Source organism: Fusarium redolens (assembly GCF_020744475.1).
Source record: "Fusarium redolens strain MPI-CAGE-AT-0023 chromosome Unknown BKA55scaffold_10, whole genome shotgun sequence".
NCBI classification, from domain to species: domain Eukaryota; kingdom Fungi; phylum Ascomycota; class Sordariomycetes; order Hypocreales; family Nectriaceae; genus Fusarium; species Fusarium redolens.
In genome coordinates, this window is record NW_025763673.1 from 1136451 (window position 1) to 1396432 (window position 259982).

The 259982-nt window shown below is 48.3% G+C and overlaps 72 protein-coding genes and 1 non-coding gene across 73 annotated transcripts; 34 read left to right on the forward strand and 39 right to left on the reverse strand.

Moving 5' to 3' along the window:
• Positions 1-2256: 2256 nt before the first annotated feature.
• BKA55DRAFT_515090 (uncharacterized protein) lies at positions 2257-3004 on the reverse strand (the record flags this gene model as incomplete). The annotated part of the gene is made up of 2 exons (XM_046188004.1): positions 2257-2891; positions 2953-3004. 2 exons carry the CDS (start codon positions 3002-3004, stop codon positions 2257-2259), a joined length of 687 nt encoding a protein of 228 aa, XP_046048097.1.
• Positions 3005-4369: 1365 nt separating this feature from the next.
• BKA55DRAFT_664704 (uncharacterized protein) lies at positions 4370-5396 on the reverse strand. The gene is made up of 6 exons (XM_046197713.1): positions 5225-5396; positions 5071-5103; positions 4922-4948; positions 4774-4834; positions 4490-4598; positions 4370-4427 (listed from the first exon to the last, which is right to left on the reverse strand). Exons 1-6 carry the CDS (start codon positions 5318-5320, stop codon positions 4406-4408), a joined length of 348 nt encoding a protein of 115 aa, XP_046048098.1. The 5' UTR covers positions 5321-5396; the 3' UTR covers positions 4370-4405.
• Positions 5397-12209: 6813 nt separating this feature from the next.
• On the reverse strand, positions 12210-12283 carry BKA55DRAFT_t192. Its single transcript has one exon. It is a non-coding gene; the product is annotated as a tRNA-Asn (tRNA).
• Positions 12284-12367: 84 nt separating this feature from the next.
• On the reverse strand, positions 12368-13443 carry BKA55DRAFT_572141 (uncharacterized protein). Its single transcript, XM_046193120.1, has one exon. The coding sequence runs from the start codon at positions 13252-13254 to the stop codon at positions 12661-12663; it is 594 nt and encodes a 197-aa protein (XP_046048099.1). The 5' UTR covers positions 13255-13443; the 3' UTR covers positions 12368-12660.
• Positions 13444-16433: 2990 nt separating this feature from the next.
• Positions 16434-16795, forward strand: BKA55DRAFT_514189 (uncharacterized protein; the record flags this gene model as incomplete). The annotated part of the gene is made up of 3 exons (XM_046187954.1): positions 16434-16561; positions 16611-16659; positions 16703-16795. Coding segments are annotated over 3 exons (270 nt in total), but the record flags the coding sequence as incomplete, so codon positions are not given.
• Positions 16796-20807: 4012 nt separating this feature from the next.
• BKA55DRAFT_514358 (uncharacterized protein) lies at positions 20808-21425 on the reverse strand (the record flags this gene model as incomplete). Its single annotated transcript, XM_046187964.1, has 4 exons — positions 20808-20903; positions 20952-21022; positions 21077-21172; positions 21233-21425. The coding sequence occupies 4 exons, from the start codon at positions 21423-21425 to the stop codon at positions 20808-20810; spliced, it is 456 nt and encodes a 151-aa protein (XP_046048101.1).
• Positions 21426-23185: 1760 nt separating this feature from the next.
• BKA55DRAFT_691621 (uncharacterized protein) lies at positions 23186-23558 on the forward strand (the record flags this gene model as incomplete). Its single annotated transcript, XM_046199660.1, has 2 exons — positions 23186-23443; positions 23496-23558. The coding sequence occupies 2 exons, from the start codon at positions 23186-23188 to the stop codon at positions 23556-23558; spliced, it is 321 nt and encodes a 106-aa protein (XP_046048102.1).
• A 6021-nt stretch (positions 23559-29579) lies between these two features.
• BKA55DRAFT_514939 (uncharacterized protein) lies at positions 29580-29870 on the reverse strand (the record flags this gene model as incomplete). The annotated part of the gene is made up of 1 exon (XM_046187995.1): positions 29580-29870. A coding segment is annotated over one exon (291 nt), but the record flags the coding sequence as incomplete, so codon positions are not given.
• Positions 29871-30797: 927 nt separating this feature from the next.
• On the forward strand, positions 30798-31025 carry BKA55DRAFT_465128 (uncharacterized protein; the record flags this gene model as incomplete). The annotated part of the gene is made up of 1 exon (XM_046186108.1): positions 30798-31025. A coding segment is annotated over one exon (228 nt), but the record flags the coding sequence as incomplete, so codon positions are not given.
• A 245-nt stretch (positions 31026-31270) lies between these two features.
• On the reverse strand, positions 31271-32034 carry BKA55DRAFT_572164 (uncharacterized protein). Its single transcript, XM_046193121.1, has 2 exons — positions 31751-32034; positions 31271-31679 (listed from the first exon to the last, which is right to left on the reverse strand). The coding sequence occupies exons 1-2, from the start codon at positions 31908-31910 to the stop codon at positions 31534-31536; spliced, it is 306 nt and encodes a 101-aa protein (XP_046048105.1). The 5' UTR covers positions 31911-32034; the 3' UTR covers positions 31271-31533.
• Positions 32035-32261: 227 nt separating this feature from the next.
• BKA55DRAFT_68477 (uncharacterized protein) lies at positions 32262-33064 on the reverse strand. The gene has a single exon (XM_046198692.1). The coding sequence runs from the start codon at positions 32814-32816 to the stop codon at positions 32415-32417; it is 402 nt and encodes a 133-aa protein (XP_046048106.1). The 5' UTR covers positions 32817-33064; the 3' UTR covers positions 32262-32414.
• Positions 33065-38924: 5860 nt separating this feature from the next.
• BKA55DRAFT_514149 (glutathione S-transferase) lies at positions 38925-39668 on the reverse strand (the record flags this gene model as incomplete). The annotated part of the gene is made up of 1 exon (XM_046187951.1): positions 38925-39668. One exon carries the CDS (start codon positions 39666-39668, stop codon positions 38925-38927), a length of 744 nt encoding a protein of 247 aa, XP_046048107.1.
• Positions 39669-42483: 2815 nt separating this feature from the next.
• Positions 42484-43499, forward strand: BKA55DRAFT_595139 (uncharacterized protein; the record flags this gene model as incomplete). The annotated part of the gene is made up of 7 exons (XM_046195756.1): positions 42484-42538; positions 42586-42641; positions 42692-42734; positions 42771-42854; positions 42887-43016; positions 43058-43182; positions 43261-43499. 7 exons carry the CDS (start codon positions 42484-42486, stop codon positions 43497-43499), a joined length of 732 nt encoding a protein of 243 aa, XP_046048108.1.
• Positions 43500-43872: 373 nt separating this feature from the next.
• BKA55DRAFT_572169 (uncharacterized protein) lies at positions 43873-44079 on the reverse strand (the record flags this gene model as incomplete). Its single annotated transcript, XM_046193122.1, has 1 exon — positions 43873-44079. A coding segment is annotated over one exon (207 nt), but the record flags the coding sequence as incomplete, so codon positions are not given.
• A 1227-nt stretch (positions 44080-45306) lies between these two features.
• Positions 45307-46875, forward strand: BKA55DRAFT_572174 (uncharacterized protein). The gene has a single exon (XM_046193123.1). The coding sequence runs from the start codon at positions 45419-45421 to the stop codon at positions 46793-46795; it is 1377 nt and encodes a 458-aa protein (XP_046048110.1). The 5' UTR covers positions 45307-45418; the 3' UTR covers positions 46796-46875.
• Positions 46876-47180: 305 nt separating this feature from the next.
• Positions 47181-49995, reverse strand: BKA55DRAFT_739505 (heterokaryon incompatibility protein-domain-containing protein; the record flags this gene model as incomplete). The annotated part of the gene is made up of 2 exons (XM_046201421.1): positions 49035-49995; positions 47181-48343 (listed from the first exon to the last, which is right to left on the reverse strand). The coding sequence occupies exons 1-2, from the start codon at positions 49891-49893 to the stop codon at positions 47181-47183; spliced, it is 2022 nt and encodes a 673-aa protein (XP_046048111.1). The 5' UTR covers positions 49894-49995.
• A 1557-nt stretch (positions 49996-51552) lies between these two features.
• On the forward strand, positions 51553-52883 carry BKA55DRAFT_572178 (uncharacterized protein). The gene has a single exon (XM_046193124.1). It carries the CDS (start codon positions 51631-51633, stop codon positions 52804-52806), a length of 1176 nt encoding a protein of 391 aa, XP_046048112.1. The 5' UTR covers positions 51553-51630; the 3' UTR covers positions 52807-52883.
• A 12-nt stretch (positions 52884-52895) lies between these two features.
• BKA55DRAFT_572181 (uncharacterized protein) lies at positions 52896-53158 on the forward strand (the record flags this gene model as incomplete). Its single annotated transcript, XM_046193125.1, has 1 exon — positions 52896-53158. A coding segment is annotated over exon 1 (237 nt), but the record flags the coding sequence as incomplete, so codon positions are not given.
• A 1780-nt stretch (positions 53159-54938) lies between these two features.
• Positions 54939-55336, forward strand: BKA55DRAFT_572186 (uncharacterized protein). Its single transcript, XM_046193126.1, has one exon. The coding sequence runs from the start codon at positions 55096-55098 to the stop codon at positions 55252-55254; it is 159 nt and encodes a 52-aa protein (XP_046048114.1). The 5' UTR covers positions 54939-55095; the 3' UTR covers positions 55255-55336.
• A 446-nt stretch (positions 55337-55782) lies between these two features.
• Positions 55783-56296, reverse strand: BKA55DRAFT_646484 (uncharacterized protein; the record flags this gene model as incomplete). The annotated part of the gene is made up of 2 exons (XM_046197213.1): positions 55931-56296; positions 55783-55901 (listed from the first exon to the last, which is right to left on the reverse strand). Exons 1-2 carry the CDS (start codon positions 56130-56132, stop codon positions 55783-55785), a joined length of 321 nt encoding a protein of 106 aa, XP_046048115.1. The 5' UTR covers positions 56133-56296.
• A 1594-nt stretch (positions 56297-57890) lies between these two features.
• Positions 57891-60540, forward strand: BKA55DRAFT_664707 (uncharacterized protein; the record flags this gene model as incomplete). The annotated part of the gene is made up of 7 exons (XM_046197714.1): positions 57891-58121; positions 58180-58315; positions 58370-58569; positions 58647-58728; positions 58776-59081; positions 60156-60271; positions 60466-60540. The coding sequence occupies 7 exons, from the start codon at positions 57891-57893 to the stop codon at positions 60538-60540; spliced, it is 1146 nt and encodes a 381-aa protein (XP_046048116.1).
• Positions 60541-61076: 536 nt separating this feature from the next.
• On the forward strand, positions 61077-62773 carry BKA55DRAFT_515497 (beta-lactamase/transpeptidase-like protein; the record flags this gene model as incomplete). Its single annotated transcript, XM_046188018.1, has 3 exons — positions 61077-61229; positions 61306-62298; positions 62354-62773. The coding sequence occupies 3 exons, from the start codon at positions 61077-61079 to the stop codon at positions 62771-62773; spliced, it is 1566 nt and encodes a 521-aa protein (XP_046048117.1).
• A 1510-nt stretch (positions 62774-64283) lies between these two features.
• On the reverse strand, positions 64284-64806 carry BKA55DRAFT_664708 (uncharacterized protein; the record flags this gene model as incomplete). The annotated part of the gene is made up of 2 exons (XM_046197715.1): positions 64441-64806; positions 64284-64411 (listed from the first exon to the last, which is right to left on the reverse strand). The coding sequence occupies exons 1-2, from the start codon at positions 64640-64642 to the stop codon at positions 64284-64286; spliced, it is 330 nt and encodes a 109-aa protein (XP_046048118.1). The 5' UTR covers positions 64643-64806.
• A 1657-nt stretch (positions 64807-66463) lies between these two features.
• On the reverse strand, positions 66464-67360 carry BKA55DRAFT_691631 (uncharacterized protein; the record flags this gene model as incomplete). Its single annotated transcript, XM_046199661.1, has 1 exon — positions 66464-67360. The coding sequence occupies one exon, from the start codon at positions 67358-67360 to the stop codon at positions 66464-66466; it is 897 nt and encodes a 298-aa protein (XP_046048119.1).
• A 4980-nt stretch (positions 67361-72340) lies between these two features.
• Positions 72341-73643, reverse strand: BKA55DRAFT_572191 (uncharacterized protein; the record flags this gene model as incomplete). The annotated part of the gene is made up of 3 exons (XM_046193127.1): positions 72341-72398; positions 72497-72786; positions 72819-73643. 3 exons carry the CDS (start codon positions 73641-73643, stop codon positions 72341-72343), a joined length of 1173 nt encoding a protein of 390 aa, XP_046048120.1.
• Positions 73644-75921: 2278 nt separating this feature from the next.
• On the reverse strand, positions 75922-78609 carry BKA55DRAFT_664709 (uncharacterized protein). The gene is made up of 3 exons (XM_046197716.1): positions 78014-78609; positions 77859-77956; positions 75922-77800 (listed from the first exon to the last, which is right to left on the reverse strand). Exons 1-3 carry the CDS (start codon positions 78429-78431, stop codon positions 76208-76210), a joined length of 2109 nt encoding a protein of 702 aa, XP_046048121.1. The 5' UTR covers positions 78432-78609; the 3' UTR covers positions 75922-76207.
• A 1063-nt stretch (positions 78610-79672) lies between these two features.
• Positions 79673-80747, forward strand: BKA55DRAFT_513960 (glycoside hydrolase superfamily; the record flags this gene model as incomplete). Its single annotated transcript, XM_046187944.1, has 2 exons — positions 79673-80251; positions 80334-80747. The coding sequence occupies 2 exons, from the start codon at positions 79673-79675 to the stop codon at positions 80745-80747; spliced, it is 993 nt and encodes a 330-aa protein (XP_046048122.1).
• Positions 80748-81607: 860 nt separating this feature from the next.
• BKA55DRAFT_572195 (uncharacterized protein) lies at positions 81608-81964 on the reverse strand (the record flags this gene model as incomplete). The annotated part of the gene is made up of 2 exons (XM_046193128.1): positions 81608-81859; positions 81899-81964. Coding segments are annotated over 2 exons (300 nt in total), but the record flags the coding sequence as incomplete, so codon positions are not given.
• A 241-nt stretch (positions 81965-82205) lies between these two features.
• BKA55DRAFT_572200 (uncharacterized protein) lies at positions 82206-82475 on the forward strand. Its single transcript, XM_046193129.1, has one exon. It carries the CDS (start codon positions 82230-82232, stop codon positions 82467-82469), a length of 240 nt encoding a protein of 79 aa, XP_046048124.1. The 5' UTR covers positions 82206-82229; the 3' UTR covers positions 82470-82475.
• Positions 82476-82491: 16 nt separating this feature from the next.
• On the reverse strand, positions 82492-83619 carry BKA55DRAFT_572201 (Spherulation-specific family 4). The gene has a single exon (XM_046193130.1). The coding sequence runs from the start codon at positions 83592-83594 to the stop codon at positions 82803-82805; it is 792 nt and encodes a 263-aa protein (XP_046048125.1). The 5' UTR covers positions 83595-83619; the 3' UTR covers positions 82492-82802.
• A 287-nt stretch (positions 83620-83906) lies between these two features.
• Positions 83907-85453, reverse strand: BKA55DRAFT_572202 (uncharacterized protein). The gene is given in 2 exon segments (XM_046193131.1): positions 83907-85381; positions 85394-85453. 1 exon segment carries the CDS (start codon positions 85326-85328, stop codon positions 84024-84026), a length of 1305 nt encoding a protein of 434 aa, XP_046048126.1. The 5' UTR covers positions 85329-85381; positions 85394-85453; the 3' UTR covers positions 83907-84023.
• Positions 85454-86783: 1330 nt separating this feature from the next.
• BKA55DRAFT_514610 (uncharacterized protein) lies at positions 86784-95480 on the forward strand (the record flags this gene model as incomplete). The annotated part of the gene is made up of 4 exons (XM_046187978.1): positions 86784-87013; positions 87068-87890; positions 87948-94375; positions 94433-95480. The coding sequence occupies 4 exons, from the start codon at positions 86784-86786 to the stop codon at positions 95478-95480; spliced, it is 8529 nt and encodes a 2842-aa protein (XP_046048127.1).
• Positions 95481-96797: 1317 nt separating this feature from the next.
• BKA55DRAFT_572209 (uncharacterized protein) lies at positions 96798-97381 on the reverse strand. Its single transcript, XM_046193132.1, has one exon. The coding sequence runs from the start codon at positions 97276-97278 to the stop codon at positions 96853-96855; it is 426 nt and encodes a 141-aa protein (XP_046048128.1). The 5' UTR covers positions 97279-97381; the 3' UTR covers positions 96798-96852.
• Positions 97382-101640: 4259 nt separating this feature from the next.
• On the forward strand, positions 101641-102107 carry BKA55DRAFT_540803 (uncharacterized protein; the record flags this gene model as incomplete). The annotated part of the gene is made up of 2 exons (XM_046190300.1): positions 101641-101857; positions 101953-102107. The coding sequence occupies 2 exons, from the start codon at positions 101641-101643 to the stop codon at positions 102105-102107; spliced, it is 372 nt and encodes a 123-aa protein (XP_046048129.1).
• Positions 102108-106047: 3940 nt separating this feature from the next.
• Positions 106048-106591, forward strand: BKA55DRAFT_68633 (uncharacterized protein; the record flags this gene model as incomplete). Its single annotated transcript, XM_046198918.1, has 1 exon — positions 106048-106591. A coding segment is annotated over one exon (363 nt), but the record flags the coding sequence as incomplete, so codon positions are not given.
• A 348-nt stretch (positions 106592-106939) lies between these two features.
• Positions 106940-107669, forward strand: BKA55DRAFT_513935 (uncharacterized protein; the record flags this gene model as incomplete). Its single annotated transcript, XM_046187941.1, has 2 exons — positions 106940-107107; positions 107160-107669. Coding segments are annotated over 2 exons (678 nt in total), but the record flags the coding sequence as incomplete, so codon positions are not given.
• A 16766-nt stretch (positions 107670-124435) lies between these two features.
• Positions 124436-126897, reverse strand: BKA55DRAFT_691648 (uncharacterized protein; the record flags this gene model as incomplete). Its single annotated transcript, XM_046199662.1, has 7 exons — positions 124436-124810; positions 124914-125797; positions 125860-126164; positions 126255-126383; positions 126436-126519; positions 126579-126731; positions 126839-126897. 7 exons carry the CDS (start codon positions 126895-126897, stop codon positions 124436-124438), a joined length of 1989 nt encoding a protein of 662 aa, XP_046048132.1.
• Positions 126898-127404: 507 nt separating this feature from the next.
• Positions 127405-129889, forward strand: BKA55DRAFT_646521 (amidase signature domain-containing protein). Its single transcript, XM_046197214.1, has 7 exons — positions 127405-127984; positions 128037-128159; positions 128221-128872; positions 128926-128975; positions 129031-129168; positions 129221-129518; positions 129578-129889. The coding sequence occupies exons 1-7, from the start codon at positions 127721-127723 to the stop codon at positions 129742-129744; spliced, it is 1692 nt and encodes a 563-aa protein (XP_046048133.1). The 5' UTR covers positions 127405-127720; the 3' UTR covers positions 129745-129889.
• Positions 129890-132875: 2986 nt separating this feature from the next.
• Positions 132876-134591, reverse strand: BKA55DRAFT_664716 (aldehyde dehydrogenase domain-containing protein; the record flags this gene model as incomplete). The annotated part of the gene is made up of 4 exons (XM_046197717.1): positions 132876-133055; positions 133126-134370; positions 134431-134518; positions 134568-134591. 4 exons carry the CDS (start codon positions 134589-134591, stop codon positions 132913-132915), a joined length of 1500 nt encoding a protein of 499 aa, XP_046048134.1. The 3' UTR covers positions 132876-132912.
• Positions 134592-135270: 679 nt separating this feature from the next.
• Positions 135271-136426, forward strand: BKA55DRAFT_691651 (homoserine dehydrogenase-domain-containing protein; the record flags this gene model as incomplete). The annotated part of the gene is made up of 2 exons (XM_046199663.1): positions 135271-135310; positions 135369-136426. The coding sequence occupies 2 exons, from the start codon at positions 135271-135273 to the stop codon at positions 136424-136426; spliced, it is 1098 nt and encodes a 365-aa protein (XP_046048135.1).
• A 2421-nt stretch (positions 136427-138847) lies between these two features.
• BKA55DRAFT_691652 (uncharacterized protein) lies at positions 138848-139472 on the forward strand (the record flags this gene model as incomplete). The annotated part of the gene is made up of 4 exons (XM_046199664.1): positions 138848-138916; positions 138969-138992; positions 139034-139355; positions 139462-139472. The coding sequence occupies 4 exons, from the start codon at positions 138848-138850 to the stop codon at positions 139470-139472; spliced, it is 426 nt and encodes a 141-aa protein (XP_046048136.1).
• Positions 139473-145066: 5594 nt separating this feature from the next.
• BKA55DRAFT_676889 (uncharacterized protein) lies at positions 145067-148150 on the forward strand. Its single transcript, XM_046198102.1, has 8 exons — positions 145067-145313; positions 145376-146152; positions 146211-146311; positions 146373-146513; positions 146571-146653; positions 146704-147392; positions 147451-147645; positions 147708-148150. Exons 1-8 carry the CDS (start codon positions 145166-145168, stop codon positions 147800-147802), a joined length of 2229 nt encoding a protein of 742 aa, XP_046048137.1. The 5' UTR covers positions 145067-145165; the 3' UTR covers positions 147803-148150.
• Positions 148151-148207: 57 nt separating this feature from the next.
• On the forward strand, positions 148208-149442 carry BKA55DRAFT_702850 (Alpha/Beta hydrolase protein). Its single transcript, XM_046200615.1, has 3 exons — positions 148208-148487; positions 148545-148831; positions 148887-149442. The coding sequence occupies exons 1-3, from the start codon at positions 148385-148387 to the stop codon at positions 149418-149420; spliced, it is 924 nt and encodes a 307-aa protein (XP_046048138.1). The 5' UTR covers positions 148208-148384; the 3' UTR covers positions 149421-149442.
• A 513-nt stretch (positions 149443-149955) lies between these two features.
• On the forward strand, positions 149956-152105 carry BKA55DRAFT_702852 (uncharacterized protein; the record flags this gene model as incomplete). The annotated part of the gene is made up of 4 exons (XM_046200616.1): positions 149956-150866; positions 151050-151299; positions 151531-151891; positions 151978-152105. 4 exons carry the CDS (start codon positions 149956-149958, stop codon positions 152103-152105), a joined length of 1650 nt encoding a protein of 549 aa, XP_046048139.1.
• Positions 152106-152480: 375 nt separating this feature from the next.
• On the forward strand, positions 152481-153626 carry BKA55DRAFT_691656 (uncharacterized protein; the record flags this gene model as incomplete). Its single annotated transcript, XM_046199665.1, has 2 exons — positions 152481-153286; positions 153353-153626. The coding sequence occupies 2 exons, from the start codon at positions 152481-152483 to the stop codon at positions 153624-153626; spliced, it is 1080 nt and encodes a 359-aa protein (XP_046048140.1).
• A 5352-nt stretch (positions 153627-158978) lies between these two features.
• Positions 158979-160823, reverse strand: BKA55DRAFT_646529 (pisatin demethylase; the record flags this gene model as incomplete). The annotated part of the gene is made up of 5 exons (XM_046197215.1): positions 160473-160823; positions 160067-160416; positions 159405-160010; positions 159223-159351; positions 158979-159164 (listed from the first exon to the last, which is right to left on the reverse strand). Exons 1-5 carry the CDS (start codon positions 160717-160719, stop codon positions 158979-158981), a joined length of 1518 nt encoding a protein of 505 aa, XP_046048141.1. The 5' UTR covers positions 160720-160823.
• An 849-nt stretch (positions 160824-161672) lies between these two features.
• Positions 161673-162737, reverse strand: BKA55DRAFT_702861 (uncharacterized protein; the record flags this gene model as incomplete). The annotated part of the gene is made up of 3 exons (XM_046200617.1): positions 161673-162168; positions 162224-162643; positions 162699-162737. The coding sequence occupies 3 exons, from the start codon at positions 162735-162737 to the stop codon at positions 161683-161685; spliced, it is 945 nt and encodes a 314-aa protein (XP_046048142.1). The 3' UTR covers positions 161673-161682.
• Positions 162738-163257: 520 nt separating this feature from the next.
• On the forward strand, positions 163258-164061 carry BKA55DRAFT_572253 (uncharacterized protein). Its single transcript, XM_046193133.1, has one exon. The coding sequence runs from the start codon at positions 163528-163530 to the stop codon at positions 164014-164016; it is 489 nt and encodes a 162-aa protein (XP_046048143.1). The 5' UTR covers positions 163258-163527; the 3' UTR covers positions 164017-164061.
• Positions 164062-166755: 2694 nt separating this feature from the next.
• BKA55DRAFT_514687 (uncharacterized protein) lies at positions 166756-167706 on the reverse strand (the record flags this gene model as incomplete). The annotated part of the gene is made up of 4 exons (XM_046187985.1): positions 166756-167325; positions 167380-167404; positions 167521-167600; positions 167686-167706. 4 exons carry the CDS (start codon positions 167704-167706, stop codon positions 166756-166758), a joined length of 696 nt encoding a protein of 231 aa, XP_046048144.1.
• A 1798-nt stretch (positions 167707-169504) lies between these two features.
• On the forward strand, positions 169505-170548 carry BKA55DRAFT_514129 (chaperonin 10-like protein; the record flags this gene model as incomplete). The annotated part of the gene is made up of 1 exon (XM_046187950.1): positions 169505-170548. One exon carries the CDS (start codon positions 169505-169507, stop codon positions 170546-170548), a length of 1044 nt encoding a protein of 347 aa, XP_046048145.1.
• A 9159-nt stretch (positions 170549-179707) lies between these two features.
• Positions 179708-180453, reverse strand: BKA55DRAFT_572269 (uncharacterized protein). The gene has a single exon (XM_046193134.1). The coding sequence runs from the start codon at positions 180404-180406 to the stop codon at positions 180053-180055; it is 354 nt and encodes a 117-aa protein (XP_046048146.1). The 5' UTR covers positions 180407-180453; the 3' UTR covers positions 179708-180052.
• A 37-nt stretch (positions 180454-180490) lies between these two features.
• BKA55DRAFT_702911 (uncharacterized protein) lies at positions 180491-180928 on the reverse strand (the record flags this gene model as incomplete). The annotated part of the gene is made up of 1 exon (XM_046200618.1): positions 180491-180928. A coding segment is annotated over exon 1 (199 nt), but the record flags the coding sequence as incomplete, so codon positions are not given.
• Positions 180929-183127: 2199 nt separating this feature from the next.
• Positions 183128-184464, forward strand: BKA55DRAFT_595162 (uncharacterized protein; the record flags this gene model as incomplete). Its single annotated transcript, XM_046195757.1, has 4 exons — positions 183128-183206; positions 183258-183496; positions 183828-184262; positions 184312-184464. 4 exons carry the CDS (start codon positions 183128-183130, stop codon positions 184462-184464), a joined length of 906 nt encoding a protein of 301 aa, XP_046048148.1.
• Positions 184465-186492: 2028 nt separating this feature from the next.
• BKA55DRAFT_514542 (uncharacterized protein) lies at positions 186493-187257 on the forward strand (the record flags this gene model as incomplete). Its single annotated transcript, XM_046187972.1, has 1 exon — positions 186493-187257. The coding sequence occupies one exon, from the start codon at positions 186493-186495 to the stop codon at positions 187255-187257; it is 765 nt and encodes a 254-aa protein (XP_046048149.1).
• Positions 187258-187414: 157 nt separating this feature from the next.
• BKA55DRAFT_572280 (uncharacterized protein) lies at positions 187415-187926 on the forward strand. The gene has a single exon (XM_046193135.1). It carries the CDS (start codon positions 187568-187570, stop codon positions 187730-187732), a length of 165 nt encoding a protein of 54 aa, XP_046048150.1. The 5' UTR covers positions 187415-187567; the 3' UTR covers positions 187733-187926.
• Positions 187927-188522: 596 nt separating this feature from the next.
• BKA55DRAFT_691669 (uncharacterized protein) lies at positions 188523-189575 on the reverse strand (the record flags this gene model as incomplete). Its single annotated transcript, XM_046199666.1, has 1 exon — positions 188523-189575. One exon carries the CDS (start codon positions 189573-189575, stop codon positions 188523-188525), a length of 1053 nt encoding a protein of 350 aa, XP_046048151.1.
• A 3314-nt stretch (positions 189576-192889) lies between these two features.
• BKA55DRAFT_476571 (uncharacterized protein) lies at positions 192890-193366 on the reverse strand (the record flags this gene model as incomplete). Its single annotated transcript, XM_046186172.1, has 1 exon — positions 192890-193366. A coding segment is annotated over one exon (477 nt), but the record flags the coding sequence as incomplete, so codon positions are not given.
• A 447-nt stretch (positions 193367-193813) lies between these two features.
• BKA55DRAFT_572282 (uncharacterized protein) lies at positions 193814-194170 on the forward strand (the record flags this gene model as incomplete). The annotated part of the gene is made up of 2 exons (XM_046193136.1): positions 193814-193912; positions 194054-194170. Coding segments are annotated over 2 exons (198 nt in total), but the record flags the coding sequence as incomplete, so codon positions are not given.
• A 1447-nt stretch (positions 194171-195617) lies between these two features.
• On the reverse strand, positions 195618-196388 carry BKA55DRAFT_691672 (uncharacterized protein; the record flags this gene model as incomplete). Its single annotated transcript, XM_046199667.1, has 1 exon — positions 195618-196388. The coding sequence occupies one exon, from the start codon at positions 196386-196388 to the stop codon at positions 195618-195620; it is 771 nt and encodes a 256-aa protein (XP_046048154.1).
• A 4980-nt stretch (positions 196389-201368) lies between these two features.
• BKA55DRAFT_691675 (ankyrin repeat-containing domain protein) lies at positions 201369-202301 on the reverse strand (the record flags this gene model as incomplete). The annotated part of the gene is made up of 1 exon (XM_046199668.1): positions 201369-202301. The coding sequence occupies one exon, from the start codon at positions 202299-202301 to the stop codon at positions 201369-201371; it is 933 nt and encodes a 310-aa protein (XP_046048155.1).
• Positions 202302-206464: 4163 nt separating this feature from the next.
• Positions 206465-207169, reverse strand: BKA55DRAFT_540826 (putative catechol dioxygenase; the record flags this gene model as incomplete). The annotated part of the gene is made up of 3 exons (XM_046190301.1): positions 206465-206478; positions 206546-206568; positions 206604-207169. The coding sequence occupies 3 exons, from the start codon at positions 207167-207169 to the stop codon at positions 206465-206467; spliced, it is 603 nt and encodes a 200-aa protein (XP_046048156.1).
• A 2313-nt stretch (positions 207170-209482) lies between these two features.
• On the reverse strand, positions 209483-209883 carry BKA55DRAFT_572309 (uncharacterized protein). The gene has a single exon (XM_046193137.1). The coding sequence runs from the start codon at positions 209754-209756 to the stop codon at positions 209520-209522; it is 237 nt and encodes a 78-aa protein (XP_046048157.1). The 5' UTR covers positions 209757-209883; the 3' UTR covers positions 209483-209519.
• A 176-nt stretch (positions 209884-210059) lies between these two features.
• BKA55DRAFT_572315 (fungal-specific transcription factor domain-containing protein) lies at positions 210060-213106 on the reverse strand. Its single transcript, XM_046193138.1, has 10 exons — positions 212857-213106; positions 212671-212774; positions 212531-212619; positions 212379-212465; positions 211759-212324; positions 211663-211696; positions 211400-211611; positions 211251-211349; positions 210996-211200; positions 210060-210916 (listed from the first exon to the last, which is right to left on the reverse strand). The coding sequence occupies exons 1-10, from the start codon at positions 213067-213069 to the stop codon at positions 210111-210113; spliced, it is 2415 nt and encodes an 804-aa protein (XP_046048158.1). The 5' UTR covers positions 213070-213106; the 3' UTR covers positions 210060-210110.
• Positions 213107-213837: 731 nt separating this feature from the next.
• Positions 213838-216307, forward strand: BKA55DRAFT_595167 (FAD binding domain-containing protein; the record flags this gene model as incomplete). The annotated part of the gene is made up of 10 exons (XM_046195758.1): positions 213838-213896; positions 213949-214044; positions 214078-214111; positions 214165-214236; positions 214266-214386; positions 214446-214836; positions 214891-214925; positions 214980-215101; positions 215158-215383; positions 215445-216307. 10 exons carry the CDS (start codon positions 213838-213840, stop codon positions 216305-216307), a joined length of 2019 nt encoding a protein of 672 aa, XP_046048159.1.
• A 369-nt stretch (positions 216308-216676) lies between these two features.
• Positions 216677-217585, reverse strand: BKA55DRAFT_739534 (uncharacterized protein; the record flags this gene model as incomplete). Its single annotated transcript, XM_046201422.1, has 4 exons — positions 216677-216706; positions 216759-216982; positions 217040-217398; positions 217458-217585. 4 exons carry the CDS (start codon positions 217583-217585, stop codon positions 216677-216679), a joined length of 741 nt encoding a protein of 246 aa, XP_046048160.1.
• Positions 217586-218014: 429 nt separating this feature from the next.
• Positions 218015-219830, forward strand: BKA55DRAFT_540830 (Alpha/Beta hydrolase protein; the record flags this gene model as incomplete). Its single annotated transcript, XM_046190302.1, has 3 exons — positions 218015-218308; positions 218368-218491; positions 218548-219830. 3 exons carry the CDS (start codon positions 218015-218017, stop codon positions 219828-219830), a joined length of 1701 nt encoding a protein of 566 aa, XP_046048161.1.
• A 1857-nt stretch (positions 219831-221687) lies between these two features.
• On the reverse strand, positions 221688-223828 carry BKA55DRAFT_540831 (uncharacterized protein; the record flags this gene model as incomplete). The annotated part of the gene is made up of 6 exons (XM_046190303.1): positions 221688-221858; positions 221919-222149; positions 222183-222899; positions 222952-223138; positions 223280-223701; positions 223760-223828. 6 exons carry the CDS (start codon positions 223826-223828, stop codon positions 221688-221690), a joined length of 1797 nt encoding a protein of 598 aa, XP_046048162.1.
• Positions 223829-226313: 2485 nt separating this feature from the next.
• Positions 226314-229121, forward strand: BKA55DRAFT_572334 (glycosyl hydrolase family 3 N terminal domain-containing protein). The gene is made up of 3 exons (XM_046193139.1): positions 226314-226556; positions 226620-226935; positions 227025-229121. Exons 1-3 carry the CDS (start codon positions 226445-226447, stop codon positions 229021-229023), a joined length of 2427 nt encoding a protein of 808 aa, XP_046048163.1. The 5' UTR covers positions 226314-226444; the 3' UTR covers positions 229024-229121.
• An 840-nt stretch (positions 229122-229961) lies between these two features.
• BKA55DRAFT_595171 (uncharacterized protein) lies at positions 229962-231712 on the forward strand (the record flags this gene model as incomplete). Its single annotated transcript, XM_046195759.1, has 5 exons — positions 229962-229968; positions 230572-230627; positions 231003-231191; positions 231272-231492; positions 231547-231712. The coding sequence occupies 5 exons, from the start codon at positions 229962-229964 to the stop codon at positions 231710-231712; spliced, it is 639 nt and encodes a 212-aa protein (XP_046048164.1).
• Positions 231713-233032: 1320 nt separating this feature from the next.
• On the reverse strand, positions 233033-233666 carry BKA55DRAFT_69160 (uncharacterized protein). The gene is made up of 4 exons (XM_046199659.1): positions 233466-233666; positions 233386-233412; positions 233273-233332; positions 233033-233213 (listed from the first exon to the last, which is right to left on the reverse strand). Exons 1-4 carry the CDS (start codon positions 233586-233588, stop codon positions 233160-233162), a joined length of 264 nt encoding a protein of 87 aa, XP_046048165.1. The 5' UTR covers positions 233589-233666; the 3' UTR covers positions 233033-233159.
• Positions 233667-235758: 2092 nt separating this feature from the next.
• On the reverse strand, positions 235759-237066 carry BKA55DRAFT_515047 (uncharacterized protein; the record flags this gene model as incomplete). The annotated part of the gene is made up of 3 exons (XM_046188000.1): positions 235759-236662; positions 236716-236775; positions 236825-237066. The coding sequence occupies 3 exons, from the start codon at positions 237064-237066 to the stop codon at positions 235759-235761; spliced, it is 1206 nt and encodes a 401-aa protein (XP_046048166.1).
• Positions 237067-245029: 7963 nt separating this feature from the next.
• Positions 245030-246581, reverse strand: BKA55DRAFT_595172 (uncharacterized protein; the record flags this gene model as incomplete). Its single annotated transcript, XM_046195760.1, has 4 exons — positions 245030-245249; positions 245302-245911; positions 245977-246059; positions 246553-246581. The coding sequence occupies 4 exons, from the start codon at positions 246579-246581 to the stop codon at positions 245030-245032; spliced, it is 942 nt and encodes a 313-aa protein (XP_046048167.1).
• A 9524-nt stretch (positions 246582-256105) lies between these two features.
• On the forward strand, positions 256106-258931 carry BKA55DRAFT_515296 (fungal-specific transcription factor domain-containing protein; the record flags this gene model as incomplete). Its single annotated transcript, XM_046188008.1, has 5 exons — positions 256106-256378; positions 256606-257738; positions 257791-257909; positions 257962-258196; positions 258253-258931. 5 exons carry the CDS (start codon positions 256106-256108, stop codon positions 258929-258931), a joined length of 2439 nt encoding a protein of 812 aa, XP_046048168.1.
• Positions 258932-259982: the final 1051 nt, after the last annotated feature.

Genomic DNA, 259982 nt, shown 5'->3' on the forward strand with positions numbered 1-259982 from the left:
GGATACTGCTAAGGGGCCCGAGAGTTACATTTTTAAGAGTTCGAGTTAGTCGGAAACGTCACGCCTACGACATCCCACAGCTCCTTCTGGACTCTAATAAAGCCATCATGGAAGTTCTCAAAATAAAGGCGCTTCTCGGGCAGGAACTGTCAGGACTAGAGGTCGTTATAAGTGATGTGTAATTTGATATGTGAGTAGCTTAAGGATAATTCCAACTCCGTCTCTAGATAGCACGCTATTTTATATCGTAAGCTGGTAAATAATAGCTGCTCGTAACAATGTAGCAGTATGATGTACGCTCGCTGACGTCAGAAAACAGATATAGTTAGCACTAGCGACTACGCCACGTTTCAAGATATCATCGAGGCGCTCGCTCTTCTTTAACGCTTATATGAATGGCTTACTGTGACCAGCCGACGCGCAAACTATGCGGTGCTGCTCAAAAATACAATCCAATCCAACAAATTATCAAGTAAATCAAAACAAATGTACTAATGACTCGTTGCGTATCGAGAATATCAAATGCTGTATTTGAAATTTAATTTGATATATTTGTGATGAAGCAATATCGTGGGCGTCGAAGATATCACTAAAAGGTTTAATTAACAACTCCTTACATAGGATCCACATCCTAGCCACCGACAGATCGAACCATCTTAGTCATACGGTCTCAACCATTTAACACGCACCATAGATGAACGGCTCTCGGGGAGGTGGCCGTGCCTACTCGGAATCGGTCGTAGTTTTCACGAGGCTGATTAGGTTATTAAAACCTCCACTTATAATCTCATTTTCTTGGCATGCAGGTTTTGAGAAAGTAGCCTTATCGACAGCTTATTCTTTAACAAGTGCGCAGCAAACGTCCCAACCTGCTCGAAAGTGGCGGCGATGGCATCCTCTACGACAAATCCGCCCACTGCTTAAGACCCGGACGGATGGCTCAAACGCCGTCATCGCCACTCAACGTCACCAACACTGCCGCAGCTACGGAAGCAATCCACTCTGCGTGCCCCTTATCCCCTCAAGGATAGTAAGCGGGTTCTATTGTCGAGCCAGCCAATAGGCTCGCACGCGAACGCCTGGAGGAGTATAATGCTAAGTTGATAGTATTCCAGGCCTCCTGAGTCAAGCTCGAAGAAACTGCTAGAGAATTTATTACTGGACTGGAACGAGAGTTCATCCAATAGTTTTCCAATAACTTCCCAGACTTCTGGAGCGGCGAGCTCTCCAGTGCCAGATCTGCCTCCAAACCTACCCACAGCAGCGTCGCTGCCTCGCCTCCTGCTGCTTATGACCACTTAAGCCATCAGCGTCAACATCAACGACAATGAGGAGAACAAAATATCGACCCTCCTCATCTCCAGGGGCAACCGGTTACTACCGCCCCCATTCCGTGAGGACCTTCGTGACTTCATCCTCCTGGAAGCCAGAGCTCCGGGCAGAACATAATAACTACGCAATCCGGACCCTCATCTGTGAAAGCTCAGCACTGTTTTGGACTGGATTCGGTAGGTATTTCAACTCAACTCTGAATGGCTATCCAGACCACCGACCCTGAGATCCGTGACTTCCTCGTAGAGAAGCAGGCGGAGTGGGCAGCAGACTCTAGGACCACCACGGTGGAGACTAACAAGAAGTGGTTTACCTATGCGGTCGCAGACTTTCCCCGTGGCCTAACCGACTTCCATGGCAATACGTTGGACAGCGGAAGTGTTGTGAACGATGAAATAGAAATCCAGACGGGGCTCAAGCCTGTTGACGTGCGCCCTTTGTAGCATACCTCGGATACCCTCTTGATAAGACCCTGCTTGTCTCTTTCTTGAAGCCGACTAAGAAATACTGGTCTCTATTTGGCAGCCGCACGGCTACCCTTGTTGACAAAAGCCGATCGTCATAGGCATTGTAAAACACATTGGGACCATCCCTCCTTCCGCGCCTTCCACAAGAGCCCTCCCTGTCGACGTTGCGGCAAGACTGGCTACGCCCCAGATGATTGTATTGTCCCAGAACAATGTGTCAACTGCATCGGTCCTCACCGCGCCAACTTTCACAAGTGCCCAGCTCGCCCAAGGAAAGTCCACGGCGTCTTTCGCCGACTGACCAAAGAACAAAGAGAGAATGCCCGAACAGTAAGCGTTGAAACATGCTGTCAGCACAATCTAGAAACGCAACCAGAACTGCAACCACGCGCAGCTGAACTGCAGAGAGACAACACTGCGAACGGAACCGAGCATCGATTTGTATGGACGATGGTAGTTAAATCGCCTGTTGATAATACCGAGATAGATTCGAATGGGTCGATCCTTGAAGGTCGCAAGGGAAGAAAAAGTGTTGGTCATTGTTCTCATGGCCTCGGTTGCCCTCCGTGTGACGCATGGGGGTCAGCGGGACGGAAGAAACAACAAGGTTTGATGACGTCAGAGCCGCTCGGTTGGTAACGCCGGGGATGTAGGCGATCTGTATAATATTGGAGGCTCGAGTAAGAATGGTGGGAGCCATAGAGTGAACGGTATGTGTCGATAAGAGAGAAGTTCTCCTCGAGGCGGCATCCTTTTCGGAACCTTGCATAGGGTCCATGTCGAAGACATGGATAGATGTGGGACTCTGTGACCTCTTAGGCTTGATATAGAGCCTCCAAACTAAATATGTAGCGGCGAAAACTATTACAATGCTAGCGATAATACCGCCAATGATGCCGCCAATGGTTAGGCCGCAGCCGCCTTTCTTTGATTCGGCCTCTGTATTCCTCCTGGAGGCAGATGTAGCATATTGGACACAGTAGAGGGGAACGGTATATCGGCAGCTCTTGCTGTCTGAGCACTCGGGACATTGAAGCCCAGTGCTATTGCCACAACTGATCGCGTCGTTTCCCTGAGGGATTAACTCAAGTACTGTGGACAGTTGTCAGCGGCAGTCGATAGGCATGAGTACAAGGGGCTAATAGTCACTTACCACGATTTAACTCATCCCAGGCTCTAGCACTGATACATCGGGTCCAACCCATGTTAATGTCCCAACTGTGAGAGCTCGGTAAGAAATTGAGAGAATATCAGCGCTCGAAATTTGGCAAGTATCGATTGTTTGGGCTGATAATTCAAGCTTAAGTTGGGCAGGTTATCAGCACTGGCTTCGCAATGGCTAGATTTCGATATCGAATTGTGATAGAATCTGACAGTGGAGGAAGAAAAATGAAAGATCGAATGGCTAATTGGAGAAATCTGGGGTGAGGAACAGCTATGGATAGAGCTGACTGGGGCTAGATTTTGGGTAGATTCTAAATACACCTTCTTCGCTGGAAAACTAATTGGTCCTGGATTCGGGAGGAGTTAATAACTTTTCTGTAGGAACGAGCTGTAGGCGGCCTTTCACGGGTTCCTGAGCAACTTCTCCGGACTAAACATTTTAAATTACCTACTGGGCTGAGCACGGACCGTATGATAACAAAATTATGTGCCAACCTATCCGTGCACACATCCGTGTCCCAAGCCCACTCGTTTTTGGCATGCTGGAGTCTTACTTTTACCATAAGCGTAGATGCGGGCCCAGGAGAAACCCGTATAGAGCGGGAATTTCGGGTTGTGCAGGCGACTGCGTAGTATAACTAGGCGATGTTTGGACTGACAGTAGCTCATAATACGATTATGTTCATATGTGGCTCCAGGAGTGTACCGCTTCCCCAAAGTCGGGATGAATTAGTTAACGGCTTCCATAAATGATATGCCAAGCTGAGTATCGGGTGGTCAGGGCCTGAGATTAATGTAGCCAAGGCGGAAGCATAAGAGGGATCGAGAGCTGGGTGAAAATAAACGCTAATTTTATATATCTCTTTGTTAGAGTCGATGTATATATGATTACTACTTTCTTACCTGACTGCGTCTACCTCGTCCGAGTCTGTTATTCCACGAAGGTGCTTGGCGATTCTGCGTCATATGATCGCGTTTTCATACAATCTGGCTTGCCCAGGAGGCTGTCGTGAGGATCTGGGATTCGATTGGGCAGGATAGGAGCTCCTGAAATTCTTCCCTTTTGCATCTTCAAGGAAATCCATAGGTTGGATTGGATGAGTATTTCATTTTCAAGCCGTGTTTGCTGTCGAGTTATCAGATCAGGCTGTAGACCCTTTGCCGCAATCCATGGTGAGATAATCAGCACGTCAGTGCTTCGGAAATATCGCAAAGAGGCTGCATATTGTTCGATATTGATGGACTGTCCTCTGCTGCTTCGAGCCGGGGCTCATGCATAAAAAGGTTGCTTGTATCCTAGTAGCTCCTTCTGCGACTGCTGATGGTGCAAGCGTGGTGTTGTATCTGACGTAGGGGTGCTGAAGTGAAATGAGGTCAATTTCCTAATCCTGGGCTGGAATATAGGCAGGCCGAATCGATGGAGGATATGCTCGATTAGGGACTTAAGTATGGGCACGGAGGAAGCTATTATCAAAATGGCCTCTTCCATTTGAAGCCAAAAGTATACCGGTATTAGAGTCCTGAACCTTTCTGGAGAAGCAAAGTCCAATATGCATACCTTGATGAGCCTCAAGATGATGGTTATAGCTGCAACCAGGCCAAGCGCCATCAAAACGGTGATAAGACAGTGTTCCACTGTCGATTAGTTAAGCTTCCAGATTAAGAACATTAGCATGATTGCTAAAGTTAAGTCATCAAATAAAGCAGCTCCTTGCAAGAGGAGTTAGCATCATGCAATAAGGGCCAATATCACGCGTGGTTGATAACTTACCTATAGTCACGCAGCCACATATCTAAATCTGCTGCGCACTTAAGCACCGCGCATCTAGAACCTCTTCCCAGTGTGAATTAATTGGTCGACACTGGATGGGCTAGAAGATTTCAGTGCTGATAATGCAGGCAGCTTGAATACCAATTATAAACTAGATGATTGCATGCCAGGCCTCATTGATGCGAACTTTAGCAGTAGAAACCCAACTGAGGTCCTGGCGAGGGCAGACACTAAAGTTAACAGTAAAATAACCATATAAATATATTAAAGGGTCTTAATGCCCTGCTCCAGAGATATATTATAGCTGTAACGGCCCAGCCCAGAAGCAACACTTACTATAAAGAGCGAGTAGATAATGACTTCCATAATCTACACTTAAATCAGTATTATCTATTTATCTAGATTATCTTGTACTTATAATGGCGACCGAGATGGTATAGTCTGAGGCATCCAGTTTGTATACTGGGGCTACATGAGTATAGATCCGCACTGAGAAGACAAGAATAGCAATGATGAGAAAGGGCGTGACGATAGCTAGAGCCCGCGGTCCCAGCGAGTCATGTGGCAGATGAGCGTCTTGGTCCATCCGGGCAAATCCACAATCAGCTCGGTCAAGTCTCGAAGACCAGATGGGAGAACGGGTAGCTCTCTGCGCGCTTGTGAGGGTAATTGAACGGGGATTGGGATTGATGAGAACGAGCCTCAGGCTAGAAGTAGGATGACCTGGGAATCCGTGGCGCTACCAGCCTTCGTCAGCATGTATCAGGGGGCACCCTCATCGCAAGCGCTAATGCCAGCCACGCCATAGCGCAGCGACATGTCACAATGCCTTGGGGACGCCACAACCTGAGGTGCACCACCCTCAGACACGGGCAACAAGACGGAGATGGCTAGCCGTTAACGATAGTTCTTATCGTTATTGTACGAGGTTTTCTACACAGAATTTTCAGACGATAACATAAGTAGTAGTAAAGCCTTGTTGAGATGAGAAATGGTCGAATATGCCCTGTATGTTGGAAAGAGACAAGGGCATGAGCCAACATTAAGATGAGGAGGCGTCAAGGCTGAGTTTGTGATTCGGTCGGATTTAAGTTAGTGTTTAGTTGACAGGGATTGAGATGGCTCTGAGCTAGGATTGGTTGATGTGTGGTGTTGCTGGCCTGTTGGAAAAAGGAAGCACAACGCTTTGAGCTAAGGAGACAGCGTGTGCCAGCACATTCGTTCAACACGGACAGGTCATGACCCAAGGAACATACTTTTGGTAAAAACTATGGATGGATTTTCAAACAATTTTGCCAAGTTCATATGTAGGTAGCTGGCGAGAGAGAAGATCAAGGGCATCCTAATCCCAACCCGCGAGACGGATAAGAATTGCCGAGAGAGGCTACACAAGTCCGGGAATGAGGGTTTCCCCGTTACCGATGAACGACCCGATTCTATCCCTTTGAGCGGTACAGCCCTTCAGGAGATCACTCGCCCCACTTCGCTTAGTCTTAAGGTTAGTACGTGCGGGGTACCGGAAGTTCGTGAGATACTCAATTTTTACAAAATACCACTAAAAACTTATGCTAATTGATATCTATTGAAACGAGGAATTTCCTATTAATTCTTAATAAGATACAAGTTAAGGAATATAACTTCGGTGATCATACCTTTCACACATATTTACAGCAAAGAGGCCTAGGCCCCGCCGGAATAATAATTAACCCGCCTGAAGAAGCCGGCGGCTACAATTTCATCCCTTTCAACGTAGAAAATCGTGACTTCCACATCAACATACTGCCCCGAATACCACTCGAGCTATTCCAACTTTTTACACCTATATCCCTCGTATAGTCATGGGTCTACTACAGTGAAAGCTGGGTCTCTCATCTTATACAAAATGGCGTTATTGATAGCTACAACTCGTCCATTTCTAACCACTCACGGATCAACAAGTGGGACGGGCTCTGGGTTGCGCAAGTGTATGTATGGCTCGGGTTGCTGATTTACCTAGGAATTGATAAGGAAAATATGATTAAGCGCCATTGGAGCTCCCCTTCCCTAAGTATTCAGTCCCCTCTGCATTTAGCCATTAAGTTTATGCTTCTATGGAGGTTCGAGATAATCTCACGCTATATATGGACTTTTGACCATACCCTGCTTGACCTAGGCAACGAAGAAGACCTTCCGAAGGCATTCCAAGCTGCTGAACTATAGTCTGACCTTATACAGAAGGTGTCAGTCCAGCTCTATATCCCAGGGAATAACGTCACTGTGGATGAGTGTATTTTCTCTTTTACAGGCAGGAGCAAGGATACTACCCCAGTCAAGAATAAGCCTACGCCTGTAGGGTTCAAAGTTTGGTTTATCGTCCAAAACGGCCTCTTTATCCGGTGGCTGTGGCATGTGAAGGCATCACCATATACCGCTGTTATCGTCGAGCTGCCAAAGAAGCCGGCTGCCAAGTCGCAACAGGGGAAGAAGAGGAAGGGAAGGCCCAAGGAGACTGTGTCCCTCAGCAATACAGCAGGAGTCGTTATTCGCCTAGTCAATATGCTGCCAAAGCAGACCTATCAGGTCTTTATGGATAACCTCTTCGCCTCGCCCAATCTCTTCCGTGCCCTTCGAGAAGCCGGTCACGGGGCCACAGGTACAGCCCGCCCCATACATGGGCAACCTGTATAACATGTTAAGAAATCCGTTAACATGTTAAACAGAACAAGATAAGAAAAAATACAGATTACAGGATAACAGGATAAAATAACCGGATAACAGGATAAGGAACACGATAGTAAGCCAATGAAGCGATGAAATCAAACAATTAATTTATCGGCTCTATTCTATATCAATCAATATCCTCTCTGTCTTCTAAATCGTCATCAGAATTAGTAAGGTTGTCTTTTAATGCGGAAAACATCATCGGTAACCCAAATCCACCACGGGATGTAGGTATGATATGACCTTCGCGCAGCCAGCTGCCTACACACTCTACCCTCTCAATGTTTGCACATTTAATCCGCAGCCTATCCCATGAGCATGTCCTGCGGGCCCCAGAGAAGGCTCTCTCTGGCTCGGATGACTCTGGTGAAATGGAGAGTATCGCGATGGCCATGCGGCTAAGTCGTGGATATCTTCTCCGCTGCTCAGATGCGCACCACCATTGAAGCGGCGTAGAATCGATCTCTATCGGCTGAGCGGTAATGAAGGTCACGAAATCATCCTCAGAACGCAACACGGCGGTCTTTACCTTCATATTCCTCGCCAACTGAGCTAGTTTATTACTCTCGTGTTCCACAATGTCCGCCACAGCGCTCGGAGCGGCTGGAGGCTTAGTAGGGAGCTCAATATTGTATTCTTCCTCCCAAATCTCTTGTGCTCCACCAATTGCGTTGTCGTACCACGCATCCGGCCAGTTCTGCTTAATGTAGGCGTCTCGTTTTGAAGGGTCGAGAAGGAGAGCGGCGGAATAAACGGGAACGTCCTCGGTCATGGTGTAGTATTTATTCATAATGAAGCAGCCCATATCGATGGCATGTAGCATGCGTTCATCGCGTGTCTCGGGTGCGCTGTAGTGCTGCTATATTCGTATTAGCATCTATCTTAGCTGTTGAGACCGGCGATGAGATGTCCGCACGGGTCCCGGCTGCAGAACGCATGCGAGAGATATCTCAGATGTGGGATCAACGCTGAGATGTCCTCGCTACCTCGCAATAAATGGCTCACTTTCTCGTTTTCATAATGAGAAAGAAGGCAGTCCATTAGAAATAATGACTGTGAAAGAGATGCTTTATTGCCCTCAGCGCACAATGTGGCCCCATCAAACGGTTGGAGAAATAGGTACGCTTTCTGAAGCAAATCCCAATCAGCCGCTGTCAATCGATTGTCTCCGATGATCTGCTCGTGTTCATGCATGAATTGGACGATCTGCGACTTCTTTTTGAAAAGCTTATCGAGGACATGATACCATGAAGACCACCGCGTCTCATTATCGATCCCTAATCGCAAACCGACTTCATCGTCCCACAGCTGGCTATTAAGCGATGAGCAGCGTGCCCAAACAGCCAGACCGTGCAGTTTACGTAGCGCAGGTATGCCCTCAATGCCTAGATAGTCCTCATCAACGTCCGATCTCGAGAGACGTCTATGACCTCTACGTCTTCTAGTGGTGAGGGCCTGAGAGAAGCGAATTAATAGGTCTTCACTAGTAGCTTCAGATGCGGCTTCAAGTGCGGCGATGAGGGCTTCATTCGATGACCTGAGAAGGAAGGCTTGAAGGGAGAGATTGATGATGTGGCCGATGCAGCGGATGCGGTGTTTTTTGGGGTCATAGTCGATCTACCACTCATCATTAGATTAGTCCGTCAAAAACGGCCGCCAACTTACATTAAGATTCTCTTTCAATCGACGTGCTATGGACTCCAGACATGTGTTGTTTGACGTAACGTTATCCCCGGTGTGATAGCCGAGTTTTGACATGATTCCGAAGGTCTCGAGAATACTCATAATGAGATCAGCTTGCCGCTCTCCAGAGTGGCTGCCGCGACATTCCGGTAGCCCTAGAAGTGCCTTCTGCAGCTGATAACCTTGATCAACCCATTGAGCACAAACAGCCAGTAGAGAATGACGATGTGGCGATGTCCAGAGATCGGTGGAGATGTGAATAGGTGAAGACGCGATTGCTAGTTTGTCTTTGATCTGATCTCTATAGAATACGTGATTTTCCGCAATGTGACGCATGGCCTGGCGTCTGGACGTGATTAATTGATCACCGATGGTCGGATTGCATGCCAAAGCGAGATCCTTCAACTCGTTCCATTCAACAGCTGAAAAAGGAGCTCTCCGCTGTGTGAGCAGTCCTATAACAGCTTCATTATATGCCTGCCGATTGAAAACCTGCCGAAGACTATCAGGCGTAGGGATAGATGCAAACATGGCGGGTAATGAGCGTTGATTCGATGATATCGGCGAAGGCGGCGGCGGCGGTCGAAGCTGTGCAGCATGGCAGTTTTTGATATGATGCGCAGCTGTTGCTCGATGCCCATGGCTCCATTTAGGGCATAATCCGCACACATAAAGCAGAGTGCCTTTGGTCTTTCGTTTGCGGCCGGCGGCAAGCGGTTTATTTTTATCTGGATACTGCCGATCCATAATAGAGAAGAAGTTTGAAGGCAATTGATCAGATGTTTGAGAATTAGAGTCGCCTATCGACGATAAAATATCGCTTTCTGAAGCCATAATGATGGGTATGAGATGTAAACTATCTTAATGTGAAAGTTTTCCGGTATTTGTGATCTCTCCGGAGATAAAAAGCTGTCACATTGAGCGATGAATGGATTCTCATAGAGGCTCTTGGTTCTCTATCTAATGAGTGGAAAATAGGTCGGTTTCTTATACCTAGGGTGAAGGGCCTCCGGAGCCGTTGTGTTGAAGAACTTGCTTTTCGGGAAACATCGGTGACACCAAGTGCTAACCGGAAGTTCGGACTTCCGACCCGCCAGTCAGCAACCTTTCTGAACGGCTGAGAGACCTTGCTTCCGGTTTGATCAATATATGACCTTTTGGTCCGTTTGATGTGACAAAAGCAATGAAAAAAGCTTATTTCAGTTATCCTGTTTATTCTGTTATTCCGTTATAACAGATTAGTGTGAGAGCCTTAACATGATAACAGAATAACAGAATAAAAAAATATTAACATGTTATACAGAGCAAGCAACAGAATAACAGAACAAGTTGCCCATGTATGGCCCGCCCTAACTGCGGCATCACTAAGGAGCTCAAGCTTGCAAAAGGGAAGGATAAGGCAGGTGCCTCAGGCGTTAAGTATAATGAAGTAAAGTCGATCCCTACAATTGATGGCCTCGTACGCCCGAGGGACTTATTTATATGTATTTCCCTTACTAATTCGTCCTTCCTAGGTCGCTCAAATCGCTTGGAAGGATAATAGCCTTGTGTTATTTCTCTCTACTGTATACAGCGGTGCCGATGACCAACGCACCCTAAAGAGAAGGAAGAAGCCTGCCGATAAAGGGGCACAATCCAAGCCAATACAGGAGACCTTTGGTGATGTCGCAATAAAGGTTATTCCTATACCGACTGTATCTACTCCTTACAACGATGAAATGAATCATGTAGACCGAAGGAGATCAGATAAGGTCCTATACGAGCTATGAGCATCGATTTCGCCGTGACCCGTGGCAAGCTCTCCTTTGGTCCTTCCTTCTTGATGTAGCACTTGCGAATAGCTTCATTTTGCAGCTCAAGACCTCACAGCCGCGGTGGCCGCCTTACAAGACCCTCGAGAGCTGGAAGAAGTGCATTTCTGATGCCCTATTTGTCAAATTTGCCCAAGAAAGCGGCGCAAGGAAGAGATCTCTGGCAGGGAAAGAGGAGGACATAACGATACCCAGTCATGGCAAAATCACCTGCAAAGAGATATCAATCATGTCAACAGGGGGATATTCTCAGATTGCCTTGCTTGTAAAGGCTTTAGGCAGGGGCAGCCCCGACCCTTTAAAAAAAGGAAGGTTGAAAATAGCTTCATTTTGCAGCCGATAACTGGTAATACACAAAGCCGGCACCGAGGAGGCTCGGGTAGGCAGACCTGGTACGGCTGCCAAGTCTGTGAGGTAGCTCTTTGTAACAATCAAAACTGCTGGGACTTTTACCATCATACGAATTAGTATGCGGGGAGAAGTACCATTGGTTTTCTTTATTTTGATTGGTCCTATACCCCTGTCGTGACCCCTCTGAAGGGCTGTGGCACTCAAAGGGATACCTTATTTTATTCATTTCTTATTCTTTCTTACCTCTATTTTCTAGAAAAATCTCCACTCTATCCTTTTAACTATATCCTTACTTAGAGAGTAAAACAATAGGGTAAGATAGCTTAGATAGGTAATACTAACCTTATCCTAACCCTAAAAAAAGGATAAATAGTATGTCTTTAAGGTTTATAGTAATCTAGTTGCCTTATTAGTTTATAAAGTAAACCTTAAACTGTTCCTAACCGGATAGGTATACTTTCCTATCCCCTGTAATAAGGACGGTTTGAGTTGTAGGCTGCAGTTGTGTAAACAGACTTTAGTTGCAGATATAGGCTGACGAACCTGCGTTAAACAGCCTTTCTATTTGCTGACGGTTTGTCGAGCAATTGAAGGATTGTATTGACCTGAATGGCATCCTCGTGCCGGGCAAGTCTGGGACCTGGCCTGAGCAGTACACAAATATGAGGCACTCTCTGGAGCAGCCAAAGATTTAGACTAGAATTTGCGGGGCCTGGCTTATTACAAATCCTGTACAGCTACATGGATGAGAGACGGGTTGTGTCTGCTCTATCCTTTCCTTCTATTGTTAGCTGATCGGATGTCACCTCTTCCGCATATGGGCAATTGTCACAGGTATCTGATCCAGGCCTGCAACTCAGTTGGTCTTGAATGAATTGAAGATGTCCTTCACAGCACGCAGTAAAAAAGATCTCGTTGGATTGGATCTGACTTCCCGAGGTGGGCTCAAACCACCAACCTCCTGATTAACAGCCAGAGGGGCTAGCCAATTGCGCCATCGGGGAGATGTTCAATATTATGATTGGATGACACCGAAGGTTGCAATTGGTGGCCATGAGCCTCGTTTCGTGATGGCAAACCATGCGTCACGGTCCTTTGAGGCTCGGGAGGGTTCAGAGAACGATGGGTTAAAACACGGAAGCCAGTTGCTAATTATGGCAATAATTACTGCGGAATGGCATGTTGATTGGGCCGCGACGAGTGGCTGGCCGTGATGTCAGTCCGCCGTAGTTATTCAAATTCCTTGCTGACGCGTCAGTGCGCATTTCGTCAGTGCCGCTCCAAGAATACGACCTCACTCATCGACCTTGGTCGCCCATTATTTTGCGAATGTCTATCACCAAGAGTAACAATTATTACTATTTTCCCCAGGGCTACCATGTTACATGGACATCCACAAGGCCAAAATGCCCCCAACAACTCTGGCCATCGGACCGGGAACCTTTTCCATGATGGATCCATTGCCTGTCTCGGCAGGACTGGCACCTGAACTCGTTGAACCCTCCTGGTCATTTGCGCCCTCGGTGCTGGTGCCCTCAGTGTCGGTTTCCTCGGTGCTGGTCGCCGACGGCATGGAACTTTCACCCGTAGATGAAGGCTCAGCCTCACCACTGGCCTTCAAGTACCGGGAGCTCGCACTCTCAATCAGGGAGGAGTAGTCGTTCGCCGTCAGAGGGATCATGGTAGCGCAGCTGATAGATGTTGGTTCGGGAGCTGCAGTCTGAGGGCCACTGCAGAGTGGCCAGCCCTCGCAGGTGCTGAGGTTCAAGGTCCCGCCTACGCAGCAGTGAGCGTCGTTGTTGCCAGTAACTTGCAGCACGCCTGGGCATTTCGTGCCGACAAATCTGTTGTTGCCGCTTTTAGGCTGGGCGTCGCCGGTGAGGGTGACGCCGTTGACCATGACTACCGTGTCCGCCATAGATTGGCTGGCAAGGGAGAGGGCCAGAGCAGAAAGAAGAAGAGTGGAAGTGGGCATATTGAAAATGTTGATGGTCTTGGTGTTGGCTTGGAAAGTCCAAGGTGAGGATTTTCCACTGAAGAATATTGTTGTCAGGGAAGGGAATCAATCTACGAAGGGCGTTCGTGGATTAATGACTAGGATGGCACGTCCCTCTAAGGCCCTTGTTGAGACCGTGTGAGTAAGAGTAAGGTGGTCTGATCTGCTGGTGGCTGGGATGTAGATACCGTAGAAACTCATGAAATTCGTAACGCCCCGTGGGTCCCCGAGCCTGCTTGGCACAAAAGCTCCTAACTATATGTGGTTACCGCCAAAATGCAAACTCAACATCCATGATCCTTCCCCGCTTGCTGATTTCCTCGTCAACTTGCAATTTCCTCAATGACCGCCTAGCCGAATGACTTCTAATTTGGTATATGCATTTTTTGATAGGGAATTGATAGAGCGGCATGACGGTTTTGATACAGAGGCATGACCTTACAGCGGCATGACTTTCACGGGCTTTGATTCGCTAAACTTTTAATTGTTAGTAGATTATGGATTCTGCCCCCTGTACTAAAAGTACTAGGTACCGCTTTAGCTCTCCACCTTTTTTCGACCTTAGCTCCGAACCAGCCGTAATAACTCTAGGCGCGTAGACGAGTTCCCATGTCTTGACCTCATTTCTTTTATCACTTCCATAATGTCTCCCCCCTGCAGTAGAACGACGTATAGGCCTTCGTAGGCCGCAAAGCTTAGGCCCTAGCAATCAAATACACCGTGAAAACGACAGCGAACAAGCCGACAAGCCAGTTTTAGCCCTCCTTTACTCGTAAATCGACCGAACTCTGCAAGCAGTTCCGCAGCAAGCATCGGCCAATACTATGGAATAGGCGACGAAGACACGCTAAGCAATCTCTTTGCTTCTTATCCACAGACTTTTTCGACCTTCCCACTGCCCCACGGCTCGCAGGGCCTCCACGAACCTGCGTGGGATCTGCGGTTTGATTACGAGATTCACCTTCTAAATGAGTTGCCATCAGGGAGAACACGACTTCAGCGAGTCAGGGCCCCTATTCCAGGTCCCGAAATCGACCCTCCACCTTTCTCCTCCCTACCAGAGCCAGCCCAACGGCCACCGACCGCAACAAGAGCTGAGTTCGAATCTGCTATGAAAATTGTACGGCAGGTTGTTGGTGAAGGCCAGAGACTGACTATTGACCTTGCTCGGTCATATGAACGAGTGCGTGCATGGCGAGAGCGATGGGGTTGGTCGCCGCTCAGCTCAGACGCCTACGAATCTCCTCCACCATACTCTCCACCGCGCAAGTCACCTACACAGATTCTTCAAGTGTCACCAAGGGCCGAATCACCGGAATCATTATCTTTTCAACAAATCTCTTCACCTTCTCCAGGCCCAATCCCTAATCCACCTATTCCAGGCGATCCGGCGCCATCGGCTGAAGCTCTCTTCGACTCGGTCAATTTGCTCGCGAAAGAAAACGGGTTTGGCATCGTTCGAAGGAATGCCTATTCATATAAAGGACGACGGATAAGATACTCGCTTCAGTGTGATCGATTTGGACAGCCAGGGGCTTCAAAAGGCGCAGGCCTTCGACAGCGTAAATCTCGGAAGTGTGGCTCTAAGTGGATGGTAATTGCTGAAGCCCTGGAAGAGGACAAGTGGCTTCTACGACAACATTCAAACTTGGAACACAGCCAGCATAACCATGGACCTAGTATCACATCGTCTGCGCACCCCTCCCATAGACGACTCACTACGCCAGTAAGGGCAACCATTGAATCAACAAGCCGTCGAGTCGGCATCCGGGCTCGTGATGTTCGGGCCGTGGTCGAAAAGGAACATCCTGAATCGTCATTTACTCAGAGGGATATCTACAACGCCCGCGCGCTCATCAACCGGGAAAAGCTAAATGGCTACACACCTACTGCGGCATTAATCAAGCTCTTCGACGAGATGGAGATTCCCTATCTTGTCAAGTGGGCCGATGACCAACCAAACCGTCTACTTGGTCTTGTCTGGAAGATTTCTTTATTGCATCCAGATGTGGAAGCGGTTCCCCGAGGTCATAAGCTTTGACAATACATACAATACTAATCGATTCAAGCTTCCCTTATTCCAAGCCACCGGTCAGACCTGTCTTGGGACTGTATTCAACGCAGCCTTCGGCCTGATCGACAATGAGAGAAGAGAAGGCTTCCAATTCCTTGCTGAGAGCATTCGCCAGCTTATAGACCAGCACTCTATTAGGCAACCTGATGTCATTATCACCGACTTCGACGACTCTATGAAGGCCGCCCTCAATGATCAGTTTCCTGATGTGCAGCAACAACTTTGCATCTATCACATTAACTCGAATGTCCTGCTTAAGTCGAAGCAGAAGTGGGCTAAGAAACGGAAGAGCAGTAGTAGCCCTGACGCCAGTGACTGGGAGGATTCTGCCCCCTCAGACACAGGCTGAGCTCAGCGTTACGGACAAACAGCTGGTCCACGCGCTTACTGGTGACGAGATTCCTCACACTTACCGAGGAGTTCTTATGATGTAGAAGCGTGTACTCTTTGCTGAAACAGAGGAGGTCCATGAGAAGGCGTGGAGAGACCTTTGCAAGAAGTTTGATGACCAAAGAGTCATCCTACGCTATCTCCATGGGACCTATTTGCCGGTTAGGGCCCAGTGGGCACGCTGCTTCCTCCGCAAGCATCGCAACTTTGGTATCCGCGTCACCTCCGGAACAGAGGCAAGCAACAACAACATCAAGAGCTATCTCTTGAACGGCATGAGCCACTTGTATCGACTCGTCGAGGCAATGCAGGACATGATGAAAGATCAAGAACGTGACTTCAAGGATGCCTGCGCACAGGATGAGGTTCTTACTGCCCGTGAATACCTAGGATCAAGTGGAGACTACCTAGGTGATCTACCAACAGTAATTTCATCGAAGGCGCTTGGGTTGATAAACAAGCAATATCTTATTGCTCGTAAGGCGATGCCTACCGGAAAGAATCCCTTTCCAGAGCCTCTCTCAGACTGTAACGATGACTGCTCGGTTTCTGTCGAGCTTGGGGTCCCTTGTGGTCATAAAGTCTATGCGAAGCTGGGATCTGCAACGTCTTTCACTAGATATGATGTCCATCCACATTGGCGACTACGAGATTCATCATTCCAAGATCCATACCGACGGATTCTTGATCCTAGGATTGCCACTGCCCTACGTGGCAGACCCAAGAATACCGCGCGTCCTGTGCCTTCGAGAATGGCCATCGGCGGGAGCAGCCAAAACGTCAGTCAACTGACCAGCCTAGCAGCAAGACAGCCAGCAGGCCGTAAGCGAGGTCGCCCGCCGCGAATCGTCAATAAATCTACACTCACCAGGGTCTCGTTGGAAGCAAGCCAGCATAGTAACACGCAGGCCAACAGTGAGGTAAGCAGCATATCGACTCAGTGTCAGACACGAAGTCACTCAGCCACCCTCGGATCTGGACGAACAACAGGAGTCCGTGCTAGCGGTCGGAGGATACAACCTAGCATCCGGAGGACGAGGAATCAATGGGAGCTAGTTGACAGCGATGAAAATATACTTCCTTCTATAGTAGTCAGAGAGTAGAGCGTTAGACGTGTTTCCTGAGCAATAAACAGAGCAAGAAATTTTCCATTCAAAACGAGACCTCTTGAATATCCTACTTTGCCAAGATCTTGAGCACTGGGAGAGCTTGAGGTAAGAATAAGGTCATGTTAAGAGAGCTGGTCACATTGCGTTCGTCAGGAAGTATTTATGGGTCCACGCAGAACTGACCAATTAAACGTTATATAAAGTCATGCCGCTGTAAGGTCATGCCTCTATATCAAAACCGTCATGCCGCTCTATCAATTCCCTTCTGTAAATAGTGTGTAGATAGATTCTGACTTCTCTAGCTCAGCACGTCCTGTGCCCCAGTAGGGGTCTTTCGGGGCCGAAGGCCCCCCGGACGAAGAATATACATAACATAACATAACATAACTATATCTTGGACTTGAGACATTGAGATCTTGGGGCAGTAAGAACGGGCTAACCTGATCAGGAAAATGTAACGCTCGCCAAGGACGTACTAGTCCAGATTAGGAAATTGTAACGCTTAACGGCACTCTATTCTCCGACGGCCCTTGAGGTCGTTCATTCCAGCCCCCGTAATACAACAATAAAATAGATATGAGACGAAAAAAAAAGTATTTTCAAGGTATCTAGGCATACAGGTACCCAGTTAAGCTATACGAGACCAGGAGTTCCTGCTGTGGTTTGGAAAATCTAAGTGCTGATCCCCCCTGGAGTCGATTATGCGAGGTTTCAAATCTCCTCACCAGAATCTGTTTCAACCATGGCTGTTCTCTCGCATTGATACGCAAAATGAGTTTCAGTTGAGGCGATGAACCGATGATGACGGAAGTAATGAGACTATTCTGCATCTCAACCTTTAATACCCCTGTAGTTGAGCTGAAGACGGACTACTGGCAGATCTATTGGCGAGACTATTGGCATGGCTTGCAGTAGTCCAAACTCTAGTCCTCCACCCCTGATCAAACCCGAAACGAACAAAGTTTAGATGACCGTTGGCCACTAAGAGCGGGTGTGAACCTACAAAGAGATATTTTTAGATTCCCCCGCATAACAGCTTTACTAGGCCACGAATCTAGATACCCTCTTCTCGCCCATAAACCTTTACCTATTAGTGGCAATACAACCTATGGACTTCCCGGAGGTGCCGGGAGGGGCTGGCTAAACAGTGGAAGGTTTTAACGCCAAGTTGTCTTTCTTAGCACATTAGGTTTAAGGCACTAGGTCCACTAACTCAGGTGTGTGCAGGCTCTCAGACCCTTAGCGGTTGCCCCAAATGTAATTGCTCAGGTCTCGAATCAGCGGTCCGAGGGTCGCTGCCGATGGTCCGATACAAGGGTGTGAAGGCCCAGCGCACCACTAATGCTGCCGGGAAATAAACAATCAATGAGTGCCGCTAGGCCCCGTTTCTGCCGTCGACTTTGGACAAGTTTACCCCTTGGAGTACCATGCAGTACCCACCTGCCGTACGTACCCACCTACCGTACAGCAAAAAAAAAATGCCCCCATACAAAATGCTATTTTTCAACCATATATTGAAAATTCACCAAAAATAAAACCCGTGAAATGATTTTCGAATTTCGTTTTAGAATGAAATGGATTTTAATATTTTCGCGGTATTTTGACTTCACGCCCTGCGCGTGTGCGTACCACACCTAATTCTTCCTCCTCCGAATTTGAACTCTCAACTTCTTCCATCCCTCCCACCTCGATCACATCCTCAACAGCATCCGCCTCTTCAATTGCTTCGTTTGCCTCGGAAATAGTCTCACCAGTTACCAGAGCTTCTGCCAATGTCATGAATCTTTTGTTGGGATTCGGTATCGCCTTCCTCTTCTTGCCTCTGCTCAACCGGCCAACTTCCTCCTCCAGACTGGCTATTCTGGTGCTCAGAGAGGCAATCTTTGACTCTTGAGCTTCAAACCCTTTCGATATCACAGAATAGCGCCTTCTTGTTGACGGGCTCTTGTTCTTCCCCATATCTCGGATGTGGCGGCTGGTCTTTGGCGTATTATCAGAGTCGACTTGCCCGTCTCGGTGGCCGTCCGACCCGGGCGTCGCTTCCTTCTTGTCCGGCTGAATCTCAGGATGTATGAGCGCTTTCCGCCGTGAAATCGGCCAGTTTCCAGTCACTCTCCAGCCTGAGAGTATATTTTTCTTCGTCATACCCACTTCCCTGGCCTTGGCATAGGCCTTGATGAAGTTGACCTTGTCTACCGGCGCAGAATCGGTCAGGCTGGCGAGTTTCTGCAGTTCTTTTCGGTAGGCAGCCTTGGATACATTGAAGACGCCATTATCCAGCGGCTGCAGCCCATGAGAGCAGTGTGCAGGCAGGTAACAGCAATATACGTTGTTCAAAAAGCACGTAGCCATCCACTCATCCTGGATTTTCAGTCAGCGCCGTCAGCGGCATGTCCGATCTAGAACAGGTAGATACTCACAGATACATGGCTTCCATGGCCATCTAATATGATGAGCCTTGCATCAGACTCATCCGCCGGTTACGTTTGAGGCAGATAGACCTCCTTGAGCCACTCGACTGCGATATGGTTGTCCGTCCAGCCATTGTGGGACGTGATATAATACCAGTCGGCGATCCCCCGGAGCTCGTCGATAAACCACTGTTGCTGAAGCTCTTTACCTTTGAAGATAATCCCCGGCTTCAGAAGACGACCATCTGCGGTGACGGCTTCGATAAAGGTAGTCCAAGTGCGGGACTGAGAGCCCTTGAGGAAGGCCTTCCTCCTAGGATCGCTACTGCCAATGACCAAGGAATCCAAGCCTATATTTTTCAGTGGATTAGTGAGTTTGGTAGCAAAAATGATCAATACTCACCAAATCCAGCCATGATACCGCCCTCGTCAACATTAACCGTGTTCTCCGGTTTGATCCAGCCATATTCGCTCTCCCGGATATCAAAGTACCAATTGACGGCCATTGGGGTAAAGGAATTGAACCTTGCAGCTTCCTGGCGTTTCCCCACCTTCGTCTTGATATCGTCATGGCGTTTAATGAACCTAGCTAGCCAGTGTACACCGATAGGCCTTTCCCGTCCTTGCTGTCTCAAGAGGGCAGCAACGGTGGCGCGAACTTGACTGTGAGAAGGAGCATAGCCCAAGGCCTCTTGTCGAAGTATCCAGGTAACCAATCTGGACTCCTCCGACTTGGATAGCAGCTGAGCAGGCTGGGTGACCTCGGATTTTGACGGTAGGCCTCTTAATCGGTCAGAGAGAGTGGTCGGAGGCACGCCGTTCTTCTGGGCCGCCTGGTTCTGGGAGAGGCCATTTTCTGTGACATCTAGTATGGCCTGGATAACATCGTCCTCCGTATAAGATGATTGAGGCATGTTTGAGGTGACCAAGGAAAGATGGGGAAGAGAAAAGTTTGGATGAAGCTTCGAGGAGGCTGGTTGATAAGGGAGGCATTTTGAGACATTTTATATTAGTTCCGTGCGACCACACCGCAAGCGTCACTGTGGAAGCAAAGTAGAAATATTAAATTCCATGCAATTCTTAATATAACAGACATTTTCTCATCAAAATATCTTTCATTTTGACAACGTACTCTATAAGTGAAATTGGGCATTTTGTATGGGGAAAATCTTTTTTGGTGTACGGTAGGTGGGTACGTACGGCAGGTGGGTACTGCATGGTATGATGTGGGTTGCTACGAAGGTGTTGAGCTTGCCTCTCGTTCCTTCAAGCCAAGATCCGTCGGCCTCCGTCATCGCCTACAGATCCAATAACCTGGTCGTGCATGATCGTGGCAGTGTGCTTTATAAACGAGGTAGAAGAGGGTGGTATTCATTTATTGCATAAACTACAACAATTCGAAAGGAACGATTCCACCCTCCAGGGTCTTCAATAGGATAAAAGAACGTAAGAAACGAAAGTAGCCGGCAGCCTAGCCCTATGTCAGTTGCACCGACAGACCCGTTTTGATACTGAGACATCGTCTTCCGCACAACACGAACAAGGCTTCTACTTCCCGCCCTTCTTGCCCTTCCCGCCTCCGTTGATGTTGATATTGATGGTGACGGGCATGTTGAAGTCGATCTCACCAATGCACATTTGATACTAGGTAATTTGTAAGTCTTGAATTGGGGATGGGATGCTGCCACTTACCCCACTGTTATTGTTGCAGCAAATGATCTTTGAATCGGTGTTACAAGAGTCCGAGATAGCACACTTGGTACCTGTAGGATATTTAAGACTCCTCGAGTGGTAAAAAGGGGATTCGGATTACCTACCACCGTTTCCATCAGGGCTACAGCAGTATGCGCTTCCCGAAGAGCAGATCGCTGTCTGTTCATTCGACGAGCAATCTTTGCTACCACTGCCCTGGCCTTCTTCAGGCGCGATCTCCCGTTAGACTGAATACCCAAATCTTTTCATTCCCGACTTACTTTTTTTGAGGGATGGGAAGGTTGGGAAGGGCATGTCCCCAAGAGCCGGAGCCCTACGCTCGATATCTCGAGTTTCAAGGCCCTCAGGCTCGGTGGCCCGAGGTTCAACGTCAGCAGCAGCCACGTTACCAACCGGAGACGCCATGGCGCCCCGCAGGAAAACGAGCCCGTAGAGGATAGTGGAAGCGTGCATGATTGATATTTAGCACTAGCTCAAGGGAGTGAAGAGAGACAGTGGAAGGATGAATGGAGGGTAGAAGAACGAGACAAAGTGCTTCTGTAACGAGCGGATGGCGAGATCTAGAGTGATCGAGATGTTGAAAGGTGGACAGGATAAACGAGATGGAGGCCGGTATTTGTGCAGAACTCTTCCCTTAGCCTCGAATTCGGTACTCGGTGGCAGACTAACAACAACGGCCCAAAAGGTAAATCAGCCCCTTGAAACATTGAGCATTCCCTACCGTCACATATGACTATATATGACATAATTTTAATTAATTATGTGGCTAGCTAGGACCACTCCTCATTCCCAACAGAATGTAAATAGCTACGAACTTAATATTTCTACTATTTATAACTTTATATCTCTTCTCCAATCAACGTTCCTTACTTTCCGGAAGTTGCCCGTTAATAGGCGCCCATCCTTATTCTTCATGTTCAGCTAAGATGCACATGCGTGGTGACTTAACGATATGGTAATGACCCTCAGATCTTGGTCAGTCGGAACATCGTCCGTGCTAAGTCTGTTCGCTGCCTTCGCTTGAATTTGACGCTCAGATAACATGGTCGCACCCAACCATCACGCCACAGGGCGAAAGATTGGACTATCTCCGGAGACCCCATAAGGCTGCAACGCAGCACCAGGAGGGGTTGCAGCTAATTGAGAACAAACACGAGCAATAGCAGAGAAAAGGTGGACCGGTACGAATTGCAGCATTATGGGCTCTCAGGAGATAGAAGCCTACGGCGAACCAAGCCGTAACACGATGCTCCCCCTCCGGTGTGGCTTTGCTGCGGACGAAGGGTAACCAAGCCCTGTACCTGCGATTGCAGCTACCACCCCTCAAACACATGCCTCACAGTTGCCCTTAAGCACATGCCAAATGCAGGCTTGTGAGCAGCTATGCCAAAGGGTATCAAATTATCAACCTCCGCCCGCTTGTAGAAATTATGATATAACAGTCGCACCTAAACATTATGCTACAGGGCATAAGACTGGGCTATAATTGCTATCATAACAATTATATTGGTGCTTACAGCTGCTTGTAGGAACCTACGGTGAGCCTAGATGTAACAGATAACCGTACGTTCTTCGGCCTGTCGGTCGGCTTGTCGGTCGGCCTAAATATAGACTGGACGAGCTCGGGATAGTTTCTGTTGTATCGAAGTTTAATACCTTGACAAACGCGTTCAGCAGGAGGGTAAACAGGACTACCGGGCCCGCTTCTCACCTCCGACGTGGCAACAGCCCATGCTTCCGGCCTCAAAGTCTACCGGCCTGGACCCACCTAGACCACGCCTAGATTCAGCCTCAAGTCAGCCTCAAGTCAGCCTCAAGTCAGCCTCAAGTCAGCCTCAAGTCATCTTTTCCAGCTATTCGACGAGTGGTGGGAGGTTTATTGAGTTCAGTGACACCAACTCACTCTTCGGCAGCATCATGTACGTGTTCATGATGGCGTAAGGGCCTCAAAAGAGTTCAATAGCTTCAATTTCCATCTGAGATGCGGAATAAAGCGTCTAGTGGCGAGATTGTGGTTAGGTTGTTAAGAAAAAATGACAAAGACTCGTGAGAACTAATAGGGCAGGAAAGGATATATAAAGGGGGCCTTCTTCCCCCTTTAACCATCTATCCTCATCACTCACTCAATCTTCACAACTCAGTCAAACAGACTTCAATCTACTATTCTCTTCAATACTCTCTTTTTGAGATCTCAACACTTTTTACCCACCAAAATGCAGTTCTCCATCGTCGCTCTTCTCGTCGCCGCCACCGGTGCTATTGCTGCTCCTGGTAACCGTGGTGACCGTGGTGGTAACCGTGGTGACCGCAACACCAACACGCAGACCGTCACCTGCACTGGTGGTTCTGCTTACTGCTGTTCCCCTGAGTACACTGACGGAGGCGTTTTCAGCTACTACGAGTGCAACAAGAACATCAACAGCTGCAACGTCCAGAGTACCATTGTTTGCTGCGCCCAAAATGTCCAAGGAGTATGTGAAGAGCAAGTGATCTTAGAAGAACTACGCTAACTGAATAATGTAGAACAACAATCACCAGTCGCAGTATTGCTCTGCCTTCGGCAACCAGAAGGTTATCTTTGTCTAAACTCCTTCTCTGGAACCCGAGATGAATAATGGCAGCCATCTGTAACTAGAGTGGGCGGCGTATTATCAACAGACTTCGGCATTCAGGGTATTTCCAATGGAATGGAGGGGTTATCAAATTGACGAGGGGTATGGATGACAGTTAAATTATTTCTTTCTTCGGTTCGAGTAAGGGGATAGCTCTAGCCAGGCTAATCTCATCCCAACCACCCACGCTCCTTCATGCTTTATAAGGGGATTTGTTTGGTTCTATGAGGAAATAACGAAAAGTAAAATAGGCTCTCGAGCTTTTACTCAATCTACAGTGAATCTGCCTGACGTTCTTAATTACTACCTCATGAAATCTAGGGTTATGAAGCATGCCATATATCTTATAAATAAAATATATAACGCTTAACATACTAGGCGAGGTAAGATAGCAAGCATGCTATTTCTAGACATATTAAGAGCATTTAATATTCTCATATATAGCTATTTTGTAACTTGTAAAGGAGAAAAGTAGATAGAAAGCTTTCTAGGAGAAAGATAAATAATACTATTAATTAACAGCTTTATATCTAAACCCTATAAATGAATGACAGGAAAGCTATAAGGATTGAGTCTATCTCTAATCCTCTATCTCATTGATAACACAGATCTCAGTGAGCGGTTCTGAGTCCGGACTATCTCGCTACGGAGGGGAAGCTGCATGTCAACCAGCTGCGGTTAACGGATGTCGGGGTGAAGCAAAACTGGCGGGTCTAGCCATTCCAATAAGGCCAATAGAACTCGACATCAAAACCTTAAAGGCTGAACTGTGAGCCTCAGCTTGGGTTGAGATGTTGGTGGCGGCCAAGGCGGGAGGCTGAACCTTGGCTATTTTAAGAGAGAATTATTATCCTAAACTTTGACATGCCAGTCCTTAATACTATAAAAAGTCAGTTTGGCAAGGTATGACTTATTCAGGGATTAATACGCATAAAACTGAAAGGCGATAGTGGGAGGGACTCTAAAACCCTCTGTTTCCGTACTCTTATTATGATGATAATGTCAACAGTGGGATGTTAAATTCGCTCTTTCAGAATAGTTAGTAGTTAGTCGTAATACGACTCTCGTTGGTTCGAAGTATGATCTACTGCCGTATTGCGTAGTAAGGAGCAAGGATATTCCACACCATGATATCTCGATCGCCGTCAGTTGGCGGAAGTACTTAGCGTTGTTGCGAGAAGTAAAGTTGGTACAGTATTGTACATGTGCACCTTCCTCTTCGCAATAACATCCTCTTTGTAAGTTTTGGAGCAGAGACTTATAGGTACATGTGCCTACTTTATAGGCGGGTCTGATGTCTATTTTAGGACGTGAAAACTGTTGAACAGTAGGATGGCCGCACGGGGTATCATGTGACCTAATAGTCAGCTGTCGGCAACCCTAGACCCATTCAGGAAAGCATAATAAGCAGACCCCTCTCCGAGGAAGGCGGGGGATGGAGTTGGGACAATACACATACAATTAAGGACATCAAGGCGCACGCGATCCGTTCAACAAAAACTGCCTCCAAGCCATTTTTAGCTCATGAGAATGTGTACTCTTCCAGTAACTCTAAGTGTACCAGCTAGTCCTAAAACGGAATTGCTTTTGACAGTGCGGGTTAGCCCTGTGGTTACTTACTGTAAGCTTAGACTGTACGTTCCTCAGTCTCCATGTGCATGTACACAGTCAACACAACTGAAATTATCGACACTGTGTGGGGACACAAACAATGAGTGATAAAAGAGGAAGCTGCGAGTGTTCATCACTGTATTACTGCAGATGGGCTTAAGGACACGAATTTCAGATTGATGGTGTAAAACCAAGGTTCAGTATGGGCTTTAGGAAAATGCAGACACAAATTGAGCAATGTGTGGCACAGCATGGGCTTGGGGAAACGAGGACGAAAAGCAGGCGTTGTATGTAAGCATGAGTGACTAGTGCCCTTTCGGTCAGAACAGGCCGCCGGGCCGCCCGGCGGCTTACATCCCTATTGTCCTTCCCATTTTCAGTAAAAGAGGAAACCCCTGTCGGTATCTAAGGCTGTGATTGGCCAGAGAGAGGGACCAGAGTGGGGTGGGGTAGAAAGCCTCTTTCAAGCGGAGACCCCTGCGGGGCTGGGGGAAGTACCGGCGGCAGTGTTGAAGTATAAGCCTCAACAGTCTCCTGGGGGTAACCCTTTTTTGTTTCATCAGGCAGCATACAATGCGGGGTAAGCGACATAGCGTCGACAGGGGTAAAGAAAGAGTCAAGCGAAAGAGGATTTCATTGAAAGAGGCGAAGGTGATTTGCAAGAAAAAAACAGCCAGCAGCAGAAAAAGAAAGTTCAATAGGAGAGGAGATTTTTCTGAGAGACACCTAAGAAATAATGAAAGAAAATAGAAAAATAGCTAGGAAAAGTAAAAAATAAAAAGGGATAGAAAGAGATAAAAAGATATTGATAAAGAGAGGTACTGTATAGCGCGATGGAGCTAGCCGGCCCAAAACCGTTTGTATTACCGACCGGTTTGGGCAGTTTCTGAAGCTCTTTGGGGAAAGAGAAAACAACTTCGGTCTATTGACGTTTTCTGTTTTGATGCAAATCCTGCCGAAGGCTTAAAGGCGGTCAGCTTGACCGGCTGCAGCCACAACAGCCCGTTTGATGGGGTAAGCAAGGCAGACCTCGACACATGCTAGTCTGTACACAGGGGCTTAATAGCGGGTAGCCGACCGCCTAACTGGTGCACATGGCGTCCGGGCGTGCAGTGACACTTGCGACAAACGAATAATGCAGGCTAGCAATTCGGTACAATGGGAGCGAATGGGCAATCATTGGCTGTCGTGCGTTCCTCGGTTGTGAGGTGACAAGCTTATCTGCCCACCATGTCAGCATGAAGTCGTCGTTAGGCACACCAGCCCGCTCCGCGGAGATCGATGAGCCCTGACCAGATGATTTGTATTACTGATTCGCCCTCAAAGAAGAAAACTTCCTGCTGCATTACAGGTGTTGGCTGTAACCGAGCTTTCTCTCTCGCCTTATGATAAATACTGACGAGTTTGCTTTATGTATGGCGACAGATAAGGTGGATGAAACCGTCAAGATACGGCAGTTTTTTAAACTAGATCGCTCAAAAGTTATTGAATTATTGCTGCCTAGAATTTAAACCTGCGGTAATGATAATGCAGCTATATACTTTGCCAGCCGTATTGTGCACTGCCTCTGTCGAGCTGAGGTGGCTATCTGCAAGTTTGCAGGGGCATCCCACCAATTGTCATACTCAAAGGAGGCCCAAGCGTTGATCGTTGACCAAATCTGCTCGGGAACCAGTCGGTATACGCGCCTGCAGCTGAGCACTCCCCTCAGAAATTCGTTCTGGGCCAACAGGAATAGTGGTCAAATTATGACCTTCCGATCAAACTCACGATTATCGGGCCGTTGCCGGCATACGGTACTGCGGTTTATGATGCCGATGGACCGAAGATCGAAGTTAACGATCCTTCGATGCAGCTGCCTCGCAGTAGGCTTGCCTATCTTTGACGGACTTCGAGGTTCTGAGGCCGCTTTATGTTTTATCACGATTGCCTTGCATGATTACTCCCCCACGTCGTCCTGATTTAAAACGATACTTTGTAACATCGTATTAATACTCGGGCTGGGCCATAACGATTCCCCTCTTGAAGCAATTACCACCTATATTGGCTACCGATTTGACGTACATGCCATGACAGGCCTGATTGATGGCCAATTTCTCCCAGTATTCAGCATCCTATCCTCAGCAGTCAAGGCATAATCTATCAGAATGAGACTGTATGGTGGCACTAGGATTCGATCTAAATGATTAGTGTGCCTGAGGCTTCTGGCCTATGTTGAGCCTCCCCGTTATAATGGCAAATTTGACTGTCGTTCGTACTGCTTGCATATCTGGCGCCCGTTTGTCACCGTCAGACCCTGCCTTCCCTCTCCAGAAGAACGAGAGGTTACCCATCTTTTTTTTGTAAGCGGTTCAGCATGTTTTCACGTTAAGTTTTCCATTTTGTGCATCTGGACAGAAAACGCTCAACTTTCTCAGCTGCTTAATCACATTAACAGGTATCTACTTCTGCTACAATGGTCCTGTAAAGAAAGCAATTTAGTCTTGCCATTCCAGTGCGGAGAAGGACCAGCATATTACTACTGATACCTTCTTCTGGAAAGCCTTAATTAAGAAGTTTAAAGAGCTTCTAATTCGTTAGTTTATATACTATTATATTGCTCTCTTTTAATTAGAAAATCAGTATTTATGAAAACTACTCTTCTTTTTAACTCCGGCACTTCTCAGCTACTTCCCAAAGTCTTTTGTCGGCTTTACAACCTCATGTGATACATTGGGCTTACTCTACAACGCTGTAAGGAGTTTGCTGCAATAACTATTGGCGGAGATCTCTCTGAATTCGATGTGTTTGAGCTTGTCCAGATTAATTAGATACGCTGGAACTCATGGTTTCGTTTGATTACACGGGCATTGCATAATGGGAATGTTTGGAGATCTCAGCTTACCAGTATTTGGGGAAGGCTCTTAGGAGGTTACGAACTTCGAACTGAATAACAGCACTGGTTCGAGTTTCGCAAGATTGAACTTGTTTAAAAGGCTTCTACCCTGCAACCTTACTTTATGAGGGAAATATGACGTCCCCCGCTGACTGGTTTTCGACACTAGACTGCCTTCTAGAAATAAACGAGACGAAAGATTGTTATTATAGCATCCATGGCGAAGACGACGGGAAAAACAGAAGTGGTTCGCTCCGGCACTCAGTACATATACTAGGGCACCCAGTCTGATGTCCCATTGTTAAACGGAAACCCAGTATCCCACAGAAGATTCTCATTCGCGGCGAACATCAGGGCAGTCAGCTGCAGCTGATTGAAGCCCCCCCCACCTTTTTGATCCCCGTATCGATAGGGAGCTATCATCAATCAAGTTGAGTGTAAGATCCTGGTCCATCTATCTCTGCAAGCCTGATGGGATAGTTAGTAATCTCCTCCTCGGACATTCACCGTGGAGCCGCCGAATAAGGCCACAGTATTCGGGACCGATATTAGAAGAGCCCCTGGAGCGATTAAGGGTGCTGTCAGATATTAAGGTGAATCGTGTATATTTTTTGATTCTGTCGCAATCGAAGGACTATTGAGACCTTATATCTTCGACTGGTTCCTTCTAGGACTTGAGTCCTAGAAAGTCCTAGATGAAAGTCCTACGATCTAAGTTTAGGACTTCAAACTTTAATCCTGAACCTTAATCCTGAAGTTGAGGGTGAACCCTCCAACATTCAACAGGTGCCAATCGGATGCTAGAATGGCGTTGTTGCTTTGTTGGGATCTATGAGAAAGCCGGAAACGGAGGAGGGCGATACACAGTAGAGTATGATGTGCGCAACGGGAAAGGCACAGTACCTCACGGTACAGAAATCTATTCATGGCCTCGTCGCCCGACTCTTGCAGGCGATGAGAAGGTTGTTAGACGAACAACACGACGATGAAGAGCTTCCAAATGCGGTGCTCGTTGAGAGTCCGACTACGGTACGAGCCCCTAGTTCTCTGATTGAACCATTTTGAGCTCAGTTTCATCAGACTTCCGTCGAAAGAATTACAGGATATGAGGAAGCGCATATCGGAGTTGAAACCGTCGTGGCTTCTCAACAGATATTGTGGGTCACTAGTTTAAAGACTACTGTATGCTGAGGGCGGATGGGTGGTATCGAAGACTGTCATATTTCACGGGGGATTTTGACTGTGCGTTGAAGCTCTTGATTTCTAAGTGAATGAGTGACTGAAATTGGTCTGTTTTATACCTCCTTGGACCGGATCGTATTCGTCAGCTATGACGAAGTTCTCACGATCTGTTTCATCCAAATTTTGATCCTTCTTGGCCATACAGCCCCTGTGTCAGAGCGGTCTTGGTGAGACGATGTGACAGCTTTTCTTACTTACAATAACGCTGGATGCTAGCACACTAGACCTTCTCGCCCTCAGCGTCGGCCTCGAGTTTAGAGAATGCCTTCACAGGATAGGGCAGAAACCTTCTCCCTTATCTTTCTGGACTGCTAACAGAGCTTCCCGGCTGGCTATCTCAAAGACAGTATCGACACCATCACCGCTTAAACTCGAGCACTCCAGATACATTTTGGCGCCAATTTCGTGAGCAACTATCTCGCCCTCATGTTCAGTGACGAGTCGCAGGGAACTCTCTCTTATCTTCCCGATCGCAATTAGGTCTTCCCGAAGGTCCTTCTTCAATCCAACAAGAACAACTGGAACGCCAGGACATAGGCGAGTAGCCTCCTTACTCCACTATAAACCCAGGCTTAGTAGTTGGCTTCTATAAGGTGTAGAGTAAGAATATCGAGCCTTACAATTGACATTATGCCATGACTCAACAATGCAACGCGCCCCTGCCCATCCCAACAACTAGAACGCATGAACCTCAGTGTCATGGGCTGGTCCGTGGCAATATCATCCCCCAAAACGGACCCACCAGGCCCCCCATCCAGGAACAAACAGATCAAGAGCTCATCGGTGAGGGGTTACCGACACAATTAGACCAGACCGTCCAATTGACAGAGCCAGCCGATCAGGTGCAGTTGATACCGGAGAAACAGAATAGGACTCGGTTTATGACTTCACGGGAGGTGGAAGAGGACGATGTCGATGCGCGAGTCAAGGTCGATGTGGCACAGAGCGACTTCAAGTGGCAAGAATATAAGATGCAGCTGATGGTACTGGAACAACAAAGCAATATGTGGCTGCTGATGGCTCGGCATGAACATGGGTCCAACCTAGTCCTACAGTCCAAAATCAACTCTAGTAGAGTTGATTTTATTGACCCACTTTAAACCTAGTAGAGTTGATTATTGCCAGGGTGTAGAGTTGATTTGACATTGTTCTATATACAGGAATAGTAGTGCTGATCAGAACAGGGGTTTACCCCAGAGCGCGACGCGTCCTTTCGCGTGAGGTGCTATAGGGAGGGTAAATCTACCATGTATTTCCATCAGGAACGCGGCCCATTCCCGCTTCTGCACCAATCACCTTATCGTAACTATCCTTGTTTACTACCAGCCCGGGAACGGGGCCCATTCCCAAAATCTATCTTAGTTCTCACGTAAAATAGGGATTATCTGGGAATAAGGCCTGTTTTCTCCACCTTCCAACAAAACAGCCAATTACCATCAAGGGGCCCCTACCTACTCACTATACCCCTTACCCTTTCTATCCTAGTATGGCGCATCGAATCCGACCCAGGCCATCGAGGGTCTGACTATTCACAAAGGCTTCGCTTGCACCTGGCCGGCCTGCGGGCATCTCACTCCAAGCTGGAAGTGGCTGCGAGTTCACTTCAATGAGGAGCACAACATCAAAGGAGCCAAGGCCCGGGCAGACCACTGGACCAGCGTCCATCTGCAGACCTTCTTTGCAGGGCCGAAGCGTGCGATCCGCTACTTCTGCGACTCGAACGGGGACCTTTTGCGAGTCCGCTGTGGCACTTCCTCGGCGTGCTGGGGATTGACGGCGAGACGGGGCAACTCCGACCTGCCCACCTATTCACTTGCGTACTTTCAGGCCTTGTGTTTACGGGACGGGCGCTACTAGCGGAATGCGGTGGAATGCTCCTGCCTCGTCTATCTCGTGGCATATGGGATGATGTCAACAAGGGTGTATCGAGAGGGCTACGAGATATTACGCCTCTGCGGGCCAGTATTTAGTATTAATGGTAATTTAAGGAACTAGAAAGGACACGACGCGTGCGTGGATACCCCAGTAACGTGTGCGGACCGAATCTGGTCAAATTACCACTATGACCGCGCACAGTAGGTAGGCAGTCGTGATTATGCTACTAGCAATTCATCACCACAGGCAGACTGGCTATATTACTGACGAATGAGACTCTCTTCATGCTCTGCCCCATTCCGTCAAGATTTTAGAACGATGCACCGTTTCTAGCGCCAACCTGACTTCATGCCCCGTTCTTTACCGCACGACGCTGTTTTAAAAAGCGATTAATTGGAAGGAAGATCCATAAGCAAACGGCAGCATTCAGTGTCTTGCGAGCGACTTTATTCCAACTGAAGATATCTTGTTCATTCCTTGCACGACGCCGTTCTACAGAGGACCTCAGTAAGTTTCATATATATCGGAATGACTGAATTTTATTTAGTGAACGAACAACGTACCTTGTATCGTATAGTAACAAAATGTAATCAGCAGCAGACCAATAATTACTGCCGCAATGGAAATTCCAACTTTTGCGCTTCGGGACAAAGAGCCTTTGGGCACATTGGAGCTGCTGCCCTTTACGGGATGTTGCGCTGAGTTGCCTTGATGTTTAGCCATGATCGACATGTGAGATGGTCGATCTGCGTAGTGTTTGCTCTATATACCCTTTCAAAGGCCATATGTGGCTTTTAATCTCGGAACGGTCAGTAATAGGAGCGAACTCTGGTCTGCATACCATACCATTTCGTATTTATTGTCAGCGAGCACTCCATTGGCCATATCCGTAGCAATGGTCGCACCTTGAATTTGTTGCTATAGATATATTTGATGAAAATATAATTGAACTCAGTTTTCATTCGCTATATCGACAGCAATGTAGACATAGCTTTTTGATATATATAATAAAGACATTAGTTATACTGAGGTGTTAGGGTTGGGTTTGTCTATTACTACAGGTGAGATTGAGTCCCCACTATCGCATGTGTGATCCAAGCCCCACTGTTACATATTATGTGATTCGTCTAAACTCACAGGTGATACAGACCCCAGTCCCTATCACATATGTGATCGAGTCCCACTCCTGTCAAATATCAGAATCCCCTCTTGACTTCTTGGTTCCTGTCAATCAGAATTCTCATCCTCTTCTTCCCCACTTCCATCATCATCATCATCGTCAACGTTACTATCTTTGCCGTCTTCATGATGATGTCCGTGGAGAGTAGACTGTCGGCGAACCAATGTCGTCCCAACATTAGCATCTCCTCCTGTAACACTGCCCAATTCCTCTATAAAACCTCGTGGAGGTATGCAAACACCAAGCAGTTCTGGAATGGACGTTTTTCGCAGGCTGTGTAGATCACCGTCTGTAGCCATCTGAACCCCAGGGACTCTTAAGTCCCTGGAAAGATCTTGCATATTATTGCCAGGAAGAAGGGGCTTCAGGACGGGCTGGACGACATGCTTGTACGATGCCTCACAAATCTCCAAGAGGTTGGGGAGCTCGTCTGCAACAGCAAGCGCCATGGCACGGAACTTATCCTCTTTTTTAATGCCATCGGTTGGATGAATCTACTGTACCAATTACCACTGGTAATGGCATCCAATACCACTTTTCGTGGCCCGTGCACCTTCCTCTTTTAGATTTTTGGGGATTTGGGTCGCAATACAAGAATATTTGGTCCGTGCGCCCTCTCCAACTTCCCAGGGCGGCTAATAGGCGGACGGGTACCCGTCCTTCTAAAATGGGACGGGTCCCGTCCCAATTGCCATATTCAGTCTAGCCCTCTCCGCTATCGGATTACCTCCCGCTGTGCAATTCCACTATCTCGAGTGGTTTTACTTGAAGTCCCATTAACCTGCTATGTTTTTTTCAAAGCAAGTCGATGACTTTAATTTGATCAGCCTTGATGTATTCAAGTGATACATCCACTCTAATAAACTCTACTAGAACTACGGCTGAACTACAATACAACTTTCTTCCTGTTCCGCGGCAGAATACAAGGCTTCTTGTTCATCGATATCTCGCTGAGCCATCTCCCAAAGCTCGCCCATGCCTCTTCTGCTTGTAAACAGTCGTCCGTTCTCGGTCTCCTCAGCTACTCGTGCTTCCATGCGATCAGTCTCTGCTTTGTCCCAGTCTAAGTAAGCCATCATCTCTTCTTTAGTCCACTCTCTCAGACCCGTCGAGGTTTTGCAGTACCTCCCCATCTGCTTATAATCAAGGCACCAGCTGTAGCTTGCTTTTGGGTATCCCAAAGGTAGGCCCATTGCTTTTCGATACTGGCGATTACCAAGCCAGGCTCCTGGGGGTTGAGCTTTATACCAATCCTCTCTTGACTTGACGTATCTCTGGTGGATGGCTCGTGGATCGTCATACCTTAGATGTGTAGCAGACCTGCGTATTTGGATATGATATATCGATATCAACTGTGCTATCTGGATATATCGATATTGATATATATCGATATCGATATAACTCTCTGCCTCTTAAATTGATATCCAGATTGATATCCACCTAAATACCGCTCTCTGATTGGCTGAAAAGATCTTATCAATCGATTAGATGATGAAAAGGCTTCTGTCGCATATCACCACTAGGTTCGTGCGACTGGATATGAAACACGGGGCGTACCTTGGGGTCGCGTATCCGGTTTCACATCTGGCCTGTCGCATAATCCTAACATGAGCTCAAATAGCTGTTCCCGAACACATAGCTGTTCGATTTCTTTTGTTCTTTAGATAACTCTCATCAATTGACGGGTGCCATCAATGATCCCTGTGGAGCCAATTGTCTGACAACTTCTCTCAATTTCAACATCAGCACCACCATCTCAGTACTCGTTCAAACGGCCCTAGGTATTCTAGCATAATTAGCTTATCCAGGTGATTTATCGACCATGGCATCATCTCAGACCACCGCCGCCTCTACGCCCTCGATTTCGGACCAGCCCATTACTGGGACGTCTCTGGACTTTTCCCTCTTCTTCAAAGCAACGTATCCTGATGAGGACACCCAGAACGCCACCGGCGGGTCACGTAAGCGTAAATCCAGGGGTATGGTGATGTATCGATGTCTCCATTGCCCTGCCGATAAGCCCTGGGCGAATCGGAAGCGGGACAACGCATGGCATCACGCCCGGCGGTGCCATGCCGATATTATCTCTTCCCTCGATCGCACGCTCATTGGGGGCAGTTCTGATGTTCTAGATGATGAAAGGGAAGCCACACGCCCTCGGATTGATGCTTTCTTTCCCTCTCGTTACTCGGATGTCTCTCTCCGCCGTATGTTCGACCGCGATCGGTATTTAGATGCAATAATCAGCCTAATCACACGCCGCCGGCTTGCCTTCTCAGCAATTAACTGGGATGAGATGCAAGAGATTATGCTAGCAGCTAATCCTGCTATAGAGGACCTTTTAGTGACCAACCGAAGTGCTCTAATGCGACTAATTGATGCCACGTATGAGTTATATTCTTCTCAGCTCATGGCAACTCTTGAAGCTTCCATCTCAAAGATCCATATCCTCTCTGATCTCTGGACATCGCCCCATCGCCATGGGATACTCGCCATCTCTGCGCGATGGGTTGATCAGGATTATCAGCCACAAAGGGCACTGCTAGCGATGCCAGAGTGTCGCTATAGCCATAGTGGTGAAACCCAGGCATCTCTAATTATCGATACACTGGCAAAGTACGGCATTGCTTCTAAAGTGGGCTACCATGTAGGGGATAATGCCACTTCAAATGATACCTGCTTGTCTTATCTCTCACGGCGGTTACGAGACGACTATGGGGTACGATAGCCCTTCCCTTATCTCTGGATTAGGATTAATCGGTTGCTAGTTGACGTTTGATCCCTCTAAGCGCCGTATCCGCTGCGTCGCCCACATTATTAACCTATCCCTCCAAGCATTTCTTCTCGCGTCTTCGAAAGAGGCACTAATCGCCGCTCTTGATGCCACCGATGATACCTCAAACGATCAGTTGTTTGCACAGTTCTACGACACCTTGCACGACGCCGGACAGACAACAAGAACAGATGAAGCCCATCAGAGAAGAAGAGCTTCGCGAAGAGGCAATCGTATACTTGAGAACTTCACTGGATGGCAGCATATCGTGCCCCTACGGAAAGTACACAACATCGCGGTCTGGATACGTAAATCTACGCTTCATTCGGCTATATGGGACGATGAAATAAAGCTCCGACTAGGCATAGATAATGCCACATGCTGGAATTCATGGTATCGATTGTTGGATAATTTTCTGCGGTATCAATCCCGTGTAAAACAGTTCCTAATTGACCATGATAGAGAGCTTCAAGACGATATCCTGCTAGCTTCAGAGTGGGAGTTTATTGAACGGACGCATCGTTTCCTACAGCCGTTTGCCTCAACTACGTTGTTGGCCGAAGGGGCGCGATCTACACTCTCCCAATCACTCTCGATAATGGATGTTTTATTGCGACAGTACGAGAAGTATAAGGTCGGTGGCGATGTTTTTTCTTTTATCTAATTGATCGGCTAACTAATTGTCTTATTTAGGAGCTTTATAGTTCAAAGGAAAACCATGATCCCCACATGGTACACTGCATCGATATGGGCTGGTTTGTACTTAATAAGTACTACACCTTATCAGACCAGACACCTGTGTATGCCGCCGCACTCCTTCTCGATCCCTCGAAACGAAGAAAATACATTGAGCGGAATTGGCAAGAATCCTGGCACGCGCCTGCTATTGCTGCTGCCCAGCAAATTTGGCTAGATGAATATAATGCCGCGCCAATCCCAGAATCCTTGCGGGTGCCTCTAGATGTGTCCTCTTCCTCTGGGAGGCAGCATAACGAGCTGGATGAGTTGTTGAGCGATATTGCTGTTACTGGTCCTATCTTAGACGACGCCGATGACTTCGAAACCTTTATTGATGCACCACCGACCCGGATAACTGGCTCTCCTCTCCAGTGGTGGCTACATCGAGATCAAAGGAAAGCATATCCGCGGTTATCCCGCATGGCAATTGATATCCTCTCAATCCCTCCTGAATCATCTGATGTTGAGTCTCACTTCTCATCGGCGCGGCGTACGCTATCATGGGATAGAGAGAGCATGACCTGCGAGAACCTGGCGAAGGTTGAGTGTGTGGGCAACTGGATGCGCGAGGGTATCATTGTACCCAAGTCTCGCGGTGGCAGGGGCGTTATTTCCAGCGTTGCTGTTGAATTTAGCGTTGAAACAGAGGCAGAGGACTTTCTAGATTAAGGTACTTTCTTGTTCTTTCTTCTAGCCTACAAGAATTATATGTGGTTTATCTGGATATCAACCTTGCTAAAGTGGCTATGTGGCTGTATGGATATCTACCTGGATGTATCGATATCCAGATAATTTCTCCCACTTATCTGGATATCGATATAAGGGCCAGGATTTCGGTGGATATCGATATACGCAGGTCTGACTGCTAGACAAAATGGACGACTTGATATGCTATTGCAGCTTTACACGGGGATAGCAAGGATCATTGACGAATACCTAAGCAAGATTGTTGAGGGAAAACTAGCTAGATTTGATAGGGTTACTGGTAAGATTATAGGCTTTTGGAGCCTCTTTTTCTTAGTATTACAACATACCTTTTACAGCGTTCATCACATACCTACCCCTAGGTTTAGGTGTCTGTACGCTGCCAGCTCCCAAGTTTGAACCCCCCTTAGCTTTTAGTAGGCATCTGGGGTATGCACAGATCGGGATTTGACTGAGGACGAAGTTGGAACTGAACTCGAAATCGATCTTACGAAAGGACGGAATCCGAGTCATTTCCTGTAATATGTCCCTCCGAGCATTCTTGTAGATGATTGGCCACCACGTGCGCTCCAACCAGAGACTCGTACCTGCGAACGAATCATCGCCAAGTGCTTTGCCGTAAATACGTGGCTGCTTTTCATCATCCTGGTATTTTTGCTCCCTTTCTAGTACCTCCCGTAAATGTGCTCGCGTTTCTGGGTTCAGGTGAGAAGGTACAGAATAATCGTCGATAGCGGTTCTGGTCTGTTTCCCCATGCGAGCATACCAGACTGTTTTGTGGCCAACTTCAAACCATCTGCTAGCCCGTATGGATGGGAAAAAGCGTTAGTAAAGAACCCCTTCTCTCCATGGAAGCTCAGCTTCTAACTGGTTACCGACTTGCCTAGATCTACCACGGCCTTGTGGGTTCTTCCAGTGCTGGCAGCTGTGACAATGTGCCTTGATCTTCTTTACATGCTTGACGACGTAAGGACATTTCCAGCACTTGAGCCCATCTGGCTTCGGCAGAGCGAGAAAAGCGATGCTACTTATGGTAGGAGGGGAAATTGAAACTCTTCTAGCTTTGTTTGGTCCTTAATTACACCTGGAATACTTGCGATAACTTCTGCCACTTTTCGTCACCCTGCAGATGGTATATTTGCAAGTGAGTGGATACCTCATTTGATACATAGGCAAATTCGCATATTTTGCAGACGGTAACTCGGTATGTTTCGAGATAGATGAATGGACCCGTGTCGCAGGAATGTTTTAGAGTTTGTTAGATAAGGTATCTCAATAGATCTTAGGAATGCATGTAAGTAGGATGTGTTTGCTCAGATGCACTACGCCTGGTCGCGCTCCTTATGTAACTCTACCCCTTGTACATTGGAGCACAAAAAAGAACTCCACTACAGAGTACTCTGTAGAGTGCCGCAGGTAATCATCATGTAGGCAGACTGATCCATGTTCACGAACCCTGTCGCCTTGCAACCATCAAAGAAAATGATCTCGAAGCAAATACACGGCGCAGCCACTAACATCGCGAGTTTATAGGTTGATATTAGTATCAATCAACTCGCAAATATTTCTTTTATAACCTTACCTTTTTTAAACTTACAGTAATTACCATAGCACCCAGGGGGTCACTCATAAAGACCCCGCACCTAACAACACATTGGGTGAGACAGCTGAACTTTGCGAAGCTGGGAGCACTAGCCATGTTAGGAACTGTAACGCTTGATCAAGAGTCATTCTATGGCAATATACCATGACATGCCGCGACAGCAACATTAATTCAAAAAGTATAAAACTTCACTTTTTATGCTCTTTAGACCAGAGAACTATATTAGAATTAAGTTTAGCCTAAAAATTTGGTGGCGGCCTTGAAGACCTATGTCGCATTTGCCTACGAGAGTAGGACCTCCAAAACACTGTCCCTCTTTCAGTGAAAGAGGGAGGATTTTACAAGGGTATGAGCCAATGAGAGGTGGTGAATTTCCTCTTTTACTGAAAATAGGACGGACAATAGGGATGTAGAGCTCTCTTATGGAAGTAAATACTTTGGCGATGCTAAGGAAATCTGATGCATAGGTAGGTAATAAATGATCAGCGATTATAAATAGTGCTAGGAGAAAACAAGTGTCCGGGCCGAGATCCGTCCCGCCGCTAACATTGGTAGGTATCCGCACACTACTTGGCTTGTCAATGAGCTGACCACCTGCTTCCTATGTAAACACATAATTCCGGAAGACCGGTATTCACTCCCCTCCAATTACATGATCAATGACCAGTAACATCCTTTTTCCTACTTTTGCAAGGTCAAGTAAGTGTACGAAACGGCAATGCAATGGCCTGGGGACTATTAACCCTCTCTCTGCGGCAAAACAGCTGCTGCTGTATCTTCCATCGTCTCCATCGCATGCGCTCTCTCTTTGAGTGCCTCAGCAACAGCAGGCCTTGCGATCATTTCTTGATGCCACTTGAACCACTCAGGATAGTTCTCTTCGGGCTTGAGCTCTTCGTCTGGAAATAAGGCAGTTAAGAGCAGGATGTTCCAGGGGACAAATGATAGGTCCCCATAGGTGCATCGATCCCCAACCAGCCAGACCGGGCTGTCAATGTCCAACTTCAACTCTTGTCGCCGCTTTCGTAAATGTTCATTGATTACTTGCATAATGCGCCTACTCTGCTCGCCATATCTCGAAATCGCTGTCTCCACGTTTCTCTTCTGATGAAAATAGGTGAACCACATCTTCTGACCAAACATTGGGCCCTGCCCACTCATTTGTACCATGAGCCAGCTGTTTGTTGCCCATTTCTCTTGAAGGTTATCTACCGGATAACTGAGCAAATGTTTGTTGTCATACTGGTCGATGAGATACTGAACAATCGCACCAGACTCGAAAAGGGTGACGTTGGTGTTGGGGTCGATCATGGCGGGTAAACGACCGTTTGGGTTGAGGCTGAGGTAGGGTTCCTTGTAGATCTCAGAGTAAGGTATCCAGACAAACTCCCATGGTAAGCTCAATTCCTTCAAGACAATGATAACTTTCCAGGGGTTCGGGCCCGTGCCAGGAGGTCCGTGGTAAATTTTAATACTCTGCATTTTCTCAGCCAAAGCTTTAGAAATGTTTTAAGACCAAATGTGGTATAAAGGTACTTGATCTGATAAACTAAGTGTGAAATTAGTCTGACTGTGAACTCTTTTGAGTGATAACATATAGTTATAGTAGTCTTGCATTTATAAGCCGGTCAAATTCACCGCTTCCCTTTAATGTATCTATTTGTAATCGAGGGATATTACGGAATTATAACACTCTAAGTCCGAATCTGCATTTAGCATCATAACGTCAAGCTACTGGCTGAGGAACACAAGGACATCCCGTAAAATAATCGTTCCTAGGGTAAGTGTCTAACCGAGATGGCAGGATACTAGACACATGTAAGAACATGGTCATACCATTCGCTTGGGCATGAATAAGCTTAACCCCACATGAGACCCATCATTCCTTATTCCCTTGCTTTTCGGCCAATGGTTGGTTCGTGAATACGAGATGAGGAAGGTGTATTTATGCATTGATGATATCTTCATTTCAGTTATTCTTTCTTAATATCCTACCCATATTATTATTACTAATCTTTTACTCCCAGCTATAGCGCAGCGTGACAACATGGCTATTCGTGGCTACAGATCTTAAGGTTTACAGCGCAGTGCGTGCAATATCAATATTTCTACGCAAGCTAATCACAACTCTAATAGATTGACCTACTCGCATGATGTCGCTGGAGTGGGTACGACCCTGAAGTTGCAGACAGGTTCAGAATGCTCTCCGTTGACGCTAACGTCTAAGATCCGGATGGAATTCCCTAAGAGAGGGGGGTACGTAACGTTCATATTGATTTAGTTCATAAAGGCAGAGCTGGAAGGATACAGACAGAATCTGGAATGCCCAGTTCAGGTTTCTACTCCATGGTGTCTATTAGTCTCATTATTTACAAAGCATGATAAAGTAAATTGATGACTTACCGATCGACCACAAAGAGTAATAAGATGTCCCAAGGCGATTGATCCGGATCGCGTTCATATAAGCCGATTAGGTCTGCTTCTTGAATTCCTCCTCCGAAAATAAAGAGCGGGGGTTTATGCGGCTACAAGAGTGGTTTCGATCTCTATTCTTCCATTTTGGGAATAGTGCTGACCTCTGTCCTCTCACTGTTAAAATTGTTTATCATCGATCTTCCTATCTTACTGTACATTGGTTACATCGGTCACATTGTGGTGGGTCCAAATTAATAATCTTACTAGCTTATTAGTTCAAGCATACGTGCACTGCACGCGGTGCAGATAACATCCGTTCCGAAAGAGGTAAGGCTGCTATACAAGGCTGGCGTGGCCTCTACGAAGGGGGGTTGTTTGTCAAGGGCAAGGATCACGACCATCATGAATAACTTCACAGGTGCCATGAACTCTAAATCGCAGGCAGCATCCTGCTGCCTAGACGATCGGCAGACTGAACATGAGGATAAGAGACCGACTCTCGTCGCTCCTTTAGATAGAAAATCAAGTGCTCATTTGATCTTGGCTATCCATCCGTACATGCGATATATTATAGTTCTTAGACCTGCGTGTTTGGATATGATATATCGATATCAACTGTGCTATACGGATATATCGATACTGATATATATCGATATCGATATAACTCTCTGCCTCTTAAATGGACATCCAGATTGATATCCACCTGAATATCGCTCTCTGATTGGCTGAAAAAATCTTATCAACAGATTTAGATAATAAAAAGACTTCTCTCAATTTCAACATCAGCACCACCATCGCCATACTTATTCAAACGGCCCTACTCAAGAATTATCAGCAGAAACGCATTGCGTTTCCTGTTTTTGACCAATCACCGTCTAGCATTTTCGGCCCATATTTCTCCGATGGAAACGCACTGCGTTTCTCGTACCGCACTCATGAATTAAGAAAACCTAAAACACGAAACGCGCCGCGTTTCCGTCGGCTGACCCTTGTCAAGTTCAACAGCTTGACTACAAACCTAAACAAAAACATCTATTAATTGTCTATTGAAACTCACGTGTTTATCATCTTCGTATAGTATCTACTTCCAAAGGTACACTAAGCGTGTTTTGGCATATTCGAGTTCGAGACCTAGGGTAGTGTCTTTGGAATTCATATTGCACTTCCAGTATTCCACAACAATATATGAATGATAGGATGAAGCGGAAGAGATGGGCTAGATATTATTTGAAGATGATGAGTATATGGATATTGTTCCTCATCCTGTTAATTAATGTTTTTTGTCTTGTCTGTCACTACACGTCGGGCAATACTTGGATACAAGCTCCTTCGACGCCGACCAGGGACGTAAACCGCAAAAGACGATAAGGGAACTAGGCTTCTTTCCCGAAGTGTTACCAACACAAAGGAATGCAGGTGCGCAAGGACTCCAGGGCTGGCTCTGAATTCCTGGTTGCATGGAACGATGCTCGATTTCGCCCCATGCTACGAGGAGCGGTAAAGTCATGCCCTAGTTTTATAGAAGCTTCAAGTATTACTAAACCCATTAAATGTCTGCTTCTCTCACCCTTGATTAGGACAATATTGTAACAGGGCGTTGAGATGTCTTTGAATGGTAACAGGTTGCATTAGAAGAAAATGTTGTAGTTAGTCTAACCTCTTTACGATGAGATCACTTCGTTTCCAAAAGGGCTAGCCTATTGATCGCGAAATTCGGAAAGGCGTTTCTCATCGACGCGGTGGCTTTGTTTAGCGCTTGAACACGGGATATCGAATCATCCGGATTTTACTACCACCCATCAATGACACGACCGCAGGGCACATTTCGCATTCACCATGAAACATTACTCAACATCCACGACTGAAGCAAACATTCGTCCAGATGGCGCTCCAGTCTCACGCCTTTCTATTTTCGTTAGTAGGGTCCGGAGAGTACAGTGATTTTACTTTAGTTCGCAATGGCCCTGAATTCAACTCCATCAAGTGATTGTTTGCCCGCAATCACCGGTACTAACGGCCGCTCTCTCCGGCGGTTTTCAGGTACGGGGCTACAACTACCGTTGCTGGCGGCCCCTCGATTCGTTTGCTAGAAAGCAACATCGAAAATCATCACTGTGAATGAGTTCCATATTAGTACTGCTTAATATATGATATCATTCCTCTACACAGGAAAGTACCAACTCTGCTCGAAAAGGGAGCACAAATCCAGTTCCGACGACGGGCACAACCAGGATAACACAGATCACATGTCACGTTTTTATCCGCTCTTTCAGAACTGGCTGAAGATGAAACTGTCGAGGATCTGCTCTCCCATTTACGCGTCAATGCAATTGCTGACTATTACAATATCCAAAACTTGGCTCAACTTGCAAACTCACAAATTCGGGTCATCCTGGAGAAGGGCCAAATGCTAATGTGTTTCCCCGGGCCATTCAAGAGGTCTTGACTTCAGATAGAGATCCTGACGTCTGCTCAATTATCGCTTCGGCCGCGGCGACATGTGTTGAGGAACTCTCCGAATTGCAAGCCTTTCAAGAAGTGGAGCTCAAACACAACCTCTCTATGGAAATCCTTCGCGCTTGTAGCAAAAGGATACAGACACTTCAACATCGCTTGGACTTTGCTCAACAGAATGCTGCAATATACCGAGGATTTTGAGACGACGAAGCACGCATGAAAACATCCTTCATCGAGCAAATAGACAAGTATATGGACTTGCTAAAACAAACGTACGGATGCTGCCATTGCGCCAAAGGTTTTGGCTGCTACTTTGAGAAAAAGTGTCTGGAGGGGCATTCTTCTTTATGTCCTACGCTGCAAACGATGTCGCTGTCGGCACACATAAGTTTTGTCCGGAGAAGCGCCAACATCGAGGAATTACATAGCAAAGATAGCTAAAATAATCAAGACTTTCTCTGTGTCGATGGCAAAAATCGATAAAGGTAGAGCACCAGCATTGAACTGAGTGACAGAGGCTATGAAGGCGCCGAAGGTTCAATCTAGGGCGCTACGATGCTATGGCTGAAATCGCGGTTCAGCATTCAAGCACTGCAACCTAAGACTAAAGATTACGAGATGTTGTCAAGGCATCTAATAAAGTCACATAGACAGGAAATCTTGAGATCAGGCAGAAAGAATCTTTTATTGTGCACTTGTCAAAGATTTAGGTAAAGACAGGGCCACATTCTTAACACTTGTATGCCAAGAAAGTGTGATGACGAAGGAAAGAGAATGCTAAGGAGTATGTATGTATATTTTCCGTCCGGGGGGGCCCAAAAAGTCTCCTAACGGAGCACAGGATGTGCTGAGCTAAACTATCTACAATCGCTGCCGTGCTGATTCTCGCTCGGATCATCTGCAAGGCCTCTTGGATCGGAGCCGTATACATGCTCGAGCGTTTTCTGTGCTCAGTACCCCCAAGAGGCACCTCTCTACTCGTAGCTCGCCCTACAGTAGTTGTCGGTGAAGCACGTCCCATTGGACATCAATACAGTTGATCCTCGCAGAGCTTCCCTCCAGCAGCGTCTCCCATCTAGTTCATCCAGCATATCATCGGCACAAAGGCGCATTACTTTCAAGAGGGCATCCCGTCAGCGGGAACTCATCCCTCTCCAGCCTAGAATTCTCTTGCACGGATAGTTCAAGTAGCTTTCCATACCCTAAGGCAGGAAATCCATGACCCCTAAGATCGCCAGTAGCTGTAACCCTAGAACCGTGCATCCTTGGGGAAAACCCTTGCAGGAGAAAACCCCAAGGCGGCTAGAACGCTGCTCTGTGGACGAGGTAGTCGCCTCATTCCACGGTCTCTAGGTAAGCTCCGTACCATTTCGACCCAGCGGTTTTGTCTAGTGGTCTCAGCCAGCGAGACAAATTGTCGAAGCCTGGTCGTGTTCCGGCAGCAGCCGGGGCTGCAAAGAAGAAGAGGGTCTCTGGGCAGTATGCGACTGCAGAGATCGGTCATGCAGCTTCCGAGCTGCAAAAAGGGCAGCGAGCCATGTGGGGCTCGCGCGTCGAGATAAGGGGGCACCAGAGGGCCCTAGAAGTCGAGCAGCTGAGGGCTGCTGGTGTTGTTCAGGCAGCAAAAGCTGCAGAGGTCGGTCGAGGCAGCGCAAAGCTGCAGGTGAGTGTGAGGGTGAGGGTGCGACGACCCTCAGTGTCGAGCGGCAAGATGCCGCGAATGTCGTCTGGGCAGCCAGGGCTGCAGAGGTCGGTCGTACGGGAAGTCGAGGGGCGCAGAGCCCGGATTGTCGCAGGCTCGCGAAGCCGGAATGTCGAGGTAAGAAGAAGCCGCAAATAACACGTGAGAAGTAGCGCCCGAAGGCGATGTCAAGAGCTCGCGAAGCTCAATGTCGTTGCAGACACTCGTCGCGAAGAAAGGTCAACTCTCTGAATCCCTTTCTTCAGGCAGCTGTTAGGGTCCCGTTAGCCCCACAGCTGCTTTGTTGCCATTTTAGCCTGCAAAAAATTCTCTACCCTAGCAGAGCGCTAACAGCGGGTGCCAAGGAAAACTTTTTTACAGGAGAGAGTTGCCCGTGCTAAGGAGTTATGGATCGTGGGTCATGCATAGGGTAGGCAACTTTGAACAAAATCTTGGCAAACTAATACTAATTGGGTCACTGCTATTAGTTAACCTCATCCCTGTTAATTATATCGCACTAACCCACTCGCGATTGTTACCCTGCCAACAGGAAATCATTTCAAATCAAAGCAATAGCGCGACGCGAACACTGCAGCTTAATAATATTAACATCGAGAACGTGTGTCTTCTCAACCACTAATAACCGAACAATTCTTTCAAACTTTCCACTTCGCTATTCATGGGTCTCCAAACATCCATTGAGAAGTGGCTTACTGCCATTCCAGACTCATTTGGTACTGAAATAAACGGCCACCAATTGCATTCAAACAAGGCTTCATCATTTCAGCTACAGTGGTCGCACATCACGCCGCCGACTTCAGATGGGAGTATGTCGGCTCGAAAAACATCACCAAAGCGGAGAAGAACTGAGGAAGATGTGGACACCACTCCCCGTTCAAACCGAGCATCTACGCCTGCTACTTTCAACGATGAGCGCCTTCCGCTTCGATTGACCAACATTCCTCATATGCCCCCATCCGAATCATCCTTTGTTTCACAAGACTCTCGAGCAACTTCGCCTAGTAGGACTACTCGATCTAAGAGTCCCGTTAAAAACAACAATAGTTTGCAGGTCCTTGATGTACCCATCAATCCTCTCGAGTTGGAGGGTAATGGGCTTGATCTTCTTCAACCAGACGTGCATGAATTATACGAAGGATTGCAGGATATCAACGACAAGGAAAGGTTTATTCCCGGTCCGATGAAGGATAGTATCAAGTCAACTGAGAAGCGAGCCAAGGACCATTGGTTCATAGACGAACGAGGTATAGATGGCCCAGAGATTCTCGTCGCTTTGAATCGAGAACTTCAGGTACTGCACGGGATTCGATCCGAAGCAAAGCAGTGCAAGCTTTCTGATTGCTCAGAAGCATCTTGGAACATGCATGTCCACATGCCGCTATTGAAACATGCCTTATCAGGCCATTCTACTGTGCGTATTGAACCAGGAATGTCGGCCAAGATCGCGGCACCTTTTTTACCAACCGCCAATGGCAAAGCTACAGTAGTCGAAAGTAAGATGGTTGACTTTACTTTGCTCCTTTGGTTGAACAATGGAAGACCACACTCATCGCCTCATGATCCACCGCATTCCGAGGCTGATAGTCAACTAATCGCCGGAATCGCCACGCATATTTGGAATCAGCCGCCTGAAGCTCAGTTCGTTAATCAATCACTGTATGCACCACTTCAATTCGCCCCGATTGCCTGCAGCATCGAGACCAAGACCTCAACGTCGCCGAATCAAGGCAAACTTCAGTTATCAGTTTGGACAGCTGCGTGGTTCAAACGGATCTCAGAATTGTTGCCAAATCACAAGCCTCCGACAATCCCTCTCATTCATGTTGTTGGTCATGAGTGGCATATCTCGTTTGCTTCCTTCCATGGGACTCACATTGAAGTTGCTGAAGAGCTTGCTATTGGAGATACAAGAACAATTATTGGGCTTTATCAATTGATTGCTTCACTGAGAAAACTTGGGGATTGGATTGAGACTCAGTATCGCGCGTGGGCGGAAGAGGTTTTTGTGCAAAGCCGAGAGACGACAGCTCAGTGAAATGCATGTAGATAATCAGCTTACTTAAGTATTAAAGACAGAACCAAGTCTCAATCCAATGGAAAACCCATACATTAGACGCTTAAATAGCGTCTTCACAGGCCCTACTCTTCTATTTTAATTGTCGCGTAACCCTGTCTACTTCTCACGTGTAAACCTATGTCCGGTCTATCCCCATATATCTATACTACTACAAACGCAAATGGAAAGCAATGAAAAGGGTGTGTACTGCTCCAAAACTGTAATGGGATAAAATTAAAGCATAGCATTGTACACCGCGGACTTGGCATTTCCAAGTTCAAACTTAGGTAGTCTTCAGAACGTTTCCCATCAGCTGTTTTAGCACCATCATTCAGTACATAAGAATTAAAGCTCCTTGAGGGATCTATACAAGCTCAACTGTTCTCATATCTTGAACATCAGCCCAGTATTCCATGAAGGAGAGAGACGCAAGTCCAATTCTTCTATACTCTTGGAACAGACCCACGCGGCCAGTGGGCTCCAATATAAGCGCGACTCCTACCAATCTTTTCTCTGAACTATTCAAAGGAGGATATGATTTTCCGATTAAGAGGCAAGGGTGATGGTTGCCAATAGTCTTAATAGACCTCACGTCATCAATGAATACAAGCCGATCCACTGAGAACCCAGGGTCTAAAGCAGTAAGGCTTGTGACGTTGTTTGTCCATTCAGCATCGGTCTTGGAACCGAATTTGAAAATCAGGCTTGGGTCGGATAAATCTATTCCCTTGAAAATGCCACTAATAATCAATCTTGCTTGGAGTATTTGACCCGATGTCTGCGGACCATTTGTCGTGACTGACCAGGACTTGACTTGTATCATTGGATTCCAATCGTTGTTGTCCCATACGAAGAAGAACGAAACGGACCGTCTGGTGGCCCAACACCATGACGGTAGATCAGAGCCCGGGTCGGGCTCTTCCGTTTCCCTGGCCATCCAGGCCAATCCTTCTGGAACAGCCAACTCCCATATTCCCGCGATGTAGTCCTGTGGAAAGCGGTCTTTGACCCTAGTCGCAATTCCTGATAAAGCTGGGAGCTTGTCCGTATGGAAAGAAAAGTTTGTCGAAGAGTAAACAGCTATAAATTGATACCAAGATCTCATGATGTCATCTTCCTGGCGGTTATCCATGTCTTTGAAGGCAGAGATAAAGTCTTCGCCTGTCTGGCTATAGGCAAGAGAGTCGGCGTCGCCAGGGTTCGTCTCTGTAACCCGGCTTTCATGACATTCCCATAGCAAACAACTTGCGCCGAAGTGTAGTATCCTCTTTGATAAGACTCTTTCTTGGATAGCCCATCCCCTGGTTAGAAGAGCAGCATTTTGTATGGCTAGACCCCATGATGGAGTCGGTGGTTGAATGATAAAGACGTCAGTCTCGCCCCCGTTCGTGTTCTGTTTGAGAATAACCGGCTCTGGGTCAAACTCAAGTGCCGGTCTTCGTAGGAATAACCCATCGCTGGATGATATAGCCCCGGTTGCCGCGATTGTCAAGGTTGCGTTTTGATAGTACTGGCCAAACCTAACAGCTTCATAGGACCAGTCAGCTCTATGTTGTGCATCATCTGGTCCCAGTGATCGGAATGGTCTGGTATGAGTTGGTATTGGTATGGTAAATACCGCCAAGACTTGGTATGGTTTGAAGAAATCTCAATACCATGGTATTACCGGTATACCAAGTCATACCGGTAAGGCTAAAATGGACTAAAAATAGGCTGAGTTGGTGGCGCTAGGCGGCTGGGTTATGGACCAAACTGGCTAGCGCCTCAAGGTCAAGAATTTTCTCGGCTTAAAATTACAATCCTACAACACGTAGTTGACCCATTTACGGTATTGAGGTATCACATATGGAATCTCCAGTTCCAACCTCGCCGTCCTCTCTGGCTACAAGCTCAACGCCATTATCCTTCAAGACTCCTACACCGTCGCTTGCTCCCACACTACCTGTCTCGACGTCATCACCTGCTCCCCTTCAGTATCCCGAGCCTCCAGACGAATTTGTACAAGACAACATCACGTACTCGAACCGCGAAAAGACCACAAAGAAAGCAGCCCGTCTGGGCTCATCACATGTATAGTACACTTTCTTTCACCCTTCTATAGCTTTTCGACGTCGTTCTTAAAAGTCTTGGCATCCTTAATGGTATTATTGGTCTTACCGGTAATACCATACCGGTTATTATGTAAGCATCTGGTATGGTTTGGTTTGACCCCCCATACCAGACCATACCAGACCATTCCGATCACTGTCTGGTCCTTCGCTTTGCAAGATGCAGAGGGCATCGACCCATAGGTATCTGATCGATAACTTCCTCGTGAATATAATGGCATCCTGTATTGTCTTTGCAAGCTTATCCCAGGGCAAACATCTGGTCATGTCGTCGAGATTGGACGCTGTAGACTTTGCGAAGTCTTGGTCAGATCCCCATGCGTAACTCAAAGCAACATATTTAATATCCTGAAGGGGATAAGTCGGTATAAAGAGTTTTGGGGCCAGTGCTTCGTCCTTACAGCCAACGTCAATTACTCTTGTTGGTAATGTCTCTGCTAGATGTTGATTGTCAGGCGACATACAACAGTTGGTGTGATTGGTGCAACAAGTTGCTAACCATTCTTTGGCTAATGCAACAGCCTTTTCAACGCCTTCATCTGAAGACAGATCGGCGATAGAACTCGAGGTGCGTGAAGAGCAAGCTTTGACTAATCCTTCTGTTTCCTTATTCACGATCAGTGGTTCAAGATGCCACGCGCTACTTTTTATTGTCTTGCCCACACCAATCCACAACGCCTCTGGCTTTATTGGGTCTTGACCAGGGTGAGGCAGCCCGTCGTCGCAGTGAGGTCTATACGGCCATTTCTGGAGGTGAATGGGAAACGTCTCCTCTGACCAGGATACAAAGCTGTTATAGAAATATGACTGGTAGACAATTTGGCATAACTGGCAGTCATTCTGCGCTGATTTTCGAAGAGCATGGATGTTGGGGGCAAGGGTTTGAGCGCGGGGAAACGAGACCTTTGCTTCTGCCTCAGCAAAGTCCTTTGCGAAGCGCGAACACGCAGCACACAGACGCTGTGCCATACTGATTGGAGATTATAGTGATATTATTTGAGAGAATCAGGCTGAAATTCATATGCAACTTGCGATCTGATTTTACACACCACTCGGGGGCTTCCAAGCACGTGATGCTTGTCAGACGCGAAAAGGCCGCTAATTGACGAGGTGAGTAAGGCTGTGGACATATTAGAGGTGCCTAAGGCACCTACCTCATATATTAGCCAAACCTCTCGGCCTAACCCTACTACAATGATTACCGCGAACATTGCGACACAATGCACATGTTCTGGTCCGTGCATGCTAGACGTCTCTCTAATTTCCCTAGAGTTATATTATAATATATTCTTTTCGTCTATGCATGCTTTCAGGGTTTGCAGAGCTATAGTAAAACCCCTATTATTTCTCTATTATTAGATAATATTAACTTTCCTTTCCTTCCTAACTAAGCTAAAGTTTTGAAGAATATTTAATATGTATTGTCACGGGCTGGGCTCGGTATACAGGTGAACGGGGAACGCTTCAGGCGGAATATGATCTATTGCTACGGATAGGCACTGCAGGCAGGTCAGGCTCTATTGACAAGACGTAGCTCGAGGAGCTACGTTCAGGAACTATCTGGTCGGTAAACAAAGTCTGCGATAACGTATCGCCACGTGATCCGGATCTACCTTGTTAGTGGTCTAGGGTAGGCTAGTCTGGTCTCGAGCTGTGACATGTATTTGCAATTACCTTAACGTGTTTGATAAGTGAGTGGGTCATCCAAGTGAGTGAGTCACTGCACTGTATAGTATTAAAAAACCTACCCTATAACATCTTTTTAATATAAATAAAATAGCTAAAACTCTAATAAAAACATTTCTTATAATAGTATAGCTAGTTATATTGAGAAGTATTTTTTAAAGATTTTTAGCTATTTTATTTTATATAATAAAGCTTAATTATACAGTATAAAATACAGTATAAATAGGTTTTAAGTTTTATAGTTATTTAGAATTTTTCTAAAAATCTTAGAAAATTTATATAATATATTTCAAGACTTATATATAAGCTATTAAAATTATAGCTATTTTAGGCTTGATTTGAAATTTTAAAGAATTGTTTTAAAACCCGGATTTAAGTTGGAAATAAGATTGACTCACTCACTTGGATGGCCCACTCACTTATCAAACACGTTACCCTAGGTTACTATTACCCCTTCCAAATGCGGGCAAGATCCTCCCGACCCACCTATTGTCCATTCAAATCCTACTGTACGCAGTCGTGATGGTAATTCGACGAAATACAACAAAACCGGCCCGTGCACGTTGCTGGGTCATCCGTGCACGCGTCATGTCTATGTATTTCATCAAATTACCGTAAACACTAGTCCGTGCACGCGTGACATCTCTATCATATCCAGCACTGTCGCAAACATCGCAAGAGCACCAAGGCAGCAAGATCCCAAGGCACTCCTTAAATACTAGAATTTAGTCCTATCTCTTTGAGTGTAACAAGCCTCCATTTCGTACCTTGACCCACTTGACCCCACCTACGTGAAGGTTACAGAAGCTTCGCTGTAGGCACAGTTGAAAAGGTTGTCTTCTTCCGTACCTGGTCTACCTTCCTTACGGTATAGCCTTCTAAATCAGCTATTGCAATTGGCTGATAACCCTCTATAGCGAGTTGAGTACAAGCTGGCCCGTAGCGGCCAATTTGCTTTCTTTAATTGGCTATATATCCCTGTCGTGACGCCACTGGAGGCTTGTTACACTCAAAGAGATAATGGCTAATCATACACTTCTCGATAATCTGCACCTCTTCTATGATACTGGCGCCCGACTCCTAATCTGCACCAGAGACAGCTGTCAATTCGCACTTTCCAATGGCCCATCCCGCGTAACAACATATCTCCGCGACAAGCATAACGTTTCCACCGAAGCAAGAAAAGGGCTAAGTCAGCTTCTTAAATCTCTATCCCCCAGGCCGCTAGACCCTGATAGTGCATCAACTTTGGCCGATGGAACGGCCGAACACGATAAGCTACGAGTCTATGAAGGCTTCGCTTGTATTAACTGCCAGTTTCGTACCATAAACATCCAGTCAATACGGCGCCACCAGTCCAACCCACCGGATGATTGTGGATCTAAAGCCAGCCCCAGTCGCTCCAGTCGCCGTCGCGACCTTGACCAGCAGTTTGAGTGTGTCTACCTGCAGACATGGACCACTGGGTCAACACGGAGATACTGGATCATCAACAGAGGTGGAAGTATGATCCGGCAGGTAGATAGCCCTGCAGTACAGGCTCACCTGCGCAGTGTGCCGACACGGGAGTTCAACCGAGGAAAACTTCCCAACGAGATGACGGCGGCGCCTCCAGTCGCACCGGCCGACACGACGGCATTTGCATTACAGACGCCTTGGCTGGAACGAACCGGCTGGGACCGAACGTATAGCAATAAAGACCGCCGTGAAGTACTTACAGCCCTAACACGTACCTTCACATCTCCAGGCAGACGGGAACATTATATCGGACACGGCCAACTATACGGTCTTGACGAAGACCTCGTGAGCCCAGGTGAGGATGAGGATAGGATTGCCTGCCTTGTTCGTCTGGTAGATGTGATGATATGCCGGTGCGAGGAGACAGCGAGGAAGACAAGCCGACACACGCTCTGCTGGCTCAGAAGCACAAAAGCGTCGTCAATCTATAGCAAGCCTTTCACCCTCGTGCAACCATCATCGTCGACCAAGTACCGGCTCTTATTGAAGCGATGTCTGGCAATGGTCCTACGCATCTATCGGCTTCCCCCTGACAAGCGCTTTCAGGTAACGGGCCTGGCGCTGACTAGGAAGCAGTTACAGTTCCTAGATGCTATCTGGACCCATGAGGCCCTCGGAGGCTTGGCTACCCTAGAGGAGCTCGCAGGGAGGTACCTACTGTGCTTCAGATCCCGCTGACGGGATGACCTCTTGAAAGTAAATGCGCCTTTGTGCCGATGATATGCTGGATGAACTAGATGGGAGACGCTGCTGGAGGGAAGCTCTGCGAGGATCAACTGTATTGATGTCCAATGGGACGTGCTTCACCGACAACTACTGTAGGGCGAGCTACGAGTAGAGAGGTGCCTCTTGGGGGTAACGAGTACAGAAAACGCTCGAGCATGTATACGGCTCCGATCCAAGAGGCCTTGCAGATGATCCGAGCGAGAATCAGCACGGCAGCGATTGTAGATAGTTTAGCTCAGCACGTCCTGTGCTCCGTTAGGAGACTTTTTGGGGCCTACGGCCCCCCGGACGAAAAATATACATACATACATACATACCTACTGTGCTTCTGTGCGGCGCTTGGTATCAAACCTAGTGCTCCATACCAAAACCAATTCTACGTAGAATTCATTTGTTTCATGTCAAACAACCCAGGGTAGAATTGATTTTTACAGGGGAGTAGAATTTAATTTCTAGACCCACCTAACAGGGAGCAGGCTTGAATTTCGCAGGGGGCAGACTTCATTTAGACCAGGGTCGATTAAATTAATGGCAAGACGCGTAGTTGGTGAGAGGGCGCGAATACGCGAGGGCATAGATGAAGAAATCCCATTTTGTTGCGTAGCTGAAGACTCGCAAGTAGTCGGCGACTTTTGGAGTTCTTTGCGGTCGGTGGGACACCTTAGAGGGAGACCTTTTATCACTTTGGTCGGTATCACTGGGAGGCTTGGTATCGGCGGCCATCGGAGGCGAAGTCAGAATGCCCTGGTTGCAGAAATAGATTAACAAGACGCCAAACAACGCACAAGAACGAGATAATGGATGAGTTCTCACCACTATACTGGCGAATACTTGGTCAACAAATTGCTGGCGCTGATGTTTCAACAGGTTCAAAACTGAAGGAGCGAGATGGAGAAGTGCAAGAGGTATTGATCAAGGAGAGACTGGAAGTGAAGAGCGATAGATGAAGTGGCAAAGAATGAGAAAACGAAAGGAAATAAAAGAAAAGAAAAGAAAAGGATAGAATCCAAGGCAGCAGGCTTCGAGGCATTCTTCCTCAGCCGTGATCTGTCTGTATCACACTCATCGTCGAAGAATCCTTGTCATGTCGAGTCGTGCGCACGGCTCGTAAAAACGGTTACCGTTTTTGGACGTTTACGAACCCCTTTTTTTCTCGCGATGGTTGAAGTGGGCCTTTCATTCGACCCCTCAAAAAGGCAGGGAGGGAGGTAGATTTTCTTGGTGAGTAAGCACAGAATACAGAACGGCGCCCAATACAGAGGCGCCCGGGCGCGCATTTGATTTTGTGACAATCTTTACAGTCTTTACAGTCTTTACAGTCTTTGTTAACGTTGTGGAGGTAGCCGTTTGGAAAGTCAAGCGGGGCGCGACACGACGCGAAACGGCGCGATGGACGCGGTTGCGGACAGCATCATCGTGACCTCTGAGGACGCATGTCCTCGGGATTCCAGCACACGCAAATCAGACCGGCCGCGAAAGCTAACAGCGAAAGGAATGGAGAACTTGCCCGGTAATATTGGGATAGTAATGCAAGCCCTGATCCGCGAAGTATACGACGAAACAATGAAACAGATGGCAAAGGCGCAGCAGGAAACCGTGAAGGAAACCACGACTTCTCACGAGAGAATCATCAAGACTCTATAGAACGCTTGGAAAAAGGAGCAGCAGGCGCTCAAACAAATAATCGAAGGCCAGGAGAAGGCCATTAGGCAGTTACAACAAGATATTCAAGCCATCCAGGCGCAAGCCGCACAGGAACGAAAGCTGATGCAGGAACAGATTGACGAGCTCAAACGAATGCAGCAGCACGCCTCACGCGATATTGAGCCCCTGCAAGTGCAGGCCGCCGAAGAAATCAAACACATCCACGAGAAATTAGATATCATAGCGCGGCGCGCCGTAACCGGTTCCGCTCATACGAATCCTAGGCGGTCGTTTGCAGACATAGCCCGAGTGCCACCAACCGAGGGGCCGAACGGCGGTGTTAGACGTCCCGAGCCAGTGTTACCACCTGCGCCGCTGCTTTCATCCCCTGGAGAGGACCTGTTCTGCACGATAGATATCTCCGGAGCGGGCGTCGATGACAGCGACAAGGCGCAGATCGGAGAGGTCCGACAGGCTATCGAAGCCGCCGTGAGGACAAGAAAAAAGGATGAGAGATGGAGAGGCGCAGCGGTGATTAGAGGGGCTAGGAACGCCAACATCATCAAGGTAATTTGTAGAGACGAGGCGGAATTGCACATGGTCCGAGAAGCGGCATTAGTGGCAAACATGCGGGGGGCAAAGATCCTTAGAGCGCGGCTGTACCTGGTCAAGATCAAGGGGGCCAATCGGTCGGCCGTTTGGATGCCACACAGACATGAAAACATACAAGATATACTAACAAACCAAACGATATAATACAGCAAGAACTAATATAGTACAACCTCTGGTAGACATACCAGGCTTCAGCCGCTGAGGATGGGACGCTGAACACTTGGAGAAGTTGGCCTTCAAGAAGGCCTGTCGCAGGGACAAGCTAGGCTGGGAAATGTGGCTAGGAATAGGGATTGGTGAGGTCTGAGGGTTTCAGGGCCAGAAGTCGGAAAAGAATATAACAAGATTTAACGTTGTGGGCCCTATGAGGCGTATCCTCCCGGGCGGAATAAATTCATTCATTCATTCGTAGCTTTGTCCATTGCTGTGATTGATGGCGACCAGGTCTTCGCTGAAGTATGAACTTGATTCCTCTACGCTCTTCAACATCGGCTTTCGTCCTTCAGGATGCGTAGACGACAGAGCATATCACGCTAGACGACGCTGTAAGCCATCGCACAGGGATGGCAGCTCACGATAAATCCTATACACGGGTAGTAGAAAGGAAGGAGATTAAGCCTAAGAATATTGTTCGCAACTTGAGGAATCTACCCTTATCCACCGAACCCCGGCTCAAGTTCTCTTATACGAATTTAATGTACACCACCTTTTACAGACCCAAATCGAGTCCGTAGCAAACTTGCAGTTAGATCGGTATTGTCTACACGAGGCGAAGAGGTTAGTTCTGTATTCTAGTAGGGTCTGCCAAGAAGAAACTTACTGGGAACGTCGTCGAAGTCGCAGTCGCCCGTAAGAGCAATGCAGGGAGTCATCTTAGCAGCGACGCTGCCAAGGTCTGAACAGCGGCATCCAAGGTCGGTTGTCTTGGGTCCGGCCCTTTCGATGACGGCTTCCGTGCAGGTAGCGGCGCAACGCTGAAATCTCCGACACCAGGCCAGGTAGAGTTGTGCAGGAAAGCCCATTATTGATGTAATTGTAAGATGGTTGCAGAAAAGAAGAGAGGTTATCAGGGGTTGTAATTGGATGCTACAGAGAGAAGGGACTTTATCTTTTTATAGCTCTGTTCGATACCGAGTACGAGGCTTGTGGATAAAACAAGATAAGACGGAGAGACACTTCTAAAAGGATGCTGTTAAGACTCGCCATTCAAAAAGGGTTTAGACTCGCCATTCAAAAAGGGTTTAGACTCGCCATTCAAATAGGGTTTAGACTCGCCATTTAAATCAGGTATAATGTCATCTATTACGACAAACCACTAGGGTGGGCGCATCCTAGCTCTTTCTTAGAGCCTGGACCTGCTTGCGCCTACAATCGTGCGAACCAAGTGTCAGCGTGGCCCTTGTTTTCCGTTTTACCCTTATCACCGGAAGTTCTAAACCTGGCGTTTCTTAAGTACCCTATCTAGTTTCGCTGCTCTCCTCCACCACAAGACAGAATGTAGTTTCACGATAGACATGAAGCTTCGGAATCGAGAGCCAGCACAAGAGGGTACGACTGGTGTCACAGACTGTGCTCTTGCAGCGTTCTATCACCAAGTCTAATGCCCTCGTGGTAGACGATAGTTTCTGTTCATCCACGTACAATCTCCTAATACCCGGATCGCCCTGCCAGCACCCTTGACATGGTCTGACGTCAAGTGGGGCCTAAGCTATTTATTACTATGGTTTTCCACTGGTTTTCCCCCAGGTTAGATCACTTACTAGGAAAAACTAGCTATTTAGGCCTAAGAAGCTTAGTAGTCCTTGCCTTTATTAAAACCACTTTTTTGCAGGACTATAAGGCATTTAAGGTCTTATAAGCTAGCTATTTATCTTACCTAATACTTCTCTTTTAAGAGATAGTAGCTAAGTCTTTCTTTTAGATATTCCTATCTTGTAAGCTAGATCTTGGTTAGAGAGAAACAGCCGGGCAGAGAAGCTTAGATAGTTAATACTAACCCTATCCTAACCCTAAGAGTCAGCCTCGCGCTTAATTTACATATGAGCGCTGCAGCTTACATGCACGCCCCTTTCAACCCCAGCGATATCCGGTTAGTGCGCTTGGCGTGCCCGGTGGGTCTAACCAAGCTTTCCCGCCAAGAGAACGCAGATTGGCTCTTTTCGAGACGTGGTTGAGACAGGCGGTCGAGCTAGAGCAGCAACGTCTGCTATGTGTTCAGTGCTGTTTGCATCAGAGGCATCTTCTAATCTGACTTACCTATGCCAGGGAGTCAAAACCTGAGACGCCAGGTCCCTCTATGTACAACGTTCCGCAAGCCTTGTCATCTTATCCTATTTGTCGTCGTTACTCAGCTGCGGCCCGCACGTGGCCAAGAAGCATACGACAGTGGAGAAGGAGGTGGGTGGTGGGGGGGGGGGTTCCACCAAATAAGCACGATTTCCCCGAGAAAGCAGGGCTATCATATTTAGGATTAAAAGAGACAACTACTATTGGCAGGCTCGCACTTCAAGGGCCTGTTAAGTGGGGAGTTCTGTGCTTTTCCTGATGATTAGCATGGTAGAGGCCACGCGTTTAATTGCGCCAACTGCAAAGCCACTGGATTGTATCAAAAGTCCCGTTAGCTCACAATTAGCGTTTCCCCACTAGAGCTGGTTTCCGCCAGGATCTCGGGATTACACGGGAATCGTAGAATGCTCTCGGCATAAGAACAGCAAGAAACCAAGCTCGCAGTCAGTCTCAGTACCTCTAAATTCAGTCCCTTAACCTTCATTACCGTTACGATGGCCACAACAACGATGTCCCATGGGTCACATCTCACCTCGACCTCCTCAACCGTCATGGCCAGTTGCACTACAGCAGTACCAGGGGTGCACGGCTACGTGCCATTCGACCCTAATACCTGCAACTCCAACTATCATTTCTACCCGAGCTTCACTGGCAATCTTGCCTTTGCCACAGTCTTCGGATTGAGCACCATTGCCCACTTGATCGAAGCAATCGCGTTTAGAAAGGTCTGACATTTATCCCCAGTAAATCCAGGGAAGGAGCCATTGCTGATCAAAAGAAAAGAAATTCTGCTGGGTGGTCATTATGGGAGGGGCATGGGAGACAGGCGCATTCATTGCACGAACACTCGGCTCCCGTGACCAACAAGAGGAACAGTTTGCCTTTTGGGGGCAACTTCTCTTCATGTTGGCACCACTCTGTTCGTCACGTTAACAAATGGTATCTAAGATTCCGCTACTGACCGTTGAATTAGGGGTGAATGCCTTTGTGTATATGACAGTCGCGCGAATGGTATATTTTGGGCTTGCCGACAAGCAAATATGGAATATCAAGGCGACCAAGCTGACCGTCATCTTCGTTTGGATCGATGTCATCTGCTTTTTCGTCCAAGCAGGAGGGGGTGGCATGCTGTCAAATAAAGACGAGCCGAACATTGCCAGAATCGGCACAAAAGTATATACAGCGGGTGTAGCGATACAGATGACCTTTGTCATTATCTTTGGAGCCATGACTGCGTGGTTCTATCGCAGAATACGTCACGTGCCTCGCTGCAACAATGGCCGAATGAAGGGTTTAACGTTGGTGATGTTGGCGGGATTACTTCTCATCGTGGTAGGTTTGGAGACTCAGAGACTTGAACGAACTCATGGCACGTCAAGTCACCGCTAACTTCAGAGTATTACAGGTTCGAACCGTTTATCGCCTGATTGAATTCGGGCCCGGCCTCACTGCAGACAACCCCCTACTAACGAAGGAAGTCTATCCTTTCGCCCTCGATGCATTTCCGATGAGCTTGGCGCTGATAATGCTCAATGCGATGCATCCTGGCCTCGTTCTACGTGGGAAGGATAGCGAATTTCCCTCTCTCGGCCGAGCGGAAAGAACAGCTATACGAAGGCAGAAAAAGAAGGAACGCCAACAATCAAGGGCTACTAACATTACTCGCAAAAACAGAGAGTATATCCGTATGGGGCATATCGGATAGCAAACTAGCCGCTAGATGTTAGGACACGTCCAACGTATTATTGTCAGTCTGCGTTTCTCTCTAAAAGCCTGGAGATGAGGCAATGACCGCGCAGTCATGTGTCGTTTTCTTGGATTCATATACACAGAAAGACCTCCCCTTTGTAGCGACTTACGTCCGCATGTCCACGTGCTTGTTAGATTAATTAATTGTCAGACATCTCTCTGCAGGTACACAGTAGAAGTCTCTTTCGAATTAAGCACCAGCGAGAAAGCCTGGGGCTACAGTTACAGGTTATGTGGTGATGGTAGCTTGGCAAAGCCGTGAACAACACGCCATCATTGTAAGACGTAGGGAGAATAGGATGTCAATTAGGTTGTACTCACTCTTCAGCATCTAGCCTTACTTAGGGTCCAAAGGGCGGGAGTCTCTGAGCTTCTTCATTTTTCTCACAGCCTGCTTCACGATGCGCTTGTTAAAGCTGAAATAAGAGAGAAGGCTTCACTCTAGCAGTCTGTGGGGCAAGCACCTAAGCTTCCTCATTCAATTCCCGCTAAAATGACGTCCCTATTTCCCGTATATCGACGACTGTAAGTATGAATCCGTTTACAGATAGTCTCTGACGCTTGATGCCTGTTCTGCTGCATAGCAATCGCATGTAAGTTTACCACATCGCGATTCCCGGGCAAATCTGATGCACTAAATTAGAAATTTAAGAATAACCTTGCATGATAACTCTCAGGGATATCTACCCCGGCTTTAGAACTTCTGGTGACAAGGGTGAAACGGGAAACAAGGGCCACCCTGGAAGTTCGTCGTAATAGGCGAATTATACATGATTTGAATGGCGAGCCTAACCATATTTGAATGGCGAGCCTTAACCATAGCTGGCTGTATTACGTGCTTGCGCGAGGGGGGCATTCCTGTCTGTGGGTCTAGCGCCCTTCCCTGGGAGCAGCCTCCTGATAGCTTCGCGAGGGGGAGCGGCCGCCATGTTGAAGCGGTGTTTAATTATGCTTATCTTTCGAGTCGGCCTATGCCCTTCTCGTGTACTACCTTGACGCTTACTTCATAGACATTCTTAGCCGCCCAGTCAACCGGCAACCGACTCTTCGTCAAGCTGATAAGTGCATGGAGTCTTATAGTTACGGCCGCATTCACTGGACCGTTTCCCATCCCTATTGCAATAATGTAAGAAGTAAAGTCTTGAGTTCTCTTAAGCACGGCTCTTGTTGTAAACCAGTGGCCCGCGGCCAAAATCAAAGCAAGGTTCAGGCATAATAGGCGGCTCTATTGTGGATATCTTCTCAGCTCGGAATTCTCCATGAGGCTCTCCTGAGCTTCTTGGTTCTTTGGGGATAGGTTGAGTTGACTCATCCTTCCAGACGTGCTTGAAACAAGCTGCCATCGTTCCATTTCCACAGTCTCGGGGTACCAATTTGGCATCCTTCAAGGCTTAGTTTGAATTGCGGCTGTGTGAACGCGCGGCCCCTAAAACACGCCAATAGCACACTCGGCGAAGCGAATTGTCATAGTGAGGTTCTTCGGCCCTTCTATAGAGAACTGGCGACGCAAAGAGATGCGTGGCCCATGCGGTTGCCCCAGATCTCTTCTCTGATTAGTGAAATAACTTTTGAATTGATATTAGAATCCATTAGTCACATATGGATACATTACCGGTGCCGTTCTAGTTTGGCGTGCAATAATCTTGGCTCCCTCAGCCACGATGCTTGCGAATGATGGACGTAAAGCTTTATGGTTATTACGCATAAACGGCGCCCCTTGGAAGCTTAATCAGATCCATTTCTATTCTTCCTATAAATATACGGCGCATGCCATTATACTAACGCGGATTCAAGTACAGTTCGCCATCACAGTTGCCGCCTGATAACCGACTTGTCTGATCAAAATATAAGTGGCATTAGTGGTGTATAAATAAGACATCATGCTGCGGTTTCGGAATCTCATCACCAGCCTCGCTATAGGTTTCACCTTGATGGACGCAACTGCCCAGGCGAACGATCGCAGTTCAGTGGGCAAGACTCCGCTCACCGAGGATTTCGCCAGTTTTGTGACAGAGATATTGGATAAGTGGAAAGTCCCGGGTTTGTCGATTGCTGTGATTGATGGCGACCAGGTCTTCGCTGAGGTATGACCTTGATTCCTCTGCGCTCTGCAACATCGGCTTGAATGCGTGAGTGTTGATGATACTGATACAGATATAGGGATACGGCTTTGCGATATTGCCTGGTGAGCCAGCCACACCGGAAACGCTTTGGTACGCCGCTTCAACTACAAAGGCACACACTGCCACTACCCTAGCCCGCCTGATTAACTTCGGAGAGCACACGGCTCTCGCCAACGGTTGGTCAACGACAATCTCATCTATTATCCATGACGATTTCGTCCTTCGGGATGCGTGGGCGACAGAGCATATCACGCTAGACGACGCTGTAAGCCATCGCGTAGGGATGGCGGCTCACGATAAATCCTATGCACGGGTAGTGGAAGGGAAGGAGATTAAGCCTAAGGATATTGTTCGCAACTTGAGGAATCTACCCTTATCTACCGAACCCCGGCTCAAGTTCTCTTATACGAATTTGATGTATACCACGCTCTCACATGTCATTGAGACTGTTACGGGCAAATGGCTTGGAGACGTAATGAAGGAGCTGATCTGGGATCCGCTGGATATGAACTCCACTTTTTTCGACTTGCAGGATGCAATCAATGCACCATATCAACTCGCTTCGGGGTACTACTGGGACAAGAAGGAAGGAAAATATGGAGAGGTTCCCTTCATGAACGTTACGGAACTTAGCGGCGCCGGGGCTATCTTCTCTAATGTCCTTGACTACGCTAAATGGGTGAAATGCCTGCTTCACGAAGCACCACCATTCTCCAAGGAGGTGCACAAGGACATAAAGTCTCCGAGAATCCTTAAATCCATACAACCGAATGGTCCCTACGATATCACGACATACGGACTGGGCTGGGAGCGTACCCACTTTAAGGGGCATGTTATATACAAGCACAGCGGAGGATTGCACGCCTATGGTGCCCAGGTCTACTGGTTGCCCGAGACCAAGTATGGCGTCGTTGCGTTCGCGAACACGGCCACTACGTCGAATGCCGCTGAGGAAATCCTGGCATGGAAGTTGATTCAAGACCGGCTTGGGATCCCAGAGAAGGAGCGCTTTGATTTTGATGCTAAGTTCGTCACGTCTTCCGTCATGCTATGAAACATTGACTGACTAATACAGCTACCAAAAGTTTTGGAACGGTCTAAGCAGTACCGTAGATGAGACTGTTGATATTCTCTACCCCGAGCGACCGAATCCGCCGCTGCCCGCCACCGTGAATACCACCAAATTGCAGGGCATATACTACGATCCAGGATACGGACGCATCGCATTACGCGAGAAGCCTCACCCTAACAGATCAGATGAGAAGATCCTTGTTGCAGACCGCCAGGAGATGACGTGGAAGTACCAGATGAACCTGCACCACGTCTCTGGTGACTATTGGGTTGTCTACTTGCCATTATTGGAGAATCCAGGGTACTTCACCGAGTTCGTAGCAGCAGAGTTCAAGATCGGAAATGATGGAAAGCCGGTTGGACTGCAGGTGGACTGGGTTAACCGAGTTACTGATGAGGTTGAAGGAAAGGTCCTGTTCAAGAAGGTTGATTAGCTATGAACTAGGTAGTAACAGCTTGAAATACGTAAACACGAAGTAACCTTCGTGCATCTATACATTAAATGATAGTTATATAGCAATTCGGGACACCAAAGTAATGATGAACAATTTTCAGGGAGAGGAAAGTGATACTATTGTCGCATCTCTAACTCGAAACAACAACGAAGGCGACATCCGGGCTCATAGCGGTCGTGAAGCGTCGGAACTTCCTCATCACTAGACCCCAGAACTGCATGATCTTCATTAGGAATATAAGGGGTTCCGTGGCGAGTAAGAAAGGCAAGGCAAAGTGGCGCCAATTCTTTGAGCTGTTCAAGGAGACAGGCCGCTTTTGCGACGGTCTTCTGATAAAGTGTGAAAGACATCCAGATCGAACGACGCTACTGAAGGAGCCCGTTGACTTTGACAAAGCTTGTCCTGGTATGGATTCCTCCGAGGTCTGGTAAATATAGACTAGTCTTTCTTGACTAAGAAACCGAGGTGGTGCCACTTTGCGGTGGAGGAAAGGCGGGGGGTGGCTAAATGGCGAAAATGATTCCCACATTACTCGGCGGAATTTGGATCAACTCGCTCCTACATGGAAATAGAGCTTCCCACTAGTTCTTTTGTAGTCGGTTTATAATTAGTGCAGCTAGGTCTACGGCAATGAACCCCCTTGACCGTCATCGTATGTACAAAATGAAATATCAGTGGCACCAACGGTCTCAACCAGACTGCTTTAACTCCCAAGACAGTTAACCAGTCGTACTCCAGTATTTTCTCTAGGCTTGTCTTTCATGAGTCCGTTATCCACGTTTAGCGTAGTGAAGTCAGCGTGCCATCCGTCCTTGTGTGGACTAGATTTTCTGAGGTATGAACCAGAATCGGGAGTTGGCAGAAAGGCCAGGGCGTTCGCATCAATGCCTACAACCAAATTTTCTTCTAGACGTAGCTAGTTCTCACCGCCCCTCCTCCAAGTCCAGGCCGACGCCGCGGCAAGAAGCCACAACAGCTGCCCAAGTCGGAATCGATGTGCACCAGATCCAGGCAGCGCTCCCAGTGAGCCATCCATATACCTGCTGTTAAAATATCATATTGGCCTCGCCTGCGGTTTTCTACTTCGACTGCTACACACCCAGACTTGCATAGTTAATATATAACTACCGGATATCGCTGCCATGCGGCTGTATGGCAGCGATGGTGTTTCCCTAAGGCAGTTTGATTGTATGTTTATGATTCCTTATGTTGGTTTTGCGCCGCTGAACCTGCTTTATATTCATCATTTGGCATATTTGCTTCTGTAACCGGTCAGGGTTATGAATAAAAGTGGTATGGTGTTGTCTTGTCTCAAGGACACGCAATCAAGATCCAAAGACAGCTCTTCGGTTTCTATCTCTACGAAGCACTGTAGCTCTTTCTTTGGCTCTTTTTCTTATAGCTGAGTATGCGTGAAACTATAGTGACTTTCTGGGCTTTTATTTGAACCCGCATTGGCTTACCCTTGATCTGAAATGGTCCATGAGTTTTATACCCTGGCTTCGAAGCCCCACTCCTTTTGTCGGTTGCAGGTTTTACGAACTCTAATCGAGTCCGTGGCAAACTTGCAGTTAGATCGGTATTGTCTACACGAGGCGAAGAGGTTAGTTCTGCATTCTAGTAGGGTCTGCCAAGAAGAAACTTACTGGGAACGTCGCCGAAGTCGCAGTCGCCCGTAAGAGCAATGCAGGGAGTCATCTTAGCAGCGACGCTGCCAAGGTCTGAACAGCGGCATCTAAGGTCGGTTGTCTTGGATCCGGCCCTTTCGATGACGGCTTCCGTGCAGGTAGCGGCGCAACGCTGAAATCTCCGACACCAGGCCAGGTAGAGTTGTGCAGGAAAGCCCATTATTGATGTAATTGTAAGATGGTTGCAGAAAAGAAGAGAGGTTATCAGGGGTTGTAATTGGATGCTACAGAGAGAAGGGACTTTATCTTTTTATAGCTCTGTTCGATACCGAGTACGAGGCTTGTGGATAAAACAAGATAAGACGGAGAGACACTTCTAAAAGGATGCTGACTACCTGGAACAAACATTTTTCATTCGCTCTTTATCTCTAGATGCTTAGATTTAAGCATGCTAATGGCCTCTGGGAAACAAATTAACAGTCTAAGATAGCCTGTCTTTCATCAAGCGCCGATATAAGGCACACTATCATCACAATCGCCGACCGATCCTGGTGGCTAATCGTTCCGGGGTCAATGTAATCTCCCAGCTCAGCTTTGCGCGCGATGCCTGTCTGCCTCACAGGGTCCTCAGGTTATGCTAGCCAACTAAGGTCATGCCATACACCTCATTTATGGGATCCCTTGCGTCGGCACAGCCCTCCGTCAAGTCTCTTGCTTCACTTGCCTTATGTAATCTCATAAGAAGTCTATCTGATGAGGCATTTACTAGCAAAATACCGTATAAATTATTTAAATAGGATTATGACTTCAGGACCAATTCGTAATAACATATGGGCACATAATATCTGCGGAGCGCAATAAAAGAATGTCCTTGCAAGCGGCAATATGCAATACACGAAGAAATCATTGTGACGGTCGTGGTGGGCAGACTTGTCAGATATTAAGGTGAATCGTGTATATTTCTTGATTCTGTCGCAATCGAAGGACCATTGAGACCTTATATCTTCGACTGGTTCCTTCTAGGACTTGAGTCCTAGAAAGTCCTAGATGAAAGTCCTACGATCTAAGTTTAGGACTTCAAACTTTAATCCTGAACCTTAATCCTGAAGTTGAGGGTGAACCCTCCAACATTCAACAACAGGGAACTCAGCTTTTGTATCACAATGATTGGTGGAGTGAGGAGAGTGCACGGACCAGGATTTCTTGTATTCGAACCCAGGCACAAGGGGTTGGAAAAGGGCGGTCAATAGGCGGACGGGTACCCGTCCTTCTAAAATTGGACGGGTCCCGTCCCTGTTTCCATATGTGGTATAGTTTGCTCCGCTATCGGATCGTCGGTATCATCACCCCTTACCCTTGCAAGATCCAGTTCCAGATTCAACTACGTATCTGAGGTACGATGATCCACGAGTAATCCACCAGAGATACGTCCCGTCAAGAGATGATTGGTATAAGACCCAGCCACCGGGAACCTCACTAGGTAACCGCCAGTATAGAAGAGCAATGGGCCTGCCTTTTAGGATATCCAAAAGCAAGCTACGGCTGGTGTCTTGATTATAAGCAGATGGGGAGGTGCTGCACCGCCTCGACGGGTCTAAGAGAGTGGGCTAAAGAAGAGATGATGGCTTATTTAGACTGGGACAAAGCAGAGGCTGATCGCATCGAAGCACAAGTAGCTGCGGAGACTGAGAACGGACGGCTATTTACAAGCAGAAGAGGCATGGGGGAGCTCTGGGAAATAGCCCAGCAGGATATCGATGAACAAGCCTTGTACTCGGCCGTGGAAGATGAAGAAAGCTGTATTGTGGTACAGCTCTAGCTCTAGTAGGATTTGGAGTAAATCTGGAACTCAGACATGTCGTGGCTATTTCACCTCAAGCCAGTGGTTCATTGAAATAGCTGGTAAATAGGACTCGTTAAACTACCTGAGGCAGTGGAACATAAAGGCGTAAGGTAGTCCGATAGCGGAGAAAACTATACCAAATATGGGAACAGGGACGGGACCCGTCCAATTTTAGAAGGACGGGTACCCGTCCGCCTATTAGCCGCCTTGGAAAAGAGTGGTGCACGGGCCACAAAAACTTGTAATGGATGTCATTACCAGTGGTAATTGGTACAGTAGGTCAAAGGCTACAAGGAGCTTCGGTACCCATGTCTCTTCGAGGGGAACCTTTTCTTCGAACCACTTGGTCGCTTGACTTTCCAGAGTAAGATCTATATTATATGACTTGGATACGAAGTTGGTCAACGCTTTGCCGAGAATCTGATCGTCAACCGTACAAAGGGCGGCAATGGTCCTTCGTACGGCTGGCTTGTTATCACAGAGTCCATCTGGACCCGTTGCCGACATGTACTTCTCTGTCCAATGATTCTTCTCTTCCTTGGTGTTGGCATGATACCTGCGTATCATTATAGCTATATCTTCGCATATCTGGTCGGTCTCGGTACAGAGGCTGCAATGATTCACGTTCCCTGCGTACCGTTCAAGATGCAACGTTTCTAGCCAGCTCAGGATTCTCTGTGCTACCTCGGAACCTGCAGCGGTGCAGTTTTTGAGAGTGTGATCTAAGCCGGTGTTATCGAGAACGTAACAAAGCTGACAGCCAACGGTAGCCCATTTTTCAAGCTCGATGCCTACCTTGCACCGTAGCTTCATATGTACTTGGTAATCCTCGTCTCCCTTCTTAAACGTTGCCTGATCGTCAAGATGATTAAGTATAGCCTGTCGCTTATTGATCGCGCTGGTAGTGGTACTGCTACCAGGGTGCCCAAATAATGGCCAGTGTTTCCGAATATCATTATCGGGAGGCTGGTCTGGGATGTTCTGGCCCGTGAAGCTGGGAGGGAGAGTTCGCTTTCGCTTTGGAGGTGGGGATACGACCCCCAGACCCTGCCGTTGATAGTCCGACCGCCTCTTGGAGGACAGATGATGATTCATACATGGGCACTTTCGTTCGTTCGTTCATTCGTTCGTTCGGTTTAAAACGTTTAAGCATGTTAAATCGTTTAACCGTTTAAGGGCATCCTAAAACCGTTTGAACGGTTAAACGATTTTTCAGCCCTAGCACTCGAAAAATCTTTCAAAATGTCGAGCTCCGGAGACCTTCGCTTAGGTCAAGGGCAAGGATCACGACCATTGTGAATAGCTTCACGGTCAGCGTGAACGCTACACCATACCTAGCGTCAGGTAACAGCCTGCTGCCTATGAGATCGGCAGACTGAACACAGGTATAAGAGACCGACTCTCGTCGCTCTTTAGATAGAAGAGATGGTCCTCAATCTACACTGATCTTTTGTTCAATGTCTGCATTCGTGTATCGGTGCTAGGCCGACACAAAACCCATTGATATTGGGTCTCAATCCATGATACCGAGTTCAAAATCTCGCCTTTTACCTATCAATATGTCATCTGACACATCGTCTATTATTGGTGCTACAGAAAACCCCCCAGATGTCAATGGATTGCCGTCAAACTTCCTCTCAATTATGGACATCACGAAGGACCGTTCAAATACACGCGGACGCAAGACTGGAGGTAAAACCATCTATACTTGCACTGCGTGTGGAGATAAACGATACGACCATAAGGCAAATGCTGCCAATCACGTCAGAAACAACCACCCCGTCGCATCCAGATCCACCAGGTCTGTATCGGGCACCCAGCGCTCAATCTCCGCACATTTTCGCCCTGTAGCAAGCGAGGACGCACTTCGAAATGCCTTCAACCCGCAAGCATATCAGGAAGCATTGATCAGCATACTCACGCGTCGGAGAGTGCCCTTTTCGGCTATTGAATGGGACGAGTTTAAACAACTCGCTCTCGCTTGTAACCCATACATCAAAGACTCCCTCATTACCTCACGGCGTACGATGGTCCGATATATTGCAGCAAACTATGATTTTTACATCAGCGAGATCAAGGACAGTCTCACCACCGCGTCAAGTCCGATTCATATCTCAACAGACCTCTGGACATCACCGCATAGACATTCTCTACTTGCTGTGTGTGCACAATGGGTAGATAAAGACTACAAGCTTCGTAAGGCACTACTATCTCTACCAGAATGTGCAGAGAGTCATTCTGGAGAAGCTCAAGCGCAGGCTGTTATCGATACTTTAGAGAAGTACGGGATACAGTCAAAACTTGGTTGGCACACGGGTGACAACGCGACTTCAAACGACACATGTCTTGAGTCTATACAACGCAAGCTAATGAGTAGACATAAGGTTAGTTAACTACGCAGTTTAGGCTATAGGCTGACATTGAGTGGATTAAATTCAACGCAAAAGGACGTCGTATACGCTGTATCGCGCATATCATTAATCTATCCCTTCAAGCCTTCCTTCTCGCATCTTCTAAAGAGGCTCTAGTCGCAGCACTCGAGTCAGCATCCGGTGTCACTGGAGAGGAGCTTCTCTCCCAGTTTTCCGAGGTCCTAACCTCTCATCGAAAGAAGGCTGCCGCCGAACGAAATACAGCAAAGAGAAAGAACGGAGAGCCGGCCAGAAAGCACAAGCGCAAGGGCAGCACGGCTAGCAATACGTCCGTGATATCGGCTGACGACTTTAGCGGCGTTGAGAATGTCCCTGCATTACGCAAGCTTCATGGCTTAGCTGTGTGGCTAAGTTCATCAAGCCTCCACCAGAATGCGTGGGATAAGGCAGTGGGACTGCGCTTAGGGATGGATAACCGTACCCGCTGGTCGTCCTGGTATCAGGTCATTGATCGTGTGATTAGGAAGAAGGACAGAATCCAGTCCTTCATGTCTGATCACGAAGAGGTCATCGGAGACAATCGGCTATTAGTTGGAGATTGGGAGTTGCTAGGCAAAGTACATACGTTTCTTCAGCCATTTGCTTCAGCAACATTGTATGCAGAGGGAGATGACTCGTCTATCTCACAATCGTTGATGCTGATGGATATGTTGTTACTCCATTACGAAGAACAACAGGTACCATTCAATCTATCCACATCAAGTCGATTACTAACATTGTATCAGAAGCTATATCAGTCGGATGAACACTCCGACGAACGGATGGTTCGAGCCATCGATATGGGATGGTTTATCCTCTCTAAATACTACCGCCTAACTGACGAGGTTCCCGTATACGCCGCCGCTCTCCTCCTTGATCCCCGTAAACGCATCGCGTATATCAAGCAGAACTGGCCAAAGGAATGGCATGAAGATACTATTGCCTCGGCCACAGCATTCTGGCAAAAGGAATTTAATTACGAGCAACCCAGCGACCATCCCTCCACCCCGACGTCGATGCCACCACCGCTGGCAAAGAAGCCAAATCAACTCGCGATACTATCAAAGAAGCTGGAGGTTAGGAGTATTAACGCGAGTGTTAGGGATGATTTCACTAGCTTCATCAACGTTGATGCAACAGATATCCCTCCGGATTGTACGCCTCTGGAGTGGTGGTGTCAACCACAGCAGAGAAAGCAGTATCCGAAACTTAGCCGCATGGCTATTTGCATTCTTTCTATCCCAGCAGAGTCATCGGAGCCGGAGAGGACGTTTTCTGGGGCAAGAAGAACATGTTCATGGGATAGATTACGAATCACATGCAAAACTATCGAGATGATTGAATGTACGGGCAATTGGTTGCGTCAAGGACTCATACAGCCTCTGCATGAGAACGGGATGGGTTTAATCGGAATCCCACGGCCGGAGGGTGACTCTCAGGACGTTGACGATGATAGTGGCCATTATTTCGACTGGTATTAGAGCAGGCGCGGTGGATATTTCTCACCGTCATAAATCGTTCATTTGTTCGTTTAAATCGTTTATTCGTTCGTTTAACCGTTTGCAATATTTTTGAACCGTTCAAACGTTTGAGGAAATATTCGACCGTTTAAACGGTTTGCCCATGTATGTGATGATTCCTCTGTTTGTCAGGGCCGGGCTGCTCTTGCTGACGAGATTCGTGATCGACTATCTCTGTACCCTCTTCCTGCATACTGAAACATGCGATCATCTCTTGCTGCTCTCTTTTAAACTCTTCAACCTCCCAGCTTGGATCATCTGGTCGATCACGACGAATAGACATTGACCGTTGTTGTCGAGTAGAGCTTGACGATATAATCGGTTGCGCGAGGGATCTGCGCGATATGCTTTCTGGAGCATCGGGGGTGGAGGCTTGGTCTGAGGACGACGGCGATGATGGTACCACTATCGGTGTGCTCGCCCGTCGGCCTTCGTTTCCTTCTCTGACTTGTGGACTACTGAGCGGGCTAGACTGGACGTTCCGTTTGAACGGACCCTCTACGCGTGGGGTATGTTTCAGAAAACTAGGCAGATAGAGGAACTCGTGCCATCTTGATGAAGCCCATCGATAGAGTTCGAGCAGCTGCGGCTGTAGCTTTGTCGGAAATGCACCATCTAGACCATAGGTACTGGCTCGTTGCAGCGGACGGTGTCCGCTCTGCCAAGCAAAAGCAACATTCCGGCGGGCATGTACACTGCGGTCGTCGAATCTATTAAATGACTCGTATACCTCACGTACATGCCTTTCCGTGATTCCGATACAGATCTGACGAAACTGCCGTGAGTTAATAGGTTGACCCCAAACCAGGGACGTGGATCCCTTGATTATTGCCGTGAGGCGACCGGTCTGCCAGGATTTACTTGCAAGTGTGGCATCCTCGCGAAATAAGAGAGGAGACTCGGCCGCCTGTCCTGATTCTCGTGACCCTCTCTCTCGGTATAGCATGTTAATGAACGGCCGGATATAGACGAGGTACTTGTAGAGTACATGGCCAAGCTGAGCAGGAAGAAAGCGGGCGACTACAAACTCGCGGTTTGTGGCTCTCTTTGCTTTGTGATGACGTGTGATATAAACGATCGATTGGTCATATACATATATGCTTCTCGGATGAAGCTCGCTATTGCAGCATAATAAAGTCAGCGCTTCAGTACACCGCGGCAACTGCCCGCCTGCACAGAACATGCCGCCTAGGATAGCGCTGAGAAGTGCCCCATCCTTCTTAAAATACTGAAAGACAGCATGCCAATCCCAGCCATTGCCACGAAGGAGCCCATTGCGATGCGCTTTGCTTGCTCGATCAAAGAGTTGGAGGTAGGCCGTATCTAGCTTATTCTTGGGATGCATGACAAACGAGAAGCCCTCTTTATTATTAGCCATATCGTCGCTGATGGTGGATAAGTCGATTGCTGGGTCCCAGGAGAACATCATCTCGTCACATAACCTGACTGCCTCCGTGATGAAATGATCAGGCAATCGCCGGAACTGGCTCATTGAGATTGAGATTTTATCTCCGAGTGACACCACCTGCCCATCATCGCTCCAACGGAGGAGATGAGGCGGCGTGTCTGTCCGAGACATAACTTGCCCATAGTTTCGAAGACTCAGTAGCTCTTCCATAGGGGATTGGGATTCCATTACCATATACTTTGTCCGAATCGACTGTAGCCTTTCGAGCTGACCTACCCGCGGTCGTCGTTTAAGGGCAAGAGTAGGATAAGCCTGTAGAGGCAGAGCGTATTCGAGAAATATGAGGCGGAGGATATAGACCAGTCCAGAAAGGTTAGAGGTGTAGGACCTGGCTGGTAGGAAGGCACTACCGTCTGGCGATGACGAGAAGCCTAGGATGCCACTGAAATAGATCAGCACGGTCCTTTGTGGTTGCCCATTGACAACTGGCTGGGTGGCAAGTGCCAGAGTTAGACCAAATAGTAGCTCGATCAGCTCTTCGGGAGACCCTGGGGCGGCACCCCCCTCAACCTCCATACCATACTCCTCCTCGTCAGTTATCTCACCCAGGTTATTTAACCATGCAGTGAAACCCCTGTCCTCCTCTTGGTGGTTATCACCCCTTTGACCCTCTCTATTGTGATTCTTATCATTGTTGTTATTGGGGTCGTCATCATCTTCTTCTTCTTCATTTTCCTCATCTTCCATTTCGTCTTCTTCGCTCTCCTCCTCTTCGTCTTCGTCTTCCTCTTCCACTTCCTTTTCATACTTATCGCCAATATCCTTCTTCGTAGTCTGACTACGCTCCCCAAGTCCTGCAGCTTCTTGAGTATGACCAGCCGAGCGTTTATACTTCCCTGCGAGCTCCTCTAGGGTGGCCAAGTCTCTAAAGGCCTCATGGGTCCAGATGGCATCTAGGAACTGTAACTGCTTCCTAGTTAGCGCCAGGCCCGTTACCTGAAGGCGCTTGTCAGGGGGAAGCCGATAGATGCGTAGGACCATCGCCAGACATCGCTTCAACAAGAGCCGGTACTTGGTCGACGATGACGGCTGCACGAGGGTGAAAGGCTTGCTATACGTTGACGACGCTTTTGTGCTTCTGAGCCAGCAGAGCATGTGTCGGCTTGTCTTCCTCACTGTCTCCTCGCACCGACATATCATCACATGTACCAGACGAATAAGGAGGCAATCCTATCCTCATCGTCACCTGGGCTCACGAGGTCTTCGTCAAGACCGTACTGTCGGCCGTGTCCGATACGATGTTCCCGTCCGCCTGGGGATGTGAAGGTACGCGTTAGGGCTGTGAGCACTTCACGGCGGTCTTTGTTGTTATACGTTCGATCCCAGCCGGTCCGTTCCAGCCAAGGCGTCTGTAATGCAAATGCCGTCGTGTCGGTCGGTGCGACTGGAGGCGCCGCCGTCATCTCATTGGGGAGTTTTCCTCGATTGAACTCCCTTGTCAACACGCTGCGCAGATGAGCCTGCACTGCAGGGCTATCTACCTGCCGGATCATACTTCCACCTCTGTTGATGATCCAGTATCTCCGTGCTGACCCAGTGGTCCATGTCTGCAGGTAGACACACTCAAACTGCTGGTCAAGGTCGCGACGGCGACTGGAGCGAGTGAGGCTGGCTTTAGATCCACAGTCATCCGGTGGGTTGGACTGGTGGCGCCGTATTGACTGGATGTTTATGGTACGAAACTGGCAGTTAATACAAGCGAAGCCTTCATAGACTCGTAGCTTATCGTGTTCGGCCGTTCCATCGCCTAAGGTTGATGCACTCTCAGGGTCTAGCGGCCCGGGGGATAGGGATTTAAGAAGCTGATTGAGCCCTTTTCTTGCGTCGGTGGAAACGTTATGCTTGTCGCGGAGATGTGTTGTTACGCGGGATGGGCCATTGGATAGGGCGAATTGACAGCTGTCTCTGGTGCAGATTAGGAGCCGGGCGCCAGTATCATAGAAGAGCTGTAGATTATCGAGAAGTGTATGATTAGCCATTATGGGACTGACTTCTAGTATGTAAGGAGTGCCTTGAGATCTTGCTGCCTTGGTACTCTTGTGATGTTTACGAGAGTGATGGTGCTGTATACGAATGGAGAGTCTAACTGGATGGGCTAGAGATATCACGCGTGCACGGACCAGTGTTTATGGTAATTTAACGAAATACACAGACGGCGGTCAATAGGCGGACGGGTACCCGTCCTTCTAAAATTGGACGGGTCCCGTCCCAGTTTCCATATGTGGTATAGTTTGCTCCGCTATCGGACCGTCAGTATCGTCACCCTTACACTTGCAAGATCCAGTTCCAGATTCAACGCGGCTGAGGTACGATGATCCACGAGCAATCCACCAGAGATACATCACGTCAAGAGATGATTGGTATAAGGCCCAGCCACCGGGAACCTCACTAGGTAACCGCCAGTATAGAAAAGCAATGGGCCTGCCTTTAGCATATCCAAAAGCAATCTACAGCTGGTGTCTTGATTATAAGCAGATGGGGAGGTGCTGCGCAACCTCAACGAGCCTAAGAGAATGGACCAAAGAAGAGATGGTGGCTTATTCAGACTGGGACAAAGCAGAGCCTGATCGCATCGAAGCACAAGTAGCTCGAGAGACCGAGAACGGGCGACTGTTCACAAGCAGAAGAGGCATCGGTGAGCTTTGGGAAATAGCCTAGCAGGATATCGATGAACAAGAAGCCTTGTACTCGGCCATGGAAGAGGAAGAAAGCTGTATTGTGGTACAGCTCTAGCTCTAGTAGAATTTGGAGTAAATTCGGAACGCAGATATGTCGTGGCTATTTCACCTCAAGCCAGTGGTTCGTTGGAATAGCTGGTAAATGGGACTCGTTAAACTACTTGAGGCAGTGGAACAAGAAGGCCTATAATCCGATAGCGGAAAAAATTATACCAAAGATGGAAACTGGGACGGGACCCGTCCGCCTATTGACCGCCTACACAGACATGACGCGTGCACGGACGACCCGGCAGCGTGCACGGGCCAGATTTGTTGTATTTCGTCGAAATACCACCACGACTGCGTACAGTAGCACAAGCCGGAGGTATTATGTTAATATCTAGTCGGTTAACTTAACGCCAGTATTGGTTTCACTCACAAGCTCGCGCGCCACCTAACCTACTAAACCCATAACTCGCATATTACTAATAAGAGAGCGAGAGCTGGCACTGCATTAGCTTAATCTCAATATTAGCCCCTAGCCTTGCTTTGCATCCATAAACCTCCCATCTAATATACCCTTCTATACATATGGCAGCGCAACGCTCCCTTACAAAGCTTATACTTATACGTATAAAATGTAGAGCTCTTCCCTCTTAACCTCCCGTGGCCCTAGCTCTACTACATGCTGCTTAAACCTAGTAATTAGAATCAAGAGACCCGATATTAACTTCCTTTCAACAATACACACCGAATCATATACAACCACACGCTAGGATCATTAAGAGCTTGGCCGTTGCAAGTCACCTTGAATTATTCCCAGATCGCCTAGAACTAACTAACAAGTTCTTTATCTAGCTATTTTGCATTGCGGAGCACCCTAGCCTTCTATCTAGAACCTGGGCTTAGATAGGAGAACAGCTTGGATTAAATATAAAGCTTAGTACCTCTTCTAATCCACTATAACTTAGATAATACCTATATTAACATATATTACCAAGTCCAGCAGCCAGTTTGCGCATCAGGTACCCTACTATACGACGGTAGAACTAAATCCCGCCGCATTATACTTCCTTTTGTCATCACACTTTCTTAGCATACAAGTATTAAGAAAGTAGCCCTATCTATACCTAAATCCTTAATATGTACACAATAAATGTCTTAATTTACGCTTTGCATAGTCACAAGCCGCGGCAATAGCGTCATCTATAACAATCCTGCCAACTGCCCCCAGACCCCTTTAATCTAGGATCCATACTCCCGCCAATCTAAACCGAGGAGCCCATGCAGCCCTCTTGCAGAACAGCCCTGCAGCTATGAACGGCACCATTGGTGTTTCACCTGCCCCCAGGCGGTTGGCTCAGACACCGTCCTCACCACTCAATGCAGCTACCCTCGCTGCAGCTACGGTAGAGGCATGCCATTTTTCTAGGCGGCCTGGCTCTGCGGGAGACCATTATCTATGACGTCTAGAATAGCATCTATAACGCTGCTCTCTGTATAGGACACTCATTTTCGAAGCGATAAAAAGCAGGCTGGTGTAGGAAAAGATTTAATAAAGCTTCAGGGAGGCTAGGGAATAAGGGAGGTATTTTAAGACATTTTAGATTAACTAGTGCCATACGATTATACCGCACAAGCGATTAAAAAGTCAGTTTAATAATACCAAACCTGATGCAATTCTCAATCTAACAGACATTGTTTTAGGTCAATAAGTCCAGTTTTGGGTAAGCACCGTGTAAGTGACAATAAGCATTTTGTATGGGGAGACTTTTTTTTGCTGTACGGCAGGTGGGTACTGCATGGTAATATACACAATCCCAAGCTATGTAAGATCTTCTGATAGTCAACAGACTGATCTAATACATCTCTATTTGGAATACACCTCAAAGAGAAACAGTTTGGCTAAGTGTAAGTGTAACAGGTGAGCCACTGAGCTTCACCCATTGGATCGGAGGCTCAGTGCCGACCTGGTCCGCAGTAGCAGAGCCGCCGGATGAAGTGACAGAACCCGAGGGGATGGTAACGGGAATAGGAGTGCTGCACTGATTGCCATCCGCAGTAATGGTTATCGACTTGATAGACAGGCCATTGTCAGAGAAGGTGTATGAGAGCTTTGGATGACAATCATCAACCCCCTTTCTGTTAAGGAAATATTGTGCGATGTCGTCATGCTTGAGTGAAGTAATGGGCCAGTTCGTCAACCGGGTCATCTCTTGAGTAATAGTCTCAACCCATGACATAACGAGGGACATTTTGCCGGTCTGATCTCCCACAGTGATAGTTGGCATATCGGTCTGGCGCAAATTGGCCTGATGGAACATATAAGGGTCGGGCATCAGAGATAATAGATAACGCGTGTTGTCATTCTTAGCCTGGGCCAGGAGGTCACTAAAACCGCCGCTGCCCCCAGATGTATTGACCCACTCCATTGTGGTACACTCAGCCGTGTCGCAGTTGTAGTAGATAGTTGTTGCAAATCGAGGCAGAATGACAAGGCCATCATAGCCGTTTGCCGCGACAGTGCTGATCAAAGGCCAGAACTTGTTGCTTGGGTTGCGCAAGGGAACGCGGGTGTTATCACCAACGACATAGGAGATGCCATTATCTAACCAAGCCTTAATAACATCGGCGTTGTGCAAGCCGGTGATAGCGGGGGGGATGAGACCATGCGCGGAGAATCGAGTCGCTTTGTCAATTCCCATCTGGGCCATCCAGGCCTGGTTGAAGTGGATCTCTCGAGAGGCATCATGGTATGTGGCATTGTTCAGCGACAGATGGGTGAAGGTGTGAGAGAGGTGTGCAAACTGATTAAGGTTGTCTTTGTTCAAGAACCATTTGGCAAAGGCATCGCGCTTGGCACAAGACAATGACCAACCATACTCAACAAACTCTGCAGGCCAGAGATCCGTGCCAGTTCCAGGAGGCTTGACCCATTCAAGGGGAGTGTTGGGGGGGATTTCAGGGTCTACCGCGTAGTCAGGAACGCACACATTCTGCTCGTTCCCATTGCCGCCTGTGGCAGCTATGATATCTCCATTACCATTATGGGCAAGCTCCAATCTGAAGTCGGAACCAGCAGGCAATCGGGTCTTGAGGTTATTCTGCCAGTTGACGTGGGCGTCAAGATCATCAGCCCGGATCTTGAACAGCTGACCAGCTGGATAGTAAAGTTCAGCGTGGAGTTGGATGTCGTCAATTTGGCACCCCAAGTGTATCTTTCGCTTGCCAAGGAAAAGACCTCGAGTCATCCAGTGGATATGAGTATGCTGAAGGAATGCCGAGGTCTGTGACCAGTCAGGAGCCCAGCTGAGGAACCAGACAAACTGCTCACGGCCGTTGAAGTTGTTGATTACAGCAGCAACGCTCTTGCTAGAAAACCCTTGCGCAGTGCCAAACTCAGCGACTTGACGAGTAGTGCTCGTGTCGGTAATGGTTGCGGGGACGTGGTAAAGACCTTTGGTAGACAATCCTGCGTTTCTAAATACTGTTAGCCAAAGTGGTCCCCTCGAACCAATCATCGGTATTAACAACGTACTTCTTGACATTGGCAGTAACGAAATCGCTGGTGTCGGTGATGCTAACTAGTTGTTCCACGCCGTTGTCACAGCATCCGCCAGCGATGGCACTGGCACCTATCACCTTTATTAGTCACCACCGAGATTGGTTTAACTTCTTAGCTGCTACTTTACCGAAGCGAGGACCGGGATACTCATTGATACGGACCATGCGGACATGGAAATTAGCCTGATACTCATAGAGGGTGGTCCACTGGGCATTAGTAAGAGCGCTGTGCCAGTTACCATCGTAATTGTACGAGACAGAGCCAATGACGATAATGCCACCATAGTTGCCGTGCGAGGCAGACGAGTTCATGGATGGCAGATCGATACCGGCTTGAGGAACCAAGAGATTCTCGAAGGGGATACCATAACCCTGGAGACCTAAACTAGCAGTCGAGGCCGAATACTCATCAGGGGCAATGATGAGGACTGTAGAGTCCAAGGTAGCAGCGGAAGCAACAGTGACAGGAGTATCAGAAGACGTCTGAGCGTCGCTAGCTCCCAGCAAACTGAGGGCAGCGACGACAAACCCTATAATGGAACGCATTACGACTTTGATATCGAAAAATGAGAATGAGTGACGAAGTAACGACAAAAACTCAAAGGGTGACAACACAGGACGAGTCTTGAAGGAAAGTGGAGCTATTAAGCCACATGAAAAAGTGATGATGAAAGAAAGAATGAGAAACGAGTGGTGAGTGAAGGAGGCTGAATCTCAGCACATGGTATCCTTAATAAAGACACAAGCCTAGAGTATAGAACAGAGGACTAAAAATGTTCACAACAGCTCAAATTATCAGGACTCAATAGTCAAACTGTTGTAGGTCAAAAACGGACAAGTCTAATAACCGTCAGGAGGAGGCTTCTTGCCAAAATGGCTACGGTTTCGACATTAAAGCCATAGCTCACTGGTGGTGGCGGTCTTGACAAGGCAACTATGAGTGAACAGTGACGAGGCTCTCTTTCAATTGGAAGACGATCCAAACGCCGTGATGATCCGGTTCCCACCGGTCTAATCAGATAATTCCCGCGCTAATAGCCGCCTACACACCAATGATGCGCATGCTTGTTCTCAGTCTTGGCACGCAGGTGAGGCGTCCACAGCAGACACCAACATCTCCTATCCATGCGTGGCAGTGCATTGCGTGAGCACAAACCGTGCGCGCAGCCCGCGCCGAAACTCAACACTTAAAGTCATCCTGGTGGTGTCATCTTAAAGCGGCCCCTGCGTTAGGAGGGGGACATAGCGATGGCTAGCACTTTGGTGTACCCTCAACACGGATCTTTTCCAGAGTAGCAGCTTGTAAGTGGCGTTCGATTAGGCGAGACAGCAGCAAGGACGAATACCTTTCATCTCTAAACCTTATTTTATTACCCTAGAAAGAAAGCACAATTACATCACTACATAATTCTAGGTCACTTTTGTCCTTAGCGTCTTTACTTTCTCAACCCTCTCAGACTATCATTAATCTAATGACCCGTTTTGCATCCTAAGTAACGATATTTGATAGTTAGTTGGTGGGGTTGCTTAACAGATGTAACGTGTCGGGCTATTATTTCCGGTGGCCTTTTCTCTCTCTATGTAAGATTTTACCCTCTAATTACATCGTAAACATGCATTATTAATAGTATCTCGGGGTTCTCCGGTTCAATGTTTGACAACTGTTTGCAATGCGATAGGAAGTAGTACAAAAGGGTTCCAATCCTTTACTGCCGCTTTTCTGCTTCCGAAGTTGTTTCTCATTCCCCGTCCTGTACTAAGCAGGCGTTTTTCTTTCCTCCTGAACCATGGCCGCTGCACAGCTTCCTTTTGGCAAACGCCTCGCTGCCAAGACCTCTTGGCCCATGTGGAAAATTCTCCCTCTCGTCGGGCTTCTCCTCATCATTACAATTCCTCTTGGGGCAGTTTTAGGCGTCGTCTATTCCCGCAAGGATCATGGGTCAGAAAAGCATGATCGTGCCACGAACAAAAGACACAACAAAACAGACATCTGGCAACCCAAAGTCGGGGAATCTTGGCAGATTGTGCTTCTCGATCCCATTGCGATTGATGATGGCGGCAAAGTCGAGCCCAATGTAGCAATCTACGATGTAGATCTCTTCGACAATGATGCCGACACTTTCAAAGCTTTGCACAAGACTGGCAAGAAGGTCATATGTTACTTCAGTGCAGGGACATATGAGAACTGGAGAGACGATAAGGACCAGTTTGAAGAAGCTCACTTGGGTAAAGAGCTTGAGGGTTGGTCTGGTGAACGTTGGGTCGATGTTCGCAACAGAAAGGTACGCGACATCATGAAGAAACGCATCGAGTATGCTGCAAAGAAGGGCTGTGATGCTATTGATCCCGATAACGTCGATGGTTTCGTAAGTTGGCCCCCATCTCACCAATTGTGCAGTTGGTAGACGATCTAGGTATGTGATGCGTTGCTAACTAATGCATGCTAAGCAAAACGATAATGGTCTTGGCCTTACTCAAGACGATGCTGTTGATTTTGTCAAATTCCTATCCGAGACAGCTGCCGCCTATAATATGTCTACGGGTCTGAAAAACAATGGCGATATTATCCCTGAGGTTCTTGACGTCGTGCGCTTTTCAGTCAACGAACAGTGCATCGAGTATTCAGAGTGCGAGACATTTGCGGCCTTTATAAAAGACGGGAAACCCGTGTTCAACATAGAGTATCCTGCAGGAGCTCCCGATAGGGTTCTAGACTCAACGGTTAATGCGATATGTGGCAATTCGAGCAACGCCACAGGCACCAAGGACTTCAGTACGGCTATTAAAAAAATGAATCTGGACGGTTGGGTGCGATATTGTGACGAGAGGTCATACACAACCGATCTGAAAAAGTCTAATTGATAAGGTCTCGTGTGATTTCCTTATGTACTTTTTTCATAGACAAACTGCTATTCACAGGTCGTTAGTAACGCGGGGGAATAATAACAAGAGCAATATAAACATAATCTGTTGATATATGGAAATATTATTATTTACATTCATAACCTAAGAGTATTTTAAAGTATACTGTCTCCTAAACCAGTATTTCTGTCAATACTCAGTAAATACAAGTGTTGTTACATCAAGAAGAATACGGTTCGGTAAACCTATATTTACGAAATATAATATAATAAGATATTGAATTACCTTATAAGCACCTTATCCTAGTATAAACAAAAGAAGCTATAAATATTAAGCGATAATCCTAATCCACGTTATCGAAAATATTCATATCCAAGAGATAAGTTACCCTATAGCAAAAAGTAACACCATTATTATAAGGCTGAGACTACTCTCTCCTGTAAAAATTTTTCCTTGGCACCCGCTGTTAGCGTTCTGCTAGGGCAGAAAATTTTTACAGGCCAAAATGGCAACAAAAGCAGCTGCGGGACTAGCGGGACCCTAACAGCTGCTGGAAGAAAGGGATTCAGAGAGTTGACCTTTCTTCGTGACAAGTGTTTTCAACGGCACTGAGCTTCGCGAGCTCTTGACATCGCCTCCGGGCACCATTTCATTTGTCTTATCTACGACTTCTTCTCACCTCGACATTTCGGCTTCGCGAGCCTGCGACATTCCGGCCTCTGTGCCCCTCGACTTCCCGTAACACCGACTTCTGCAGCTTCGGCTGCCCAGACGACATTCGCAGCATCTTGCTGCTTGACATTGAGGGTCATCGCACCCTCACTCTCACTCTCACCTTCGCCTGCAGTTTAACGCTGCCTCGACCGACTACAGCAGCTTTAGCTGCCCGAACAACACAAACAGCCTTCGGCTGCTCGACTTTCTGGGCCCTCTGGTGCCCTCGACCTTGACGCACGGATCCCACATGGTTCGTTGCCCTTTTTGCAGCTCGGAAGTTGCTTGACCGATCTCTGCAGTCGCGTACTGCCCAGAGACCTTCTTCTTCTTTGCGGCCTCGGCTGCTGCCTGGAACACCACCAGGCTTTGACAATCTGTCTCACTGGCTGAGACCTCTAGACCAAACCGTTGGGTCGAAACGGTACAGAGCTTACCTGGAGACCGTGGAACGAGGCGACTGCCTTGTCCACAGAGCAGCGTTCTAGCCGCCTTGGGTTTTTCCCTGCGAGGGGTTTCCCCAAGGATGTACGGTCCTAGGTTGCAGCTACTGGCGATCTTAGGGGATCATGGACTTCCTGCCTCAGGGTATGGAAAGCTACTTGATTTATCCGTGCAAGAGAATTCTAGGCTGGAGAGGAATAGATCCCGCTGACGGGATGACCTCTTGAAAGTAAATGCGCCTTTGTGCCGATGATATGCTGGATGAACTAGATGGGAGACGCTGCTGGAGGGAAGCTCTGCGAGGATCAACTGTATTGATGTCCAATGGGACGTGCTTCACCGACAACTACTGTAGGGCGAGCTACGAGTAGAGAGGAGCCTCTTGGGGGTAATGAGTACAGAAAACGCTCGAGCATGTATACGGCTCCGATCCAAGAGGCCTTGCAGATGGTCCGATCGAGAATCAGCACGGCAGCGATTGTAGATAGTTTAGCTCAGCACGTCCTGTGCTCCATTAGGAGACTTTTTGGGGCCTACGGCCCCCCGGACGAAAAATATACATAACATAACATAACATATTATAAGGCTGACTACGGCGGTCAATCTCGTGATAGGAAGGCACTTTAACAGGTACATCAACTTAACCAAATCAAGCGCCTTCTTTAAAAGGATTTGCGCTTACTGCTAGGCGAGGCAGATTAGAAATATATTTACGCCTTGTCCTTTCCTTCTGTGTTCATTTCTCTTCTGTTTCTTTATTTCTCTTTTTATTCTTATAGCTAGGCCACCTAAATTAATTACAATAACACTCTCTTCCCAGTCGTGCTAAAGTCTGACTCATATAGTGGCTACTGCTATAATTGCTATACCTAGTTGTCCTGCTAACAGGTAATAGGCTTAACAGGACCTACTTTTCCCGCCTATCTCCGCAGCCACCGTGACCCACATGACTGGCCACTTACTGAAGCCACCACCACCTTGCTCCGTTAAATAGAGACCTCCAAAACCCAGTAAACGTATCTCAGTAGTGAGCCGGGCCGCATCACAGAGACTTTCCGTTAAGGAGTGGACGATTGCAACAGCTTTGGACCTCAACTCTAGGGGCACCTGAGCGATAGACTTCTGAATTTCTGGACTCCTCCAATGAGACTCAGACTGCTCAAAGATCACCACCAAATTGGGGTCTTCAAAGTAGGCTGGGTCAACGACAACGCCCGGATTGTAAACAATCAAATTGAAGCGATCAGACGTCTGTTCCCATTTCTTCCTCGTGTATCTGGCAATAGCGGACATGTATGGAAGCAATTTCGGATCCGATGGTGTCTCGTCGACGAAAATACCTTCTAGCCGTAAGTCGTGATTCCAGTCATGATAGACATCAATGTCTCGAAATATGGCATCAAGGCTCCGATGGCCATAACTGCAGTGAATATAGCCGATTGGTCGTATGTTATGAACGGACCTGAGCCTCTGCAGAACTGCTGCGTAATTTGCGTCCGGGAGCGCGTCCGTGCCAGGCCCATTGCAGGGGTTTATGATTGCGACGAATTCAACGTGGGGCATTGAGTACGCAATGTCAAAAAGCGGCTGCCAAGCGTTTCCCAGGGGATAAATATAGAGAGGTACGAGAACAAATGGCTGACCTGGGACATGGCCATAACGTGGTGTTGTGATTTTGGTTGTGGTCATGGCTCCGCTATGGTGAGAAGTGGCCCTTGCAGGTCAAACACCGAGTCGTCTTGGGATGACGGACGCTATATAATTTTCCTAACGCACGGGCAGTAGACTGGGCGCTTGGGCTATATGGCATCAAGGACACGGACCCAGTCGGCCAGTAGTGTATAACGCTAGATCTAACCCTGGTCTGAGTTGATGTCATTGTGAATGCTATGAAACCCAAGATCATAGGTTAATACAAGATAATTTTATTTTATACTTTAAATAGATCAAAGAGGAAATCCACAATAAAGAAACAACTAAAAGAAGACACAGAAACGATATTATTCCATTAGCTCCCTTCTTTTCCTACCCCAACCCACACTTGAAGTTTAAACTCTTGAAGTTTGATTAGTCTAGCCCATAGCAAATGGATGACGTGGCTGTATTAGCGCCTCATATTCAATACATATCGCCAACTTGGGGTGCTCGATCCACTTGCTGTTTTAAAATAAAGTTCCAAAGGTCAGCGGCACATTGCGAGATGCTCTCGGTGGCAGACCAGCCGAGCTCCTTAACCGACCGCGCGTTAGCTGCGACACACGAGCCGACGTCACCATTTCGGCGTGGAGCCAGTCGCACTGGGATTTGCTGGCGCGATGCTTGTTCTAGGCTGGCGACTGCTTCCAGGACAGTGGTGCCATTACCTGTGCCTAGGTTGAAGCTGCGGAACGGCGTGTTGATGTCGGCGCTGAGGGCCGCAATATGGCCCCGAGCCAGATCCGAGACATGGATAAAGTCGCGCATCGCAGTGCCATCCCTTGTATCCCAGTCGGTGCCGAATATTTCCAGCTCCTTTCGCTCACCCGTAAGTACTCGGCTGATCATGGGAAACAGGTTGCTGGGCACACCCCTAGCCTCCTCTCCAAGGAGACCGGATCGGTCACATCCGATGGGGTTAAAATATCTTAAGGCAACAATGCGCCAATCGGGATCCGATAGAGCCATATCTGCTAAAATGGCCTCACAGAAGTACTTGGATCTAGCATAGGGACTAAGGAGCCCTTGGACCACAGGCATCCTAACCTGTTCTTTGCCGTTCTCGTCCATGAACACCTCAGGATGGTGAATCAAATCTTCCTCGCGGAGCGGATGCCCCTCGTCTGCCTTGGTGCCATACACAGTGGCAGACGAGGAGAAGACGAAGTTGCGGATGTTGTGCTTGCCAAGAAGTTCAACCAGTTCAACAAGGCCACACACATTGTTGCGATAGTACTGGGCAGGCTTCAAGATGGACTCGCTGACAGACTTGTACGCAGCGAAATGAATAACGCCTGTAATCTTGGACCTGTGCGTCAGAACGGGGGAGCCGTGGGGAGAGCTTGAAGGAACTGTGGCAAGGTCTGAGTATGACTCGAGCAAAAATCTCAGCGACTTGCTCCTGTAGTCAAGATTGTGGAAGTGCAGGATAGGCATGCTGCGGTGACTCTCATGGCAGTACTTCTCAGCAAGCTTCCTTACGCGAGTGAAGACGCTGTGGAAGCTGTTGCTTAGGTCATCGACAATGATAACATTGTAACCAACCTTGAGGAGCTCCAAGGAGGTGTGCGATCCAATGTATCCAAGACCACCTATGACTAGGGTAAAGGTAGCGGTTGAAGTCAACGACTCCTGGTGACCGGCAAAGTCATCGCCGAAATTAGGCTCCGGGGTTGTAAGAATGGAGGAAACGGAAAGTGATTCCGATGTGGAAGACGAAGACAACATCCTCAAGTGTAATTGGATAGAATCCGTGTTATGATTGGTGGTTGTATTACTTGCTTTGTAGCGGAGATACTTTTGAGTTGCAGTTAAAGCTCCTGGGGCAGGATCCAGATGAAATGAACAGATATAAGAATGGTAGATGAAGCAAGAGAGTCTAACTGCTCAACAAAGTCCTCGAGGTTATGTGCCAAAATTTGAACTTTCCGAGTGGACAAACTGTTGAATTTGAAGACTTGCTGGTGCGCATCTCATGTCGTAATAACGCATAGCGCCATCACGATGGAGAAAATTGTGAGTCCAGAAACCCCAACGGACTGCTCAAAGGTGAACGGTGATGACTTCAGTTTAGCATCACAAATCAATGACCCTCACCGTACACTCGGATATCCAATCTAAACTAAATCATACGCAGTCCGTTGTTAAATCGTGGATTTGGGTAGCTTCGCTAGTACATGAGGCTCCACAACCACTCATAGTCTGGATCCTTGATGCCAGAACGTTTTGAAAATTAGTGGCTATTCTATGGGCATAGTATTTCCTCGGCCATTGAGGTTGCAGATAGGGTCATTTTGGCAAACACTGAATGTCACCCCGTCTTCTTTCGGAGTTCCGGGCCATCGAAGCCCAGCTCTCAGTCTCCCGCCTCACCACTAGCCTACCATGAGGATGGAATTGCGTCTGTCCGTATGCCCATGCGGCAATTTTCACGGGTCTGTGTGTGTAATGTACTATACTATTCTATCGTTGGATGTAACATCCCACGATTCCAGATTCGTCTGTGCTTGGATCGCCGCTAGTTGCTGCAGTTCAGACGGCAAAACCAGGACCTGTATATGCATGGTCTGTGCATGTCTGGGCAACTAGCCGGGGGGAGGGGCTATGTAGAGTGCTGTTGTTGTGGTTTAGCCTGCCCATAGTTTTAGCGTCACGTTGAAACTGACTACTGATGGTTCTCTCCCAGCCACAGAAACACTTAATCTCCGAGCTCTGTTCCTGCTACAATAATGGGGACGTTGAGGCCTCAATACTTGCTATTTAGGTTTTCCCCGAAATGAGCGGACGATTTTGTCCGAAAAGATGCGCATACCTATGTCTGTGAAACCGCTGGCCTAAAGTAATAATCGGAATGGCTTAGCAGTGTAGCATTGCGTTACGATGGCTAAGAAATTTTGTTTCTCCGCGCTCAATTTTGTTCTCAAGGTGTAATATCCTTTTCGCCCCATACATCCGGTATTAAATGTTGACATGCATTCTTTTTTCTCAGCTCGGTTGTTTCCCACCTGTTTCATGGATATTTCTAGAAACACATTCATTTAAGCACATTGTTTCCTTGACATTAATTGCGGTTTCCAGTCATATGCTAACGCCAGTGAAACTTTGCTTTCATTGCTCCAGTCTCTCTGTCTGTAGGAGCTGATTCCTCATCCCTTCGTTTTGCTTCCTTTTCTTTGTTCCGAAATGGCTTCCTTCATTCAGCCTGGGTCATGGAATCCTACCTTTGATGACTGCAGTAACTCTAGGTTTAAAGTGTACTGCAACAGCATCCTTCCGGAAAATCAGAGATACGTCCATACGTTCCAGTTGGTGAACATCTCACTTGCTCTCAGCTCCTTCTTAATCCCTGTCTTATTCTACTTCACCTATTACATCATCACGTTTCTGTTGAAGGATGGTCTTAAGTCACTGTGGTAAGTCAAAGGTGCGCTAAGTGTTATCTATCGGTGCTGGCTAACCGCTTTCAGGACCTCAAAGGAGAAAATTGTCAAGACAGATGGCTCGAGAGATGACTGCAGGCCAGCGTTACAGATGTTCCGTTCTAACAAATCATTCACCTTCTTATCAGAACTCGATGTCCAGTCGTCCAATGGCTCATATCGGGAATACGATCTGGTGGTGCTGCCCCTCTATATGGGGGGAGGTGTCAGAGGTGAGCCTGGCGACTCACACTCATCCATGTGCACCGTGGAACACGTTGCCTACAAGATGAGTCTAGCGAATATTGACATTGATACTTTTGGTCCGGACGCTCTCGAAGACTCACACATCGAAGAAACGATCGATCTTCTCCTAAACATTCATCTTCGCAATGAGCTGGCCGGATTTGCGCTTCAATGCTCTATTCCCAAGAAGCCCGGACAGGTAAATTATTTTTTGGAACGACTTTATTCTTTGAATATTCCCGTGCTTCTCTCATGCCAACATGATTCCGAAGCGCTGGATTCCATTAGTCTTATACACGCTTCGGGATTGATAATTTTGAATGCGTGCATCCTTCCAAACGGGGAGCGTCGCGACTATTTCAAGGCGAAGCGACTCCGTCAGATTGTGGCCAGAGTCGGCACGGAGCGGGAACAGAGAGCTGATTTTTTCCTTGGCTTCCTTGACAAATGGGACCAAAAACCCCATCCATCCGTAGTTCGTCGGGCAGCAAAGCTGGCTGAACACTTTGGCGCAGTGATTGAGCATGGACCAAAGGATGCGAGTGTGTTGCTGAAGGCCACAAACAGCTGCGCAACTCAGACGCTCAGTGGTTTTGAGTACCTGCGTCGACCAGAAATTGTTGAGGTATGAAGGTCCAACCCTTTCTCAGGTTAAGAATGACATAGCTAATACCATGGGCAGCTTCAAAAGTCTTGGACATCTGAGGCCAGGAAGGTTTGGATTCCCAACGGATCGTCTAATAGCAAAATCGCACATTTGCCTTTGGAAGACTTGGATACATTGATTATTCGTGCTTCGGAGCTTTTGAAACACAATAAATTGGCTCCCGAACTCGAGTTGATACGTACTCAAACGGTCCAACTTTACTCCTCACCCGAGTACGTCCATCGCGCACCCCCTCGGGCAAGCTTTTGGGATTCCTCCCACGATGGCAAGAAATTGTCAGCCCTGGGATGCTTTCCAGTGACCTCAGAGCCCAGGGCACAACATTATTGGGCCATTGTGGAGACTCAAGTCCATCTCAGAAAGCTGAACATGCTGCATGCCGTCGAAGGAAACGAAGAGGAGATATTGCTGAAGACTTGGTCAACTCTAGCCAAGCGTGAAAGATGCGACAGTGCCGTTCACGACCTCGTTTCATTGGCCAAATCTCGCCAAGTCCGCATTTATAAGGGTCTGGATACTGGATTTGGCATTGCAGACGGCGATGCTCACTTTTGGGGTGTTTCTCATGAGCGCAATGAAGCCCAGGAGCAATGTATTGATATATACATCTCACAGAAAGCTCCCAATGATGCTGCTGCCGTTCTTCACACCTGGCTAGCGCATCAAGGAACTCCCCGGGAGCAGCGATTCGAGCAAGAATTAGAGCTGGAGCGAGCTGGCAAACCCAACGGCGGCTCGAGCGTTCCAATGAGTATCCACACTGCGATAGAGAGAGCGACATACGCAGAAATCCTTGGCCTGGTTCAAAAGTTGCGCGTCTCTCGCCTCAGTCATCCGATTGGAGATGGTATGAAGAACCTCTGCCATTCTATCCTGATCGACGAGACCTCCAAAGCATCGTGGAAACAAATATGTGCCCAAAGAGTGCTGGATGGCTCTTCAAGCATGAAAGAAATCCTTCGTATGAGGTTGGAGCATTACGTGCGCCAGGGTGCAACAGAGCTGCCATCTTTGGACAACCTGGTGACTCTCCATGATCTCACCAACGAAACTGTTGAAGATGCTCTTTTCTTTGGCGAGCGGAAAATACTCCGTTCACTGACCTCTGTTCTCTTGTCAGCCTATGATCCATCCAATCCATCCAACGACTGCAGTTATGTGGATATTAATGCGGAGCTGTTCGCTCTCATTTTCTTCTGCATTTTCAGAAGAGCTGCTTTTGAAGATGTCTACATCGAATCGACAGATCGCTGCCCACTATTTGTCTCACAGCCCGACCAAGCCGCCGTTTTCTGTGAGCTCTGGGCCCTTGGCTCGCAATGTGAGGTGTACTTTGGTCTGCTCCCTCGTGACCTTGGCAATATTGTCTACAACAAGTACCGCACCTTTCTGGAAAGTTCCCCTCCAACTTCAGAGGACCGCACCGGTAACGAAATTATGACCATGTATTCCAATACCGACGCGACCCCTGCTCCTAAGCCTAGCAATGATTCTGCATCTACCGCCGACAAGCTCACACGCCATGAGACCGTTCAGCTCTGGAGAAAGCGATTTGCCGAAGCTGGTGCCATGTCCATCTTCTGCGTCCCGGCTATTGTGGATATCATCCTGCTTACCTTCGTTGGGCGAGGTTTGTTTATGACGGCGTTCATGGACCCGGAACATCTCGAGGCTGCTGGTTATGCGTTGCTCCTCTCACTTCTGTTAACAGCTGGGGTCACGGGCTGGGTTGGCAGTACGGGAAACTACTATGCCGCACACTATGCCTACGAGAATATGGTATACTTTCATGTCCAAAGACTCTCTGGCGGCTTCATCCTTACTCTGGTCGTCGGCTTTGCTGGTCTTATTCTTTTTTCCCTCCGGTTCTCAGTCGCCATTGGCTTCGTTTTCGTGGCATTTCTTGTTTGCATTACCACCTACTTTAACCTCTTGGGTGTTATGAGTGCCATGCATCAACACGAGAGCCCAATCGGATCTGGTCGCAATATTCTTTTGAAGGCCATGCCGATACTGCTGATTTCGCCCATCATCTCTACCTTTGTCAACGGCTATGATATGGTAATCTACCTTCCTGTCATGTATACCTTTCTGTTCGTGGCATTATATAGATTTAGACGACTTTGCCACGAGTGGATCAGCTGGATGGACCGCATCCCAAAGTTTACACACAATGATATCGTTAAGTGGTATCAAGCTCAGGGAGTCCCAGAGTTCCGTGATGACGAGGAGAAGGGTGAGAAGAAAGACGAGGCTGCTATGGCACAGGAAGCATTCACCCTCGCTCTTGTTTCTCACCAGAGGCGAACCAGGGAAGCTCGAGCCTCGGGTGTCTTGGTCGATCCCCTGGTGTCTCGTGTGACAGAAGGAATGCCGTACATCGACTGGCTGTTGAAGAAGACAATGCCCACAGGGAACCGCCCTGATACCTTCAGTACTGCGTGGTTTACTTTGATCGCCGAGTCAACCAACCAGCAACGTCAGCTATCGCGAGGTCTCAAAGATCACAACCTCTTTATCATGTTCCGTCTCGCCCGCTTCGACATTGGACAGAATCTCGGGTTGTTCTTGGTTGCTCTCATGGATCGTTGGTTGATGATGGTGTGGAGCGCAGGAGGCCCATATCCCAGCATTTACACCGATCCTAGATCCCGTTATGGCCTGTGTCTCTGCATCGTGTACTTTTGCGTTGGCGCCATGTTGTTGGACTCGACGCTACATGAGTACTGGGCGTTGAAAGATAACATATCTAAAGAGAAACTGCGTGATTTGGAGCATGCTCAGGAACTTGCGGCTAGGGCTGAGGCTTATCGCCGTGTCTGCATTTTCAAAGCTCTGACCGACATCATGGCCAAACTCTTTGTTACCTTTGGCATGGCCACTTTGATGCTCTACATCTTCGTTGATACCTTGGAGACGACTATTATTTACTACATGTATGTCTTGGGGTACACATGTGCCATCATATTTCAGTTCAACAGATGCTTCACCACAAACGTCAACGTCCATATTACCATCATTCTTTCCTCTGCAGCTATCGGGTTCATCGCTGGCTGCATCTTACATATTGTTCCCGCCACGGCGCAGTCTCTGTATACCGACGTTATCGCGCAAAACATAGCTTCGGTTTGCGGTGCCGTTGGAACGTCCCTTTGGATCTGGAAGGATTGGATGGCAGCCCCACGCTCGGAACCCACTAGCAGCACTCGTCGAGATGAGTTTAGTGTAATTTTTCAGCGCAGGCTTGGGGCGGAAGCATCTCCAGATTCGAAGACTCAGAGTGCTACGACGCTGAAAGCTTTGAGTGGCTCAACAGTCCGGCACAATGACGGGAATGTCACTTCCGACAAGGTCTTGGAGCTATTGCACCACAGCCTTGAAGCCCAGCGTGAAATTGCCACCGCTGCCACTTGGTCTCTTGAGTTTCTTCAAACCATTTTAGAAATGTGGTTGACACAATCAATCATCGTCAAAATTGCCCATCGTGAGGATTTTGTACGAGCAAGGTTGTCAGATGTCACCTCCTTTAGCCTGGAAGAAGACAACGTCCTTGAGGTGACGATTGGTTTAATAGGGGAAGCTGAGCTTGTTAGTCCCGCCTGGCAGAGTTTCCTGGTGGCAGTCATTGGCGAATGTCTACTGTACCACGTAGCACGTTCGCAGCTGAAAGTCTCCCATGCTAAAGCGATCCAAGCTGAGCACTTGCTTCACAAGACGGGGATTTTATCAAAGCGCATCGATCTGGAACTTGCCCTGGGAGATGTACAACGTACGACACGACTAGTCCTCAAGACAGAGACAGAGTTGATGAGACACCTCTGCCTGGACGTCGACGTCAACTGTGAGTGGGAGAGGACCCCTCAGGTTGTTCGTGAAGCCATTGTTCATCGCATTTCTGGCGAGGATGTGGCTGTGTCCCCTGAGATGATGCAGTGGGCATTAGCGTGTGGAGTCGACCTGGAGACATCGGACTTTCACATCAACCTCACTCTTCAGGTGTTTCAGAAGTGCCGAGAAAGACTAGGCCAAATTCCCATCTCACCCAATCAGGGGCTTGGGGCTGTACCGGAAGGTCCAGCCGAGTTGAGGCCTATCAATCTCATTGGTAAACCAGAGCCCTCGGGAGTGCTCCAGAGGTTCTGGAACGTACTGCTGGCAATCCCACTGCTCTTTGTAAAATGGGTTGCTATCATCTCCGGTGGGGGCTCCAACATAGAGCGAGAGCTTGCTTATTGTCTCAGAAATGCACCATTGAAAGATAGCGCCATTCGGATCATCCTTTTCATCTGGAACATTTGCCGGGCCATGAAGAACATGTGGCTTTATTGTGTATTGATTTATCATCGACCCTCGCTTGTGGGCCTCATGCGTATTGCCCAGAAAGGCGCACGACGCAAAATCCAGAACAATTCTATCATCGTCGAGATGCACCGGAACGCTATCACTGGATTTGCCTCGATCAATGACAACGGAACAATGACGCTGAGAGTATATTCCGGGACACTTCAAGAGCCACCAGCTGATGATTCACCGCTTTCCATTGACACCTACGACGATAAAGTCCGCCTCAAGGTCAGAGAGGATAAAGGTGGTGCTGTTTCCACGTACGAGTATGATGATAATGCTTGTTCTCGTTGGCCACTCGCCAAAATGGTTTCTGAAAAGGACTTTTGCAGCGTTGGCTACTATGACGAGCATGGGAGGGTAGTACGTGGAACTCTCAAACATCAAGACATAGTGTTTGCTTTCCACTTCCACTACAAGTCAGGCATGAAGGACAGTTGCGACGTTTTACGAGCCGATTTCACCCTTGCCAACTCAGATTCCGATAATATGTTTTCTGTGTTCTGGGGAACGCCTGTTGACCCTGAGGACTACAGCTGGGTTCCGTCTCAGAAGGTGGGACGCATTATCAGGAAGGTTGACGGCAAAATATTTACAAGCATCTACGAGCACCTACATCGCCGTGATCCAATCATCACGACTTTTTTGGATGACGGTAATGGCCTCAGGACAGCCCTGGCCAAAGCTCCTGAGGTGTTTCCCCAGGAGTCTATCTTTCTCAAGTACCCAGAGGATGTGTTGTTCGATAATGATAATCTACTCATATACCATGAGACATATCATATCCGACAGATGCAGCAGCATGCTGGTAGGACTCGGAACCTTCTCTCGTCTCTTAACCCGGTTTCATGGATTGCGTTTTGGAACCGGCGCATGTACAAACGCGTGCCGACCTGGCGCATCCGCACTGAATTGTGGAACAACTGGCTTAAGAGTGGCACCCTCGATGCTGTTACCGCCTGCTGGATAGATGAGCTTGTTCTTCGCGAGGAGCGTCTACTTCGCAAGTACTGGTATGCGAGGGACCGTGGCTGCCTGGACGACGCGCGCCGAGCTTTGGATGAAAACATCCATCAAATTGTATCAGCTATTGATATTGACACAGATGTGTCTGAGCTCTGTTTGCTTAGACTCAAGACTTCAGATCTCTATGCCATGGGCCTTAGCAATGACGCTACACCGATTACAGCCCGCCCTCAAGACTGTTTCAAAGACACAGAGGATCGGGTATCAATTATATTCAATGACATCGGTTGCTGGCCAGTAGCACCTGGCGGTGTTTCCAACTGCCGACGTGATCTGGTTAATGGGCATAGTACAATCCGCAACCATGTCCTCGCGGAGTGTGCCAACGACTACGGCGTCCCGCGTTTCCAGATTGAGAAGAATGTACAATCGCTCAAACTGTTACCACTCTGGGGCATTGATGGTGGCACAGCAAATCATGGCGTCATTGATAACCTCCTCGAGTCTCAGGTTGATGAGAAGATAGCTAACACCGAAGTCCAACGGGATATTATCGATACCTTTCTGCCGCTGCTCACGGAATTTGTTAAAGGCGCTCGCACAAAACATCTCTCCCGCGCCGACCTTATCAAGTACGGCAACGTTATTCTCTCCATGAACAAGTACTACGAACATAAGGATTATTCTTCCACCTGGACATCGCCGTATCTCGAGGAAGGGTGGGTGGCGGCTTGGCTGAAGGAGTATGGCGACCCTAATATCGTCAGCCCATCCCAGTGCTTCGAAATCGAGCGAGCCAGTATCCCTGATTTCCGCGATGCCCTCGGTATATTCCGCGCTTACTTCTTCATTTTCGCGGTTCAGGTGCCTGATGAGTGTCCTCGTGCGTTCCAAAGCACTCATCATGGTATAAGCAGTCTCTTTGGCTTAATACTCAAATATCGCCGTGGCGCTCACTTTAGCATCTGGGACCATGCCATCCTTTGGCGGGAGACCTGCCTGAACATCAGCCCTGCTCAATGTGAGCTCCCCGTTGCAGTGCAGTCGATGCTACTTGCTGGTGTTGGTCTTGCTACACGCCTCGCTTATTTTCACGCCGATGTGATTTCGCCCTGCGCGTCACTTTTCAACCCGTGAGTATTATTCCCGCAAGCAGAGACGACCCTAGTTTGGCTAACTTGGTATTCTAGAATGTGGGAAATTGAAATTGGTACAGACAAAGGTACCGTTAGTAATCGAAACATGTTTAGTCGCAAGGTCGACCCAATCGTCAATGGTATCAGCAACATGGAGTCCTTCACTCCTGTCGATAAAATCCGCACTGACAAGCCCACTGTTGTCATGCTGTCCAACGTACAGGTGATAAAGGGCGTCAAGGTGGCCGCCCAGGCCGCTGAAATCATAGTCAACCGCTTTGGCTTTACCGACTACCGGCTGGTCATATATGGCGCAAAGGATCGCCAGCCAGCCTACGCGCTGGAGATGGAGAAGTTCATCGTCGATAGCAACCTTTCGGACAAGGTTATCCTAGCGGGATTTGGCAACCCAAAGGAAGTCTTGAAGGACGCGTGGCTGTTCATGAACTCGTCCATCTCTGAAGGTCTGCCGCTAGCCATTGGCGAGGCAGCTTTGGCCGGTGTTCCTATTGTCGCTACCGAGGTCGGCGCCACGGCTTTGGTTTTGACGGACCCGAAGAACCCCGAACAACAATATGGAGAGGTTGTACCTCCCAATGATCCTCTTGCCTTGGCCCGTGCCCAGATCAGTATGCTAAGTATGGTTGGACGGTGGACTCAGTTTACAGATGAAGCTGGGAGCCAGAATAGTGTTCCTGAGTTACCCGATGACATTACCCCTGAGGACGTTCACTGGCTCACTGAGCGTTTTTACAGCAAGAGCGAGTATCGCCGGACGCTCGGTATGCTTTCTCGTCAGACCGTCCTGCACAGCTTTCACGGCAACCGATATTTACGGGAGCATGAGCAAATGTATTGGATCCAGTGGCACCAGAGTGGGATGAGGGCAGAGGAGAGGCTCCGAGCCTTATCCCATCGGCGCTTCAAATTTGGCAATCCACTACCACTCCGGTACACAGAGAACGATACCAACATGGCAGTTGAGGACGTAAAGCTCGGGAGGAAACGGTTAAAATCAACAGCGCTTAAAGAGTCAGAGGTTGCTTTTGCGGCTGGAGTAAAAAACGGGCTCAGTCTTAGCATGCTTGTGACCCCTGTGTAGGATATATGGTAATACTGTTCCAGCATGTACGACAGCAACGCACTGCGTTCCCTCAGATAGCGCTAATGGGATTGTAAAATGCAAAATGCTAAACGCGCCTTGTTTCATTTACTCATTGTAATAATAAACATGACCCGTTTACTATTTATTTGGTTGAGGGCTTGGCAAGGGCATTAGAAGGGGATAGGTACAGCTTACCTTCTTTTGAGAGAGCTCTCTACATCTTCTATAAAAGAGGCGTCTTATAGTTAGATGAGCAATAGAACAAAATAGAACAAAATAACTAGGACACGAATGTAGATGCCTCCTATTTCCGTTTTCGCCCATCGGCCTGAGTTGATGCCGCTTTAACCTGAGCCTGGACTGAGCGCTGCGTAGCTTATGGACATGGGAGCACATAATAAGCAGGCCCGATCAACCAACGTAGTCTTGGAGTAAATACACTGGTTCTTAAAGATGGTACCTATACCGAGATCTCAATTAAGCATTTTTATAAGGGAATTAATAGAGCAACATGACGGTTTCGATACAGAGGCATAACCTTACGGCAGCATGACTGTATATGATATTTAATTGGTTAGTTTTTTGCAGACTTATAAATACTTCCTAATAAACCTAGTATAACTAGCTCTCTTAATATGACCTTATTCTTACCTTACGCTCTCCTAGTGCTTAAGATCTTAGCATAGTAGGTTATTTTAAGAGGTCTTATTTTATTTATTACTTAGGAAATATATTTAATACTTTACTCTCTGACTACTATAGAAGGAAGTATACTTTTATTACTATTAACTAGCTCCTATTAACTCCTTGTCTTCCGGATACTAGGTTATATCCTCTGACTGCTAGCATAGACTCCTATTATTCATCTAGATCAGATGGTAGCTAAGTGACTTTGTGTCTAACACTAAGCCGATCTACTGCTTACCTTACTATTAGCCTGCGTATTACTATGCTGGCTTGCTTTTAATAAGACCCTGGTAATATTATAATCCTAGCAGGTATATTACATATATCCTATAAAAACCCCATAATACAACAGGGATTTATAATAAAATAACCTACTTTGTAAATTTATAATTATAAGTTTACTAGTTTATTAGTAAACTTATTAACTAATTATATTATATATTATATTAGAATATAGGAAGTAGGAATAATTTAATCTAAGAAAAATATATCTTAGAAATACCTTATTTTATAAACTTATTAATACCTAAAAGAATTATTTAACATATAAATTATATTTATTTATACTTTTATAAATTTCAACTTAACTTATTAACTATTAATAAAATATCTTTATATTAATTAAGCCTAATATATATTAAATCTATTATTAAAAGATATAATACTTTATTAATATTTAGTATTATACGTAAAACTTCAGGAATACAAACCAGTCAAGTGTTACAGGGGAAATGGTTTTCAGATTGTCCTTGGCCTTAATCCACGTTCTCCAAGCAGCATTTTCTAATCGTACGCTGTTGGGCAAATCTCCTCGTCGCATCACAATGTATCGCCATGATGACCAAATATCCTCCTCCCTCCAATTGTGGGATAGATAGTCAACATGGCGCGAGGGTCTGTTAGAGATAGCCATATCGTCCTTGGTATGCTCGCAATGGTCAGGAGTACCAGGCCTTGAGGTGCCGTTAGAGGCTTCTAAACTTGCGTGATCCGTGGGTGAGGCTGTGTAAGAGTCGCCACTTCGAGAACTTGAGGGTGTTTCTAGGCCATCGTCAGGGTCAATTTCCGGGTGAACGTAGAACCTTTCTTGCGCGAAAGAAGAAAACATGGCGTGATCTTCAGGTGGGTTGGTGAGGCCGAGAGCACCGTCGTAGTCCAGGGCACCGGAGAAGGAAAGTTGAAGGGAGTGCTCGTGATTAGAGACTCATAAGACTTGCGCCCGCTGCCTTGGTATTGGTGGCGGTTATAGTGGGCGTTCGACGTCGACGTACCTGCGATGGGTGGCACCCTTACTACAAGGGAGATCGGCAAGAGAGAAAGGAAGCTGGGTGAGATAAAATAGACAAATAAAAATGAAAATGAAAGGGACGAAAGAGATTACTCAGATATGAGAATGGGGGTACAAGGAGTGGGAAAGACAGAGGAAGTGGATGGCGTAAAGATAGAGGATGTTTGAAGGGTGATGAGGAAGAGAGGGAATGCGGATTAGAGTGCGCAATATGAGAGAGCCCGTGCAAGCGTAGGGGCGTTTAACCACTAGCAATCAAGGATGGAATCCCTCCTTGGGGTTTCTTGAGCTCTTTGGATTTTCCAAGCGGAAGATATGGCCGGCAAGTTCATGCAGAGGGCGTGTAGGCTTACAGAAACTGACAATAAATGAAGATCGGGGAAGTTCAAGGATCGAACAGCAGCCCATTGATCGTCTATTTTCGCTTGAGGCTAGAATTCTTGTGAGCGGTGAAACCCACTATACTACAACTGGGTATCAGAAGAGTAGAGCAAGCATGCGGGAGACGTTGAGTGAGTCGTGATCCAACTTTCAATTCGTCCGTTTCTTTACAGGAGAAACAGGAGGCGAGAACCTGGTTTTTTTTTTTTTTGGGTCCTTTCGCCATCGCTGACTTTATGCATCAGTAGGCAAAGCAGTCATCCGTGGATGGCGGGAAAAGTGGCAGAGGCTATTGGATCGCATCGCCAATTGAGGCGTAAAACGAATACTATCAAACCGCAAAATAAAAATTGCCTGAGAACCCCCGACGATAAAAAATTCGGGATAAACCTCCTCCACTATCACCTGGCTCTGCTAGATGTTTATTGATGCCGCTATGGCCTGCCTCACCCAGCCACAGAGTTCTTGAACAGTACGATATCCCCACGGCAGTTGTCAGATTGAGGACGTGCTTTTTGGTTGTATTTTTGCGTGTTGGGAGGGCGTGTGCCCTACCACCAATCACCGTCTCTGTGTGTGCAAAACCCGGGATCTCTAAAAGCGCTCTTCACAGCTAGTGTGTGCCTAAGCATAGATCGGATGAGAGAATTGAAAAGGTTCAGGAAAACGAACTTTTAAGCATCTGGATTGTTTATGTAGATTGCAGTCTCGTCACCGCCGTTCTCGGAGGCAACTCGGAATTTCAGGAGGCGACTCCCTACCGCTCACTATCCGCGGCGGATCGGCTCGGCCGAGGTAAGGCACTGTGGGTCGGATCCCAGCGCTGAATTGTTGTTACACAGAGCCAAGTGCATCGGTCAGTGGCGCGGGGGAACCAAGCCGGAACCGGGCCAACTTGCGCCACGACGCTAAAGCGGGTCATGTTTCTGTAGGATGACGAATACGGACATGCGCAAGCATCATCGCAGAGCATTACGTCTCCGCGGGAACATTCTGACTGTGTTTGAGAAGGCAACTGAAAACAGAAGTGCAAAGTGCTCGGCCTGGCGGCACCTGGAAGTACAGCTCTAAAATTACAACACCCTCATTTACATGCCTGCGTTGAATCATCGCGTCCGGCGCCTCGTATACCACGCGGCTGTCCCTGCAAGAGTGTTGAATCTGCAATTCCGAGACTGGCTAGAGCCGTTAATTTGCTTTTAATATGCTGTTGGGAAATTGCACAAGGGACACTTGAGAGCCATATCAGTCGAAATGGATTCTAAGTCTCGGTCTGTGGCTCTGTACATACTTCGACCAAGCTCAGGGTGCCCGATGCATCACAAGCATGCACTTCCAAAATTGTGGTGCTATGACCGGTGTGTGGTTCTTAGAGCGTTATGATCCTGGGCCGCTAAGGCTGTGGCATCCCAGGATGCTCAGTTCTTTACTATCGATGAGCTGGTCTCTGCGACTTGAGGATCGACGTGCTCCGTAGTGGAAACCAGGACCAGCAGCCACATTCCTCAGCAAAGACACATGCCACAGTTGAATAACGAAACTAATGTCGTGCCCGCCCTTCAAGCGCTTCAACATGACCCATAATCGAAGGTGCATCGCGCTGCTACAATTGGCGGTGTCTCAAACACGACCTTGCGTTGTTGACGGGACAGCCTCCCTGCACAGCACGACTGCACACCTAAATCTCGGAAATGAATTGATCTAGAGAAGAAGACAATTGTCCAACATGTTCTCAATCTGGATGAGCGATCATTCCCTTCTCAAATGACACCGAAAGCACCTGGGCCTTACAGGGCGCCAAAACAGTCCCTGTGAAGACAGCCCGAAGTGGGTGGCAAAAGCGGCAGGCAACCCTGATTTTATACATATTCGGTGACGGAATCTGCCGGCTTAAACCTACAATCATATTCTACGGATCTGACAGCGATAATGCGAGGATTGTCAAGGATGAGGGACATCAGTACGCTCCAGGGATTACGGTGATATACAATGAACATGCATATAATAACGAGAACCTATTCCAGCAGTGGATTAAGAAAGATCTATCTGCCGTTAAGTCAGCAACGAAGGACTTCATTTTAGTAACGGATGCTGCCTCTTTCCACCTTACGGAAGGAATAAAAACCGATCTCAAGCCAGTTAATAACCCCGGCTCTTATGCCGGCAGGTTGTACGGGATTTTTGATGTTGCAATTAATAAACCATTTAAAGTGTGATTACGAGAAGAGATGATATTATATGAGCTAGAAGAGGAAGCAAAAGGAAAGACCGAGTGGTCAGTCAGTGACCGAAGCATCATGACAACTTGGATTGTTGCCTGTGCCTTTGAACGGTTAAAAAATACTGAGAGAAGATAGAAAAGTCGCTCCTTTAAGCTGGTGTTACTATAAGGCCTAATGGAAGCCAGGATAACCTCTTTTTCATATAAGGGGTCGAAGAGATCGATTATACAGGTTGCGAGACTGCAGCGGATATACATGTCAAGTCTGAAGAGCTTATGGATACGCGATAACAAGGAAATTGCCTACGATCCTGATGAAGATTGGGATAAAGATACCCTTATTTACACACTTCAACAGCTGAAAGTCCCCCAGTTGCAGAAAAATGCTATCTTTTACCAACCTTCTAACGAAAGGGAAGAAGACTGAACTGGTGGAACGACTACGAAGGCTATTTAGTAGTCTGGGACCAAAGAACGACTCAAAGAAAGTGAAAGTTGACGATCTAATTGTTTGATTTGAAGTAGAATAGCCTCATAGTTGTTATTGACCGTCAAATCCATTATCAACCTAGAAAATGCCTCCCCTTCTTGCCACTCGCGATACCAGCCGAGTCTCGGGCGTCGGTCTCGAAATCAGCGGTCACATCTTTATAGCGTCATTAGCAGGATAAAAACACTCTCGCTTTTGCACATACATACAAACGATATCAATGAATCCATATGCCCAATTTGAAGTCATTCCGATGCAGGGTTATCGAGAAAGGCGAGAGTGGAATGATGACCAGAGGTCCAGTTGACCCCCTCCATACTAAGCACATACAAACTAGAGCTTGCAGGGTGGCGCAGCGCTAGGATCCACCGGTCGGGTCGCATTTCGTGAGTTCTTGCGGTACTCTAAAGTTCCATTGGCTTTGAAGGGCTGAAATCCTATGCCAGCGCCACCACTGTGTTCAATCAAATGGAACAGGAACGAGAAGCATGAATGAGAAACATACTATTGTGCGAACATGATTCCGCTAACATCGTTATTCGTGAGTATCTGAAAACATTATCTTGAAGCACCTGCCGTGCCCACTATCGAGGGTCTGCTCCAATGTTCTTTTTGATGATAATTCAGGGTATTGTTGGTCACTCGTGCTGTTTGTGAAGCTTTGCCTCGCTTTGGTACAGGAGGCAGGGGACAGGTGGGTGGCGGGCCAGGGGGCGGAGGAAGCCGGCCTAAGGGCATGATGAAAGTATCAGAGGCCGATCTTGAGTAAAAGGCAGAGTAACCACAGGTCTTTCTTGATAGATAATATCGTTCGTAGCGGAAGTCAGTACCAATGGTTTATATACCCATATCCTTTGTTTGCGGGAAACCCAATGCATTAACTTGAAGGAGAAGTTGCCGGAAATGGTACCACTGGGAACTGTCCAGCCACCACGAATCCGGAAAAAGGATTAGCATTATACACCATTATACACTAAGTAGGGTCCACCCCGATGCCCATCGGGGTCATGGCAAAGAGAATCATAACCTTCACTTCACCTCCATGTAGACACTAAACTGAGCCATTAGTATCGAGGAAAGACTATCTTGCATGTATGCTCTATCTCTAGCCGCTGTAACTATACCTCTACCTCCAAACCTACTATTCCTTGACCACCTTGCGACGTCTAACCTTGCACAACCCGCCTATGCCCCAGTTGGCACGGCGATCGTAATGGCACGCGATAAACCGTCTGAACATGAACCCGAAAGTGATCCATATTGTGAAATCCATGATTGCGACTTTGGTTCTGGGCTCGACAAGCAGGGTGTGTACACATCATCTTCTCGCCACTATCTTCTCACTCTAATCTGGCGATGATGTCTGTTAGAACGCATTGAACATTCCACTCTAGTATTCTAGTCGGTAACGGGGCCGTTCCCAACACACTGGCCCGTGCCAACCCAGTAGCGGTCAATGGTGATTCGAAAGTGTGGGTTGAAGGCGGCATCTCGTCAGAATCTTTCCAAATCAACATTCTAAAACCATGTCATCACAAGCCCCCAGAGCCTCTTTAGTGACCGAAAAAATCACTCCCAGACAACTGCAGCGACTGGAGAGTCTAGAATTGCATTACGATATCTCTCAATCGGCTATCATTTGCATGCGCTGTGGCTTTGCCTTACAGGATAATGATGATCGCGTTGGACGCTATCTGGGGGAAAAAACATGATGTACTCCACCCGCCTGATCTTTCTAGAGAGACTTGTGCCACGATTCGTTCACGCATATATTAGACTCCCCGCAAGGCCGCTCTATAGTCAACTGCAAATGCTAAAGAATATGGGTGCGGAGAAGATGTGCAATGGTACGATATCCCCCCTGGTGAGTTTGTCAGTCTTCTAGCCTACGGCCAGGCACTTCATCGAACTAATGGTCCAGTGTATTATTTCCACTGCAGTGAGAATGGTGAGGTAATGCCATGGGACGGAAATTCTGGGACTTATACTTTTTTCCAGATTCCTACAGCGGCGGGTCACTGACTTTGCCGGTCTCATCTTTCTCATTCCACTTATAAAATAAGAAGTGTATGAAAGGGTTCGTCGGAGTTTGCAAGTATGAGGGCATCAGGGGTGAGTAAAGAAACTGATAGCGACCTCTGGTTTAGGGTTCCAGGTGAACATGTAGAAGGATATCGACGAGCGTGGCGGAAGCCTCGAGCTCTTGACGCTTAACCATTTTCGGTGTCATCGAGATTGTCGCGTTTAAGACTTTTATTGTTAAAGCCAAGTGGTAATTCCATGCTACCCCACCTACATATTGATAACATAAGCTATTAAGCACCATGATGCAGCACGTAAGGTCTCAGCTAGGCGATCTGCAACGGGGCTGTTAAGTCCATACTAATAAAAGGGTCCACCATTAGAGGGCGATCCGGAACTGGCTGCCTATTCCGCTTTCAGCTCCCCACTTTCGACCTTCAGTTTCAAGATGTCGTCGTAAACGACAGCTGGCGAACAGCCGCATTGGTCCCTTGCAACCGAGCTGGTTGCCTCTCGTTGATCGAGAATATGTCTCTATTATGGCGTTCTTTAATAACAGTCATATCGTCAACGTTCAAAGAGGCCAGTGCTTCCGTACCGTACCGTGATTCGGGCACCGCAATTTAGGGCTCGCACACGGCACGTCCACCTAGCGCTTATGGCTTTGACTTCCTGGCATGGTAATAAAACAGACTCCATAGCCCCGTGCCACTTTGTAGAGAGAATATGGTGTATTAATCAAAATTTCGCATCCGTTGTTTAATCCCCATGCGGACTTCCTGTTCTCGTGGCAATTTGTCTCGATCAGCTGGGCTGGGCCAAGGCTCAAACCAACAGCTAGTAGCGCAGAGCTTGCCTGATTTGGCCTAGCGCGAGTATCACACCTATCGCAACACGATACGATACGTTTGGGGGTACATAAATAGCTCTTAGCGTAGGGTTATTTCGGAATCTATTACATTAAGCACTCTAGGTAGATCTTGTGAGTTCGTGTAAGTAGGACTTGTTTGCTCGGATACACTACGTGGGGTCGGCTCCTTTTGCAAAATACTCATGCGGCCATTCTACCCTTGTCGCCTACCCCCTGTAAAGTGGGGCACTCAACTACTGCCTAGAGTTTCGGAGGTAATCATCCTGTAGGGGGAATGTGGCTAAAGGCTAGTAGGGAAGACTAAGCCAACGCGCACGGCTGGGAAATTGCAATCAGAATCCTTTTTAAGGACGAGGGAGCAGCTTTGGGGTGCCAACAGAGGCTTGATCCAAAGGGATTAGATGAACGGGGTTCAAAATTGATCTTGCACAAATTTTGAAGAAGCTGGATGGAGAAACTACTCCAAGCCAACAAACCGAGAGTATTAGACGAGGCAAAGGAAACTTTCAAGATAAGTGCATTTTTTTTCTTGAGCTTATAAACAAGCGTAGCCCAGGTGTTTTTGACAGTCGATTGAGTGCACTAAGATAGATGACGCGGTACTTTCAGTGGGTTGCCCTTACAGCTTGGCTGTTCCTTGGGGTCACTTGGTAGAGAAGCCGGATTGCCAAAAAAAAAAAAGAAAAAAAAAAAAAGAAAAAAAAAAGCTAGAAACAAGAGGTACGTAAAGCCTTATACAAATTACGCCAAGAGCCTAAGTGCCTACTGTTCTGCCGCCGTATTGTCCGTGCAAGCTGGGGTAAAGAGCCTCTTCAACATTACATTCTGCACATTTAAGACTATTGTAGTGGCTTTCTTACGATATGTCTGTTAATAATGAGATTTAGGTAGGTTATATAGGCTTTCATTATAATTATTGGGTGCGTTGTGAGGGTGATATCCTGTAATGCCTGAAGCTAGGGAATTGCGCTGAAAGGCGGTGAAGTGTAATTGCCTAATTGGGAACTAGGTGAGGCTCCACCAAGTGACCCAAAGGAACAGCCAAGTGACCGTAAGGGCACCCCCTTCCAGTGCCGCCACAGTCTTGTTCGGGCGCGCTAGAAAGAAGAAATTGAACGATGAGCTCATCAGGGGCAAACATGATTTTCGGCCAGGCTACACCAAAACACGTGACGTAGGTAAACCGTGTTTACTATTTGCCTCATGCGTTGCAAACTGTCGCAGGCCGGGCATGGTCACAACGAGCCTCAGGAACAACAGCCCTTAATAATCAAGCTGGGTGATTTAAAGTAAAACCTGTGGGATGGAATACCCCACACGAAAAAGATAAATCCGATCAACTCACTACTGCTGCTCATCATGAATGACCCGACCTTCAATCCATTTTAAACACATTCAGTGCGACACAAACATATTCACTAGCCTTACATGACTGATTCTCATCAGCTCATTTTCACCACACTGAGTCTCATCCGTATTTGTGGTCAAATACAACTTGGGGACATTTTTGGTCACTTCTTATGACTTCGAGGCTATCATCAGCCAGCGCTGCCCACAAATCAAATCCAATCAAACAAATTACCAAACAAATCAATCAAATATCCCGAAAATCTTATTTCAAACAAACAAATCCAAATCTTGGATTTGAGATAACATTTGATATATTTGGTACGGGATATGATGCCATGGAAGATAGCTGGTTAGGCTCATGGCCGCCTTTCCTCACAACTTACCCGGTACTCAAGAGGTGCCAAAGATCTGGCACTTAGATCAGGCCAATCAGAGCCATTATCCGAGCTCTTACGTTAGTCAGCCGCCCTCATGTAAGCCCCTCAACATCGAACACGCGTCGTCATTGGTGCTTCTTTGTCATAGCGTGTGGCAGTCCTTACCTAATAAGGACTAGTCCAGTGGAGCTCGACGGCAAACTCATCCCCACTCCATCCCCTGGTTTTGCTCACCCTTCACCAGCGTCAAGCACTCAGCAGCATCGCCAGACCTCCCTAGTAGAATAAAGTCCCCACCTGCAGCGGAGAGTAACGAACGACATATGCTGAGGAAAGTTACGACTTTGTGAGGTTGAATCCGACGGCAATTAGGAGAAAGGAAGACCCATAACGATCCCTTTCCAACTAACTAGGCTCGCCTGCTCTGGGATTTTGCGTTGACAGAACTGCAAGGCGTGGTGTTCAGTAACGTAGAGTACCGTGCTTGCGGATGGGCAAGCAGATAGATGTACTAGAAAATCTATCATGATCAAGAGGCTTTTTTTGGCCGTTTTCGAGCTGCGGCTTATGAGGCTCCTGATAAGTACAGTCGGCGCTTGAGATCATGCGTGGTGCCCCACAGGGAGGCCGGAAATAGCATCGGAGAAGTACGACGCCGAGATTTGGAACATTTGAAATGTTTGAATAAATATCTCAAACAACAAATCCAGTGTCCAAAAGTATCAAATAAATCAAATTCGACCACGGATTTGATTTGTTTGATTTGTGGGCAGCGCTGTCATCAGCGCGCAAACGCGGTAGGCGGTCTCTCAACAAAAATGTCACAACGTCATCAGATTATCCAACTCAGCGAGCTGTTGTCGCAGCGAAGCACATTCACCAGGCATGCGGGAAGTGGCCAAATGATGGACACACGCCAGTAGATGACGAAACTTATGGTGATGATGATGATGATGATGATGACGTTGCGGACAGTGAGGTAATTGAGGCAAACTGTGAACCGGCCGATGAGATCATAGCGTTGGGCCTTCCTAAGAATAGGAGCGGGGATAAGGGTGATAAGCAAAGTGAAGACCACGAGGTGACCGTGGGAAACGAAGTTAGTGCTTTCCTAAAACGATATCACCCGTCAGGAAATGGGACCATTGAGATCCAAGTCGACAAGCCAGCCGAAGATACGTCGGATCAGCCTCAATCAAAATTCGGAACAAGCTCAAGTAAATGGGCAATCTGGAGCTGATCTTTCAAGATCAAACTCTAACTCAACAGCAGCAGAATCGGGCGCTCGCCCTCAGCGAAGGCTTCAGAAGCCATCTCGGTTGGTCTATGTTACACCGCGGAGTTCTGTTTGCCGCTCTGGGGGATCAGAAGAGCATAACTCTACATATTTTGCCCCTGAGACTTCTCAAGAGTCGAAGAGCTCGACGTAGCCACAAGCACCACCAAACTTCCCGACGCTGAGTCCTCTTCCTGCAATAACTTCACCTGTAATCCTGCCCAGGTTCACCACGCCACAGAGCGCGTTGCAGTCGGGTCCAAGATCAGGCAGCCAACCATCGTCAACTCCTGCTTCAACTTCTCAAAGCTCCTCCGATCCTCATGCACAAGCAAGCTCGCAGCCAACATTGTCTTGTGGTACCAGCCTTACATCTCAGACCTACCAGAGCTCTCAGCAGCAGCCAGATCGCTGGCCACCGGCGTCTACCAGCTGGACTGCTCATGCACTAGACTCCCGCTTAGCAGGAAGTCAACCATCGACACCTAGGAGTAACAAACGCCCGGCAGAATCCTCACCAGGGAACAAGTCCATATCTGCTCATCAGACGATGGCAAATAGCTCAGCAGCCCGCGTGACTCCAGCGAAGAGGCAAAAGACTACCAACAGCCAATCTCGAACGTCCCAAATATCCGAATCTACAGATTGGAATACACTTCTGGTAGGATTGATCCAAACACAGTTTTACCTACCATGAGCTAACAACTCTACAGCCCTCTGGAAATGAATTTAAAAAAATCTTGAAGGCTGCCTTAGTTGCCTTAGCACGGCAAATCAAGAGGTTTGAGCAGCTCTTAACATCCATCAATGATAAACACCGCAGCCTTGCCGCAGATAAGCGCAGTTGCTATTCCAAGAAGGAAGAGCTAGCGAAAAGCTTGGAAAAGGCTCAGGAATCCCTTAAGGATGTTGAGAAATCAATAGCTACCAACAATAACGTGTTAATAGCTCTCGAAAACGTCTACAACCATCCAGGGGACAAAGAATTTCACACGTTCTTAGACAAACGAAGGAAGACTATCAGCGAACATCAAGAGATGTATACGATCGTCACAAGCCAATTGGATAGGAGTTCAGCTGAACTTCCTGAGACTGAAGGTGAGATTGAGCTGGTGACTATGAGCAGTGTTGCTAATAATATAAACAATATGATATTGCCAATATGGACCCCTTCGCAATATTATTGTATTGTCAAGGGGTGCATATTGTATTACCCAATATGAACATGACTCATATTGTATTTATTGCCAAGAACCCAATATATTGGCAGTGTGACAATACACCCAATATATTCCACGTGACCCCATCACTATATCGCTTCTGCACAAATCTCGTCACCCTGAAAATCACGTATCCCAAACCATGACTTCAGGCACTCCAATGCTTCAATTACATCACTCCCAAGTCGATTTCGACGGTCAGTAATGGTTATCTTTGCACCAGAGAAGAGTCTTTCAGGCTCCGCAGACATTGCAGGAATTGACAGTATATCCACGGCCATCTTGCTCAGGCTCGGGTAGGTTTTCTGCTGCGTCTCCTCTAGCCACCATGCAAGGGCGCTTGTAAAGCCATAAACCCGTTCAGAATTGCAATATCGCTCGTATTCGTCCATGGCGAGCGACGGCTGCAGATGCTTGTTCCTCCAATTCAAGAACTCGTTCGTGGTTGTCGATGGGACCTCGCAGAGAGGAAGCGGTGATTCCACAGGTTTATATTCGTTCCACAGCGTCTCAATCAACGTCTTCGATGACTCAGCCCACTCCTTTTTCCAGTTCTCTTGGATGTAGTGCCATTTGTGCGAAGGGTGGAGCACAATGGCTGCAACATACGCAGGCGATTCTTCAGTAAGGCGATAGTACTTATCCAACTTGGCCCAGCCCGAGTTATACATCGGTGCCATCACCGGATCGTCGATAGCTGCCTCCTTGCCGGCTTCGAATTGTGCCAATACAAAGTCCATCGCCAAGAGGACATTGTCGAGTGTTGCAAATGATGACTCGAGAGCCTTGGTCGTCATCTTTAGCTTCTCCAAGAAGGACTTGATCTTCTCCAAGATGATCCAGTCCTCTAGAGAGAGCTCGTCTCCAGCGCAATCTGCGTCCATCCATTTGTTAAAATAGCCGTCAATTGCATCTCTAAGATTCAATGCTGCCCTCAACATGGTATACCACGAGCTCCATCTTGCGTCATTGTCTCGCGCAAGCCTACGGTTGTGGCTGATAGCAAGAAACTTTTGGCTGCGCTGAACACTCCGTTGGATGTAAACGACGAAGTTGTGAAGCCTGCCAAGAGGACCCTTCTTCCGCCACGCTTCAATATGCTTTAGTGTCACATTATGCAGGTTAACATCGTCGCGTTCGAGCTTCTCATTGTCGGTGACGAAGAGGAAAGCTTTGGCGGCGAGGTTGATGATATGACCTTGGCAGCGGAGTCGGTGAACTTTGGGATCGTATTGGATATCATATCGACGTAAGAGGCCTATGGAATGTGAGGGACAATCATTAGAAACAGTGAGTTGTACTGACCAAGCGAAAGGGATCTCATCATTGTATCGTTATTGCCAGCATTATCCATCACGAAATACCCAAGCTTGGAAGCAAAGCCCCATTCGTCAACCACATCCAAAATTGCCGCAGCGAGGTGAGAACCGTCGTGCTCACTGTCGATGTCTTTCAATGCCAAAATATGGTGCTCCAGCTGACCATCTTCCGTGACATAGTGACCAACTACGCCTAGGATGGCCAAAGAGTTGGGAGAAGTCCAAAGGTCGCAGCTGATGTGAATTCTTGACTTCGCCGACTGTATGCGCTGCTTGACCTTCTCCTTCTGGTCTTCATACTGCCGCATGATCCATTTCCTGATGGTCTCGTGCGTGTCTGGAAGCCAAGTATCGATATCGTTATTGACGTAGGCCAAGAGTGCTCGGAACTCTGGGCATTCCACGAGCCGAAAGGGGAGAGAACAGGCCGTAATAAACCTCACATACAACACTTCGAGCTGGTCAGGGTCGATCGAATCTCCGGATTGATCGTTGAGCCGACGGCGTTTGCGGGGATTTTCTTCTGCCGCAGCACGAGCTTGTTCGAGAATTGTTCGTATTGTTGTCACTTTAGCTGTGCGCGGGGCTCCTTTTGGCAGACCGTGACCGTCAGGAGGAGGGTCCATAAGATGTTTTGCGGGAGCCGCAGTACCCCCGGAACAGGCATATGCTCTGTCACAATGTTTGCAGCGCCACTCTTCTTTTCCGGTCCGCTGATTGTAGTATCTCGTCTCTATCTCCTCGTCTGGCATATGAGAGAAGACCCATGATGTTCTAGGCTTGGTGGAGGAGGTTGTAGAGGCTGTGCAAGGTCGAGATTTGGACGTTTAGCTTTCGTCTAGGCCATGTAACTGCTGGCTGGAAAACTCCGAAAAGTCGACTGAAATTGACGACTCTCTTCGTTGTGACCATTTTACAAGAGGGAGGCGCTGTTGAGGCATGGCGGTACGGTTAGTCAGTACGCTTGATAGTGATGAAGAAAATGGGCAGAGGTGACGATGGCTAATGTCGACAGGCAACCACTGGTACGCCCAACCCAACTTGGTCCGTACCAATCGTACCTCCCCTGACGCGTGAAGGAAACGCGTGGTCGCATGTTATGTCTGATTGTCAATAAAGACGCGTGTTGAGGCGAACGCTCGCCAATAACATGCCAAGCATCCTTGTCGCTGGTGTAGGGTAAGGCATGCCTGGCTACTGTCAAGAGGCAATTTCGCCCCAGAACCAACAACCCAATAAAGTAATATATTGACAATATGGACACCCTCATATTATATTGTCACAATATTAAAATCTTCATATCATATTGTCACAATATGAGAGAGTCCATATCATATGGGTTATATTGCAATATACTACTTTATTGCCATATTATTAGCAACACTGACTATGAGGCTCATTCAGCTTGATGCTGGGGAGCCAATAGGTTCACGGGTACCCGTGATTCTATTAATTTCACGGGTCCCGTAAAAATGACTAAGCACAGTGCGTCTAGTCCTGATTTCAACCTACGAGTCGATGAAAACACACTGTCTTGCTTTTTAACGCCGTCGCGTCAGGACGCGAAGGCTGGGTCACAGTGCGCTCACCGAAGAACGACATTCAGCGGTGATCCTCAAACAATGGGAACGATCTTGTCATTCACTGAAGATTGGCTCCCTCCCGAACAAGAATATGAGTCGCGCGATGCGTTGTTCAAGGCGATCAACGATTGGGCGGCCCATAGAGGTTACGCCTTTACGACCGGACGTTCGACGGTTGAAAAGAGCGGCAGACAAACTATCACGTACACATGCGATCGGTCATGTCGCCCGCCCAGTTCGACGAGAGAAAGACAACGCAAGACCACTACTCGAGGGACCGGTTGTAAATTCTCTGTTCTGGCCAAAGAATCACTCGACAAGAGTAGGTGGACATTACGACACCGGCCGGATACCTGCTTCTCTCTTCACAATCACCCTCCCAGTCAGCATCTGTCGGCTCACCCAATACACCGTAAACTACCTGAGGAGGACCAAACTCAACTTGAAAGGCTCGCCAATGCAGGAATTGCACCTAGACACATTAGAACATACCTGCGCCAATACTGTAATTCCGCGGCAACCCAGCAAGATGTTTACAACTGCTTAGCAGCAACTCGACGCAAACTTTGCGAAGGACAAACCACTATCCACGCCCTTGCTAATCAGCTTGATGAGGAAGGGTTTTGGAGCCGGATGCAATTCGGCTCAGATGGTCGAGTCACAGCCGTCTTATTTGCTCACCCTGACTCCTTGACGTACCTTCAGGCATATCCCGATATTCTCCTTCTGGACTGCACTTATAAGACAAACAAATATGGCATGCCTCTTCTTGACATGATCGGAGTCGACGCCTGTCAGAAGTCCTTCTGCATAGCTTTTGCCTTCCTGAGCGGAGAATCAGAGGATGACTATGGGTGGGCATTGGATCGTCTGCGGTCTCTCTATGATCACCATTGCTCCAAACTACCGTCTGTCGTGCTAACAGACCGTTGTATCGCCTGTATGAACGCTGTTGCCACCTCATTTCCCACCTCTTAGTCGCTCCTTTGTCTCTGGCATGCTAATAAAGCAGTGCTACGGCATTGTCTGCCAGCTTTCACGACTCGAGATGTTGCCAGCTCCCGCTCCAGTCAGCCGACTGATAAAACAGAAGAAGCTTGGGGCGAATTCTATCAATTCTGGCACTTGATCGTGAGCTCCTCAAACGAGGCCTGTTTCAAGGAGAGAGTGGCGCTCTTCGAACAGAAGTACTTGCCAGACCACCTTCATGAAGTCGGCTATGTAATGCATACCTGGCTTGAACCATATAAAGAGAAGCTTGTCAAAGCCTGGGTAGATCAGCATGCTCACTTTGGTAACACGGCGACCTGAAGGGTTGAGGGGATTCACGCACTCCTGAAATCCCATCTCAAGAAGTCCACATTAGATCTGTTCGAAGCCTGGAGAGCCATGAAACAGGCACTGTTGAACCAGCTTTCCGAGCTGAGATCAAATCAAATTCGACAGCAAACTCGATTTCCAATTGAATTATCGGGGTCTCTCTACAGCGCGGTACGTGGATGGGTGTCGCATGAAGCCCTCAGGAAGGTTGAAGAACAGCGAAGGTTGATTGGGAAGAGGGATCCACCGCCGTCCCCTATCTGTACTGGAACTTTTAAGAAGTCCAACGGGCTCCCTTGTGTGCATACCTTGAAGGATTTGCAGGAGCAAGGCGGAGTTCTCCTCCTGGATCATTTTCATCCACACTGGCATTTGCAACGTGAGGGGACACCACAGCTACTCTTGGAGCCTCGCCAACGAATCGAATCGCTGGCTGAAGCATCTTCAGCCCCCAAGGAAAGCACGAGACGAGAGCCTAGCGCGTTCGAGAAAGTCCAAAAGGTCGCGAGAGCTCCGTCAAAATGCACCAAGTGTGGCGAACTCGGCCATACCAGGACATCGAGAACCTGTCCTTTGCGTTTTGAGGAACTACGTAGGTCTGATGGCCCAACCCCGACACTAATGTTGCAACCCACTGTGGTGGCAACTACCGGTACAGCCCAGAGAACATCGTCGAATGGCTTACGGGAGAACTATTTGGCCATTGCAGAAACCGCGAGTACTGTCAGTTCTTCGCATAGTCCATCAGGTGAGCAATCACCACTTGAAGAATGCGGCGACATGAACCGAGGCCCCTCCTCTGAAGCCCCGCCCGACCCCCAAGCGAGAGAGCGTAAGGCTTCGGGTGTTGATACGTGGGCTGCCCAAGCGCCACGATACGACTCGCCGCAGGCAATATATCAAAGGTATATTGCTGCTAGAAATGCGTGGTATGCTTCGCAGCCTGCTGGTAGTGTCAAGACCAATCAACAATACCGCCGGGCGATGGGGCTCCCATTGAGATATGACAAGGTGAGTTACGATTGGTGTCTAGATTATAAGCAAATGGGGGTACGCTGCGTCTCATCTAGGGGTGCACGAGACTGGACGAAAGAAGAAATGATGGCATACCTCGATTGGAGCAAGGCAGAAGATGATCGTATTGAGGCTCAGGTACTTGAAGAAGTAGGGAGAGACCCCATGAGAAATGGAAGAAGGGGAGTCAAAGAGATCTGGAAAAGGATAGAGGAAGACAGCGAGACTCGGCAGGCTCGTCATTCTGCCGAAGGGCAGAGTGAGGGATGTATTGTAGTACAATTGTAACATGCATTCGGCTTTAATTGTCTAATTCTACTTGTTGTGGCGTGCAGGAAGGGGGTAGACGCACTGTGCTTAGTCATTTTTACGGGACCCGTGAAATTAATAGAATCACGGGTACCCGTGTACCTATTGGCTCCCTTGATGCTGAGAGAGCTGAAGTCATACAGGAGAAAGAGGGAGTCGATAAGGCGGCGAAATGGTTAGGGGTTATATCTCAGATTATAAAGCTTGACTGGCAAGAGGACGAATCTCTGCGGACTGCATTTAGTAGGTTATTTCACTGTAGTTAGTAATGCTTAAAGTTTTAATAACAGGAGACCGGCCCCCTCCGGGTTCCGCCAATGCCGTTGAGGAACGAGCTGAGTCCTAGACGCGGCGCAAAGGCGCTTACGGCTCCGACCCCGCTTTCGACAGCATTGCTATTTCATGCTTGCGTTTCTCTACCATTTCTATCTCATCTGCCCATCTATCCATCTACGTGTTCTTCAAGAGTATCATTGAATATCATCGAATTACATTACGAATTGCATTGAAGTATAAAGTTGTTCACCATGACCATTGATTACTCAAAATGGGACAACCTGGACACAGATTCAGAAAGAGAAACCCCCCCTCCAGCAGCACTGCAATCAGGTGCGCCGGCTACAGCAGATCCAGTCACAGGCAGCACTCCGGGATCCATCCAAGCCATCACTGTCCGTTGCGATGGTGAGAGAGCCAGATTCACACCTTGGTCAGTGACATCGGTCAAGGCGGATCACCCCATCTTCTCGAACTTCGTGCCTCCTATCCCGCGACTCATCGATGTTCCATTAGTCTTTCATCGGGTCGGCAGTCAATCTGCAGACCGGGCCGATCTGGATAATCAGGTCATCACATATCTCCATATTGACTCCGAATCCGGGTTCGCGCCTCCGAGCTGGCAGTCCCACATCGGCACGGTGCTGGTGGCGCGAAAGGATCAGAAGACGTTGCGACCACAGCATCTGGAGGGTGTATGGATGTATTGTGATCACATCTTGGATCTCTTCGGAGATGGAGAAGGTGCACCGACGCATATGTATCGTAGACAAGCATTTGAGGAGTGGTGGAAAGACTACTGCAAAGAGCAGAAGAAATTACGGCGGGGAACTGGAGGCGAGAATGACCCGGATGACTGGCGAGCGGTACAGTCGCCGTATGTGACATAGGTTCCTCGTATGTGCTGGTATAAGTATATCTCGCGCGCTGTTCTACGTGAAGGATTGCTGGCTTTCAAACGATCGTCTTGTTTCTACCGCTAGATCCGCAAGTCTCTTCATGGCGTCAACGATGACCTGGTCTGGCTTGTTGCCGAGGAAGTCCTGAGGCCGTACGATATTTAGCAGTTTGATGCCCTGTAGTGTCTTGCACCTAGAAAGTTGTACATAGAGACTAGTGAAGTCGCACTTCGAGGGCTGACCATTTGTCACGCGATTTCCTCGGAGCTCTAAAAGAGCATCGGCAAACGTTTTCCCTTGGGCCTTATAGTCGGTCAGTACGAAGGCAGGGACCACAGGCAGTCCGCGTCGGGTGCATTTCCCGGATAGGAACTTGTAGCAGGAGTTGGCTGGATCGAGTACATGCGTGATGGGCCGGATGAGTAAGGTACCCGCTGGGAGTGTCGGGATGGTTATATCTTTTGTCTCTTGTGACTCCAACAATATGCCTAGTGGCGGACCGAAGTGTATGGTAACATCGTCAGCGAGATAATGGCCTGGGAACTTTGGGTCGGGGATGAGGTCCACGGCCGTAAACTCGGCCCCGTTCACAACTCTCAGGCCGGTATAGGTATTTTTGTTGACAACAACAGGCATGCCCTGGGCGTAGAAGAATACTCCTGGGATCTTACAGCTGGAGCTGTCGCCTTGCTCGATGGTCTGGGCTAGCTCCTGCTGTAAAAAGGTCCGGCTGCGCCAGGTGTGTGTCGAGATGAAGATGGAGATATGCTTTGCGTGAAAGCGGGCCCAATCTACCAGGGCTTCCATATTGAGAGCCCATCTGTTACGGTTGAGCGGTGTTATGGCACGCAAGCCAGCCTTGAAGGTGATCTGGGACCGGTCCACGAGCCTGGTGTTGAGCAGGTCAAAGTCCTCCCTAGTCTGGGTTCCGGCCCGTACTCTTTCCAAGAGAGCGCCCAGCTGTGGATCGTCCCGGGCGCGGACTTGCTCCTCGAGAAGGATGACGGTCTTGAACATCAGCCACAGGTTATGACCACGATGGTGAGCAATGGCCGCCTGTCCCGAAGAGGTCGTGTAAGTCGGATTCATCATCTGGTCCACCAGGAGACTTTTCTCAAGCACAGGGGCGAACTGATAGAAATCACCCATCAGGAGGACGACGGGAATACCGCCAAACGGCTTATCGGGGCAGTCACGGAGGGCCTGGAGGCGACAGTTGGCCTGGAATAAAGTGGACCCCCCGAGCATGCTGACTTCGTCAATCACAAGTACCAACTTCTGCTTCCACCTCCATTTCTTCGCTTCCGAGAAGACTGGAGGCTCTCTTCTGTCGTTAGAATGGTGAATATCCAGTCCACAAGCCGAATGAAATGTCGTCCCGCCGATCTGAGCAGCCGCACTGCCGGACGTGCCGGTCACCTGGAGTTGATGCAGCTGGCCTCTAGCCACAAATACGTTCCGCAAAGCATCGACGATCCTGGACTTCCCAGTACCGCCTGGGCCACCAACGTATTGAAGGTTCTGACCGGCAGAGTCTGGATGGTCGACGTACTTGTCCAAGAACCGACAAATAAGCTGTAGCGCCATACTCTGCAAACCGTTGAGTGTATACGCGGAGGCGGCCTGAAGTCCCAGCTCCGTGAAACCTCCGACGGGACCCAGTTCAACAAGCATTCGAGGATTCTGTGCCTGCGAGGTTTCCAAATGTCTCGGAATGGGAATGTCTGCATCGCATTGTCGAACAAGCAGATCGTCAATGTCAGCGTTCCCAATGGAGGTTGTGCCACCTTGCACAACACCCTCCATCTCGTTGAGCATCTGTAGATGCAGCAGATCCTGGGCCTTCGCCGCAGCCTGAACGTCATCGGCAGAAGGGACGGAGCATTGGCTTAAGACGCTGTGTTGACGATGGCGAATTTGCTGATAGAAATCGTCGTGACGTTGGATAAAAGGGCGGCGCTCTTCTATCGGGTTCTCCCGGTCAAGGTCTCGGATCAGACCTTGCAAGACCGGAGAGTCCTTTGTTGCGTCGGAATTGCGTACAGCATTTTGGAGAGTGCGGAAGAGGGCCGTATAGTTTTGGTAATGCTCTGCCATGGTCGGCTCTTCCATGGTCGGCTCATCATCACAGTTGCTTTCACCCAGGGGGAATTCTACGTCTACCGTGTCATCGCCTTCCGACCGGTTGGCCCAGAGCCGAGCATCCTTACGAGCATCCTCAGCCGACTTTCTGAGGAGAGAGATATTCGCGACGTGGGATCCCAAGCGAGGACACAGGTTAGCTGCGAAACTTTGCCATATGCCTGTGATATCGGGGTGGGTTTCGGAGAGGAATTTCTCCCATGGTACGAACAAGGCTAGATGGAGAACCGAATTCCTACACAGACTATCAGGGCAGCTTCGGGGGCGAGTGAACCAGGCAGGGAAAGATACCGTTTGAAGTACACTGGGTGGTCGTCCATGTGATCGTCGCTGATGAACCCTTGAAAGACTGGCACTGCGTATCCGGCGGGCTGACGAAGCTTTTGAATCCATTCGTGACATTCCGGGGGCCCCTGTAGCGCAATATGGACTTCATCCTCATCTCGACCACGACGGCGCTCCACGATGATCGTGGACATATAGTCGTAGAGGCACGTATCTCTCAGAACTGGGCCGCGATAAGCATAGGCGTCCAGGTACAGCAAGGTCCGGCCGTTTTGCCGAAACTGCGCTGTTTCCGATGGCTCTTCGGCGTCGATTTGCGTACAAGCCTGGCGACGGAGGTGTGGCCAGCGTCGGAAGATGGTCCAGTAAAGTGCTGTCAGGTTGATGTAGGACCAGTTTGGTACGTTAGTAAAGTCTGTTTGATAGCCGAGCAGAAAGTAGCAGACCTCTACGGCCGAAAGCTGCCTCTCAGAGAAAATTCGGTTCGCTGCCCTCATCAAAAACTGGCGGCTCTCATTCACCACGTCCTGACGCTGGGCATCTTGCTCGGAAAGACTTGGCCCCCTCAGCGACGCGGATTCACGGAGCTGCCGAAGAACATCAGATGCAAAGACGAGGCGTTTCCACATGGGCGTGTCTAATTTGGTGGCATAATTTGTGATGTAGAATACCATGGCCAATCCCTTCGTCTTAGTCAAGATCATAGAGAGGTCATGATTGTGGCGGAGGCCGACCGCCATTGCTTTGTTGTACCGGTTGACGAGCGCATGGTTCCGCCTCATGCTGAGCAGACCGTCCTCCGTGAACCCGGTGTTCTCGACGAGCTTCCAAGGGGCTTTGAACCGACAAGCCGTCGTTCTGTGTTGACCTGCGCCCTCTATAGCGAGTGCTTTCAGAGAATACTTGATACAGGTGTACGTATGCGAGTGCACCTGGCAACAGTAGGCAATGAAGTTGGACTCGTTGTCGAAAGCCCCTGAGAGAGTCACAGTGTTGTTCATGATCTCGTCAATCGGGTCGATTGGCTTTCTCTCCTTGCGGACGGCCCTTCCAGCTTCCTCATCCAGACATTCGTTAAATACAGAGTCCAGATAGCGAACCACTTGAGCACGGTATTCTCCCTCCTCATTTTTCGTCATATCGTCGATCAAGGAAGGCAACTCCATATTACCCTCCAACCAGAGTAGACCATGCAGATGGAGACTACCTCGGTCGTTCGTCTCAACTGTTGCGTAGTAATGGCTAATCTTCCCGTAAACTGATTCCTGGCCTGTCTTGACATATTTCTCAAAGAACAAGGAGACCTCTCGATGGAAGAAGATGGCAGCGCTGACCGGATCCATAATGCTAAGAGAAATTCTATCATATCTCCCACGGAGATCAATCAGAAGCTCCTTGGCTGCATCGCGATCATGAAGTCTGTGAATGGAGAGTTTCAACTTGACCGGATTGTTGATATCATTGGGATTGACAGTAATCCAGATGGCAGGTATACCTGTCCAGATGTTCAATGACTGTATCTTCCTCCGCATCAAGAGCCGGGTTTCGTTGGAGAGCGGCTGCGCGTGGCCAAATATGGACAGTTCGTGGAGCAAGAACAAGATATCCGGATCGGTCGTGGTCTTGGTGTCCTGCATTTCCTCCTGTGCTATTTTCAAGCGGTCCATCGTCAGGCGTCTACAGACCCGATCCAGTCTGTCGAAGGAGCCCTTTACCAGACGGACCATGCTGATTCTTCGGTTCGTGGATCGCAGGAGGATATTGAAGACCAAGAAACAAAAGATTGGGTGGACGGCAAACCGGCCCCCGTGTCGCTGCAACACGTACTTGGTCCAGTAGTTGAGCGAATGGTTGGTGCCACTCTGTGCGGAGCCCAAGGCGCCACGTGGATCGCCGTCTGGCAGACTGGGGCCCTTCGGGCCGCCCCTGCCCCAGGGGAAAAGTTTCGGAAAGGTTCGCGGGAAGAAATCCTCGTGTAGGCTGTCAGCGAAATCCGCGCCACGCTCGACCCGGATGAATGGCTGGTCACCCGCCGTATGGACCATCATACCGACGGGTTCGGCGTCATCATCGTGTCCGCCCGGACTCGTCCGCAAAGCCTCAGCTAAGAAGGACAGCTTGTCAGCCTCAGCGAATGTAGCAGGTCCGTCTAGAGGAAACATGCCGGACGCCGAGGTCTCGCACAGGGTATCATCGCCGTGGTCAACACTCCCTGGGTCAGGGGCAGATGTAAGTAGATCCTCAGGCGATTGGTGGGACTGTTCCACCAACTCGCTGTCGCCCGGTGGTGAGGCATCGTCGCTGGCATCTGGTTGCATGGAGGCGAGAAGCTCTTTAATGCTAGCGAAACCGGTCCCCTCTAATCCGCGATCAACATTTGGGACGATGGGGTCTGTGTGTGTCTTTTCCACGGCTGAGGGTTCCTCTCTTCGCATGCGCTCCATGAGAACGGCGGGAACGGCCGAGCCCTCGGCATACTGCCAGCCATGTATCTCATCCAGGTTAATCTCGATACCCCTATAGAGGGGATTGTTCTTCTGTAGCCACAAGAGAGCAGCAGTCACCCGAGACTTTCGCACCTGAAGAAGGGACCCCACTTCCGCCTGATTGGGTCTCTTGGCACCACTCCAAGAGACATGGATGTTCTCGATCGTCCGAAGAAGCGGGTGAGGCAGCACTGTGGTGACCAAGTCGTCTACGTTATTCGGAAACACGACAATGTGGCCCTTGATGTGCTTCCTGTAACTCGCACTCGACGGCGTCTTGTTATCAACAGTGAACTTCGTGATATAGCCAAAGGGGGCCTGGAGAGCGATCAGCCTCTCCTCGAGAGGAGAGAGGCCGTCGAGTTCTTTGGGATAACGATGCTCGCATCCTATATTCATGTTGTTGACGGAGCATGCCTTTGGCAGCTTCCCACGGTCGAAGCTACCGCGGCATTCGAGGCAAACATCGACCTGAGCGTCACCTGTCAGTGGCAGACACTTTTGGCACTCTTGAAGAGCCACTGTGGCTCGTAGGAGCGAGGAGGGCAAGTCCCTCCTCCACTGGATGGTAGTCACGTTGGCTAGCGCGCATTTTCTGTAACTGAAGGTGCAATGGGAAATAGGCAGTGTCCTCTCGTCTGCAAAAGCTGTATGGAACGATCTCGAAGTCTCGACTTGAAGGGCGAGCGGGACTTCCTTACACCAGGATCTCCTTAGCGATACGTCTTCCTTCACGCGAAAGCAGGAGTCCCGGTGTTGAAGAATTGTGTCAAGAGACAGTTGCTGATGTTGAGTAACCTCGTGCAGTAGTTTCGGCCTCTTCCGGCGGCTTCGGTCTCGGTCCGAGGGTGTCGGGGCCGGAAGTACGTCTTGCTGTATGCTATGCCGCTTGAGGGAAGGCGGTGTCCGGAGAGGAGAGGCTGGCTCAGGAGTCGTCGGTCCGGTAGCAACCCGCGTATGGACCCATTCACTGCGCCTGCGAGCCTGGTGGGGCCGATAGGGTCCGGGTCCACCGGTCCGACGTTCGGCGCGTCTACGGTCCAGGTCGTCCGATACACGGATGATTTCCTCGAGGGGCATTCTGAGCTTCGTGTTTCGGAGCTCCGACTCCATGACCCGCTGCGGCCGGGTGGTCCGCCGGGTGCGAGCCGTTGTATCAGTGTGCTGCCGATCTAGCCTCTCCAGAGTTTGGCGGACATCTTCTATCGGAAGGGGAGTTCGTCCTGGTGGAGGCATGATCCGAGTAAAAGTAACACGGACTATTATGTAGAAAGGATGAGACCTTGGATGTAAAAAGAGGAAACACCACCCTCAATCGACGCAGAGGTCGAGAGGGCGAAATAAGGCATTTGCCATCCCATCAATAGACTTTGAGAGAGAGGAGCAGAGACCTGAAGGAAGGGACTAACCCGCTGCGCAGCGGTAGTTTAGGTCCACGGAGTAGAAGCTTTGAAGCTTTCCGTAGGTGGCAACTTCGGAGAGGGTGCCAGAGGGGCGCTTCAAGATTACAACCACTCGAACCATGCGACAGAAATATCGCATGACGTTCAGACCGTCAATAACCGGCATGGAGGTTGCGCTCAAAGATGTTACGCTTGGCAGGTGACCGCATCTCGTAGTCAGCGGCGTCCAGCTGGCGCCAACAGTGTTGGTGTGAGTGGGATAATAAAAAGCAATATACAGAAGGGCTGACGGGCGATGGCATCATGAATCGCTCGAGACCAGAGAAAATTGTGCGGGGTGAAGGTTTTTGGAGCAGACCCTGGACAAAGTTCGGAACTGTTTTCCCGTCGGAATGTGGGGACCATTTGCGTATAAGAAGTCGAGCTCATCTCACGAAAGATCCAGAGATGATTCTGACAGACTACTTTCTCATCAAAACACTGTTGCGTGCCATGCAAGATTCAATCCCTGATGCCTCAAGGTCTAGGTTCCAGTAACGGGCAATCAAGGGCCCGTTTGTCGGGAGCGGCGCCAGGGCAGCCAGCTCTAAGCCCCCTGGGAGTGCAATTCTTCTCCAGCCTCGAAGGCTTAGAGATAGCTTCATCCACCGACCGGCAGCTTATCCGAGGGCACAATCTGATCGGTGCGGTCCGGCTGCAATTCGTCAAGGCGAGCTTCTTTGACGGAGGAGCAGGGGAGCACGGAGAGGTGCTCGATGAGATCGATGGAATCGACGTGCCACTCTCCATGCACGTGTACCCCTTCCCCCAAGCAGATGAGTGGGAAAACCAGTGGTTCTTCTTCGACATCCAGCTCCATCCGTATCAGCTACATTTCCGCCGTAGAGTCGAGGACGGTGAGGAGTCCATTATTGGAGGATGGGAAGACTCATATGCCAAGTTGGCCCAGGTTCGTGGACAGATGTGTGTTCAAGCGTATGTCGATGCCCTGTTTGAAAGCACCAATGTAGCAGAGACACAGGCCCATAAGTCAGAGGTCAGAATACTAACCGACACATCTTTTTAGCATCTCGATAAGGCCTCTCAGGCTTGCCAATGACTGCCTCCCGACCATAGCACCGCGCGCTACCTTCCACGGACCTGTCGACACCACGGCGTTCCGTTTCAAGGCTGGATCGTTGAGTAACAATCAGCTAAAATGCTGCGGCTTCATCCAATGCAGCACCTATCTCGTACCACCCCGTGACAAGGACCCGACATTCAGAGGCGGCCAGATGTTTCACATTCTAGCATACATGCCACACGATCAACAGCCCTGGAAAAGCCGGGTCGATTGGATGAAGGGCTTGCCTGAGGGCGGATTCGCATCTGGGAAGTGGATGTACGGAAGAGGCAGCATCGTTGGTGTCCTGAACCCGGCACTGTTACAGGAGGAGCTTCAACCTGGGCAAGATATCCTAGTTGTGCTCGTAGATGAGTTCAGCTTCACATCGAAGGCGACGCTCGAGGGCGCTACTGTGATGAGGAAGGCGTCCTCTCCACAGAAAGCAAAAGTCGACCTGGCAAAAAGACGAAACCCTTTCAGCAGCAGTCCGGACAACTCGCCACCCAAGCGCGCAAAAGATCCTTCTTCGACCAGGGGCATGAATGGTACAGGGAAAGAAATCAGGGACGGTGCATATATGCCTGTCGACCTGCGGCTCCAACAGGAACTAGCGGGCCATGAGAGGGATTCAATCTTGGTAGCAGGTTAGCATTCGACATGTCACCGCAAAGCGTTTTGCGGAGTAGAGCTAAGCACCAGACTAATACAGAAACGGAGACTTCACAGAGTCCGAGCCAATGAGACAAGATACATTCGCACCACCAGCCGAACGGGAAGGGCAACTCATGAAGCTACCACCGGAGGGCACCACGTACTCTTCTTTTCACGAAATGAGACAAGAGCTCGTTGAGTTCGCCAGATCACAAAGCTACGGTATTCGTATCTGTCGATCATTCCAAAAATTCTCAAGAATCACAGGAGACCCGGTCGCGAAGAAGAGAATGGTTTGGCAGTGTAACCGTGGAGGGAAGGGAGACTGTCCATTTTCATTCAACGCCGTGGAGGTCAAAATAGGAAGCGACCGGTGGGAAATAAGATATAAGAAGAACGAAAGCCAGCATGTTCATAACCATGGACCAAGCGGTGGATTTGTCATATGCCCTGAGCGAAAAGTGCGGAAATGATGCACGAAGAATTGACTCCTGTAAGACCATGATTTGGTGTCGGCATGAAAATCACAGCTCTTGTCCTCAATCGCTGGTTTTTTTTTTTCTTTCTTTATGTGTCACATGACCAGGTTCAAGTAGACGTATCAAGTAACGGGTCCTTGGTTAGCAAAAAAGGAAGAAAAAAAAATCGGCAAACGTCACTAAGAATGTCGTAGGACAAACCAATGTCTTGCTGACTCGATTACCCTGTATCTCTTTAAGTGGCAGAAGGCAACAAAACGGTCAAGACAGGGATATCAGGCCAATTAGATGAATTAATTCAGCCAATACAGGATCAGCTTGTATACAAAAGACCAATAACCAATAAGAATAAGTATAAAAAGCTAATAGCCAGTTAAAGTCAGGAAAAAAAGAGGCTATACTCTTATAGAAGTAGCTAAGCTACAAAGAAGTACAGGCTCTAATAGCTGCCTTTACATATAAAGCCTTTGTAGCCTTCTGGTACGTGGGGTCAAGTGGGTCAAGTGACCTTTTGTTGCCTTGTGCCACTCAAAGAAGAGATACACATCCAGCTGGGGCCCCAGTTTTTTCCCCAGGTTTTTTTTTTTTTTTCGGTGGTTGTTGTTGTTTGATTCCTGTGGCGCGAAGGTGATTGTGGCGCAGAAATTGTGGTGAAGCTGGCTAGCACGGACCACTCCGCGATCCGTGCTCGGGTAAGCAGGGCGAGGAAGAAAGAACCTTTTCGTTCCTCAAAGGCAAAGGCATAACCCAGCAACGTGCACGGGCCAGATTTGTTGTAATTCGTCGAATTACCACCACGACTGCGCACAGTAGGCTAGTCGGCTAATCCTCGTGTCACGAAATTATGGGCTACCATTGGAAAAGTTTCCCTATGAACGGGGGCTGCACTTACGGTTCTAGATTGCTTGTATGTAGACACTTAGTGCAACTGAAAAGGCCTTTATTGTGGTAGGTTGGCGCGAAGGCTAATATCTAGACAGTATGACTGTTGGCCCAAAATGTTAGTCAAGGAAGATTGACTAACAGGAGGGAGAACAAGCCGTACGTACTAAAAGTTGCTCTCTACCGAGGCAATTCTTATCATTCTCCGTCCCCACTTAGACACTCCGTCCCCGCTCAGATGTCTTATCTCCCATAGCTTGAAGTTAATGTTGAAATGACGTTTATGCCCATCGAAGACGCGTCTAAAGTTTGCCTGTTTCTAAAATAGGTTAGGTGATATGACATCGCGACGAAACAACAGCTTAGAAATACACATTCAGGATTGTGAATTGTAACAAAGAAAGGGATTTATATAAGCTTGCCAGGAAGATGAAGCATGGCATTGTGTGTATTTAGCCGTTCGTGCATTGTACGATTAACAAACGCCTACTGTGGTATTTAGGTGAAATACCCAAGTGGGCTCCGAGGTCCGGTTCCAGAGCCTGCCTTCAACACACTAAGCTCAGCATGCATTAGGCAAGTCCAAGTCCAGCTGCGTAAAAAGATTGAAACTAAGCTATATCTCGAAGGCAGAGTTTAAGAAATTGAGGGACAGTTCGTCGATGCGAAACTGCTCGAGACCCTCTGTGCCCATGAAACGAGAGTCAAGGTGATTTATGCCCGAGTCGAGAGACTGTTGCTCTTGAGACATGTGCTGTTCTTCTCGAAAAGGATCGATAAAGTGACTCTTGAGGCACATGCTTGTGTCAAAGTCATCTCTCATACCGGCGACCGCATGTAGACTTGACACGTCGTCGGTGCTAGACTTCCAAATTCCTGTATCGAGAAGCTCCCAAATCCATGCTGATTTGAACTTGATCGTGGCATCTTGGTTTATGATGTCACGACGGTTATGATCAGCAAGGTCTTGTAGCTTTCGCAAGACAATGAGCTACGGGAGAGTGTCAGCGCGCATCTTGATTCCATAGAAGAACTTCTTTAGATCTTAATCGTTTAATGAATCCTGGAAGCTAACCTCCTTCAACTCAACTTACACTATGAGAAAAGTGTGGCCATGTGAGTGCCATGTGGCTGAGAAACTCGTCACACCAACAAAGATCGTCCTGTGCTCTTCGTGCTACTCTTGTATCCACGGAGAACTGGAACAGCCACTGTACCGTTGCAGTGGCCGCAACCGCAACTCCAATCATTGGGTCAAATATACTCATAATACCGGTGCTCATCCGGATGATGCGGAATAGCCAGCCAGCATGGTATAGAGCCATCTCGACCTTTTGCTGAAGGAAGAGACAAGACTGGGGGATCTCATCCTGCGAGCGAAGGACAACTAGATGGAGGAATGGATGATTTAGGATGGCTTGAGCAGCATGCCAGACGATCTGAGTCGTCATCCAGGGATTCCAGTAGTCACGCTGCTGTGACACTTCCAGAGCTGTCCTTGTTGCGAGGCCCACGTTATTGAGAAGGTGTTTCCTATTATACTGACTTTCGAATTCGAGTAATTCTAAACTCAGCTTTGTGTGGGTTGATGATGGTAACCATGGTTTCTCGACCTCAGCTTGTCGCAAGCGATGCAGGTATGACCCCAGTTTACCCCATGTTGAAACAATACGGATGCAAGACGCGGTGATTCCAATATCTTGGTTGGACTCCAAAGTTGGAAGACGATCGGGCACGACTGGAGGCGCAGGCGGTGGGGGTTGTACTTCAGTGTCAGGATAGGGAGGAGGCCTAGCATCTAATAAACCTGGGACGGAAGAGGAGAAGAGACTCTCGAATATGCAGATGCTCCAAAAAGCTCGGGATACACACTCATCTCCCTGGAAGGGACAGTTTGCACCACCGTTGAATGAATTTTGTATGGTAAATAATCGAGAGGCAGCGCCGACAGTCATCGATGCGCGGGCGGGTTGATATGCTGGATAGGTTGTTTAAGACGTTGAGTACAATAACGTAAGTCAGAATGGGAAGAAGACTTACTCCTGATGTGTTTCATCGCTATTAGACACAAGGACTGCATGACCGTGGGTTTTGGAACACCCTCGAACGCGAGCCTCATGACAGCATCCTCAGCTGTACGAGCAACGAGCTCCTTCGAGTCTTGGTAAAATTCATGGTCGGCTATCGTTAGAATGAGCGATATAAAACTCCACAGAAGAAAACGAGGCCCAGACAGCAGTTGATCCGTCAAGTTTTCAAGAGGTAATAACGGTAACGGTTGAAAATGCAGCTTTGCCTCATATACGTCAACAAAGAACTCGAGTACTTCTTGAGGTGGCTCTGCTCTACGAAAAAAAGAAATATTAGCTAAGAAGGGATGGGAGCCATGAACCTTGGCTCGTACCCCTGCAATGCCAATGAGAAAAGCAACTTACATAGCTGATTCTGTGCTTTCAGGTCCTACCGGTGGTTGCTCCCAACCTTGTGTTCCTGAGATGCCATCTTGACTTGGTGTGACGGGGTAGTCGGTCTGAGCCTCGGTTTCGGGATGAAAAGATGGAGGCCTGGGCTTTCTTAGCACCGCAAGACGACTACGGGATTGACGGGGAATCGTACTCCGGAAGATAACGACGGCGCTCTTCTATCTGCAATGATGTATGTTGAAGTTCTTTCCTGGCGTTCGGCTGTGCTGTCTGTCTTCTTGTGAACCATTAGTCAACCTGCCCATTAATCTTTTGTAAGGTGGTTCAGCCACTTACACAACACCAGAGTGACCAGACCGCTTCCAACCCCTCGAGATAGCATGACCTCTAGCAGCGTTAGGCTTTCGAGGAAGATAAAAGCAATTCGCCTTTAGTCGCTGACAGAAGGAGCAGATAGGTTTCTCTCCGGTACATTTGCTTTTCTTTTTTCTATATGGCAGCTCCTGTGTCAGCACTATTTGGGACGGACGAAACAACGCCCGAGAGACGCGTCTGCGGAAGTGACAAAGAGATACAGGGGAGGGAGATACACTCACCGGCATGGCTCACAGGCGTGCCGCGTCAATTCCGACGATCCTGCAGCTGAGGGCTGCATCTTGGAACACCGGCACTTTTTACAGGCGGTTCTGTTACTCCACAATGTGCGTTACGAATAGCGTGGCGTAGCTGTGAGAGCGGGCGGCAGCATGGGGGGAGGATAGGGCAAGGTAGTGGTGGCGGAACGAGAGGTGGATAATGTAGATAAGGTGAAACCAACTGTTTATCAGTCGCCACGTACAAGCGTGCGTGAGTTAGTCGCTACAAGTCGTCGTGCATCATCGTTATCGAGGTCCAGGCCCCGGTTACTTTTTTCGGAGATGTATGAATGTGGACCGGAGATGCCGGGCCCACTCACTAGTCTACCCCGTTAGCCTGGTATGGACGTCACGTGGCCGGAGTCTGAAGCAAACTCCCAATAAAGGGAATGTGGAAATCGGGTCCGGCCTAGGCCCTTCCCGGGCCGGTTCATGCATTATGCGACATCTAGTGGAGATTCTATTGGTCATAAACAGTTTCGGGGTGTCACACAGGCGTAAAGTACCCGAAAAAAAAGTTGAATGCCGGCTCTTTTCGTTGTCCTTGGTCCGATAACCCGAAAAGATGTCCGGCTGTCTTGATAAGCCATCGAGTCGTTAGACTGGCTAGTACCTCTAAAGGTAAATGAGGGGTACCTTACATGGTCGAAACTCCGGATTACCTTTGGAGGTTAAGTTGCAGATAAAGATGAGTGCCCTACCTTACTGACAAAGTCGAACGATATCCCCATAGCACATCATACCACTCGTTCTTCACAATCCTGACACACATAATTGGGTTGCAAGGGCAATATCTGTTTGAGCCTCAAGTATCAGCTGCCACTAGCGAGCGGAGCCTCAAATATGTCGTGGACAGATATCTCGGTAGCGGCCCAGGCCGAGCTTCTACAGAAGATCCCTGAGAGATGGCGGATCGACCAGAAGCAATACTCAGGCCATTCTGACGTCTCTCGTGTTCCGGTCACTTCTGGAATCTTGAGCAAGCGACAGATTGAGATTACCGAGCTTACCGTGTCAGAGCTCCACCAACGTATCAGAACTCGCGCGTTGAGGGCCACCGAGATCTTGGAAGCTTTTGCTGCTCGGGCTGCTATCGCCCATCAACTGGTAAGTGAGCCAGTACATAATAAACTCGAGATTCTTGCTGACTATCCACAAGGCAAACTGCTTGACGGATTGGTTCTACGAGGAGGGACTTCACCGCGCCAGAGAACTCGACGAGATACTCGAAAACGGCGGCGATCCTATCGGTCCCCTACACGGCATACCTGTCGCTCTCAAGGTACAAGCTTGAACTATATACAATTTCCCAGAATGCGACATAATCTGACAGCTTTCTCTAGGACACTTACGGTCTCAAAGGTCATGTCACAACGCGAGGTTACATCGTCGGCAAGGGCGTGGTATACGATCACACTTCCGACATTATCGAAACGCTCAGAGCGGCAGGTGCTGTGTTTTACTGTAGAACCACCATGCCTCAGACGGGGTTCATCCTGGAGACAGTGAGCAACCTCTGGGGTCGAACATTGAACCCCTTCAATAATCGCCTGGGTGCGGGCGGTAGCTCTGGAGGAGACGCCGCTTTGGTCGCGATGAAGGGAGCTCCTATTGCTCTTCCATCCGATACAGGCGGCTCAATCCGTGCACCGGCTGCGTTTTGTGGACTTTATGCAATTCGCCCTACGTCGCTACGTATTCCTAAAGGGAAATGGGCAGGTACTATGACTGGCCAGATATCTATCAGGGACTCCGCAGGACCGATCTGCCATTCTATTGATGACGTTCGGCTCTTTACAGAAGTTATTGGCTCTCATCAACCTCAACATCGGTACGATACGAACGCTGTTCCCATTCCGTGGCGAAAGGTTTCCTTGCCTGAGGGTAAGCTTTCAGTTGGTATTATGAAGTGGGACGGCGTTGTGATGCCACAGCCTCCTGTACTGAGAGCTATCGAGCATACAAAACAAGTATTAGTGAGCGCCGGCTTCGAAGGTGAGTTGTAATCGAACATACTTCTCTTGGTAAGCTGGGCTAACCAATCATAGTAGTCGAGTTCAGCCCTCCAGTCGATTGCTGGGAGCTTGCAAAGTGTTACGTATGTATTTACCGACATAAGCCATAAACAGCGGAGAAACTAAAAACAATCACAGTATGGCCTTATCTTTCAGGACGGGGGTGCAGATACTCTAACGAAGGTAGCTGTCTCCGGAGAGCCTTTGATGCCAGCCTTTGCTGACCTTCTAAAAATCTACAACGCGAGATCCCTGGCAGCCTCGGAAGTTTTGAAGGTAATGAAAATACTCTCGCAACGAATCATGATGCTGACAGGACATAATTTAGCTCAACCTCCAGACCAGAGCCTACAAAACAATTTTTGCTGAGGCTTGGGATAAGACCAAGGATATAACCTGCACTGGACGCCCCATCGATGCACTTATCTGCCCACCTGCCCCTTCCACCGGCATCCCTCATGACTTCAACGCATGGTGGGGATATACATCAATGTGGAATCTTCTCGACTATCCATCTACGGTGATTCCTATCGCAAACTTCAGGATTAGCCCTGAACTTGACCCACGAGAAGCATACTACAAGCCCCTGGATACAAATCCTTATGACCAGCAAAATTATGCAATGTGTACGTTTCTGGCACTCTGCTACTTACCAGCGAATATGCTTTACTGATATACATTATAGACGATCCGAACATTTTCGTCAACCAGCCAAGCACCATACAGATCGTAGGGCGGCCGTTTGATGATGAAGAACTTATCGAGGTCAGCGCTCTAGTTGACAAATTACTTCAAGAATCTGGAGGGGCGAGCCATAAAAGTGCCACAGAGCAGATAGCATCAAAATTGTGAGATGCAGGTCTCGTAACGAAAGAAATCAGTTCTGCCAAGAGAAGAAGATGTGCAGTTGAAGAATGACATGTCAATTCACTCATCGAGTACTCTGGGCTGGAAGAAAGGCTAGATAGATGCAAATTGATTCAAGTTTTATACTCTCAACACCGGATCTCTCCTCTTGTCACAAGGCGTGCTCGTGCATCAAAGCTAACGAATCCGTATAACACTATGAAATGGATGTAGACTGTTTTCCAAAGTGCTAAGTTAGCTCTTCAATTACCCTTCTACTTTCAAAAAACCTACGACGTAACGTGCATAAGCATGTGAGCCAGACAAGTATATGAGCCACTATACTGTAAAGTATAAAAACAGCCTACCCTATGGAGCTTAAAGTCCCAAATAAAATAGCTAAAAATGTATAAAAAGTATTTTTAAGCTTAATATGCTTAACTATACTAGAATATATTTTTGAAAGACTTATATCAACTTTGGTTTCTATAGAAAACTTGGAAATACAATGTTTTGTACAGTGTAAATACAGTTTCTCATTTAACTTTATAAAGAAAAGAACTAACTTAGTTATAATTTCTATGGATATAACATATAAGGATATAATAGTTAAATGTATTGTATTATATTTTCTTGTTATTTTAGAGCTAAATTGACGTTCTGAGAAAAGTTTAATAAACAGCTTTTAAGGTGAGGGTCATAGTTGTTACAATTCGTGCCCGTAACAGCGCTGTAAGGCTTCTATAAGCGGCTGTATGCACCACTGTAATTGTTACAATAGCAGTTATTAGCCAATCTTTTGCCTCATGGCGTAATGGTTAGGTGCAGCCGTTACAATAGTGGCTCACATACCTGTCTGGCTCACATGCTTATGATGCACGTTAACTGAATACATTATTCCAGCAAAAGAAGAATGCATTCCTATTACTGGAATTGTTGACCACGTAACACCAGCACCGTGTAAACAACCACCATCTAAGTCCCCCAATTGAATCGGGGCTTAAAATATTTTTGCTAAAAGGGGCTAATAGAGGGCAGAAAAACCCATTCGTCCGGTGAGGAGAGTGTATCACCTGCTGTATTAAAGCTCCTATGAATGGAAGACACGCCATCGCACCTACAACGTATAGGCAATGTATGTATGTATGTGTATTTTTCGTCTCGGTGGCTGTAACGAAGCCAAATTTCCTACTGGAGCAAAAGACGTGCTGAGCTAGCTAGGTATAGGAACTCCGCCCCCTTCACCATCCAGCATATCAAAGGCACAAAAGGCGCTGGGGTTATCCACTGATGTAATTAATCAATTAACCTGAATCCAAGGTCGGATTCAGATTAATTATTGGAACCGGCCCTTGGATTCAATGACTAATTAATGATTCAGCGATTAATTAGTTACCAGAAGCGTCCTTATTCTTACCGAACAGGAACGCCTGCACTGCCGGATTGATGACATGACCGTTACAGCAGAGTCGGCGGTGGGCGGCATTGAAACCACAGGCTTTGGCTACGGCTTGCAACACTGTGTCGTTGTTGTAGGCGTTATCACCGGCTTAGAGAGGCGTAGAAGACCAAAATCAGTCCAGCCTGGAAATCGGGAATGGGTTACAGCGATTTAAGCAATTAATGCAGAAGGTCAGGCAATCGATCCATTCATCGCGGTTGCAGGCCAATATCACCTTGCCAATTGGTACCGAGAAAGCAACCTCCTGGCCACTTGGGCTATTGCTACGACCCAAAATGGCTGGACAGATAACAAGCTGGGTCTCGTGTGGCTAAAGAACTTTGATCGGTCTACAACTAACCAATCAACTGGTCCCTATCGTCTTCTGATCCTTGATGGTCACGAAAACCACCACTCGGCCGACTTTGAGATATATTGTGAGGAGAACAATATCATTACACTCTGTATGCCACCTCATTCTTCCCACCTGCTTTAGCCTCTTGACGTCGGGTGCTTCGGGCCGCTAAAAAAAGGCATATGGGCGAGAAATAGAGCATCTGATCAGATGCTCTATAAACTATATTTCTAAGACCGAGTTCTTCCCGGCCTTTTATGCCGCTTTTCAAGCTGCTATGACTGAACAAAATATCAAGGGAGGTTTTAAAGGAGCTGGGCTTGCTCCCTTTGACCTTGAAAGTATGATCTCAAAGCTTGATGTGCAGCTACGGACTCCAACACCTCCCGAGGAGGTTACTGAACCCTCGACCCTGTGGACTTCAAGGACCCCTAAGACACCACTCGAGGCCCAGTCTCAGTCTAAATACCTTCAAAATCGAATCAGAAGACATAACAGCAGCTCACCAGAGTCAATTATAAACGCCGTTAAGTCTAACACCAAAGCAACAGTGGCAGTTATGCATGAGGTTGCTTTATTGAGGGCAAAGATACGAGACCCTCGACAGGCGAATGAGACACTTAGCCGGCGGCGTAGGGCAAAAAGAACCCGCCTACAGAATAGGGGGAAGATGACTATAGGGAATAGTCAGGATCTGATTGATCAGATGGATGTAGATGCGCAAGTAGTGGCCGAATCATCGAAAAGTGGTTGTCAAGGAAGTTCGGCGCGACCGAGGGTTCGGCGCTGTAGGGCTTGCGGGAAGACTAGACATAATGCAAGGACCTGTCAGGAAGGAATTCAGGCCTCAGGGAAAGAGTATAGTAACTAATTTTAATTAATTAGATAGTTTGTAGTGTTTTTATTACGATATCTTATTTATAGGTTGAAATTTTTGGCCGGTTCACTTATCTAGCCCGTTTGCTTATCGTGTACGTTATGCTGTTAAGAATGGATATATATTCATTACCGGTACTGGGATGTCTGTATGCTGAGTGCTAATATATCGCTAGGCTCTTAAAAACAATTTCTAGATAGTAAGCAGTCTTACTTATAATAATAAAGTTACTTTCGAGCCTCAATGTTCCCGAGATATTAACTATCAGATTATTTATTTCTCCAGTTTCATTTAACATAGAAGCATTAACTATGAAGCTTGATATTATTATATACCTTTCCTTTAATCATCCGAGAGGATATAAATATGAAACTGCTATGCTATCGACATACTCCCTCATATTGACTTCTTTCGGCCACTGCCATGACGATGAGCACAATTCTTTTGTGGATTATTGCTTAGTTCTTGAGACTATTCCACTTTGCTACAATAAACCAACTCTCACAACATTGGTACTCCCTCCACGGTCAAAGTGCCAGTCTTAGACACCAAGTACTCTTCAATTGCAACATCCTTGCCAGCTTCTTTCCCATAACCCGATTGTTTCATTCCACCAAATGGTGACTCGGCACAGGATGCGTTGCCTTAAAGCAATTGTCAGTTGCATATAGAGATAACTAGACGAAACAAAAGGGGAATGTTGAGTTAACTTACCAGTATTCATGCCAATCATTCCAGCTTCAAGACTTTCCAGTAATCGCCACGTTCGGCTAACATCCCTGGTGAAGAAGTACGAAGCTAGACCCATGGACGTATCATTAGCTAGCTTGACTACCTCTTCTTCCGTCTCAAACTTGTATAGGCCCAGCAAAGGCCCAAATACCTCTTCGTTAGTTGTCAACATATCCTTGGTCATATTCGAGATAATAGTTGGCTCGAAAAAGTAGCCGTTGATGCTAGGCTGATTGCCTCCACAAAGGAGCTTGCCCCCTTTCCCAACAGCATCAGACACGTGTTTCTTGAGTTTTTCGACCTGGCGACTCGTAGTCAAGGGACCCATCGTCGTGTCCTTTTCAATACCATGACCGACGTTGATCGTTGCGGTGGCTTCAGTCATCAGCTTAGCAAACTTGTCAAAGACGCCGCTCTGTACGTAAACCCGGTTGGCATGTGTGCATGCCTGGCCAGCAGTGCGCCACTTGAGAATCATCAGAGCAGCGACAGCTCGGTCTAAATCGCCGTCATCAAACACGATAAACGGGCAATTCCCTCCCAATTCCATCGTCACCTTCTTCAGGCCGCCCTCGGCACAGTGCTTCGCGACAATGCTTCCAACGCTAGTACTTCCAGTGAAAGTGACTTTGCGCACAAGCGGGTGCTTACAGAGCCTCTCGCTGACAGAAGGAGTGTTGTCGTTATCAGTAGAGATGACGTTGATCACGCCAGGCGGCACACCTGCACGAAGGGCAAGATCGGCCAGAGCCATGACGCTTAAAGGGGTTTCGGGCGAGGGCTTGATAATCATAGAGCATCCCGCTGCCAAGGCTGCAGCTACCTTTCTGATAATCATAGCAACGGGGAAGTTCCAAGGAACAAGAGCAACGCACACTCCAATAGGCTGCTTTATAACAAATGTACGGCGGTTGGACACGGAGGGAATCGCAACAGAACCTCGCACTCTCTCAGCTTCACCTGCGAACCACCAAGCGAAACCGAGTGCGTAATCGATCTCCCCAACAGCCTCTACCCATGGCTTGCCGGTTTCAAAAACGAGGATTTTGGCGATATCTTCGCGTGCAACAGTGATCAGTTCGTGCCATTTAAGCAGGATCTTGGCCCGTTGACGTGGGTTGATGAAACGATAGCTTTCAAACGCTGTTTGCGACGTCTCAACGTATTGGTCTACATCGGCGACGTCGTTGTTGGCACAAGATGCCCACACTTTGCGAGATCCAGGGTCTGCCAAAAGGTTCATGTTAGTGCCACCGGGTCATGTCATCATGATAGGAAGTTAACTACCTTCGACATCGAACTTGTCTCCAGATTTGGCTTGAACCCATTCTCCGTTCAAGAGTGAAGCCTCGTGGAAGAGGGATGGGTCATCAAGCTATCAAACGATCAGCGGCGTAATTCGGTTCCAGGAACGATCATCTTACAGTGAATGGTAGCTTGGTAGACATGCTGGGCAAGTGAAGCAGCTTGATCTGTTTGTTGAGCAAGGCATGATTAGAGACGTGCTAGGCCTATATATCTATAGCTCGTTAAGACTCAACATCAACTAGGTACTAAGTTGCAATTCTGCACAGGTCCGATAACGTCCCGAGACTCAATCACAATTCTGACGTTAGATCATAAGTTGTCTGGCCACATTACTAGGCCAGTTCCCCGCTGATAGTTAGGCTCGGGATGAAGGGTCGATCCGATTGGATGACCCTCTGAGCCCGAACTAACGTTGTGGGGACATGTCATGTTTTGATTACTACAACGAGGAGGGCTTTGAAATCAATTGAGCGACTGGCTTTACTAGTTAGTTCCAGGAAAGTACATGCCGAGTGTTATGTCACGTTTAGATTACTCAGAGTGGATTGTCTGTCGGATCACTGGAGAATCTGACTGATCGCTTCGGGCTATGTGAGAATTTTTTCACATTGTGCTACTAAGTGGACAACACAACGTGATGGTCTTTCCGCGGAAGACCGAAGAGCCCAAAGACATGTTTTCGAGTAGCGAGTAATCGTTCGTAGGGCGCAGATGTCATTGGCGCCGAAAACCGGCCCTGCGGTCGACTGGTATTACATATAAGAGCAGCCGGTGATCTGGATTGAAGATGTAAACAACAAGCAGTACTTGTACACCCTGATGGCATCCACACAGAAAGAGGTCTGCATTGCAGTCATCGGTCAGTCGTTACCAAAATCAACTCGCCCTATAGATTGGAACTAACAGACACACAACAGGCGCTGGAGGCGTTGGCTCCGTCTTTGTCGAGCAGCTTGCATGGCTTACTAAGAATCAAAAAAACACTCGCCTGAAGCTATGCTACATTGCGGACATCGATCGAGCTTTATATCATGACGATTACTCGGAACTGGACATTGACTTGGCTCTTGAGACTTTGCAAACACAAGGCCGTGGTCCTCCCTCCCTGGACAAGATTATCAACTACCTATCCGGAGCGCCCCACAAGGTCATCGTGGCAGACAATACAAGCTCTCAGGCAGTCGCTTCAGCTTATCCCTCCTTCTTAAAACGTGGCATAAGCATCATCACCCCTAACAAGAAGGCTTTCTCTGGGGACTATAAGTTATGGCGAGGGATTTTTGATGCAACTACACCTATCGGTCCCTTCGTCTATCACGAATCTTCCGTCGGTGCTGGAATGCCTATCATCTCAACGATCAATAACCTTGTCAACACTGGCGACGAGGTGACTCGAATTGAAGGAGTCTTTAGTGGCACATTATCTTTTCTATTCAACTCGTTTGCCCCCACCTCAGGAAACGGTGGGGCATGGTCAACTGAAGTTATCAAGGCTAAAGAGCTTGGTTACACTGAGCCTGATCCTCGGGATGACCTCAACGGCCTCGATGTGGCTCGTAAAATCACGATCTTAGGGCGATTGGCTGGCCTGCCTATTGAGTCACCCGCGGCATTCCCAGTCCAGAGCTTGATTCCACAGGAACTAGAAGGCATCACCGATACCTCGGAGTTCCTAAAACGTCTTCCTGAGTTTGACTCGGTGATGGAAGAGCACAAGAAGGTCGCTGAAAAGGCTGGGAAGGTTATTCGTTACATTGGTAGTGTCGATGTGACAACTGGACAAGCCAAGGTTGGCCTTGAGTTGTTCGAACCTACTCATCCAATTGCTACGCTTCAAGGCAGCGATAACATCATTAGTTTCTACACTAAACGCTATGGAAAGATGCCGTTGACGATTAGAGGTGCAGGTGCTGGAGGACAGGTTACTGCAATGGGTGTTACAGGGGATCTGTTGAAAATCATCTCACAAATGTAGAAAGCAGTAGAGAATTTATACTTTGCGCCTTGATCACGGCTAAATACTCCAAGTCTCACCCGTGCCAACCTACTGGCAGACATCTACAGCAGACACCCCAGTAATGACTATATATCCATTCTTAAGAGCATATTCATTCTTAAGCTTATGCATATGGATAAGAATATAGAGGCTGCCAATAAATACATAATTCTTATATTCTTAAGAATATGGATCCGCCACCTCCCTCCTCACAGGGATACCCTCACTACGCTTGCTTACACGAGCGTGTTTCATGTTGATTGCAGCCGTGCACCGCAACGACCGACCACTGCCGTTGGGGTCCGCGGCGCGGCTGGATGATAACGAGCGACGAGAAGTAACCCCGTACGAGCGCGTCAAGCAGCCAATGAGTGTCTCGGACGAACTAGGAAATGAGGATGAATTCGAAAAGTTCATCAATTCTCCGCCAAGACCAATGACGACAAGCACGCCTCTTGAACGGTGGTGCCGAGAAGAACAGAAGATTGAGTATCCACGTTTACATCAATTGGCCATTGACGTACTCAGTGTACCAGCGATATCAGACGACCCGGAACGGGTATTCTCATGCGCACGACGGACAATTTCATGAGACAGGGCACGGCTCTCGGCTGATACTGTCGAGAAAATTCAATGCCTGAGATATTGGGTGAAGAAAGGCTTGATCTGCAAAGTCTATGTGGCAGTACATAACGGGGTCATGGAAGTCCCCAGCGACAACGACGATACAAGTGGGCCCTCAAGCTTATATTAGGAATAATTCATAAACTTAAGAATAGATAAGAATATAAGGGCTTGACTATGAATACATAAGAATAAGGCGATATTATGTATTTATTCATTGTTGGGATGTCTGCAAATGAGATAACACTTGTCAAAGGTAAGCCGGACCCCCTAGGGTTCAAGATCTGGGTTATCGCTCAACGGACTTTCTTTATCCGGTGGCTATGGCATATCAAAGAAGCAAAATACGGCGCCGTTGGCGTTGAACTTCCCCTACCGACGTCATCCACACGAGGCCGAGCCACGGCCACGAGGAAGATACCTGCTATAGAAGACAGGCCTATCGCCTTGAACTCGACCCAGGGCGTCGTTGTTGCCCTGGCAAATACGCTGCCAAGAGCGACATATCACGTCTTTGTGGATAACCTCTTCTCGTCGTCAGATCTCTTCCGCAGCCTTCGCAAGCATGGCTATGGGGCCACAGGCACGGCTCGCCCTGACTGTGGCATCCATAAGGAGCTACAACAAGATAAGAAGGCTGATGGGGGGGGCGGGCCAAAATCAGCTACGAGCTTAACCAAGTCAAGGTGATCCCAACCCCTGACAATCAGGTATAGCTTCAGACACTTTTTATATGTGAGATCCCTATTAATTTGTGTATGTGCCATACTTCTAGGTCTACCAGATAGCTTGGAAAGATAGCTGCCTTGTGTTGTTCCTGACTACTGTTCACGGGCAACGAGCGAGTTGATCGAAGGAGGAAGAGGCCGTCTTCTAAGAAGTCAGAAGCCAAGCCGATACAGCGTTTTTCTTGTGACGAAGCTGTCAAGGTGATAAAAATCCCGACAGTTGCTGCTGCTTACAACGACGAAATGAATCATGTTGATTGAGGTGACCAGTTGAGGTCATACTATGCCTATGATCATCCACTCCGCCGCGGCCCTTGGCGGGCACTTTGCCGGACGCCGATGTTGCCGATGTTGCCGATGTTGCCGTAGGAGATAGGACGATTCATGTGGAGTGAAAACGCCTTGGAGTTGACAATCTTGACTAAAAGGCGCCTAGTGTGGGGGGCTGGCGCAGGAGCTTTGACAATAGGGTACTCTATCTCTGGCGCCCGCTGACAAGTTTTCCTGAACCTTTCCAGCTGCATTACGTCTTACGGGTGGTCCAGTGCTTCACATGATTGAGGTTGAGTTGGTTCACCTGAGGTGACATTGACTAAGGGGTTCTGGCTGACGCCCTTTGCTCGACGCCAATTCCCACTATGGCACGATATGGCATGATGGGAAATGCCCAGCTGGACTTTCCCCTTGTTCCAAAGCTATGTACGGGGCCACGTAACAATTTCCTGACTCAGTGTTCGTGTCTTTTGTTGCCTTCTGTCGTTGCTCCACAAGCACCCCACGGCCATCGGATGTTGAGGCTTGAGAACCGTCGTCGATATCCGTGCTCTGACCACTCTTCGTAATAATTCTGGCTGAATATCCTGGGACGACTACGTCACGGCAGTCAACATACAGTCTGCTCAAGTTTCGAGACGCCTTTGTTCCATTCCCGGCTTCTCATTCTTCCTCAAGACTCAACCAGAATGGCTTCCAATGAGACCAACGGCAAGCCCGACAGCTTCGTGTTGGCAGCCGAGGCCCTCCAAAAGGCCCTGCCATCGCGCCGGCCATGCACGTGGTCGTCTATTACGGATACGCGGGGGACCCTGACAACCTCGTCCCAATGGTTAACAATGATGTATGTGCTAGACCTTGCTTTCCCCCGAGACTTTACTAACCCTGTGTGAAAGCCCAATGCGCCGTTTGACTCGCACGTTTACGCTCGCGGGTCGGCGCCCAACTCTAACCGTTTGAGGTCCCCTTACGCAATCTCTTTGGCGGAGAGGTCATCTCCTACAAGTCCGGTCTCTCTGTTTTCCTCTGTATGATCATTTTCCTGAACCCCAAGCGCGTCTTCATCGGAGATAGCTACCACGGCATTCACGGAGTTTTGGACGTCATGGAGAAGCTCAACGGGATGAAGAAGCTCACCCTGAAGGACCTCGATCAGTTACAAGCTGATGATGCGGTGCACGTCGAGACGCCCCTGAACCCCACAGGCGAAGCTCGCAATCTCGAGTACAATGTTGGAAGCAAAGAACCAATCAGGCCATCAAGCACCAGCCCTGTCGCTAAGAGTGGGGCCGCGGCAGTTACATTGAGTGTCCTCTTTCAAGCGAAAGAGGAATACAGGGGCAACAGCTCAATCAAGACGCATGAAAGTCCTTTAACACCTGAAACTAGGGCTGCCATAATGATGTAGGGCTTACTTAGGATGATCTCACACTACACAGTTTTATTTAACTAGATACTTGTATGAGGAACTACTTAGTTAAAGCCTTCCTCTAAGTCCTGAAAATGTTAGCATAGGGCTGAATTGTTGAAGAAGCATGCATACCCAATTGATCATGTCAGTGTCTAGCCATTCCCGAATATCGGCCCAATCTCCGAACAGGTTTCCAAGCTGAGTTTTTGTGCCCGTTATCAGGGCGTTTCCTGCCCCTGCTATGAGTTCTATAGCCGACATTCAATTAGTTCAAGAGGACCAAGTGCTGGAGAGTAACATACTGTAAATGGTCAAGTATTTGATGCCCCTTAGGACAGATTCTACTTCGATCTGAGAGGTCTTTCATCCGAAGAGCCAAAGATCTAATTTCCTCCCGGAAGGAGTCCAAGTTATATCCTGGATCAACTGTCATTGACTCATCTTGAAGACAGGAATTGAGGGCCACAGCTGCGTGAAGCTGTTGGAAAATCCGGGGATCCCCCTTCCTTTCAGGGTTTAGACTGTTAGTCTGAAAGTCCTAGATTTAAAGTTCAAAGTCCTAGATGAAACCATCTAGAGATATAAACCGGAGAAGAACTCTCATCTCAATAATGAACAATCAAGTTTCATAAAATATACTTTCACCAAGGTTGAAAGCCACTCCACCCAATCCACGTAGTGGATCCACTCGTGGATTCCACTGTCCACTCCACTGGCAAAATCCCAGTGGATTGGCTAATCCACCGAATCCACTCGGCAATGTCGTGGATGGATTGGGTGGATTTGGGTGGATTATAAGTGGGGTAGTTAAGGGCGCCCATATATTTTGGCAGAATGCCTTTAACAGAGGCTGATGTGCCCCATAATCTTTGCAATGTTGCTACCCTATGTCAAAAACACCATGAAGCTTCTGAACAGCGCAATTTTAGAATACATACAATATAGGAAACACTATTCGAATGTCCTATGCTTTCTCATTGGGATGACGTAAGTCTCGATTGGTATACTTAAGATTTGCTCCGTGAGTGCATATCGTTATGAGGGCCATCAATAAGTGTACATTTTCCTCAACAACATATCCGGCAAATATCAAGTTCGACTGTCCATACTTTGGATTTATAATACAACAATTATACCATTAAATAACTGCCGGCAAGCTGATTCAAAAAACGCGTCCAGATCCCTCAATATCTCAATACTGCGCGAAAAATTGCAAGCGATACTAATCGCGTCAAGCTCGTGATGTGAAGGATGTTAGGGACTTATCTAATACCCGACCCCAACATGGCACTCGCTACGTGCTCGTCCACATCAAATTGGCTCGAAAGGCAAGTATCTGAAACATCTGCAGGATAAGGGCATATTGTGCCAACTGGTCGCGTTGGACGCGTCATTCGCGCTGACCTGACGACCTGTTGTTGACCCATCACCTGCACCATGTTTTGCGATTTCGACATGACAAAGAGATTATTTTACCATGACCTCGCCTGATTCCTGCTTCGACATTTCCGACAACGGCTTCGGGTCCGCTGCCGAATCAACACCCTGCCCGACGCCGTATCCTACCCGTTCAACCTCGACCCCTGTCTCGACTCTAAGGACCTCTTCCGTAAGCGATGAACAGTACGAACGTACGCTCTGGAGGCATTTCCCAGGCTGGACGTTCTCTGAGCGAGCCAGGGAGACGCGTTGCTGGGCCTGGCAATTTGGATATGACATCCAAAAGGAAGACGCCCGCAGATGGATATGCCGAGCGTGCATTCGCAAGAATAATCCACATCCACGTCATTTCGAAGCTGATGGTATTCATAACGCGTACAATCATCTGTTCAACGACCACGGGATCCGCGCTCCGCCTGGAATGACCCAAGGAACTGCTGAAAAGAAGGCGAATTCTAAGGGCAGAAAGCCTCCGGGGCAGCGGACTCTCGCTGAATCCATGAAGCTCGATCTACACGACCCCCGAGAACAAGCGATTGCGAATGACTTCATCAAACGCTTCGACAAGGAACACTTCCGGAGGCTTCTGATCGATTGGATCGTGGCCAAGAATCACTCCTTTTCAATTGCCGAGGAGGCAGAACTCCATGCTATCTTCGGTTACTTGAACCCGTCAGTTTCGGCACGTAAAGCCAATATTACCCACACAACTGTTCGAGAAAAGATCGTCGCCGCGTTCGAACAACACAAGCAGAAGGTGATAGAGGTCTTGGGCAAGGCGCCTGGCCTTATCCACATCTCCTTCGACGGCTGGCGGTCTGGAAACCGATACGCCCTATATGGCATCTGTTGCTTCTTTAGGGACGAAAACAACAAGCCTTGCAAGATTACGCTTGGGCTCCCCGAAGTTAGCGCCAGGCACACGGGGCCTAATATCGCCGCAGAAATCCTCGACGTAATTGAATCGTATCAGATCCAAGACAAGATTGGCTATTTCACGCTTGACAACGCGAAAAACAATGATACCGCTATGGAGATTATTGGTGGAGAGCTCGGCTTCGTTGGGGCCCGCAGGCGAGGGCGCTGTTTTGGGCATACCTTGAACCTCTCCGCCAAAGCCCTTCTATTTGGGCACGATGCTGACGCTTTTGAGCGGCGGATATCAGGCGTAGGGCCTCTTACCGAAGCAGAACATTTGATTTGGCGCAAGAAGGGGCCAGCAGGCAAACTGCACAATCTTGTGGTAGCTATCCACAGATCTGACTTGTTGACTGGCATGCTTCGCAACATCCAACAAGAAGCCTTTAACAAATCATCTGACCCAAAACTCAACGCCAGAAAGCCATTAGATGTTATTTTGGACAACGATACGAGATGGCTGTCACAGTTATACATGGTACGACGAGCTCTACTGCTTCGCGACTATATCGAACGACTCATTGCCCACCATCGAATCGACTTCGAACAACAGAACAAGGCCAAGAGGGGCGGTCCTAAGAAGTCACTCACATTGCCCTTTATTTGCCAGCCAGAGAACCAGCTATCCGATAAGGACTGGGAGGTGGTCGAAATATTTGCGCAAATCCTTAGTTACTACGAAGCCACGATCAAAATGCTAGAAGGCGACGGCCAGATCCGCAAGCGGAAGCGTGGGTGGACTGGGTCATATGGCAATATTTGGGACGTTATTCAAGGCTTTGAATTTCTTCTCGAGCAACTTGAACGTTTTAAGGATATCGCGAAGGACTTCCCTGATACTGAACACTTCAGGATCAACATCAATTTGGGCTGGCAGAAGTTGAATGAGTACTATGAGATATTGAGCGAGACGCCCATCTACTACGCTGGCCTGGCGCTCCATCCGGCATACCGATGGAAATGGTTTGAACGCAACTGGACTGACCGCCCTGAGTTGATTGACGAGGCGAAAAACATGGTTCACGATGTCTGGCGTTTTGAGTATCGGGAGGCCGCGTTGCCTGGACAGGAGCCACCAGCCGTTGAGCCAGTTCCCAAGCAGCGGAAGACTTCGGACAATCCGTTTCAGGAATACCTTAAACGAAACCGCTACACAGCGCCAGAAGCAGGTCATGGTGGCCTCACGCCAGGCGAAGACGAATACCTGCATTGGATTACGCACTGCGAAAGTGGTGATGGCTCCATCAACGATCCTCTCGCTTACTGGCACGAGAAGCGATTCAAGTATCCAAACTTATCGCGAATGGCGCTTGATTTTCTAACGATACAACCAATGTCTGCTGAGTGCGAGCGTCTTTTCTCAGCAGCAGGTCGGATGGTGAACCCTCTGCGCCACCAACTTGAAGCCCAGATTATCGGGATGTGCCAGGTATTGCGTTCATGGCTGAGGGCTGGTATTATTCATGAATTAGATCCCTTCTTTATCTCGGTAGACGAAGAAAAAGTCGGCCTCGAATTAGCTCAGATGTCGGATCAACAGCTTGAAGGATGGGCAACAAAGTGGCTCACTCAGGTGGTGGGCGTTCAAGACGAGATGGGAGCCTGTTGGGGATAAGGTCTCACTCGGAAGTTGGAATAAGGGACCTACGTGGGCAAGGGCTTCGGGAATAGCGTCACCATCATGGCATCAAGCATAGAGGCACTTGCCAATCCACCCAATCCACCCAATCCACGATAGCTCACAGTGGATCCACTATGCTGAGATATTCAGTGGATTATGATCTACCCACTCCACTCGAGCTGCCAGTGGATTGAGTGGAGTGGCTTTCAACCCTGTCAACGGACGAATCGGCAGTTGAGGCCAAAGTTAAAGCCGCATCACACTGCTTAGCGATGGCCTTAGACCGGGATCCGAGACGAGGAAATGCGGGTGGTGGCGGCGATGACGACGGGCTACTAGCGAGGCTGCCTTTTATAGCGGTCTCCCGACATTGTATGTTGCAATCAGCAGGGGCTTCAACAGATTGAAACCCATCAGCCAAGATAAGCTTCCAAACATTGAAGGATGTGTTGGCTTCTCTGGCTAAGTCTGTGTCGTACTGGGGCAAGAGGTAGGAAAAAGGGGCAACTTAACCAATTCATCTGCCTGTAGATTGCTCTCCAACCGAGCCCTCAGCGGGCTGAGGTTCAAAGCCAGCCAATCGGCTTGACTCCACCCTGTAGCATCACTGCTTGTTAGGGAAGTGCCCCACTCTGAGGACCGGAAAATATGGATGATCCGACAGTTCTAGGGTAGCCATCTTCCTTTCTAAGGATATCAGATATATCAGATGCACAGATGCTTGTGTCTGAATTGATTGATCTGTTGGGATACCGTATTTGATCTGAATTGATTGAATTGATTGATATATCTGATTGTTAATCTGATCTGACGGCAGCCCTGATATAGCTTCTGTTACAGTCACCCAGCTGCGCCTATGGGGGCTCTTCTTCAAGGTCTTTCTCTTCTCTGATTGGCCAATAACTAAGCCGTTAATACCGACCCCTTGGAAGATGCCGGTTTCATCCATATTCCAACGGTTACAGCCGCGGATAATTATAATCTCGGGATCCTTCAATTGGTGAAACCAAGTCCGGATGATAGTTGCCTTGGATCCTTCAATACGCTTATATTCAACTCTAATTGCTTTGAGTGTTCTGATTCGTTCTGCGCGTGCGAGAAATCGGGTAACCCAATGCTTGCCGAGGGGATTATAATCGCCTTGTAAGCTTAAAATCCGGATGACAAGTTGCCTGACTTGGAAATGCGTTAACGGCGTACAAAGGGTATCTTGAAGCCGTAGCCAATTGATAAGATCCTCTTCAACGGTCGGGCCGAGCCGCTGTTGATCCGGATGAGCTTTATTTCGAGGCATAATGCCTTTAAGTCGGTCTCGTAAGCTTGAACGGGGTACGGAAGCTTGTTTGGCAGCTTTGACTTGTGATTGGCTGTTTTGAACAAGCTTAATCACTTTAAGCATATCTTCTTCTGTATAAGAAGGCATTGTGGGTCTAAATTGGATGAAAATCAAGGTATTATATCGACTTTTTAAGTAATTCAATTGATGAAGGTTATGGTGTTGAGGCCAAAAGCGGGGTGACGGGATCCCGGTCCCGTGACTTAACAAGATCCTCCCCCGCAATCAGTCTCGTTCCCCGCATTTTCTTTCAGCTCGGATTTGTCAACCCCCCATGGCACCTTGTTACTCCCGAAATCTGTCTCCCCCTCCCTAATCACATCCTTTCTTACACCCTGCTTCCCCTTCCCTTCAATGGACTTGCGAGATGTCGTGCCAAACCACCACCACCACGCAGCAGAATACTCGTGAAGAGGTAAACAAGACCTCTTCCAAAGAAAGCTACGGCTTCTCCTGCGATCAATGCAATGCCAAATTTAATCGCCTGGCTCATTTACGACGTCACGAGCTAACGCGCAAGTCACTCCTCTATTCTTCTATTTATTCACCACTAGCTAACCCTTCACCCTGTGTGTAGATGGAAGCGAGAAGCCATACAACTGTCTCTATTGCTCACTGACCTCTTCTCGCAAAGATGTAATCGTCCGCCATACGAAAAACTTCCACCACGGGCTCGCCAACAGAAAATCCTCCGGCTTCCGAGGTAGGCGTCGCAACAATTCCCATCCCGGGGCATCTGGGAGGGTACGCAAGAACAACACCACACGAGCATCACCTGCTTCGACGACCGAGCGAGGAGAACACGATCACCATTCTGAGGGAGTTGACGACGCAATTCAGGAACAAGACGAGTCGCCAGCCAATAACGATATGGACGGATCCCAGAGCAGCCAAGCGAACTCGATCGATAACCTCATCCTAGAGCACCCTGGCATATTTTCTGCTTACCTCTCAGGGAGCCCTCTAGTATTTAATCCTGCATTCATGGACCCCGAGCTCGTCAACAGCAATATCTCAGAAATGTTCGACCTCGACGCCCTTCTGGCCCAGGGCTTTCTCAACGAGATACCAGGCGGCAATCCGCCGGAGCTTCCGATCTCAGTCTTGCAACCGCCAAAACCAAGCGTCCCTACCTCTGGGCCTGTCGATACTGCTGCCGGACGTAATCTACTTGCAGACGATAACTGCGAGAATGCTTGGGCCAATCTGACCAAATACCCGGTCCATATACTCGCCTCTCTCCGATTCCCTTCCAAATACGCCGTAAGGCGCTTCGTCAAAGCCTTTTTCGAGCACTTCGCTGCACATATACCGATTATACATCAACCAACATTTGATATCGCCACAACACCGTGTTAGTAATACTCCAATTAATGGATAAGTAAGAGGCTCTGACTAATGGCTCAATATAGCACCCCTCTTGCTCGCGATCATGGCTTGTGGCGCTGTCTATCTTGGCGAAGATTCCACATCCAACTCAATGCATACCGTCGCCGTGCAGCTAGTTTTCGAGGTACGGAAAGCTTAAACAAACAAGGATGAGAATAAATCAAGCGTGCTAACAGAAGGTACAGCACGAACGGATGCGCCCATTCAATAAAGCCGATCCCGAGACTCTCATCTGGATGTTGCAGACATATTTGCTCCTCGCTTACTTTGAGATTCATTGCGGCTCAGACGCAAAGTCAGGCCACGCGTTCCCGCACTGTATCAAGGTTCGCTTTAGTCAAGAGCTGTGTTATTCATATATATAGCTAACATGTGACATATAGCTTGCCCAAGAAGCAATCGCGGAGCTTCAGAAATGTTCGGTAACCTCTTATAAGGACTGGGTCCGACGGGAGAGCACCAACAGGTACGTGAGCTGGTCTCATCCACGCATTTTTGAGTCTCACATCACACCAGGTGCATCGCAACCACAATTCTAATAGGGGCCTCATTATGTTCAAAAGAACAGGAGGCATGGCTTGCATCACCCATCGTTGAAGCCAAATTTGCCCTCCCTTCCAGCACCGCAGACTGGCATAAGTCTGAATCCGATTTCGAACTTCCCACTCAGATGCTCTACAGCGACGAAGCTTTGGACGCCATCGTGGCTGGCCAAACGCCGTCCCAGGTCATCAGCGAATTTGGCCTCGTCACCACTGTGTCTGCTCTTCTCTACAGGATATGTTCCTTCGAGCTACTTACAAGCTCACAGCATGGGGAGATATATGCTACATATGGTGAGAAGATGGGTAAGTCGTTGCAGGTTTTGGATGAGATCCTCAAGACTCGTATGAGTCAACAAGGTACTGGGCTGGCCCCAGACTCTACCATCCATCGCGCTAAGTCGATGCTTGACTCGGCTTTCTACCATCTCTATGCTAGCGTTCCGCTCTCTGTCATGAAGAAGTTGCTCTGGTCACCTGCGACCCTGCATGACGCCAATATTTTACGCCCTTCGAACGATGCGAACTCACTTGATCTCTACAAAGCATTCATCTGCGCTGCAGAGGGACTCAGATACGGCTGTCGCTTGGGATTATCGTATCTCAGGAAAATGGCACCAATAAAATTTGGGCCAGAAGATGCGGTTGGCGCTTACGAGGGCGGTATGCTATTAAAGTCCACTGGAAATTTGTCTGAGTGGCTGACTCACATATTATACAGGTCTGCTTCTGTGCTGGTATCTTCATCTTGCGCAGGACCGCCTCTCACATGCCGAGTCTCGCGATACGCTCAACGCACTACTCAGCGACAGCTTGGCAGAGGTCGCTGACCTGCGACTGGATGTTAACGGCCGACTCTCGGCTCTTCCACTCGCTGTGTGCGTGGAGCTCCTCTCAGACGGCTCAGTATGGAAGTGTAAGTTTTAAGTCTCTGCCCGTTGTGAATGTGACCACCCGCTAAACTTGCCATCTACACAGGGCCCTGCTCCGTGTCGGAAAAATTAAAGTTATTAATTAATAAGTTTGAGGAGTTGGATACTACCATACACGTAGCGACAGCCTATCCTCAATAGTCAAGCTGAATATGCTCGCCATTACTATATACTTTGTTAAGGGGTGGAGGCGCAAGGAAGTGGGCATCATTTCCACCATGAAAATTGTTCTGCTCATTATTTAGCTTTGGGATCAAGTCAAAGGCAAGGATTTATAGCCGACTTTGCTGTGTTGTTTATGTTCTCTCGTTCGGGTTCATCTTGCAGTGATGGTGGGGTTGGAAGTGATAACGACAGTATTTAAGCATTTCGCCATCAAATGGACACAAGGTCCAGAATGTCAACGGCCACAGGGCCAATTTACTGTATTTATGTAATACTAATATTTTCAATTTCAAGCCTTGCTTTAAGAATAAAGCGAAATACACGTTTACTCTATCTTGGCAAGCTGGCTACGGCTGGTATGGGTAGGTGGCTACTGGGTGGGCCGGTGGCACACAGGTAAAAGACTCACCTAAGCCCGTCCCGTGTGTTTGCCCTCGATCTAAAAGCAGCCATTGACGGTAATTCTTTTCTGGTTGATTCGCTATACTGATATTGTGTCAGGTAGTAAACAAAACTCATCACTGACACCCGCGATTAACTTCAAGCACAACAAACAGCATGACAACTCGCAAGGAATACATTTACAAAGTCGCCAATGGCGTCTCGATAGCTGCGGATGTATACTTCAGAAAGGCTATGACTTCTCCCATGCTTCCCATAGGTACGTTGAGATTATCTCTTCCGGCAAGATTCGAGCTTCTGACGCCTTGAGCTGTAGCGTTGCATTTTCATGGTGGAAACTTCACGGTCAGTTCGAAAGAAATGCTTCCACAGCATCAATCAGAGAGGCTTCTGGACTTGGGCTTCGTGGTTGTCTCGGCTAACTATCGACTTGCTCCCACCATCACCGTGTTGGAAGGGCCCGTCAAGGACGCGTTGGACGCTTATAAGTGGTCGCAAAGCAAGTTACCTGAGCTGCTCCTCAAGGATACTGGTGTAGATATTGATGATTCTAGAATTGTGACCTTTGGCCATTCCTGTGGCGGCACTCTGGCGCTTCTCACGGTTAGTTCACATGTTCGAGCTTTGACTCGACGAAATACTGATGCAGGATGTCTAGGCCGATTCAACACAACCACCTCGTGCCATTCTCGACATTTACGGTATCAAGTACTTCAAAGACAAAGCCTTTCATACCACCCTGCCTGCGCCACCAGACGCTCCCAAGATTGACCAAGATTTCTTGAACCAAATATGGGAAGACGACCCTCCCCCAACTGCAGCACCTCCTCCGGTGGGACCATCCGGGCCTGATTTCTCCAGCTACCGTGTTGCGTGGATGTTCGACCAGCTGGGCAAGGGAACACAGTTAAAGACTGTCGTTGGAGACAGCAACTATGACCGCGTAGATCCAGCTTCGAAATTTGCCAATGGTCACTTCCCGCCCACGTTCTTTATCCATGGTACTGAGGACAGATTGGTACTAGCAAAGCTTTCTCAGCTGGCACATGACGAGCTCAAGAGTCACGGGGTGGAGACTGAATTGGTGCTTGTAGATGGAGGACAGCACGGTTTTGATGATAGTTTACAACCTGGGGATAGTGAATTTGGTCTATTGGAAAAGGGATTTAATTTCCTCAGGGCTCATGTGTGATACGGCCGTATGTTCTTTGTACGCCTAAGAATAGACGGGTTATAACTATGGTGATCTGCTATTCAGACTGAACTTAATTGAAGTGTCAGACGTGCGATAAACAATGCATGTGTGCCTTTCATCTACATCCTCTAAGAGGGGGCCTATCTGACATCCGTCTCGCAAGCATGGTTTTCTCCCTTTGGTATTGCAGGGCCGCATCAAGTAAAATGAAATGACACATACAGTACTCGAGCGCTGACGGTAAGCACAAGTACACCCCACTGTCCTGGACTGAGGATGGTGGCTTGGCTAGGCTTGATGCGGACGGGTGGATCGGCCAACAACAGCTACAGTAGAATTTACCCACCTTGATGGGACTAAGACACTGAGTTTGGCGTTGGCTTTTCAGCGGTCGTTAACACCATTCTTAAATGTTAAGTTTATGGGCATTTGTCCATTACAAGGGTAGAGCATGCTCAACCGCCGCCAAATGTGAGCTTCGTCTTGTTTCCTATCCCTCCACCAATCATTCAACCCCAACAAGCTTGCCAAAATGGCCATCACAGTCACGGACACGACTTCTACCGCAGCGGAACCAACCGTCAAAGCCAAGCGCACAAGAATCAACAAGAGAAAGCGAGTCTCACGAGCATGCAACTACTGCCGTATCCGAAAGCACAGATGCGATGGCACCCATCCCACATGTTCGCGATGCTCTGCTATTCACCAACCATGCAGCTACGGGTCCGATAACAAGAAACGTGGGCTGCCGACTGGATACGTACATGCACTTAAGTTGCTCTGGTCACTTGTGTTCACTGTGGTGCCCAACAGCACGAACATAGTCAAAGGTCTCATATCGGATATCCAGTTCAGCCTGGATTCTCGTTCGAGGCTTGTCATGGAGAATCCTTATATCAAGGACTCTGAAACGCTCAAGCAAGCTTGGGACGAGAGTTCTGTCCAGAAACAGTTGGATCAGCTTCTATCGGATATTCAGGAAAGCAATACTGCGGGTGAAAGTCTTGCAAACACAGACAAGACAAAATCCGAAGTCATCGACACACCACCATCCTTATCTTTCGAGGCTATTCGGAGTGTATCTGGTGATATATCCATGGATAACTCGCACCCGGTTCACTCTTATAACGCAGACTCCCCCATGATCTCGCGTTCGAAGATGCTTGAGACCACGCCTCAGAAATATCCGGGATCAACTATCATTTTTACTCAGCATGTAAAACGTCTGCTTGACGGGTACTTTGCCCGGACCCATCCTTGGTTACCTATTGTGCAGAAGTACAAGATGCTGGAGCTAATATATACGCTATCAAGGAACACTCAGGCGGAGAAGGGAAACATGACCACCCTCTGGGCAGTTCTCGCTTATTCATCCCTTCAGGGGTCTCGGGATACTTCTACTACAGTCGACTATCGAGAGTCGCTCCCTACACCAGAGCGGTTGTACGCAAAAGCAAGACAGCAGATACCAAATGAGGAGGCATCTCTGCCCGGATAGGCACAGGCTTTCCTCATTTTGAGTCTTTTCAAATTGGACAAGGGAGACGTCGCTGCCTGTTGGTACTTGATTGGACAAGCAGTGAGAATCTGTCTCAACCTTGACACGATATCTGCTTTCGAGGGCAGATTGGATTCCGAAGGAGGAGAAGATTCACATGAGAGGCGACTACTGCTGAGCTGCTTTGTGCTTGACACAATTGTCTCTTGCCAGCTGCGTAAACCGCCTCATTTGAGGACAGAGGACGCTTACTTCTCGTCCACGCTAGCTGAAACAGGCCCAGATGAGTGGGAGTCACAAGCTGTATCTTTTGTTAAGTCCAGAAACGCGAGTCCCACGTACCAGCCATCACGAGCAATCAGTATCTTCAACCAGTATGTAGGTGCTATCCGAATACTCAACGATGCCATGTTGGATCCAATGACATCCGACCATCTCTGTATTAAGAACTTGCTCGCACTCAGACACTGGCAGGACCATGTCCCACAGCACTGCGTTCTTTCAGCACCGCCTGGCCAAGACCGGCTGGGTCCTGTCTCGAGCTCATCACCGCAACTTGTTAACCTCCACCTCGCTTTCAAGAGCACAGCAATATTCCTCAAGATGTAGCAAAGCCTTCTATCCGAGAAGGGGTTGATGGGTACACAGAGTGTAACGGTGACTAGTCCTTCAATCGATTGTCTCATTTCGAGCTTCGAAAGAGATTTTGGGGTGTCTAGTATACCCGCTATTTTCAAAAGCTACAAGGTCATCGGTAGCAGGGATACAACTTACTTCGCTGATTCAGGCTCTTCCCCAGGCCCCAAGACTACACATTCAGATGATCTTAGGGAGTTCCAATTCTCCATCATGAGCAACGAGTCTTTTCCAGCATGTTTGCCAACGCCGGCTGGGACCTCCGAGTATGCGACCACAGAAACAGGGTCTTACGGCTTGTATTCGGCCCCAGCACAGACATGTCGCACGGAAGGTGGGCCAACGGTATTTCTATTCTTGCTGTTGCTAACAGAATGAAAGAAGGAGATTTAAGCACGAACATACATACTTCGATACCAGATATCACCTACGAGCACGATAAAGAAACTTGGAGGCAGATTTTTGGTAGTGTAGAACTAAGCGAGGCTGGCATTACAAACCCCAGGTATGAGGGTAAGCTAGACTACTTGAACGGAATGGGATGGTAAAGGGTGATTTAAAAAATGGTCTACATGAACTTATCGTAAGGTAGAACAACCATTGCTGGTTCTGTCGTATGCCAAAAATGATTATTCGTGATAGCGATCTGCCTAATACCTTGACGACTCGGAGCTAAATGAGATGGGATGGGTGGGTAGCATCTTGAACCAGGTGGGCTTTGACTCCACCCTTTATCTTAGAATGTTGGTTCAGTATTGTCGGTGGTGATTTTAAAACAACTGTTAAGGCCGGGTAGAGTATATATACATTCTTTTGCTCATCGAGGACATTTTGATAATCCTATCATATACTGTACCAGATACACTCCTGTCTTGACCTCCATTCTTCAACGCAGCCCCCCGTTCTCCCTTTACAATCTCACCATGGGCTCTCGCTCAGCTCCTACCAGAAATCGAGCCTTATGGCTCTCTTCGTTTGACAAGCCTTTGGAACTTGTTGAACTTTCGGCCCTCGAAGCAACAGCTGGCTCAGTAGTTGTCATAGTTCTGAATACTGTTATATTCCCTTATGCAGAAGATATTCACACTGGGAAACTTCCCGTCTTCAACCTTTCTCTTCCCCTAGAGCCACATCCAAGTCACATCGGCCGGGTGCACAGCTTAGGGTCAGATGCCATACTCGCCAAACCGGGCGATCTGGTGTTCTTTTCGGCTGCCATCTATGCGCGAGATGATCCTAGCGTCAATATCATCCAGGGTCACCATGGCGGAGAGGGCACGAGAGGTCGCAAGCTCATGAATGGAGAATGGCGAGACGGTGCCCTCCAGGAGTATCAAAAGGTTCCACTGGAGAATATTTTTGTGTTGGATGAAGATCGACTTTGCAAGCAGCTCGGTTACACTCCTGCGGATCTTCATGAGATCTCCTTCTATACCATTGGCGTTGGAGCTGTACTCGAGGCTGCCAAGCTGGCAGCGGGGGAGACAATCGTTCTCGGCCCAGCCACTGGGACCTACGGTGGTATTACGTCTGACGTGGCACTTGCTCTAGGTGCCAATGTCATTGCTATCGGTCGCAGCGAAGGGAAGCTTGCCCAGCTACAGAAGCAGCTTGGAAATCACGAACGATTTAGCTATGTTGTCATGACTGGCGATGATCAAGTCGATGCGGCTGCGATCCGGAAGGCAAGTCCTGACGGACGCGGTGTCGAAGTCTTCAACGACTGGGCGTCAGGTAGTCTGGAAAGATCTCCGTTCTTCTTGGCTGCACTTCAAGCTGTGCTGCCATAAGGTAGGGTCGTCCTCAGCGGAGCACCTTCTGGATCTATCACCGTTCCTTATACCCTAGTGATACATCAGAACATCAAGATCATTGGCAAAGTCATGGTAACTCGGGCGGGAATCGAGTCGACTATTAAGATGGTGAACTCTGGGGTTCTCAAGCTCGGTAACCGTGGGGGCTCAAGCCATAAGGTGTACAAATTGGAGGAACATCCCGAAGCTTTCGAGGATGCGAAGAAGAATAGTGGCTTTAGAGTTTATACAGACATTGCACCTAATGCATGGTAGATATTTGTTCACCTCTCATTCAGATAGTTGCGGTGGCAGTTACTGAATAGTGTTTCACGATACCATCCACAACCCCTCTTTCGGCAAGCAAAATAAAAAAACCACCACCAAAAGTCAACAACTTCACTTACACGGAACTTGACCAAATTAATAGAAATCCGTGAAATTTTTCGTTTCATAAATCATAAATAGGGTTTATCTATTGTACCCTGGGTCTTTCGACCAGCCGCCGGGACCGCCTGGTGGGTTGGTGGGGGATGTTTTCCTCTCTGACTTCGATGACAGAGCCAGCCTCCGATTCTGACTCTTGCTCGCTTGAAGAGACAAATTCCACCCCAACAGGCATATAACGAGTCGCCCCTTTTGGTATGCACTCTTTACTAGCTAGAGTCTCTCCAAGAGTCATAAAACGTTTGTTAGGATTCGGCACCGCCTTCCTCTTCTTCCCTCTTTTCAGCCGAGCCAATTCTTCCTCTAGGCTGGCAATCCTCTGCGTATGCGCCGCTACTGTCTGCTGTTGAGCTTCAAAGCCCTTGACTATCACGTTATACCGTCTCCGCGTCTTTGGTATTTTGTTCATCCCAAGGTCACGAATTTGACGGCTCGTTTGTGGTGTATCGTCCGAGTCAAAATACGGCCTGGGTTCGGGAGTCGCTTTTGGGCTGCTGTTTGGCCTGTCTTCTTGGATCTCAGGGTGTCGCAGCGCTTTGGAATGCGAAATCGGTCAGTTGCCAGTGACCCTCCAGCCTGACAGTATGTTCTTCTTAGTCATTCCAACTCGGCAAGCCTTGGCGTAGGCCCTGATGAAACTGACCTTGTCCACTGGAGTAGAATCAGTCAATAAAGCGAATTTCTCCAACTCTCATCGATATGCAGCCTTGGATACATTGAATACTCCATTGTCCAGTGGTTGAAGTCCATGAGAGCAGTGTGCTGGCAGATAGCAGCAGTAAACATTGTTCAAGAAGCACGTGGCCATCCATTCATCCTTCCATCACTCAGCGCTGATCTTGAGGTAAGTAAAATGGAGAACATACTGTTGCATGGCTTCCATGACCATCTAAAATGATCGGTCTAGCGTCTGACTCGTCAGCAGGTATAGTCTGGGGCGGATAGACTCTTTCGAGCCATTTAATGCCAATATGGTCATCAGTCCACCCGTTGGGCGACGTTATGTAATACCAGTCTGCTATCTGCTTGAACTCCTCAAGAAACCACTGTTTCTGTAGTTCTTTCCCCTTGAGGATTATGCCAGGAGTCAAAGCGCGGCCGTCAGCAGTGATAGCTTCAATGAATGAAGTCCAATTTCGAGTTTGTGGTCCTTTGAGAAACGCCTTGCGCTTCGGGTCCGCGCTTCCAACGACCAGGCTATCTAGACCTGAATCCAGAGGGTTAGTCGGCCAAACTTCAAGAATTGGCAAGGAATAGAGGTGAATGCTTGCCGAAACCAGTCATAATACCCCCTTCATCAACGTTGACGGTGTTTTCAGGCTTGATCCAGCCATACTGCCCATCCCGGATATCAAAGTACCAGTGAACCGCTCTAGGTGTGAAAGAGTCGAACCTCTTGGCTTCTTGACGTCTACCCATCTTGGTCTTTAGGTCTGCGCGGCGATTGATAAACTTGGTCACCCAGTTGCGTCCCAAGTTGGGACGTTCGCCCTGCTGCCTCAACAAGCCCATGACACAAGCGCGGATCTGACTGTGGGACGGAGCATAGCCCAAGGACTCCTGACGGAGAATCCAGAGAGCCAGCCTATCCTCTTGGCTCTTGGACAAGCGCCGATGAGGGTGGACCTGCTCTTTCACGGCCCCGCGGTCGTTAAGTCTGTCGATTAGAGTGCTCCGAGGCACTCCACGTCTATGAGCGGCTTGAGGGGGCGAAAAGCCATCGTCAGTAACATCCAATATAGCCTCTGCCATGTCTTCCTCTGTATATTTCCATCGAGTCTCGATCTAGGCATTTTTTTATCGTTGCCGCAGAAAAATGCCAAAAAACAAGGCAAAGAGCGGTGAGGAACTTGATGATTGGATTAACACTATTTCCATAGCACGGTATGCATACATTGCGTACCCCGCACAGCCCTGGAGGGCTACAATCATTTCTATAATCAGCAAAGGCATTGCCCTCCAAGTAGACATTTATTTTGGCCAATATTTGTGTAAGTGAAGTTGATGAGTTTTGGTGAAGCTTTTTTTATTTTGCTTGCCGAAAGAGGGGTTATGCCGAAAGAGGGGTTGTAGATGGTATCAGCAAGCTGCCACTGGATTGGAAGGTCACGATACTCCTCTTCCCATAAGGTTTGGATGAGTTGGCGAGCCTTATCAACCCAGCCCTCCCTTCCGCCATAAGCTTTCGTCAAAAAGGTCCACTGTATTCCAGGGTGAAGAACCGTAGACGCGTAATATACTGGCGTCTCATCAAGCTTCGTATATGGTAGTACTTGTTTAGCTTGGCCCAGGCAGAATTGATACAGGAGGAATAGTATTTGGGCTCTGGTCGATCTTTCGCCTCGAGTTTCGCCTTCTCCAGCGTGGCAAGAAGAAATTCATAGGCAATGGCGACCTGCCAGACAATGCCATATTGCGCCTCAACTCCTCCTTTACGGAGTCTGACCTGGCCGTCTCCTTCAAGTCGTAAGAGACAGGAATCAAACATCGCAACGATATTCTTAAGCTAACTGAGGGCATTCCAGTCCGTGTCGGTTAACAGGTTTTCTTCCTCCAGGCATGGTGGAAGCGAGCTTTGTAGTTATGTTAGCTTTGATTTCGATCGCGTAAACTTCTTATTCGACTGTATCGTGATGTCGATAAGTTCTTCAAGATACCGTCGGAGTTTAATAGCGCGCTCTATCATGTAATATTGTGATAGCCAGCGTGTACTATTGTCGTGGACCACGTCCAGGGTACCGGGATAGTTCTTTTCAGGGTCCTCATCCTGCAGCCTTCGTAGGGTTGTTGTTGCCTTACTTGATCGGCTGACCTGGACCACAAGATTGTGGAGTTTGCCAACCGGGCCTGCCTTCGTCCACTCGTCAAAGTCATCTAGATCCAAGTCCTCAAGAGCATTGCCATCGTTAACAAAGAGCATCGCTCTGGCGACAAGGTGAAGGATATGCCCGAAACAGCGGATCCTACTGCTTGCTGGGTCCCGCCACTGAAACTTCCGCCCAAGCTCTTCGATGGCCCGACCGTTATTGGAAGCATTGTCCAGGACAAAGTATCCAACCTTGTTGTGAGAGATCAGGTCGTATTCTTCCAGCACCTCCATCACCGCTACAGAGATGTTCTCGCCAGTGTGGGCTAAGGAGATGGTTGGAAGGCCCAAGAGAACTTTTCGAGGCCGAAAAGTGTCTTCATCAAGGAAAAAAGCATTGACGGAGAAGAAGGAATGTCTGTTTCGAGAAGTCCAGCCATCAAATGCAATATGAACCTGGCTAGGGCTCTGCAATCGGGTGTCAATGATGTGAGCTTTGTAAGTATGAAACTCGTTAACAATCCTCATCCGAATCGTTTTATGCGTGAGGTTTGCTGAGGTTTCTTGAACCAAAGGGTTAAGGTAACCAAAGACCTTCTGGAGCCCCTCGTGCTCAGAGACGCGGAAAGAGAGATTTGCGTCTGTGATCCACTGGACAATCAGGCGCTGAAAAGTTAATTTGTCAAAGCGAGCAACTAGCTCATCATGAAAGTCGTCCTTCTTCCGTTTCTTTGCGGCAAAGTCTTGAAGCGTTGATTGATTCAGAGGTCGCTCCAATGTGTATGGCTTAGCCTTAATGGATCCGGATTGAAAAGGTTGTGGGCTTTGCTAAGGTGCCGCTCAATGTTCCGAGTGTTAGAGGAGACATAAGCCTTTGGCTTATGCACTTTCTGCTGGATACAGTGACAGCAGAGCCAACTGGACGGGCCAGGCTTGCCGGCTGCATTTCTGGCCTGAACGTCATAACCATGAGCCCAAAACCACCCAGTGGCTAGCCCAGTCCGGGTTGAAAGGACCCAATGACCCCGAACAGGTTGGGAAACTGTGTCCCAGTCTTTGATGATCGCAGAGCTGCCGAAGGATGGTGAAAAATCGAGCTTTGGTAGCTCAGTCAGATTTGATATATCTGAAGAACCATTAGGATCGACTGAGAAGCCGAATATATCGCTGGGGGTCGCCATTATGAAATGGTTTCGTGGCAAAGATCAGGTCCAATGAGCCCGGGACACTTTGCACGACGAGCGAAATTTGCATGCGCGATCTGAACAGCAAAATCTGATCTACGGTTTAGCGAGGAATTCAAGGACAAAAAGAAAGAAAAAGGTAAGACATGAACAAAAGCAAATATACAGGGAGGGGTACCAGTACCTCTGTATGCTAGGAAAATCCCAGCATGTTTAGATACCTCTACCTCAGGTAGTTTGGCTGGCATCTACCCTACATTTCATCTATCTACCTGGCGGCCAGATGGATAAATAGATGACCCACAAGGGCCAGCAGTAGATAGATAGATGTAGTCTACATCTATCTACATCTATATTTCATCTACGTCGGTAGATAGATTCCCCACTGTTGTTTATTTTACATGGCGAAAGAGGGGTTCTAGATAGTATTAACTAACTAATAATCGCTAAGGCCCTTAAATAGACAGCAGGCATCGCTTCAGCCGCTGAAGCTAGGAAACTGAATACTTGGAGGATTTAGGCTTCAAGTTGACCTGCTACTACTAACATCCAGGAGGACCAAGGAGAAGAACAATGGCTAGACTAGAAAGAATAAGGCGAGATCCTCATGAGCTTAGCGAGAGCAAGGCAAGAACTAGAGACATTTATGTAATCTTAGCTTTAGAGTCCCTTGGGCGTTGGCCTACCGGGTGTAATAGACTCGTGTGTATAGACTAGGCCTTAGGATCCGTCAAGCTTAGCTTTGCATATCCATACCCTTCCAGTTCCGACACCGATGCCGATCGTCTCCCCTGACACCGCTCAGCATGACGGTCGATAATGTGATAGTAGCTAAGACGACTACGAGGATAATCTTGCGAGGATACCTCATATAACCTTTAACGAGTATGTGGCTATATGGACATCCATATAGATATCCATATAGCAATGGATACCCCATATAAGCAAGTACGGTTGGTAAGTGCTTCAATTGGCACAAAACGTTGACGAAATGTGCTAACACACCTCGAGCCGCGCTGGCTTCCATCATGACCAGTACTCTCGTGCTATTAATCGCCAGGCCCAGCAAGACCTGGAAACACTAGACACATAATACAGATCGAGCAGGAGTTTAAAAGCTCTGATACAGCAAGCCAGTATGGCTGGCACTAGAATGCCAAAGACGTAGACTAAGATAACGAACCACCCTATCTAAGACGCCCGGGGTTTAATCCTAGCCTTGTACTCAGGCTTCACAAACCACCAGCACTCATTCTTCCATGTCATCTCCCCCTGGTTGATTTCGATGTCGAAGTTACGAACGATCTGGGGAATGGCCTTTGACATCTCCAAAATGCTGATATTCTTGCCAATGCAGGATCGAGAGCCGGCTCCAAACTGTAAAACGTCGGCATTAGCCGGGGCGTATCGTTATCGGAATGTGAGGGTCACTTACCGCAAAGGATCCACCAATATTCAGATTCTCACCAGTCTCCAACCATCGCTCGGGACGAAATTCGCTCGCATCAACACCGAAAATAGCTTTCTTGTGATAAAGCGCCCATCCGTTGACACCAACCTCAGTCTGTTATCATCAGCTTCGGCTCACCAATACCTACGCAGACAGGGTTGACTTACACCCTCAGGGAAAAACTGCCCCTCAATGACCAGGCCACCCTTTGGCACTACACGCGTCAGTTGCGTGCCTACACCCGGGTGCAGCCGCAGAGCTTCCTTGATGACAGCTTGCAGGTAAGACATGCTTTGCGATTTCTGGAAGCTGAGGGGATCCACTTTGACATATCTATCCAACTCCTCCCGAAGACATTGTAGAGTTCGTGGGTTCGTGTACAGGTAGTACAGAATGGAACTCAGCGCATTTGCCGTCGTATCAGACCCCGCCCCAATGTTTAGGCCAATAGCCTGCTGAGTCTCCACTGAAGTGACCTTTCCCTCCTTCTCCATGAGGAGGAGCTTAGCCAGGAAGTTGTTCTCATTCTTGAGTGTAGCGTTGTCGCCAAACTCTGCTGCCCTGAGTCTGTACTGCATGATCTGTCGTTCGACATACTCGGTTAGGCCCTTGATGGGGACTTCGATAGGCAGAAGTGAGGAGAGCCATAACCACCAGGCATGCATGTGTGGAATATAGGCCATCATGGAGGAGTAGTGCCACATGGCATCCAAGGCGCCGCAGGCACCGTTTGTGTCCGAATTCGACTCCATCATTCCCATCGACTTGCCAACCTAATAGGCACGTAAGTTAGGCAATAAACGCGGCTGATATTGCGCAGTAAACCCACAGTAATGACTCCGATAACGTCAAAGGCATAGTATTGGAGAAACTGTGGTAGATCGATGACCTGCTTCTGGTCCGAGAACCGCTGAAGCTCTTCTTTCAGAATGACCGTCTGGCCGTCAACGCCCTGTTCATAGGATAGCAAGGCAGTCATTGTATACAAGGGAGCGAACTGTTTCTTTATAGCCGAGTGACGGGCTGAATCTTGCACATCGAACAGATTCGGGAACGATGGCAAGCCAAATGGGATGTAGTAGTCGGCTTTGGGCAGTGTGTTGCCAATTCGGTATATGATCTTGGCAGCTTCCATGGTATCGAAGTCGTATCGATTCGGCCCTATACGAACAATGGGTCCTGAAGACAGAGGGAGTTAATATTAGAACTTGCCAATTCCCAAACCGCAGACTCACCGTGGCATTTGTGTAGATCCATTATGATCTCATGAATATTCCCTGTGGCAGCCTTCCTCATCTCCCACAGTCGTGATATTCGCGCCAGAAAGGGCCCTGGGATCTTTCGCAGACTCGAAAAGAACAATGTGTATATTAGCCATAGGAGGTTATAGGCGACGAAAGCAACCGGGACGATTTGGAGGAGAGCCCAGCCAAGTTTGGCTTTGAGCTCGCTGACGAGTCCCAAGCCAGTGTCTGCCAGCATGTTGCAGACTGGAAGTTAGAATCGGGAGATTCAAATCTGATCTGTGTCTGTAGGTGACTCTTGATGGTGAGAAGTGAGGGAGCTAGTGGTGGAAGAGAATGCCATAATATAGGAGGCGAGGTGTATTTATAACTAGAAATAGTTTACAGAGCCTACCCCTCGCTGGCTAATCAATATTCAGGGATTACGTCCGCCGTCACGTGAAGTAGGAGGAGGAAAGTCAAACCGACGATTTCATGTAACTGGCATCAACTTCAGAGGTGGGAATCGGGAGAGTTTTGGACAGAAAACTGGGGAAACACACCCGATCGCATCCACTGCCCCACCAGATGACCTCCCCACCGAAATATGCCATCCCCAGATCACTAGTCTGGCGCCTCAGGCTGGGGTGGTGCCATTGGCCGACTACGTTCAAAGCGTGGTTACCCACCTGAAAGGTAACCATGGATTGCAGATCATCTATTTGACGAGAAGGGAGCTGTAGTCGGGCATACAATAGCCGCGAAAACACCCTTTGTCTAGAATCTCGGGTTTCTTGCACGGTCCGGCGCCGCGATCAACAGGCCCCAGAATTGTTTAGGGAATTCGGTAGTAGATATTCATTACGTTTGCAGTGCCTCTGCGACAGATGGGCTGCAGCATCGTGGTATTTTGAAACCTGAATGATCCACTTGCGGGGCTTAGAGGCGGTCTGTAGAGACTCATATTCATGTGCTTTGCTCTAATTGCCTCCAAGGAAAATGAGGAGAAGCGACAAAACGAGATAAGAGATCATGTATTTTCTGAGGAGTTAAGACGTTTTTGGTAATGCGACCATCGAAATAACTGCCGTGTGAAAACATGAATTTCACTCATTGGACCCCAGGTTTGTCCCTCACAGATTCTTGTTGAAGTCCACGTATTAGCGGCCCAAGATGCCGTTTTGGCAATAAAACAACAGTTTTAATTCTATTCCTGAAGCTACTACGGCCGAGTCCCTTCAAGCACACCCTTTACATCCTCGTCCAGGCTCTCAGCTGGCAGCCCCAGCCTCTCCGTCCAATTATTTCCGTCCAGTGTATTACCTAAGCCGAGAAACTTTCCCTTGCCATAAGTGATGCACTGGATGATATCCCTTTCGGCAAATAAATCCTTCTCTTCACCTGGACCTCTACTTCTAAAGCGACGCAAGGCGTCCTCATACAGATCTTTGCTATTCACATAGTGCCTCTCAAAGGTCCTTCCGGAGGCCTTCTCAACTGCTGCCAATATCTCCTTCTGAGTCGTTATATGCGAGTGGATGTTTATGTATCTGTTCGCAGAGTCTTGGAAGTGCGTCGGATCCGATATGATTTTGAACAAGGCAAGACCGATTGTATGCAGATTCGTGGTACCATAGGGTGCATCTCCACCATCGAGAAGGAAATACTTGTTCGGAGGCTCGTATCCATGAAAGGTATTCTTCAGAGCCTGTTTCAACGGTGAGAAAAGTGCGAGATGTTGCACAAAGTCAGATTATAGTTACCTCATCGAAGAATGGGTTCGGAATCATGGCCGTCCAGCTTATTCTATCTTGCTTTGTCCTCAGATAGGAAATCATCTCGTGCTTCTGCTGAAAGTACGGCATTAACGCAACCACCTTATCAATGTAGGTTCGGCAACCGAATTCTGACGGAAAGATCCTTTGCACGCCCGCTACAATGGCTGCGTCGACGATAGCCTTCTGAAGAGGCAGACCGGCATCTCCCAGCATGGAGATGATAACATCCTGACCGGCAAGAGCATTTTCGAGGGATGCTGCAGTGTAATCGGTCCTAATGACCTCGATGTCGGCCGGGAATTTTGCGGTGGATTCTTTTCGAGAGAGAGCAGAGATGGTTAGGCCCGAGCCTTGGCTGGCTTGGATCAGCGAGTTAAACACCGGACGACCTGCTTGCCCAGCTCCCTATGATCAAGATATTAGCACTGAAGGGTAAAATACGCTCATGTGGTGTACTCACCCCCAAGAAGATGACATTTTTGACTGTTCCTTTCGACATTGTACTTGGCAGACTCAGAAAATCAATTGGTGGACTGAGGTTGTGCTTTGTAATATTCCAGGCGAGTTGGCAATTCCTACCAAGGCCTACGGCGAGTATAAATGCCTATCTCTACTGACTGTTTTATCCAAGGCTTTCCAAGTGCAACATGGGGTGTCGCATGAATTTCAGTCACTGATTTACGCTTACTATGCATAATAAGGTGGCAGAATGCGCACGGGCACTAAAACTCATGCGGCACCCCGATGGTAGGAAGACATCGGAATAGGTAAACATTGGTGGGCAACCAAGTCGTTAACGCACGTCTGATCCCCATGAGTGAAAGCGGCAATTCCCCACCCAAAAGCGGCACTTCCCCTCCCCACCCAAAAGCGAGCGCCAAAAGGATGGAGCTGGTTGCCACCCATTCAGCTGTAGCTGATCATGCGGGGAAACCCAAGCCAAGGGGGGTATCCGAGCCGAGACTAGACATCTCCGACGTAGGCACGAGTTGCCGAGGATCGGAGATTACACCTTCTCAGACCATGACGATCCCATAACGCACGCTGCCCTGGCCGTCGTGGGCTTCCCTTGAGAACCCAGCATGATCGCAGATAAATGGAGAGCCGGCCGTCTGAGTAGCACCTTTCACCTTAACATCTAATATAAGAAGCCCTGACTCTCAGTTTGAAGCTGCCAGGACAAAGTACGCATTTCAGTAATTAATACTGAGGTTTTCCCTATACACCTGAACTTGATAGCTCTATCACTTTCATCAATCAATTTTATATCCTCTTGTTAATCCAGCACTATGGCCATTACTGATGACGCACTAAGCGCCGAGGTCGACCAGGTCTATAACGACCTCAAAGACCAACCCCAGCATACGCCCTCCCAAATCGCTACGGTTAAACGCATCATCAAATTACACCTCGTCGCATTCAAGTATTATGACTTCGCCCGAACCAGGCACCTTGTTGACAAGAATTACAAGCAGCATAGCGCCTTTGTTGGCGACGGACAAGAGTCCATCATTGATATGGCAAAGACGATGAGAGAGTGGGCCGCGAAGAACTGGGCACGGTCTGATGAACCTCATATTCGGATGAATATCAAAAGAATACTCGTTGATGACCCATATGTAACTGTGCATCATCACTCTCGGAGATGGGAGGGAGATATTGGGAATAATGTCATCGATATCTACCGAGTGAAGGATGGCAAAGTTGCGGAGCATTGGGAGAGCGTGATGGATGTTGTTCCGGAGTCTGAGCTGAAGCATGGCAACGGGCAATTCTAAACTGCAAGATTGTGTTTTAAGAGCCTAGTATATCAATCGCAAGCCCTCAATGCTATTGTTTGAGATTGGATAGCCCAATCAATGTCCCATAAAAGCCAAGATCTTAGCCACGGCTGCCTCAGTGACTACCATAACGATAGCTTGGCTGTTGGCAGTCGGAAGATCAGGATGAATGCTAGCGCCAGAAATGAACTATCCCCTCGACTGTGTTAAGGCTCCAGTCGGGTCACTACAGGGATGACTGTCCAATGAAACTGCACAGTATGAATGGTACATTATTTCCCACCTAAATTAACCTGTTGTAGAAGTCCCAACAATATTTTGAGTTACAAATCGCCACATCACACTGCCCACATCCCCACCTTGATTGATGCCTCCTTTTATTGCTGCTGACCAGCCCCAAAGGCTTCCTTGAGCTCCTTGACCTAGGCCTCCCAAGCTGACAACCCTGACAAGCAACGCAATTACCTTTTTTTCCTCTTCGGACATATTTATGCTGTGCCACGGGCGTAAATTCATCCCCAGCCCGAAATCTCCGCCTTGGCTGACTTTCCTTGTAGAATGCTTTGAATAGCTCGTTATAAATGCGCCGGCGCCAATCTTTCTGATGTATATATGGCTTCCAATGAGGCTGGCCGTGGAGTTGCAAAAGGAAGCTATTCACAAGGACCACATCCAACAGGAAGGCCCAAGCGAGAGCCTGCCAAGCGCCGCGGCGAATAGCATGATCGTAGCCCTGATATGCCCACCTCTGGTCTCCTTGATCCACATGATTCATCTCTTCATTATATGCAGCAGCCACGGTAGGGATTGATATGAGCTTGACTGGCTCGTCACCAAAAAATCGCTGTATTGGCAGTGCTATAGAAGTCGTCGTTGACAGCCGCTTCCTCCACCGCTCACATCTCTCATCGCCCTTAAACACGGTTGATAGGAATAACACGAGGGAATTATCCTTCCACGCGGTTTGGTTTACCTATAGTAAGAATAGATATGTTAGTAAGGAAATCATGGCTAATAGAGTCAAGACTTTCTACCTGGTTATCTTGGGTAGGGATGACTTTGATCTCGTTGAATTTGAACCCTGATTTCCCTGATTTATCGTTCTTCTTGGCATCAATGAGCTCCTTGAGGATGCCGCAGTTAGGGCGGGCTGTGCCTGTAGCGCCGTGGCCGTGCTGACGGAGAGAGAGAAAGAGGTCTGGCGACGAGAAGAGATTATCCACAAAGACGTGATATATCGAATTCGGCAGTAGGTTTATAAGGGCAATAACGACGCTCTGGGTCGAGTCCAACGCGATCACTTTATCCCCGTCGTCTGTGAGGACGTGGATAATTTCTTCAACCTTATCAGCCTCGCTAGCTTCCCTCTCTCGGCTGGCTTTTCCTCTTCTTCCTCCTCGGCTGCGGCCGCGGCGGCCGCCTCTCCCTCTTTGAGATACCGATTTCTTCCTCTTTGATCGTTCAACGCCAGCGGGACCGTGTTCTACACCGGGCTAGTGCCAATCCACCGTAAAAAGATACCTAACTGGGCCACAACCCATACTTTGAAGCCTGTATCAGTAGGCTTGCCGAGCACATATGCGACCTCTGAGTTCCTCCCTGTATAGCGGATCATGCCCTCATCTACAGCAAGATGAGAGCCCGGCTGACAGAGCTGCGTTGTGGCATATTGTATGTGCTTAGACCACGGTTGTGCGCATCGAAAGACCTCAGGGAAGCTCTCATCGTCAGTAAATTTGGTATAATCGAAGGGGCGAAGGTGACGATGAAGGAGTTGAAACCGGTCATGTGTGTGGTTTATATTGCGCAGTAGTGCTGGGTGAAAAAAAAAAAAAAAAGATTTATGAAACTTGATTGCTTATTATTGAGATGAGAGTTCTTCTCAGGTTTATATCTCTAGATGATCTCGTCTAGGACTTTGAACACTAAATCTAGGACTTTCAGACTAACAGTCTAAATCCTGAAAGGAAGGGGGATTCCCGGATTTTCCAATAATATGTCATGAACTTGATGATACATTGTTCAGGACGTTGCTCCCCCGGCTTAGGAGTCTTCCAATGGTCTTAAACCGCGATTTCCTTATGGATTCCTGTATAAATTAGGACCCTAAGCCAGATATATACTTCTGCGGCGCATGTAGGCTCCCAGCTTTACAGCCGTGACCGGTCTTTCAATTGATGGTTCCGGCTATCAATAACGCCCCTTCCCAGCAAGCAATTAACCCAGCTATTAGTATATTGAACCCAGCTGTTGACTAGGGAAAGAGGCACAAAGTGTTGTAAGAGGTGTAGCGGCTCTTGGGGCAGCTGGTTGACCCTAAGATCGCGTCTTTCCATATTGAATGGTTGGAAATTGAACCCTCAGTCTTCTGCGGGAAGAAAGTCGGGTCGCCGGGTGCTATCATACTCATGCTCCCGGCTGCTGTTATCCTCCCTGATGAAGCTTTGGTCGTCATATGCATTGAGGGCCTCCGCAGGTATTGATTGAGAGCTCATTGATAAATTCAGAATGATTTGTATGATGCTTTTGGTGGGAATGATTGATGATGTATCGTTAGGTTCCCCGCATGTACCTATCATGTGACAGGGGTGATGTGGGACGGAATACCTTCTGGAGCCTTAACACAATCGAGGGGATACACTTCTTGCAGCAAGAAAGAAGTCTTTCATTAGACCATTAGAGGTATTCCTAGTTTAATAATAATAGAAATATATAAGACTCTCTCTTATTAGGGGCCTATACAAATGGCAGCATCCATGGATACGCTTGGATGATGCTGCGTAGCTTAGTGTCATAACTTAGCAACCCGTCGGGATCGAGATCATTGTAATTCCACAACGTCTCTATCAGCTCCCGAACCATATTTATGTGGTTTGTTTTGGACCCCTCCTGCGTTCGATGAATGATACTTAGTATGATCTGTCGTTGTTCATCTATCCGCGTTTCACCAGCAATGATGAATAACGGCCAAGGCAGATCGCATGTCTTCATTTGGACAAGGATCGTCACCCCTTGTGTCACTAGATTTTGGTGAGTTGCCTCTGTTCCGCAATAACCCCTAACAGAACGGTTGATCCATAGTACTGTTGTGAGACAATGTAGCATCGTGACAGCGTGCATCCAAGACGTGGTTCCCGGTACTATGTCTGACTCTAGTGGTTCTAGGATCCTCATCCGAAGTTGGCCCTCCAGTTCTAGAAAATATGTTTGCCACGACGGAGGCAATCCTCCTTCTCCCATGAGTGTGTCGAATATCTTTGAGATAGTGTCCAGGATGTTTGGGTCACAGCCTGTCACATCTGCTTCCTGCAAGAAAACGTACTCAGTGAATGAGCTCGATAGGGCTTTGAGTCCACTTACAATCCCCTTGCCAAGTCCGGAGCGCCTCCGAAATATAGTAGAGATCCTTCTACGGCAGAATGGTTTAGAGCCCTTTCTTGTCCAGTACAATTGGCTGAATAGGAACATTGTCTCATGATAGATAATCCAGTCAAATATTACCTCATAACTTTGCGATAAAGCACTTCGTTCTGCCGAAGACTGGAGAACGTGCTTGGCGCCGCAGAGGTATACTGTCCAATCTATGGGAGATGACATATGAAGTGTCTATACCTCAATTAGTAACGGTTCGACCCCAGCGTCTCAGGACAGAGGAGGCTCACTCACTTCATATAGGTAGAGAAGCATACTTGCAGCTAAGTTACTTATCACTACCGAGTCTGGGTTGTTTGGGCTCAATGATACCCTAGTCATAGCGATTGCTTTGCTTTTAAATGATATTGCCCTTGCCTCGCCCGAAACATGCAAGGCCGAAATCGCCAGGAGGCCATTCAGCACTGCGACGGAAGATGGCGACGAATCAGTGAGACCAATTTGCAGAAGTAAATGTGCCAAAGACCCCAGTGGGTTTAGCAAGAAGCATCCTGCATTTTGCATATCTAAACCTTTAGCATGGCTTGCACATTGGAGTACTTCAGATAACATACAATAATGAAGCAGACTGGTATCATCCTTGTCTACTAATGATAGAGAGATGGTTTTTGGTGTCTGGTATTGAAGTACTCTTTGTTGCATCATTTCTGCGCGAGAGTGATCAAAATGGTTAATGTGATGCAGCGAATAGGATCCTGTATTAAGGAGGGGATGCGGTGCTGACATATGCACACTACCTGAGGAGACGGCATCGTTCCAAGCAGCGACATGCCCTTGCTGCATGTTGATAAAGAATCTCGTGTGAGGAACATTAGGTTGTGATGCATTGCAGGAGCCAGGGGTTGAAAGAGCTCTTCTTCCACCGCCATCTCTGGGCCAAGATAGACGAAGGCCGTAACCTTGACATTCTAGTCTCGCCCGTCCACAGTTTGCACATGTTGGAGCTCCGCGATCGCATCGGATCCGCCGATCTAAGTGTCAGTAAGCAGTCGTCCGAGATATGATTGTTCCTTGATTTGTCGGTGAGATAGTATACCTCTGCAGGTCCCGCAAGATCTGCCTGTTTTGGGCTTGCGTAGCTCTTCCATGCTGTAGCTGTAGCTGCTGATGCTGAGGCCAAGCTAGATGCTGGCATTAGGAATGATTATAATACAGTGTCAGGGTAAGGGCACGGAATGGAGCGGCGGAAAGCTTCTACGGGCACCCCGAAGTGGCCATTGTTGGAATGAGCATGTTGAGCTTGATTGAAAGAGAAAATGACTAGCGAGCGCTAACAGCGAAAGCTGTTTAACAAGATGACATCCACATCCCAGCCACAACGGATCGGAATAGTCATTGATCCGTTGAACCATCTCAGCCTATTCCCAGATCACTGCCTGAGGCACCCAAACATGCATGTAATTAGCAGAATCTAGTAGTTACATAAGGGACACCCTTATCCCCCGGTAGCTACATAGGATCGGATTAGTTCAATAATAGCTCTTGCCCCCCGCCTTCTTGACTGTCACGCCCCCTACTAAGCAGAAATTACTAATCCAAACTAGAGTTGCGCTTCCTTATTAGCCTAGCCTCGCGAATAGTTGCTACCTTCTTGTAACCCACCTATCATATCGTATGCCGGGCCCGAAAAGTGGCCCGCAGCCCCCCCTCCGCTCCTTAGTCTGCAAACAAGCTGATGGCTGCGCTCCAAGGTCATCCTCGCGGATTCTTGCCAACAAAACGACGTGAGCCAACCATATTAATTCTAAGCCATACATACTGGGATCATTAGTTGAGGCCAAACCTGGTTGAATGACTTAATCTCGGACGGAAGAGAGCATATTTGCGTGACAAAATGTACTTTCGTATCCCTCAAGTCTGGTTTTGTTGAGACACAGAGGCCCAAGAGCATAATACATGGATGTTACGTTCGTATTCGTACTGCTCTATTTGGATATATATACTCTGCACTTGGCCCATTACTTAACTATAGGCTTTCACTGGCTAATAAACCAAAACATCATCGTTCTTTGAGAACCACCAGTCCTTCTACTCTTTTAACCAATCGCGCATCATGGTCCACTCCCTCGGTCCCAATATGGCTGCCGTTCTTCCTGCCAGGCAAGGGCTACTCACCGTCCAAGAACGCCCCGTCCCCACACCTGGTCAGGGTGACTTGTTGGTGCGCAATGAAGCAGTTGCTGCAAATCCCGCAGATTGGAAAATACAAAGTCTTGGTATCAACATCGACAAGTTCCCCGCCATACTTGGTAGCGATCTTTCCGGGACCGTTGTATCTGTGGGACCCGGCGTAACACGCTTCCAAGCTGGCGACCGTGTAATGGGATTTGCACTAGGGATGGTTACTGGAAACAACGACGCGTCAGCTTTACAAACGTATACCCTTCTCAATGAGACGGCGACTTCGCATCTGCCCAAGAACCTGACATTTGAACAAGGGGCCGCACTTCCGGTCGGTATGACTACCGCGTCGATAGCGCTGTTTGCAGATCTCGAGCTGCCAATGCGTGAAAGACATGTTGACGAAGCGGGCGCTATTCTTGTCTGGAGCGGAGCTTCGGCGGTTGGTGTTGCTGCAGTCCAGATAGCACATGCGCTGGGATGGCCTGTTTATGCGACAGCAAGTCCAAAGCACCATGAGTGGTTGAAGAGACTGGGTGCAACGGGTGTATGGGACTATCGTGACCCACAGGTCGCACAGCACATAGGTCAAGCTGCCCAAACTGCAGGACTCAAGATTCGCGGCACGATTGATGCCAGATCCGAGGACTCGTCTTTTGATCAGGTCGCGGCGACGCTCGTCGCAGCTAACTCTATACCTGGGGCCAAGATCAGCACGGTACTGCCATGGCCAGCAGATAAGCCAACACCAGAAGGAGTTGAAGCTTGCGCCATAAACTGTTTTCGCTTTATGAAGGACCGCCAGGATATCGGGCGTTGGCTTTTCAGCTACTGGTTACAGAAAGCACTCGAGGATGGAAGTATCGAGCCTGCGCCAAAGCCTTGTATTATTGAAGGAGGTTTAAGGGAAGCGCAGAAGATGCTGGACACTCTTAAAGCTGGGGCAAGTGGTGAAAAGTTTATAGTGAAGATTTAGGCTTGAGACATGTTATTCGGAGTATCGTGGATAGCTATGATTCTCTTGAATGGCACCACAAACAATGTTAACTTGAGATCAAAGTTTCACTCCAAAACAACGCAACCAAACAGTGTCTGACCAGAGTAGCGGTGAGAAAAAGACCGTTATGACGCGTTGGAAACGTGCAGAGGAGAGCGTAGGATGTACACATCAGTATCTGAGCGGCGAGGATGTTCTATGTGACTGGCTTACATTCTCCTTCCGCGGGAATTGAGCAAGTGGGTAACAGTCATCTTGGTGATAGTTTCTCTGCTATTGTTGTTTAGGTATTCAATTCCATGCAATTATTAAGACAACCGACATTCTCTCATGAAAATTTCTTTTCTTTTGACAAAGTACTGTGTAAATGAAATTGGGCATTTTGTATGGGGAAATATTTTTTTTGCTTACCGGTAGGTGGGTACTGCATGGTATAAGGTGGGTGGTTAGTAAGGATGAGTAGGTATACTTTTACAACCTGGCTTCAATAGTGTGTGTCGAGTCGTCCTGTGGCTATTGCGAATCGTATAGTTGCGTGGACTGCTTGCATATTTGGCATCCATTTCGCGTCATTTGTTGGCGACTTCCCTCCTAGATAGAATGAAAGATTTCCTCTCAGTGTCTCGGTGCACTGTAGCATTTCAGCTCTGTGCGCTGTCCATATTCTGCATCGGAAGAGAAAATGCTCGACCGTCTCTGTCCCTGTCCACATGCGCATTGCTGCGATACTGCTACTCTAATCCAAAAAAGGTATCCCTTCAATCTGGCCATGCCTGTCCTAAGCTGCGCTAGCACACTGGCTTCTCTCCGTGATAAGCCATCGTAGAGTAGTCGAATATGCTTGCCTGGGAGTGCTGCATCAACTCTCGTCGAAAACTTCCCGACATTGTCTGGTAGCTGTTTCCTAGTACACTGACCTGATCGGGCTATGTTCAGGGTCGTCGATCGCATTCTGGGAAACTTCTGGGCCCGGACGACACCGTCTCGGCTTGCAGCTCGCGCTTCTTTCTTAGCCATCTCCAGGAGCCTGTGTTCAGGACTGGTGGACATCCATATGACAGCCACCACGCTTCCTTTGGCCCTTAATGCATTAATGGAATCGTATATGCACCCAACATACTCTTGAACGGACTGCTGGCGAGGGTTTCGGACCATGAGCACGACAGCTTTATTACTCACCAATAGTGCCATACTTCGGTTCTCGAGGTCGGGCAGGTGTCTCAATGCGTATGCCATCGCTGCCACTTCCCCAGTGAACGGGTTTTGCTCCGTTCTCATGCCGAGTGTGAAGGAGAAGCACTCAAGCTTCGGCCCTCCTCGAACCGATGCAGGAGTCTCGATGACCCCGCCGACTCCGACCACCCCGTTCCGCGCCGAACTGCTCATTGCGGTGCGTACCGCCCATCCTAGATCTGCTTGCATTGTCCCTAAACTATCCTCTTCATCCACTATAGTCTGCACCCGTTCTGCCCAAGGTGCCAACGTGAAAGGATTGATTGTTTCTAGTTCCTCCATCGGAATCTCATTGAGGGTCACTGCCACCTCGTAGAATGGCGAGCTATTGTACCTTCTGAATTTCCGGATGCGAGATGTAGCGTTTGGAAGTGGGTTGGTTGCTGACAGGGTGTGAAGATCAGTCCACATCTTGATTGCCCGTCTCCAGAACCGTTCATATGCGCTGGCGATGTGCACCTCTGCTTCTGCTACGCTTGTTGCCACCGTGAGGAATGTCCCCACGATTGAATTTGCTCCAATCCTCTAAATCCGATTGATAGGGCTGGCCCTTCTATTCTTGCACGCATGCATTCAGACGTTTAGAGGCATAATCCACGACCGGGGCCACCGTGGCTGTAAATAGCTGTCTTGCTGTCTTTGGGGTAAGACCCCTGAGCCTTTGTAGGTCCATCACAGCTTTCAAGCCCTTGGACGCTGCCCGCGCAATGTGCCTTTGCGTTTGAGGCCAGCTGCCAGCACCCATGATCACCCTGAGAACCTTGATCTTGGTCTTGGGCCGAACAAGCTGTCCCCTGATTGCAAAAGGCGCTGCGTCGGACTTGTATGCTTTCAGTGTGAAATGCATAATTGCCGTCTTTTCTGCCACAAAAGTCGCGCCACTTCTTGCTTCCCAGTCTAGAGCTTTCTTGATGATCTCTTTGATCCCATCACGATTGCTTTCTGCTGTTGGACCTGTTACCCAGGCTGTAAAGTCATCCACGAATGCTACCGCTCCCTCGTAACAATCGATTCGTTGCTGTACGAGGCCTGCATTAAAGAAAAGAAACAGAATCGGAGACAGACGGGAGCCTTGTGGCAACCCAGCTCGTGCTAGTCTTCGTATCTCGGATGTCTGTCCGTTAACCTGAATAGTCGCTGTGCGATCCGAGCAAAAGTGTTGAATGTTGGAGGGTTCACCCTCAACTTCAGGATTAAGGTTCAGGATTAAAGTTTGAAGTCCTAAACTTAGATCGTAGGACTTTCATCTAGGACTTTCTAGGACTCAAGTCCTAGAAGGAACCAGTCGAAGATATAAGGTCTCAATAGTCCTTCGATTGCGACAGAATCAAGAAATATACACGATTCACCTTAATATCTGACAAAAAGGCTTCGATCCAGCGAAGCAAGTCCTCTGGTATGCCTCTTGCTCTAAGTCTTTATGAGTCTCTCCTTCCACACTCCGTTGTAGGCTCCTTTGACGTCGAAACTCACCAGACTAAGGATCCGTCGGCCTCGCCAGGTAGCGTAGATTTGCTCCTCTAGCAACATCAAGGCTTGCTCCACGTCTTCGTTCCTCTCGGGATCCGCTCCGCCTCCACATCCTTATTCACCCACAACATGCTTCGGATCGGCCATCTACCCCCCCAAACTGTAGGGACCATGTTGACCCATTTAGGGTGTCCCATAGGTATCGTCAGTAACTTGCTGTCCTTTTGGTGTGCCTGGGGCTCTTGGATCGCTATCGCTGTGTATTCTTGAAGTTTCCTATCATTCATGAGGCTCTCGTGTACCGTATCCTGCTTTCTCACATTCAGTTGAATCACCTGGAGCGACCTACTCATACAGCCTGGGGTGAAGTTTCAGGCAATTTTTACTGAATGACTCATGCGGCCGCTGCAGAGAGCGCAGTTGCGTATCTGTGTCTGGCACTCACTGTGATGGTGGCCCTCGACGGCGCACCTGGCACATACTCGATTCTTGCTGCACGATAATGCCTTGTGACCGAGCTCTTGGCAGTTATAACATTGTTTCGGTCCAGTGATCTGTTCGAAAAGGCTTCTATATGCTGATTCACCTGCGATGAGAAAGTAGTGTTCCTGCAGAAGTCTCCTGGCATCGCTGCTCTTAGTGAGGTACACCACCATGGATCCATATGCCTTAGAGTTGACCTTTCGGCTCAGTCAGGCCACCTTAGCAATCTAGACTTCATTCTCCTGGTTCAAGAGGACGTTAAACTCCTGGTCGAAAACGGCCGTACGGTTCATGCTATCAACTTTGGTAGGGTATAATTGGTCTCGAAGAACTCTCACACCTGGAGCTTTCCAGATATCGAGGATGGTCTTGATCTTTTGCATTTCTTCTTCGTTCCTACCTATGATCCTAAGGCGGTTGGCATTCCTTCCATCTCTGGTCACTGCGACGCATCGCCAGTGAGGTTAGTCACTTGACTTTCGCATTTCCTGCTCAACGATCTTGCGGATCATCGTTTGTGTAGCGTTTCCAATGTGGACTTCAGACACTTTGGACGTATCTACCGTGTAGAACACCGATTCTGGAGCTGCTGGTCGGACCGCAGATGAAGATTGGGTGGGCATGCTGGCAGATGTCATCCTGGCTGCGTCTGCATACGTCCGAACCAATGATCGTGATGTCTCGGTCTCGTTCAGTATATCTAGCTGCAGTCGAGTCTGCTCCAGCTCATACATGGGCACTTTCGTTCGTTCGTTCATTCGTTCGTTCCGTTTAAAACGTTTATGCATGTTAAATCGTTTAACCGTTTAAGGGCATCCTAAAACCATTTGAACAGTTAAACGATTTTTCAGCCCCGGCGCTCGAAAAATCTTTCAAAATGTCAAGCTCTGGAGACCTTCGCTTAGGTCAAGGGCAAGGATCGCGACCATTGTGAATAGCTTCACGGTCAGCGTGAACGCTACACCATACCTAGCGTCAGGTAACAGCCTGCTGCCTATGAGATAGGCAAACTGAACACAGGTATAAGCAGGCTTTCTATCCATACTCCATACTCCATACGGCGCCTTATGGAATATGGAACATGGAATGCAACCCATATGGAACTTAATCCATACATATGGAAACTAAGAAATGACGTCATTTACATTATCAACTAAACCGAATCTGGGTTGGAGCTCTGCCAGCCAGCCGAATCATCTAACCCCTCTACGTTGTTGTCCTCAATAGCTTCCGCCTCAAGTAAATCTACCGGATAACCTTGTGTTATCCCGCTTTTGATCCAACTCTTCATGCATTCGCCTCTTTCAATTGTACGACTACCCAATTGGCACCGGTCCCACGAAATTGTGCGTCGTGCCCCGGAGAAGACGCGCTCCGGCTCGGCAGACATGGCTGGTATCGAGAGGATATCAACAGCCATTCGAGAGAGACGAGGGTATGTCTGCTGTTGTTCTTCTCTGAGCCACCAAGATAGTGGAGAGCAGTCAATGATAATGGGCGGTTGCGTCGTGAAAGCATCGTACTCGTCCAGCTCACACATAGATGGGCTGACAACGTCAAGTTCCCGAGCGAGTAGGTCATACTCATCAAGGCGCCGTATTTCGTCTCTCAGCTGTGGTGTCGTAGTGGGGAGCGGGAGCTCGTGGTAGTAGTCTTTCCAATGCTTTCGCACGCCGTCAAGAACTGGTTTATGCCAGGACTTTGGCCAGTTCTTCTTTATATGGGCTAAACGTCGTGACGGATGAAGTGTTATTGCCGCACCGTACGCAGGGCTCTCATCTGTAAGCTGATAATACTTATCGAATACAGCCCAAGAAGCTGCAACGCAGCTCCGTAGTGTGACGTTGCCAGAGTGTTTCTGGAAAGCTTGTGTATAATGTTTGTGAAGAACATCCATTGTAAAAAGTGAACGGTCTAGAGTGGCGTAACGACCTTCTGTAAGCTGAGTGATCTTCCAGAACGGTTGAAGGAATGCGCGCGTCTCCCCTAGAGCACTCCACTCATCAGGCGTGAGGTAGTCATCTCGCAAATCCTGGTAATACTTCTTCTGGTACCACTCAACATAGCTCTGAAGATTGAGAGTGGTGTCTAGCAGGAGAAACCATGAGTTCCACCGTGTATCGTTGTCGAGCCCCAGCGATCTTCCAGCGCGCTTCTTGAATTCATTCCATCGATAGTCGTTTTCGTGCATGTGAATCGATATGTTGTGCACCTTTCCAAGAGGCCCAAGCCGCCGCCATCCTTGCGCCCTTTGTGGTTTGATCCTTTCAGAAAAATCAGTGCCAAAAGCCGATTCATCGGTGTCTTCGATATGCTCCAAAGCCGCTCGAGCAGCCACTTTTGAGTCTATGAAAAGGAAAGCCTGAACTGCCAGGTTCACTATATGGCCGTGGCACCGGATTCTACGGGTCTTGGCTTCCCAGTCGACGCCCTTCTCCTGGAGATAATTGGCGAGTAAGCGGCATAATTTGTCGTTTGATCCATGGTTATCACCAGTGTAGAATCCCACCTTATTCCAGATATTATAATCCTCGAGCACGTGCTAAAGTAGCTTCCATTGTTCGGCACCACCGTGACTACCCGGCCCGTCAAGACCTGGCAACTCCGACAAAGCTAATAGTGCCTGCAGCGCTTCCTTTGTATCCGGATCTACAAATTTGACGCATATCCCAAGGAAAGCTTTGTGATTTGGAGCAGACCACACGTCAGCAGAGAGATGAAGTTTCCATGGTGTAGACTGCAATTTTCATCTCAACATATCTTTGTGTACACAAAAGGAATTGGAGACAAGCTTCTGTATGGAGCCGTGAGAAAGGCTGATGAGGTCATCTGCCGCAGGATTGACTGCAGAAATGAGCGCATGGAGCTCTGGCCAAGAACTGCAGTTGTAAGAGAGACTACGGACAGTCACGAGCTGAATAAGTGCCTCCAACGCTGCTTTGTGATTGATGGCATGTCTCAGAGTTTCTTCTCGTTTTGCCAGTTGCTTTGCAGCATGCACCTCGCCGGCTTTGGCGAAAGCATCCTGAATAAGACGGTCACGCCGTTTTTTAATCGGATGTTCATGGGCTTCCAGCTCAATGCCATGTATCTTGAGCAGATGATTCCGAAAGGTCGTTGAAACGGTCGTAGAGTAAGTCGGACTTACACAATGCATGCAGTAGTAAATCTTCTCATTTTTGCGACCGCAACGAGATGGCTTCGAATTGAGGGGCTCACGGGCGTGTGCCCAAGTATTTGCAGTCGTTTTGCGCTTTCGAGCCATGCGCTCTTGGACATCGCCACTTGAGAATTGATGGTTCGTGCTAAAGATTGAGGAAGAGCACAATTCGCTTGTGGACACTGGAAACCCCGCAGGGTTAGTAGAAGTGGACGTCATTAGCGAGGACATACACAGCGTCCCTATACAGTGATGTTAGAATTAAAGAAAGAGTGGAGAGTTGGAAAATCGCCCCTGAACGAGATTACTACAGGGATCAAATTTTTTCCGCGGTATTGCCATACTTATGGAATACGACATCCCCGTATGGAATATGGATTAACGTGTATGGATTATTCCATATGGATTAATTAATCCATACGCGTATGGATAGAAAGCCTGGGTATAAGGGACCGACTCTCGTCGCTCTTTAGATAGAAGAGATGGTGCTCAATCTACACTGATCTTTTGTTCAATGTCTGCATTCGTGTATCGGTGCTAGGCCGACAAAAAAACCCGTTGATATTGGGTCTCAATCCATGATACCAAGTTCAAAATCTCGCCTTTTACCTATCAATATGTCATCTGACACATCGTCTATTATTGATGCTACAGAAAACCCCCCAGATGTCAATGGATTGCCGTCAAACTTCCTCTCAATTATGGACATCACGAAGGACCCTTCAAATACACGCGGACGCAAGACTGGAGGTAAAACCATCTACACCTGCACTGCGTGAGGAGATAAACGATACGACCATAAGGCAAATGCTGCCAATCACGTCAGAAACAACCACCCCGTCGCATCCAGATCCACCAGGTCTGTATCGGGCACCCAGCGCTCAATCTCCGCACATTTTCGCCCTGTAGCAAGCGAGGACGCATTTCGAAATGCCTTCCACCCGCCAGCATATCAGGAAGCATTGATCAGCATACTCACGCGTCGGAGAGTGCCCTTTTCGGTTATTGAATGGGACGAGTTTAAACAACTCGCTCTCGCTTGTAACCCATACATCAAAGACTCCCTCATTACCTCACGGCGTACGATGGTCCGATATATTGCAGCAAACTATGATTTTTACAGCAGCGAGATCAAGGACAGTCTCACCACCGCGTCAAGTCCGATTCATATCTCAACAGACCTCTGGACATCACCGCAGAGACATTCTCTACTTGCTGTGTGTGCACAATGGGTAGGCAAAGACTGCAAGCTTCGTAAGGCACTACTATCTCTACCAGAATGTGCAGAGAGTCATTCTGGAGAAGCTCAAGCGCAGGCTGTTATCGATACTTTAGAGAAGTACGAGATACAGTCAAAACTTGGTTGGCACACGGGTGACAACGCGACTTCAAACGACACATGTCTTGAATCTATACAACGCAAGCTAATGAGTAGACATAATGTTAGTTAACTACGCAGTTTAGGCTATAGGCTGACATTGAGTAGATTAAATTCAACGCAAAAGGACGTCGTATACACTGTATCGCGCATCATTAATCTATCCCTTCAAGCCTTCCTTCTCACATCTTCTAAAGAGGCTCTAGTCGCAGCACTCGAGTCAGCATCCGGTGTCACTGGAGAGGAGCTTCTCTCCCAGTTTTCCGAGGTCCTAGCCTCTCATCGAAAGATGGCTGCCGCCGAACGAAATATAGCGAAGAGAAAGAACGGAGAGCCGGCCAGAAAGCACAAGCGCAAGGGCAGCACGGCTAGCAATGCGTCCGTGATATCGGCTGACGACTTTAGCGGCGTTGAGAATGTCCCTGCATTACGCAAGCTTCATGGCTTAGCTGTGTGGCTAAGTTCATAAAGCCTCCACCAGAATGTGTGGGATAAGGCAGTGGGACTGCGTTTAGGGATGGATAATCGTACCCGCTGGTCGTCCTGGTATCAGGTCATTGATCATGCGATTAGAAAGAAGGACAAAATCCAGACCTTCATATCTGATCACGAAGAGGCCATCGGAGACAATCGGCTATTAGTTGGAGATTGGGAGTTGCTAGGCAAAGCACATACGTTTCTTCTGCCATCCGCTTCAGCAACATTGTATGCAGAGGGAGATGAGTCGTCTATCTCACAATCGTTGACGCTGATGGATATGTTGTTACACCATTACGAAGAACAACAGGTACTATTCAATCTATCCACTTCAAGTCGATTACTAACATTGTATCAGAAGATATATCAGTCGGATGAACACTCCGGCGACCGGATGGTTCGAGCCATCGATATGGGATGGGTTATCCTCTCTAAATACTACCGCCTAGCTGACGAGGTTCCCGTATACGCCGCCGCTCTCCTCCTTGATCCCCCGTAAACGCATCGCGTATATCAAGCAGAACTGGCCAAAGGAATGGCATGAAGATACTATTGCCTCGGCCACAGCATTCTGGCAAAAGGAATTTAATTACGAGCAACCCAGCGACCATCCCTCCACCCCGACGTCGATGCCACCACCGCTGGCAAAGAAGCCAAATCAACTCGCGATACCATCAAAGAAGCTGGAGGTTAGGACTATTAACGCGAGTGTTAGGGATGATTTCACTAGCTTCATCAACGATGATGCAATAGATATCCCTCTGGATTATACGCCTCTGGAGTGGTGGTGTTAACCACAGCAGAGAAAGCAGTATCCGAAACATAGCCGCATGGCTATTTGCATTCTTTCTATCCCAGCAGAGTCATCGGGGCCGGAGAGGACGTTTTCTGGGGCAAGAAGAACATGTTCATGGGGTAAATTACGAATCACATACAAAACTATCGAGATGATTGAATGTACGGGCAATTGGTTGCGTCAAGGATTCATACAGCCTCTGCATGAGAACGGGTTGGGTTTAATCGGAATCCCACGGCCGGAGGGTAACTCTCAGGACGTTGACGATGATAGTGGGCATTATTTCGACTGGTATTAGAGCAGGCGCGGTGGATATTTCTCACCGTCATAAATCATTCATTCGTTCGTTTAACCGTTTGCAATATTTTTGAACCGTTCAAACGTTTGAGGAAATATTCGACCATTTAAACGGTTTGCCCATGTATGCTACTGCCCACCGCAAACCTGGGTAAGCTGGTCTCGGACTTGCGATAATTCTTGTGCCATCTAGGCCGTGGCCCTGGTGACTTCCTCGGCCATGCGATCTCTGAGATTGGTGAACTCGAGCTGAAACTCAACTTTCATCGCTTCGATTTTCTTGTTGAAGTCCTGCTCCAGGAGTTGCTCCAAGCTCTGGACTGCCTCGACCATGCCCCCGGATGACCTGGGGGCAGTCTGCTTCCGAGCTCGGTTTGGTCCCAGAGCTCCCTCACTGGTCTCACCTTCCTCCTGCCATTCCTTATCGCCATTTTGCTGCTCCATCTCCAATACCTTCGTCGTCCTGACCCTCTTCCGCTGAGGGCGATGATATCCCCAGCCCGAATGTATGTATGTATGTATATTTTTCGTCCGGGGGGCCATTGGCCCCGAAAAGTCTCCTCCTGGAGCACAGGACGTGCTGAGCTAAACTATCTACAATTTGCTGTCGCATCCGAATCTACCTAGAACACCCGCAATGTCCACTTGCATCAACGGAGAGCACCGGGCGCCCTTTCCCCCAAGTGGCACCTGCCCTACTCGTAGCCAGCCCTACGGTAGTTTCAAGCACATCGTCTTGGACGTCAAAGCAGGTGGTCCTGGCAAAGTTGCATGCAACCGCTATTCCATCTAGTTCATCCAGCATATCATCGGCACAATGGCGCATTACTTTCAAGAGGTCATCCCGTCAGCGGGAACTCATCCCTCTCCAGCCTAGAATTCTCTTGCACAGATAGGTCAAGTAGCTTTCCACACCCTAAGGCAGGAAATCCATGACCTCCAAGATTGCCAGTAGCTGCAACCTAGAACCGTGCATCCTTGGGGAAAACCCTCGCAGGAGAAAAACCCAAGGCGGCCAGAACGCTGCTCTGTGGATGAGGTAGTCGCCTCGTACCACGGTCTCTAGATAAGCTCTGTACCATTTCGACCCAGCGGTTTTGTCAAGTGGTCTCAGCCAGTGAGACAAATTGTCGAAGCCCGGTTGTGTTCCAGGCAGCAGCCGGGGCTGCAAAGAAGAAGAGGGTCTCTGGGCAGTATGCGACTGCAGAGATCGGTCAAGCAGCTTCCGAGCTGCAAAAAGGGCAGCGAGCCATGTGGGGCTCGTGCGTTCGAGGTCGGGGCAACAGAGGGCCCAGAAAGTCGAGCAGCTGAGGGCTGCCAGTGTTGTTCGGGCAGCCGAGGCTGCCGAGGTCGGTCGTACGGGGGGAAATCGAGGGCGCAGAGCCCGAAATGTCGTAGGCTCGCGAAGCCGAAATGTCGAGGCAGAAAGAAGTCGCAGATATCACATAGGAAATGGCGCCCGGAGGCGATGTCAAGAGCTCGCGAAGCTCAGTGTCGTTAAAGACACTCGTCACGAAGAAAGGTCAACACTCTGAATCCCTTTCTTCCAGCAGCTGCTAGGGCCCCGTTAGCCCCACTTGCTTTTGCTGCCATTTTAGCCTGCAAAAATTCTGTGCCCTAGCAAAACGCTAACAGCGGGTGCCAAGGAAAAACCTTTACAGGAGAGAGTTGATCCCCAGCCCGAAGCATCCGGTTTGCGTCCCATGACGATGATGACGTCTGAAGCGGGGTTCAGCGTTCGACATAAGTAAAGTAATTGCAAGTAAGTAACCAAGTAAGTAAGTAATAAGTAAGTAAGTAAGCCCGGCAGCCAAGTAAGTAAGTAAAGCCTCCAAGAAGCAAGTAAGTAAGTAAGATCCAAGTAAGTGGGGCAAAACCGCAAGCGCCGTGCGACCGGATGTGAAACGCGGCCCATACGTTGGGGTCATGTATCAGGTTTCACATCCGGTTTGTCGCATCAAGGGCTCCAATCCTAACGACATGAGCTTAAATAGCCATACCTGAACACATGGCTATTCAAATTTCTTTTATTCATAAGATATTTCTCATCAATTAACTGGTGCCATCTCTGATCCCTGTAGAGCCAATTGTCTGACAGGATTCCTTCCCACAGTTGGTCCTTATCGCGCAACAATCTGCTGCAGCAACGCGACAGTGCATTGACGCAGCTGATATCCCCGAACCTGGATACCGTACTTCGCTCTATCTTCGAGATGCCTGACAAAGAATCCATTGCGGGAACTTCCTCTTCCTCCTCCTTCGAGACGACCCAGTCCGTGGCTGGCAATAGTGCCCTTTCGAACCTTCGGCGCACGAGAAGCGTAGTGTCAGATATTAAGGTGGATCGTGTATATTTCTTGATTCTGTCGCAATCGAAGGACTATTGAGACCTTATATCTTCGACTGGTTCCTTCTAGGACTTGAGTCCTAGAAAGTCCTAGATGAAAGTCCTACGATTTAAGTTTAGGACTTCAAACTTTAATCCTGAACCTTAATCCTGAAGTTGAGGGTGAACCCTCCAACATTCAACACGATGCATGGTGTCGCAGGCTGGACATTGTCTCAACGAGCCTCAGGAACAAAAGCCCTTAGTAATCAAGCTGGGTGATTTAAAGTAAAACCTGTGGGATGGAATACCTCACACAGAAGATAGAACCAATCAACTCACTAATTACTGCTGCTCATTATGAATGACCCGACCTTCAATCCATTTTAAGCACATCCAGTGCGACACATGGAAATAGGTCGGAGATAGACGCATACGTGAGAATGAACAGGGGGTACACGACAATTAAGAATAGAAGAGTAGGTGTAAAGCAAATGAAATCAGATTAGAGCAGATGTTCGTATTGGACCATAGTCAGGTATTCAGTGATGGCTAATTATTGCCTACCCTGGGGTAGGTGCTGATGAAATTGCGGGGCTCATTTTATCTGTTACATTGGGCGCAGCCACTAATTCCTGGAATGAACCCCAGTCCGACGTTGCCCCACCGACCACAAAATACGAGGCTCTAAACAAAAATATTCACGACTCCGCGCCATCCCTTGACATTTTATACCGCCTGCACCTTCCCATCTATCGCCCTGAACCACAACAACCTTGCGCAAACCCGCTCTTCTCAACTGTTTACAACCTATGTGGTATCTTGAAGGGGATTCCGTGGCTGATCCTACAACCACGTTCATCGAGGGTTGGATACGCCAAATCGAGGAAGGCAACCCCCCCAGTGGATGGGAGGACGGTAGCTTCGACATCGGAATCATGTCGCGCTCAGGAAGCCCCAAGAAGCCAAGGACGAGGAATACAGCACCAGATCCGGATGCCACGCCGCGTCAAAAAGGTTCGATCTATTGAATGCCGATCTCGGGCTTACCACTGACCGTTCTCTTAGGAGCGGCGAGTCTCTCAGACGCCAGTTTAGGTTATGCATCATCCGAGAGCGGGTCTAACAGATCAATTCCGATTAGTTCTGGATCCTCGAGCCCCAGGAAGCGGGAACTAGAGCTGCGCAATGCAAAGCAATATCCGCTGCAGCGGAAGAGGATTACGGCGGGTATAGCTCAGATCACGCCGCTCATGCAAGACCTTGCACATTTGATCAATGGTCCTACTATTCCCTACAACATGAAGGTAAGTAAAATATATCTTCAATGAAAGGCCCTTTCAATGGCTGACGGTGGAGTGTGCAAGGCTCGAATCACGACGCAAGAGAGCTTCCCTAATCCTCCACTAGAGAGCTGGTTCATGCCGCCCACCACGGACCAAAGCGTTATAGCCAATGACGAGTATATCTACAGACGGCTTCGCATGATTTGTCGCCGGACGGCCGAGTGCGAGGACCGGCTCTCTCATGAGTCGACCTGGAATGATTGCGTTCATTCTCCGCTGCTCGAGGTTGCCCTTTACGAGAGTGGGCAAGATGGCGTCTCATATGAGAACATGTATGTTTCTCCAACAACAGACTGAGACTGGGTTAACAATTGTTCTCACGACCAGCACGCAATGTCGAATTTACCCGGACCTCCGCGACCCCGACCCCTTCATCACGGACGCAAGGATCGACTATGGCATATTTTTTGAGCCGCGAGAAGACTCATCGCTTTACTCAGCCATCAAGACATTCAAAGCCCGCAACGAGAACAACCGAGTGGCCCATGTTCAGCTGACCGACGAGCGAGACACGCCGCTGGCCATCAGCATCGAGACCAAGAATCCGAAGTCGACTGGTGGCGGAGTTGCTGGTCCTGCTCAACTTGGGACCTGGGTGCGAGCTCACTTTCGACACCTGGAGTCTTTGCCTCGTGCTGATCCCAATAACCTTCCTATGCTTCCTATCATCTTTGTAAATGGGGCTGACTGGCGTGTTGATTTTGCTCAGCGCACACCTGATAAGCTGGTTGGATTTCTCACCTTTTTTCACCATATGCGTGCTAACTGTGTCGCAGATTATCTGGGAGAGTATTCAGATTGGTTCCACAGACTCTTCGCACGGATGTTATGCTATCATCGCTGCTCTACAACGACTCGCTGGGTGGTGCCGAGATGAGTACGCACCCTGGTGGGAGAAGGCTCTGGCTGGACTGGAAGGACCTGTCTAGAGAGATGCACCGAGTTAACCTCTGGAAAAACTGTGCAGCTGCGACTAGCGAGATTGAAGGTACCCTTGGTAAGCCGGGCTTCCAGAGACCATCGTGTAAAGGAATGACCCTGTTCTGTCTTGAGAAGACCCATGCCATTGTGGAAAATGTTAATTGGTTTAAAACCTGGAATGGGCCTAGCCTGACTAGAATACTTAAGTAGGTGGTAGTGCGGTTCTGGTTGGTAGGAGAAGTCAAATCGATCCTACAAGAGCAGGTGTTTTACACAGGGGTTAAGGCAGAACAGCGGCATTTGAATCTCGCAAGATTAATATAACCTTTAGATCCGGAAGGACTGAGAGTGAGCTATTTCTATATGTGTCCGGGGATGGGGGCAGGAACTTGAGATTTTAAAAAGATGCCACACATGCACGGGCCAGAAAAATGGTATTTGGACGAAACACCTGCGCAACTGTGTACAGTAGGGACAAGGCATCTGGATCTGGAAGGTTCAACGATGATAGGAGGGGCTTGAGGCCAGGGTTCAAATCCACGACACTCCACGACACATTTGTGAATATGGCGTGGATATGGATGCTGACTAATAATTTCGATGTGGAATGGGTGGAAATGGATCCATTATGGAAATGGATCCATATTGTGGAATTCGTGGAATGGAAACCTACTTCGTCCAACAAATGGTAATTAATGGGTCCCGCCCGCCCTCGGTGACGTCAATGTTTTTGTCATTGGTCCATTAGAATCCGCCGTTGCTTGACGCAAAGGCAACACACCCACCGACGTTCCTGTTTCTTGTTATGCTGGATATTCGTAGCCGAACCGATATACCTATAGACGCGCCTTGCCGTCTCTCTCCGTCAAGATCCAGCTTTTGTAGAGCTGAAAGAGCCGTTGATTGTCCTCTTCTGTTCGTTCTGGAACGGATGTGGTTGACTTGGTAGGATGGGGAGTGGCCATTTCGATTTGGGGTAGTAACGCGAGTAACAGTGAAGCCCCCAGAATGGACTCATTGTGTACGGAGGAAAATGGGGTGGCAAATCGATGTTGTGTTGTTGTGGGTGATAGAAAGTACTTAGGATATGCGGGATTTCACAAGGAAATCAAGGTATTTTCGAACCCCACCTAAAATATTCCACGATTTCCACATGTGGAACATGTGGAAGGGGCTTCGTGGCGTGGATATGGAAATGCTGAAGCCCACGTGGAATGGAATGGAATGGATATGGATCCACATTATGGATCCATATGTGGATTTCGTGGTATGGATTTGAACCCTGCTTGAGGCCATGCCGAGCAGATCTGGCAATGCCGTGCTTTTTGCCCGGATGCTCCGATGCAAGTTTAGGACTCAGAGCAAAACCGCATTCGATACATATAATAGCTGCTTTCGACAAGCTGTAATAAAGGCTGAGCTTCTGCAGCTTTGCTAGGGGTAAAATAGGATGGCTATGTTGTTCATGAACACAGGAGCTGGCCATTATGACTAAGCAAATATAAATATAATAGACAGGATGGAATGGCGGAGATGGAGTAGATATTATACGATGATAAACATGTGAGTTTCAGTAGACAATGGTAATGAATGTTGTTTAGATTTGGAGTAGTCAAGTTCAACAATTTGACAAGGGTCAGCCGACAGAAACGCGACGCGTTTCGTGTTTTAGGTTTTCTGATTTCGTTAGTGCGGTACGAGAAACGCAGTGCGTTTCCATCGGGGGAAATATGGTGCGAAAATACTAGACGGTGATTAGTCAAAAACAGGAAACGCAATGCGTTTCTGCTGATAATTCTTGAGTAGATCGTTGCTGACTTGTAGTTAGGAAAAGTGGTTCACATACTTGGATGATTCACATGCTTATCATGTACGTTTCTACTATTTATAGCTTTTAACCCCACCTTTTCTTTATAAACAAGTAGATTTTAGGAATCACATTACCAACTTCCCCGCTTCTCCTCCACCTGCGTCATTTATTCAAGTCCTGCTCCATCTTATCAGCTTGTGTCAGTCTTTCCTTGAGGACGCTGACTATGGCCAGCGGCAGATTGCAAACAACAGTGGAGCCAGCGCTTCCAGCATCTGTGCCATCTTTGTCCTTTCACTGCTTTCCCAACCTGCCTGTTGAGCTACGGCTAAGAATCTGGCGCTACTCTTTCGTTCCCCGTTGCGTCGAAATTCACGCCCGCAGATCGCATTACGCCGATGACTTTCAACATGGCGGTGTGCCAAAATGGCAAAGCCGTTGTAACAACCCTGTTGCACTGTCAGTCAGTTCCGAGGCGAGATCTGCCGCATTGGACTTTTATCCTGTCAAGTTTCCCCTTGCGACTGTTGCGCCATATGAGCATGCTGGCGATAGTATAAACGACTTGAATCGTGTGTTATACATTAAACCTACGGTCGATACCGTCGTTGTACTAGGCGATCTGGATTATCGCAGAATATCACGACTATTCACTGATTTGCGTCTTGGTGATCCGGAGGGAAAAGGTTTGCAGAAATTGGCTGTCAGCGCCAGCTGGACGTATCATCAAGGAGCTGGCGACACGATCAGAATGCTTATTAAACATATGTTCCCCGAGCTGGTTGAGATGACTGTGTTTATGTATGATGAAAAAATGCCCCCTACCGATTGGACTGGCGGAGTGTGCGCGCTGGAAGATTGCAGCCAGACAGACTACTATAAACGGTATGCAATGGGAAGAGGCCAACAGATGAGGGATGGTGATAAATGGATGGTGATTGGGAAGAAAGAGTTAAGAGTGATGGAGCTCACTTTCAGACATGGATGGTAGTTGAATTATTCTTCGAGGTAACTTCAGTTAGAGGGTTAAATATATAATAAATCTAACTTGGTAACAACCTAGGCTTCATTAGCTTTAAGGGATGAGATAGGACAGGTCTACTTACTTTTCCAATATATCGAACACCCACCAGGATGCCATCTTCGTCCACAAACTCAGACTCATCCCCAAAATCTATATTGTCATCATCAAGACATGTCAAGCATGTCTCTACGATCTCGGCGTAATTGGTTCCAGTCCGCCGAGGTAGCTTGGTCCGCGTTAGCATCACTAAATGCTGCTTCAGAGATTCTAATGGTTTATGGTGGCGCAAGAAACGGAATGGGTTCAATCGTATCCGATGGGTACCGTAAATCACGTAGTTCGTCCTGATCACGGAGAATATTCGGGATTTGTTTTATCTTCTCTACCAGATCTTGTCGATGCTCTGGCTGTATATCGCGATGTCGTGTCTTCAAGTGCGTAGCAACCTCATCAGTTACAGAGGCAAACCCACAAACCTGGTACACAAGAAGGTGGTATGTAGAGAGAAGAATGTAGGGCTAAATCGCACTTCATGGTTCAGATTGCAAGTTTGAAGCCGTCATAGTGATCTTCATAGTGACTTAGTCACTGATAGTAAGATTTAAATAACAATTGTGCTTCGATTAATAAGAAAATAATTTAGTAGTATGTTATACCCATAGCACTTTACGCGAAATGACGCGTCGCGTTTTGGGGTAAACCCCTGTTCTGATCAGCACTACTATTCCTGTAAATGGAAGATGTCAAATCAACTCTACACCCTGGCAGTAATCAACCCTACTAGGGTTAAAATGGGTCAATAAAATCAACTCTACTAGAGTTGATTTGGTCATTAATTACTAGGGTTATTTCTGGAAGCGATTGGCTTGGAAGATGGGGCTCGTTGGGCTGTATCTGCTTGGTCTGGCGGGTTACTAAGCGTTGCTGTCGTTCTCGGTCCCGTCTACGAGCGGCCTTTTCTGCCTTTTCCTCTGTTGTTAATGCACGACGGCCCAATCTGGCGTGCGCTGATAGAGTTGCCTCTGTGGAACGAGGAGAAAGGTGATGAATAGTGGAACACTCTACCCAATTTGTTTGCTTGCTTTAACCATGCAACTATATACAAATCGTTGGCTACATGATTCATCTCGAATAGGGTGTTAGTATCTATCCAGAGTCACTGTCTTCCGAGAAAATATTGTCGTCTCCATGTGATCGCCCTCCATCTTCATCCGTAACTTCCCCTTCCCTCATCACTTCATATTCATTTCCTTCTTGAACGACCACGACGTCAAGTATATTTCAGACGTGGCTTCTGTCTCTGGAGGTTCCGTCTGGCGTAAGAACTGCTCCAAAAGCATCTGGCGTCGATCAGAAGGTTCTGCAACCTGTTTCTTGACCCCCAGATGACTACGAAGGGCGTATTGATCTCCACCATTGTCCATCCTGCACTTAGTCCAACTAAGTCGTGCTATAAACGACGCTGAGTGACCAGGTAATGACTCTATGGTCTCAAGTAAGCCGAGAACATTATCTCGAGTTGGTAAGAAAAACGTTGGCTGGCTGACTATGGATTCAAGCATATGTTTTGGTATAGATTTGTGCACGACAGGAACCCGGAAAACGTCCTCTTCTACACAATCTTGGATATCTTGTGGCTTAATAGACCAAGGCAGCATGAAGCTTACGCCTCCATCCTGACCCCAGGTTGGGCCAGAAAGGAACCGAACGTAGAGCAGTGCCGATCGACAATGGCGCCGGATATAAGAGTGACTAGCAGAACACAAAACGTCTACGTCATCCACAATCTCAATCCAGTGCTCCCGAATTAACTCATCAAGAGCCTGAAAGTCTCGAGCAGTTGGGACACTTGACGTAATAGAAGGAGATAGGCCATCGGGGTATCGAAGGCAATGGTATACAGAAGATAGAGGTATGCCCTTTTGTCTCTGAGGTGGTGAAAAGTAAGGTGCCCAAAGCTGAATCTGGAAGAAAGGTGGTTTACCATGATACCACGTCCCCTCACCATGACTTGTGCCAACTTCTTTACTGCGGTCAGTGTTAAACATGACTCGAATATAATGGCCGATCCTGATGCCAAAGTGCTTATCAAACTGGCCGGCCCATACGCTCACATCACCCCACAGCTCTCTGAAGCTCCGGTACAGCTGCAGAAAATACAATTGAGACCACTTCGGCTGGGCATGGGGATGGTGAAACAAGACGCCAAATACAAAATCTGACCAGCTGTCTTTGGGCGGTAGGCGCTGACGTGTAGCCATCCAACAAGGTAATTCATCGGGCATATTGCCCAGCGCTCATCATAAATCAATCAAATCAACTTTGAGGTAAAAGTTGATTTGTTTGATGGGGCTTCGGTCCAAAGTTGATTTGTTTGATTTGATTGGCTCGTCTCAATCAATTGTATGGGAGGCCTATATATTGAGTATGTGAAGGTATTACGCCGGATTCAAAGCCTCAATTACCGACCCAACTGCCCAGCTTTACCCCGCCGTGTCGGACCCAGTTCCTCAGACAATGAACTCGCTCCAGCGTGTCGGCGCCCATTGCGAGCCTTTGCGATGTTAGTGTCAGCTTGGCTAGGCTGAACTGCCTCTCGCAGTCGGTTGCCATAGCCGGAATGGCAAAGACATCCAAGGCAAAGCTGCTTAGCACCGGGAATGAAGGCTTGTGGTCCCTCCACCATTGGATTGGCTCTTGCGTATCTTGTGGCTCAAGGCGGAGGTATTTGTCCATCTCGCTAACACTGCTGCTCGTTGCAAATGCCTTTTTCGTTCTGCTGTTGATCCATTGCGTGTAGTGATCATCCTCTTTACCCCTGTTCGTTAATGATGAAGCAGACTTCGACTGTAAGTCGTCCGTCCGCTGGTTCCATTGATACCACCGCGCGAAGTAGTCCTTTATGCCCGCCTTCGCATCGCGAACCCAGGCCAATTGCTCCTCAGTGGCCCAAGTAGCCTCCAACCAGCTGATGCCGAATCTCGGATGAAGGATGACTGCTGCCGCAAACAAGGGAGATTCTCCGAGCTTGCAGTAGTATTCATCCAGCTTCTTCCAGCCGTTGTTGATCGATGCCCGAATATATGCTCGGTGGTCTGCTGGTAATGAGCTCTTCTGGGAAATCTTAGACGCCGGTGGCTTGTCAAGCGCCGCATACTCAGCCTGAGAATGCTCCGGCAAGGCAGCTACCGTGAAAGTTGGCGCTTGACTTCGCTGTTGGGATACATAGACCTCTTCCCCATCGAAGCGAGCAGGGCGACGGCGGGAACGGGCCGGCCGGATGTTAGTCCCCCTCAGAGGCGCAGACGCTCTTCCAATTAGTTCGGGATCATTTAGATTCGTCGCCCTTATTGTTTCGGTCGTGAACTCATTGTAGAAGCCTTTCCAGTCTTCAAAATGCTCGAGCAGGTATTCCATTCCTACCAGAGCTTCCCACAGGCGCCCATGGCTGTCGCCTTTACCCCAGCCTTGGGTTCGCATTGTCTGATGATATAGAGGCGTAAGTATCTCATTGACCTCACCAAGCACGCGCCAATCCTCGTTGGATAAGATGTCATCAGCAGGGATACGTTTTTCTTCGTCTTTCTCGCCTTCGAGTGCAAAGATGTAGGCCCTGATGTCAGTCTGCTTCCGCAAAGCCCTCTCTATCATCATATAAGTAGAATTCCACCGCGTCTCATTGTTCAAGATGACCTCAAGCTCGGCGGTTGATTCCTCGCAAAGATGGTACCCTTCGTCCTCCTGCTCGTGAGCGATGCGCTTGAAATATTCGCTGCGCTGAGGTGAGGATCTGATGAACTTGACGATATTGTGCAGCTTCCCAATTGGGCCCTTCGAACGCCAATGGCGAAGATCTTGCTCCTGAAGACCTCTCATGCCGTTGATATCTGACTCTAGCTCGAAAGATTCGGCGTCTTTACCGAAAAGAAACGCGCGGGCAACAAGGTTAAGAACGTGGCCGTAGCAACGCATGCGACGGGCCTTGATATCAGCCGGCCGGATCGAAAGGTCGAGCTGCCGGTAGAAGTAAGAGAGACAGGTATCGTTCGTAGTCACGTTATCAGAAATGACCGTGCCAACCTGTCCTCGGATATCCCACAGTTGAACGATTTCGAACAATGTCTCGGCAAGATTCTCACCACTGTGGATACCTAGCTGACGGCGTAGAGCGAGCAGCCTGGATTGTTGGTTCCCGAATTTGTCGATGAAGTGTGCAAAAACTGCCATTATCGCAAGACGGTTCGGTGATGTCCAGAGATCAAAGCTGATGTGTATTTTTGTTAAGGCGCTGCCCAGCTCCGCTTTGATGATATCCGCCTTAGACTCGAAGATCTTCTGTAGCTCTCTGGTAATAGAACTGCTACTCCAAGGAATTTCGAGTGCTAGTTCATGGTCGAACTGATAGAAGAGCTCCTTTAGAAACTTGTGCTCGAATATTGTGAAGGGCACATCACTGTCAATGACGAACCCAACACTAAGTTCTTGTACAGCTTTAACCTTTGCCTTTGGTATTATGCTCTGGTCAAGCCGTGGTCGTTTGGGGGTTGCATGGGACTGGAAATCGATCGCGCTATCGTCGCTGGGGCTTGATTGACTCGCTGGGGTGATCCGCTGGGGTGATCCGATGGGCTCTGTGCAAGTCAGTATATGGGATATGTTGGTATAGAGGACGGATCCATACTTGCGAAGATGATCTGCTGCAGAAGATGTCGCTTGTACTGAGAAGAATTCTGGCCGACCCTTCGTGTCGCATCGGCTGCAGCACCACACATGACCGATGGGCTGATCCTGGTGATTCAATTCAATGAAGAACATGCCGTGCGATCTGATCCAACTTTTTCTGCCTTTTGCACCTTTCCGAGCTAGCGAATCTTCTTGAACGAAGCGGCGGTTCTTCCAGACGACCTTCGGTAGATCCTCAATAGTCGGGTTAGGGGGCAGCTCCCCGACCGAAGCCTCCTCGAGCTGCTTGGCCACGGTCCTTGGTTGAGACAGTCGCGAGAACGCAGAGGGAAAAAGTGGCGTGGGGCAAGGCGTCGAAATCACCGGCGAGCCTTTCGCCGGTGTAGAGGGTGGTGGCAAGTCTGACATCTTGTACAGGGTAGGACTGGGCGGAGGGCACGTCCAGGTTTAATCTTTTTGGGCAGTTCAGATGCAGCATGGCATATATCAACTTTATCAAATCATGTCAACTTACAAATCACTGGAATTGATTTGATTGAGGCAAGGAATTGACTAAGTTGATTGATTTGATTGGGGTGATTGATTGATTGAGTTGATTTATGATGAGCGCTGCCTGATACGTCCAGAACATCATCGATAGTTGAAAAATGGCTTCGGATAAGTGCAACCAAAGACCCGATGGAAGAGAGAATGTCGAATTTACAGACAACTCATTTTCATCACTCATATCGTTATATTTACTGTTTTCGTTGAAATGATTCTCAGTCTCGACTCGGTCGTACTCGCGGATATATTCATCATCAGCTTCAACACCATCGTCATCTTCATCTTCATCTCCATCATCATCATCACTAGGTTCACCCTCATTCCCCTCACGTCCTTCGTCCAGATTCCAGTTAGAGCTTTCTGCCTCCCGCTGAAGAAGAGCAACCAGATATAGTATATGACGCATCATGGCAGTTTCATCGCGTCCGAGTCGTAAGTTGTAGATGTCCTGCTGCTGATGTGTTTCAAAATGTTGAACTCTAAACACATAACAAATGAACCTTTTCCATACATCAACATATCTCTTCAAGCAGTTCACAGCTTTGAATACGTGGGGCCAAAAGGTATCTTTCCAGTAGGTATTCAACCAGCATCGAGATCTGTATGAGGTCTTGGCTAATGTGAAATAGGCTCGATCAACCATGATGTCAACACCACGGAGTATAACTCGTAGCTGGGCTTCTACGACGGCCGGACTTCGCAGTGCTGTATCGTGCCATTGGCCCAACAGATAATCTTCATTCCATGCTGGCTTGGGCTTCCTTGCCGTGGCCGCAATAATCCCAAGCGGTCGGTTATGAAATAAGCGAGGCCATCCTGTATGCTGTAGCCATGGAGTTGTTTCATTCTGCTCAACATCATAACCATCAGCCTGGTGGGTGCCGTGCTGATTCTCGATCGGACCATCTGCAAGGCCTCTTGGATCGGAGCCGTATACATGCTCGAGCGTTTTCTGTACTCATTACCCCCAAGAGGCACCTCTCTACTCATAGCTCGCCCTACAGTAGTTGTCGGTGAAGCACGTCCCATTGGACATCAATACAGTTGATCCTCGCAGAGCTTCCCTCCAGCAGCGTCTCCCATCTAGTTCATCCAGCATATCATCGGCACAAAGGCGCATTTACTTTCAAGAGGTCATCCCGTCAGCGGGATCTATTCCTCTCCAGCCTAGAATTCTCTTGCACGGATAAATCAAGTAGCTTTCCATACCCTGAGGCAGGAAGTCCATGATCCCCTAAGATCGCCAGTAGCTGCAACCTAGGACCGTACATCCTTGGGGAAACCCCTCGCAGGGAAAAACCCAAGGCGGCTAGAATGCTGCTCTGTGGACAAGGCAGTCGCCTCGTTCCACGGTCTCCGGGTAAGCTCTGTACCGTTTCGACCCAACGGTTTGGTCTAGAGGTCTCAGCCAGTGAGACAGATTGTCAAAGCCTGGTGGTGTTCCAGGCAGCAGCCGAGGCTGCAAAGAAGAAGAAGGTCTCTGGGCAGTACGCGACTGCAGAGATCGGTCAAGCAGCTTCCGAGCTGAAAAAAGGGCAACGAACCATGTGGGATCCGTGCGTCAAGGTCGAGGGCACCAGAGGGCCCAGAAAGTCGAGCAGCCGAAGGCTGTTTGTGTTGTTCGGGCAGCTAAAGCTGCTGTAGTCGGTCGAGGTAGCGTTAAACTGCAGGCGAAGGTGAGAGTGAGAGTGAGGGTGCGATGACCCTCAATTCCAAGCAGCAAGATGCTGCGAATGTGGTCTGGGCAGCCGAAGCTGCAGAAGTCGGTGTTACGGGAAGTCGAGGGGCACAGAGGCCGGAATGTCGCAGGCTCGCGAAGCCGAAATGTCGAGGTGAGAAGAAGTCGTAGATAAGACAAATGAAATGGTGCCCGGAGGCGATGTCAAGAGCTCGCGAAGCTCAGTGCCGTTGAAAACACTTGTCACGAAGAAAGGTCAACTCTCTGAATCCCTTTCTTCCAGCAGCTGTTAGGGTCCCGCTAGTCCCGCAGCTGCTTTTGTTGCCATTTTGGCCTGTAAAAATTTTCTGCCCTAGCAGAACGCTAACAGCGGGTGCCAAGGAAAAATTTTTACAGGAGAGAATTGACGGAGCTTTGGAGGCCACATGTTTAAAGATAGTTAGGGTAGTCGATACTTCATCGTAAAAGTGGACAACTGATAAGATCAAGAGTCAATTGAGGAGGGGGAAATCTTTGTTCTACATACTGGCGTCGGTAGAGCCCTCCTAAATTACTACGACGCGGTCACGAAACACGCGCGGTCAAGATATTAATTTACACGTAGGCGCTCAGGAGGTAATATCGCTTGGCGCCGCCAAAGTAAAGCTATCTGCGAAGGTTGCGACGAATGAACGAACCAGCCAATGAGAAGGTTTATCAGGCACTTTTAATCAAAAAAACGGGCGGGGGATTGAAAACATTGTCCCTCTTTCAGTGAAAGAGGAACTAGCAGGGGTATAAGCCAATGAGAGATGTAGAATTTCCTCTTTCAGTGAAATTGGGACGAACAATAAGGATGTAGCGATCGCTTTCGGGGCGTACCAAGGGCTAGCCACCAGCCGCTCCAGGTCGAAAGGATGGCTGACACAAAACACTCTCTCCCCATGTCTTTTAGGATTATCCGTGAGTGTTCTATATCTTGGGTATTCACGACCATTATCATCACGCCAATAGGCTCTATAGCAAGACAGCCGCCTGGTTTTCAGTCTGGTTGTGGTTCAGCGTAAACCGGAGCGGGACTGGAGACCAGGTTTAAAGTGGGTCGATAAAATCAACTCTACTAGAGTTGATTTTGGACTGTAGTACTAGGGGTGAGCTGATAGCGCCGCGCTAAAGTGCCATACAAAATAAACGTGGGTTGGTCAACCCACGATTACAATAAGTGGTAGGGGAAATCGTCACGGTCGAACGATGCCGGTATTATTTCTTGAATTTTTTGACAAGTAGGTACAACAGAAATATGAATGTAAACAGTGTATTTTTTTTTATCTTCCTACTTTCCAATGGCTACGCTTCTGGGAGAAGTTACACCGAATAAGAAATCTTGGTTGTGCCCTTGAAAACCTAAGTGCCGATTCCCTCCTAGGATAGGCAAGCCGACCTAATCTATCAAATGGTAATCCGGTATCTCCCTATGTGACTTGTCTAACGCAATTGCTTTTTCCATCTGCTTTGCTAATTTTTCCTTGCCCATGGCCCTCGCAAAGTCGGGATAGGACCAAAAAAGAGCGATAGTGGCAACGCCCACTCGCGCTTGCGTGTTAGCTCCTAGCGGAAACAAAAGCTTTATTGTATTCCAATCATGTGGGTTATCCAGATGCATCGCACATATGACTGGTGTCCCTCCTGATCCGTCGAAGACGTCGGGGTCGACTCGGTGCCTTATGATATAATTGCGGATCTCTTTTCGGAGTCCCCGGCTTGCGGCACCATGTATACCACTGTGTGATATCTGCGCTCCTGGCTTTGCACCACGGCGAAGAAGAAGTTTAGCCACCTTTCTGTGCCCGTAAAAGAGAGCCAGAAATAAAGCTTCATCAAGAGCTTCATCAAGAGCCGCGTAGAACGTATCATCGTAAGCTTCCCCGGGCTGCTTGTTTGCTTCCGATGCAAGCAGGAGTACCATAACTTCCTCATATTTGCCTTGGCTAGCAGCGTATGCCAGAAGTGAAAGTTCAAGTTTTGTGCTAGTCAGGGGAGTGTATCTGAGTTTGCCGTCGGCAACCTGGAAGGCGTCGAATGCATGTACGTTCCCGGGAAGTGTGACAAGCCCTTTCTTGGTAACCCAATGCGAGAGGGAGCACAGCTGAGAGCCTACTCCATCTAGAGTAGACTGAACATCGAAATTACTGGAAGAAGCAGCGTCCACCATTGTGCTGGTGTCTATGAAGCAGTGTTGATGTTTGGTGAAAATCAAGGAAAGAAGGAAGAATGCTTCAGGAATGGCTGAGATTTTGTACGTCAGAGGTGTAGGAAACTGAATTAGCTTCGTATACAGTGCATTCGCTGTGAATGATGGCTGACAAGTAGTAAAGAAGGAAGTTAGGGTGAGGGACCGTAAGTGGGATATTATCACCTTAAGTACTCCATCGTCCCACAAGTGTTCCCTGAGCTCCAGCAGAGGAAAGGAAATATCCCAGGCGCAGTGTTCTAGTGACGGCAGTGTGAGTCAGCATCATCCTAGAACGTGTTCAAGGTTACTATTGACGAATATCAGGGCCAGCAACCCCGAATTGATGTGGAAACAATATAGGCAACAGAGCGGCGAGGTGAGTCAGGGGCGGGTCTACAATCTTTCACCAGACCATTGTAGCCGCCAGGCCTTCATAACGATAATTTTCCTTTCAGCTAACTAGGAAATGAATGTTTTGGTCAAAGACCTTGTCTTTTACAGAATGCATGCAGATGTCGCGAATCCGAAGGTTGCGAGACTTTGCAGACTTTACTATGTTTTAGCTACGAGCCGTTACTACAGCGCGGTGGCCTAGATACAGTTGGAGTCTACCGGGAAGAGGTAAACAGTAGAATATTAAATTTGTGGATCATGATTTACGAATAGAGCATATCTTGGTTGCCGGACGATGACGTGCGCTTGATGCCTGGTATTGAAGAAATCCACATCCCCTATATTTTTCCACGTCTACGTTATTCGAGACCTAGCCCCCTAGCCACGAACCGCTCATCTCTCGGTTCCTCAAGAACGGACTCCCCCCCCCACGACCTATTTCCGTCATAGCAAGGAGGGTTGTCCCCCGTTGAGTTGAGTTTCAGGTCTCAATCGTACTCGACCCTTACTTCCAGTCCGAAGCTTTTCCAAAGAGCCGGAGATGTAACGCGTCACTGATGAAACATGAAAATAGGGTCTATTTATCGAAATACGCCTTGTTTTTCCTACCCTAAACAATTTATCTTAGTACCAATCCATCTTCACGTCATCGTCCGCATGCTCTTGGCTCAATTCATGGATCGAAAGTAAATAGCTGATAGAGATAATTCAATCCCAGGTAGCATGAATGAAAGAAGGGCTTTTCTAGAACTACTATATAACGTACATGATAAGCGGGTGCAACAGACAAGCAAGTGCAACAAAAAATCCCGCAATGTACATCTTCTCAACTTAACCAATTAATTTTCAACCACCAAATATGTCAGACCCAAATATTGAGGCTAGGATCCTTCTTGCACTTCGTGCCCTTCAAAATGACCCAAAATTAAGTCTCCGACGCGCCGCAGGCATTTACCAGGTCCGTTATTGGACTTTACATCGCCGACAGAAGGGTATCCTTTCTACGCATGATTCCATCCCAAAATCACGTAAACTATCTGATCTAGAGGAACAGATCATAGTTCAGTTCATTCTCGATCTGGATTCGCCAGGGTTCCCCCCGCGACTGCATTGTGTTGAGGAGATGGCTAACCGATTGCTCGCCGACCGCGAGATGCCGCCTGTCGGCAAGCGCTGGGCCTCTAACTTCGTCAAGCGACACAAAGACCTCAAGACGCATTTTTTCCGTAAATATGACTACCAGAGAGCCAAATGTGAAGATCCGACCATTATTCGCAACTGGTTTAGGCTCGTAGCGAATGTAATCGCCAAGTATGGCATCCGACCTGATGAAATCTATAACTTTGACGAGACTGGCTTTATGATGGGCGTCATTGCGAGCGGGATGGTCGTCACAGGTGCTGAAAGGCGTGGAAGACCAAAAGCAGTGCAGCCTGGAAACCGGGAATGGATTACAGTCATTCAGGCGATCAATGCCGAGGGCCAAGCGATCCCGCCGTTTATCATAGGTGCGGGCCAATATCACCTCGCCAACTAGTACCGAGAAAGCAACCTCCCGGGCGATTGGGCTATCGCGACGAGTCCTAATGGCTGGACAGATAACGAGATAGGCCTCGAGTGGCTAAAGCACTTCGACCGGTGTACTACCAAGCAATCAAAGAATCGCTATCGTCTGCTGATCCTCTACGGACACGAAAGTCACCACTCAGTCGACTTTGAGAGATATTGCAAGGCAAATAAAATCATCACGCTTTGTATGCCGCCTCATTCGTCTCATCTGCTGCAGCCTCTTGATGTCGGGTGCTTTGGCCTGCTTAAGAAGGCTTACGGGCGAGAAATCGAGCTTTTGATCAGATGCTCTGTAACCCACATTTCCAAAACCGAGTTCTTCCTGGCTTTTTACACCGCCTACCAGGCCACAATGACAGAGAAAAATATTAAAGCAGCCTTTAGAGGAGCCGGACTTGCTCCTCTTGACCCAGAAAGTGTAATCTCGAAGCTCGATGTGCAGCTGCGGACTCCGACGCCTGCGGAGGAGGTAGTTAGCCCCTCGGCCCCTTGGGTCTCAAAGACCCCAAAGGCTATCCTTGAAGCCGACTCTCAGCTTGAATATCTTGAAAGGAGAATCAAAAGGCATAAAAGTAGCTCTCCAGAGTCGATTCTAGAAGCATTGAGGTCTTCTTCCAAGGGAACAAAGATAGTTATGCATAAGGTTGCCTTATTAGAGACCAGGGTCCAAGATCTTGAACAGGCAAATGAGACACTAAGCCGGCGCCGGAGGGCAAAAAGGACCCGCCTACAGAAAAGAGGGGCGATGACTCTAGAGGAAGGTAGGAAAGCAATTGGCCAGAAGGATGTTGATGCGCAGGGGGTGGCCGAATCGTCGAGAAGTGGTGGTCAAGGAGGGTCGGTACGAGTGAAGGAAAGGCGTTGTGGAACATGCGGCAAAACAGGTCATAATACAAGAACATGTCAGATAGTTGTCGTTATGTCTGGGGAAGAGCATAGCGATTAGTTTTAATTGATTGGATAATTTGTTGTGTTTTTATGGCGATTTTTATCTTAAAGGGTTAAGATTTTTGTAACACTCGCTTGTTTGTAACACTCGCTTATCACGTACGTTAAATAATTTCTCAATTTGCATAACGTACACGATAAGCGGGCGGCACAGACAAGCGAGCGGCACAAAAATCCCTCACCTTACATCAACTCTATCAAATCAATTAATTCTCAACCACAAAGTATGTCACAATCTACTTCTGAAGCTGATATTATTCTTGCACTTCAGGCCTATGAGGCCGACCCAAAATTAAGTCTACGACGAGCTGCAAAGATCTATGACGTTCCCTTCCGTACCCTCCACTATCGCTCTCAGGGCAGGCAGGCTCGCAACGATTGTATCCCTAACTCACGGAAACTAAGTGATCTAGAGGAACAGGTTATAGTCCAGTATATCCTTGACCTAGATTCGCGAGGATTCCCTCCCCGGCATCATGATATTGAACAAATGGCAAATCGACTACTTGCTGATCGCAATACATCACCAGTTGGCAAGCGCTGGGTTATCAATTTTGTTAAGCGGCAACCAGAGCTTAAGACACGTTTTCAGAGGAAATATGACTATCGTAGGGCTAAATGCGAAGATCCGACTGTTATTCGCAATTGGTTCAGGCTTATAGAGAATACAATTGTGAAATACGGCATTCGATCAGATGATATCTGGAACTTTGATGAGACCGGCTTTATGATGGGCAAGATATCAAGCGGTATAGTTATTACCAGCTCAGAAAGGTATGGAAACCCAAAATCGGTCCAGCCTGGAGATCGGGAATGGGCTACAGTGATTCAAGCGATCAATGCAGAAGGTCAGGCGATTGATCCATTTATCGTGGTTGCAGGCGAATATCACCTTCAGAATTGGTATGAAGAAAGCAACCTCCCGGCCACTTGGGTTATCGCCACAACCGAAAATGGCTGGACAAATAACGAGACGGGCCTCGACTGGCTAAAGCACTTTGATCGGGCTACAACTAACCGATCAACTGGTCCCTATCGCCTCCTGATCCTTGATGGTCATGAAAGTCACCAGTCAGCCGATTTCCAGATATATTGTGAGGAAAACAATATTATTACACTCTGTATGCCGCCTCATTCATCACACCTACTTCAGCCTCTTGATATCGGCTGCTTTGGGCCACTGAAAAGGGCATATGGTCGAGAAATAGAGCGACTGATCAGAAGGTCCGTAACTCACGTTGAGAAGACTGACTTCTTCCTGGCATTTTATGTTGCCTTCCAAGCTACTATAACCGAAAAAAATATCAAGGGAGGTTTTAGAGGAGCCGGGCTTGCTCCCTTTAACCCTGAATATGTTATCTCGAAGCTTGATGTGCAAATACGGACCCCGACGCCTCCCCAGGAGGTTATTGAACCTTCGACCCCTTGGACTTCAAGGACCCCAAAGACAATACTAGAGACACAATCTCACTCGAAGTATCTGCAAGGAAGGATCAGAAATCATAAAAGCAGCTCCCCTGAGTCAATAATTGAAGCTGTGAAGTATTTTGAGAAAGGACAGAGCATTCTTCTACATAGGATAGCCTTGCAAGAGGCTGAGATCCGGGAACTTCGACAGGCGAATGATATGCTTAGCCGGCGGCGTAGGGCAAAACGAACACGCCTACAGAAAAGAGGGAATATGACTATAGGGAATGCCCAGGATTCAATTGATCAGATAGATATAAATACGCAGGTAGTAGCCGAATCATCGAGAAGTGGTGGTCGCGAAAGGTCACAAGGACCGAAGGTTCGGCAATGCAGTATTTGCGGCAAGACCGGTCATAATGCAAGAACCTGTCAGGAGGGTATTTAGGCTATAGAGAATTAATGTAGAATTTAATTTTAATTGATCAGATAATCTGTCGTGTTTTTATTGCGATTTATCTTATAAAGGTTAAGACCTTTGTGCCGCTCGCTTGTTTGTGCCGCCCGCTTATCGTGTACGTTATCCAAATTACTACATACTGCTATAATTACTTCCTTAGTCTCATTTATCTAAACTGCCAACTAGCAAACTGCACTATTCCTAGGATCATTAGCTCCATTGTCTTTCAAAACCCTAATAAGTTCTTCGTGACCTTGGCTCGATGCAATTTCCAAAGGGGTAGATCCTTTCAAATCCATATTAACGTCCGCTCCATTTTCAAGCAATAGCCGGGCAAATTCTGTGTTCCCAGAAAAGCATGCCATTGCCATCATGGTGCTCTTATCAAGGATCCCATTCGCGGTTTGGAAGCAGGCACTCATTGTCTGGGTATCTTCATTGTGTAAGGCTGTCCAGAGTGCAAATTGGGTCTCAGAAATTGTCGGATCCGGTCCGCTGCATTTGGCGAGGAGGAAGATAATATTGTAGTTTCCGAAAGCAGAAGCAATCATGAATGGTGTCCAGAGACCGATACTGAAATCCTCCAGAAATGTAGTAGCGGCATCCATCTTGGAAGCTCTCTCTCCGTTTGGAGAATGTTCGGTTAAATCGTCAAAAATGGACTTTACCATATCATGAACGAAGTGGCCAGAGCAGAGGTCAAACCGGCTCAGGGCAGTTGTGGCCATTGAGACATTCCCCATGATACAGGAGAGTATGAGGGCTCTTATTGTAGCTCCTTCTATCAGGTTTTGTTCGAGATAATCGTGGCTGTGATTGAATAGCTCTTTAACAACCTCGGAGTGCCCCTTTATCATCGCAGCCTCAAGACCCAGAAAGAATGACCTTTGAGATATAGATCCAAGTGTGGTGCTATAGAGCAAGTGTTCGACCACCGCAGTCCTGCCAGCCGATGCGGCTACATGAAAAGCATCTGCTGTTGCCGAAGGAGCATACGTCAATGTCGTGTTGACGATTTCTTTGAGTCCTATTCGTGACAGAATATGAGATATGCCGACCGGTAGTTCAAGAGGCATGGTCCAGTCTGGAGGATATTCTCTCCAGTTTATATCCATGTTCGGTGAGTTGGTACCAAGTCTAGCGAGCATACTTGCAAATGAACAGTGTCGTCTGAGTTGATGGCCACGTGACGTCTTATTTTAATCGTGGTGTAGTCCTTGGGTAAGCCAGTCTAAAAAGCTCAGAATTCTTTGTGGGTAGCGCAATGGTTTTGCGTTGAAGTTCGCTCCACGATATCGGAGCTTCTTGACTATGACGGAATGTTTTTTTGTTTTGCAGCGGATATTAGTTACATGTTTAGAGTATACATGTCTTGTTGGAAAATCCGGGAATCCCCCTTATCTTCAGGATTCCGACTGTTAGTCTGAAAGTCCTAGATTTAAAGTTCAAAGTCCTAGATGAAACCATCTAGAGATATAAACCCGAGAAGAACTCTCATCTCAATAATGAACAATCAAGTTTTACAAAATATATTTTTTTCACCCAGCACTACTGCGCAATATAAACAACATGTCTCCGACTTTCACGCAAAGAAAGAATGATAGGAATAACGACATAGCCTATCGTTTTTGGTCCGAGCCTAACTCAGTCAACGTCAGGTACTGGTAGCATACAGGCGTATTGTAGTGTTATATGAGTACAACTGTTGTATAGTTGTACAACACTACTTTTGTTGAAGCTGTACAACACTACCGGACTTCCCAAACAACTGTTGTACCACAGTAAGTCGCTACATCTAATTGGTCAAGTTGGTGTCAGCTGATCAGATATTGATTTTATCGAATACACCAGAATCGTGACGTGTCACGATGGCCTTGTTACGTCGTGAAGCTATCCACCACCGGCTAAGTAGTCAGCGACCTCACTGATGGCTCTTAGACGTTTACCGTTAGTGTTGTTTATATTGCGCAATAACGTCGGATACGGGGAAACCGGCCACCCCCAGAAACCGGCCACCCTCAGCAAAACACCAAAAATGAGATCGCGATTGTAACTCAATTAAAAACACACCACCATATTTTTTATATTAAATAAAATATCTATCAGTGAATATTCAGATGGAACTGAGTACAAAGATCCTCGAGTTTTAATTTTTTAATGCGATATGATGTTCTTTGTGGCTGTAATACTTTTCGCATCTGTTCACGAGCTTTTAAAATCGCTGGAACCTTTGCGAACTCGGCATTTCCATTATATATGACTTTCTTCCTCTTTTTCGGCAGATATTCCTCCTTTTCTAATTGCATTATCGTGATTTCTCTTCTTTGGCGTTCAATCTCAAAGTTATGACTGTCTAATTGACTGCCAATCTTACGGAAAAGCAGCCTGACAGCAGGGTCTTCAGAGACAACGCCTGGGACAGCCTGGAGGGCCCGACGAAGCTGTACAGATGATCGGGGCGTCATAAGAAGACGGGAATTCTTTCCTTTGGCCGGGGAAATAGCTGTAACAACGGGAGCTGGTGTCTTAGGAGGCTGAGTGACCATCGGGTTCATCAGGACCTTCGCCAGATTAACTGGCCACAGTCCGGTTGCTTTCCAGCCGGCTAGGGCGTTCAACTTCGTGATAGCTTCTTTCCGAGCTTTGTCGTAAGTGTATAGGAAGGTGATCTTGCCGATATGACTGGAATCTGCGACAGAAGCAAGATCTGAGAGGAATTTTCGATATGCCCTCTTCAACGGTCCAAAGACTGCAACATCTAGCGGCTGTAGGACATGAGAAGCATGTGCTGGAAGGAAAAGCACGAATATGTTATTATTATAACACTCAAACAAGAAGTCTTCAGTCATATGACTTCCGTGACCGTCGAGAATTAGAAGACGCGGTTCTTTTGGATTCTCGGGCTTTGTCGACGGAATAAACACCGTTTTCAGCCAAATCAACGCAATATGATTATTTGTCCAGCCCTTCTCACTGCAGGTGAATTCCCAGTCTTCCAGGAAGTCCAATTTCTCAGGAAAATGTTGTTGTTGGACCGTTTTCCCTTTGAAGATCACCAAAGGTCTCAGGACTTTCCCCGTTGCCGAGATACACTCGAGAATTGTGATCCAAGACCTTGAACCAGGCTGACGAATAAGTACTGACTTCTTGTCCTTGCAACCAAGGAATAAACCGTTCAGTCCTATCCCTTCCATCATTCCAACTTCGTCGACGTTGTATCTGTTCTTCTGCTTGACTATTCGAACTGCCGGCATCGACAATAACATGAAGAAGGCCTTGATAAGTTCAGTAGAAGCTCCGTTATAACGGTCAGAATCCATACTCTTGCCCGGTAAAGTCTTCACTTCTTTGTTCCTGTCCATAAAAGACTGTAACCAGCGTTTTCCGACGCCTTCTGGGAAGCCGTTGCGTATTGCGATCTGGTTTGCAAAGTGTCGGACCTGTTGGTGCGAAACAGGGCACCCTAGGTCAGCTTGGACCATAATCCAGTCTCGTAATCTTCTTTCCTGAACAGCTGAGAGCTTTTGTTCAGGTTCATGAGCTTGTCTTGGTGTTGTGGCACCTTTAATTCTATCTTGGAGCGTTGAACGGTTGATGCCATAAGCCGCTGCAGCTTTGTTTATGGAAACTCCTTCTGAAACCATCTGAAGAGCAGCGCTCATGTCTTCTTCAGTGAATTTCGTCATTCTGAATTGATTAGTATACTTTACAAGTTCATACGATTAAAATTGGTGGAGTTGTGAATTTTTTAAGATATCATTAATTGGGAGGTTGGGTCAAAAAGCGGGTGGCCGGTTTCTGGGGGTGGCCGGTTTCCCCGTATCCGACGTTAGTGCTGGGTGAAAATATATTTATGAAAACTTGATTGTTCTATTATTGAGATGAGAGTTCTTCTCGGGTTTATATCTCTAGATGATTTCATCTAGGACTTTGAACTCTAAATCTAGGACTTTCAGTCTAACAGTCTAAACCCTGAAAGGAAGGGGGATCCCCGGATTTTCCAACAGTTAGCAGACAGACATATAAGTCTATCTTCTCTTTACTCTTCGGATAGGTTCTGTCACGACCAAGAATAACGGTCGTGAATAGTTTAGACTGGCATTGATGAGGAATATACTGGGTGGCAGGGCATTCCTGCTCTCTAGAAGCTCCATAACCTTGCTGTCTGGCTACGTAGCTCATCGCTCCACAGTGATAGCTGGCGTGATGCTGTCGGCCTCAGCCTTGGGATTGATAATGCCACACGATGGTCCTCCTGGTATAAAGTGATCGACAATGCCATTAGGAAGAAAGTTCAGATCAATCAGTTTCTACTTGAGCATGACGGAGAGCTTAAAGATACTGTTCTCAGTGGTTCTGACTGGGATTGCTAGCCAAAACCCATGCATTCCTTAAGCCCTTTGCATCAGCAACTCTATATGCCGAGGGAAAATGCTCTTCTGTCTCCCAGTCCCTTTTCTTGATGGATGCTCTACTCTTTCACTATGAGAATGCAAAGGTTCAGCACTCACAGCCTGGCTCAATGGATACTCGGATGCTCCATGCCATTGAGATGGGCTGGTTCGTCTTAGACAAATACTATACTATGACTGAAGATGTCCCGGTCTATGCTGCCGCCTTACTACTTGATCCTTCCAAGCGACTAGCATATATTCAGCAAAACTGGCCCCGAGACTTGCACGAGACAGCTATTGTTGGTGCTCGGGATATCTGGATGACAGAGTATCAAGGACTTGCCATCTCAAAGGAACCAGAACGTCGTCCTGCACCGCTACCCTCGAAGAAAGATGGTCAGTTATCGTTTCTTTTCAGGTCAATTGAGGTGAAGAGAAGGCTATTTCTATAGATTTAGACAATCTGGATTCCTTTATTAACGCCCTACCTCCTGAAATCGACTGTACTCCCGTTGAGTGGTGGTCTCGTCTTTTGCAACGGGTACAGTATCCACGGCTCAGTCGGATGACCATTGATATCCTTTCCATCCCATCTGAATCAGCTGAGCCAGAGAGAGCATTCTCAGGTGCTCGACGTACTGCTTCGTGGGACCGGCTTCGAATCACTTGCAAGAATCTTGAGAAGGTGGAATGTATCGGCAACTGGCTACGAGAAGGACTAATTGTCCCCTCCGGAGAGGATGGATTGGGTCTAGTATGCAATCCACTGGCTGGAGATGATGGGGCACCTATTGATGTAGGTCTACAAGATGACTAGAGTGCTATAGATGAAGATATAGAGCCATGGCGCCTTATTTCTACCCGTTTGGTTGTTGCACGTGGCCTTATTGTTGTACAACTGTTGTAAAGTTGTACAACACTACCTTTCCTCTACTAAAGTTGTACAACACTACATCACAACATACAACTGTTGTACAACAATACGCATCTATGACTGGTAGCCCATCTACAAACTTGACAGACATGTTAAGCTTCTTCAGCGCCTCAACACTCCTTTGGCCCCTCAGATTCGCTGTCTCCTCCTCAGTCACAAGCACAAAATCATATTGCAGCAACTTCATCCCCTCATGTGCCCCGGGGTATTTGCTCGCCATCTCTGCATCAACTTGTCCGAGCTCCACAATCAAAGACTCCTTGATGCCGAATACCGCATCTGATGTCTCGTATGGATCGCCTATAAGATACAGCGCTGTAACCAACTTATCCCAGCCTTCCTTCTCGAACATGAAATGCATATGACTAGGCCTCATAGGATGCCTGTTCAATTTCATTAGGAGTTTGCCAACCGGTCCGTCATGAGGTATTGGATAAGGGACTGGCACAATGCCCTTGAACCAAAAGTTGCCTTCTTCATCGCTCGTCAGGATGCAACGTCCGTCCGGCCTATCTCTCCCTGCATGTTGTACATCATACATTCCGGACGAATCAGTCCCCCAGATATCAATCTTGACACCAGCAATTGGATTGCCTTCGATATCCTTGACCGTACAGACTGCTAACAAGGGTTCCCCATTTTGGCCATGAGACATAAGACTACCGTTGTCGAGGTGCTCGGCATCATGTGTGTGGAATGGTCCTAGAATAGTGCCTTCGGTTGAGCTGGTGGGCTTTGGATGATCGATACTGTCGACTAATAAACTCAGGCCCAGGATGTCGCTAAGCAAGATAAATTCCTGCCGAGTGCAGATTTGGCCAGTAGCAGTACCATCCAGGACCACCTAATGCATAACCAAAATTTCGCTCCTCCCATACAAAATCCAAATTTTGATGTCCACAAAAACAGGCCCGATTCTCAATTAATAAATGAGGCTTTGGAGAAAGTTTCTAGGAATTTGCTCAATTTTTACTGTCTGCGTGGTTTTTTGACCTCCCGACCGCTCCGTGTGCGCTGGCAGTGCTTTGTTACGACCATAAAGTCATCACTTTCGTCCTCTGACCTGACACCCACCTCAATCACCGACTCGACCTCCTCATCCACATCCACCTCTATTTCTGCCTCTTTTGAGTCAGGGAGAGCTTCTCCAGCCGCTAGGTTCTCCGACAGAGCCATGAATCGTCGGTTCGGGTTTGGTACCGCTTTTCTTTTCTTCCCTCGCCGCACCTGGGCCATCTGCTCCTCGAGGCCAGTAATCCGCGCATTCTGAACGGCCACCTTCATCTCTAAAGCTTCCAATCCCTTTGCGATCTTACTGTACTTCCGCCTGGTCGGACGGCTTCGGTGTTTGGCCATTTCCCTCACTTGCCGACTCGTTTTCGGCGTATCATCTGAGTGCAGTTGAGGAGGGCTCAGCGTCTTTAACTCTTCCAGCAGTTTTTCTTTGTCTGGCTGAATTTCAGGATTTGCTAGAGCTTTATACCGATTTATTGGCCAATTTCCAGTAAACCTCCAGCCGGATAAGATAATATCTTTCCTCATGCCCGCCTCCCTGGCTTTCGCATATGCCCGGATAAAGTTGACTTTGTCAACCGGCGCAGAATCGGTCAAACTAGCCAGCTTTTGGAGTTCTTTCCGGTACGCACCTTTGATGGCATTAAAAATCCCATTATCTAATGGCTGCAGACCATGGGAACAATGTGCTGGCAAGTAACAGCAGTAGACGTTGTTCAGAAAGCACATAGCCATCCACTGATCCTGGATGCTCGTCAGCGATCTTATAGCAGGAGACTTTGCGGTGAAAACCCCGAAAGACTCACCTGCGCATGGCTCCCGTGACCATCAAGGATAATGAGTCTCGCATCTGATGCATCACGAGGCTCCGTTTGTGGTAGATAAACGTCCTTCAACCACTCGAGAGCAATATGGTTGTCTGTCCAGCCGTTTGGCGATGTGATGTAGTGCCAGTCCGCTATCAATTCGAATTCGTTAAGAAACCACTGCTTCTGCAGCTCTTTTCCTTTAAAGATAATTCCCGGTTTCAAAGCACGGCCAGTTGCTGTGACAGCCTCAATAAACGAAGTCCAGGTGCGCGACTGAACGCCTTTCAACATCGCCTTCTTCTTCGGGTCAGAGCTCCCGATCACGAGGCTGTCCAGGCCTCATGGACAACCAATTAGCTATGCCCTATAAAAGCCCATAGAGTACTTGTAGAAGACTTACCGAAACCCACCATTATGCCGCCCTCGTCCACGTTAACCGTGTTCTCAGGCTTGATCCAGCCGTACTCGTTCTCCCTGATATCGAAGTACCAATTGACCGCCTTCGGAGTAAAGCCGTCAAATCTGGCGGCTTCTTGACGTTTTCCAATCTTGGTAGATAGTTTTGGGTGACGTTTGACGAACCTGGTGGTCCAGTGCTTGCCTAAAGGTTTGTTATCGCCTTGTTGTTGGAGGATGGCCTCGACACAGGCGCGGAGCTGGCTGTGCGAGGGAGCATAGCCTAGAGACTCTTGTCGCAGCACCCAACGAATAAGCGTCTCCTCCTGGCTCTTTGGAATACGCTGGTGGGCCTGGATACGTTCATTCCTGCTTGATTGACCGGAAAGTCGTCTCGAAATGGTCCACTGAGGTACTCCACGTTTCTGGGCCGCCTTATTCTGTGAGAGGCCTCTATCGGTGGTATCGAAGATAGCCTCAGCTACGTCATCTTCGGTATAATTACGGCGAACCATTACTGAAGGAGTTGTGGCGAGTAAATTAGGTGAAAGTTCGGCTTGAGTGGATGGAGTCGCCTAGGGTACATGAGGTGAAATGCGACAAAATTCAAAGGGCTAGAGAACCAGGCTACGGGGCGGAACGGGAAAAATTCAAGCCGATATGAAAATTCGACGAAAAAAGCAATATAGTGCAGGTCTTCGTTCGCGAGTATCTTCATGCCTGGCCGAATACAATGCAATTGAAAATTTGGATTTTGTATGGGAGGAGCGAAATTTTGGTTATGCATTAGGTGGGGTTATGCATTAGGTGGTCCTGGATGGTAAGGAATTGTATCGCCTGGAACCATTCATCTTGTGATAAACGCGTTTCACGCGCGTAATCATGAAGATGGACGACAAGGCGTTCGAGAAGGAATTTGAAGCGTGGTGATGGGTTTGTCGAGTTCACCAACTTCACGTTCTCCGTGATGTTGCCAATAGTCAGATCCTTGAGTGGGGGAATTGTGACCTTTTTAGGATCCATTTTGAAGTCTCGAGATTGACTTGTCTTGACTTGAGTTTGATGCCAATACAGATGAATGTTGCCGGCCTCTCATTTCGAGCCACTACATGCTTTATGACACAATCAGTCTCCGCTGCGCTTACTGCTGAGAAATGCCTTACTCATCACAGGTTTCTTAGTGAGGGGTCGAGGTTTTGTGATACCACGGTCCATTAGCCGGCTTCTCCGCGGCAGTGGGAATACACGAGCGGAGTTCCCGCATCTTAGCGATTTCATCGTTCGGATCACCCGAGGCATAATACTAATGGGGAAAGAAAAAAAAATCATGTTTTGTTTTACTATCGTGATTGGCCTGTGCTATATGGATCCATCGAGTCATTGATCGTATAAAGACCAGCAGCCGTCCGCTGTACCATTTGTGCCCAGTTCCAATGGGAAAGCACCAAAGCCTTCAACACCAACAAAAGAGGGCTGCTGGGCGAAATTAAAGTCATCGTTCAGGTTGCTATAGAAAGCGTCATGAAGTTCTGCCTGGAGCCCACTTAAGGAGACATGTGGCGATGTAGAGTCACTCCAGTCGACACTCTCAACACTCTCTGAACTCTCATTCTCATTGTTCAAGGGTACATGATATTCCACGGGTAATGGGAAATCTCCAGCTGGTGACGGCGCTTGTTGCATTCCACAATCATCAAGCCCGCCGCTACTAGTTCGCCGAGCGTCTGGGTCATTCATTGTCCCCTCTGGCCTCCATTTGTCAAGGAAATGACGCACGACGTCAGCACAACGCTGAGAAGCTTTCAATCTGATCAAGTCAAAGACTTCGACAGCAAGATTGCAGAGATTTCTATCGTCTTCAACCGTCTCATGGTCGACTTGCCCCAAGCCCCTCGAATCATTAGACTTCTTACGTTGACGACGTCGAGAGCAATGCTGATCGTCTGCAACCTTGAGCAGAATGACAAGGGTGGCTTGGAGACAATAGAAGCAATAGTACGTCCAACGTCTTAGGTGCGGTGCTAGTGCTAACAGCTCATGAATATGCCGGATCATGTTCCTCGCAGCATTCAGATAAGATGACTGATGACGTTGAGACAGCGGTCGACTGCTTGAGGCATGGCGTTCGGAGGTGTTTCTTGGAATGGAGCCTTGGAGCAGAATTATGATGGCGAGATAATAGTCTTCTCAAGTGTGAGCAAGCGGTTGAAAACAATGTTACAAAGTAATGTAAGCAGATATAGACTCGAGGGGTAAACTTACGTATCCGGAGGCTACTCTGTTGTCTTGATTCCCATGTATACAGGGAGTTCGGGGTATCTTTGTCACTGACATGCTGAACCGCGTCCTGATTCTCGTCCTCGAAAGTAAGGTATTGGGGAAGCGAAGCCCTCCAACGGTGCAACTCGCTAAGTAGTTCTTCTGTCTGCTCTAACTTAAAGTTGCTCTGCTCGGCAGACTCGGCAGACTATAAGGTGTAAACGTTAGTGGGACAACGAGGCGGATAGGGTTCCATACAAGATCGATGATTTTCCTAATTATCTTGATAATATCTGCCAACAACGGGATGAACATGACCTGGCTAGACTCCGAAACAATCTCACCACCGGGTGGGAGCTTTCGAACGTCAGCGTCGACATGGCTAGATCAGCCTCAGCTGCGCTTACCTGTGCTTTTGGATAATTCATGTTCATCTCTGACGATCCAAGACACATAGGTCGTCCGGAATCAAGGCTTAGTTCCACTTCCTGGATATAAATGATCCACCAGGTACGCCTGGCTTCTTGGGTATCGATTCCAAGCGAGCTATGCAATGATTCGATGTTTAATCCATTGGAAAATGCTAATCGCGTCGCAAGACCATTGAGGATATATGCCACTGGTTCGACTTGTTAGAATTCGATGACATGTTGCATGGATGCCGACATACAGTTGGGCTTGATTGCATGCTGAGCATAAGCGCCCTGTGACACGAGGACTGTCAGGTCCAAACTATACTTCAAGCCCTATGCGCACCAGTACGAACCAAAAGTGTCGATGCCTGAACTAATTCAAGGTTACTAGCATTGAGTAGGCGCCCGAGCATGTCTTGAGCTTCCGCGAAATACCATGAAGCCCATGATGAGCTATCCTCTTGCTCATCCTCATACAACGCACCAAGAGCAAGCACGGCATACATGAGACAAACAAATTGTGGCCGCGTAGGATCGTCCAAAGTGGCGAGGGAAAGTCGTCGATCGCCAAAGAGCTGTCGTAATGCTTTATACCGGGTTTCGAAAGCGACAGGACTCAGAATAGGCAGGAGGAAATGAATAGTTCTGAAAAAACTGTTGGTATGTCGATCGGCGACTTTCTCAAGGAGGTAACGATCGCTACGTAGAGCATTAAGCGGGACGACATAGTCGCAAAAGCCTGGTAATTCATCCAGAACAAGACCCTTGGAGCTTTTGTCGCGTGATGTCTGGTGTTCAGGGTCGGAATTGTTTCGGCGTCGGGTAGTTGGTCGGATACTACTATCATCATCTGGGACGTCTTCCAGTTGCCTCAGTCTCTTGCCTAGACAAGATGCGATGGTGAATGTCGATGTTTGACCTGGAACCGATGAGATGACAAGAATGACGTTGGAAGGTTTTGTATTGAACTGACCATAGTACTCGAAACACCCAGTCTGTTGGTTCAACTGTGCAACGCCACTGGACCGTCGTTGTCGGGGGTAGGGGGGCTGTTTCGCGTCTGATGGTAAAGATGTTAGCTATGATCCATGATTAAATTCGATATGGGAGCTGGATTCTGCGAACTTGGTCCCGAGTAACTAGCAAGAACATGGGCTTGGCGAGATTGTTCTTCTTCGATCCTGTCGAGACGCGACAGTATGTGATCCAATTTTCTGTAGAGACTGTCAAAATTTGCGAGATGCCCGGTGAATTATAAGACTCACTCTACGATTGCCTCGGTTCCGCAAGCCTGAGCTGATGGTGCAAAGGCAAAAACACATTGCACGTCTTTCTTGATACATTGCTCACAGGGTTGGAAGCCATTGCACTAGCAGGCACAATGATATTAGCCGAGTGTATGAACCTTGGGATGTTTAATCTATAGTACTCAGGTTCAAGAGGTTGCTTACCTTGATGCGCTTCTCACGACATCTTTCGCACGCTTCGGAAGTCTTTCTGCGAACCACTCTTGCTCCCCCATTCGTGGTATTAGTAGGGTCAGAGCTAGCCATCTTGGTGAACAAGTTTGCCGTGCTATCTGGATGTGAGGCTAAGAGCGTTTTAACTACGATAAAGAATATATTTGGACAGGAGGAGTAATGAAGAAAGAGGCGAAGAGTCATGATCAGGGAATCTGCGGTGACACAAGGGTCTTTTTCCTACGGTGGCTAGCAAGTCAGATTGTCCACAAAGCTTCCCCGCATTCTTGTTTTCGCTCTAGCTTGTCTGGAAAATATGGAAAATATGGTACATGGCACAAGATTCTAGGAAGATTCTCATTGGCTACACTGGATATGCATTAGTGTAGACCCCCATGTCTGATTTAATACATGGATCTCTCCATTTAGTAGATGCTTGAAACTTGTGCATACGTCGAGTTGGCTTCATGCCGCGTCTGAAAATCTCCCAATAGAGGGCATAGCGAAGTTTGATCTTGAATTTGTACCTGATGGATCATGACCGTATAAAACCTGAGGTTTTGGCGCTGCGTGACGACTCTCAAGTCCCGTCAAGCGGAGCTAATCGGGCACTGCCGAGTTGAGCTCCCGTGCCAGGGCAGATGCGGGGTGAGAAAGACGGACCCCGGAAGCTCCGCATACCAGTCATTACTTCCGCTTAGTCAATTATAGTTAATCACTACAAATCAACCAGCAATGGCAAGACGTCACCGCAACTGAAATTGTCTATTTTAGACTAAATAGGCAACTCCCGATCTGCGGGAACCACGGAGCTCCGCATCAACTTGGATTGGTTCCCTAGAAGAATCACCGGCGGTACCTTGAAAAATAAGAGCAAAGTCAACAATACTATGGTGCTGATCTTCTCAAAACCGACTCAGTGACTTACACTTTTCCTCTTTCTTAGATCAATTTCACTTTGACGTCGCTAAGATGAGCTCGCAGGACGTTTCCAAGGTTGACGTGCTGATAATCGGAGCCGGACCGTCAGGGTAATTAATTCCTTATTCCCCCTTCAACATTGTAGCTAACTCTCACATCTAGTCTCATGCTGGCGACATGGATGGCTCGCATGGGGGTCTCAACTCGTATAGTCGATAAGCGCTTTGACAGGGTGAACAGCGGGTATGACCACTTACAGTATGCGTGGTACCCTCGCTGACACACTAACAGGCAGGCCGATGGACTGCAGAGCAGAACTTTCGAAGTAAGATATCAGTCGCATTATTGGTTCAGTGTAGCTTACATGCTGGGGCATAGATTTTTGACTCTCTTGGCTTTGGCCAGGATATTTGGCACGAGGCTAACCACATGCTAGAGATTCGATTCTGGGTAAGCTTCCCGAAACTGTTTGTATATAGCTTCAAATCTTGCTAACTACAGTGAAGAACCCTGACGAGAATCAGAATTTGTATCGCTCAGACAAGATAGTCGACACAAAGCCTGGCCTTAGCCGTTTCCAACAGGCAACTCTCCATCAAGGTAACCAATGCCTCTTGTGGTAGCTCTGCTCACTACTAACCGACCATTTCGCTTGGTAGCACGCATCGAAGACTACCTTCTCAAGTATATTGAGAAGTACAGCGATATTAAAGTCGAATATGGTATCATGCCAGAGTCTCTCACCATTGACCCTGAAATGGTGGAAGACGACGACTACCCTATTTCAGTCACCCTTCAATCCCGACCCAAACCCACTTCAGAATCTTCAGTTTCGAGCGATAGCGGAGTCGCGGATATTCCCAACGGCCTCCATAGAAGTAATCTAACGGCTGATACCACGGACGCATTGTTACAAGACGCCCAGAAGGCTCAGGATACTAGCACAGAGAAGATCCTGGCCAAATACGTGGTCGGCTGTGACGGTGCACACTCGTGGACACGGAGACAGATTGGATCCGTAATGGAAGGCGATCACACAGACTACATTTGGTCAGTAAACTCACCGCTGATGATACCCGGTTCCTCTACTAACTGAAACCTCAGGGGTGTTCTCGATATCATTCCCATCACAGACTTCCGTAAGCCTCAGCCTAGCTGGACCTGGTGGAGATGATGCTAACTTCCAACCACAGCCGACATCAGATATCGCTGCGCCATCCACTCCACATCTGGTAGTATGATGGTTATTCCTCGTGAGAATAAGTACGTCAGACTGTATATCCAAGTCACAGAGGCGGACGAAAACGGCAAAGCGGTACACACGCCTAACAATTCAAACATGAAGTTTTCAATTACTAAAGTTTTCTTCAGATCGACCGCTTCAAGATCACTCCGGAGAACTTGGCCCAAGCAGCGAATAAGATTCTCCATCCGTACAAGCTCTCCTACAAGCATTGCCATTGGTGGACAGCGTATCGTATTGGACAACGGGTGGGCTCGAAATTCAGTGCAAACGAGCGTGTCTTCCTCGCTGGGGATGCGGTTCACACGCATAGCCCCAAGGCAGGTCAAGGCATGAACATCAGTATGCATGACAGTAAGTGGAGACGTCTCATCTCGCAAGAGTCCAGATTTTCTAACCATATGTACTACCTCAGCATACAACCTCGGGTGGAAGCTTGCTTCTGTCGTCAAAGGATGGACGAATCGGTCACTCCTCAAGACATACGACACCGAACGAAAACAGATCGCACAGGAACTGATAGAGTTTGATCAGAAATTCTCTCGACTCTTCTCAGGCCGGCCCGCCAAGGATATCTTGGACAAAGAGGGTATCGATCTCAAGACATTCAAGGAAGTTTTTGAGAAAGGAAACCTATTTGCCAGTGGCTGTGCCGTCGACTACGCTTCGAGTCTCATCGTCGCCAAGCCCGGACTAGCAACGGAAAACAGAATGCCTCCTATCGTCGGCAAACAAGCTCTTGCTCCGAATATTCCCATTGGCATGCGGATTCCAAGTCATAATGTTTTGAATCAGTCAGACGCCAGACCTTGGCACCTTCAAGAGCTTTTGCCTAGCGATGGTAAATGGAGAATCATCGTTTTCGCCGGAGACGTCCTGGACAAATCTCAATTCGCCAGACTCTCAGCCCTTGCAGAGAAGTTGAGCTCACGTGATTCGTTCATGAATCGACATATAATCAAAGACGATGGGGCGGTGAGCTCTTTCCTCGAAGTCTTGACGATCCATTCATCTTCACGCGACGAAGTGGAGCTACTCTCTTTGCCGGACATCTTTCATCCGTTCTCTGAGGAATATGGTTGGGATTATAATAAGGCCTACGTGGATGATGAATCGTACCATGAGGGACATGGCCAGGCTTATAAGAACTACGGCATTGATGCCAAGAGAGGCTGCGTAATTGTTATTCGGCCTGATCAATATGTCAGTTGGATTGGGGAGCTGGAAGATATTGATGATATGAATCGGTTCTTTGGAGGAATATTTCGGTCTGGTTAATTAAGGGCAAGTCTAATGCATCTACTATAAAGTAGAAGGCCTTGGTTGTAGAAGCCGCATAAATACTAAACAATACCCTACTCAGTTTCAGGCAATTGTCGAACCTTTGTCGTATGGTACCTGAACAGTGAATAAGATGGGCTATTTTTAGCTATTGACACAGCTAACAGCTAGGCCTTATGGAGAAGAAATTTGTCTTGGTATGCTTTTCAGCTTTAGATTTGGCATAGGCTTTGAAAATAGAAAGTCAAGGAGGTATAATTCTTTATTGAATGGCAACTATGGAAATCTATGTGGGCTATCTTGTAGTGCCTCTCAACACCCAAATAATAAAACTCCAGTTGAAGTTCAACAGCATATGAAGGACTCTTATAAACGGAGATGACGAGCAGGGTCAAACTGTGAGGAATTAGCATGTGCTATAAGACTTGGAGGGCTTTTCAAAGCATACCTTGATATCCTTATCCTGATCAAACACCAGCGCGCGTTGGCCAAACGCAATCCAAGTATTCTCAAGATTGATCTGTGAAGCATACGCTTCCTCAAAATGGCTTTGCGCTTTTCTCAAGTCCTGCACACCTTCTTTACCACCAAGATGGATTGAAAAGACAAGATCAAAAACAGGTCGTCCAGGGACACTTCCGAAGTGGGCACTCGCATCGAAGGGAAGGTCCGCTGGGGTGTTGGTTACAAGAGCACGAACTTGGCTTGCGGCGAATTGTTACAGATTACTGGCGAATCCAGACACCAAACCGTCGACGCCGCCGTTTTTCGTAGTTATGAAATACATGGCTACCGGCGAACTCACAGGAGAGTCGAAATCTTCAGACAAAACGCCCTCTTGAAGTGGGACGAGTGTTTCCTGGACTGTGACAGGCAATGACGCACCAAAATCCGAGAATTTGGCACCATCCGGCCCTACCTTTTCTTTAACCCAGGGTGACTTGAAGACGCGATCGATGTGATCCGCTGATTCAAAGTAAAGCTCGGTAATGTCGTCAGAAAAGGCCCACGCGGGATTGGCGTTCGGCCCGCGGCTTGGATCTTGCTGATGGTACGCTGCATCTTCAATATGAATTTGAAAGTACTTTCTACGCCAGGAAACATAAGCATGCTGTTCCATGGTACATCGGAAATGAAGTGGACCTACGAAGGATTCTCTGCTGGGGATGGGCCTGTACTAATCCTGCCATGGACTTGGAAGTGATAGTCGAAAAATTCTTGTCTGGTTAGACCTGGGCTGCGGCGAACGGCCACGATCTGCTTGATGTAAGGCATGGCTTTAAGTGATATCACTGACATGTGTAAAATAATGTGTGGTGAGACCAGGAATCTAGGAAGTACGAAGGCACAGGTAATGGACAGTAAATAAGTGGATTACGATTTATACCACCACTATATTCTCTATACGCAGCGAACATCATGAGGTATACGGATTTTTAGAATAGCCTGCTGATCCGAGCCCTCGGTTTGTCGGTTTGATTTCTAATGATGATGGGTTCGATGTTGGAGCGGGGTCAACCGCGGGTCTTCCGCGTGAGGGCGAAAGCGGAGCTTCCGAGCCAAGTGCCGAGTCTAATGCCACTTCCCCAGAGTAAGTAGCATAATTGCGAATTACTTTAAACATTGCTATATCTTCAATTTCAATCTTATCTATTATCTATCAAATCTCATCACTTTCCCATCCAAAATCTTCATCGTTTCATCATGGCCACAAAATATCAGAGAACATCAACCGACGTTGACGGTTACACTCGTATCAAACACGAATTCATTCCAATGCGCGATGGTGTCAAGTTATGCGCCGATCTTTTTCTTCCCTTTTCTTCCTCCAAATATGGCGAAAAAGTCCCAGTGCTTTGCAGTATGGGACCATACGGCAAGGATATCCATGCCTCCACGTTTGGGCTACCCAAAACTCCCATCTACGCCGAAATGTACAAGAAAATCAAGCCACTTGGACCAGATGCATGCTTTGAGCAAGCCGAACCACTCATCTGGGTAAGTCTGACCTATAAGAGTATTGCTATCCTATACTAATATCAGCCTCGGACATATAGTGCAAAGAATATGGATACGCCCTTCTCCGAGTCGATACGCGCGGCATTGGCGGTAGTGAAGGGAAACTGGATCCTTTTGGCTTAGAAAGGTCGAACCAGATCAAAGCCGACGCTGAAGGCCAGGGTAAGTCATCAACTGTCTTGATTATAAACGCCACAATAAGCTCATCGCATCTCAAGATCTCTATGATGTGGTTGAATGGGCTGCTGCTCAAAGCTGGTCATCTGGTAAAGTAGCATTCACTGGCATCAGCTACCTCGGCATGGTAGGCTATTGGGCAGCCATGCAAAAGCCACCACATCTGACTTGTGTCATATCGTATGAATCGGCCTGTAGCATTTATCAAGCCACTCGCCGTGGAGGCATCTACAGCGATAACTTCCAGTCTCATTGGTACCACAACATTGTCTTGCCCCAGCAAAGCGGAGCGCAAGATGGGTCGCGCACTGCAAAGGAGCTCGAGGCCAACCGGGTAGATTTTCCCCGCATGCTGACGACGGACGAGTATCCTGATCAAGGTTGTTTTGAATTCTTGGAGAAGGCTCGCGTGCTGTCTGATATTGATGTGCCATTTTATATTGCGGGTAACTGGACCGACCCAGAACTTCATCTTCCGGGCAACATTCGAGCTTTCAACGGGATTTCTTCAGAGTACAAGTGGCTCGAGATGCATACTGGAAATCACTTAGGTGCATACTATGAGCCAGAGCATATCGCATTACAGAGAAAGTTTCTGGATTACTTTCTTTTTGATAAGCAGGATAATGGAATGCTCGAAGTTCCCCGGATTCGACTGCTTCAACACCACGGGACCAAGACTTTATACCGTCAAGACGAGGCTGCTTTCCCAACCCCAGATGCGCAAGATACGTCTTTCTATCTGACGACCCAGAAGAAACTCTCGTTGAGTTATCCTGAAGGAGAAAAGCAACCATTCTCTTACCGAGGCTATCGGGAAAACCTATCCTTTACACTTGAATCATCTTTTGATGAGTCGTTCGAGATACTCGGATCTCCATACCTCGAGCTTGAAGTTATTACCAAGGCAGAGGATTTAGATCTTTTCATCTACCTTCGGGCGATCGATGAGAATGGCAACACTTTCATATTGGAGGGCAATCACGGTGAGCCTATGGATAATTTTGCCAGAGGCTACTTCCGTCTGTCTCATCGCGACGAAGTTGCCAAAGACTTTGATACACGAAAAGTCATCACCCAGCCACCAACTCCCAAATCTGAAGTCGTTCCGGGTCAGGTGTATAGAGTCGTGGTACCTATTTATCCGGCAGCATTTCTCTTTGACAAGGGCCAAACGCTTTCGCTTGAGATTGGCTCGGTTGACACCCCGAGCACGATCCCGCCTATGCGTCATGAAGGGGGTGATAGGGTTGCGGAGAGGTTTGAAGGAGAGAATGTCATCTTTTCTCATGGACGATTGGTGTTGCCACGCGTCAGACGTTAGGTGAGTGGCTAGATTATGGCGTGTATAAATCACACATTTTAGAGATATATACCAATTATTGAATGAAGCGAGAAGATCATGCTCCTTTTTCGCCTCCGATCTCATCCTAACCGTAATGCGCACCTGTACTGAAGTCTCTAGACGCGCACCTTGTTGCTTTTCTCTTCCGCTGACTACTGAAAGTATGGTCCTTAGTGTCAGGCACATAGGATAACGAAGGCTGACTTTCGAGATGCTGAAGCACAAAGTCGTGAATCATGATACCAAGAGGGTACAGCATACATGGGCACTTTCGTTCGTTCGTTCGTTCGTTCGTTCCGTTTAAAACGTTTATGCATGTTAAATCGTTTAACCGTTTAAGGGCATCCTAAAACCGTTTGAACGGTTAAACGATTTTCTAGCCCTGTCCTGGTAACAGGTCATTGATCGTGCGATTAGAAAGAAGGACAAAATCCAGTCCTTCATGTCTGATCACGAAGAGGCCATCGGAGACAATCGGCTATTAGTTGGAGATTGGGAGTTGCTAGGCAAAGCACATACGTTTCTTCAGCCATTTGCTTCAGCAGCATTGTATGCAGAGGGAGATGAGTCGTCTATCTCACAATCGTTGATGCTGATGGATATGTTGTTACTCCATTACGAAGAACAACAGGTACCCTTCAATCTATCCACATCAAGTCGATTACTAACATTGTATCAGAAGATATATCAGTCGGATGAACACTCCGACGAACGGATGGTTCGAGCCATCGATATGGGATGGTTTATCCTCTCTAAATACTACCGCCTAACTGACGAGGTTCCCGTATACGCCGCCGCTCTCCTCCTTGATCCCCGTAAACGCATCGCGTATATCAAGCAGAACTGGCCAAAGGAATGGCATGAAGATACTATTGCCTCGGCCACAGCATTCTGGCAAAAGGAATTTAATTACGAGCAACCCAGCGACCATCCCTCCACCCCCACGTCGATGCCACCACCGCTAGCAAAGAAGCTAAATCAACTCGCGATACTATCAAAGAAGCTGGAGGTTAGGACTATTAACGCGAGTGTTAGGGATGATTTCACTAGCTTCATCAACGTTGATGCAACAGATATCCCTCCGGATTGTACGCCTTTGGAGTGGTGGTGTCAACCACAGCAGAGAAAGCAGTATCCGAAACTTAACCGCACGGCTATTTGCATTCTTTCTATCCTAGCAGAGTCATCGGAGCCGGAGAGGACGTTTTCTGGGGCAAGAAGAACATGTTCATGGGATAGATTACGAGCCACATGCAAAACCGTCGAGATGATTGAATGTACGGGCAATTGTTTGCGTCAAGGACTCATACGGCCTCTGCATGAGAATGAGATGGGTCTAATCGGAATCCCACGGCCGGAGGGTGACTCTCAGGACGTTGACGATGACAGTGGGCACTACTTTGACTGGTATTAGAGCAGGCGCGGTGGATATTTCTCACCGTCATAAATCGTTCATTCGTTCGTTTAAATCGTTTATTCGTTCGTTTAACCGTTTGCAATATTTTTGAACCGTTCAAACGTTTGAGGAAATATTCGGCCGTTTAAACGGTTTGCCCATGTATGGGGTACAGCAAAGATACGTGACGGGGATGATACAAAATGATGATAGAGGGAGTTGTATTGGCCGACCCACAAAAGCCTTTCCCCCTCCAATGCATTTCAAATCTCTCAGGCGTCGTCCTCGATATACCGGTATGGTGTAGGAAGAGTGGTTCACATACTTGGATGGTTCACATGCTTATCATGTACGTTATATCTATTAAACTGGACCTTTTAAGACACTGGTGACATTTGCTCCCACTGAAGCCAGATTGACAGGTCTAGTCCCTTCATCCCTCAAACGGCTTTGCAGAGCTTTCCATCGGGTTGCTCAAACCATGACTCACTACCCACACAGCGCATACACCATTGTAGCGAATCTGGATCATACTTCTCTTTGATAGACCGAAGCCGCTTGTAGTTTTTGCCAAAGAAAGATTTCTGCCAGTCTGGCTCATAGGGATCCGCCTGTCAGATATGAAGTTATGAGCGATTGAACCAATGCAGTCCAGGAGTTATGCTACGTACCTCGTTCATATAGGCGCCACCATTAGGTTCAAGTCTGCGCAGGGCAGCTCCCTTGACATTGGTCATGTCATCAACTGCACGCTCGGCCTGTTGATATGGCATATTATCCTTCCAACCGCTAGAGACAGCCATGTGAACAACAGTATCTCGCCATACTGGATTCAACGCGCTGTTAACCTTGACAGAGCTAATCGCCATGCTGCCTGAAATGCTGGGGTTGGAGAAGCCATTCTGGATGGACATTAGTGACGCTCAATAACTGACAGAAAGAAGGGGGGGTGAGGGTTTCCATACTTGAGGCCCCTCGGCACTAGGCCCGATAATTTCCAAAGTTTGAGCCAGCGCATCAACATCCTTGGTAAGAGCCTTGGCGGACAACAGTCTCGACGTCGTTGCTCCGCCCCCAGTAGCGGCTGAAGACCCAAGGTCAGGGAACTTCTTGTACACACTGATCCAAGATGGCGCCCATATGATATTCGAGGTAAACTCTGTCGTCTCATTTGCAGCCTCAAGGTGCGAGATGAACGGCTGAATTAGTCTCTCTGCTGTCCCGTTCGGCTTGTTGTACAGAAAGAAAAGCCCATAGAAAGTGAGGTTCTCATAGGAGGGCGGTCCACCCAGGACATAGTTCCCTTGGAAGCCTCCTTTCTTCAATTCGGGAAGGTATGCGTGCAGTTCGGCAACGAATCGGTACCAGCAGGCCGTGCAACTCGTATTTTTGGTCGACACGTCAATCGTCCAAACAGTTGCCTGTGGCATAGGATAGGCCTGGATCGTCGCCTCAACGATAACTCCGAAGGTTCCTCCACCACCACCTCGGATAGCCCAGAATAGATCCGAGTGTTGATGTTCGTTAGCCGTCACGAGATCTCCCGAAGGGGTCACGATTGATGCCTCGAGGATATTGTCGGCACCTTGGCCAAACTCGCTTGTGAGCCAGCCGTGACCACCAGCAGTGGCCCATCCCATAAAGCCGACATTCTAATTGTGTTAGTGCCGGGTCCAGTAAAACGGCTGCCTTGCTGCCTCATACCTGATTTGTTCCACCGACTACGGCTGCGCCCTCAGTGGCTGCAGCATCGAAAAGATCAATATCTTGCATTCCGGCACCAATAGTCGCGGCCATTTGGGGCTTCGAATGCTTGCAGGGCTTGGAGTCTCGACAGGTTGGGACCCATTTCTTGTCGAGTTTGAAGCCACGAAGGTGATGCGTCCATACACTGGCCGACAAGTTAACAACATACATGAAAACTAGGTCGAAGTGTTTTACTTACGATAAACTGCCGAAGGCGGTGCTCCTATTTTATTATCCCTCGTCAGCCGCATGATGTGTCGTCCCCAGGGTGGAGCTCACCACTTACCTGCCTGCACCATTATGACCTGTATTCTTCACGTTGAGGCGAATGTTGTGTTTGTGCACGAACCTAACGGCTGCTTGGACATGCGACGCTTCTGTGGCATTGACCACGTAAGGTGGATAGCGACCGATTGTACATCCCCGACTTCCAGCTAAAGTATCGCCGGTCAAGCTTGTGCCATTCGAGTAGATGGCATTGCAGCTGTTGTTCGCCCACTGTGGTGAATGAATACTAGCGGGATTGTTTGAGTGAAAGCCGTTTAAGGCCCAGTTGGCTTGAACAATTTCACATTGGGTTTCGTCGTAGTTGGTATCCGACTTGTAGCAGACTGAGGCAGGCAGTACCGTCTTGATAAGACGACCCGAGATGGTGCTATTCAATGTGTCCCACTCGGATTCGGCAGGCCAGCATGAGTCTCCAGGAACCTAAAGCTGTTTAGCAAACCCCTGGGCAGCAAATTTTGTGATATAAAGTCCAGCATACGCATTTGCACTTTAATGCCGCCGAGGCTTGGATGAGAAGGCCGATGTGTGCTAGTGAAAAGAGCCGCATCCTTGATGTGATAGATAGTGTTGGCAAAAAGACGAGGATAAAATCAGCAAGATGCATTGCACGACGTTCCGAGAGGGAAATATATATAAACGTAGACAATGAATGATCATCATGTCTCCAAGTGTCAGGTTTCGTACATGATGTGGGACCGTCGATCATATTGTCGACTAAGAATACGCGTACTTGCTATTTCGGTGTGGCAACTGGAGAACCTTACCTTCAACCGCGTCATAAGGCGTCGCAGCGCTCCAGAGCATTGGCATACCCAACCCTACGCCACAATTCTATTGTGCATCGAAACGGGGTTGGCGTCATTTTGATTCCTGTACATGTGGCTGAGTGTTTTGGTCCAGTCTTAGGGTTCCAGTTATTATTTTCTTCAACCTGCTATTCATTTTCTTGAAACGGTAACGCTGTTTGGGAACGATTGATGGGATAATTGACTGTTGACTCGGAGCATCATGCGAGTTGACCTATGAATGCAGTTACTGCGCAATGGAAGGGCGAAAAAAAGGGGGATAATTTGAAGCGATTCGAATAGAGAGATTGGCAGGTCTAACATTGAATCAGTTCCTGGTCATCACGGATAACCTGTTTATGCATTGACTTGATCTCGTACCCTTCCATCGGAACGTTGTCACGAATGAGGGTTTCTGGGAGCTTGTGTCATGTATTAGTCGTCGAAACAAGTCTCGCCACAGCCCTCCGAAAAAATCACATGAAACTCACATTCTGGGGATCAACTGGCGCCGGACTTAGAAAGTCTTGAGGTAACATTGCCCAAGAATCAGGTTCATTCCACGTTTTCCTTCTCTCTTGATTCATGCGACCAGTTGAAACGCAGCGAGTCTACATCCGCACGACGTAGGATACCTCTGCATGGGCACAATCTTGCGATGCTAATAAATTACAAACATAGTAGTAGGTTAGCCAAGTATCACAGGGAGACTCCATACCTTGTTACAGGAAAAATTGAACTGAAATCATCCTTGGCTACTTCTGACACGGCTTCTCCGTGACCCAACCTCGTATACTACTACGCAGTACGATGGCATACGCGTATTTGTAGCGGATACCCTGCCACTGGATCTGATACGTGTATAGCGCTCCATTATATTGTATACCAGTGTTCCTAACCGCTTTGGCGAATAACTAAGTGGGTCAAAGCGCTTCGGCGTGACTAGCGTGCTTCCCGCTATGGGACATCAAGAAGCGGGGTTGGTTGAGTAAACGGGATTAGAATTGTTGAACGGATCGCGTGCGCCTTGATGTCCTTAATTGTATGTGTATTGTCCGAACTCCATCCCCGCCTTCCTCGGAGAGGGGTCTGCTTATTATGCTTTCCTGAATGGGTCTAGGGTTGCCGACAGCTGACTATTAGGTCACATGATACCCCGTGCGGCCATCCTACTGTTCAACAAGAATACTCCATAAACGTCCTGCGAAATATCTGGTGCTCTCGTGACAAAGAAAAAAGTTATTAAACCAAGATATTCCCACTGATGTGCCATATGAAATCCTACATGCGACTGCAAGTTTATCGACATAGCTACTAGGTTGTCGATGCACGATACTACATACATCGACCGATGTTCGCACAAAAAAATCAACAAAAAAAAAGAATTAAAGGAAAAAAAGAAAAAAAGAAACAAGTCTTGAGGGATTGCCTTGGGGACTGTCAAAAAAGCACGCTAATTTACATGGGCATTACAGTACAGTGGGGGGCAATAAGTTTGAATACCAGGCGTGTATCTTTTAAGCTGCTAGCTTCTTTAGGAATATTACCACGTGCATATTAGCTTTTACACGCTGATTTAAAGTATACTGATTGGCCTTCCTAAACCTTATACCAGAATGAGAAATATAGTAATCTTTAGAAAGGCTAGACAGGATGTGCCAGTACATCAAAAGGTATTCAAACTTCTTGCCCCCACTGTACATGCGTTCCCAGGCCGTGCGTTTTATGCAAGTCAACTGGGGCTACAGGCGCAAGGATGATATCTTGTTAGCGCACTGAGGACAGAAGAGTCGGCCCAAGTTCTACAGATATGGGCCCACATAACACAGACAAGAAACGGACCGATAGCACATTTAAGTAGTACAGAGTTTGCGGGGTAGAACTAAAGGGACTAGGCAAACACGGGGCCCCGGCTTTGCAGGGCTTGAGATGGTCCGGGGCAGGACCGGTGGGTTGTTTCCATGATCATGCTCTCCGAACTCTATGAACTGAGTATCTCACATTCTCCCAACCCTTGGCCCGTTTTTGTATAGGTTTCACTGCCACATGTGAAAGTCTCTTCGTTCAGATGTCCTCAAGGAAATAAGTAGACCTGGTCCGCGCCTCGTTCCAGATCTCTTATAGCTACGCAGTGTCCGATGACGTGACTGTCTGGCCAAACAAAACCCAACTGTGGCTAATAATGCATGGGATCATATTATCGGGCCGTCTCAATCAGAACTACCCGAGGCCTAGACCGGATTGAGTGTCTATGATAAATTGTACAGAAAAAACTCTTGTCCCTCTCGGCCCCAAAATTACTATATATTGATGTATGAATCGTCTCGACACAGCTTCTCTACACAGCAGCAGCTATTGATACTCGCCAATCCATCATTATGGGTGCCAAAAGCTTGTTTATTCTTCTTTTAGGCCACCAATGCTTAACCAGTGGCTTTGTTGGCCTGGATCCCAAGGCTCCCAAGAGTCAATATATCCCGAAAGTTCAAGGTACGGTTCCTCAACAACAACAAAACTGCATCATGGGCGTCTGCTAAGACTTCAATGAACTAGACTGGGACAAAGCTGCGGCTAAGGCTGCTGAGCTTGTAGCTAAGCTCAATATCACTGAGAAGGCTGACACAGTTACGGGAAGTCTATCAGATGGTTCAGGCACTGGCTGTGTGGGCAGAATCCGCCCGGTTGAGAGAGTGGGATTCCACGGAATATGCCTTCTGGATGGACCCAACGCAGTCAATCGGGCAGACCTTGTCAGCATCTTTCCGTCTGGAATATCCGCAGCGGCGAGTTGGGATCGCCAGGCGCTTTTAGAGCGTGGTATTGCCCTCGCTGAAGAGTTCAAGGCCAAAGGAGGACACGTGATTCTTGGGTACATATTGATTTTCTTTGAGTCCCAACCTACTCTTGATGAGCTTGGAAACCTATTTCTCATAACACGAGGTGCTGACACTGAAAAAGGCCCACCACTGGTCCCCTTGGACGTCACCCCCTTGGAGGTAGGAACTGGGAAGGGTTCTCTCCTGACCCGTTCCTATCTGGTGAAGCCATCAAATACACTGTCATGGGTCACCAGTCCGTTGGTGTGCAGACGTCATCGAAGCATTTCGTGGCCAATGAGCAAGAAACCCAGAGGTCCGACACAGTTCAAGATGATGGCTCCATTGTTCATGGTATCTCATCGAACATAGACGATCGCACTCTGCATGAGCTCTATCTGTGGCCATTTGCGGATGCTCTGAAAGTTGGAACAACCTCGATTATGTGCAGCTACAACCGCTTGAACGGTACTTATGCTTGCGAACACCCGCGACTGCTCAACGAGATTCTACGCAAAGAGCTCGGGTTCCGCGGCTATGTCGTTTCTGACTGGTTCGCGACCCATTCGACAAGCGTGGCTGCCAACGCTGGCCTCGACGTGGAGCAGCCGGGAGACTTGCCTCCGGGAGTCACCGTTTCACACGGCGGTGGCGGCTACTATGGATCTAGCCTGGTGGAGGCGGTGCAAGCTGGTAATATCACTGAGGAGCGTCTTGACGAGATGGTTACCAATCTCTTGACCCCGTACTTCCTTCTCGGTCAAGACAGCGAGGACTATCCCACAGTGGACCCAAGCATGCGTTTCCTTCTCACCCTCAGCAACTCCGGATGGACTTCAAAGTTTCTCCAAGGACTCGGTCCATCTATTGCGGGTCGTGATGTCCGAGGTGACCATCACAAGTTGATTCGCAAGCATGGCGCTTCCGCGTCTGTTCTTCTCAAGAACAAGAATGAGTTTCTTCCCCTCGAGCTCGCAAAGACGAGAAATATTGGTGTCTTTGGAAATGCTGCTATTGACCCTACCGAGGGCTTGTTCTATACAGAGACAAGCGATCCGTTATATGGGCCCGAGTATGGCCCAATCACGGTTGGGGGTGGCGCAGGCTCCGGTCGAAACTCGTACCTGGTGTCTCCCCTTCAGGCAATCCGATCCCACGCCAGCAAGACAAACGCCATTGTACAGCACCTTGCCTCCCATGACTTGATATCTAAGAACGATTTCCGGTCTATCTACCCTGTTCCGGACGTCTGCGTCGTCTTCCTCAAATCTTGGGCAGCCGAGACTCATGACAGGCTATCATTCGAACTGGATTGGAACTCGACCGCCGTCGTCAGGAACGTTGCTAACTTTTGCGGCGCCAACAAGACGGTTGTTGTCACGAACTCGGCTGGTGTCAACACCCTGCCTTGGGCCAATAATGACAATGTAACAGCAATTCTTGCTACACATTTCCCAGGCCAGGAGATTGGAAACTCTATCATCGATGTCCTCTGGGGTCAGATTGAGCCAAGCGGAAGGCTACCTTACACTATCCCCAAAACCGAGGAAGACTATGATTTCCCTGTTGTCAATATTACCGATGCCGAAGGTAACCCATCGCGAGACTCATCAAGGTGGCAAGCCGACTTTACCGAAAAACAACTGATCGACTATCGGCACTTTGATGCGAAGGGTATCGAGCCTCTTTATGAGTTCGGATTTGGGTTGGGCTATACGACCTTTGAGCTGGACCGTCGGGCCATGGCCTCCAAGTTTACGAAGAAGGCCATTTCAGAGCTCCCCAATGCCCTGGCTAAGATTGAACCAGGCGGCAACACTGATCTCTGGACAGAGCTGATCCGAGTTTCGACCAAAGTCAAGAACACTGGAGCCCGAAAGGGTAGTACCGTGGTGCAGCTGTACCTCTCATTCCCCGAAGGCGTCGAGGATGCGCCAGTCAGAGTTCTCAGGGGATTTGAGAAGGTCGAGTTGAGCTCCAAGAAGTCCAAGAAGATCGAATTTGCACTTAAGCGGCGTGATGTGAGCTACTGGGACGTTGCGGCGCAGCAGTGGAGGATCCCTAAGGGCGAGTTCAAGTTATCTGTTGGGTTTAGTTCTCGAGACCTTGTCGCGGAGACAACGACCAATGTCCTCGGATAGTCTAACTATCCTCTGCAGTATATAGTGTACCTCTCTACTACATAGATAACAGCTTAAGATGACAGTTTTGATGGCCACTTATATCTGCCACATTGTATCACTAAGGCTGCTCCTACACACGGGCTATGTGACCCACAGGATGAACGAAGACCAAACTTAGATGTAACGGATCGCCAGGAGAACATCGCCACAGCTGACGCATACGACTATATCCAAGGAAGGATAAACAGACTAACTTCAGTCATTCATTTAGATGGAAGTCAAGAGCTTCAACACAGCCCAAATCCCCTGTTGAGTATGACGAAGTCTATAAGTGTATGTTGAAAGTGAAGTTGACAATTGTAACTGCCACGCCTGTCATAATTGCACCAACAAAAACAAAGGATTACCTGGGGCGAAAAGAATCTCCAACCCTAATTACACCGAGGGAGATATTCAAAACGCCCTCAACAATGTCACAGACAGCATTCTTTGCCGTACAGCCGCAGCGCGACATGGCGTTCTAGAGTCAACCCTCATAGGCCGCGTTTCTGGCCGGCAAAGTCGCCAGAAGGGTCAGAATATAAGTAAAATCCCTCAGAGTGGTAGGAGAAGCACTTTGTTTCATGGGCCATAGCCCAGGACGAGTTGGGCTTCCCGCCGGGGCACGCCCAGGTCATCGCCTTCGCTGGCCGGATCGCCCTGATGAACAGCAACAATGAGTCCATTGGGGCGCATTGGATGGAGGCTTTTTTACTCCAAAATCCCTAGGCTAAGACTCTAAGAGGTCAGAAACTTGATTTTTTTACGTTTCGACAATGCAACGACTGAGAACATCAAGGTTTTCTTCGATCATCTTACCGTCCCGGCAGTGCAAGAGATTAAGCCAGAGAACTTGCGAAATTAATAGATGGGGAGGTGGCTGCTGATGCCGTAGGAACCGGTACTTCGGATGATCCATGGCCGGTTACACAACTAAGTGTCGCGCTGAGCCGTTCTTTCAGACTTGCGTTTGGAATAGAGACAAATATCCCGACGTGGCGCTATGCAGCTATTCTAATCTCACGCCGGCACTTGCAGCAAGCCAAATTTAAGCGAGACTTCATTAAGGCAGTTTCATGGGCTTGGATCGACGAAATGGCAGCCCACTCGATTAAGTTGGCCGGGTTAATATACGCACAAGGGCTACAAGAAGCACCCGGGCATATCGCTGGCGCAAAGACTGAATATCGCCGAGTCAGCCGTGACTGGCATGCGCGGCTCGGTTTTGGGAGGATTTCGGAATTCTGCTACTTGGCATCCTTGAGAAAGCCGTAAATGAGGATTAATGTAAGTTAGGAAGAGTATTACCAAAATGAAGCTCTATCGCCAAAGCTCTACAGGCCATCAGTTTTGTTACGCTCAGCTCGAACTGTCGATGTGGAACAAAAAGGTTTTGGGAAGGTAACAATGCCGCGTAGTGTCTAACAGAGTTTAGAGAGCGAAGTTGAACCTTTGTTTTCTTAGAATCATTCGCACTGGAGTACTTTACATACGATTCGGAACTCCGGGCTCTGGTAACGATGGCAGTTCCTCTCTTCATCTTTGCCGCTACCGTATGCCGCTTTGTCGCTGATCGCAGGTGTGTGAGTCCCGACGAACAACTAAACGATGTCCTGCACAACGTTGAGACTTAGTTATAAATGATTGCATAACGCAAAAGTTTGGAATACGGCTCTCGAGACAATTTTCGTACCGTATATGCTCAACAAGAGTTGCCAAGTATTCGCAGTAGAGAGTTCTTTATACGCGTAATGCTCGCCTCAGACACTTGACACAAATACGCGTAAAGAATGTTGGCCGCGTCACACCTAAAATTACACAGTATTCTATTTGCCGATCCGAAAATCTTGATATTTAAAAATTTGTTTCAACTCTAATTCTACGCTTTTTTTTTTCTCTGCAAAGTTCCACTCCTTATTTTACCCTTCATTCTTTTTATACACTGCCGACTTACAAAGCTTCACACCGAGATGATGCCAATAAGAGACTTTTTCCAGAGCCGCTTCTTCGAGCAACAGTGGAAGAACAAAGTATCCATAGCCCAAATCAGCATGATTACTATTGCTTTCTGTTTGGGCATCGCCAAGCTAGCCACAAAACCGGGACACATACCAACGAACAGATCCGACATTATGGTCATCACAATGGTCAGTCAACGAAACAACAGAGCCAGATCCCATATTGCGGCTGAGTCACAACCTTGTGGCCATTACTCACATGTGGACAGAGCATCAAGTCATATGTGTTTCTTGCCTATGAGTTTGCAACCCAGAAGATGGACAAGTTCAGGAGATTCGGAAGCCATAAAGCCAACGCGGTCCTCAACACAGTCGACATAGTGTTTTGGATGGTAGTAATGGGTTTAGCATTCACCGTTGTCAGCCAGATATGCGTTGGCGTAAATTGCGGGATTGGCATTCTGGTGGGACTGGCAGCATTGTTGGTTGCGTATGTCATCTTTCATATTATATTCACGGAGAAGATGACTGACATACTCTCTAGATTCGTTAACTTCTGGGCTGCTGTCATTGCCTGGAAAGACCACAGATACTTCAAGAGCTATGGCGTGCGACGTGGTCAGAGTGCTCCACAGATAAAGCGCACTTACACTTCCAGCAACGGGCTTCACCATCACCAAAGATATCACAGTCGAGGGCAGAACCACTGAATGATGCAAGACGATTGAAGAACCTTCTGCCAATCTTTTTTTTTTTTTTTTTTTTTTTTTTGGGTATACAATGACCTCAAAATGCGAGTCATTGTTGGAAAGTCCGGGAATCCCCCTTCCCTTCAGGATTCAGACTAATAGTCTGAAAGTCCTAGAATTAGAGCTCAAAGTCCGAGATGAGATTATCTAGAGACATAAGCCCAAGAAGAACTCTTATCTCAATAATTAACAATTAAGTTTCACAAAAATATTTTTTCACCTAACGTTAGTACTACTACGCAATATAAATACTACTTCTTACCCATGACCAACCCGGCATAATGATAATCTAGGTCCGTCAGTCGATCGAGATGGAGAAATTGACTGTCCATGATGTTGATGACAGCGATCGGAACTTAATAGTAGGTCGAAGGTTTTCAGCACAAAAGTGCCCGGCATAAGAGGGCAATATCTATCGGATATACTATTTACGTTGGGGAATGGAAAGAAAAAGGGTTACTAATCTGGATATAGAGATACATAGCAATCTACTATTATTATCATTGCTCAATGTCAGTGAAGGGTCTCACGTAGCTGGCAAAGTCCAACGGAACAAGGCCCTGTGCTGCTAATAGTGGCCCATTAGAAACAAAAGCATGGTTGTGTTGTGACAATAGCCAAAGTGGTGCCCGGGAGTCAGCCTAGATCCAATGTCTCCGCCACGGCCATAGCATGCACGGTGCCGGGAAGGCCCTGGCAGTTGGCGTTGTGGAGATCTATTGGTATCCTTAGCGCAAACCTTGTGAGGGCAAACCATGCATTTGGAGGATGGGATTGAAGGGTGAGGGGAAATGTCCCCTGACTGCATCTAGCAGTTGCGGCCTTTTCTAATTTGGCTCAATTTCAAGGGCAATGAACCTCAGATTTATTCCTTATCAGCCAACTTTGCAAGCTCAATCCTGACAGAGCAGCAATCTCGTAACGCAGGACTCTCCCCGTTATTTAGTCTCGGATTAGATAGTAGGTAACGTTCCAAGTCGTCAGCGCGTTGCGTTGGACCTTAAGTAAAGGTTGCATGGAAGCCTCGGATACACCATGGGCTGGTAGGCACTGGGTGGTTGATTGTTGGCGTATGAAGTCAGTAAAATTGGGCCATTGAATCGGCAGAACATACGATTGAACTGGCCTGTTATGTATATATTCGATTATGATTAAGTTCAATTGACGTTAAGATTCACTCCGTTCAATACATTAAGCTACGCCTAGTGGTTTCCCCCTTTGCCGCTGGCCCTCCACTGCCACGTTATTATGTTGGACGTAGGCCTCCTAACCACTGTCTCGCATCGATGTTTGTTGATATTACGATCGAATGAATAAGTTTGGAGAATCTCGTTCCGCTATCTGTCCCTCACATCCTCGCTCGAGACTCTGGGCATCAGCTCCTTGTACACTGGAATTACTGTCAGTATCACGCGTTAGAGAACACATTCTCACAGCTACTCACGCATTCGACATAGCAATTCTGTAAATAGATCAGCAAGGTCTCATAGCACGTTGAATACTCGATTTAATCATGCTCACATTATACCAATTGGCCTTAATCCAGCCATCACATTCCTCAGTATTTCGACAAGTTTGGCCCTATCAAGCCGTTAATAATCCAAAGCCTCAAGAGGACGACGTATGAGACTTACGTTACCGCATGCCCCTAGATTGCAATACTATTTTCATGGTTAGTCTGTAGTAACACGTTATACTCTCTTTTTGAACTTACGTCCGTATTTGGACGGCAATTTTGACCGGGAGCAACAACTCCTCCATCAGGACGACAAGCATTCTGTCTGCGGCACTGTGCGTTGACCGAAAGAGCAAATAAAAAAAGCACGAGACCCTTCATTTTCGCGATTGGATGGCTTTGAGACTAGGAGGGTGCAAAATGTTGTTCTAGGTTAGCTAGGTAGGTCTTAAACACTACTGTACAACAGAACAGCAGAATAACAGAGGACTTTATAACTTTCCCCACCCCTGCCAGACTCAGTCAGTAATCGAGAGGAGGCTTCCAATAGGTCCTCCAGCACAATGCAATAAAACTTTGTCTTGTACGCACGGTTCAACCAGCGACCCCGGACTAGCTAGCGTGTCCTCTCCAACATCCCTACACCACTATCCCAGTGCCTATGCGGCCCCTCTTCACCAGTGTAAGCCTTTTCACTGCTGGAAATAGAAATATCCCTTGCACTAGCTACCCATGTGACACATTCCGGCAAACCTTATATAGCCGGCGTTGCCGACTTGCCTAAGGATATTTCATAAAGATGGAAAAGCTATTTAGACCCTCTTGTACTCTAATCTTATCCCTTTGAGTGCCACAGCCCTTCAGAGGGGTCACGACAGGGGTATAAGACCAATCAAAATAAATGAAACTAACGGTACTTCTCCCCACATACTAATTTGTATGATGGTAAAAGTCCCAGCAGTTTTGATTGCTACAAAGAGCTACCTCACAGACTTGGCAGCCGTACCAGGTCTGCCTACCCGAGCCTCCTCGGTGCCGGCTTTGTGTATTACCTGTTATCGGCTGCAAAACGAACCTATTTTCAACCTTCCTCTTTTTAAAGGGTCTGGGCTGCCCCTGCCTGAAGCCTTTGCAAGCAAGGCAATCCGAGAATATCCCACTATTGACATGATTGATATCTCTTTGCAGGTGATTTTGCCGTGACTGGGTATCGTTCATGTCCTCCTCTTTCCTTGCCCGAGATCTCTTCCTTGCGCCGCTTTCTTGGCCAAATTTGATGAATAGGGCGTTAGAAATGCACCTCTTCCAGCTCTCGAGGGTCTTGTAAGGCGGCCACCACGGCTGTGAGGTCTTGAGCTGCAAAATGAAGCTATTCGCAAGTGCTACATCAAGAAGGAAGGACCAAAGGAGAGCCTGCCACGGGCCACGGCGAAATCGGTGCTCGTAGCTCGTATAGGACCTTATCTGATCTCCTCGGTCCACGTGATTCATTTCATCGTTATAAGAAGCAGATACAGTCGGTATAGGAATAACCTTTATTGCGGCATCACCAAAGGTCTCCTGTATTGGCTTGGATTGTGCCCCTTTGTCGGCAGGCTTCTTCCTTCTCTTTTGCGTGCGTTGGTCATTGGCACCGCTATATACGGTAGAGAGAAATAACACGAGGCTATTATCCTTCCAAGCGATTTGAGCGACCTAAGAAGGACGAATTAGTAAGAGAAATACATATAAATAAGTCCCCGGGGCGTACGAGGTCATCTATTGTAGGGATTGACTTTACTTCGTTATATTTAAAGACTGAGGCACCTGCCTTCTCCCTCCCTTTTGCAAGCTTAAGCTACTTGGTGATGCCATAGTTGGGGCGGGCTGTGCCTGTAGCTCCGTGACCGGCTTCTCGAAGGCACGGAAGAGATTGGGCGAGGAGAAGAGGTTATCCATAACGACGTGATATGTCTGCTTCGGCAGCATATTAACTAGGTGAATAACGACTCCTGCCGTATTGCTGAGGGCCACAGTCTCCTTAGGCTTTCCCTTTCTCTTCTTCCCCTGTTGCGGCTCTGTAGCCGGCTCCTTCTTCTTTGGCAGCTTGACGATAACAGCGGTATATGGTGATGTCTTCACATGCCGCAGCCACCGAATAAAGAGGCCGTTTTGGGCGATAACCCAGACTTTGAACCCTATGGGCGTAGGCTTATTCTTGAATAAGGTTGTATCCTTGCTCCTGCCTGTAAAAGGGACCATACACTCACCTACAGTGACGTTATTCCCTGGTATATAGAGCTGGGCTGACACCTTCTGTATTAGGTCAGACCACAGTTCAGCAGCTTGGAATGCCTTCGGAAGGTCCTCTTCGTTACCTAGGTCAAGCAAGGTGTAGTCAAAAGTCCGTATATAGCGTGAGATTAACTGGAACCTCCATAGGGGTATGAACTTAATAATTGAACGCAGGGGGGCCTGAAAACCTAGGGAAGGGGGGCTCCAATGGCTTGCAATCGTATTTTCCATATGAATTCCTAGGTAAATCAGCACCCCGAGTCATATATACACTGGTTTAGATATTAGCGCCATTACCCCTGCACTCTTCTAGCTTAGAGCCATCGCAGACAACTACATTGTACAGGCATAGCGTGTTAGGCTCGATTGGGATAAAATCCCCAAAGTCATCCGTCACCTGCTTACCACCATTCTTATCGAAACATTTCGTGGGCTCCACTAGAACTTTCTCCTTTGAGAAGCCATACTTGTTGATGATTGTATCGGCGACGTCAGGCTGTGGGTCCATGTTGCCATCCCCGTCGACCTTGACCAGGACGTATCTGGTATAGACCCCGTTTTCGTCGTTCTGGCACAAGTTTGAAGCCCGCTCAGCGTCTTCGCAAGAATCTTTCTCTGGGTCAACACCGGAGAAACGCGCGATGAAGATCTTTTGGGCCTGGAGAGCCAAACCGATGGAGTAGGTCTTGAACGAGTCAATCATCTTGGCCTGGAGTTCGCTTTGAGTGAAGTTTTGAGCGCTGCCAAGGAACCTGCCACCCTCGAGCTGCTCGTAGATGCCACCAGGGTCAGCAACAGGAGTGTCCAAGACCTTCTTGAGTCCATCAGATACAGCTGCTTGGTAAGCCTGGATGATATCGGCCAGGGATGCAGCCACGTTGCTCCATTGCAGGAATGCATCGGTTGTGGGTGCCTTCACAAGTGAGAGCGTGTAACCGACGTAGCCGGTGAATGAGGCCTGCACTACTCCTGCAATCTTGTCTGCAAATGGAACCACGCCAACTGTGGTGGTGATGGCTCGGACGACATTTTGAAGGGGGGTAACGTTGTCGTCGGGAGTTGGGTAGAGATCAGACACAATTCCTGGCAGGGTTTGACCGATGATGCTGGAAGCGAATTGGATGGCCGTATTGATATTGTTCATATAGTTGTTCCAGTTCTGAACTCCCATCAGTGCATACCTGTGGAAGGATTAGGAACAGATTTCTGCTGAAGGATTGCAGGCGTTACTAACCAGGCAGGCAGCTTGACCGGAACACATGGCTGACCAGCATTGCAAAATTGATCGATACCGCTATTAAGTGTTAGCTTGTAGGAAACTATATTCTACCACACGATCTTACCAGAAAAAGTTGGGTGAGCCAAAGGAATCTGCAAGAGCCTGCACGTTGTTGGTCTCAGCCTGAGTGACATTGGAAGTCCAGTCTGTGAGGAACTGATCGATGTTGAGGGACGTCCAGGTTTCCTGAGTCAAAGGATCAGTGTCGCACGAGTCTGCTCCGGTTCCCGATTGGGGCAGAGGGCTCGCAGAAATATGACAAGCCCAAAGGGCCGTCGAGTAGAGAATAGAGAGAGTCAACTGCATTTTCAAAACACAGGTAAAGAAGCGAATGGATAAAAAGCACGATAGTAATGAATGAAAGTATGAAAAGATTGTTGGTTACTAAAAAAGAGAACGAGGCTGTTGGGTGTCAACTCTTCTAGTCGATCTATATTCTTTAAATGTTTTTATAGCCTTAATTCTTCAAAAAGCATAACGAAATCCAGTAGTGTTACTTTGAATAATCCGGTGGGGTCGTATTGTCTCAGACTGATAGGCGGTTGCAGGGTTGACTTTATTGAGACTTGTGAGACAGACCCTTGATTAAAGTTTACCTAGTTATAGGTGCATTTTATAAATAGGAGAATGCTTAAAAGAGTAGCCAAGAAAGGTTATTCGTGATGGATATTATGATGGACGAATTATAATGCTTTCTCATGTGGGGTTTACTGTATCAGATTATCCCACATTCGGGGTCGCCGGAACTCTATCAATCCCACTTGCCCTATTCATGACCGATTCGTGCCTTGTAAGGTCCTAGCTGTATTATATAAGCGGTAGCCGGGAGTATGAGAATGAGGAACACATGTGGATTCTAGAATGCCGGTAGTAAGACCTGCCAACTTTCAAGTGGAATATAAAAAAATTAAAGTTCTAGTTTCCACGCAACATATGTCTGAACTTTTGGTAATCCTTGTAGCAACAACCTGTTTTCACCCCGCCATAACGGTTATAGCGACATCCAACAAAGCTGATAATTCAGGAAAAGATGTTAAAGGCACATAGCTTTAAGGAGACTGGTGTTAAATCTTTTTGGCTAACCTTTGAAACAATGCCCATGCCCCTGTTGGCTGGATCGTATTCTACTGCATTACGGAAGCGTTAGAACAAGGCTCACTTGCTTTAACCACGTTCATAATCGAGAGTAGAAGCATCGGCCTCTTTGGTGCCTTTGTAGAGGAGAGCTTCGATGATGAGGTCGAGTCTTCTTCTCCTCTTATTGACAAGTTCTAGTGGGGAAACAAATCAATGCCTCCATAGGGATGAAGCGAAGGTTGTTTGATAAGGAGTGGGACGATCCATACCCAGAAGTGCACCTGTCATGCACTTTAACCCTTCTGCGCTCGGCCAATCCGCTTTTTGCAGATCTCTAGTATCACAATTTAAAAGAACAGCAAGACTGATGTTGCAAATGGTTGTTGGTCATTGGCGCCGTTGATCTTGGCGCTTCCGGATCGGTCGATTCGTAACGCTGACGACGACTTCATGCAAGGACAGGCGTACAAGCTGACCAACAATAGTCCTCATGGTCTTTGAATGCATCTTTATCAGACTATCCTGGAAGATGGGACAGCATACATTGCCCGAAAGATTTTAGAGTTACTGCTTGCTTGAGATCAGGGTTGCAATCCACTCCACTGGATCCACAATCCATTCCACGAGACTGGTCGGCTGGTGGATTATGTAATCCATCCATTCCACTCGAAGCGCTCGTGGAGTGGATGGAGTGGATTTGAAGTGGAGTGAGTTAGGGGCTCCCTGCAAAGTTAGGTGTGAGAGCTTAGCTTAGCTCTGGCTGATAGCTACCCTAGAACAAAAAAAACAATGAACTCTCTTGACATCGCAGCACCTTCCTTTGTCATCACACTTTCTTGGCATACAAGTGTTAAGAAAGTGGCCCTGTCTACACCTAAATCCTTAACAAGTGCACAACAAACATTCCAATCTGCGCTTTGCGCAGTCGCAAACCGCGGCGATGGCCTCGTCTACGACGATCCCGCCCGCTGCCTTGGATCCCTTCGATCTGGGGATCCACACTCCCGTCAACCTGAACCGGGGAGCCCGTGCAGCCCTCTTGCAGAACAGTCCGGCAGCCGTCAACGGCACCATTGGTGTTTCACCCGGTCCCAGGCGGATGGCTCAGACACCATCCTCACCACTCAACCCCGCCACCATCGCCGCAGTTACGGAAGGAGCTGAGCGTGCCAGTCCCGCATCCATTTTTGAACAACGACCGATCTCTATCGTTGAATCAGCCAACGATCTCGCGCGAGAATACGTGGAAGAGTACAACATCAAGCTGGGGGTTTTCCAGGCCTTTTGTGCCAAATTTGAAGAAGCGGCCCAGCAATTCGTCACCGGACCGCAACGACGTTTCGCTCAGCAATTTGCCGATGATTTCCTCGGCTTTTGGAAACGAGAGCTCTCCTGCTCCGGACCTGCGACCCCAAAGCCTACATACAGCAGCGTCGCTGCTGCCGCGCCTCCCACTGACCATGACCGTCTGACCCACAGACAACAACAACAACATGGACGCCGACAAACAGATCCACCTCATCGCCAAGGGCAACAGACGACTATCGCCCCACCCCGACAAGACCTCCGTGTCTTCATCCGTCTAGAAGCCGGAGCTCCGGCCAGGGCCCACAGTAGCTATGCCATCCGGACTCTGATCCGGGAAAAACTCGGCGCCGTCTCGGACAAAATTCGACAGGTGTTCCCGGTCAGATCGGGATGGGCCGTCCTGGCCGCCGACTCTGTCACACGCGACTTTCTGGTAGATAAACAAGCTGAGTGGGCCGCTGAACTGGGAGCTACAGCAGTAGAAACGAACAAGGAATGGTTCACCTATGTGGTCTCAGACGTTCCCGCAAGGCTGACTGACTTTTACGGTAATGAGGTGGATAGTGACAGCGTCGTTAGCGACGAGATAGAAGTCCAGACTGGGATCAAGCCCATTGATGTACGTACCGGAAGACAATTCTCGGATAACCCCTTGACCAAGGCCCTGCTCGTGTCCTTTCTGAAGCCCACAAAGAGATTCTGGTCTCTTTTCGGCAGCAGCGCAGCCAGGCTTGTTGACAAAACCGACCGACCCAGACAGTGTGAGACGTGCTGGGGCTACCACTTTGCCCGCAACTGTCACAGACAGCCAGTTTGCCGACGCTGTGGTGAGACTGGCCATCTTGTAGACGATTGCATCGCACGAGAACAGTGCATCAACTGCTTAGGCCCCCACCAGGCCAACTTCCGTAGGTGCCCAGCTCGGCCAAAGACAGTGCACGGCGTGCTCCGCCGACTCACTAAAGAGCAACGAAAGCATGTCCGGACCGTAGGTGCGGAGACATACCGACAACGACATCGAGAACGGCATCTGGAATCGCATCAGGAAACGCAGCAGGGCATGGCTGAGCGACGAAGCGTGGATGTCACATCACAAGAACAGCCTAACCATCGTGCTCCCAGCCCAGCTGTATCAGGAGCACCCTCGTGCATCATGGTGGCCACGACCCCTCATGCTGGCTATGAAGCAGAGGAAGAACCCGAACAGCCCAGACCAGGCTCACCGCGAAAGCGCCGAATCGTACTCATCACTCGTCCTCATGACCGGGAATAGATATTCTCAAACACGAAAGAACGACAGGAAGCCGCTCAAGATCTTCCAGGCCAACGTCGGCAAGATCCCTCCGGCCCACGACTGCGCCCTGGCGCTGGCCGACTCGGAACGATATGACATTGTGCTCTTGCAAGAGCCGTGGACGGCTCACACAGAGACCCGCTGTCTAACCAAGACTCACCCTGCATACGACACATTCACGCCGGTCGACATGTGGAATAGCAACGATACTCGGCCTAGAGTGATGACATATGTCCGGCGAGACCCCAGACTCCTTGCCGACCAAATTCGGCCCTTCCAGACCCGAGACATTCTCTGGCTCGCGATCAACGGCATGACCATAGTCAACTTCTATCGTCAGAACGACGAGAGGGACGCCCTAGACACGCTATTTCAATGGTCTGTCCCGGAACGTTGCCTCGTAGCTGGCGATTTCAATGCCAGACATCGTAGCTGGCAAACAGGCCAAACTACGAACCGGGGGCAAGAGATAGCAGGATGGGTGTCTGAGAATGACCTCAGCCTTCTCAACACTTTAGATATCCCAACAAACCCGTACGGCAACACAATCGATCTTGCCTTTACTAACCTACCACTTGCTGAAGCTATCGTCGAGGACCATCTCGCCACCAGCTCTGACCACTTCACGCTCAGCCTGACCTTCCCAGACGTCAGATCGACTCCGGTGCAGCCAGGCAAGATTCGAGTGACGACGGAAGACGAGCTTAAACGATTCGTCGAGATCGTAGAGCTTGGCGCTACAGGAATCCCCCTCACAGATTCGACCCCCGAGGAGCTGGACGAGCTTGCGTCTTCACTCGTGAGTCTACTAACATCAGCAGCAAAAGCGTCTGGGAGGCCCGCGCGGAAAGGCGGACGCCCGGCTCCCTGGTGGACGGAGGAGTGCGCCGACGCCGCGGCTGCTTTTCGAGCCATCAGAAGAAGCTACCCACTCGGCTTCAACCAGGACGTTCAGATCGCCAAAAGAGGCTTTCATCGTGTGGTCCGTCGGGCCAAGAGGCGCTATTGGCGTAACCTCATCGATGGCTTCTCCAGCAGTAGCGACGTTTTCAAAGCTGTCCGGTGGCTAAAGTCCCCAGGAGCCTTCCAGCCGCCACCTCTACAGGTCGATAACGTCGTGTACGAAAGCCAGATGGATAAAGCCAACGCACTCCGACAGGCCACGCTTGAACGAAGAACTGCGGAGGACGACATCGCAAACGCATGGACGCCAGTATTCCCACCTAGATCGATCCCATTCTCTCCCGAAATCTCTCTGGAGGAGGCGCAATATGCGACTTGTCACACAGGCAATACATCCCCAGGGTCAGACAACATCACAGTCAAACTTCTTGAAGCAGTATGGCATACCATCGGTACACACGTCCGGCGTCTCTTCGAAAGATGCCTTACCATAGGCCATCATCCAAAACCATTCAAGGAGGCGGAGGTGGTCATGATCGCGAAACCGGGACGGAGAGACCTTACCGAACCACGAGCATGGCGACCCATCTCACTGCTCTCCTGTCTTGGTAAGGGACTAGAACGACTGATCGCGCGCCGCCTAGCCTGGGCAGCCGTTCACTACAGCGTCCTTCATCCGCAGCAAGCTGGGGCGCTCCCCAAGAGGTCGGCAACAGACTTGGTAACTGCTCTGGTCCATGATATTGAAGAAGCGTTTGCACGCAAGAAGGTGGCGACTCTAGTCACAATGGACGTCCAAGGTGCTTTCGACACCGTCATGCGCAACAGGCTCGTCCTGCGTCTTCGTGAGCAAGGCTGGCCTAATCATCTGGCTCGCTGGGCCGGCTCCTTCATGGGCGGCCGGTCGGCGCGTGTCAGGTACCAAGACACAGTCACGCCCTCTTCTCCCCTTCAGTGCGGCCTCCCTCAGGGGTCGCCGGTATCGCCAATCCTCTTTCTGCTCTACACTGAGCCAATCTATCGATTAGGGAACCCTCAGGGTCGCTTCGGCTATGCAGACGACACGGCCATCCTGTCCATAGGCGACACAGTAGACGAGACTTCTGCCATGGCATCTAGTTCCATCGCCGAGATGGTGCGATGGGGCGCGGAGAATGGCGTGTCCTTCGACACGAAGAAGACCGAAGTCATGCATTTCTCCCGCAGCAAACTCAGGACTGCGCCGGCAGTGCGCCACGGCGATGTCGAGAAATACCCTGAACCAGCTCTACGCTGGCTTGGTATCTGGTTGGATAGCAGACTATCTTTTCGACTTCATGTCGAAAAGTGGGCGGCCAAAGCAAAGGCAGTGGCTTATCATTTGCGGGGGCTCACCAACACGGTACACGGCCCTCTACCGAGCGCCGTGCGAGGCGCCGTCAGAGCATGTGTCGAGCCAGTGCTGCTCCACGGCTCAGAGGCGTGGTACCCGGGCAAGACCAGGCCGCGGTGGACCCATCCTACGAAAGATCTACCATCGAGTAACCAGCATCTCGTGCAAATAATGACAAAAGCCATGAAACAGGCTATGAAGGCCATTCTTCCCGTCTGGAAGACGACACCCATCACCGTCCTCCACAGAGAAAGCGGGATACCACCAGTCGATCAATTGCTTGACGCGAGGCGACTTAGGTTCTCCGCACGACTCAAATCGCTGGATGAGGCTCATCCTCTGGCGATCCGAACGCGCCCGCCCCGACAGCCTACTTACCACGACCTCATCAAACGAAGATATCAAATACAGGCAGAGAGCAGCTTCAGGACGCGCCTTCGACGTGCAAACGAACTCTTTGCACCCTGCACGCGGCCGAAACTCGTCTATCGATGCTTCCATCAAGAACAGTTGCCCCCACTGCAGACAGCGTCTAAAGAGAAATCGGCTGACGCCTTTTCCCGCTGGGTCGAGTCTCTCGACCCGCTCACCTTGGTCGTATACTCGGATGGCTCTCTTTCCTCAGAAGGGGCTGCCAGCTATGGCTTCACCATCCATCAGAACAATATCCCCATCTTTGACGGATCAGGTCGCCTCGGACCTGCTGAGGTTTTCGATGCTGAAGCTACCGGGGCTTTAGAGGGCCTGAAGGCTGCTCTAAACCTGCGAGAATTAGCAACACAGAATATATTCATCTGCCTAGATAACCTGGCAGCCGCCACGTGTCTACGAGGCACTCCTTCTGAATCCTCTCAAAACGTCTTTCTCGAGTTCCAAGCTCTGACGACATCGCATGGAGCCATCCAAGTTCGCTGGGTGCCAGGGCACTCCAACATCCCTGGCAACGAACAGGCCGACAAGCTGGCAAAGGCAGCGTCATCGCTCCCCGAGCCCGAAGGCGCTCAACCGACGCTGGCTTACCTACGAAGAATCGCAAGACAGAAGCCGAAAGAAGCGTTCCAGGCGTGGTGGTCCACCTCCGCTCCTGAGCAGTACAAAAGACTCAATCTCAAGGCGACTACAGGCTGTCCGCCGGAGCTGTCGCTCCCGCGTGCAGCCTTGCACCATCTGCTGGCAGCAAGGTCGCTTCATGGGGACTTCGCCGCATATCACGAGAGATTCGACCATAGTGATGCACGCCTGGTCTGCTCATGCAACCGACGCAAAGCACCGGACCACATCTTCTACTGCAGAAAGGTACCGCCGCGTCATCGGATGAGGTTGGCACCCTCACCGAATGCAGCAGTCAACCTGGCAACAGGAAGAGACTTCACCAAGTTCACCGAACTGTCTAAAGCCAGCGTTTTCTTTGGAAAGATCTGTCCTCGTTATTAGACGAGCACGACCCGGGACGCACTCGCATCCTTCCTCCCCTCTTTTACCCTTATACATTTCCTTTTTCTTACCTTTCTCTCTTACCTGTTCTCGGCCAGATGAAGGGCGCTAGCACGCCCTCTATCTGATCGTGACCACTTGAAGGCAGCCCTGAGGCTACCGCGCCCAGAGGCTCACGATCGCCTAACAACGGGCTTACCTTGCGGCTGTCGTTCATCAGCCGCGCCTGATCATCCCGCTGACGGGTAACAGGCTAGATAAGATGCGCCATTTGTGCCGTTGATATGCTGGATAGTGTGAGGTCTATCGACGCGTCTGCAGAATTGGAATTCGAGAGGAAGTCATAGTATTCTGTAATTAGTGTGTAGATAGGTCCCAATTTCTCTAGCTCAGCACGTCCTGTGCTCCATTAGGAGACTTTCGGGGCCTACGGCCCCCCGGACGAAAAATATACATAACATACATAACATACATAACATATTACATAACTAGACTAATAGCTTCATTGGAGCCCCAGGTCAGCACTTTCATTTCAAGTATATTAATTCAATTCAAGTTAAGTAAGTCCACGGACAATTTTATTTCAAGTAGTCAAGTTGGGCCCCCAAACTTGACTTACTTGAATTGAAGTCAGCGCTGACCGTACATGCTTCACGACGACCGCAACGGCCTTTTCTCTTCCCGATGCCCATGTTCCGGTGCACTCCAAGAAATCATACAATCTTATTCATTCAGTTACGCCGACTAGCTCGGGCTTGTTAAAAACAATCATTGTCGGTGGAGTTGTTTGCTGGTGAGGTGAACGGTGACGGATGTCATAACACCCTCATCCGGCGTGGAAGAGCTCCACGGACGTGCTTGAGACTGTATGGTAGACACATTTAAGCGCCCTCGTCGTCGTCGCCGACACGGATGGTTCCCTCGGCACCGGCGCCGTTGGCCCAGTAGCCGCCGACCTCGGGAGTAGTTTCGCGGTTCTTGCGGGTAGCAGTGATCAACCAGAAACCAAGAACAGCCTTGGTAAGGACATCAAGGACGGCGTAGATGATGACCTCAGTGCCGACCTTAACCTTCCAGGCACCACCGGCAGCACCCCAGACGCTGTTGCCATTATTAGCAGGTTGCCAATTGAAGGTGACGAGAGAAAACTTGCGCAATGTAGACGATCCACAGGATGAGAGCAGCCACGGACAGGGAGCCAAAGAGGCGGGCAACCTTTGTGCCGCGAGCTCGAGAGGTTCGGGAGCCGGGAACAGCGACGTGCCAGATGGTGAAGATGTAGGCGATGATGCTGATGGCGTACCAACCCCACTTCTGAGCCGTGTTGGCATGGCCTATGGCGGAGAAGAGACCAGCAAGGACGAAAATGACGTTGGCGACAATGCCAAAGATGGTGTGAGCACCGTCAATGCCAGCCAGCAAGCTGAGCTCGAGAACCAGGATAGGTGTGGTGATGGCCCAGTCGACGTAGCGAGCCCAGAAAACTTGACGGCAGACGTCGTGGTGGGTGTCGGGGACGTGCTTGTGGTGGTCTCGGACGCTGACACAGTTGTAGGTAGATGCCTGGCCGGATGCCATGGCAAAGTAGGCGAGGGCCGAGATGATGGTGGTCAGAGTCGTGAGAAAGTAGAAGATGCGACGCTGGACGGCGACGTTCCACGACAGAATGGCGAAGATGGCCGATACGATGGTCATGGCGACGAAGAGAACCCATAGAGCGCGGACGCCATTGTGGCCGATGATCAGGTAGTGAGTCGGCTCAGCTGAGGATGGTATATTAGTACGGAATTGTGGCTCCTGACAATGCATTCATCGGGGATCAACATACGAACGACAGTAGGGATGGGCCCGTTGCCAAGAGTCTTGTACGTCTCAATCACGTTCTGCATTGTACCGATCGTGTGCGTATAACTAAAAAGTCAAGTGAAGCTATTCGAAAAGTTCAAGACTCGGTAAAACAATTCTATGTCTTCAGACGATGATGGATGCCAGAGAGATCAAAGCTTGGAGCAATAAGTTAAAGAAGACTTGAGGCGGGAGCTTTCTGCCTGCGCCGCATTAAGCCTGACTGAGGCGTCACAGGCGGGTAAGCAAAGGCAAATAAGAAAACAACGTCATCTATGACATGTCAGAAAAGCAGGTATTGATGCGGGGGAGGCACCAGAGACGCGACATGTCTGGAACGACATCGTGTGTGTGCGGCGTCAACATCACGTAATCTGTGTAGGACGAGACCAAGAACCAGCCCGATGCGATGCGATGCTTTGCGATGGAGCTTGGAGCTTGGAGACCTGATGCGCGTGCCGAATCAGCTGACGCGAATAGAAGCTTTGGAATGGAATTCTCCGCATGACGAAGTTATGATGTACTAAAACCAGTTTCTACATAAAAGCTGACTCCATACTTCATGGGAGCTTCAGATAGGAGAGACATGGCTATTAGAGAGCTTGAGGTGTTTGAACTCCAGTCATGTTTTGGTAGCACGGATGTCATGGGGTCTGAAGGTGCATGAGACCGCAAACACGAACACGAAAGTAAACATTTGATAAAACAGTGTTGTTGTTAGTTCTAAGTTACATGTATCCGAGACGAGCACAGCTCCTTACATAGTACCTACATCCCAGCCACCATCAGATCGGACCACCTTAGTCACACGGTCTCAACACTCCCACTCGAGCTGCTGTTGGACTTGATGTGCACGCCTGTCGAGCCTCGTTAAAACCCCAAAAACAACATCGTGGGTGGAAACCGCAGGGAAAGAGCTGTCTCGACCTAGGCACTTGGAAATTCTTAACAGTCTCATGCAATCTTGGGGCAGCAGGTGTTCTTCTGTCCGCAGAAGATCCCCTGTCTCTACAGTTGCGTGCAAAAGTTCCGACAATTGTGGGGTCAACACCAATCACCTTGATCGTATGCTATTACTTTGTGAGGCAATTGAGATGCCAATTTACATCCAATTGAGATGTATTATATATTTTATTGAAGCCCCGGATCAGAGGACTTTAGTGATATAGCTCATTTCTTGGTGTAATAGCCTTTTGCCTGATGAAGTGCAGCGAGGCGTTTCGGCATCGAATTTATCAGGTTTTCAAGCACTTCAGGTTCAAGGTCATTCCAAACCTCTTGTGCGGCTTTAATCAAGGCCGCGATAGCTTCATCCGTAACGGGCATTGACGCAAGCTCAGGATATCGTTTGCAAATACGCTCTTTTAACAGCTTCCAGAGATTTTCAATAGGGTTTAAATCAGGACTATATGCCGGCCAGTCCACCATGAAGATGCCCTCTAAACGACAGTAGATTCTGAGCCAGTTCTGGACAATTCTAGCTCGATAAGTTGGTCCGTTATCATGCTGTAGCGTCATTCCCTCCTCCAAAACCGCTGGAAGCTGTTGTCGAAGACAGGCCAAGATAATGCGGCCTGTGACGCCTCCACGCTTTGCCAATGGATCGCCGTCAAGGGGGACTAATTCTGATAGTCTGTCTATAGAGAAACCACCATAAAACATCTTGGAATGTCGTAGGGGAGTCCTGCGAGGTGGAATATTATCCCTGTGAAGTCTTTCGCCCTGTATTGCAGTTAGAAACTTCGTCCAAAGAAGCAGCGATAAAACTGACTGCCCGGTGAAAACACCACTTGGTTATATCGCCGTCTGTACGGTCAATTGAGACCTCATCAGAGAAAAACCAAGAATACCAGTAGCTAGCCGGTTCATGACGATATTTCTCAGCGAAATCTCGGCGTTGTTGGACAGCTGTTGGACCAAGAAACGGGCGTCGAAGTGCGTGGTGGTGCTGTATACCTTGTTTTTTAAGCCATCTTGTTATAGTCGATCTATGACAACTAATTCCAGTTCGTTCTTTGATTTCTTGGACTGTGATAAAAGGGAATTGATCAAAAATACGTTCAATATGCCTTTTATCGCGATCAGTTAATATAGTCGGGCGCCCAGAGCGCGGTTTATCTTTAGCTGAAATCTGGCTTCGGTAGCGTCGTACAATCCCAAAGATCGCGTGTTTTGTAACGCCCTCTTTCGCCACGATTTCGTCCAGTGGGACACCCAAATCTTTCATCATTACAATCCTTGTTCTTTTATGAGGGGAATGATGTGTTTTTTGGCGTATGCACGGCATTCTTTACTATAGATAGAACGTGTTAAAGTTATTGAAGGAATTTGGTGGTGTTGACGGATGAGGGGCTGGGGCGGGAAATTGTCGGAACTTTTGCGCACCCACTGTACCCATCTCTGCAGGTCTTGCAATCTTTCTTAGAACCGCAGGTCTCCTGTCCATGGTAGTTCTCCCACTTCAGTCCATCTTTGCACATTGCTCACGCTCAGCACAATCTCGAGATCGTGAGTTTTCTGCTATTTGCATAGAAGATCTCCCACTCTAACTCATCTTTGCGCCTTCCTCACGTTTCGGTCCAATCTTGGATCCGTGGGTCTCCTGTCTGTCCATGGCAGGTCTCCTGCTTTTGGCTCATCTCTGGACCTTCTCACGGTCGTCGTTCTTTGGGATCCAGTGCGTCTCTAAACAGGAGGAAACGATCCTTTGATAAGGCCTTCGTCAGGCCGTCGGCCACTTGTTTGCCTGTTGAAATGTACTGGAACTCAACAGTTCCATCATTGACCTTCTCTCTGCAGTAATGGTGCTGAATATCAATGTGCTTGGTTCTTGTATGGAACTGTGGATTCTTCGACATTGCGATCGCTCCTTGGTTGTCCCCGAAAATTACAGTTGTCTTTAGTTCTGGAACCTCCCTGTATTCTTTCAACAGTTCTTGGAGCAGACCTCGCAGCCAGACTGCTTCCTTTGCGGGTGCGGTTTGCCCCATGTATTCTGCTTCACATGAGGATAAGGCAACAGTTCTTTGTCTCTTCGAACTCCAGCTGATAGCGCCCGTACCAAGGTTGGACACATATCCAGACGTTGATCTTCGAGTCTCCAGGTCTCCCGCCCAATCCGAGTCGGTGTAGCCGAGGAGAGGTTGCAGTCCTCCTTGGTACACCAGTTCCAGATTTTGTGATCCCTTGAGGTATCGAAAGATACGCTTGACAGCTGTCTGATGCTCGTTGGTTGGGTTCGCTAGGTGTCGACTGCATAAGGAGACGGCAAAAGCGATGTCGGGTCTCGTCCCCAGCATGAGATACATCAGGGATCCGATCGCCTTGGCATACCACTCTTTGAGTTCGTCCGCTGCCTTGTAGCCCGAGTCTGGTTCTCCGAACTTGCTTGTCGAAACTGGTGTGGCATTGGGAGCGCACTGGTCCATTCCAAAGTCTCTAAGTACTTTCTCAAGGTAGGTCGTCTGTGACAAGAAGAGCGATCGGGTGGCTCTGTCTCTTCTTACGGACATGCCCAGGTAGTATTTGCATGGGCCCAGGTCCGTCATCTTGAACTTGTTGCACAGAGCTTGCTTGACCGCCACGATCTCGTCCTTGGAGGGCCCGGCAATAAGCAGATCGTCCACATATACCGCAATGAACATGTAGCCTTTCACAAAGACTCCCATATCTGAAAGTAAAGGCTTGAACCCGAGCGTCTCAAGGAAGGCTGACAGAGTCTCGTACCACACTCTTGGTGCTTGCTTCAGTCCATACAAGGCTCTCAAGAGTTTGCAGACTCTCCCACTTCCATCGTCGAATCCTTCGGGTTGCTGGACGTATATCTCCTCATTTACGAGGCCATAGAGGAATGCTGTCTTGACGTCCATTTGTTCCAGTTCCAAATCGAGTGCTGCCGCGATGGCAAATATCATCTTGTAGCTCATCGGCTTGACAACAGAGGCGAAGGTTTCGTTGAAGTCAATTCCTTCCCTTTGCTCGAATCCTCTCACGACAAATCGCGCTTTGTACCGTAGAACTTGCCCATTTTCTCCTCTTTTGAGCTTGAACACCCATTTGCCTCGAAGGGCCTTTCGTCCTGGGGGAAGCGTGACTAAGGTCCAGACACCGTTTTCAACCAGAGATCCGTGTTCATCCTTCAGTCCTCCCCACCAGAGTTTTCCATATACACCCTGCGTGGCTTCCCTGAAGGTTCTTGGTTCGGACTGATCGATGTCGCGAGCGACTAGATACAGTTGTTCTGCAACTGTTGCTAGGAAGGCGAAGTTTGTGCTGGCCAGTATGTATCTCGATGGCAGCTGTCCCCTGGTCGATCTTTCCGGCAGCCGAGACTCTGCATGCCCCTCTGTTTCTTCCGATGACACTTCTCGCTCGTCTGTGGCAACGTGAATACTCGATCTGGTTGACTCTTGGTCTGGATCCCATCCTGTATCTCCCACCAGGGGCTCATCCGGCGTCGTCTCTCCACGGCCCGTTTCTTCGCTTCTGTTCGCCTCTCTCGACGCGATCGGAAGGGGCGACGGCTCTAGAACGATGGCATTTTCCACATCGCTATCCTCTTCTCCGACTACTCGTCGCCGTTGCGATGGTCTCTGGTCACCCATCTGATGCGTGAGATTGTCGAGTGTTGGTTCGACATTTTTGATGTTTTCAGAGAAGACAACATTGTTAGACACAAGGACTCGTCCCCTTTCGTCAAGGAGTATATAGTTTGTACTGCCCTGATAGCCAAGAAGCTGACAGGGAATGCTCTTCGACTGCATCTTCTTTCGTTTAGAGGATAGAAGCAGAGCCCATCCTCGTGAGCCAAGAACTCGCAGATGACTGAGGTCGGGAACATCTCCATACCAGGCTTGGTATGGAGTAGTAGAAATGCTCGCCGTAGGACAGAGATTTCGGATGCGGTTCACTGCCTTGAGGAAGTACGGCCACCACTTCAAAGCGAGTCCGGATTTGAGCAGTGTCGGTGTAAGTTTTTCCAGGATGATTCGATTGAGAACTTCAGCCAATCCATTTTGTTCGTGTTGCTCAGTTCCTGTGTAAGAGAGTTTGATTCCTCTGTCCCGGCATAGTCGAGTCAAGCTGTGGCTTCGATTCTCTCCCCCTCGGTCGAGGTGCAGGAAGTGACATCGTCTTTCCGGTCTCTCGAACTGTTGCAACAGATGATGGAAACACTCTTCAAACTCTGACCGTTCTTTGACTGGGTACACCCAGGACATTTGAGTAAAGTCATCAATAAAGCAAACCCAGTACCGGCTGCCGTCTACTCCCACTTCTGGGAATGGTCCGGCAATATCTGCATGAATACACTCCAGAGGGTAAGTGCCTTTCTTGATCGGTCGGACATGGGGACATTCCCTGAGTTTGCCCTGTACGCAGGCTCCACATGGGTTTGATGTAGAATCATCCGGTCGAATTCCAGTAGACATATTCATCAGTCTCTTGATATTCCTCTCTCCCAAATGTGCGAGTCGCTCGTGCCAAAGGTGCAGTCGAGGATCTCCCACCGAAAAAGATGCCAAAGCGGTTTGAAAAGGACGGTCCTCAACTTCATCGACCACATATACGCCTGATATTCTTGTCGCAGTGAGGACGACTTTTCCCTTGTTTGTAACCACTGCCTTCCCATTCCGAAAGACAACTTCTGCTCCCTTCTTCTCTAGTGCTGGCACAGACAAGAGGTTCGAATGTCCTTCTGGAACATAAAGAGCGTTATCGAGAGTAACATTCTGTGATCCCTTAGGCCCTTGAACGCGGAGGCAGTACGTTCCGCACCCTCCTGGCATGACCTTTACGTCCGCAATACCATTGATGGGGAGACCGTGGTACCTGTGAAGTGATGTAAAGTTCTCATGTCGACAAAAGATATGCGAGGAGGCGCCACTATCCAAGACGTGGATACGTTCGAGGGCCCGAGTTTGAAGAGATGCTTGAAGACCGGAAGGTCCGAGTGATGAGCCAATCAATCCAAGGTGGCTTTGGAAGTCATTTTGCCAGAGTGCCAGTCGAGCTTGGTCAGGTTGGAGGTGTGCAGGAGTTGTATACGTGGCAGATTCCAGTTCATCATTCGTCTTCTCCCTTTCCTTCTCCCGAACCTGCATTTTACGTTGTCGTCTCTCGTAACCAGCTTTGATACGATCTCTTCTAAGTTCTGGGTGGAGCCTCCAACAAGTGGACCTGTCATGCCCTTTTCTTCCACAGTATCCACAACATGATGTATCCTGGGCCATCATGGCTCTATGTGCCATCTTGGCCGTGGCGCTTCTTTGTCTGTCCTCCTCCTGAGATGCGGCAAAGATGGCCGTTTCGAACGTAACGGCCTCTTTGAGAATAATGTTACGATTGCTCGGATCTCGGATAGGAAGGATGTTGTGATTCTGATTGAAGGCAGTGAGAAACACTTCATAGTCCGGACCAAGTCCACAAAGGAACTTATTGACAAAATGCGGTTCCCCGATCTGGCAGGTGTCATCCATCTCCAAGAGTTCAGCCCTGACTTGACGTAGCTTATTTGCGTATTCCATGACCGAATCGCAAGATTCAAGCGTGAGTTCTTGATATCTGCGGTCGAGCTCTTGGAAGATGGCGCTTCCGACGGGCCGATATCGGGTCTCAAGGTGGTTGATCATGCCCTGAGCCGTCGAGATCCCCGTGGTAAACACTCGGGCGTTATAACCGAGACGACTTCGAATGGCACCGCATGCTCGATCTTGGCGGCTCCTCCAGGCCTCAATCTGGGTTGCAAGGTCGTTACCTTCTGTTGGTGGTTGAGCATTCCTGGTCAGAAGGTCTCCATATCCACACATGTCCAGAAGGTCGAGCATTTCTCTCTTCCAGGTCAGCCACTGGCTGGTTTCCTCCAGCTTTGGAATGGTGCCGGAACTGCCTATGAGATTGAGCGATTCTTTGGAAAGGGACATGATAGATTCTCGTAGAAGCTAATGATTAAGAGACATGAGGGCGAACGGCAATCGACCAGTCTTGGATCGAGTCTTGGGAATGAATCTTGGCTGCGTTCGGCAACATGATAATGCCGTGCAAATAGGGGTTATCGGAGTCGGGTAGAGATTGTCCGAAGGGTGAAACGCCTAGCGGTCTCAGATATCCATATCATTCCCTCCGTCTGGAGGAAGGGCAATGATCTGATGTCGATCATGTTGCAAACCACGTTTCAGGCATTCTTGGGCTATGTGGGCGTAGGTCGCCCGACCGGAGAACTTCAGCAATCTCAGACTGAAAGGCCGGTCTGGTCTGGCGAATCCGTCTACCAGATTGCAATCTGGGAAAATGTTGGTTATTCAAGATTCGACGATTTAAATTCGCTGCAATAAACGGAGGGTCAAAGGATCTTTCTGTAAACGTTTCTAGACATATCCTGTTAGCGGATCTGCAAGCTCTATCAGAGATCCAAGAGGGAAATAGCTCCAATTAAGCTGAATGCGTATGCGCAGTGGAAGGAAGCCTTTCGACTTCTTGTGTTATCTCGGAAAGTAGAAAGGAGACAGAAAACACTCAGCTTTTTGGTTGGAGAAAAGGTCGTGCCCTCCGGGCTCATAACCTGTTAAAGCAAAAACGGGTTGATTGTGTTGTTGTTAGTTCTAAGTTGCATGTGTCCGAGAGGAGCACAGCTCCTTACATAGTATCCACATCCCAGCCACCAGCAGATCGGACCACCTTAGCCACACTGTCTCAACAATACCGCAGTTAGCACGGGCTGTGCCTGTAGCCCCGTGGCCGTGCTGACGAAGGGAGAGAAAGAGGTCAGACGACGAGAAGAGGTTATCCATAAAGACGTGGTATACGGCCGGCGGCAGCATATTGATAAGGGAAATAACCACGCTCTGAGTCGAGTTCAGAGGGATGACCTTATCCCTATTAGTCATAACCTCTATCACCTCCTTAACCTCCTCAACCTCCCGCGGCCTCGCCGGCCTGCCTCTGCCTCCTCTGCCTCTGCCTCTTCCCACTCCAGTCCTCCTCTTCTTAGTAGGTTCAACACCTACAGGGCCGTATTTTAGACCGGGCTGGTGCCAAATCCACCGTAAAAAGAAGCCCTTTTGGGCTACAACCCAAACCTTGAACCCCGTGTTGATCGGCTTGTTCTGTACCGTGGTTTTCTGGTGAGATCTCCCCTCATATTGGATCATGCCCTCATCCACAGCGAGATGAGAGCCCGGCTCTAAGAGCTGCGTTGATACGTATTGTATAAGATCAGACCACGGTTGTGCGCATTGGAATACCTCAGGGAAGCGTTCATCAGGTACGAATTCGGTGTGGTCAAAGGGTCGGAGGTGGCGGTGAAGAAGCTGAAACTTATTGTAGGTCATAAACTTGATGATAGAGTAGGTAGGACGCTGGTCCCCAAGCAAAGAGGTTTTCCAATAGTCCTCGATCCTAGTTTCCTTGTGGAGACCAATATAAATCAGGATTCCAAGCCAGATGTATACATCGGAGACCTTGAGCCTCGTCCACTTTTGCAGCCTTGAGCCATCTTTCAGTTCGTGGTTTTGGCTGTCAATGACGCCGCTCTCATGCAAGCTGGCGACCCAGTTGTTGGTGTATTCAACCCAGCTTTCGACTAGGGAAACAGGCACAAAGAGCTGGAAGAGCTGTAGTGGCTCCTGGGGCAGTGGGTTGACCTTAAGGTCGCGAGGCGGCACGTTGAAAGGTTGAAAGTTGAAGCCGCGGTCTTCAGCTGGGGGAAACTCAGGCCGGCATGTACTATCAGCCGCTTGCTCGCGTCTGCTGTTTTCTTCTGTTATGAAACTATTATCATCATAGATATTGACTGCCGGTATCTTAGGAGGTATCTTTCGGGAGGGCATTACAATGAGCAAAATGAATTATGTGCGATTTTAGCTGTGAAGGGTCAGAGGGGTTTTTGGGTTCCCCACAGGTACCGTCACGATGACAGGGGTGATGTGGGGCGAGGTACGGAATGGAGGTTTATGACAGCCGATGGGATAAGGAACGTCCTTAAACCCTTTTAAGGTACCAAACTATTAAATACTATACCGCTTTCTGATATGATATATAAGGCTAATATAAATATTTAATTACTAACCGTAGGGTTTTCATTATGAAAATAGGCATATTGTATCTCGAATCCTGTAAAGTACTGCTGCTATTAGCAATAGCGCCTTATTGCTAATTCTTTTTCTCACACAAACATCACATATTAACCGACTCAAACTAGACATTCGATACTGTATAAGACTTACTAATACCCGAGAAATTTATAACATAAGAGATTGAGATTCACTGTATCTAATTGCTTATTACTTCTTCTTGCTTATTGTCTAGATATTCTTCATAGAAGAGGTTGACCTTGTCGTCGACCCCTAAGTATTACAGCCAATTAGAATCTAGTGGATACATGGGGCATCTATTCAGCCAATCACTGAATTTCGCGGGCAAAATCCGTCCATTTTTAGCTAGTGCAAAATTACCCCACCCTAGATCTTACGTAAGGCACATTACGACGCAGGGGCCCCATAGGGACACGCCTAGGCGCCCACCTATTAGTCGCTGTATGTTTTAAATAACTCTGCGTAATGGAATACCCCGCACAAGAACAATCAATCAACACATTTTGCTGCTGCTCATCACATTCACTTTAACCCTTTAAGCACGCTCAGTGCGATAGTATCCCTACTTGCATGTGACACCCCAGCACCTGACCAACAGCAATCGCGCGGCTGAATCTGATTCGATTGCAAGAGCTTGAACCATTCTTCAACGATTGTGTCTACGCATCGTATTCATTTCGCCAAGATTACAACGCGAAAGCGAAGGCAGAAGGTATAGCAGCTCCGGTGACGAGCAGAAGAAAAAAATCCAATAACAGCTCAAGCCCAAGCTCTGACGTACCATCACGAACCTCTTCACAACATGTCCGACTGCGCCGCAATCTCCGCCGCAACCTCCGCCGCCGTCGCCCTTTCGAGACCTCATCCCGCCCGAATCTCTTCGAACTGAAGACCGAAGCCTGCAAAGCCCAAACGACGGACCTTTGTTTCAACCCGCCCGCGACCAGCACGGGCCCTTTATTCCTCTACCGATCCTTCCTGTAACCTTGCGGCAGGCTTGCGGCAAGGCTGGGAACTCATGCGATGGACGCAGATAATAATGGCCCTTCAGGCGGCGCCAATCAGCGGCAACCCAGCGCTGAGCATAGGCCGCAAGGAGCTTCCGCGTCGCAAGCTGGAGGAGATTCGTCACAGGGCAATCTCAGCCCCACCTTGACCCAGTTCTCGAACATATCTTCAACCGCCTCAGTGACTGCACCTGACACCATCAGCCACTCGCAGAACTCGAAACGTCGTCGAGGCTTGGGTGTTGTGACGCCCAATGCCTGTAAAGAATGTCGCAAGAAGCGTGCAAAGGTATATAGCAGATCAACTCCGTCTACCATGCACTTAAAAGTCCTTGATTTAGGTGGATTACAGTCTTATCCATTACTTTGTACATACGCCCCATGGCTATTCTGTTACGAATCATGGCTTCTAGCTCGTGATGGATTTTCTCACGCTACTTCGTATTATATCATTGTGATATCGTTGTGCTTACAGTTGCAATATCGCCCCTTTACTGACAAACTACTGTATGATAGTGCGACGGCAAAAAACCATGCGGACGTTGTAAAGCACGAAAGGATGTTGAATGTGTTTATGAGATTCTCGTGCGCCGGTCAAAAGAGGATCTGCGGACCGAAATTGAGAGCCTCCGCCAAAAGCAACGCTCTGGCGACCAAGTCTTTGCAGCGCTCGTCCGACCAGAGTTATGGGAAGAAGTTTTAACACGCCTTCGGGGTGGTCAGCCTATCAAGAATATTTCAGAATGGCTCGGAAGTTTATCACGTTCAAGCGGAGGCGGGTTGTCTTCCTTCAGCAGCCGACCTGAAGCACCTACGATGGGACCTATCCCAGGTTTCCCAGGAAGTGGATTGGGTTCATTAGCGTCCATGAGTCTCGGTGTAAATCAGGTGCTACCGCAGCAGCCTTCCATGGGGCCCGAAATTGGCCAGCACAATCCCTGGCATCCCTCGTTCCATAGCCAGACTGGATCAACGAGAAGCAACTCACACCCAGATGTTATGGATTGGACGACAGATCTGCGAGGGCCGCCACGAAATCGAGTAGGATCTTGGGCGGAAGGGATGCACCCTGATCAAATGACCGATGGTATACGATACCGCGGTATCGAAGAAATTCTGTCAACCTCGAACGAACCAGAACTACGAACACCGACTTCAACATGGACTGCCATTACCAGTGATAGCACCCTTGTTCAACACCTCTTGGCATTGTATTTTTGTTGGGAGTATCCAACTTTTGCGTCCCTCAGCAAGGAACATTTCTTACAAGATTTTCAAGAAGGGCGGAATCGGTACTGTTCACCAATACTGGTGAATGCCCTCCTCGCATTGGGTTGTCGCTTCTCAACTCAACCTATGTCTCGTGCCAACCCCAGCGACCCGCATACGTCTGGCGACCACTTTTTCAAGGAGTCATTACGCCTGCTTTCTCAAGAAAGAGACCATCACACCCTTGCAACTATACAAGCGCTGGGAATAATGTCAATCCGGGAAGCTAGCCGTGGACGAGATTCAGAAAGTTGGTATTATGCTGGCCAGAGTATTCGGTTAGCCATCGAAGCGGGACTACACCGAATAATGGACGAAGGAGACGACGATGAACTAGTCGTGCAGTCGGCAACCTTCTGGGGAGCGTTTGCATTAGACCAGTATGTTACTTCGCATATTGCCAAAACGTGCTCCTCTGACTAATATCGACAGCGCATGGTCTCTCACTATAGGTTCATTACCACAATGTTCTAGTATCCCTCGTTTACCTCCAAAACCTGCGATAATAGGAGATATCGAGGCGTTTTTGTGGGTGCCCTACACTGATGACGGTGAGTTCTGAGCTGCTGCATCCTCTCTTAATTACCACTGACTATAAATCAGGGGCCCCATTACAGCGCTCGTACCAGCAGCCATCTAATGTGCGGTCGGTGTATAAGTGCTTTTGCGAACTGAGTGAGCTGGTCCACCAATCTCTGTATATTTTATATTCTCCTGGAAAACCTCTTACTGCAAGAGAACTCTTGAACATATATACACAGTACCTTAACTGGTATGAGCGTATACCCGAGGTGCTCCGGCTGGGGCACAATTTCACCCCAGCCGTGCTGTTTGCTCAGTAGGTCTTAAGCATGACGAAATTTCTATTTGAACAAAGATGCTGACCAAAAGTAGCATGTATTATCACTTCGCCATCTTACTCTTGTTCCGACCTCTAATTAAGCTACGGATTATCGGATCAAAAGTATTGCCACGCAATGTCTGCACACAAGCAGCTGATGCTATTCAAGGTCTTTTAAAGTCTTATTCGTCACTCTACACCTTACGAAGAACACCTTCATTCGTATGCTACTTTGTTCTAATGTCATCCATTATGCATCTGGCGATCGGTGTAACGACTATCCAGTCGGACCTCACTGAGGGGCTTAAGGGGACGGCGGCCAAGGTAGAACCTCATGTGGCTAAGGCTATAACTCAAGGCATTGCAGATCTTACAGATATGGCTCCCAGCCACCACTTTGCAAAGCAGGCCCTCAACATCCTACGTTATTTGGCCCAGAAATGGAACATCGAAGTCGACAAAAGCGCCGATAAACTGGCGGCGGAGGAGTATGATCGATTGATATTGCCGCATATGGGATGCCTCAACTTCTTTGCGCCCAACGTGCGTGAGGGAGACATGATGTGTCAGTGGGGCGAAGGTGAGCCCATGATTATACCCGAGGAGTCGTCAGCGGCCAAGAAGACGGGGAGCAGTATGGAAAATCCTCTCTTCTGGCCCTTCCCCATGCAAGGTCGACCTATTCTTCCAGATGGTGGCGAGTTGGAACATGCGGGCTTTTCGGTGCTCTGAGAAAGAATCTCGGAGTCGATAATGTTGAAATGAGCTATTGTGTTATATTTTAATTGAAAAGAAAACCTAGCGCTAACTAGCGGAAGCTATTGACAAGACATCTTCATCCCAGCCACCAATGGATCGGAATAGCCATTGATCCGTTAAACCATGGATCTCAACGGATAATACCTATCAACGAGACATGCTACTTTCGTCTTCTGCGAGTTTCTTGTTCATTACGGATATCCCATGGCTGTAGGGTACGGGATCTGGTTCTGTGTTCTTGCCAGGCCATTGTGTGTTGTGAAGGATGGGTTCAATACGCAGAATACCCTAGTCAAGTCGAAGAAATTCGTTTGATGTTGTTTGTTGTGGCATTCACTTGAGTGATGATATTCTGTGCTTAGGGTCGAGTCCGGATGTAGTGTTGTTGGATCACGCAGGGATACTGAGTGCAGTTAACGATTGATTGTTATTAACTCCTTGCAGTCGAAGGACCTTTGAGGCCTTATATCTTCGACTGATTCCTTCTAGGACTTCGTCCTAGCCACCAGCAGATCGGACCATCTTAGTCATACTGTCTCAACACTAGGAGTCGCAAGCAAAAAATAACTTAGAACTGTAAATAGCCTAGCGTAGTACTTGGCCCTATGAGGTTAATCCTCCCGGGCGGAATAAAGTTCATCCATTCATTTATTCAACGCAGTCGTTTCCTGAGGCCGTAAAGATTATGCCTACCCTGCGACAGGAGCATACCAAGTCAGATCTTCCGCGCAAGTGCAACCGAAGGTGGAGGAGGTAGGCACCTGCTTAATTCTATCTTTCTCGAATCTATTTAGAAGCACAGCCTACACCAAAACACATTTCGCTCTTAAAACTGCTAAGCTCTGCCAGCTCCTAACCTATACAGTATTCCCAGCGACTCACTTTGCTGTTAGAGACGAGGCCCAGTCCCGGTTTTTCTCCAACACTTCGGGGTAGCTTCGCTCAGTCTAATTAGCTGGAACCAGTTTCATTTGTTGAGCAGCGCGCTTGGAACGTCTCCGATTGTAAGTTTTATCCATGACCC

Bases quoted from the DNA above. Each gene is read 5' to 3' on its own strand.
- BKA55DRAFT_664704 (XM_046197713.1), bottom strand. From the start codon at position 5,320: ATGGACCAAGACGCTCATCTGCCACATGACTCGCTGGGACCGCGGGCT. The intron at 5,104-5,224 runs GTGCGGATCTAT...ATTTAAGTGTAG, and splicing joins TTGCTATTCTTGTCTTCTCA to ATTATGGAAGTCATTATCTA. The intron at 4,428-4,489 runs GTTCAGGACTCT...TTTTGATAATAG, and splicing joins GACTTTGCTTCTCCAGAAAG to CTTCCTCCGTGCCCATACTT.
- BKA55DRAFT_572141 (XM_046193120.1), bottom strand. From the start codon at position 13,254: ATGCCCACTTCCACTCTTCTTCTTTCTGCTCTGGCCCTCTCCCTTGCC.
- BKA55DRAFT_572164 (XM_046193121.1), bottom strand. From the start codon at position 31,910: ATGGCTAAACATCAAGGCAACTCAGCGCAACATCCCGTAAAGGGCAGC. The intron at 31,680-31,750 runs GTACGTTGTTCG...GGTCCTCTGTAG, and splicing joins TTGTTACTATACGATACAAG to AACGGCGTCGTGCAAGGAAT.
- BKA55DRAFT_68477 (XM_046198692.1), bottom strand. From the start codon at position 32,816: ATGGCGCTTGCTGTTGCAGACGAGCTCCCCAACCTCTTGGAGATTTGT.
- BKA55DRAFT_572174 (XM_046193123.1), top strand. From the start codon at position 45,419: ATGGGTCTCCAAACATCCATTGAGAAGTGGCTTACTGCCATTCCAGAC.
- BKA55DRAFT_572178 (XM_046193124.1), top strand. From the start codon at position 51,631: ATGGCTAATCATACACTTCTCGATAATCTGCACCTCTTCTATGATACT.
- BKA55DRAFT_572186 (XM_046193126.1), top strand. From the start codon at position 55,096: ATGGTCCGAGAAGCGGCATTAGTGGCAAACATGCGGGGGGCAAAGATC.
- BKA55DRAFT_664709 (XM_046197716.1), bottom strand. From the start codon at position 78,431: ATGCGTTCCATTATAGGGTTTGTCGTCGCTGCCCTCAGTTTGCTGGGA. The intron at 77,957-78,013 runs GTAAAGTAGCAG...TAAAGGTGATAG, and splicing joins GTATCCCGGTCCTCGCTTCG to GTGCCAGTGCCATCGCTGGC. The intron at 77,801-77,858 runs TACGTTGTTAAT...ACAGTATTTAGA, and splicing joins TTACTGCCAATGTCAAGAAG to AACGCAGGATTGTCTACCAA.
- BKA55DRAFT_572200 (XM_046193129.1), top strand. From the start codon at position 82,230: ATGGGACGTGCTTCACCGACAACTACTGTAGGGCGAGCTACGAGTAGA.
- BKA55DRAFT_572201 (XM_046193130.1), bottom strand. From the start codon at position 83,594: ATGACCACAACCAAAATCACAACACCACGTTATGGCCATGTCCCAGGT.
- BKA55DRAFT_572202 (XM_046193131.1), bottom strand. From the start codon at position 85,328: ATGTTGTCTTCGTCTTCCACATCGGAATCACTTTCCGTTTCCTCCATT.
- BKA55DRAFT_572209 (XM_046193132.1), bottom strand. From the start codon at position 97,278: ATGTTTTCTTCTTTCGCGCAAGAAAGGTTCTACGTTCACCCGGAAATT.
- BKA55DRAFT_646521 (XM_046197214.1), top strand. From the start codon at position 127,721: ATGTCGTGGACAGATATCTCGGTAGCGGCCCAGGCCGAGCTTCTACAG. The intron at 128,976-129,030 runs GTATGTATTTAC...AAACAATCACAG, and splicing joins GGGAGCTTGCAAAGTGTTAC to TATGGCCTTATCTTTCAGGA. The intron at 129,169-129,220 runs GTAATGAAAATA...GACATAATTTAG, and splicing joins CAGCCTCGGAAGTTTTGAAG to CTCAACCTCCAGACCAGAGC.
- BKA55DRAFT_676889 (XM_046198102.1), top strand. From the start codon at position 145,166: ATGTCGTGCCAAACCACCACCACCACGCAGCAGAATACTCGTGAAGAG. The intron at 145,314-145,375 runs GCAAGTCACTCC...CCCTGTGTGTAG, and splicing joins ACGACGTCACGAGCTAACGC to ATGGAAGCGAGAAGCCATAC. The intron at 147,393-147,450 runs GTATGCTATTAA...CATATTATACAG, and splicing joins GGTTGGCGCTTACGAGGGCG to GTCTGCTTCTGTGCTGGTAT.
- BKA55DRAFT_702850 (XM_046200615.1), top strand. From the start codon at position 148,385: ATGACAACTCGCAAGGAATACATTTACAAAGTCGCCAATGGCGTCTCG. The intron at 148,488-148,544 runs GTACGTTGAGAT...CTTGAGCTGTAG, and splicing joins TTCTCCCATGCTTCCCATAG to CGTTGCATTTTCATGGTGGA. The intron at 148,832-148,886 runs GTTAGTTCACAT...CAGGATGTCTAG, and splicing joins GCACTCTGGCGCTTCTCACG to GCCGATTCAACACAACCACC.
- BKA55DRAFT_572253 (XM_046193133.1), top strand. From the start codon at position 163,528: ATGGCCATTACTGATGACGCACTAAGCGCCGAGGTCGACCAGGTCTAT.
- BKA55DRAFT_572269 (XM_046193134.1), bottom strand. From the start codon at position 180,406: ATGGCCCCCCGGACGAAAAATATACATACATACATACATTCGGGCTGG.
- BKA55DRAFT_572280 (XM_046193135.1), top strand. From the start codon at position 187,568: ATGGTGGCGCAAGAAACGGAATGGGTTCAATCGTATCCGATGGGTACC.
- BKA55DRAFT_572309 (XM_046193137.1), bottom strand. From the start codon at position 209,756: ATGGATCCTAAAAAGGTCACAATTCCCCCACTCAAGGATCTGACTATT.
- BKA55DRAFT_572315 (XM_046193138.1), bottom strand. From the start codon at position 213,069: ATGACTCTTCGCCTCTTTCTTCATTACTCCTCCTGTCCAAATATATTC. The intron at 212,466-212,530 runs GTTCGCAGAATC...CTTTACCATCAG, and splicing joins TGCTAGTTACTCGGGACCAA to ACGCGAAACAGCCCCCCTAC. The intron at 211,697-211,758 runs GTTCGTACTGGT...CTCGTGTCACAG, and splicing joins TTCAGGCATCGACACTTTTG to GGCGCTTATGCTCAGCATGC.
- BKA55DRAFT_572334 (XM_046193139.1), top strand. From the start codon at position 226,445: ATGGGTGCCAAAAGCTTGTTTATTCTTCTTTTAGGCCACCAATGCTTA. The intron at 226,557-226,619 runs GTACGGTTCCTC...TCAATGAACTAG, and splicing joins ATATATCCCGAAAGTTCAAG to ACTGGGACAAAGCTGCGGCT. The intron at 226,936-227,024 runs GTACATATTGAT...ACACTGAAAAAG, and splicing joins GGAGGACACGTGATTCTTGG to GCCCACCACTGGTCCCCTTG.
- BKA55DRAFT_69160 (XM_046199659.1), bottom strand. From the start codon at position 233,588: ATGAAGGGTCTCGTGCTTTTTTTATTTGCTCTTTCGGTCAACGCACAG. The intron at 233,413-233,465 runs GTAAGTTCAAAA...CCATGAAAATAG, and splicing joins ATTGCCGTCCAAATACGGAC to TATTGCAATCTAGGGGCATG. The intron at 233,333-233,385 runs GTAAGTCTCATA...ACGGCTTGATAG, and splicing joins ATCTAGGGGCATGCGGTAAC to GGCCAAACTTGTCGAAATAC.